General features: G+C 36.2%; 7 protein-coding genes and 1 long non-coding RNA gene across 27 annotated transcripts; 3 read left to right on the top strand and 5 right to left on the bottom strand.

Moving 5' to 3' along the window:
- Positions 1-9,895: 9,895 nt before the first annotated feature.
- LOC129748420 (uncharacterized) lies at positions 9,896-10,870 on the bottom strand. Its single transcript, XM_055743040.1, has 2 exons — positions 10,760-10,870; positions 9,896-10,699 (listed from the first exon to the last, which is right to left on the bottom strand). Exon 2 carries the CDS (start codon positions 10,620-10,622, stop codon positions 10,125-10,127), a length of 498 nt encoding a protein of 165 aa, XP_055599015.1. The 5' UTR covers positions 10,623-10,699; positions 10,760-10,870; the 3' UTR covers positions 9,896-10,124.
- Positions 10,871-50,073: 39,203 nt separating this feature from the next.
- Positions 50,074-50,943, top strand: LOC129749687 (general transcription factor II-I repeat domain-containing protein 2-like). Its single transcript, XM_055744736.1, has one exon. The coding sequence runs from the start codon at positions 50,074-50,076 to the stop codon at positions 50,941-50,943; it is 870 nt and encodes a 289-aa protein (XP_055600711.1).
- A 34,575-nt stretch (positions 50,944-85,518) lies between these two features.
- On the bottom strand, positions 85,519-86,448 carry LOC129746936 (probable RNA methyltransferase CG11342). The gene has a single exon (XM_055740894.1). It carries the CDS (start codon positions 86,404-86,406, stop codon positions 85,639-85,641), a length of 768 nt encoding a protein of 255 aa, XP_055596869.1. The 5' UTR covers positions 86,407-86,448; the 3' UTR covers positions 85,519-85,638.
- Positions 86,449-97,305: 10,857 nt separating this feature from the next.
- On the bottom strand, positions 97,306-240,040 carry LOC129746935 (protein turtle). Of its 13 annotated transcripts, none has more exons than XM_055740886.1 (12): positions 239,900-240,040; positions 231,398-231,811; positions 151,275-152,236; positions 141,808-141,935; positions 122,712-122,994; positions 115,619-115,860; positions 113,279-113,549; positions 106,468-107,322; positions 106,241-106,321; positions 105,215-105,628; positions 104,488-104,560; positions 97,306-104,299 (listed from the first exon to the last, which is right to left on the bottom strand). In XM_055740886.1, the coding sequence occupies exons 3-12, from the start codon at positions 152,062-152,064 to the stop codon at positions 102,685-102,687; spliced, it is 4,752 nt and encodes a 1,583-aa protein (XP_055596861.1). In that variant the 5' UTR covers positions 152,065-152,236; positions 231,398-231,811; positions 239,900-240,040; the 3' UTR covers positions 97,306-102,684. The 13 variants fall into 13 exon arrangements, 11 of the variants coding, with proteins under 11 accessions (XP_055596861.1, XP_055596860.1, XP_055596858.1 ...); XM_055740885.1 differs by lacking the exon at positions 239,900-240,040 and adding an exon at positions 231,866-232,842 and having other exon boundaries at positions 231,398-231,709; XM_055740883.1 differs by lacking the exon at positions 239,900-240,040 and adding an exon at positions 232,424-232,842 and having other exon boundaries at positions 231,398-232,254.
- Positions 240,041-257,581: 17,541 nt separating this feature from the next.
- On the bottom strand, positions 257,582-261,174 carry LOC129747750 (putative lipid scramblase CLPTM1). Its single transcript, XM_055742100.1, has 3 exons — positions 260,829-261,174; positions 259,040-260,663; positions 257,582-258,953 (listed from the first exon to the last, which is right to left on the bottom strand). Exons 1-3 carry the CDS (start codon positions 260,922-260,924, stop codon positions 258,625-258,627), a joined length of 2,049 nt encoding a protein of 682 aa, XP_055598075.1. The 5' UTR covers positions 260,925-261,174; the 3' UTR covers positions 257,582-258,624.
- A 1,690-nt stretch (positions 261,175-262,864) lies between these two features.
- On the top strand, positions 262,865-263,742 carry LOC129743567 (ubiquitin-60S ribosomal protein L40). The gene is made up of 2 exons (XM_055735613.1): positions 262,865-262,972; positions 263,182-263,742. The coding sequence occupies exon 2, from the start codon at positions 263,191-263,193 to the stop codon at positions 263,575-263,577; it is 387 nt and encodes a 128-aa protein (XP_055591588.1). The 5' UTR covers positions 262,865-262,972; positions 263,182-263,190; the 3' UTR covers positions 263,578-263,742.
- Positions 263,743-264,418: 676 nt separating this feature from the next.
- On the bottom strand, positions 264,419-272,371 carry LOC129743566 (ral GTPase-activating protein subunit beta). Of its 7 annotated transcripts, XM_055735605.1 has the most exons (15): positions 271,571-272,366; positions 271,282-271,501; positions 271,031-271,060; positions 270,552-270,950; positions 270,225-270,485; positions 269,601-270,107; positions 269,217-269,321; positions 269,001-269,141; positions 268,397-268,934; positions 268,133-268,341; positions 267,650-267,814; positions 267,005-267,145; positions 266,375-266,932; positions 264,894-266,313; positions 264,419-264,831 (listed from the first exon to the last, which is right to left on the bottom strand). In XM_055735605.1, the coding sequence occupies exons 1-15, from the start codon at positions 271,760-271,762 to the stop codon at positions 264,717-264,719; spliced, it is 5,001 nt and encodes a 1,666-aa protein (XP_055591580.1). In that variant the 5' UTR covers positions 271,763-272,366; the 3' UTR covers positions 264,419-264,716. The 7 variants fall into 7 exon arrangements, with proteins under 7 accessions (XP_055591580.1, XP_055591581.1, XP_055591586.1 ...); XM_055735606.1 differs by lacking the exon at positions 267,650-267,814 and having other exon boundaries at positions 271,571-272,370; XM_055735611.1 differs by lacking the exon at positions 271,031-271,060 and having other exon boundaries at positions 271,571-272,367.
- Positions 271,939-285,401, top strand: LOC129743568 (uncharacterized). Of its 2 annotated transcripts, XR_008736618.1 has the most exons (10): positions 271,940-272,268; positions 279,846-280,985; positions 281,076-281,179; positions 281,279-281,437; positions 281,573-283,041; positions 283,189-283,365; positions 283,427-283,499; positions 283,561-284,101; positions 284,226-284,551; positions 284,620-285,400. It is a non-coding gene; the product is annotated as an uncharacterized LOC129743568 (long non-coding RNA). The 2 variants fall into 2 exon arrangements; XR_008736617.1 differs by having other exon boundaries at positions 271,939-272,268; positions 281,573-283,365; positions 284,620-285,401.
- The last annotated feature ends 2,957 nt before the right edge of the window (positions 285,402-288,358 follow it).

Here is a 288,358-nt window from a genome sequence, read left to right as displayed (position 1 = left end):
AGGTCTCTCATTTTTTTTGCGCCAAACTCCCTACCTGAAGCATGTCTTGTTTCCATCATTTGTTTGCGATTATTTTCCTATTTCTGTGCTTCGGTGGAATGAAACAAAAAAAGATATAATTGCTGCGAACGATTCGCTGGAAACTTCCCCAGAAGCCCTAGGTTCCGATTCCGCGGAGTTCAAACCGTGGACGCCGACAGGTCCCTGGACTGTGTATAGGACAGGCAGGCAGAAATTTAATTAAAATTCCGTTCGTATCATTTCTGTCTGCTCAATGCAAAATGAAATCGAAAATCAGGTATCGCGCTCTATTTGACAAATATGTTCTATTGAGAAACGTGAAAGTTTTCTCATTTTTTGCCCCACAGAACGCAATTCCGGCCAATGGAACATGATTGAAATTTTATTAAACTGATTAAATCGCTATTAATTTGAGAAAGTATTTTGAATAACATAATAATAGAATGCCGCAATTCAATTTCCTCGAGCCTTTTCCATTGGTGTTTGCCCAACTTGTTTAACATCAGCCAGCCGGTCCTTCTATGAATTATAGCTAAATTAGTTCAGCTGAACGATCTACTGGAAAGTGCGGGTGTGAAAATGGGATGGAAAAAATAAACTATAATCCATTTCCATTAAAAATCCTTCTTAAAGCTCCAGCATCCGATGCAATGCAGACGCCATAGAAGGGTGCCAGTAAACCTCTCATTATCCAGTATTTTTCAACACAACCACGGCCAAGTGCCAATGAGATCGTTGAAATGTGTTGGAAGTTTGTATGGATGTGTGCCCGTGTGCAAGCAGGTTTGATTGTTAATGTATGTGGGTGAGTATGTACCTATATGTAAGGATGGCTGAAAGTTGCAAACCATCAGCAACAAAAAAAAGCTGGAAAAGTCACGAAAAAAAAACAAAGATGAGGTAAAATTCAAATATGTAAATAAAAAACAAATTTTACTATTTCTAAAAGTTCTTACCTGAAAACATTTGCCCGAAATGATTTTTCCCCAGAATGACATATACCCGAAATAAAATTCATTCAGCAGTTTACTACCTTTAATCAAAAGGTAAACGGCACAAAACCCAGATTTTTTTTTGTCAAATCTTACTTTTTTATATTACATATAAATTTATATTATTTTTTTGAAAGTTTTCAACAAAAATTATTTAGAGACGGTATTGTATTTCGTTAAACATTTGGGAACTTATGCTATCCAGATTCCAGAGGGCCTTTTAAAACTTGTTTTGGTAGCCGACTACTCACGCTAAGCGTTCGAACTTGAAAGACATATTGTCTTCCATGCTGTCGAGTGGCGGACGAGGCAAAGGGATCATCCCTAGCTTACACACAGACGTATGAAGTCCTGGCAGACTTAGACCACTGCAATGTTTTACACGGAGAAAAAAATATATGTAGTACATCCAACATTAATCTACTTACATTCAATCATATTTCTGATTGACTCTTGACCAACTATAAATATGCAACTTTCAACTATATTTACAATATATTATCTGATTGTTTTTCTGCATCTAACTTAAGCTTGCCAGATTGCCCGGTTTTATCCGGGTTTGCCCGGATATTTGATGCAAAATTTCGAGAAAGTCCGGTCCGGCCCGGTTGCCCGGATATCGTGAAAAAAGTCCGGATATTGCCCGGATTTTTTCACCATTTTTACAAAGAAACCAAAAAAAATCAATGTTTTTGAGTAAGTTTCAGCAAAATCGATAAGCGGTAGGGAAATTTTCAACGGTTGTTTCAAATAATTTCGCTGATTTACTTTTATAAACCTTTAAATATTTAAGTGTTCCAAAAAGTTTTTGGAAGTCTGCAATTACATTAATAAAATATTAATTTCATTTTTTTTGCATTTTTTCTTTGCTTTTATATATAATAACACCTTAATTTTGCCCGGTTTTTGCCCGGTTTTTGGATTTGAAAAATTGAAATCCATGCCCGGATTTTGCCAGGTTTTTTTGAAAAAATGCCCGGAATTGCTAGGCCCGGATGGAAGTGGAAAAAATTCTGGCAACCTTAATCTAACTACATATATAATAGAATCAACTATAATTGTATGATTGATTTTGTGCATCCAACTATAAATATTAAAGATTCAACTACATACGTATTATTGATATTCCTCGTTCAACGATAAATATGATAGATTTAACTATAATCATATGGTTGATTCAACTTTAAATATAGTGATTTCAAATATACGTGAATAGTTTAAAAAAAAAACGATCACACACATATAGGATCTCAATGAAACTTCATGTTTCTTTGAAGAGATCTAAGTTCTATTTAAGACTAAAGCGACATCTTTCAATGGTTCAATGGCTAGCATCGTACTGATGATAACACCACCAGTCCACAGAAAGAGTACTATGTGTGCCGTGACCGAGACTAATCTCATGACCTCTGGCTTAGAAGACTTGAACGCTATCCACTAGGCCATTCATTCATTTTTTATGATAGTGTTAATGGTATATTTTTTTCGATTAAATTCATTTATACAGTTAAAATTTCGAAAGCTGTATAAATTTGTACTATTTCGGATGGTTTACACCCTATAATTAAGGCTCTGAAATGAAGGCTAGCATAAGTGTAAAAAACCTATCAACAATTTGATAGAACTGTAAACATTAAGTACAAATTAATTATTCTTTATTTCAGTTATACGTACTTTGACGATTGTAAACTGTGAACATTCGCAACAATTTTTAAGTCATTTTACAGATTAACCAATAATTCGTCATGGTTTTCATTATTCTTCCTAGCTTTCACAACATATTCATGCATGAAAATATCATTTCGCATAACAACCTGAGGGAACGACTATCATAACGTAACGGGAATGCTATTATGATGATAATGATCACCAGTCGAAAATATTTCTATACTGAGAGGATGATCAATTCAGTAGCATGGCCAAATCAGGCGATCAGTCCCACCCGTATACGGCTCATACGGGATAATTCTGTCCGCCTATTGAAGTTTTAAGTACATCTCTTTATAAATTTTCTACCTCGTTGTCGTTCAACTTTTCTTGATTTTACAAAACCCTGCCGTCTAAAAAAACCATTTTTGGCTTTGATTCGAAATTTAGTTAAAAATAAAACGAATATGCAAATGATATTTTAATATATGGATCTTTATGGATCTTACTGGAAAACTCTGTGGTTTTAACTTAACTGAAGACGGAAAAGACGATAATCAAGCAAGACCCCTGAGCCCTTCGACTCAGTCGCGCTGTTTCCTGCCAGCGACAACAGTCGTCCCGGCCCTGAGTTCGTCTGTGGTGAAGGGGTTCTCCAGCCTGCGCTTTCAGGCAAGTAAGCTGTTATCGACTGTTCTTCTCCGCGTGATGGAATTTGCATTTCTAGGGATCAACGTTCACATCTGAGCCTATCAACGTTTCCTGCTACGAAATCATCGCCTTTACGGAAACATGGCTAAACGACCGTACCTTATCCAGTCAAATTATCGGCCCAGACTATGTAGTATTCCGTTGCGATCGAAGCCCCTTGAACAGCAAAAGATCAACTGGTGGCGGAGTTTTGCTTGCCGTAAAGTCCAGCCTCACGGCTCAGTTGATCGAAGACAGTTCCTGGAACGATTTGGATTTTCTTTGGGCCCGCATTGATCTCGGTGACCGGAAACTGTACTTATGCGTAGTGTACGTACCTCCTGATCGCTCAAGTGATCTGGTTGTAGCTGAGTCTTTCTCGCGCTGCTTCTCCAAAGTGAGCTCAATCTGCTCTCCCGTAGATGATATTCTTGTTATCGGTGATTTCAACATGCCTGGCTTGAAATGGGGCCCATCCCACGGTACCCTTTTGTTCCCAGATCCTATGCGCTCCTATTTCTCGGCTCCTTCCAATATCTTCCTGGACTCTTTGAGCACCGCGACTCTTCGCCAGATCAATAGCTTCGAAAACGAAAACGGCCGTATGCTAGACCTCTGCTTCATAAACGGAGGCTTCAGGAATCCGACAATTGATTTAGCTCCCCCTCCTCTCGTCAAAGTTGTTTCTCATCATCCAGCTTTAGTTGTCTCACTCGATGTCACTAACATTAACGCCTCTTTAGAGGAAACTGCTTCCTTCTACCAGGACTTCAAAAACGCTGATTACGAAGCTATCTCTCGAGTCCTAGGTTCCATCGAATAGGAGAACGAGCTCGATCTCTCTAACCCCAATGCTGCCCTGCGACTTTTTCAAACATACTGAACTACATAATCGATCGTCATGTTCCGAAACGTAGCTTACCTTCCAACCCTCGAGCTCCCTGGGTCACTAACCAGCTGCAACAATTGAAGACGGCTAAAAACCGTGCTCTTCGATAATAAAAAGCAGCCGGCGTTGCTACCAGAACTATCTTCACCGGCTACAACGCAATTTTAAAACCAATCCGAAATCTTTCTGGAAGTACGTCAAAAATCAGCGGAAAGAATCCGGACTTCCGTCTCAAATGTTCTTGAATGGCAACTCAGCAAACACCGATCCTGAAATATGTAATCTTTTTGCTGAGAAGTTTTCAAGCGTTCTCACAACGGGCTCCATTTCCTCAGAGCAACTGGATATGGCTGTAAGAAATATTTCACCTCTAGATTCTTCCTTAAATGGTATCACGTTCGATGACGCAGCCATTTTGAAGGCGACAGCTAAGCTTAAAAATTCATCTTCTACGGGTCCGGACGGGATACCAGCTATCTTCTTAATACGTTTCATGCCACACCTACTGACTCCCATTAGGCATATTTTTCGAGCTTCGCAATCTTTCCCTCGCTTTGGAAAGAAGCTTACATGTTCCCTGTTCAAAAAAAAAAAGATAAGAAATATATAAACAACTACCGCGGAATTTCAGCTCTCTGTTCGATAGCAAAACTGTTTGAATTGGTTTTTCTGGATCCAATTTTTTCGTCCACGAAGCAATACTTTTTCCAACGATCAACACGGATTTTTGTCAAAACGATCCACGACTACAAATTTGCTGACTTTCATATCGTTCGTGCAAGATAGCTTTGCCATGAAGTCTCAAACTGACGCCATCTATACTGATTTGTCTGCTGCTTTCGATAAAGTAAATCACGATATTGCAATCGTTCAACTCGAACGCTTAGGATTCTGTGGATCTTTACTGGACTGGTTTCGAAGCTACTTAACGGGACGAAAATTATCAGTTTAAACAGGAAATTTTTTCTCAAGACAATTCTCCGCTTGTTCAGGCGTGCCTCAGGGAAGCCACTAGGGACTAATAATTTTTGTCATCTATTTTAACGATGTACTCACTGTCCTTGATGGACCTAAACTTGCGTATGCTGATGACCTCAAACTTTTCCACACCATCAACAGCCAAGAGGACATCGATTTCTTGCAAAGGCAGTTCAATACCTTCGCTCACTGGTGTGACACCAACTGCCTGCCTCTGAACCGGAGTAAATGGAAAGCGGAACTCTATACACGCGAAGTACACTCTTGGTAACGAAATCATCGCCCGGGTGAAGCACATCAACGATCTGGGCGTGATCCTGACCATCGGCTGGAGTTTAAGACTCATACGAATTACATCGTTGATTAAGCATCTAGAAGTCTTGGCTTCTTATTTCGCGTAACCAAGGAGTTCAAAAATGTGTACTGCCTAAAAAGCTTGTATTGCAGCATCGTTCGCTCAACTCTAGAATATGCATCAGCAGTTTGGTGTCCATTTTACCAGAATGGAGCCGAACGAAATGAGGCTATCCAGCGGCGCTTCATGCGGTATGCCCTGAGACACTTGAACTGGCTAGATCCGTTTCGTTTACCCAGTTACGAAAGCCGTTGCCGCCTAATTGATTTGGGCACACTTCATGTCCGCCGAAACGCTGCACGTGTTTTAGTCGTAGTGGATCTCCTCGCCTCGAGAATTGACTCTCTCGTGTTGCTGGAAGCTATTCCCCTCAGTGTGCGACCCCGAGGATTAAGGAACCAAAGTCTGCAGCTCTATGTTACAATCCGTCTGAACAACTACGGAGAAAACAGCGCTCTTATAGGAATTTTTAGGACTATTAACCGCTTCGCCGAGTACTTCGATTTCGACGTTTCAAGAGCCACTTTCCGAAGAAAAAATTTAATAGTATTGACTAGACTAGACTAAGGTAGTTTTTAACTTGTTTGTAACTCATTATTTTATTAAGCTATCATTAGGATCAACAGGTTGATGTTTCTACACAAATAAACAAGTAACAGGTGAGCACACAACTTCCAACCAATCTCTCTGATTCAAACTTCCGGAAACATGGTAAAAACGAAAAAAAAAACATCAAACATATGAAAGACCTCTTTTTCTGTCGACTAATAAAAAATTTGAAATCAGGAAAAGATCATCCGTCCTGCAAAACTCCCGTGTATGAATTCTCGCCTCGGTCCGATGCAAAGTAACACAGTTATTGAAGAAACTTTAACTTTTGATCCCATCAATAAAATTTTTCAAAAATTTCAGACATGCTAACTTTATGTTTAAAAAATCACTCTGCAAAATTCCAATAAAAAGGGTAGCGTTGTTTCTGAGATAATTATTACACTTTGATTGGTAATGTCCAAAAAGCGCGATTTTCGTAGAATGTATCTCAGACCAAACCAACTTTAGAAAGCTCAAATTTTATGATAAATTAGTGTTATAGTGGATCTATCTTTCGCAGAAACTTCGATCAAAAAAATATCATCAGAATAAAAAGTTATAGAAATTCAAAGTCGAAGTGACAGTGCGCGTGCTTCCAATTTCTATTCAATTATGAACAGTACTGTATATCAAAATGATAATAAGGCTGTCATATTGATCCGAAGAAAGTTTAATTATAACATCCAAGTTAACATTCTACCGGTGTTCCACGTGAAAAATATATACATTTGTTGAGTTTGCGCTAACACGTTGCGACGTACAAAAGGATGTGCTAGCAGTGTGCTGAAATGAAAAGGCAAGCTAAGGTTTTAGCTGTTCCATGGATTAAAGGTAAACTAACGCAACTAAGCAACCAACATGCCTGATTCTGAAATTTGACGGATCGAATCACCTTCTATTAAGCCTCCTTGCTGACGCCTTCCTCGTCGGGACGACTGGGTTAAAAATATAGATGGGAAATTGGATGCCATGACTTTTATTTGATTAAATTACAGTGGTTTTTCGATTCACGGTAAAGAAAAAATTGGTTAGAATTTGGAGAAAACGCGAATTTAGCGAAATTATAAAAATATTAAATGGCCTCTTAATGATGAGGCATATACATATTTTAAGAATTGACCAAAAACAAAATAATGATTGGAATCCTTGAAAACCATGAGCATTAAGCATTATCTTGCTGTAAGTTGAAATTCAAAATTTTTTTCAAATTTATTTTGCTTCAAATCTCGAGTAAACACAAAAATAATTATAACATTTCCAGGACAAATACTTAAGAGCTTTATTAGGGGTTGACTCACGCAAACGTCAATAATGATGACTTCGTGAGAAAATTGTTTTGACAACTGAGGAAAAACCTTAAAAAAGCAGAATCAGTACCAAATCCAGTTGAAAAAAAACCGCAAAGGTGTACAAATTATTAAGAAAAAAAATCTATATATGGGAACCTAATATGGGAAAACAACAAATTATCAATTATCGTCCATTGCATCACTAAAATAGTTCTCAACTTTTAAGAGGAGAAATCACCGTGAATTTGTTTATTGAAATTAATTTGCGGCTTTATCGGTGAGGATTAAAGAGTTGAAATGAAAGACGGATAGAAGATCAGAAGAAAATTCTAAGGTGGTGAAAAGAGCGAAGAGCATTTGAAATAGAAGCTTGACCACATACTAAATTCTTTGTCCCGCATCAATTAACTGTATTGAAGAAGTAGTACCCAATAGAGGAGGCACTACATTTTTCGATACAGTTAATTATGGATGGTTCGACCGCCATGTGAGGGCACATGTGCCGAACGGACAAAAACAAATTCCCGTTGAAAGTGAAAAATATGAAAATGTTGGTAACAAGCAACGGTACTTTTGTAAAAAATTTCTAAGTATGCACCGTTTTTTTGTAGCCAAAATATGCAAAACAAAAACACACTGTTCATGTCTAGTATGTTTTAGAATTCGTGTGTAATCAAACAGTGCAGTGTTTTTAGTGAAAAATTTGAAAAATTTGGTTTATCTATGATATCAGATTGCTTGTTTGGGCCATAACATTAATTTCTTAAAGAGGAAATATTTTTTTTTTGTAACAGGAAAAATTGAACGTTTGCACTTGTTAATGTGCCCGTGAACGGAGAATGAAAGAGTTGCATAAAATTTTATCCTTCTCATTCCACGCACTCGTGCGTCTTGAACCCTACGCACGATCTTGGAGACTATATATTAGTGCGATAAACGATAAGTCTTCAAACTCTCATTTTAAGTTTTTTTTATTCATTTTTTTCTAAAAATTATTTCAAACAGGTGGAAAGGAAGTCAACTTTTTTCGGACATTATTTGTTGCAAGTTTTTTATTCAGGATAGCACAGATCTTTTTGTAGATATAAGATTTAAAAAAAACCTAGAGAATATAAAAGAAAGTGGATATGATTTAAAAATGCTTGAAATGATTTGTATTACTTAAAAAAACTAAAATTATCGCCCACCTTAATCCCACTCTAGGCTCGAGTTGAATAAAGTGAAATGCACTTTCGAGCATTGTTGTTTCCGGTGGGGTTATTCCACTCTCTTTTGCGCAATTTAAAGCAGGAAAGCCGAATGATGAACATGGGTAATGCGGTAGAAGCAAAACGCGGCGAGAAAAAATAATAAAAATGCGGAACCGAAGAAGGGCTTAGGAGAGGCGCAGAGATGGTGAAGCAGAAAGAATAAAAATTACTCGAATGAACAAGTGCTCTCGACAGCCACTGGAAGCAGAAATGCACACATACTCGCTTACATACTCACATGCACAAACCGACTCACCTACATTGACATTTGCCAGCGAGAATGTTCAGCGAAATGTAGGAGAGCATTTTTTCCCCTATTCGCCAAGCAGCTTTATCCGTTCGCCTCTTTTTCTATAAATTCCGTAGTACGGATTTCCCGGGCCCATGTCATACAAATGCACTTGGGAACAGCGAAACCGGAAGTTCATGGTGCGAGAACTAGGAAATTCAAAATGTAGCAAAGCGTGGTGGTGGGGAAAAAAATCGCTTGGCTTTTGTTAGGAAGATCGCTCCTAACCTAAAAACTAACGAACAATCCCGCCACGCCACGGTTTCTATTGTTACGTTATTGTGAATGGTGCGGCAAAAACAACGCAAAGTGCCAAAAACACACCCAATGCAACGTAGCTGAGGGCCAAGAAAGGGCAAAAAATTCAACTGAACGAAACGCTTGTAATATTTTTCACACTTTACTGCAGCTGCTTGTTCGGGATAATTTGCTGATTTCAATGGGAGCAAATGAGTGACTAACAATAATCGCCGAGCATTGTGAATCCACTACTTTGTGTGGATTAATTTTTAGTAAGTGGCTGTAGCAAATTGTGAGTTTTCAATGTTTAACAGATTGGGTTAGGAAAGAATTTAAAAAAAATTACTCTATCGAGCCACTCAAAAATTTGTGATTTATATTTCAGTGGCTCCAGAGAGTAATTTCTTTCATAGCGTAAATGACTTTGTCAAACAGAATCCTATCCGACAAATATGGTAACCTGGACGTTTAAATATCCTTTGAAGAAGCTCCGGGAAAAATTTAACCATAAACTGTCTGAACACTTTATTGTTTTGAGGTATCATCGTAGCTAATCCTCTTAGGGGCGATGATTTCCCCGGCACATATTCCGGGGTGGTGTCAGAGGAATTTTCTCCCCACGTGACGATGATTGAGTGATGAAGTTTGTAAGAAGAAATGGGCTGCAAGAAGAAGAAGAGAGTTGTTTCTTCCTCTTTGCCAGGCTCCGGCTAGCTCGTTAAATGGAGCCCAAAAGGAAACTCAATAGCTGTTTCCAAAAGATAAAAAAGACGAAACTTTTGTATTCATTTTCTAACTTTGCATCAAACAATTAATTTATTTTTGTTCAGGCGGCCCATTGTCGCGGAATCATTGTGGGTGGATATGAGCAAGGATAATTTAACATTTTTGACTTACATACATTGCTTTTCGTTGTTCGTCATTCCTCTCGATGAATTGCTCACCGCCGCGGAGCCTTCCAGAATTTTGCTGCTTATGATCGTCATCGGCTGACCTGATTTCGCGCTCACCACCAGGCAATGCGCCTCCGGGAACCGGCTAACACACCCCGGTGGCTCGCGGAGCAAACGACCGTCCGTCGCTGTTGCTGCCTTGAGTGTCGAATAGTACCGACACCAGCCACCAGATGTCGTGGCTGACACCATCGATGATCTCCGTGGAACTGTGTGAAATGACCGTGGCTCGGTGGTGGCCACCGACTCTTCGGATGACGGTCCAGTTGTTGCTGATGAGGATTCGATGATCCGGTCGTTCTCGGCGATCCGGATGAAATGATGTGCAGAATTTTTCCGCACGTGGATGAAAATTTCCCGGACAGCACAGCTGCTGTTGGTAGGCCCTGATTTCGATCGTGTTGTCTGCTGCTTCCCGGTGATGTTCGGTCCTTTCATTTGATGCCTTCCCGCACTGTTGTCCGCTCGGAGCTGCTGGGAGAAAAAGGGAAGAAAAGAAGGGGAAAAAGAGAGCCCTACGGCACATTCGACGTCAGCATACAAGCTCAACATATTTTCCTTTTTCTTTTTCTTACCCTTCCGCGAAGGGGCTCTCGGGGACTTTTCCCTTTTGTAAGCCGGTTCCGTGGCCGGGTTTGTTTGGCCCTTTAATTTTTCCTCCTTCCCGTTTGTTGGTTTTCTTTCGGGACTCTATTGCACTTGGGATGGGAAGAGTAAATAAGGAAAATTTTGCTCGAGTGTAATTTTGAGCTTTCCACTCACCTCTGCGGCTTCCAGTGGCCAGATTATCTTAGCCCTTTTTGTCCTCTTCTTCTCCGGGTGCTTTTGTGGCTTTTTTCCGGGACTTCGTCCCCAGCTATCAAATGTGGGAATTTTGATCAGTGGTGAAAATGAAAACACAGATCAGCGCTTTCGACTCACCTCGGCGGATTTCCGAAAACGGTTAGTTCCTTCCTGACCGTTCTTCGAACGGCTTGGGATTTTCTTGCACGACGGTGATGACTCGGAGCACAGCACACAGCAAGCAACTTATACGAGCTTTTTCTTGCTTTCTCAACACGAGGCCAGGCCGTGAAAATTGATTCCAGGTTAAGAACGGCCTAAAATCCGCTTGTAACAGAGACAATTCACTCCACGCACTTGAGATCATCCAATCCCAATAGTTATAACTAGAATAATGCGCGCTTACGCGGAAATCACGTTCTTTTTTCGACGGCGACGACGACGACGGCTTTCGCCACGATTTTTCTTTCTTCTTTCTCGTCGAATGACAGGTCGACGGAAATGCGCGAAGTTGAGTCGGTGTTGGTGTTTTCTTGATGCTTTTTCTTCCTTGCCCAGTTTTCTTGCGGATGACAACAGTGCGGTTTCATTTTTCTTCAGGTCGGTTCACATTTATTGTATACACGGAGCAAAATCCTTCGTAGTTTTTATCATTCGATGAAAATTATTTTGTTTGATGACATGTTATTTATCCGAATTGGTTTATTGAAGACAAAATAAACCAAGTATAATCTTATATGTTACAAGTTAGCAAACCTGGAAATGATTAAATATTCATAATTGTTACCACCAGTCAAGAATAAATTCCGGATACGACGATACCTATCCGACCCACAGAAAGGCGTCGTCGTCTTAAGCTTTTATCAGGAGAAATGTTAAGCACGGTTTAATTAGCGACGCCCGGGACCAACTGATGCCTGCGTACGAAGAAGGCTTTTGAGCAGGTGGAAAAGGTCCGGGTTGGTTTCCCCCCGAGAATCTGTTATCCGAAAAAAATTATGAATTCTTGCCAGCGCCAGTGAATATTTCATCTCCTAGGAAGAAAAGAAACTTCTTAAAAAAATCTTTGCAATGTTTATAACATTAACAAATAAAAATCTTAAATATTTTTTTTGATAAACAATTTAAAACTTTGAACCATTGATTCAATTATTCCTTTAAAATGGAAAACATTTTTGACAAACGACTTGAACATAAGGTTGAATCCATCGTTTTAGTTTTGATACGATAGGACTGTTTCAGTAAGCAAAATGCGGAGTGAAATGTGTTCTAAATTCATCAAGCGGAATCGCACCAAGCTTTGATGATTCATCATCAGCTTTAAACGTAGGACTATAAAAAAATAAAATTTTTCAGAATTTGTGTCATTTTTGTCATTTTTGTCATTTTTCCCATTTTTTGTCATTTTTTCCATTTTGGTCATTTTTGTCATTTTTGTCATTTTTGTCATTTTTGTCATTTTTGTCATTTTTGTCATTTTTGTCATTTTTGTCATTTTTGTCATTTTTGTCATTTTTGTCATTTTTGTCATTTTTGTCATTTTTGTCATTTTTGTCATTTTTGTCATTTTTGTCATTTTTGTCATTTTTGTCATTTTTGTCATTTTTGTCATTTTTGTCATTTTTGTCATTTTTGTCATTTTTGTCATTTTTGTCATTTTTGTCATTTTTGTCATTTTTCCCATTTTTTGTCATTTTTTCCATTTTGGTCATTTTTGTCATTTTTGTCATTTTTGTCATTTTTGTCATTTTTGTCATTTTTGTCATTTTTGTCATTTTTGTCATTTTTGTCATTTTTGTCATTTTTGTCATTTTTGTCATTTTTGTCATTTTTGTCATTTTTGTCATTTTTGTCATTTTTGTCATTTTTGTCATTTTTGTCATTTTTGTCATTTTTGTCATTTTTGTCATTTTTGTCATTTTTGTCATTTTTGTCATTTTTGTCATTTTTGTCATTTTTGTCATTTTTGTCATTTTTGTCATTTTTGTCATTTTTGTCATTTTTGTCATTTTTGTCATTTTTGTCATTTTTGTCATTTTTGTCATTTTTGTCATTTTTGTCATTTTTGTCATTTTTGTCATTTTTGTCATTTTTGTCATTTTTGTCATTTTTGTCATTTTTGTCATTTTTGTCATTTTTGTCATTTTTGTCATTTTTGTCATTTTTGTCATTTTTGTCATTTTTGTCATTTTTGTCATTTTTGTCATTTTTGTCATTTTTGTCATTTTTGTCATTTTTGTCATTTTTGTCATTTTTGCCATTTTTGCCATTTTTGTCATTTTTGTCATTTTTGTCATTTTTGTCATTTTTGTCATTTTTGTCATTTTTGTCATTTTTGTCATTTTTGTCATTTTTGTCATTTTTGTCATTTTTGTCATTTTTGTCATTTTTGTCATTTTTGTCATTTTTGTCATTTTTGTCATTTTTGTCATTTTTGTCATTTTTGTCATTTTTGTCATTTTTGTCATTTTTGTCATTTTTGTCATTTTTGTCATTTTTGTCATTTTTGTCATTTTTGTCATTTTTGTCATTTTTGTCATTTTTGTCATTTTTGTCATTTTTGTCATTTTTGTCATTTTTGTCATTTTTGTCATTTTTGTCATTTTTGTCATTTTTGTCATTTTTGTCATTTTTGTCATTTTTGTCATTTTTGTCATTTTTGTCATTTTTGTCATTTTTGTCATTTTTGTCATTTTTGTCATTTTTGTCATTTTTGTCATTTTTGTCATTTTTGTCATTTTTGTCATTTTTGTCATTTTTGTCATTTTTGTCATTTTTGTCATTTTTGTCATTTTTGTCATTTTTGTCATTTTTGTCATTTTTGTCATTTTTGTCATTTTTGTCATTTTTGTCATTTTTGTCATTTTTGTCATTTTTGTCATTTTTGTCATTTTTGTCATTTTTGTCATTTTTGTGAATGTTTTTCAAAAGTCTTAGATTCATAGAACAATATAGAAACACATTGGAAAAATAAGATTCAAGCTTCAAATATAATTCTTGATGTTCCGTTAAGAATTCCTTCCTATTTTTAAGATAAAGGGTTGAGCCACTCAAAAATATGAAAATTCGCCTTTGATGTAGCATGGAACGCATGTAACTTGCTATTTCGTGTTTGGAATACATGTGAGTATTTAGTCAAAGAAAATTGTTTCCTTAATTCACACAAATTAACTGAAATTCATGTCCAATCAAAGAATATCAAAACTATATTTTATTGAAATGAGGTTGATTTGTGTGCTATGTCTATTGTTGAGTTAAATGAAGCCAAACACTCAGCTCAGAAGCCGAGCTCACATACATAATTTCCAAGAATGACACAAATGAAAAGTAAATATTTGTGCCCGGCTGCCAACATTTTCCAACTCAATCAATAAAACATCCTCATGAACAAACCAGCAAAACAAATCAATTTTTGTGAAATCAATCTCGGGGTTGCAGTAGAAGCTAGGTCTCACAAACATATGAACTGAACATATTTGCCAGAGCACCAATGGCAACGAAGCAGAAAACTAATCAAATGAATCCAGCCGAAGAAAGGAAAACACCCAGAATATGTCGGAGAAACGATTGTACTAACAATTTTCCCAGGCAGGTAGGTACTTTTAACCTTATCCTTCTTCTTATCGAGTTTGAGCAAAGCGACCCAATGTCGACAGAGGGAGTCTGTATATGTAGGGTGAATGGGTGGTTTGTGATCCTTGCCTTGACTTGCCCGGGTCCTTAGAGTGAGTCGATTGGATTTTGAAACTCCCTGGTCGTCCGGTTTATTGCCATTGTGTTGACTTCAAACAAAACAGAGAGAAAACAAACCTAGCACAGAAACCGAACGACCTCTTTTGGATAGCTCCCTTCCTGCTGGAGAGCAATTCTGACAGGGAAGCAAGAGCTCGAAAGTCTCCGAGATAGACACATGAATTTTAATACCTGTCTTTTACAGTTATGTGTATAAAAACTATGTTGACTTTTAGTTAAGTTAAATTTGATTCCAAATTCAAATTAAAAATTCTTTTCTTTTAAGTTTAATTCAATTGAATACACGACACTTAAATATCATCTTTTTAACCTCAAATGTTCAAATTACATTTTGAATTGCAAAAAAATGTTTGGCTAGCACGCTTCTTTTGTTCGGCAGACCAACTCTTGTTAAAAAAAGAGACATCATGCTTGATTTGCTTTTCTTTCGAAAACGCAATAAAAACAGATCCGGGTCCGATGATTGTTGAAGCCAAGCTAACGTTAACATTCGACCAACTAAAATCTGTTAGGAATGTGGTCGGTCGTTTCATGTTTGTTCATACCTACCAATGGAACTTGTTTGGGCTACAAAACTGTTGATAGAAATCCAATTTAGCACTTTTGGACTCAAAATGGCACAGCGTTTTGAACACTTCGTTCACTTTCTCAAATATTCGGGAAGCCGAATTCTTCCCAATTCACTTTTACTATTTAGAATGATTGTTATTTTTGTAGTTTCATTCTCATTTAATTGTTATACTACAGAATTCTAGTTTTGATTGTTATAAGTGACACATACAGTTGTTGGGATCGAATAACAATTGAGGATTCTAAATGTGAGTAGGATAAATTACTTCACAAAATCGTGATAATAAAGTTTATATTGTAGCCTTTAGCTATATCACCACAAATCTGAGTGATTCGCTAGGGAGACCTCCGAAAAATTCCTAACAAACTAAAGGATTTATCAGCGATGTTACAAGAAGGTGGACCCAGTTGCGCGGCGAAATCCAATCTTCCGGACACTAGTCGCATGGTCGCCTGCGATCGATGCGGCCTATGTTGGCACTTCGAGTGCATGAACGTCGGGGACAGCATCAGCGAAAATGATTTCCTGTGTTCCAAATGTAAACCGGAAGCCGGACCTTCACCAGTTCCTCGAAGGATGTGTGCTTCTTAAATTGAAAAAGGTGGAGGAAATGAAGGCACTACAGGGGCGACAACTGGACGTCGAAAGGCGCGAGCAGGAGCAACGATTTAAGATCTTCGCTCCCAGAGACAGCTTCCGCACCAGTGAAGTCTGCAACAGCGAATATCACTGTTGGTCAGGTGCGAATCTCCGATGCTTTGATGCAAATAGCTTCAGGAATAGCTTCAGGATTCTCGAAGCAACATGCAACAACTGCTTTCGTGCCACTATCTGGTACTAACATCAACCATCCAGATACTTTAGATATAAATACCAAAACTATCATACCGATTTTATTCGATTGCCACAAAATGTATATGTTACCGTGACAAACAAATAACGCCTATACAGCCGATTCAAATGTGATGCCAAATTATATGCCGGTAAACACCATATTACGTTAGCTCGTCAATTTCCGAACCGATATAGTCGACGGGTACGATTCCAAAGCATCACACTTTTCCGACGACGTCGAATTTGCCTACGCTGCGGCTACCGTCTGTAGCTCTACCGCAGGTTCAATATTTGCTGAATTACTGTACCTCAAATCCTAGATTTGTGTACCCTAACATTTCACGCTGTGCTCCGAGTGCTGGTACAGAAATTTATCCACCGAAACAGCCAATTTCTACGGTCGCCGATTGCAATTCGACATATATCCCGCAACCTGGAGTTATACCTTACCCTATCCGTGCTAAGAGAGCCGATCGGATGCCGGGTTCTTCTGTTCCGGACCCGTTTTCTGCTGTACCTGTGCTGAACGATTCATCGTATCCAGGGCCGAACGATTATCTGACGTTTTTTTTCCTGCGCATCCAGGGGCGACTATCATTCAAGGGGACGTTCCCGCTGGCGCGGGCTTCGACGCTACAAATGATTTCGGAGGTTTCGAGCAACACATGAACAGTCGGGCATCTCAGCGACCCATCCCTCAACAGTTGGCGGCCCGTCAATTCATGGCACGTGATTTACCGACATTCTCGAGCGATCCAGAGGCTTGGTCCTTATTTTCGACGCGTTTGCAACGTAGTTTACAAAGCCAGGCGTTCGAGGCGTTTCGTAGGTGATGGAAACTTTGAAGGGCCTCTTTGGCAGGCCGGGGATGCTGATAAAAATCTGTTGAAGAAGGTCAAGGGAACGCCTGCCGTAAATCAGACAAGCTCGAATCCCTCATCGCTTTTGGGACAGTGGTACGAAATTTAACGGACCATCTGCTAGCTGATGATCAAGTTGCGCATCTGAAGAATCCTAATCTTCGATTCAACTTGGTCCAAAAATTACCTGCGGTTAGACAAATTCAGTGGATCATGTACAAGGGGCAATTCAGTGATCCGAATCTCCAGACTTTCCTACATTTTTATCTATCCTGGTGAATGCTGCCTCCGAGGGACACCTTTTTTGAATAGTAAATCGGATTCCCGTCAACCTAAATCCGGTGGCTTAGGAACTAGGGGTTTTATCCACACACACATCGTACTAAGGTCGAGGTGCCAAATTCAACGATTGAAAGCTCCGGCAATAAAGAAAAAATGAGCAAAGTCTGTCGTAAGTCCGAGCATTGGGTCAAGGACTATGTCGAGCTCAGGAACAAGGGTATCCAGGTTCGCTGGAATTAAGTTAATCAACTGGTTTTGTGTCGAACTTGCTTATTACAACACGGCCGAAGACGATGTCAACTAAAAAAGGCATGCGGGGAACAAGGTTGCAACTTCAAACACCATCCGTTACTTCACACTTCGAAAGCGAATCCGATTCCAGCGAGTATTAATAGCTATCGTCACGAAAAGGAAGATCCGTTAAGGTTTTTGCTTTCCTAGACAACGGATCATCGATTACTTTCGTGGAGAACAGCGTAGCGGAGGGCTTGAAGGAAAAGGTGCCTAACGTGGACAGCCGACGTAACACGGGATGAACCTAATTCAAAGTGCGTATCGTTTGATAATTCCGGGTAAAATTCCTCTCACCATTTGAACAATATGAGAACGATAGATAATTTGGTTCTTCCGGGACAAACTTTGGAGTACAATCAATTAGTCAAGCAGTACCCACATCTTTCTAGGATCCCTTAGATTAAATACCGAAACGCTGTGCCAAAAATATTCATTGACAATGATAATGCGCAAGTTGGCAGTTGCTCGTCGTCAACGAGAAGGTAGCACGACGCTCCCAAAGCGACTAAGCCTCGTCTTGGACGGACCATTCACGGGCCGATATTCAAACCTACACGCAGTCCGCAGTGCAATTTTCACCTTTGCCAATGTTCCACGAAACTTTAAACGTTGCATGATCTCGTCAAACAATCGTTTACCGTTGAGAACCTGGGAACATACTTGAGACTACAACAAGGCGAGTCGGTCAACGGTTCGAAACCGGTTTATTTTTTAAATATGCTACCTAGAATGCCCCAAAAGTCATCCTTTGGAGCTGAGGCGCATGCAATGTCTTAAACGACGTGTGGCCGCTGATCCTGTACCTACGAAAAGGATATCTGTGAAAAGCGACAGAAATCAAAATAAATGAAACGGATCCTCGCCTTAACCACTTGGGAGCGCCATTAATCCCTTCGAAATCGCCAGACGGAGTGAAGAGAACTTTTTTTTAAAACTAAAACACCGAGATTGTTATTCCATTGTCATTTCATTGTCATTCCACCATCATTCTATTGTCATTCCATCGTAACTCTATTGTCATTTCACTGTTATTCCATTGTCAGTCTGATGATATTCCATTGTCATTCTATTGTAATTCCATTGCCATTCTATCGTCATTCCACTTTCATTAAATTATCATTCCATTGTTCTTCAATTTTCGTTCCATTGTCAATCTATCTTCATCCCATTGTCATTTCATTGACATTCCATAATCATTCTTTTGACATTCAATTGTCATTCGGTTTCCATTCCATTGTTAATCTTTTTGTATTTCATTTTCATTTCATTGTTTTTCCATTGATTTTCTATTGTCATTCAATTTACTTTCTGTTGCCATTCTGTCGTCATTTTATTTCCATTCTATTATCAATCCAATTATATTCCATTGCCATTCCATTGTAAATCTATTGTTTTTTCATTGTTGTTCCATTGTAATTTAATGATATTCCATTATCAATCTATTGACATTCCTTTGTCATTCCATTGTCATTCCATTGTCATTCCATTGTCATTCCATTGTCATTCCATTGTCATTCCATTGTCATTCCATTGTCATTCCATTGTCATTCCATTGTCATTCCATTGTCATTCCATTGTCATATCATTGCCATTCCATGGTCATTCCACTTTCATTACATTATCATTGCATTGTTCTTCCATTGGCGTTTCATAGTCAATCTATCGTCATTCCATTGTCATTTCATTGTCATTCTATAATCTTTATTTTGACATTCATCATTTGACATTTCGACATTCATTCCATTGTCTTTGTATTGTCATTCCATTATCTTTCCATGGCCATTCTATCGTCATTTTATTGCAATTCCATTCTCTTTCAATTTTTAATTCCATTGCCATTCTATTGTAAATCTATTGTCATTTCACTGTTTTTCCATTGTCAATCTGATGATACTCCATTGTCATTCTTTTGTCATTCCATTGTCATTCTATTGTCATTTCATTGTCATTTCATTGTCATTTCATTGTCATTTCATTGTCATTTCATTGTCATTTCATTGCCTTTCCATTCTCATTCCATTTTCTTCCATTGTCGTTCCATTGTCGATCTATCTTCATTCCATTGTCATTTCATTGCCATTCCATCATCATTCTTTTGACAATTTATTGTCAGTCTATTGCCATTCCTTGTAATTCTTTTTGTATTTCATTGTCTTTCCATAGTCTTTCCATTGCGATTCTATCGTCATATTATTTCCATTCCATTATCTTTCCATTTTTATTCCAGTGTCACTCCATTCTAAATCTATTGTCATTTCATTGTCATTCCATTGTAAATGTTATTAAATTCCATAGTCATTCTATTGTTATTCCATTGTCATTTCATTGCTATTCCATGATCATCCATTGTCATTCCACTTTCCTTACATTATCATTCCATTGTTCTTCCATTTTCATTCCATTGTCAATCTATCGTCATTCCATTGTCATTTGATTGTTATTTCATTATCTTTCTTTTGATATTCGATTGTCATTCTATTGTAATTCCATTGTCATTCTATTCTGTTGTTATTTCATTGTAAACCTGATGATATTCCATTGTCATTCTATTGTCTTTCCATGATCGTTACATTGTGATTCTATTGTCATTTTATTGCCATTCCATTTTTTGTTACCATTTTTTTTATTGTCATTCCAATGTAATTCTATTGTCATAGCGTTGTCATTCAATTGTTTATTCATTGTCATTCTATTGTCATACCATTGTCATCTTATTGTTATTCCATTGTAATTTTTTTCAGCACTTTTCCTGGCCGAACAAACCGGGCTATTTTTTTAACCTTGCAAAATTCGAAAATTTCATTTCTTAATTGACGTCCAAAAATCTGGGCAATATTCGGGCTTATTTTGTCAAAATCCAAAAATTACTCAACAAAAATCAAGCTTTAAAAATTTAAAAAAAAATTTTTTTATCATAATTTATAAACAGATTTGAAATCGCATTTTAAGCTTCGAAAAACCTTTCATGACCATTTTTGCAAATCCCTCAAAAAATGTTGGTTTGGTGGCTAAATAAACAATATTTACAACACAATTTATTTTTATTTTGTTTGATTTGCCAAAAAAAGTGAAAAATTCCAGGCAGTTTTCAATGAAATTCGGGCAACCGGGTCAGACCGGACTGTTCCCAAATTTTGTGATATATCCCGGCAAACCCGGATAAAACCCGGCAAACTGGCAACCTTATTCTATAGTCATTATTTTGTTATCCATTGTCCATTGTTTTTCCATAGTTATTCAATTGTTGTTTCTAATCCTGTCATGTCCTGTGACGTCTTTTCATGTGATAAATTTCAACGTTGTTTTTTCAAAATATTTTTTCCTGACAACACTTTATGAAATCCACATTTCTGAGACGATATCCAGCAATGAAACTCGGCAGCAAAATCTATTCGGAATGCGTATCCTCTAATGAGCTTAAAAGCACGAGAATGGCACACTTTGTAATAAGTACTCTCCATTAGCCGAGAACTTTGAATGAAATACTTAAGTTGGTTGAGAGGGGAAGAAGTAGAAAAAAAAATCGTCAAAACATGTGGAAAGTGTCACCCGAGAAAAATGCTGCAATTTTAGCTTGCTAAAAGCTACTCGACGGGGACTTTTGGTGCCCCAAGGGGCTAAGTAAAGAGCAGAGCAGCAACAGCAGAGTAGTTAATTAGATCAAAGTGCTTCTTTAGCCGTGTGGTATTTCAACACGCTCTAGCTCTTGGCAAAGTGTAGATCCGGATAGTTTTTCTCGAGCGCAGGGCAAAACTTTCTTGCAAAGAGCTGTGTTTGAAACATTTTTAGTTGATGCTGTTTTCCGTCTCTGTTGCAATTACATCAAAATGAAAAGAGATACCGCTAACTATTGTGCTGATGTTTTTCTTTTTCTTCCTACAACTGATTCATAAGCTGGGTAAACTATTTTGTATCATCTGCTAAGAAATGTTCGTAATCCTTTAAGTAATATCACCCAGTCATTTTTCACGCTCCATAATTTTTCGAAACTTTGATCATCAGCAAGCATATAACATTATAATTCCACCAAGTGGCTTGAATATTAATGGTGGTTCATCAATATATTTTTCGTCCGATTGATGCTGCATTAAAAGTTTGCCCGTTTTCCAATATTATCTGGCAGTGGGGAAAAAGTTAGCCCGTTATAGAGTGAGATTAATGGCCGTTCACCACTTGATTTAGGGATTTTTGCATCATGCCAAACTTTACACTTATCGTGCATCTTGCCCCCAGTTGAGAGTTACTCGTATTCAAAAATTATTTTCCAGTCAGCTATCCACTTGTTCCAAGCGAAGTATCGAAAAGTGGTGTTTCCACAAAAGTTGCGTGTGTTTATTTGAGGGAGAAAAACCACTCGAAGCCGCTCGGAAAGCTCCTCTTCTTGCTTTAGCCTCCAACGGAAGTTGCACCATTCGTCGTCGTCGTCGACGTAGGTCTTCATCTTGGAAAAGTTTTCCGCTCGACTTGAGCAAAGTCCCAAGAATGGGACGTCATTCCTGGCATTGCTGAACCAGTGTAGTCGGTCCTCCCAGCAGTAGCTGCTGGTATGATGGGGATCGATTCTCTCGACAATTTATTTCTTTACCGTTGGATGGTGTTTTTAAGCAGCTATCCTTAAACTGATTAAAGATGAAAGAAAAGTCAATGAATGGAATAATTATTTTAGATGAAGTCAGAATGACATATTAATTCACATTAATGGAATTTGAGTATGTGATTTCTGATACACGAACAATCATTTCAAATTGACTCTAATTTACGGTAGGTTTAATAGCAAAGAACATTCCCGACTGGCTCATCGAGATGGAAAACACATTAGTTGTGGTATTTACTTTAAGATAATTTATCGCTTAAACTCATCGCTTCGCACAGTGATCGAGAAAAATGAAAAATATCACTGTTCAATAATTGATGGTTTTTTTTATTTTTTTTCAAAAAGAAAATAGCATTTAGTATTCGTGTGGTGACAAAATATAATTATGAATTGAAAAAATCGAATTTTATTGAAAATCACTTAAAAATCGTTTAAAATGTGTCATTTCAAATTCAGTTTATGGAAAAGAAGCACTCATCTCCCCTCTTTTTTAAGTCTTACAGTGTAATAAATAATCTTCAAAAAAGGGAACGAAACTTGTTAGAGTTCAAAATTTGATGAAAAAAGCTTATTAGTTATTCCAGGTATGTTTTTAACTGATTTTGAAAAGAATTTTACTCTTATGAAAAACCTTTCCAGCGATCAGTGTCTTTATAACATTGAGTTTCTTTTCAATCTTTTCGTTTTGAATAAAAAAAAATTTTCATTTCAAAACACTAGTTCGTTATAGTTATTATTTCAGTTTTGTCCTTTTAAGCATATAGATTATGTATACTTCTCAGTCTCTTGGAGTGAAAGTTCGCTTGTGTACTAAATTTGAATTTAAAAAAATGCTAGAAAATTGTTCAATTTGTGTCGTATCTACCCTTAAGTCAACATGTTCGGATTCAAAGTTTGATGGAAATGACTTATAATTGCTTCAGTTGTGTCGCATTTCAAATTCATTGTGTATGAGACTCTCAATATCTCACAAATTTTCAGTAGTAGATAATTTTATGTTTATTTTGTATATCACTTTCTCTCGCACTCCATTTATGAAAAGAAGAGTGGGTTGTTCAGTAATATCCGAGATATTGTAGTGCAAAATCCTGATTGTGTGACAATTTGGGAAAAAACAGTCAAACATTGTTCGAGTTACCTTGTTTTATACGCAGGTTTTGTATTCCACAAGTAGGTAAAACTTAAAATAACTTTACGATCCATCCATAACAACTCAGGTAATTCGAATCATCCCTTTTCAATTGATTTTTTTTAAATTAAAACTTGGTTGTAAATCAATTTTTATGAAAATAACTTTAAAAAGTTCCAATTGCATTGAGTTTTATGTAAATTAAGTGTGGAAGTTTTCCATTTTGAAGGTTGTGAAAATCATTTGTTATTTCAAATCGAATTTCCATGGCAAAACTTGCCTGCATATTATGCATTATTTAATATCATGAAGATTGCTATGTATTTTCTAAATCAATATTGTATAGAATCCCCGTTTTAAAACTGGGAAGAGTCATTCAGTAAAGGAAACCTAGTTTTAATGTAAAAATATGCTGTGACCCTACTTTTAAGAAAATCTTGAAAATTTTCGAAATTGGTCATGTTTTATGTTGATTTTCCCCGAGATGGAAAAGTTTTCAAACTATTACGCAAATCATCTCAGGCCCAGAAAATTCTCGGATAATACATTTCACTGCATTCCAACCACTAAATTTGACGTGATGGTTTCACACTACAATCGCTTTCATTTTCATACATAGGAATTTGTATGCCCACCTTCCTTTACAAAAATGAGAAAAATTGTATAAGCTATGTCGTTTTAATTTTATTTTTATATGGAGGCCCCTAGTTTAAAGAGCGATAGGAGCATTTTGCATAATCAATGAAAACAATTTTTTTTTTTTGACAAATCATGCTCAGATCCCATTTGAATGAACATCTCCTGAACATTGTTCAAATTTTTAAATATTTTTAAAAAAATTTGTATGGGCCTTCCTCTAAGTCGGCAGGTCATTACACTGATATACAATCCAGCCCAAAAACTTTTACTGACCATTCGTTTATTCGTGATAGTAATGTTACAAAGAAAACGCCTTCATTTTTATATCTATTTGAATTTATTTAAATTTTAAGGCAGTAGTTTTGTAAAAAAAATCCACTTTTTCGATGGCTCAAAAAAATAAATTTAAGCAGTAATAAAACTCATGACTCAGAAACAAAGTACTTCAACCGACAAACTTGGCTGATACTTCTTACCAAAATTGTAATTATTGGGAAAGATTTTTCACTATCGATAGAAATTGGTTAGCTAGATTTTAGGTTATTCATCAAACCTCGTAAATTTTCAGATAACTATTCTATTGTTTCAAAATATGTCATTTCTTCGCCAATGATTTTGCTACTTTCAAGAGTTGGCGAAACGGAAATTCTGTAAATGATGAGCGCTGCAAAATAAAACATTCCGATTCATTTCGAAGCGCTTCTTTTTTGGAATTCGTTTGTTTTAAAGATTTGCTGTCGTTTTTCACTTTTAAATCAAGTTGTCGAACGAAAAAAATCTTTTTTTATCAAATTCAATGTACTTGTTAAGAAGAAGAAAAAAATTAAGCCCAAGCTATATATCAAGTTAGAACTATCATTTTCCTTGCTTAATCTCTGTATGTTTCCAATTCAGATCGTGTAAAATTTTAGTTATTCAAAACTTTTTATGGCTTCCGGAATTCCCGGATGTTTTAAACGTTTTCCGAGATTCGGGATTTCCCTTTTATTATTCCCATGAATTCCCGGGTAGGACACTCAATTCTGAAGTCTCTTATTTAACATTGAACACTTTTTTTCAGATATTTATTGAGCTATTAGGAAACATTTACAGAAGACTGGCCCAAATTTGTAGGGGAATTTTACAACTTTTTTTCAACGCGGCACCCCCTAGATTGGTGCATTTAGGTGAAAAAATCCCTTTCTGAAAGTATCAGGTCATTTGGCAGAAGGACAAGAAATTTGTATGGAGATTTTCTAATGTATGAAAAATTGACATACTTTCACTCTTTGTGTTCTAAAATATGTTCTTGAAGGCTCAACATTTCAGGAATTGTAGTTCAAACAATGACAAACAAGTTTGTAGAAGATGATTGTGATGCGATACGAGTTGACTGTGATGAGTTATTTGCAATTGAATGTGTGATTTTTTTCGCATTTCATTGATATATCGTAAACGGTAGCACTCACAATTTGAATACTGTCGTTCCCAATAAGAAAAAGTTTTTTTTTTGTTTCAAATATACATTTTTTGTTTAAGTAACAATCATAACCTTTGAAACTTGATAAAGAACACTGTTTACAAAGGGAGCACGTGTTTTTGTGTTAAGGTCACCTTAACTACAGCGCAACTGACGTGATCAGTGTTGAATTTCATTTATCTAAATTCGGAATTAGCGACAAAAGAAGTTGAATCATCACGTTACCACCATTCAAGAATATTGAATTCAAGAAGGTTTAAATGCCCCACAATAATGTTTGTCAGAGCTTTTTTCGCAACGTTGCCGAGGACACAAACTTTCTATTAGTTATTCTCATTGTGTGACGATGCGATCAAGTTAGTGCGATTATTAGCCGATACACCGTTCACGATGTATCGAAGAAATGCGAAAAAAAATCACACATTCAATTGCGAATAACTCAAACTTGTTTGTCATTGTTTGAACTACAATTCCAGAAATTCTGCTTTCTAGCATACTGGGGACATATTTCAGAACATAAAGAATGAAACTATGTCGGTTTTTCAAACATTTTTCTGAAAATCTCTATACAAATACCAAAGTCGCGAATGCCACAAAGATGGTAAAACGACTATAATCGAACAAAAAATACTCTATATAAATTTTAAATCTTTTGCGTCATTTCGTGCTCTTGCCAAATGACCTGAAACCTTCAGAAAGTCATTTTTCCATCTAAAGGCACCAACCTAGGGGGTGCCACGTGGAATACACTGAAAATCGAAAATACCCAAACTTGAGAACTGCCACCCGCCAAACCTAAGTTCCAGATTGACAACTTATATTTGTGAAAAAATCACAGCTTGCCAATACGCCAAACTTGTCCTTCAAGCGGAGAACTGTTTTTTTGGGGTTTAATTTTGTAAGCGCATCTGATTCTGTTACCTCCATCGTGCCAGATTTAGGTTTGGGGGGTAAGTTCAAAGCGAAGAACTGTTTTTTTTTTGGGGATAACTTTTATTCCCGCTTCATTCGAAGAAAGTCTCGCATATACGATGATGTAGCTGCCTCTCTCAACAACTCTCCGTTGGTCGAGCGGTTAGCATCCTGAGATGGTAATCGTAAAGCCATTGCAGGTATGGGTGTGATTCCCGTACCTCTGCTGTATTTTTTTATTTTGATTTCCATTTTATTGCGATATCAGATTTTGGGGGATGAGTTCTCCTTTAAGAGCTTAACTTTGGGTTATGCCTCCAATAACCAAACCTGTAGGTAGGGAGTTTCAATTGGGTTGGCGGGGAAAGTTCTCAAGTTTGGGTATTTTCGAGGTTCAGCGTATACAGTGTTGGACAATAGAATAGGACCACAACTCAATCCAAAACAGAAAGTGACAAAACTTTGAGAAAAAAAATTCCACTTAAGTGCATCAAACCATTTACAAATTGTAAATTCCATTCTTCGAAGAAATTAATATCATCCGTAGTTAAAACAATTGTCCTTTATTTAAAAATGCGTTTTAAGCATACTTACTGAATAAAATAACGCGACATAAAATAGGACCGCTTTAGAATTCGTGGTAAAAAAAATTAAAACAAAAGGAAATTCATACCGTGATCGATTTGCAGGGATAGTACTTGGTGGTATAACCCTTATTAAGCATCACTTCTCGCACCCGGTTCGGCATCGACTCCACCAGCTTTTGGCACGTTCTCACCGGGATAGCGTATCACACCGCCTGGATTCTCTCCCACAGCTGCTGCTTGTTTTTTGATTTTTCGGTGTACACTAGACTGCCTCAAATTTGTATGGGAAATTTAAAACCTGTGAAATGTCATACGCTGCAGGCTAAAATTGATCCTGGGCCAAGTACAAGATCTCATGCCAAATTTGGGCCAGATCGGACCACGGGAAGGGGTCGCTCAACGAGCCTGAAGTTTGTATGGGATTTTGAGACATTTTGTTCGAGAGGAACATGAAAAACCAGTTTTTCGTCAATATCTTCTGTCTCCTCTGACCGATTTCTTTCAAAAACGGGTTTTCTTAAAGCCTAAACTATGACAAATATTTCATCCGAAGGTTTCATTTCGATTAAAGTTAAGATAAAAATGTTATTAAGCTTCAAAAACTGGCTAACTTTTTTAAGGGTGATATTCATCACTGTTTTAATGAGGCGACTAAATGTCCGACCAGAACACTCAATGTGAAATACATGCCGTTTCGTCAAATAATGACCGATTTTAACCATTGATGTTGCGCTCGATTGCAATTTTTGATGTTTTTCTAATATTTGAGTTTGGATGATATTCACTTGATAGTTCGGAAAGAAGTAAGGGCGGAAAAATGCTTGACAATTTAAAAGAAAAATTGCATAACAACAGGGGCTTAGGCACATGACTGGTATTGACCGCTTCGTATGATACGACCAATGCAATTTAAAATAAACAATGTTGTACTAATCTTAAGCTTGCCGTATTATCTGACCAAAGTAATTCGAACTCGTTGTGATTTTATCTGATCGCAATATTCATGTCAATGGAATACAAGAATACGTTACTTCCAAGTACCTCAAAAATATCCACATAATAGATATGTGAAACGCAAATAATAATTATTTTAGTAAAAGGTTATTGCAAAATTCGCCTAAGATCTTACCTGATCAGCTGATGGCTCAACTTTCTTATTGGAGCTGCCTGGGCGGTAATTGCATGCGGTTTGATTCCTTCTGTGTGTTTCTGTCGGCTATACATGCAGTTGATTCTCATTGGAAAACGGGTGCATCATCGCTTCCAAAACAAATGCCAACTCTCCTCTCTCGCACTAACACTCTCAGTAAGGCCCTGAATCTGCTGTGGCAGACACTCTCAAGCTGTCGGAAGGCTCACACACACTGTCTGATATTGGTGATCTCACTTTCCAATTTCACTAGTGAGAACAATCCCAAGTGCACTGGGATTGAATGATCTCGCCCCGTGGGAAGATTTTCTCTGTGGATCTATTCACACTTCAGCAATTAGGCACCTTGCGAATGCTTACGGATACTTATTTCGCTCGCTTCTTCTTCTTTCCTTTTCGCACTATCAATAATCTTAACGCGACGCACTCAAAGACGAACCGTTTACTGGCCAGCAGCGCGCACCGAGAACACCGAATGGTTTAACTGTGAAGCACGATGTACACTCATCCCGATGAGCCAGCACAGATTCTGGTATGCGTGAGGTTGTTCTCGATGGTTTTTTGGTACCTACACAAAAGCCCTCTGGGAGGGCTTTCAAATTCCAATAAGAATTTTGCGCTACGGCACCGTGGAATGATTTTGTTTAAGGGAGTGGAATGGTTCAATTTTATGATTTATGCTCGAACTATATGCGCAACCTGTTGTATGCGTACTCGGTGAATTTCTCACTGGCTTGCAATTCCGCTAGAAGACTTTTCCACAATTCGTTGTGGGGACTTGCTAATACGCTTTTCGGGCGCGTGACCGTGTTGTCGGTTAGGCACTTCTCGCTTTGGGTTTCAGCCTTATTGAAAGATTTAGCACTATTACTGGCTTATACGATGCCTCACTGTCTGTAGCCCTCTAACTTTTGTCTGATTAAGCGGAAGTTGTTCCTTCTTTGGCCTTGACGTACTGCACTCCCCTCATGTCAGGTTTGTTTTTAGATTTATTTGATAAAGTTGTGCAACAGAAGCTGTTCGATTTTCTCAACCGTTGTAATACCTATTTGAATTGGTCGTTGATCGAGTGATCGATCTGGTCGAATGATCGATTTGTGTTTATATCATTAATGATCTAGTTCTGAATGAAAAGAACGGTAATACTGGACGATTTGTGATGCCAATAAAAAGATTCACCCTCATTCTCTATCAAAAGAAAGCTACAGCTTATATAATAAAAACGCGAGAAAAATTTAAAAGGACCTCTTTTCGAAAAATTATCATTTTATTGGCATCATAAAGCCTTGGTCCATGTGTTTTTCGATATAAAAAAAAATTGTTGGCGGTTGAGTCGCCCAAAGGTGGAAATATGTACAATAGACTGCCCCAAATTTGTATGAGAAATTCAAAACCTGTGAAATGTTATGCGCTGCAGGCTAAAATTGATTCTAGTCCTAGTACAAGATCTCATGCCAAATTTGGGCCAGATCGGATCACGGGAAGGGGTTGCTCAACAAGCTTGAAGTTTGTATGATATTTCGAGACATTTTGCTCGGAAGAAACATGAAAAACCTGTTTTCATCAATAACTTTGGTTCTCGTTGGCCGATATCTTTCAAAAACTGTTTTTCTTAAAGGATGGTTCATCACTGTCAATGAGTCGGGGCGGTCGAACATATTGACGCCTCATAATTTATATGAGTTTATATGAGTCATAAACAGTAATGAATACCACCGTAAAAAAGTTAGCCCTTTTTGAAGCCTAATAACTTTTTTATCTTAACTCTTATCGAAATGCAGTCCTCGGATGAAATATTTATCATAATTTAGGCTTTTAGAAAAATGGTTTTTGAAAGAAATCGACCGACGGAAACCAAAGTTATTGATGATAACTAGTTTTTTTTATTGGCATCACAAATCGTCCAGTCATGTTCTTAAGCCCCTGTGGTTATGCAATTTTTCTTTTAAATTTTCAAGCATTTTTCCGCCCTTACTTCTTTCCGAACTATCAAGTGAATATCATCCAAACTCAAATATTAGAAAAACATAAAAAATTGCAATCGAGCGCAACATCAATGGTTCAAATTCAAACAGTTAGTCGCCTCATTAAAACAGTGATGAATATCACCCTTAAAAAAGTTAGCCAGTTTTTGAAGCTTAATAACATTTTTATCTTAATTTTAATCGAAATATAACCTTCGGGTGAAATATTTGTCATAGTTTAGGCTTTAAGAAAACCCGTTTTTGAAAGAAATCGGTCAGAGGAGACAGAAGTTATTGACGAAAAACTGGTTTTTCATGTTCCTCTCGAACAAAATGTTTCAAAATCCCATACAAACTTCAGGCTCGTTGAGCGACTCCTTCCCGTGAACCGATCTGGCCCAAATTTGGCATGAGATCTTGTACTTGACCCAGGATCAATTTTAGCCTGCAGCGTATAACTTTTTCAAAAGTCGGGTCATTTGGGGCAGTCTAGTGTACACCTTACGTTTAACTATTTCCCATAGGTTCTGTATGGGATTGACATCAGGGGAATGTGCTGGCCACTCCATAACGTCTACCTTATTATCCTGGAACCACTTTTTAACCGTTTTAGCGGTATGTTTGGGGTCGTTGTTCTGCTGGAACTGCCACTTTAGGGGCATCTCCCACTCGGCGTGTGGCAGCATTACTTCCCAAAGTATCTGGGCTTAGAGATGCTGGTCCATAATCCGGTCGATCCAGTACAAAGGACCCGCCCCGTACCGAGAAAAGCACCCCTACCACCATGATGCTACCTCCTCCATGTTTGAATGTTTTATTTGTATACTGGGGCATATACGCACAGCCGAGTGGGCGATGGACCCAACTCTTTCCGTCCGAGCCGATGAGGTTCACTTTGGTCTCATCCGACCACAGCACATTTCTCCATAGTTTCTCCTTTTCCGGATCAATCCAATCGAAGTGGTCCTTCGCACACTTCAGCCGCGCCTGCAAGTGCTTCGGCGTCAGCATCGGCACCTTCCGGGGACTTTTTCCTCCTAGTCCCTTCTCCGCCAACCGTCGCTGAACCGTCCGGGAACTCACAGATAAGTTCAGTTCGTCTCTGATCTGCTTGGACGCTTTGAAAGGGTCCTTTTGCGAGGCCTGCTTGATTGTCGAATCGTCCTTAGGCGTCGTTTTGCGGGGGCGGCCGGTCAGTTCCCGTTTGCCGGTGCTGTGAAGCGCGTTGAAAACGAAAGTTTTCGACTTTCCTAACTAGTCGGCAATCTCGCGTTGGCTTTTGCCAGCCTTGTACAGATTCCGGATGATCGCTCGCTGGACCTCCGTGCAGTGCTGTGCCCAACCCATCGCTTTTTCGCTGAAAACAGAGTAGGAGGAAGGAGATCTTTATGTTTTGTTTGTTTTCATGATTTACATGATTAATTTTATGGAAAATACTTACCAGGACACGAAAATGGACAAACAACACCGAAAACAACACCTTTTCTTCAAATCTAGAGCGCTGAAAATGCCGGAACAGCCGAACCGATGAGCTGGTCTTATTTTATGACGCGACTTTTTCACCCTCTGACAGCTTTCTGGTTGAGTAGAACAAGCGGGTTGCTTTGATTGCAACAAACGTGCAGTATACAAAGTTGGAATTCTACAATTAGTCCTTGCCGCTAGGTGTCGCATATTATTATATTTGAATTGGCAGTTTAAAGGTGATTTGGTCCGACACTATCCTTACAGTTATTTTGTTATGGGCCAGTCTAATGGACAGTAGACTGAGTCGATTTGGGGTCATTTTGGAATTTCTCAAATCTAGGGGTCTAAAAAGCTTTGCTTTGGTTCAAAACTCATCCATGATTTTTGCAGAATTTTTAAGTAACGTTTACATGAGTAAATTTGATTTTTTTGGTTTGTATGGAAATATTAACCGTAACTTCGAATCTTATTTTACAGGAAAGTTATTAGATGTTCCACATTGATAAACAATAAATTCAATTGACACCCCTGCTAGCGATGATTTTTCAATGTTCGCACTGATTTAAAAAAAAATCATCTGAAAATCATTGAATATAATTTTGAACAAAACATTGTTATGAAAAGTCCTTCTTTTATCTAAGTTGAAGTAAGGAATTCAATGTTAAATCTATTCACATTCAGCTATCGTTTCATTCCTCAAGTACGTTTCAATAACAATTCAATTTTTAGTTGATTGAACACATCCTGTAGTAATAAATTTGAAATATGTACAACTTCTTGATTTGAAGTGATTGAACCGGAATACGAAACAGTTTCCGCATCTTCATCACTCCCTACTACCTAAATAGGAACCTAAATTTTAAATGATAACTGGCTTAGAAATTTGACATTTTTTTTTAACCACTGAACTGTCCCTACTCGCATAACAGTCTTATATGAATTTTCGTCATTTTTCATCTAATCTGACAGTTCGTCATTTTGTACATTTTACTTCAATATAAAACAATAAAAAAGAGACTTTGTTCTAGAAATTACGAAAAAAAATATCAACTAGTGACTGTCCCATATGAAATAAACCCGCATAACAGTCCCATATGTGAAATACCACGGATGCAGTTACCTTACTATGTTTATTTCGGTAAAATGATCTTTTATTTAATGCTTTAAATCATTTAAACAAGATGCAACTCACTTGATGTCGAATTTTGCATACTACACAGTAAATTTAACTACAGTTTTTGAAAGGCAGGCTAAGTTAAAGGAAGGATGATCTTCCTGTGAAAAAAAAACTATCAGAAACAACTAAAAACCATGATAAGATTCAACTTACAATGTGGAATTCACGAACTACATTTACAAGTTCAGAAATGATCAAATTTAAGTCTTAGAAGGTAGCTTGGTGAGCAAACCATATTGTATGGGACTGTTATGCGAGTAGATTTGAAAAAGATCTCGAATATGCCCGCATAACAGTCCCATAACAAACAAAAATGGTGCTCCAGACCTTACCAGTTGCCAAATTTCGAAAAAATCAGGTCCTACTATTTATTATGACAACCTTGAACATATTCCATTAAACAATTTTTGTTAATGCTGAAAGCTGTTGTCACAGTTTAAAAATGTATTCCAAAACAGAAAAAGCTGATTTTATCGCTTGCTCGTTTTTGCATATGGGAAAGTAGGGGCAGTGAAAAGGATGATTGCAAACACAAGAGGCGTACGCGAGTGTTTTGAAATTCTGCAAATTTCCAACCAAATGTGTAGTTGAAAATTGATTTTTTTTTTCGAGAAAAAAAACCGATCCAATATTCATTTTTGACTTAATAACTTGGCAACTCTGATGAGGCCAAATCCAAATCCAGTTTTGAGGTTATGTCTGAGGCCAACGAGCCATCCTTACCATCGACCGTATATAACCTTATTATTTTCAGCACATAAAGGGAACCCTCACAAATCCAAGATATTTTACACGAATTCAGCTGGAAAAATCTATTCAAATGTGATTAAAATCCACAAGCAGAAATGTCGGATACACTTATATATGATCTCAGTGTTTGTATCACCACCAGCCCACATAAACATTACTATGTATGCCGTGACCAGAACTCGATCTCATGACCTCTGGTTTAGAATACTTAAACGCTATCCTCTAGGCTACGATCGGCGGCTAAAAATTATATCTGCAATTCGGTTTGTACACTAATTTCGTCGCCCATTGGAACACATCGCAATTGGCATTGCGTCATAATCCGGTTGTAAAGATTGCGATCCATGGAATTGCTTAGATAATATTTGTTGTTTGCTGATTTTCTTCTAGACAGGAAACACTTTTTGCCACCCGGTGATGGATTTGCTGCATAGTTTTGTGGTCTGCATTCAGTTATAGGTATAATAATAGGTATTTAACTACAGATGCGATAAAGAGTTCTACTCCGCTGCCTGGTTTGATCTTTACGAGGATGTTTCTTCTTATGATTTTTATTCACTTGGCCAAAGAAGTTTTAGAAAAAAATAATAAAACTCATAAACAAGTTTTCTAGTCGATAATGATGGATTTTGAGATGATTGTGCAAAATTATTTTTACAATATCCCCGAAATCACGTATTTAAAAATCTGAAAAAATAGGAATGATAGTCCTTTCTATGACCAACACAACGCTGCTAAAATTTTACATATCCAAACGCTAGGAAAGTAGCTATAAACGAAATGAAGTGCCCGGATACTAAATGATCATAGCTTGCAATTTAAATTCTAAAACTATGTGTAAGCTTTAAGTGATCGTCTTGTCCTTATTGCCCTTAAGTCTCAAAGAACGTTTGGTTTTTCATTAAAAATGTGTTGGCCTTTTGTCAGCTCTCACATATACTGAACACACACAACTTTTCATCCTTTTGGTTTATCCTTGACAGAAAAAGTAGCGTATGCTACTAGAAATTAAATACACATATCTATGAACATTTTCTTCATAGAAGAATATTTTTATGTGAATATTATTCTATAGGTGGAAAAAAATAAGATTTTTTGTAAAAAAGATATTAAAAGTTTTCTAAAGCAGTTTAATTTCAACCCATTGTGCCTGCATTCGATTACAGATTCGGAGGAACTTTCACAACCCTGGTTGCTGGTAGTGGTAATGGAAGCTAAAGAACGCCTTGCAGTTCTTGGCTTTTTCCTTTAAAATCAACCCAAATGAAGACCCCCGGGAATACTGTTTCATTATTGCCTGGAATCGAATTAGAAGTAAGATTTTTCAGGGAGCCACTCCAATCGACGAGTGTTGACACTGTAGAAAATTCTATTGCAATCTTCGGAATTGCCACATCGCCAACACCGGGCTTTTCTTTCATACTGTGCTAGATAAACTTTGGGGCGAATTCTTTTCGTCGAACAGCTTTCTTCTCGGAACAATCTCGGCGCACACAGTGCAAATGCTCTCCCGGTAATGGATTTGTGGTGTTTCATTTCACCAAGATTCAAAGGTAATTATCTATGTTTGCTCAATGTTCTGTCAGGAGGAAATGGTATTTGAGCAAGGTTTCCTTTTTCTCCAATCACTTGGGTTGGAGTTTTCAGATTTTTTTTTTCTATTTGCTGGGTGCTGATATTCCGTATAGCATTTGAGTTCGCTTAGTTGATCGGATGTCGTGGAACTTTGGAGCGAAGGAAAACTTATCCACCCACCCACTGGGGATGAAGCCAGTTAGATTTTATTTTTGCGAATAAATATGCTCATACAGAAATCGGCCGGGTTTGAGTCAGGCTTTGGTTCTAATCCAAACCTCAAAAATGTGTTGAATAATTTGGGCACTGCCAGTACAGTTGGAAAGCTGAAAGAGAGAAAGAAAAAAAATATTACGAATAAATGTGCATTTTACAGTTTGCAGTTCGCTTGATTTATGGCCACCCATTTTCCAATGCTTTTCTAGTTGCTTTTCCAGGAACTAAGCCAGCAAAAGGGTAAATTTGGCTTTTTCTAGGAATTATTATGTGTAGTGTGTATGTGTGTGTGGGGGTATGAATGGGCGTTGAAACTAAATCTCTCCCATATACACGCTTTGAATGAAAGCCGGCACCATTCTGAGAAGTATTTGCAATTTAATAGAATGCACTGTGGCTTGGAGCAAAATAAATTGGCTTGGATGTGTGCTTTTGAGTGTGAAAATTTTATGGGTTTTACCATCGTGCAAAATAATTGATCATATTTTTGGAGCAATTCAGTTCATGTTACATGCTATTATTCTTGTTTTAGAAATTCATTTGGTGAATTTATTCGCTAGAGGATTTGTGCGCTGCTTAAATGAGAGGCATAAATGTAGGAAATCCTTACATTCTACGTAATGATGAACGGTTTCTGGGCAGAACTCATTCTTGTACGACTTTGAGATTTGCTAACATTTTTAAGACAAATAATTTATGTTCAAACTCCTCACTTCAAGAAAATATAAATCATGACATAGTCGTAAAAAATCAACATTGTTTGATTGAATAATTTATCAATAATTTTGAAAATTTGAAAAAAAAATCACAAAAACGACAAAAATGACAAAAATGACAAAAATGACAAAAATGACAAAAATGACAAAAATGACAAAAATGACAAAAATGACAAAAATGACAAAAATGACAAAAATGACAAAAATGACAAAAATGACAAAAATGACAAAAATGACAAAAATGACAAAAATGACAAAAATGACAAAAATGACAAAAATGACAAAAATGACAAAAATGACAAAAATGACAAAAATGACAAAAAAGACAAAAATGACAAAAATGACAAAAATGACAAAAATGACAAAAATGACAAAAATGACAAAAATGACAAAAATGACAAAAATGACAAAAATGACAAAAATGACAAAAATGACAAAAATGACAAAAATGACAAAAATGACAAAAATGACAAAAATGACAAAAATGACAAAAATGACAAAAATGACAAAAATGACAAAAATGACAAAAATGACAAAAATGACAAAAATGACAAAAATGACAAAAATGACAAAAATGACAAAAATGACAAAAATGACAAAAATGACAAAAATGACAAAAATGACAAAAATGACAAAAATGACAAAAATGACAAAAATGACAAAAATGACAAAAATGACAAAAATGACAAAAATGACAAAAATGACAAAAATGACAAAAATGACAAAAATGACAAAAATGACAAAAATGACAAAAATGACAAAAATGACAAAAATGACAAAAATGACAAAAATGACAAAAATGACAAAAATGACAAAAATGACAAAAATGACAAAAATGACAAAAATGACAAAAATGACAAAAATGACAAAAATGACAAAAATGACAAAAATGACAAAAATGACAAAAATGACAAAAATGACAAAAATGACAAAAATGACAAAAATGACAAAAATGACAAAAATGACAAAAATGACAAAAATGACAAAAATGACAAAAATGACAAAAATGACAAAAATGACAAAAATGACAAAAATGACAAAAATGACAAAAATGACAAAAATGACAAAAATGACAAAAATGACAAAAAATGACAAAAAATGACAAAAATGACAAAAATAACAAAAATGACAAAAATAACAAAAATGACAAAAATGACAAAAATGACAAAAATGACAAAAATGACAAAAATGACAAAAATGACAAAAATGACAAAAATGACAAAAATGACAAAAATGACAAAAATGACAAAAATGACAAAAATGACAAAAATGACAAAAATGACAAAAATGACAAAAATGACAAAAATGACAAAAATGACAAAAATGACAAAAATGACAAAAATGACAAAAATGACAAAAATGACAAAAATGACAAAAATGACAAAAATGACAAAAATGACAAAAATGACAAAAATGACAAAAATGACAAAAATGACAAAAATGACAAAAATGACAAAAATGACAAAAACGACAAAAACGACAAAAATGACAAAAATGACAGAAATGACAAAAATGACTAAAATGACAAAAATGACAAAAGTGACAAAAATGACAAAAATGACAAAAATGACAAAAATGACAAAAATGACAAAAATGACAAAAGTGACAAAAATGACAAAAATGACAAAAATGACAAAAATGACAAAAATGACAAAAATAACAAAAATGACAAAAATGACAAAAATGACAAAAATGACAAAAAAGACAAAAATGACAAAAATGACAAAAATGACAAAAATGACAAAAATGACAAAAATGACAAAAATGACAAAAATGACAAAAATGACAAAAATGACAAAAATGACAAAAATGACAAAAATGACAAAAATGACAAAAATGACAAAAATGACAAAAATGACAAAAATGACAAAAATGACAAAAATGACAAAAATGACAAAAATGACAAAAATGACAAAAATGACAAAAATGACAAAAATGACAAAAATGACAAAAATGACAAAAATGACAAAAATGACAAAAATGACAAAAATGACAAAAATGACAAAAATGACAAAAATGACAAAAATGACAAAAATGACAAAAATGACAAAAATGACAAAAATGACAAAAATGACAAAAATGACAAAAATGACAAAAATGACAAAAATGACAAAAATGACAAAAATGACAAAAATGACAAAAATGACAAAAATGACAAAAATGACAAAAATGACAAAAATGACAAAAATGACAAAAATGACAAAAATGACAAAAATGACAAAAATGACAAAAATGACAAAAATGACAAAAATGACAAAAATGACAAAAATGACAAAAATGACAAAAATGACAAAAATGACAAAAATGACAAAAATGACAAAAATGACAAAAATGACAAAAATGACAAAAATGACAAAAATGACAAAAAATGACAAAAATGACAAAAATGACAAAAATGACAAAAATGACAAAAATGACAAAAAATGACAAAAATGACAAAAATGACAAAAAATGACAAAAATGACAAAAATGACAAAAATGACAAAAATGACAAAAATGACAAAAATGACAAAAATGACAAAAATGACAAAAATGACAAAAATGACAAAAATGAAAAAAATGAAAAAAATGAAAAAAATGACAAAAATGACAAAAATGACAAAAATGATAAAAATGACAAAAATGACAAAAATGACAAAAATGACAAAAATGACAAAAATGACAAAAATGATAAAAATGACAAAAATGACAAAAATGACAAAAATGACAAAAATGACAAAAATGACAAAAATGACCAAAATGACAAAAATAACAAAAAAATTCAGAAAAAAATTAATGAAAATTATTAAAATAAATGTAAAAATTATTAACTTTCATATTTGATTTTAATAAGACTACGAACAAAATTCAAAACTTGCTTCGCATTTTTGCCACCTGGACCTGTTGTTCAAGAATGAGATTTAGCACAATCAAAATGTCAGTTATTATGGTTAAAGTTATTATTTTTTGAATTATAACACATTCAATCCTAAAATTAATATTCAGCTATAAAAGAATTTATTTTTAAGATGATTGCTGAGGTTTTGAATATTATTAAATTAAATTTTTAAATTTTAATCTTTGTCAAAAGCAATTTTACAAAACCGCTCTCGCTGCTCTGTACCAATGCTTGTTAGATTAACAAAGTCAAACTCATTCGCATAATTGTAGGTTACAACTAATTTCCTCCGAGCGCTTGTTCACATCCTAATATTCCTGTGAATTTTTCCTCCCACACGCAAGACTGCCAATATGGGAAGGGGAAGAGCATCAGCATCACCGGCGATGTTTCATTGTCGTGTAGCCGCCCCAAAGTGTATTAAAATGTGCAGTTCTTCATTTTGGCTAAAACTTAACCCTTATCGCAATGCAGACAGCAGACTAGTTAGAGGGTTTAGCCCCAAAAAGTGGGGTTCTACATCAGAAGTCGCTCTCCAGAACACTCGGAAAGTTCCTCAAGCGGCAATTACGAAATATTACCGAGTTAAATATCTGCAAACCGGAAATGAGGAAGCTTGTTGTTGCTGTACTATGATGTGAGTTTCTGTGTGTGTGTGTGTGTGTGCGTTGGGGTGTCTTGTTTGCGCAGTAAATTATGAATTCACTCAATATTTCAGCTGGAAATTCAGAAACCCAGCTATGAAGATACGAGATGGAGAAATGGTTTCATGTTTTACAACTCTCGTACATGTTTATGGGTTTGGCTCGTATCGGACTGTTTCGCTCTGGTGAAAAACAATTTCTAAAAACTTACACCGGTTTTTCTCCATCGCACGAGTCCTCGATTGGCCTTATTGCCAACTGGAAACTGAACTGGCAAAAGTGGAGAAGAGTAGGTATCGTCATGTTTGTAGGGTAATTACCACACCCTAAAGTGAACATGCTCGCACTCTTGAGTCGTGTTGAGCCGGAGTTCTTGGGTGAAGAGTGTAGGTGTACGAGTGAGTGAAGAGGGCAAGGCAAAAGCTGAGAAGTAGTACCTGGTCTGGTGGTCTATGGGTCTCGGACCTCTTTTAAAGGAAGCCAACCTGGCCAGCTGCTTCTGGTGTTGGCTGGAACGAAAGAACGGCCAGAGTGTCGTTGCCTCGTTTTCCACCGAAGGTACAGATGCCAATGTGCTGGTTCCTAGTCTTCTTGGCATAAAGGCTCTAATTAACATCCTGGGAGTAATTTTCATACTAAGCACCCACCATTGCCGTGTTCGAATGTCGTCGGATGTTGTTCCGGACCAGGGAAACTTCGACTATGTTGCCTTTTTTTGCGCGGCGTGTGCTGGGGAAGTGTAATGGCACATCGGAACAACATTCCGAAGCACACCGGTGCAAAACCAAACGGATGATGTTGACGGAATGGATGTCGTACCGATGCTGAAGAATAAACTAAAACTGACTGCTGCTGGATGAAGCAACTTACAGTTGAAGACGAAGTAAAAAAAGCTCCAACAAGTATGTTGATGCTTACTTCAAAGTCGTGAAAAACGACACAGACAACAATGTTTTCATTGTTGGTGTGCTTTTGATGATGATGATGATGATGACGATGATGATGATAACCTCTAGTATGATGGGAATAGGCTCAGTTGTTTAAATGACTAAAGCTAAAAATTGAAGATTCAGGAAGGATGTTCGATTCCAAAATAATTTTACTAACAATAATTATTGAAAATATCCCGTTATCTGTCGACTATTTTCTCAGCCAAGAGGCATTCGTTCGAGTTGAACAATCGAAAGATCTTGGAGTGATTTTTGACCAACACGGCTGGGTTTCAAGATTCACACCAAACGAATAGTCAATCTTGTTTCCATATTTATCTAATATATAAAGATGAGTTGGACTATATATGTTTGTATGCACCTTATACAAAGCCACACCGCTTAACCGATCAGCCTGAAATTTGGTACAGTTATGTGTTTGGACCATGGGGAGGTTTTAGTGATAGTTTCGAGCCCCTCCCACCTGAGAAAAGAGACCCTCCCATAGAACTTTCGTTTTTTTCCCACAAACCAAAAGTCATGGCACCCATTTTCCAGAACCAATGTTTTCCCTTTGGCGGGGTTGTTTTCACCATCACTATGGGCCGGGCATTAGAAACGACCATCAAGAGTTCACGTGGACTGAAAAGCAAATCAAAGCTTGCTGAGCATCAAAGATTTGAAAGGTAAAATTTTGGCGGGTGTTTTTTTCTTCTACTGTTCAAAACACGTAGTACCGGTACAAGATATTTGGATGCAATAATGAGCCTACATTTTGTATTGAAAAATACAACTATCCTGTAAAGAATATATTGACTTAAATTGTATTGATTTTCAATATGCTGCCTACAGCCCCGCTGGGGGCTTTGAGAGTTTACAAAGACAATACAGTAGACTGAGTCGATTTGGGGTCATTTTGGAATTTCTCAAACCCTGGGGTCGTCTTCGTCTTGGTTCTGACGATTTGGACGACACAGTGAATAATCTCAATAAAACTTTTAAAAGACTTACAAAACTTACGTGGCCAAACATGGGCCCAATTTCTTAAAATGATGAATATAAAGCTTCCAATATTTCGAAAAATCAAACGACTCATTTTGATTATGATTAATATCTTTTGTGAACCCGAGCAAGGCCGGGTAAAATCAGCTAGTAAGGAATATTTTGTAGTATTTTTTACCCCTGAATGTATGCAGAAATTTAAACTTTTTCATAATCACATTTTTGACAGTAAAAATGTAAAATTTAATTCGAGCAAAACCAACAAATATTGCAATTGGGGCTTCATGCGTTATGACATCACAAATGTATCAAACACATTAAATTTTCAAACGAATACATTTGATTTTTCATTAATTATAGAGTTTGTTGCAACTTACCAAGCGCTGATGTGGTCTAGTGGATAGGCTGGCGCGAGTCTGGTAACTCAGATGTACTGGGTTCGATTCCCGGTATCGACAAGAAAAACTTCTGGGTTCGAATCTCATAAGTTGGTGCCTTCTCTCGACCAACCATCGGCCGTGGAAGCCTGAGAAGCAATTCGAAGGCCAAGCCACATAGACATAGGCTTGACCTTGCTACTGATGGGGAACCGATTTTTTTAAATGTAAGTCTTGACTAATTTAGAAAGCAATTTATCTTAACAAAGAATTCACTGGACGAGTTAAACATATTAATAATACTTATCTATGCGCAGCATATCTCCATTAAACATTTGAAATGAAATCTTAGGTGTCGTACTTGTAGATTAAAGAATTCGTAAACAAGTTTCGTCAACAGACTGACGAATCATATGTTATCCTTTTCCATCATTCATGCATGAGCGATACTGTCGCTCTCATTCATTTCAATAAAATCTTTGTCAAGTTCCTACACATTATATTGGGTTAAATGCTATTTTCGTCAAATCAATTCACAGATTTCATACTGATAATATTTTCTGTGTACTCTCAAAATCTTTATTCATTTTTATCTTCAATGATTAATATTTTCTAACCATTCCGTTCTATTCACTACATTAGGATACTTGATCCCTTCGCTATATCTCGAAACAGGAATGTCTTACAAATATCAAATGTTTTAGAAAAATGTGCCAAATAGAACAAAACAATAATGGTTTCATCTCAAAAAAATTAAAAATTTTATTTTTCGAGTTAATGAATATTGTTTGAACAATTTTACAAAATCTGATTTGAAGATCTTTTTTTATCACTTCATAGTATTTTTTACATGAAAAAATTATAATAAAAATATTAATTCTAATATGTCAATCGTAAGAGAATAATATGAAATTCATAATGCCAAAAGGTATGTCCACGGTTACGGCCTTACATACCCTTACACAAAAACTAGAAAAGACTGTAGAGGCAAAAGAAATAGCACTCGCTTCTTTTTTAGACATTGAAGGGGCATTCGACAACGCATCTCACACTTCAATCGAAACAGCTATGAAAAGACGAGGGTGCCACTCGGCAATTGTTAACTGGACTAGTGCGATGCTAATAAACAGAACCATTTATGCAAGCTTGGGAGGACTTACAATCAAAGCCACACCAACGAAGGGATGTCCCCAAGGCGGGGTTCTATCACCGTTGTTGTGGTCCTTGATAGTGGACGACCTCCTAAACAAACTTGTATCCATGGGATTCGAAGTTATTGGCTTTGCAGACGACGTAGTTATTATAGTTCGGGGAAAACATGAGAATGTGCTGTCTAATAGAATGCAAACTGCACTCAACTACGCACTATTTTGGTGCAGGGAAGAGGGACTAAATATAAACCCTTCCAAAACTACTGTGATAGCCTTCACTAGGAGACGAAAAATTACACTAAAACCTCTAACATTAGATGGGGAAGTGTTAAACCTCGAATCACAAGTGAAATATTTAGGCATAGTACTAGACTCAAAGCTATCATGGAACCCACAGATAGAGCATGTAATCGCTAAGGCTACAACAGCTCTATGGGTCTGCCTCAAAGGAGTAGGGAAAAAATGGGGACTACAGCCGAAAATTATCTACTGGATGCAGCTATTATAAGACCCAAAATCTCTTATGCCTCCTTAGTATGGTGGACCAAAACTATGCAAATTACGGCCCAGAAAAAACTAGCGAAGCTCCAAAGACTTGCAACGCTAGCTATAACTGGCGCAAAGCGAAGCACACCGAATGAGGCTCTAAATGCACTACTAAATATTCTGCCTCTACATCAATTCATTGAGTTAGAGGCGGAACGTAGTGCCTTGAGACTCTCCAAATACAAAACTCTCTATGAAGGAGATCTTACAGGACACCTCAAAATCCTAAAGAAATTTAAATTAAACTCACTTATTGTGAAAAATGATGACTGGATGGAGCCCATTTTCAACCTAGACATACCATACAATGTAACTATCAATGATAGGGACGTGTGGGAGTCAGGTGGACCTGCGGTTCCTCCCAGATCGATCCTATTCTTCACTGATGGGTCAAAAATGGATAAAAGAACTGGGGCAGGGGTTTTCGGACCTAGACTCAGGATCTCAATTCCTATGGGAAACTGGCCAACAGTATTCCAAGCTGAAATTCAAGCCATTCTAGAATGCACTTTAGCCTGTTTGAAAAGGGGATACAGGTACACAAGTATCTGCATGTTCTCTGACAGCCAGGCTGCTCTCCGAGCACTAAGTACGTTCACATGTTACTCCAAACTAGTTTGGGAGTGTATAGTTGCACTAAGAAACCTGGCCATAAGGAACAGAGTATCTTTATTCTGGGTACCAGGCCACTGCGGTATCCTAGGGAACGAAGAAGCAGACCAACTAGCTAGGGAAGGATCTCAGGGACTGTTGATTGGACCTGAACCTTTCTGCGGAGTATCGAGAAGTGCCTTGACTATGGAGCTCAAGAACTGGGAAAGCACCACTATTGTTTCCAACTGGAAAACAGCGGAGGGAGCAACCCAGGCAAAAAGATTCATTGAACCAAGCGCACGACTCTCAAAAAACATGTTGAACTTAAGTAAGCACGAATTAAGTACTTACACAGGTCTCTTGACCGGACATTGTCCAACAAAACAGCATCTCAAAAGGATAAACATAATTCTGAACGATGACTGTCGGTTCTGCGGGTTCGAAAAAGAAACTGCAGAGCATCTTCTATGCAACTGCTGCGCCCTCCTAAATAGGAGAGAGCGTGTACTTGGGGCAAAGTTAATTAGCGCACAAGACATATGGTTGCATATCAGCCCTAAGAAGGTTATATCATACATCTTTGATATCATACCCGATTGGGATAAAATGCTTAGTCAGCAATCAACTGTCACTCCAATCAATAGTGCAGGTGAACCTGACAGCATATAGTAACGCGGGGTAAACACCACAATAGATCAACTACTGGTCGCAGTGGGCTCTCCCCTACAGGAAAAAAAAAAAAAAAAATGCCATATTTCCAAAACAATAGTAAACTCTCAATTTTCTTTAAGAAGGAGATTTCCAAAATGTATGAAACGAGTATTGATTGATCCCTAGAGTCCAAAAAGATATAGTTTTCTCCTGAATGAATCGTGATCATTGGTTATCATGAAATTACTAATATCTGTCCAATACCTAATGTTTATCCAGTAATTATCTGTTAAAAATGATTTAAAATACAGTATTTATCTAAAAACTAGAAAATTGCGCCTTAAGGTATGCAATGACTCTAGGGTAGTAGCCATTCTCTTTGTCTGATTCTTATAAACTGTGAACGAACTGTGAACTAACATGGAAAAAAAAGTCAACGGACCTTTTATCTTCCGATTTTACTAGATTTTTGCCTAGGTTCAGGGCCCCCTGATTTAAGGATCAAGATCCTTTAGAAAGGATCAAGTCTCACGAGAATGCTTCTCGTTCATCTGCGAGTTCATGTATCATTGTATAATTTTTGGAACTTGAAACTTGAAATTATACACTTTCAGAAAATGCTAAAGACGGCTTTGGGAAAATTTACCCAAAAGGATATGATGAAAATAAGAAAAGGCGATCGGGTATCCCCATCCTCCCCTAGAGCTTTTCATTCATTTCTCCAGAGAAACTCGCAAGCGTATAAAAAGTTCTGTGAATCTCCATATGCATCTCGCTCAGAGGCAGATAGGATTTGTCATAATAAATTTTGTTTAAGTAATATGAAACAATCTCTCTCAAATCAACTGATCTTTCCTGGCTGCTAAGCGCACTATTTGCGCAATGGTTGTCGCATCAGGTATCTGCAGCCCCATTCCACAGACAACATTATTTTAAAATTAACTTTTCATAAACATCAAAGCTAGCTGTGTAAAAAAGCAACGATATAAAAAATCCAACGAGATCAAAGTTATTTTGTTATTTTCGTAGATATATCATTAGTAGGACAATTCAAACTTAACTGGTCTTCTGGTTCTTCAAATTTAAAACACGTTTTTTGCCAACCATTTGCAAACTTTCTCAAGCAAACAGCGGCAGATCTTGGAAGCTAATCATTAGACATTATTAGTCACTTTCCTCACAAAATCATTCCCGAAACACAACTTTCATTTTACGAAAAAAAATTATAATTTTATATCAACTTTTCTTCTCGGTTTTCCTCGTAATGTCAAACTTACATCCATGGATTTATATGTTCTCAATGATGTATGTCATGACTTACAATCACAAATTTTCTATGCAAAATTCAATGGATTTTTATTCTTTTCCTTTCTGCTCACATGATTACTTTGAGGAAGATTCCTTTTTGTAGGTACATTTTCGATACCTATCACACTTTCACCAAAACTTACAGAAGACACTGGAGCTGTACCGATCTAGCTTCATTTTGATATCACATAATAACACATTTTCTAAAGTTTCGCGAAGAAATCGTTTTTTAAAAATATTGGAGACGAAAAAAAACACGTGCAATTTCATCCATTCGTCGCCTACTTCCATTGTTAGGGACTGCAAAACGTTTTGCCTTAAATTTATCACAGATTCATTTTGGTTCATTTTTTTTTTATTTTGTAAAATTTCCTTATATGAAATATTGGTTTCTTTTTCGCAGAACTCCAAACAACTCGAGAAAGTCATCGAGAAAGATGATAATCGATTCAAAACATTTATTTTTAATATCTTTGTAAAATGTTAAAGTTTTCTTTAAAGTGCACTAATTCATTAAATGTTTTTTGCCTATTTTCAAATGTTAGCCTTGAATTTCATAGTAGCCGATAGCTGATTTAATTTAAAAAATGCATATTTGGAATCTGCACTCTCCAATCAATTAAAATTAACTTTATTTTTTTTACTACTCAGAAAAATGTTAATTTTGTTGTTGGCTTATGCTCTCAAATATTGAACTTTGATTTAAATATTTTTCAATTATTTCTTTAAAATATTTTTAAAAAATTGAGAATAACGTATCCTTTAGAGAAAAAAAATTTCGACTTTATTCATACATTCTTTCTAGAACATTTTTTAACAATTCTATACGAAGAGCAAAAATTTATTTCAATCGTTTTCGATCAACCAAATATTTTTTTTCCGCTAACTTAACATGAGGTTGGAATTGTGATTTAAAAACAACTTATTTCTGCGAAAAACTTCATTTATATATAATGAAAACTTTTGGACCTTTTTTTAAAAAACAATGCATAACAATAGGGTCAAAGAAACTTGACTCTCAGTACTTTTTCGATGGAAAATTTCACACACTTAAAAAAATTCCTAATTTTAAAAAATTTAATACTAACTTAAAGCCATGTTTGTCAAAATTGTTCCACAAATAAAAACAATCAAAAATTGAAACAATCAGAAATTCTCCTTTCGATTTTCCAATTTATTCCTTTGAAATATTTGAATATACTTGAATAAGTGATTTTTTGTATGGTAGTACTCACAGAACTGTAGGGAGAGAGAGAGGGGATACTTGATTCCTCAGCTACATCTTTAAACTGGAATATTTTACTGAGATCAAATGTTTCTATAAAAAAATGCCAATTTTTTTTTCGTTTCGATTATAGTCGTTTTACCATCTTTGTGGCATTCGCGACTTTATCCCAACGCTGCAGTTGGCGGACAGTCATTGAAAAACTTATCCGGTACAACTGTGTTCGATGTTTACTCTTGGGCTCGAACTCGCGGACATCTGACATGCCAACTGAGCTATATCACAAACCCCCCACCCCCCAAATAAAATAAAACATCAAACCTGCTTTCTAAAAAAAAAAATTAAAAAAATTGTTGAGTTATTGCACTATGTTTGAAAAATATAACAAGATGCGACCGTTCAAATGCACTCGATCGGTAGTACGATCCGCAACACATGCCCGAGAGCCAATACAACGGAACGGAAAATAATGCATATTTTTGATGTCATAATCCAATATGCCAACAAGAATTAGTTCCGGTTCAGTTTTTAATTTCGTCCAAGCTGCCATCCAATAATTATATTTCCCCACATGGCTGGGTGGCACAGCAAGCTGCAAAAAGGGCCCAAAAACGTCACGCCCATCATCACATACTATAATACAGCATAGCCCACCAATTGTCGACTGTAAGAACTGACCCAAATCCGACCGAGCCCATACAGAACAGAACAGAACCAAACAGAACCGAACCGAGCTTTATAATATGCCATCATACACTTATTTGTTATGGACCTACACTTCATAGAACATACAGACTCGAATCACATTGTTCTCATTCGGGTGGGAAATATGATTCATGAAAGTTTAATTATAATTCCGATTCTACCCATCCGGAGAAAACTCCCGCGCCCCAAACCCTGTTTTTTCATTTTCTGTTTTTGGAGGAACATGGAACAAGGAACCTGCTGCAGGATCCTGTTCCCTGAGCCAGCCAGAAGAGCGCACAAACACCCAACGAACACGGCACGGTCTATTGTGCAAATGCAAATTTCCACCAAGGGTGCACTTTTTCATCATCCACTAACTTGAACTGAGCGGATTATTACCGGTAACGGAGCAGCATTTCACTCATAATCCTTTCGTCACACATTGGCTCGGGAGGCAGGGATGTATTTGGGGGAAAATTATGTTTATGAGATTTCTTTATAAAAATATCCTAGATAAATTAGTCAGTTTTTTCTTATAAACTTATAATTTTTGATATTTTATTGTTTTAGTAAAGTATTAGTAAATTTTAAATCCAAAAAATCCATTTTAAAAATTGAATCCACATTGTTCACGCCAAAATTCGAGAACCACCATCATTGCACAGCATCGAAATGGCCAATAAAACCTTAAAAGAATATCACGAAACACTCATTGTTGAGCCAACAATTCACAAGTGGTTGCTTTTTTTTGTTTCGATTATAGTCGTTTTATTATACATGCAGAAAAAATCCAAAATATGAGCGCTAATAATCATAGCAGCTTTGCCTACTAACGATACGACGCATACGCGATGTTGAAAATCATAACGACGCATCGCGAGATTCCTGGAAGACTTGAAGCATGCGATTGTTGGCCTAGGGAAAATATATAGTAAATAACGTAAACAATTTTTTTTCCTTGTAGGGGAGAGCCCACCGCGACCAGTAGTTGATCTATTGTGGTAATTACCCCGCATTTATATATGCTATCAGGCTCACCTGCACTATGGCAAAGATACCGTCACTTCAAGATAAAGAAGGCTTAGTATCTTTGCGAATATTAATTCTTCTATACGGACTTTCGATGTTCGCAACGCCATCTTAAGAGTTCCGGCAACAAGATTCATGCATCTAGCCATGGCAACCAATGTGTGTCTTGGAAAAACAAATAAGCTTTAAAAGTATATCTGTTAGAAGTAAGTACTGCAGAGCCATCTACAATGCTTTAAATCAGGCCTCCCTGCATCCGGCCCGCGGTTGCATTATTTGCGGCCCGCGGCACGTCTGTAAATAATGTTTTGATCCGGCTCGCCGGACATCAAAATTTATGGTTGTGCTCTGTTATTGGTTTGAATCTACAAAAAATACATTGATTTTCTTACTGTGTGTACTCAATATTTTCTTCCAACGAAATATATTATCCATACCTGTGTGACGTTATGTAAGCTTATTTTGTCATGCAAAGTTCGACATACCGTAGAGATGAATGTGCAGTAGTATTAGTGAAACTAAAAGGATGCTCCCACGGTTCTTGCCGTTCTTGCACAATGTTTGCTACCGCATACGTAAACACATTCATTCGCACATACACATTATGTTAGCATACGTCAGAAAAGTTTGATACATTCGCTTCATTCGAGAAACGGTGTTGTGTAGTACTGACTGAGTGGTGAAAATATCAGTTTAAATTTTAAAAGTACCTCAAATCCGGAAGCAGCATGGCTAGTGCGTCCAAAAAACGGAAAATTGACGCGGAACACCGTATTTTTAATGACGAATGGCAGGAGAAGTATTTTTTCAAACTTCTTAAAGAAAAGCCGATTTGTTTGATTTGTTCTGAAAGTGTTTCTGTGCTGAAAGAATACAATCCTAAGCGACATTATGAAACGAAGCATTCGGCTAAATATGACGTTTCTACAGGATCAAAGAGAAAGCAGAAGATGGATGAGCTCAAAATGTAATAATATATATTCAATTGATTTTCAACATTGACTAAAATTGTACTTTCTACAGTGGATTGACAAAACAACAAATACTCTTCACCCGAGAAAACACGGAGTCCAAAAACGCAGTGCGTGCCAGTTGTGAGTGAAAAATTGGCCAAGAAAATGAAATCATTCCAAGTGGTGAGCTTATCAAGGAATGCATGTCTGCTGTAGTGAGCATCGTGTGTCCCAAGGAAAAAGCTACCTTCAATAACATAAGTGTGTCCAGGAACACGGTTACTCGGAGAGTAAAAGTTCTTGGGGATGACCTGAAAACCACACTGCGTGAACGGGTTTCCATCTTCAAGTTTTACTCTCTGGCTATGGATGAGAGCACCGATGTTAAAAATTTTTTCATTAGAGGAATCGACTGCAATTTTCAGATCACTGAGGAAATGGCAGCTCTAGTTCCAATGGAAGGCACCACTACCGCAAAAGACTTGATGGAAGCTGTCGTGACCTGCATGAAGGATCTTGGGCTCTCTTCTGCTAATATGAGTGGTACTACATCTGACGGAGCTCCATCGATGGTTGGGAAAAATACTGGAGTTGTAGCACTCCTTCGAAAGGAAAAACAGCTGCATGGATATGGAGATATAATCTCAGCACACTACATTATACACCAAGAGAACCTTTCTGCTAAGACGCTCAGTATTCCAGATGTTATGGCTTTCGTCGTTAAGACAATCAATTTCATCAAGGCTAGAGGTCTCAACCATCGCCAGTTCCAACAGATGTTGACCGAAATGGAAGCTGAATACGGTGATTTGCTGTATTATTGCGAGATTCGTTGGTTGAGTCGTGGGGCTATGCTGGAGCGGTTTTATTCGCTTCGGAAGGAAATTGCCTTGTTCTTGCAGGACAAAGGGAAATCGACTGCTAAAATCTACGATCCTAAGTGGATTTGTGGTTTGGCTTTTTTGGTGGATATTTCCAAACATCTCAACGACTTGAACACTAAACTGCAAGGTAAGGATCAGCACGTGGGAATACTTTTTTCCCACATCAAAGCTTTTGAGACCAAATTGTAGCTCTGGTGTTGCCAAATTATTGCTGGTAATTTGGTGAACTTTCTTTTTCTTGCTGAAAATAACCCGTGTGAAACGAAAAGATATTCTGCAAAAATCGAAGCCCTTCAACAAGAATTTGCAAGGCGCTTCGGTGATTTCCGTGAATACAGTACGGAAATTGCAATTATCTCAACGCCATTCACCATTGATGTGAACAATATTCCCGAAAAACTCCAATTGGAGATAATCGATCTTCAATGTAACGATGAGCTCAAATCGAAGTTTCACGATACTCCTCTCGTCGATTTCTACCGCGACCAAGTGAATGAAGAAAACCATCCTACTCTCCGCCAGCATGTGATGAAGATGCTTTCCCTGTTTGGAAGTACATTTCTTTGTGAGCAGCTCTTTTCAAGGATGAAAGCAGTCAAAAGCAGCTTCCGTTCATCTTTGACAGACGATAACTTGGAATCATGTTTGCGGGCCTCGGTATCAACTTGTGGGATCAATATGCAACGAATGTTGGAGAGCAACCGTCAATTTAAATTTCTCATTAAATTTCAATGTTGTTGACGTTCTGTTTTAAAACTCAAAAATTTTTTAAATAAATAAATTATTTAAAATACATTTCTGAGAGCATTCACAATCTTAATTATTATCCTCAATTTATGTTTCTGATTTCAATATAAACTTTATGAAAGATTTTCTGTTTTTAACAGTATGGCATCCTTGGTCCGCGAGTTGAGATGGATTTCGATATTTGGCCCGTGGTAAAACAAAAAGGTTGGGCAGGCCTGCTTTAAATGGTGAAAATATATTTTGCAGAGCTCGGCACAAAAACGCTAATCCGCTAATCGCTAGTTAGTCCGATAACTTTTTGTTAGCGGTTTAATTTTGCCGCTAAATTTTGATCAAGCTAGCGAATTAAAAAGTTCTGCTATTTTATGGTTCCGCTAAATGAAGACCGCTTACTTCCAGTTACTTGTTTCAATTTCACGAGTTATTACTGATAGAAGTAAACTTTTTGTCATTTGATAAGTTAAGGAGACATTGGGTATAATTCTTACACCAATATGCGCTCCAAGTAAAAATGGTCACATCGCATGGTCCCAGAGCAGGAGTGCCTTATACAGATTCTTTTTCTCTTTTAGTACTTCTTTTCTCAAAATTCTTAGACAAAGAATTAAATAAATATAGTTAAACAGTATTTAACAATTTTAAACATCCTTTATGCAATTCAAAGCTTAAAGGTCAACTTTTTGATACTGTTTTTAGCTTTCAAAAGTACAGTCCACGGCCAACTTGATCAAAATTTTACATGACTTTAGAATGGTCGTTCACATGCGGTGATTTGTTGAAATATGCTATTTAGGTTAATCGATGGATTTTCAAAGGATTTTCAAATTTCCAAGTTTTTTTAGATCTTACATTACAATCCTACTCGGCAAGTCCCGTTAAATGAATTCTGAAAAAAAAAAACACTTTTTAAAACTTGTTTTAAGTGGATGAGATATTCACTTTTCACAATACAGTTTTAACTAGTATTTTCAAATCAGGTAAAATAGAAATAAGATAAAATCACCATAGAATGAATTTGCATTTTTAATTCATTAAGTTTTTATAGATTCACGTTTGGCAATGCTCCTATCATGAGAATTTTGCATTTCTATTTTGAAAGTTTGAAAAAATAGTGAAAACTGATTGAAGATTTTTATCAGACTGGGCATAAAAAACAATCTGCACTATGTTTGTATAGTATTTGAGAAAACGAATTGAGATGCAACCATAATTATGCTGTTGCCATGCTGTTTACGTTATAGTTAGTCAACAGTTATCGGTTAGCGATTAGCGCTTTAAGCTTGAAGCTATAACTTGTTCAGCTCATTTAGCGGTTTTAATTAGCGATCGCTAAATTTGAATGAGTTTGCAATTTAATTAGCGCCGCTAATTTGGCAATTAGCGATGCCGAACACTGATATTTTGGTTGATCTTTGGTTGATCATCCGGAAAACACTTGATATGAATTTGAATTAAACCGATAATCAGCTTTGCTATATTGTACTCTGTTCGAGAAGAAAATCGTCTATTGAATGCTCAATTGGGAATCTTTTCGCTCATAAAAACAAGCATGTTAAAATTGATACCAACAGTGCGTATACGAACAACGGTTGCTTTGATAATTTTGTATGTTATTTGATTTTGACGTTGTTGAATACTCAAACCATTGACCCCCATGGAAGGTGTACAAGCTATTTTATTCGCCTGTTATGATCCCTCTTCTCAGAAGTAAGCAGCACCGAGCGTATAGAAAGAACTATCGATAAGTTACATGGGTGAGACTATGGGTTGAAGTAACAGTTGATTGCTGATTGAACTTCTTGTCCCTATCGGGTATGATATCTGTTTTTTTTTTAATTTTACGAATTAATTCGTGTTTCATGACATTCAGGTGTAGTGATTGATCTACTGTGTTAAGTGTTTCTCGGATAAAATCCGGTTGTCCGGGGATTTTTTGATAAATTTTCCTCATCATCGAAACTTAGGCACAGTTTTCAATTTTCACCTTTTGTTTTTGTTGTTTTTAAATGTCAGCTTGTTCTGTGTTGTGTGTAGGGTGGTGATTTTTTATTTGTGTGTTTTGGATTTTTGTTAATTGATTGTATGGTTTTGAAAATATTGGCAAATGTAGAGTGAATTGTTTGTTGTCAGAGTTTAGCTATCGGGTAGTCTTGTTTTGTGTATCCAAGGTCCCACAGGCGTATGAGTTCATTGGTTTGGCATCGGTGTTGTGACATTCGTTGTTTAAGTTTTACGCTTGTGAGACCAATACTTACTTAATGATCCCGCGCCGATCCTCCAGTGCGTAGGGCTGTGGTAAAAAACCTCCACTGTTGATCCACGCAACACTCTTGGCGGATTTTGAAAATTTCTACGTTTTAGCTTTCTCCGGAACATCAAACTTGAGATTGATAAAGGTTCTGTAAACGGAAGAATTGGGCCACTTAACATTTTGGATCACATCAATGATGAAATTTTATGTTATAGTTCTTAATTCATTTTATACGAGTTGAATTTGGTTGAAGCATACTAATGAAGCTAAATTTTCAGTTATGTAATTGATAAAAATTTAGAAATTCAGTAAGACGAATAAATGTCTTCTATATCAAAATGCCCAACAGACGCTCCCTCAATTTGCTCCTGGATTGATCAAAAACCTTCTTGCTGTGTACATACACATAGACGGAGGACGCCTTTGCTCAGTTCTTTGGCTCTTCCATTTAGCATCTAGCAGCGGGTACACCAATTTCAGCAGGCCACAATCGCGACTCTGCGGCTGTATCCGGCTGTCTCGTTTGTTGGCAAGTTATGATTCTCCCACAAGCCCTCAGACCAACTCCCACTAACACATGACACTCGCTGTGGCACGTCAAGATATGATATTTCACATATTAGCAAATATGTCGGCGGCTATACGTCGGAATACGGGTAGGGAGCATTGGAATGGAAAATTAATTTAGTACACGCTGCCTTCACTCATTATACGGCCTGTCTCGATGTGTTCCGTTTCGTCAAAGTTCCTGAAATATCGAGTGCTTCCTCAGTTCGTTGCCAGGAGCCACGATCCGATCCGGGGAATTCGGGGAGCAAGGGCACAGCAATTCATTTATATTTGCAAAACCGGTGTTTAGCTGATGTGTGCTGATATGCGATATGCTTGACGCTAGCTCGTGATATTATTGCTTAATTTTAATTACTATGCAGATTGGCGACTTTGTGGTTTTTCGAATATAGACAAACACAATGGAAATTGAAATAACGCAACAACTGTATCATTTTTATTGATTACGGGCACTGTATCACCTACTGATTAAAAATTCATCTCGTTGCGTTGAATGTAATTTAGTTTACGACCCCAATCATGGTTTATGGAAGGGAAGTCGTTGAAACTAGCATTAAATTCAGCCGCATCGATGTGGTTTGTTTCAATAATTTCGTCTACAGAGTTAGTGAACCAGAAAGTTTTTGTTTATTTTCGCCTATTCATTTATTTAAAACATGGTATATAATTTAAGATTAAAAATTAAAAAGGTAGTTCGTGAGATAACTGCGAAACTATCTTGAATTTCCACAGGGATGGTACTCTAAGGTGCATTTCGCTTTTCCTTCGAAAACCCGTCTCATAATATTTATCACCAAAAATGACGAAAAAAAATGTGAGCAACGTGACCTCTTTACACGTCTTCGGACAGAGATTTATGGGCTGGCTGCTGGCAAACGCGCCAGGAGAGTCCGGCGTGAAAAAAGCATACCAGAATATCTCAAGATCAAGACATTCCGAGCGAAATGTCGCCCCGGAATTCGATCCGCAAAATTTGACCATCCATCACATCTGTACCGTACTGTACTGTGCTGTACTGTGGGTATCATCGTGGAAAGTTTTTCCCAGAGTGGCCTTTCCCAGAGTGCTCTGAACAAAAATTGGTCCCCTCATAGTTGGTTGGCTAGCTGGCACACATGAAGGACCTTCCCCGGGTCTGGCTTATCACGTATCGCTTCCGGTGTCACCTTTGATAAAAATCTTCTTCGTGAATAAATAAATCCTGTCATCCATCTTCCGGGTGGACCAAGAGTGTGTGTGTCTGCGTGTGTATGTCCATCCCAGATCGTGTGCATGGAAGATGACCAGTGGGTGTGTGTAGTCATTCAGTACCAAGAAAGATATTTCATTATCCTGCCAGCAGTTGATAGTTCTGTAGTGTCTCAGGAGATTTGTGATGCTGAAATTGTGGATCGTGAGCAAATCATTTATTTATTCAGCATTGCAATTCTTGCAATTGGAAACGTATAAGCTAGGGATTTCCTTTCAAGGAAATTTTGTACAATTGGAAAATCATAGTAATTTTGTGGAAGAATGAATCCAATCCTGCTTATTGAAATTTTAGGGAATATATTAGAATAAAATTGATGTAGAAAAACATACAAAAAAATTGCCTTGTCTCCCGGCGAGACTTGAACCCACATCTTGTGTCTCTTCGGGGCCCATAAATTAAAATTCCGGCCTACTACAGACAACCTGGCGTTATACTGGTGGAGTTTTGAAGTCCCTCTGTTGAAAGGAAATTGTCCTGTTTGAATATTATACTTTTAATGAATTGTGTACAACTTGCACACTATATATTTTATACTATCTCATTTTACAGCTTCTTAACAATAAAACAATATATTGTTTTTATACTATTTTCAGATAGCGCTTTATTAACCTTCCAAAGTTTGGGTCAATATGACCCGAAGCGCACATTCAAATCATCATAACTCTTCAAAAAAAAATCGCAAAAATTTGATTTTAAAACCTCCCTGGGGAATCACAAAATACACAATTTGTAGTACCAGCAGGGCCGGATTAAGCCATAGGGGGCCCGGGGCAATTTTTCTCGGGGGGCCCCTATGATTCGATTTTCTTTTTCAAATGCTATCCCAGAAAACACAATACATTTTAAACGTGTAAAAGAACTGGATATGAGCTCAGTCTACTGTCTCCAATAGCCATGTTGTCTGCGTTGAAGATAGTTTCTGGTATTTTCAAATAAAAATTGTTAATTAATCACGTGCAAACATTACGGAAGATTTTAGATTTTTTTTTAAATTGAAGCTCTGATTCGAGCTGCAAAATGCGAAATTTATTTTTAATTTTTTTAAGGGGGGGGGTAGGGTCTAACGGGTATAAAAAAACACCATTTTCACGATTTTTTTTCTAGAACTATCGTTCAAACAAATGTATTCAAATTTTTTGCATTATACAAATCATTGTTAAAAGAACATTTAGTAATTTTTTTGTAGAAAAATATTGAAAAATAAGCCGGTGACGGAGCATTTTCGAGGATGCCTTTTAGAAAACAGGATTTGCGGTGGACACTGTATCTCAGCACAGAATCATCTGAATTCAAAAAATCAGAGCGAAATATTTTTAATAGATGTTTTTCTGGACCCCAACGTTTTTATTTAACTTAAAAATATTTTTATGAAATTTTTGTGGCCGTTTGAAGTAAAAACTACGATTTTTCACTTAAAAATCCGCCATTTTTCACCTCTAAAATCTCCCCAAAGTAAAAAAATCAAAAAAGAAAAACGTTGGGGTCTGGTATTTTATATGTAGAAAATATGTTCCAAATTTGAAAAGAATCGGATAAGTAGTTTTCAAATGACGATGTCCACGGACTTTAAAAATGTGCTTTTGAGAAAAACGCGTTTGAAGTTTCTGCTCTTGCTTTCTTGCAGTATTAGATAGGAGGAGATAAAGGCCTATAACTTCTTCAGTTTTGCTTCAATTGACTTGAAAATTTGACACAACATTCTTGAAATGTTTTACAATAAGAAAATAAAAAAATAAAAAAATCGATTTTTTGAAAGTGTTAGACCCTACACCCCCCCCCCCCCCCCCCCTTAAGTAACCTTATCACCAACTAAAATTTTCTGATTAAGAAAAATGACCGGATAGATAGTTTAAATGATTTTCATTTCATCATTGCTCGTCTGGTTTGTAATTCATTGAGAAATATTTACCAAATGATAATTGGGAAGAATCATGAAACATTGAATACAAAATTCAAAAAAAATAACCAAAATAATTAAATTCAAATTCCATATACATAAGAATTCAAAACTAAATATCAGGTTACATTCAGAACCACAATTCAGTGTCTTAAATCTCAATCATAACTTCAAAACAAGTTTTGAGAAAGAATATATGAATTTAATTTAAAAAAAAAAAGAGATTCAAGCCTTCAATTTCAAGATTACAAATGTGCATTTCAATTTTAAATCTTTGATACACAAAAAAAAAGTTTTCATGAAATATTTATGTATATGATTCTCATCAGATAAAAAAAATTGTTATTCTAAATGTGACAAAAGTTTCATTCGATGCTCTCAAAGCCAAAGGGTTATAAGTGCAAAAATGATCGATTAAAAAAATATTCAGAATAGAGATTAAATGTATAAAACACAGATTCAGTTATCATTGAAAAAAGTCAGATAAGGAATCCAAATGAGGGTAAGGAATCAAAATTCAGAAAAACCATGAAACTGAACTTCATTAACTGAAGAAACAACACAAGATTTGAAAATCTCAATGAAATGAATCTGGAAAAAAATAAAATTAAAAATATAGAAATATTTATGTTAAGAGAATCTCTCAATGATATTTGCAACTTAACTTTGAGATCGTTTTTATGATAATTTGAAAACGATATGCTGACTTCAGGGTATTAACTTCAGTAGATGATAAAATTTCGGTTAAATCCGTTGACAATGTTTCATACGAATTTCAAGTCTAAGACAGAAATTGAGATGGAAATTTAATAAAGAAACTGTGTTCTGTCGTTCGGTCCAATTTAGGCAACTACGGTTTACGGCTTATGTTCTTTCGTTCTTTGATACCTCATGTTTCTCTAATTCTTTCCATCACCTACGAAAAAAAAATAGGCAACTACAGTTTTTCTTTCAAAACTGTATTTAAAAAACAGAAAAAAAAGATTTTATTTTCAAAAATAGGGAAGGAAAAGTGTTTAGAATTTATAAACCAACAAAAACTTCAAAAATATTGATCGAAAAGTGGAAAGTTATAATATATAACGGGTATAACACGGATACTGCCCGGATGAAATTTTGAAATGTCTATCATAAAGAATCTCTTTTCTCTCTTAGCACTGTGAACCAGTTTTGGTAAAATTAGCTGCTATTTTAGGGCAGTAAGCATTATTTAGAAAGTAAACGTGATAATAAAAATTATTATTGTGCAAGACGTTTGTATAAAGTGAAAATGAGGACATGTTTATATTTATTTTTCATGTTCTGTACAGTCAGGATATTCTGATATGTTTCTATAAAAAAGGGTGTTTTGCCTGATATTTTTTTAAATTTTAGTTTCGAATTCGGTGCACATTATTTTTGTCTAGATTTTGGGTTGAAAATTTTGAAATTCAATACCAAGATATTGAGATTCTTAGCCCGCAAAATGCGGGAGAACTTCATCACTGCTTACTCTAGGGGGCCCCCTTAACTTATGCAAGAGAAAAACTATTCTAGATATTATTTCACGGGGGCCCCCTTTAGTTGTTTTATTTCAAGCTTTCATACCGGTTTTTTAGTTTGGATTTCTTTTCATAGATTTGTAGAAATTAGAGTATTATGATTAAGGTAACGTTAAAACTTTTTTTCCCTCGGGGGGCCCCCCTGAGTCGGGGGGCCCGGGGCAATTGCCCCTTTTGCCCCCCCTTAATCCGGCCTTGAGTACCAGGTAACTTCCTTTGACCACCGGAAGTCCTCCCTCAAAAAAATCCGTTATTAGGCTGTTCGGGTCAATATGGCCCGAGAGTTTGCGTATGTTCCCCTGGCCGCAAATATTGACCGATTTCGATGAATTTCAATTCATTCTATAGCTAGCGGGAAGTGTTCCTAAATGCGCTTGTTCGGTAATATGCGCATGGCCGTAGGAACGGGGGGAGGGGGGGGGGTTTGGAGGTTAAACCTTTCCTATGAGGATCCTAAACAGCAAGCGAGGTATTTTACAATACACTAAAAATTTTAAAATCAGAACCAAATTATGAAAAGTTTAACAATCAATACCGAAACCTCATAAATCCAGCCCAAGTCCAAAATTCTGCTACACTTTTTCAAAAATTTCTGACTTGTTCATCGAAATTCAGGTCTGAATGTTAAATTTTGAATTTCATTGAACACATTTCGGAGGTTCTGATCCCATAATTCCCATAACCAAAATTTTATTTTCTATTTTCTATTTTCGTATTTCGGATTCTAAATCCAGCTCAGGATTCTTCATTTTTAGTTCGAATAATCATAAAAAATCAGAAATAATAAGCTGCTTTGAAACCCTGGTTCAAATTTGGTTTTGAATTCCATATCTATTTTAAATCAATCGAGATGAAATATTTTGATAATAGTTTCCCGAATACGAAAAAGAGAAATTTGGTTTTTAATCAAATTCTAAATTCTGAAACATAATTCTTATACAAAATTCAAAAATTTAATGCTTCGAAATGGCAATCAAAGATTGAAAAGTGAGATTCAAATCTTTGTAAATTCATATTTAAATTCTGATTTACAATACAGATTTAAAATTAAAAAAAAAATATAGTGAATTTAGATTGAACCTGAACTACAGAATTCAATTAAAAGATTTATAAATGAGGGCTCTAAAACTTGGCCCATAAATATTTGATCTGGAACAAGATTTTGTACATTTCAGAAAACGTATGAAAATTCGAATACAAATTCGAAGTACAATTTTTGAATTTATGTTCAGAAATCAGATTCAGAAGGCAAATTCAAAATTTCAGAAAGCGATTTAACTTGTAGATATATTTTACAGTCATCACAACTTGTTGCGGAATTGAACTTGACAAATTGCGGACCAAATACCAGGTATCTCGTTTTTTCGCTTGCCAACAGTGTACTAAACTTCGAAGTATAACTCGAATAGAATGAATTTGATTGTAAATTTTTATTCGACAAAATTGAACACAACATTTGCCGTAACTTAAAAATGCTAAATTTGTAAAATTTGGTCGAAGGGTTTCTGAGATATAGAATGCCGAATTTCGGTGTTTCTCGTCATTGATTTCATCGCAGTTCTTAATGTGTTATAATTGCTTGTCAATTCAATTTCTAAATTTCTATTTTTTAAACAAAATTCAATTGAAAATCACAAATAAAAGGTAGAATCAAAGTTTTTTGTTTCATTCGGAAAACCCAAATTAAAAAAAAAAATCCACAGGAATTCCATTATCGAATGGATTCTTCATGAAAAATATTTGCTGTTAAAAAAACATCTCTTCCTGAAAATTCTGCACAAATATCTATATTTTTACAGTGTGTTGTTTAAGATTATTTTATTAAGTACATTAAGTAAATTAAGTACACCAGAGTTCAGCATTTTATGTTTCAGAAATCAGTTATTTCGAAGCTAAATGTCATACTTAAATCAATTATTTGGTTCATGTTTGCATTAAAAAAAACTGATGATTTTTATCTCTTTTTTTTTTATTTGATTTACTTTCATTAAAGGTTAAAATTGTAAAATTTTCAAAATAGTTTGGAAGATTGGGCTATTTTTTAGAAAAGAAAAACTTTTCTGAAAAAAAACTTATATGAGATCGAATCCCGGTCACGGCATACATAGTACACTTTTCGGTGGGTTGGTGGTTTTAGCATTTGTAAGATGCTAGCCATCATATCCTCGAAAGAGGTACGATTAGAGTTAAGAAAAAGGAATCTCTTCGAGGAAACATCATGTTTCATTGAGATCCTGTATGTGTTTGTGTTCGTTAAAAAAATACGAAAACTTTAAATGCCAAAATACTTTAAAATTAATAACATAGTGAAAAACAATCATAGTTAAAAATCAGTCACGAAACCCACCCAAATACGATAAGAACAAAATATTGCTATGAAATATGGCAATTTGGCATGGCTAACTATGTTTCATGCACAAGAACTAGTGATGTCTAAAATTTCGCCAAAATTTCAGTCTTGGCGTATGCTTAACTTCCGTTTTTACCATTTTCAATTGAACAATTTAAAAATATTGCATGTGTAAATGAAATATGGCTTGAACATAAATAGGCGCATTTAGCCCGCAGATTTCGGAAATCGGCTATTTTGATTTCTTTTATTATACAATTATTTTCACAAAAACGGTAAGAGATTTTAACACAAAAATTGCTCTATCGCATATAAGACAAATGTCCTCTCATGTGCATATAGTTTTAAGACTCTCATCTATTGGAATATGGGAGAGAAAGAGTACTTTCCTTAATATGCGCATTTAGCCCGCCACTAATTTATTCTTATTTATTAATATTAAAAAATAGTCTAAATATTTTACTAGTAGCTGATTGAAAGCCGAATGTAAAAAGTCCCGAAAAAGACCTTTTTACTAGAATGAAACTTGTGAAAAGTTCCAACTATTGCGGTGATTTAATAATATTTGAAATTGTAAAGAATAAATCTATCCATGAATATTTTAATTTCTGGGGGTCCAGAGGAAGTTTTGGCTGCTATCCCGGAACTTTCCGGTAGAAACCGGTAGAAAAAAAATCATTCTTTAAAAAAGACACACAATTTGGCTTTGCACAGCTGTATCTCGTTTACCAATGGACCGATTCTTTAAGTTCAAGTTTTTTTTTTCGTTAACTTTATTATTATTTTCATAGAACATACTTGGTTCCTCCAAAATATTAGTTCATTAGTGTATTGTAATGAAACTTATATCTTTTTTGTCATTTTTCTTACTTCCTCTCGTGTTGGTGAGCTTTCAAAATTTTGTTAGCGTGTTTGAAAACACGGACACGAATTGGAACTTGGAACGTTTTAACCCTTGCCCAACAAGGCAAACTGGAACAACTTGCTAGAGAGGCTAGCCGCCTCAAGCTTGAAATTCTGGGACTGAGCGAAGTCCGTTGGCCTAATACTGGAGAACACAAGACACAATCCGGGCAAGTCCTGCTTTACTCTGGCATACGAGGAGAACACGCTACTCGGGAACGAGGAGTTGGTTTCCTGTTAAGCCCGCAGGCCTACGCGGCCCTCATTAGATGGGAACCAATAAACGAAAGAATAATCGTAGCCAGATTCAGAACACGGGTTAGAAACCTTACAATGGTCCAGTGTTATGCGCCAACTGACGTTGCCGACTTGCAGGAGAAAGAGCAGTTTTACAGTCAACTGAACAGCGTGGTAGAGAAAATTCCGAAGGGTGACATTCAAATCCATTTGGGCGACTTCAACGCAAAGATTGGCTCCGACAATCAGGACCTTGAGCGCATCATGGGGCGCCATGGTCTAGGACAGATGAGCGAAAACGGAGAGCTGTTTGTAGAATTTTGTGGCAACAACAACATGGTGATCGGTGGATCGCTCTTCCCCCATCGACCAGCACATAAGGTCACTTGGGTATCCCGAGATGGCCGAACAGAAAATCAAATTGACCACATCTGCATCAGCCGAAAATGGAGAAGGAGCCTTCTTGATGTCCGCAACAAACGAAGCGCAGACATTGCATCTGACCATCACCTCGTCCTTGGCGAAATACGACTGAGAGTTGCGCGTGTCCAACGGCGCGAGGAGAAAGTCGGGTGTCGATACGACGTCCGCCGGTTGGAGAATCCAGAGGTGAAAAGGGCATACGTTGAACAGCTAGAATCCCGAGCCTCGGAATTGCCAACAGACGGAACAGTCGAAGAACAGTGGTGTGGAATCAAGAATGCTTTTATCACGACGAGCCATGGTACTCTTGGTAAAGTGTGTGGAAGAAGAAGTGAATGGATGTCGGATGAAACTTGGAGGATGGTCGATGATCGGAGAAAGGCGAAAGTCGGAATTGAGCAGGCATGTACCGGGTCAGCCAAAGCAGCCGCCCGCTTACGATATGCGGAGCTGGAAAAGGCAGTTAAACGAGCTTGTAGACGAGACAAGAGAGCCTGGACAAACTCCCTAGCCGAAGAGGGAGAAAGAGCCGCCGCCAATGGAGATATCCGATTACTTTATGACATTTCTCGCCGCCTCAGTGGTGCAAGGACAAATGCAAGAATGCCGCTGAAAGACCGAGCAGGTCAGTTATTGACCGATCGAACAGATCAGCTCAAACGATGGACTGAGCACTTCGAACAACTCTTCCGAGTCACGAATAGCGATGGCCAACAGAATCCGCAGCTCGAAGCGCCAACAGTAAGTCGCATAAATGGCGTCAACTCGGAAGCGCCTTCGCTGGCTGAAATAGAAGCGGTAATCAAGAACATGAAATCCAACAAAGCACCTGGGATCGATTGCATCCCTGCTGAAATGCTGAAAGCCGACCCTGCCCTGTCAGCACAAATGTTGCACCGTCTCTTCGCCGACATCTGGGATACTGCAACATTCCCGGCCGACTGGATGCAGGGTATCCTCGTAAAGGTCCCGAAGAAAGGAGACCTGACAGAGTGCGGTAACTGGCGAGGCATAACGTTGATCTGTACAACCCTCAAAGTACTCTGCAAAGTGATCCTGAACAGGATCCAGGAGAAAATTGACGCTACACTCCGACGGCAACAAGCTGGATTCCGATCCGGAAGATCATGTGTGGACCACATCACAACGCTACGAATCATACTGGAACAAATCAACGAATTCCAGGACTCTCTTCTGCTGGTGTTCGTTGATTTCGAAAAAGCATTCGACCGACTTAACCATGAAAACATCTGGGCGGCTCTAAGGCGACGAGGGGTCCCAGAGAAACTAGTCCATCTCATCGAAGCACAATACGAGGCATTTTCATGCAAGGTCTTGCACGATGGTGTCTTGTCCGAACCAATCCCGGTAACTGCTGGAGTGAGACAAGGATGTATTTTATCACCGCTACTTTTTCTCATCGTAATGGATGAGATTCTGACTGGATCGATCGACTGTGCACCGAACCGAGGATTGCCGTGGAATCCTACAACAATGGAGCAAATGAACGACCTTGACCTGGCTGACGATATTGTTTTGCTCGCCCAAACACAACCGGATATGCAGAGCAAACTCGACGACCTCACCGAAAGTTCCAAGGCAGCAGGTCTCAAAGTCAATGTCGGAAAGACCAAGTCTATGGAGATCAACACAGCAAATCCCTCCAGTTTCATGGTAGCTGGGCAACAAGTGGAGAAAGTGGAGTGCTTCCAGTATCTTGGTAGCCAGATAACGCCTGATGGTGGTACCAGGAAAGACATCGAAACCCGGATCAGAAAGGCCCGATTTGCGTTTGCGAGTCTCCGAAACATCTGGCGATCACGCCAGATCTCTCTACGAACAAAAATCCGAATCTTCAACTCAAACGTCAAATCCGTATTGCTGTACGGGTGCGAAACTTGGTGCACATATGCGGTGACGACGCGAAAACTGCAAGTATTTGTAAACCGCTGCCTGCGGAATATCATCCGCGCTTGATGGCCTGGCAACTGGATCTCGAATGAGGAACTACATCGCCGGTGTCATCAAAGGGCGCTAGAAATCGAGATTCGGGAACGTAAGTGGAGATGGATTGGGCACACACTGCGAAAAGATGAAAACGAGATTTGCAGAGAAGCGCTAGATTGGAATCCAGAAGGTCATCGAAGAAGAGGCAGACCCAGAAACTCGTGGCGGCGAAGCCTAGCCGCTGAAATCCGAACTGTCGACGAGAATCTTGACTGGGACCAGGTGAAGACGCTGGCTCCGGATCGTCAACAGTGGAGGTCTTTTACAACGGCCCTATGCACCGGTGGATCGGCGCGGGATCATTAAGTAAGTAAAGTAAGTTTGAAACCTTGCAGTGCTCATACTCTAAGCATTTTTAAAAAAGCCTTTTTTGGGACTTTTTTCATTCGGAATCAGCTAATAGTCAGTCTTAAGCAAGCCTTGCTACAGTTCAGTCGCATTTTACCGTCGCTGCGTGGATTGCTATCGAGTGCTTACGTTACCTAGGATACGACATTGTTATTTTTTTTTCCTTATGGTTTCGATTTGATTGTGAAAGACTTTTTCGGAATTGTAATAATTATTAGTGCTTTATTCTACTTGTGATATAATCACATATTTTATCGGACAAAAAGTGTCAAAAAGCCAATAGTGAATGAGTGAAAGTATCGGTGGCGCCATGAAAGGCGTTTCCGCCGGAAGTGGAGAGGCGTCAGCATTGCCTGAATCTTCTCCTCTACCACCTTATATGCGATCGACGTCTTTTGATGGACAAAAGAGATGGCTCCAGCTAAGACGTCCAGGTGACAATGAAAATCGGGACAAACTACCAACAAATCCTTTTTACGTGGCTAATGAAATTGAACGTCAATTGAAACGTGGATCTCTTCGTAAAAGTGTTACGTTGTCTCTGGAAAATGGTGGGCAAAGTTATGCCATTTCAACTTTCAATTTGGGATTGGTGGAAGATTTGAAGAAAATTACTAGGCTGGATTCCAACACTGCTGTTGAAGTTATTGACCACCCCTCTCTAAGCCGCATTCAGGGAATTGTATTCCAGCAAGATACCATCGACATGACGGAGGTAGAGCTTCTTGCGGAGCTCAAAACACAAGGCGTGATTGCAGTAAAACGCATCACAAAGTTTGTCGATAAAAAGGTAATTAAAACTCCTTTGACGATATTGACTTTTGCAAGCACATGTCTCCCAAAAGCAATTTATTTTGGCTGGACCCGAGTTCCAGTAAGAACCTTCTACGAATCACCCATGATTTGTAAAAATTGTTTACAATATCGTCATACGAAGAAAAGGTGTAAGGAGGAAAGACGCTGCATCCGATGTTCTGGAAGTCATGAATTCAAGGAAGATGAAAGCTGCAAGTTGCCATTCAAATGTCCCCATTGCCCCGAGGGTGAAAATGATCACTCTGCTGTTGGACGAAACTGCCCGAAATATCGTTTGGAAGAAGCCGTCATTCGCGTGAGAACTGATGAAAGTTTGTCTTGGACGGAAGCTAGAAAGAAGATCGAAACACAATTGCATACGTCAAAGAAACCATCCTACGCTACTACTGCATCTCAAGGACCATCCATCGAAATTGCCAAAAAGGATAAGCAGATAGAAGAGCTTACCAAAAAAGTTGAGTTGTTGTTGGAAAATCAGCAGCGAATGGTTCAACTTGAAGCTAACTTCAATAAGCTGAAGCAGATGTATTTGGATAAATGTCGTGAGTATGAAACTATAAGTGATTTGAATGATCTGTCTGATTCTCTAAAAACTACCAAATCTACGAAAATTGTCAACGATTACGAATCAGTAGCTAATGTCAATCCCAGGAACAAACGTGCTAATCATTCACCACCGGCAGTTGAGAAGGATAAGAAGAAAGTAGCTTTAAATTCTTCGAATAATTCTCAATGGAATTCTTCATTTGATTCCGATCATAATGAACCTGGTTTCGATGAACCTTTTCTGAACATGACATTACGTTCCCAAAGATCCCAGTTCTTTCGCGATCAATAATTCACACATCAACTTTAACAACCAAAGATCAACAACTCAACTTAACATTCAAAATATCAACAAAATTCAATCATTATCAACAAAAGAAAATCAACAATCAATGGAAATATCAAGATCTATCAATACTCGAAAATCATCAAACGCCGATTTGAGGTATGGGGTGTGTGAAAGTGTAGTAGCCACCCCATCGTCCAAAGTGTGGGATGATCGGGAAACTATCCGGGCCGCCAGCCTCCAACCCGTCGACAGTCTACCGCATCTCACAGCCCTTTTCGGCGCAACTGTAACCCCCGAGCCTGGCTCCTTGCTGGCACCTACCGCTGACATAGTATCATGGCAGGTTGCTGGCATGGAGCACCTCAACAATGTACAGGTCAGTACCACAATAAATTACAATCAAACTGTGCCAAACGCTGGTCCACCTTTCAGAAATGTCAACCGAGAAAACAACGCCACCCTTATTTCATCTTCGCCGAGTTGGGACCCAGGAGAGGGCCCGAGCACCCGCCAATTCAAGAAATCTACAATATCACCTATCCAAAATTCTTCATCGAGGACATCAATCCACGATAAACGGCATCGGTCACCGGTTTCTAAAGGTCGGATTTTCATTTTACAATGGAATATTCGAGGTTGTTGGACCAACGCAGCTGAGTTTATACAGGAGATACGCAGTGAGTTACCGATTATTCTTTGTTTACAAGAAACATTAACCGAAAAATATGGCCGTTTCCTCGAGGAAAAATATTTTATATATGAGTCAGTGTGTCAGACGTCAAGCAAGAAGGGACCTGCAATTATAGCAGTTCTCAAAGAAGTTCCCCATGATCCTCTCGATATTGCCCCAGAAATTCCAGCTTTTGCGGTGAGAATTCATTCTCCAATAGCAGTAACAGTAGTAAGTGTGTACAATAGCTTAAAAAAACCGGATGATGCTTATCATGCACTCTCAAAAATAAGCGATAACATTCCCATGCCAGTTATTTTTGCTGGTGATTTTAACGGCAGACATTTCACGTGGGATAAAATAAATTCGAATACCATGGGTAACACCATTGCTACCTGGGCTTGTGAAAACCAGCTCATCCCTCTTAACGATGGATCGATCACCCGTTTCGATGCAGCAGGTCGTTCTGATTCTTCCATCGATGTAACCTTCGCATCCACTGATATTGTCAAACATTTCAGTTGGAAAACATCAAATGAGCCTTTCAATAGTGATCATTTCCCAATTTTTATTCGACTTGGTGACAATGGCCCAATTATTCCTCATGTCAAGAAGTGGAGACATAAAATGGCTAACTGGGAGGTTTTTCAAGCGAGAATTCAAGATCAGATAAGAATCAATTCTACTTCTTCTGTTGAAAACTTATCTAAAATAATAATTGGTGCTGCAAATGATGCGATTCCTCAAACAACTGGCAATACTTCGTCAAAGTTTGCATACTGGTGGTCAGACCATATAGGCGATCTAATAAAACAACGGAAAAAGGCACTTAAAAAACTTCGGAAAACTCCACATGGTAGTCCTTCTTGGATATTAGCTAACGATGCATTTCGCAAGGCTCGTTATGAAGCAAAAATAGCTGTTGAAAAAGCGAAAAAGGATTCTTGGGAAGCATTTGCAGCTTCTTTTAGCCCTTCCACATCCATTTCCACTATTTGGGAAAATTTTTAGAAGCTCACTGGTCGTAAATCAATCCGAACTCTCAAAATGAAAATTGATGACGTTTTTGTAGAAGATCCAAGCATAATTGCCGAATCCTTTGCTTCGAAATTTGAACAGAATTTTATATTCACCAATGATTTCCTAGAGACTCACTCTGAAATAGAAGAATTATCTATAACAGATATAGAAGCTAATCCAACTATAGACTGTGATTTTTCAATGGAAGAGTTATTATTTGCCCTAAATTGTGTGAGAGGCAAATCAGTCGGGCCTGATAACATTTCCTATGAAATGCTTCAACATCTTCCTCTTGCCGCAAAATGTCTAGTGCTTGAAATTTTCAATAACCAATGGCAGCTTGGAAATTTTCCTGAATCTTGGCGTGAAAGTATTATAATTCCGATACATAAACCTGGACAACCTTTTGGAACATTAACCAGTTACCGACCGATTTCTCTTACATCTTGCCTCAGTAAGATATATGAAAGGATGATAGACCGTCGAATACGAAATTACATTGAAGAAAACCACTTACTTCATGAAAATCAACACGCTTTTCGTAAAGGATTTGGTACAACAACTTATTTTAGTACTTTGACCGATATAATAGCTGATCACAGGCAAAAAGGATTATGTACTGAGATAGTCCAGCTCGATTTAGAGAAGGCTTATGATCGTACTTGGCATCCAGCAATCATAAATGCCGCCAAACATGCGAAATTGGGACAAAGATCTATTGGAGTTATACTCAACTTTCTAAAAAACAGAACATTTCGTGTCACTGTAGGAGGTTCCTTTTCATCAGTGAAATGTCAAGCAAACGGAGTTCCTCAAGGTTCAGTGCTGTCGGTAACCTTATTTTTGTTGAAAGTAAATCGAATCTTCGAAGTTGTTCCGGATAATGTCACGCTGCTTGTTTATGCAGATGATCTACTATTAATTACTGGACATAAATATACAGCTATAGCCAGACGATATCTACAGAAGGCTGTTGACCAAATAATTATTTGGACTAATACTTTTGGTTATAGTATAAGTGCGCAGAAGAGCAACTTATTACATACCTGCCAAAGAAAGACTCGCCATTGTTTTTCCAAAAAAAAGAACATTAAAATAAAAGAACTACCTATTCCAAAAGTTTCAAGCATTCGAATCTTAGGAATTCATCTAAATCGAAAGGGTAATGCCCTGGCTCATGTTCGAGAAGTGAGAAAAGCATGCAGTTCGAGGATCAACTTTTTGCAGGCAATAAGTAACTTTGGTAACAGACAAACGATTTTACAAATTGGAATGGCAACAATTGTGTCAAAAATGATGCATGGAATTGAGATGTTTAAACCAGAAGAAGTTTCAAGACTACAACCTATCTACAATAGTGTTCTACGAATTTCATCAGGAGCTTTTCGAACTTCACCGATTGACTCTATTGTCACAGAATGTGGTAGATTAGACTTTGAACATTTTCTATGTTCGATCCTGATACGACGTGCATGTAGTGTTATCCAGAAACCAAGCCAAGGGAAAATTTTATTCAAGAGAGCAGACCAATTTTTTAACCAACTGACTAGTGAACGATTGCCAACTATTTGTGAACAGCTTATTGAAGGAGGACGATCCTGGAATGCTCGTATTCCGAAAATTGATTGGTTCATCAAAAAAAGATGCAAAGCAGGGTCGAATAAGGATGCAGCAAGAAGAATTTTCCATGAGCTACACAACAATAAATACAGACAATGTCAACCCTTTTTTACGGATGGTTCTGTAGCAAACGGAAAAGTTGGAATTGGAATTAAAGGGCCAAATTTGGAAATCTCGGAACGCTTGCCAAACACTTGTTCCATTTTTTCTGCAGAAGCTGCTGCTTTAGCCAGTGCTACACACAGATGTACAAACGAGGCTGTATGTTACACAGATTCAGCAAGTGTGTTACAAGCATTAGAAAAAGGATCCCAACATGCGTTTATAAAATTCATTGAACATCTTTCTAATAAGAAAAACATCACATATGTCTGGGTACCTGGTCATAGTTCTATAGCTGGAAATGAAGAAGCAGACAAACTCGCAGAGTTGGGGAGAAGTAGCGACGTACTCTGGGATACTGGAACTCCGGCCAAAGATGCGATTACATGGGCATTATCTCGGTTATTTGTATCCCAACAACTAATTTGGGCAACCAAAACAGAAAACAAACTGAAGAGGATAAAACCACAACTTGAAAAATGGCAAGACCTATCAAGCCGAGATGAGCAACGAGTCATCACCCGGATCCGTATAGGGCACACCCGATTGACTCATGGACACCTGATAGCGAAACATCCTGCACCAGTTTGCACTTCTTGCAATACCTCGTTGTCCATCAAACATATTTTAACGGAATGCAAAACATATGACACTTCAAGAAAACATTCCAAGATTAGTGAAAATCTCAGTGATATAATCAATAATGATATTGAGTGTATGAACAATCTAGTGAAGTTTCTTAAAAAAAATAGCTTATTCGAAAAAATGTAATATAAATTAATATTAGTTACTACGTGAGGGTAAAAGTTCAAGACTAAAAACCCTCATTAAATAAATGTACAACAACAACAACAACATCAGCTAATAGTAATCTGATAAAATATTTCGACTTATTTTTTTTTTCAAAATTGAGTTACTAGAATAAATTATCGATGAATTAAAATTAATCGAAATCGGTCAATACTTGCGGCCTGGAGAAAGCACGTAAACTACAGGTCAAATATATCTGAAATAAATTTTACGGATATTTTGCGATATGACGGATATTTTGGAAGGTTAAATATTGCTATCTTTTAGACAATATTTATCAATTTCGTTCAGTGATTTTGGATTACTAGTCAAATCCCGGGGATCACAAATGAATAGTTTATTCGATAATTTTGGATTATTTTCTGGTTTCAAAGCAAAGATTCTTACTAACTTTGTAAGTTTTTCAGAAGGTGATAAAGTAAGTTTGCGGGAAACTTCGTTTCCAAACTTTTTTCAACGTTTGACCATTGAAATACGCTCATTTATTTCAATATTTCCGTCATTTGCTTCGTAGTGTAAATAGAAATCGATGGCTATGCAAAGACGTTGAATTAAATATGTCCATTTTTAAGGTGAAATTGAAAAAAAAAATCTCACTTAAAAATACAAATTAAGGACGCTTCTAAATTCTAAAACAGTTATTCTAGGACTCAAAAACATTACCCGCGTAAAACTGAACCAACTGCATCGAACGACACAACTCATGAACCCTTATCAGCGTGCAGTGAAAGCATTTAAAAATCCGAGAAAAATTACCACCACGCGGATAAGTTGGATCAGTGGGTGGAAAACTGCAGGTTAACCACGCTTTCTCCCCGATCTGGTTTATTGTTGTTACACTTTTTTTTTCTCCCTTCGCTCGTCTCGAAATGATTCGCGAGTGAAGGAGGAAAAAAATAACACTACACGAATTTTTATAAATGCGCTGGAGTGCACTCATTTTTCAACCCCTGTTTCATGTTCATTTTTCCGCTCTTCTTTTTTATTATTTTTCTTCCATCCGACCATTGAGGCGCTTCCAGTTCACCGAAGATTTTAATAAATTGAAGCCATTTCCGGGGAAGCGTCCCGTGGTTTTTTATTGCATTTCCTGTGACCAACTGAGCGCCGATGCATTCAGGGAGTTGAGGGAACAGCAGCAGAGCGAAAAAAAAATGTGGTGCCACATGAAAACCCTTCACTGCTGCTACTGCTGCAAGTCTCATCAACCTTATCGATCGTGTGGGGAATCCGCAGTGAAAATAATACACTTCGGGCGGATATTTTTGAGTGATTTATTTCGAATGGTGCAGGTTTTTATTACGATTTCTGGCTCGGCGGGGTTTCTCGCCATCGGGCAATTGGAAGCCGACCGCGTGTGGCAAAAGGGCTGTTTTCCGGTTGATTTTATTGCTAGCAGGAGAACGTATCAAATCCTCGACCGGAAGCACTCTTTTCATTTGTATTCATCGAGTGGGCAGTCAACGATAAGTGTAAACCTTATAAAACAGGCTTTTGAACGAAGACTGGGAGCAAGTATGCGCGACTTTTAAAATAGTTTCAAAAGAATCTAGTTCCATGTTTATTGGGTTTCACGTAAGCATGGTTTAAAAACTTAAAAGTTGAGTTTCAAATTGGGAAAAACCGGGTTTGTTTTTAAAAATTTCAAATGTAAGTAAAAATTTAAAAATCTTGAAATACCATTTTTTAAGGCTTGCAAACAAACACTCTTCCTGATAAAATCAAAGCGTTTAGAAGCAAGCAGGTTGATTTATGATAGAGTTCTATTTTTTTTCTCAGTAAATGTATAGATTTGGTGAAGTTTTTGTTGTAGTTTGAGATAGTTTTTGATATTTAAAAAATAGTTACATTTTCCAAGATTAAACCAGTCTAGGACCACAGCCTAGAAATCCTATCAAATAGAAAAGTTTGAAGGGAAAAATAAGAGGTGAATAGTAAGAGGGCATAGGGAACTGACTAAATGCAAAATTTTATTTATTTTTGTGGTTAAAATTTTATTGATAATTTATATTCAAAGAGAAGGTTCGAAGAACCACTTAGCTGAATGAAACTATGATTTCAAAGTAGTCGATGATTCCTTTTGGAACTTTGAAATCACACATATTGATAATGTTACAAAATGGGGATTTTTTTAATTATCTGACGGGTTTGCGCCGGGGGTCTTCAGATTTTCCCCAAAATTGAAAATTTGGTTCATTTTTGTGACCTTAAAACACATGTATTTTTTCAGATTTCCAACATTTTTATTTTTTGAGTTAGCTTCTGTTAGATTTTTTTGCCAATAAAAAATAACCATTTTTCAAAGCTACATAATTCTGTAATTTTTCAACGGAAAAAAATAGCACATCAAAATGCATTGAAATTTTATCAGCTTTCCAAATAAAATAGTTGAAAATTAATAAATAAAGACCTTCAACATGAAAAGTTACAAATAAACTTTAAATGGCGTCTAAAAGTACCGTCTGCACCACCGAATATTTTGCAAAAAATACCATTGAATAGATCAATTTATGGTGCAACTTTCATCTGAAGACACCAAAGTGGGCCATCAACTCTTTGAAGAGTTATGAAAGAAATAATGACAACAAATCTCTTTTTTTGCATCGAAAACAAACAATGGTCGAACAACTGCACTCACATATGGAGGTAGCTCGCACTTCTAACAACATGGAAACAAAAAAACTTATCAAAGCAGGTAAAAAACACTATTTTTGTGCTTTGTAGACTGCCCCTATTCGCATAACAGCCCCATATGTATTTTCGTCATTTTAAGTCAACATAGGGATTCAAAATAAAACACTAAAAAAGAGGTTTTGTTCTACAAATTTCGAAAAAAATATCAATTTGTGGCTGTCCTATATGAAATATACCCGAATAACAGTTCTATATGTGAAATACCACGGATTTGGTTACTTTTCAATGCTTCTTTCGGCGAAATAGTCTTTGGTTTATTGCTTTGAATCATTTAAAGCTTTTTTTAACTCACTTGATGTCGAATGATGCACACTAGTTTTCGAAAGCAAGTCTGACTTTCTTAGGAATGACTCCCTGAGCGAAAAACTATCGGATGCAATAAAAAATCGTAAAAAGATTCAACTTACAATGTGGAATTCACGATATTTTTTCCAAAAGTATGTTTCTTTTTCTGACAATTGCATTTAGAAGTTCAAAAATGATCAAATTTGAGTCTTTGAAAGTAGCTTGGTGAAAAAAATATATTCTGTACGGGACTGTTATGCAAGTAGATTTGAAAAAGGATTCAAATATGGTCGACTAACAGTCCCATAATGAATAAAAATGGTGCTCTCGACCTTACCAATATCCCAATTTCGAAAATTTCAGGTCTAACGATTTATTATGACAACCTAGAAACGATTTTCGTTTATGCTGAAAGCGGTGGTCACAATTTCAAAATATATTCCAAAACAGAAAAATCTGATTTCCTCGCTTGCTTGTTTTTTCATATGGAACTGTTATGAAAGTAGGGGCGATAGATTGTTGCAGCTAAACTGACTTCATGTTATATCCAAAAATCTAATAACGTATTCGTTTATACCCAGTTTTGCGCCAGGTCACAACAAGTTTTGCAAATTTTGATGTAATTTTTTTAAGTTTATGCGCTCAGTTTTGCATCCGTAATTCCCCAGATTTGATTTAACACTGAAGATTCGTTTGTGAGCGATCGAGGTAGCAAAACACTGACGACGAATTATGTTCGTTCTAGTATTGTTAGCCTCAAAACTGGGCGAATGGAGAAAACGAATACGGTAATAGTATCATATTTTCAATGCCATATTAGCTACAATGGGAATGATGCTTTCTACAGCCTGGGCTGGCCACACTGAGCTCTTCGATTATTTCTACATTTGTGCCACACTCTTTGTTTTTGATCAATGGGAAAGGATTTTGGTGTTCAGTGCTTAGCTCCCGATATAGAAACTATGTAAAGCACGTCTATATTTCATTTTTTAATCACATTTTTGTGATCCCAAACACAGGGACTGAACCTTCTACTATTGGCATTGATTATGCTTCACAATGATCTTTGATCGAAAAGTTAATAAGTTATATAGCATATGACCAGGTTGTAAAAGCAACATTCCCATTATTTGTTATATCACATTAAGAATACGATACTAAGAATTTTAGTTAAAATTTAAAGTCAGTTATGCTGCAAACACTCTACAAAGCACGAAAAAGTAGTGTTTTTTACCTGCTTTGGTAACCCAAGTAACCATAAGCACTCAAACATAGCCCTTAAGCAACACTATGTTCCTATATATAACTCTGGATTAATGCTTGTTTTGCACTATATGCGTATATAATACAGATTTAATGCTAAAAAGGTGAAATAGCGGGCTGGATAAATGCTATCACAACATAGCCTTTAAAAAGCATTATAAATGCTGAATTAGAGCTACATCAAAACGTCATTTTTCGCCAGCCGTATAAAAGCATTAACAATGCATACTTAGAACACCTTTTATTGTTTTAATTGATTGATCATGGTTGATGTGAATTGGAAATTCAAAAAATTAAATCATTATCTAAAACATCTATCAACCTGCTGAATGAAGGATTATGCCTGCTTAATGAAGGGTTCTATGAAATGAGAAGTGATTTTAATTGAATTATGAATTACATTTGATGAGTCTCGAACCGAGGATCCTGCAGCAGCCTTTATCTTTCCTTGCGCCTTTACCATTTCGACCACGCTTGATGCTTATAAGGTTGGTGAAAAAACCCGTACTTCAAGTACTGTTCGGGTCACACCACTTTTTTATTGCTCCTATGCATTTATAATGCTGATTTAACACTAAAAATAATTGTGAATGTTGATATAATGCTAACTTGCTTTAGAAATGTTCATTTAATGCTGATTAAGGGTTAAGGCTTAATGTTTATGCTTACTAGAGGGTAGAGCTACAGTATTAATGCTTGTTAACTTTATATAGTAGCTCTATATGTGCATATAGTGCTATCATTAGTGCTAATTTTTCTATTGCTTCTATGCATTAATAATGCTGATTTAAAACTAAAAAGCATTATGAATGTTGATATAATGCTAACTTGCATTAGAAATGTTGATTTAATGCTGATTAAGGGATATGGCTTAATGCTTGTGGTTACATGGGAAATTCTTTTGTTTCCATGTTGTTAGAAGTGCGAGCTACCTCCATATGTGAGTGCAGTTGTTCGACCATTGTTTGTTTTCGATGCAAAAAAAATAGATTTATCGTCATTAATTCTTTCATAACTCTTCAAGGAGTTGATGGCCCACTTTGGTGTCTTCAGATGAAAGTTGCACCATAAATTGGTCTATTCAATGGTATTTTTTGCAAAATATTCGGTGGTGCAGACGGTACTTTTAGACGCCATTTAAAGTTTATTTACAACCTTTCATGTTGAAGGTCTTTATTTATTAATTTTCAACTATTTTATTTGGAAAGCTGATAAAATTTCAATGCATTTTGATGTGCTATTTTATAATTTCCGTTGAAAAATTACAGAGTTATGTAGCTTTGAAAAATGGTTATTTTTTATTGGCAAAAAAAATCTAACAGAAGCTAACTCAAAAAATAAAAATGTTAGAAATCTGAAAAAAATACATGTATTTTTAAGTCGCAAAAATGAACCAAATTTTCAATTTTGGGGAAAATCTGAAGACCCCCGGCGCAAATTGTCAGATAATAAAAAAAAATCCCCAAAACTGAGCTCCTTCATTTATGCAGCATAATTGTCCATCTTTCGATTTTAACTATTGTTCAGCGTTAACACATTAAGGACCGCGATGTTGTTTTTTTATGTTTCACAATTCGCTGGACCAAAAGTTATAAATTTACTATCTTCGAGCCCCCAAAAATGTTGTGTTCACAACCGTGTTTCTTCAGGAAAGGCAGCAGACGTTCATTCAAAAATTCTTTCAAGTAAATTTCTTTGTTGACAACTATGAAAATGCTGCTTTTCAAGCCACAGCTACAGATGGCTTGCAAAACCAGATATTTCTTCGCGAACTTTGACAGTTTCATGTGCTTGAAAATATCTGCTACCTTTCCCCTTCCTTTTGCCATATAAAACTCCTGTCCCGGAAGCTGCTTGTAGTCGGCTTTGACGTAGGTTTCGTCGTCCATTACTACGCAGTCAAACCACAGAGAACAGACGTATAAGCTCGAACGAAAAATCGTCCAAAAAGTGGGCAAAACTTCAAATTCAATCACCAAAAAAATACGTTAGAAATTGACTACAAACAGTGCCATCTATTGCGCCGTTCAAAAGTTACAAATCAACTTTAAAGTGCCCAGTTTTCGAAAAAGGTGTAATCGTTTATGAACTCACAAAAAAAACAAATCTTATGTCTCAGAAAAATGGGCGGTTTTAATTTATTGCAAGAAAAATTAAATCAGAGCTACTTTTGACTGGGCGAAATTTTACTTTCTTTATTTTTGCACTACAACGACAGTTAAAATAACTAAGAGGTTTGGAATAAGTTTTCGCACTTGAACAGTAATTTGAAGGAAAAAGCCAATAACTTTTGAGATATTTTTTATCATGCAACATAATGAACGTATAACGAAACTTCAACAGCGATTTTCTTGAAGCATGCCAATCAATTCATACGACCTATTGGAAACTGACTGAAAATAAGCATCGTCGTGTACAGCCTCCGGGATCGCGCTTTGGCCGTCGTGTTTTGTTTATCATCACGATTTGGAGTCACTACCTTCTTGTAAGTCGATAGTCCGGCTCGTTTTTTGGCTCGATGCACGGTTGTAGACGATACACCCAGCTTATTTGCGGCATCTCAGAGAGAGAGGTTAGGGTTTCGCTTGAAACTACCGGCAACTCTCTTTGTCGTCTCAGCGGCTTCCGGTTTTCGATTTTCTCTCGATCCAAACTTCCTGGCTGTCGACAAACGTTTCCCAAACACTTAATTACATTTGTAACGGTTGATTTGGCAACTTTTAGCGATTTTGCTAGCTTTGCGTGCGAGTTGCTCGGATTTTCGCGATGCACGAGCAACATTTTGATACGCTGCTCTTCTTCCTTGGACGGCATTTTGACAACTGAAGAGTGAATTCCAAAATCAAAATAGGAGCAACATTCTACACACACACCTTCAAAATGAGGGGTGTTTAGGTTTTTTAAATGCAAAATTGAAAGAAATACGTCAAGTTGATATTGACCTTATTTTGACCGTATCAACCTTCAGATACATTGTGATGAAAATTCGGATTCTGTTCAAACTTTTGAAGCCACGTTCAATGCTTTTTACAGAATTTTTACTTTACCGTGTTTCACGCATTGAATACTTTTGTTGAGTAATCACTTAGAATTTTTGGTAGTTATCAAATCAATATAACTTTTTCATTTTATTTCAAATCTAGGTGTAATTTCGGATGAAATGTTTGTCGTAATATAAACTTTAACAAAATTTACATTCAAAACAAATCAACCACTATTGAAATAAGTAATAGGTGAAAACCCAGTGCTTTCTGTTAAGTAATTACGAGATTATTTTTTGCTATGCTTAAATATCGCAAATGTACAACATTATTTTTGCCAGAAAACTTTATGAACGAATCTCTTTCTAATTCTGTTAAATTCCGCATTGTACGATAACTGATATCACATCACCTTACATCACATAATTTGAATTCCAGTAAATAGAAAAGTATGATATCAACCAATTTTGTACACTTTCAGCCGTTTGAGCCAGGCTGCAGTTTACCAGAATCTAAAACATCAAATTATATTAATTGCTCCAGAAGTTCTATTTCAAATTCCATAAATCACAATTTAATGTAACAAAATCGATACTCCTGTTTTAGTATAAGTTTGTTCCGCATATTTTACATTTATGATCAAGGAAATAAAAACTCACAGAGCGCTTTCAGGGCATTACCATCATCTCGAATCAAAGGTGTCTCATAACTTGCTGGCAAAATTTCCGAAATCCGAAATGCAAACGTATGGGGCGCTTCCTTCTGCTCGTATGAAGAAAGAAAGGTGATAGCTATCGGCAGTCGCTCGATTTGCACGTATTTCATAAATTTTGAGCGAGCTGTGAAGTAATGCAAATTGAGGAAAACCGGAAAATTAAGGCCAGCAGGAAAAACATGTGGAATAAAAACGAAGGAAATATTCAAATGTGAGTGTTATTTCGCCTTTTTCTTCTTTATTTATTTTCCCAACAGCGTCCAGCAGACAGGAAGCAGCAAGCATTCATCGGAACAGCTGCGCGCGGCTACCGGAAATTTGAGAATTGAAACGTGACTGAGCAGAAGAAATACAAAAGATTCGACTCGATCGGAGCGGTGGAAATGTGTGAAGTCCTAAGGATATGTGGCAAAAGTTGCCAAGTTTGGAAAGGACTGAAAACTGCTCGTCGCACACGTTTCGGGAATGATTTAGCCGACAGTTACGACGATACTGGCTGATAAGAACCGAACACGACGACGACTCGAGGATGCAGGAAACGAATCGAGAAAATGCTTTTCTTTCGATTTCCCAGGCTCCAAGCCCGAAAACATATGTTGATTTTATGCTTTTGGGATGAATTTGCTTGCCAAATCGTTCTGCTAGTTTTGTGTGGTTTTCTATTTTTACACATGATAATTTTCTCTTTACTTCCCACTTCAGACCCAGAACTTTTGAGACTCGTGTGGGGTAGTTGATCGTTGTTGTTCCCTGCAGTTTTTTGGTTGTTTAAGTTTTGAAATACGCTCTTCGATTTATGATTGAGGAAGATTTCTGAGACGTGACGTGGGTTCGGTAAAATATACTAACTTCGGGCTGTCAAAAAGTTTTTAATCTAACCATTACATTGAAATATTTTGTTCCAGAAATCCCACCGGACGAATTTAGATATTGTTGCTGAATTTAGATATTATAATATGTTGACGATACTATGATTTTTTCTCAGAAGAATATTCAACCGACACGTGTCTTTTCTGCCAACACAAACACTTTAATAAATGCCAGTGTTCCTGAAAATATTCTTCAATTCAATGTGGCTTTTCCAACATGAGCTTTCTGACGATTTGTGTTAATCAAGATGTCGAATGATAACTAATAGACAGCCATTAGTCGACTTATGATAAGTAGATATAATTTAAGTTTATCTTCAGTTAAAGTAAGTTTACTTAAAGAAGAGCTTAAGGAGCATTTGAAAAACGCTCAATATTTCGCGTGAAAATTTGCCAAATAAATAAAACCTGTAAGACTGAAATAACAAAAACATAATTGTTTTGCTTTTCGCATTTTCAAGATAATCCGGGAAACCAGTATCTATTTTTCAAAGACCAATCCCTTGATTGAGTTTCTCAGATTGCACATTTGAAATCCGATTCACTACAAAATTTGGAAAAAAATGAACCAATAGTGCCGCCCAGATTTTGTCAAAAAAGGTCGAGTTTTGCAAAAGTGAAAGATAAACTCAAATTGAGTTATTAGAATTATCTTTTGTGGCTTCAAAAACGAAACATTTTGAGCAAGTATTTTAATTATCAAATTAAACATGCACGAGTTTTGGAAACCTAAAATACGCTAAATAATAAATAATATATTTTTATGTTGTTGTTGATAATCCACCATGGGTGCACGGATTCACCGCAGTTTGACCAAAGTATGGATACACATGTATTATTAAAAAACTCCAAATTCCATACCCGGTACCATGGCTTCGTGTGAACTGTTTTGATGTAAATGTATAACGTGTAAATGTTGGTATGTTTTGGGAAAACAATTCAAACAGGTACACAACCAGTTCAAAATGTATAACATGTTCAATGTTATGCATTTACTACAGGTATTCCGGCATCCGTGTATATACCTGGCCAGTTGGCACCTAATTGAATGTTCCTATTCAAATAATCGTTAAACGAAATAAAATGATACAAAAAGGAACAATCTCACCAAAAAATCAGCATCAATTCCTCGTTTTTTTCCATATCAAGGATGCGCCACCATACCGCAATTGGAATCAGGTCCAAAGGCAGGCAAATCAGTCCGGTCTTCTTCTCCGCTTCTTCTTTTACTTTATCAAACACTTATTTATCCCTAAATTCGGAGCTTGAAACCCTCGATTCGCAGCTTAATTTCCACCTCAAACTAATCCTTCGGACTCAAAATAAAGCTCAGCACTCGTTACTTAGGCCCACATTTCAGATTTGGATTAGATCACATAACAATCTTTTTCAGCCACATATTTTTCACTTAACTTCAACGAACTTTAAGCTCCCAGTTTATTTCAGATTCCACTTATTGCATATTTTTCCCCTACAACCGTCTTTGTCATACCACGTTCAGCCAAAACCGTTGCCATGCCACTAGCTGGTAGATCCGCCAATTCTTTGCTACGCAAGCTGTCTGAATCAGACGCACTAAACCAACACCTGCGCTTTGACATATGCCTTCCACTGACCCCCCCCCAAGCCTCCTGCCTATTGATCAGTTTTCCCGACCATCACTTTACCCACTAGCAAAGCTCTAACTCCTGCATTTTAGTGGCGGGGAAAAACTAGCCCAAACAGCCCTCCCTGCCGGCCGTGCGAGACATTTTTTCTTCTATGATCATTTTTTTAAGATTCACTCCACTCCAGCTTTTTCAATTACCCGTAAATCCACAATTTACTCGACCCAACATCGTCTTAACAACTACGTCCTAAATAATTATGCCATCAAATCACGAGAAAAATTATCTGGGATGAAATTATATTCGGCAAATCAGTCCAGTTTCTTATAAAATTTATTTTAATCCTACGTTTCGGTGTCGTATAACACCTTCATCAGGGATCAAAATGGTCAATCTTATTGTGCTTTAGTAAAAGCGTATTGTCCGGTCTATTTTTTTATTGGATTCCAGTAGTTAAATTTAAAATTTCAAATTTTCTACACACAAAACACTTATCAGTACTTTTAGGCGGTATGATTGCTATTATCTGGGATTTTAATCCAAAACATATAACATGAGCCTCCATTTGAATTTTATTTGTCAAATTACATGAGCGTGTGATGTTCTTCTTATCCCCACTCATGCCCATGACAGGAAAACACTTCACTACGCGTAGACCATACGCACACCAACAGCCCATTCCCGGCCACAATTTCTTCACCGTTTTTCTAGCCTTCGCAAAAATGTCATGCATCGCTTGCTTTGATTCAATGCGCTTTTCTGGGCGTCGCACGAACGACGCTTGGCCCTGATATCTAGACATGTTTGATCATGTCCCGGTTAGAAGAATATGATTCTTTTCGACCCGATTTCTTTGTTCACAATTTTCTTCAGGTCACTCGAATGATGCTATTTACAACACAAATTAACATCTCAAGGCTGTATTTTTATCTAAAAATCACACATCCACTATTCATTTTCGCTCGGAACTCGAAGCGTTTCACATTTAACAGAAAAACACAGATTTGAAGGGTTGATGTTAAATTTGATGCTATTTAAAAAAAAACTTTAAATAATTTAGGTCACAGAGCCTTGAGAAACCTGCCCAAGTAACCATAAGCACTAAAATCTAGCATCAACTCTGCTCTAGCGTCAGCTATAGTGCTTGATTCTGTGCATCATTTTAGCTCTGTGAGCCAGGTTTGGCGAAATTAACTGCTGCATTAGTGCAGAAACTGGTATAACCCTATAAAAGCACTGTTATAGCATTGGTTGATGCTACAGCGTTGGCGGGCAAAATGCTGGGAAAATGCAAATGGCGTTCGAATGAGGTTCGACCATGCGAAAAAAAATTATTTTGGATTTTTGTTCGGTTCATTTTTCGACCATGATACTAAATTTGTAATTATTTTTATATTCGCTTATGCATATTGAGGAGATCTCTCGGATTGAATTTTCTACATGATATTTTTTTATTTTTCAGCTGAAAATGATCTGGAATCGAACTCATGACATATGTGGCTCTGACATTTGACATTGACTCTGCCTGTGAACCTATCAGGTCCGCGTTAAATCTTTGAAAAAAAAAGACTTATTTGAATCAAATTTCTAGCAACCGGTGCCCTTAATTTGCATTGATTCAACATCAATCAATGCTAATGTGCTTTGGCCTAATGCCACTGTAGTGCTTACATAGTGCTTAAAAGCATTAAAGCAAGCTTGTGTGATGCCAATTTAATGCTTAGAAAATATAGCATTTGTTATTCTGATTTAGAGCAATGTTGCATTTCAAAAGCATTGTGCAAAGCTGATAGAATGCAAGTTGCATTTTAAAAGAGTGGTATAATTCTAACATGATGCAGCATAGCACTCGAAAGGCTGTTGTAATGCAAAATTGCACTTGATGTGCTGATATAGTGTAATTTAGCCTTTGAATGCTGGTGTAAAGCTATAAAAATGCAAAGCTTTAGTGCTTATGGTTACTTGGGTGATTTTCCTTATCTTATTTTCTTCCACGATCCTTAGCATCAGCATCCCTTCACTTGCTCCACTTAACATTAAACAAATTCCTTTTTCATTCACCCTTTATGATAGAAACGTTTCTTTCTCTTCCAATTATAGTCAATTTTTGTGATGAAATTTTCCTTCCTTAGATTATAGATTCATATTGACTCCTTCAAATGTTTCAATTCTTTCCAGAAATTTTTAAACATATTTGTAAATACATTTTTCTCTTTGATTTTCATGAACAGCACCACGCGCGTAAGAGAAAACAAACCGAACAGCAGGGCGTCTGGCACGCAACTGAATAATAAATAATATATTTTTATAGGAAAATAATTACAATCTCTTCCATTTTATTGCCCAAACTTCCCCAGATATTTCCCGGATTTAAGCTTTGAAATTTGCTAATCAAATGCGTACATTTTGCCAAGTTTTAGAAAAAATAGCGCGGATTTCCTCAGCCTCTCTCATCCTAGATCCTGTGAAATTATATGATAGTTGTCACTCTGTTGAGAAGACGAGGAAACCTTTTACTCAGCTTAACGTTAGATTTAAGAAAGATTGGCATCAGTTTCATGGAGTTGCATGGTACTTTATACCATTCTAACATATTTAAAGCTTTCGCATGCTTCATCCTAAAAGTCTTCGAAAGCTTTTTTCACTGTCATCCCAAATTTTCGCTGTCATACTACCTAAGCGCCTCTTCAGGAACTGGGAGGAACTATTCGCTTCCATAATCCGAAAGAAGCATATATTTTGCACTTATTTCAAATTGTCCTATAGTTTTTGTATATCTAATTTATATAAACAAATAGTGGAAAAATTATCCAATTATTTAGAAAAAACATTATTTTTAAAGAATGAACTCCATCAGAAAGTGAGTAGGGGAGATGGGGGCATAATGGCCACCTTAAGGAAAACGGTTATTTAACCATAGAAAATAGCTATAATATGGAGGTTACATTATTGTTTCGTGTTCAGACACTTGAAAAGCCTATTCCCTAACGGGCTGAAACGTGAAAAACTACATGAAAACGTTAAAAAATGCATTTTAAAAAATTTTGCCAAAAGCTGAAAACCAGCCCCTGTGGAGGCATAATGAGAACCCCCCCTGAGGCAGTATGAGCACCATTAATCAGAGCAGGATGTGCGTTATTGCCGGGGAATCTAGCAGCGAATTCAATTCGATGAAGTCAGGTGAGTCGTAGATTCATCAAACAAAGCAATAACAAAATAATCTAGGTCTGTTTGTAGAATACAAACAATTCACGCACGCTCATACATTAAGTGCTTTGTTCGGAGGATGATGCTACTAGCCGTATAATGTAACAATAAAAAAATCGATAATGAATTGTGAATGGAAAATCACCTCGAACAGAAATCTAACTCTAGTCTTTTGATTACCTCTCCGACACCTTACCAATAGGCCAAATTGTCGGATGAAAACTAGTCAAGGTGTGGCGCTATAAATCAATTCTAATTCGCTTCTAGATTCTACGGCAGAAAATGCTCATTATGCCTCGATAATATGGTGCTCTATATGCCCCTAGTCAACAAATTTAAGTAAAAACGTGTTTTAAAATTGATAAAAGTGAAAAATCAAAAATTTTATGATGGTAAAAATTGAGAAACAATGTGTACATCATGTTGCAGTGCGTACATTATAGATCAAGGTTATTTTAAGATCATAAGAGCTTATTTCGTGGTGCTCAAAAATTATAATATTTTCGTAACTTGAGAACCAAGCTAGTTTTTTTTAAATATCTCTGTAAAGATGATAAGGAGATTCCTTTTTTTGTGAAAAATTAATACTATAGGAAGTACGAAACAAATCCCCATGAACATTTATTTAAGAAAATACGCACTTTCGTAGAAAAGCGTAGTTCTCATTATGCCTCGGGTGCTCGTTATGCCCTCATCTCCCCTAAACAGAAGGAATAAAATTTCAGAATATTATATTTGTCTTGTTTAAGGATAAATTAAGGTTTGATACAAATCTCAATTAACATTGAAAACTCTCATAAAAGTTTATTATAACATGCGCCAAAACCGTTTTTGAATTCCTATAAATTTAATTACTTAAATATGCTACGAATCATTCCTAGCAAATATAAGAATGTTCCTTCCGAATTCGTTGATCTGTTTATCATCGCTGGCTATCCGGAAACCCTGGCCAACCACAAATTCGCTTATCTTGCTCTCCAGCACCCCAGCGCCTCTCCATTCGAGCTTTTCGAACTGTTCATACTGGCCATCACCTTCCCGCAGCATTCGTCGCTTGTGATCTCGATATTTGTGCCAGCCTTGCAGCTCCAGGACCAATACCTGTGCCCTGTGGCAGAGATATTTGAGCACCTTTCGAAGTCCTTCATCTCCGTGATTCAAATGAACATACATCAGCACAGAGAAGCAAAATATAAAATCGAATCGCTCCACGTGATGCTCCAGCAGGTACGAGTGTAACGGATTGTTTTCCGTCGCTGATTCATTCAGCACTAGGGAACTGATATCAGCCGCAGTGAACGACAATAGGTCGGAGCCGTAATCTTTACTTGCTTTACCAGTGAGTGCTTCATCGATATCAATTCCCAGCATGCATACCTTATTTCGGTCACAGACAACGGATCGAGATTCTATAACTTTAAGCACATCTTTTGTCAGCTTTCCGCAATTGCATCCAACGTCCAGCAGATAAAGGTCGGTTCCGGGCTTCGTCACGCTAGATGGAAGTTGGTCCCAACACCTTTGGAGACACTGGTTAAGGTGCTCTGGCCGGCTATCTTCGGTTCGGAACTCTTCATAATACTTATGGTAGTTTCCGTGTCGAATGTAAGACTTGAAATTGGATTGAGACATTTTTTTAGCTACTGAAGGGGAAGAACGCACAGCCGCACAACTCAGGGCGTACAAAACCAAAACAAAAACACGCTGGTTTCTACACGCTCATCCTTCTCAAGTCATTTTTCATTAAAAATAATGCTTACAGGGTGGTACGGTTTATTGGGTTTATTGGTACTTTTTCACCTATTTTAGGACAATATCAAATTGAACCGAAAAAAAACAAGAATTGCTCAAAATACCTCCGCAGATTTCAATACATTTTTCAGTAAATAAAACATGCCTTCGACGCTACTCGCTACTAAATTCTTCACAGGGTTTTCTTCACCAACTTCCAGTGGTCACAAACCCGGAAGAAAGTATATGTTTTGAACATTTTTGGCTCTGAAACTTACTGAAATTAGTTAATAATCATAATTTCTCTGAAAATAACTTTTTTTTACTCAAACAAAATTATTATTTTAATTTTACTGTAAGAATTTGGAAAATTTTAATTGCTCAAAAATGGTTACCAGTAATAAATTTATCTAACAGCTTGCTGAAAAATGTTTTATGTCCTAGGAAGGTTCATTGAAGCTAAAATCAACTCAAATTTAACACAAATAAAATTGTATCAAATGTCCCAAACAACATTTTAAACACCGCATAGTTTTATAAAAAAAAATATAGTTATTGTAAAAGGGATTTATAAAGTATTATTTGCTTTATAACGTAATTTATTAAGAACTCTATATGAATGCCTTTAAGATAGCTTAATCACGTGATTCACAGGCATTATTCATAACCTGAATTCGATTTAGCTAGTCAATATAAACCTTTTATGTTGGATTATAGTTTTTTAACAATTCCCAAATATTACTTATCAAAATTATGAAATAAAAGTATTCAGGGTTTTTTTTTCTAAAATTATCATTTTTTCATTAAATGGTTGTTTTTATCACCAATTTTAAATGAGAAACAAAACAATAAAGAAAGTTTTAACCTAAAACTTTTAAGAATATTTTACAAATTTTCTGATCATATTTCGTATCCTTACAATATTACTAACAAAATTTCAAAATATTTTTAAAGTTTCCATTGGTTTTCATAAATTTTAACCAGCAGAAAGGGTCTATGATTTGATCAATAATCAGTAGAAAATAAGAGAAACTATGATTTAATCGTGTTTTGGGAGTTATTGCAGATAACTTCTGGGAACTAATAAACATAAATTTATGTTGACATGACTTTAGAAAATTATAGGGATGCTTTTGAATAAATTTCTGAAAAAAATAAATAGTATGATTTAATAAGAAATTGGTCTAGTTTGTGAACCGAAGGATTCTATGCTCAACAGTCTTATTCTAAGAAATTGTTTATAACCGTTGTTCAAAAATGGCAAAAAAGGCAGCTCAACTTGCCATATGATGTAGTTCAGAAATGTGGAGATCAATTCAACATGAAATTAGAGTGCAGTTATGTGAAGTTTATTTTCAATCTCTAGTTGAAGTTTAAATATGGAAAAATTTATCGATTTTTGTGAATAAATTCGGTATTAAAAAATCCCAACTTCATCTAGGAATCTAATTTTGATTAAATTAGGTGTAAAGTATGCTCAAGAAAAATGAGAAAATTTATTGAAAAGCAAAACACATTCGTGATTTTATTATTTGGTCGTCATTTAATGTATGCTATTTTTTCGTAATATATTTAAACACTTTCAAACTTTTCCTAGCATTTCTGTAAGAATTCTTAAACGAGTTACCGTCAACTGGGGCATCATGCAACACTTTTCAACTTAAATAGCTTCTAACAACATAATGGCCACAGATAATCAAACCGCTTGTTATTCAAAAGTTTAAAGGTTTATGGGACATCAAATTGACGTAGTCAAATAAATTATTGGTTTCATCAGTTTTTTTAAATTTACAAAAACATGCGATTTTCACCCTACTAAGATGAAGGGGTAAGTTGCAACAAACTTCATTTTTAATTAAAATCCGAACAAAAACGTTTGGAAATTTGAAGTTTTTGATATATTTTGTGATGTCATACCTCAAAACCGGTTGCAGTAATTTTAGATTTTTTCTGACAAAAATGTTTTTAAAGAAAAATCATAAGGGTGTTGCATACATTCAGGGGTAAAAAAACCACAAAAAAATCTACTGGCTGAAATAATTAAAAAATAATGTTTGGATGGATGAAATTTTTAAAACTAACAATCGAGTGATGCTAAACCAAGCATATGGATGGTGAATCTTTGATTTTCATGTTGATGCATTTTAGCCCAGACTAGTAACTGGATTATAAAAATATCTATTTGAAAAAAAAAATGGTGATTGTCTAAAACATATGTTTACACCAACAGTGTTGGTATAGGATATTGAAAGCAATAAAAAGTTTGTAGGTGACATCATTGCCAATCCGTCATACTGGTAAAGTTTTTTACGGCATCGAGAAATGTGTGTTCGATTTTTAAAATTTTCTATGATAATCAAAAACTACACTGAACCCAAATTCACTCTTAAAATACACATGATATTTCACTTAAAAACAAGGATCCAGTGATTTCCTCCCATTCAAGTGCGACATATACATTTCACTTGGCAGTCACTTAAATTTCAAGTGAATTCATCCACATTCACTTCAGGCGTCACTTGCATTTGAAGTGAGAAAAAATATTCACTTCCCCATCACTTGAATTTCAAGTGAATGTCGGGTTGTAATTGTTTTTATTTTCAGAGTTCAAAATGGCAAATTCTAAATAGCAGCGTTTAAAGCTTATGCTGGATGTGGATTTTTCCCAATTCTTTACTAAGCGATTTTGGCGGTAGTTTGTGTTAAACGTGATGTAAGAAAAAGTTATTTAAAGGTGTTAGCATGTTTCAGTTTGTGGGTTGAACCGGACAGATTTTCTGGTTTGCAGCAGGGAAGATTTAGAAGTCGCACTATCCGCAGTAACCGATCTGCCTTGGGATAACGATGGAATTTTCCAATCAATAAATGTATGGCGAAAGCGTAATGTAAGTATTTGAAATCGAAGTGGTGTTCTATAAATGTTCTTTTATTTAAAAACGCAAGAGATAATCAACTAGAAACCTACTTTGAAATTCAGATAAATTTCACTCGAACGTCATAGTGTAATTCACTTGACCGGTCACTTAAGTGAATTCACTTGACCCATCACTTAAAATTCAAATGAAATTACGTATGGCGAGAATTCACTACAGATGTCACTTATTTTTTAAGTGAAAATTATTTTGGGTGTAGAAAAAACTACCTCACGAGAGAAACTATGTCTTCATCATTTTGTTGTCTTTAAGTTATACCTTTTGCCAGCTTTTCTGGGTTTTGGACCACTGTGTGACGCCAAGATTTTCCAACTTCGCCACTTTACTACCTCCAATTACTGAAGGAGGGTCAGCAGAAACAACAACAAAAATCCTCAAAAATTTTCCGACATCGTCGGAGGCATTCGCAAGTGACTTGAAGATTGGATATTAGGTCGTATAGGACGGAATTTCCAGCCAGTTTAGATTTTTTTTCGTTTGATTTTGTTACCATAGTTCCATGGAATGTTGGTTCGATTATAAAAACTTTTTAGCAGGGTTACGGATAGAATGCATTTTAACTAGCAAGAGTTTCCCGTATGTTTAGATAACGTGCCGCTAATAAGCCTACCCCCATTCTGAAGCTGGATTTCGGCTTAAAAGCATTTTTAAAAAAAATACGGGAACTTTAGTGTCCTCCTGTATGGTAGTTATTTTTATATTCTTCTTACCTGAAGATTTGGGGAAATTTTGATAGTCAATCCAATTAAAATAAATGCTGTAAAAAAAGTTAATCGAAACAGTTTTAAATCGATTCTGGCAACACGCCCGTAAATTTTGTCACTTTTAATTGCCCGTTTTTTGCCACTTTTAATTTTTATACCTATTTATTTGAAATTAATCGAACACAGAAACATAATATGTTGCATAAATTAAGGCGCCTTCAGCACCGTTATTTTGTCATCATTTATGCAATCTTAGAAGAGCTGCATTGAAGTGAATTCCCTTCTCCAGAAAAATCTATTGTGCATTGTGTTGAGGAGAAATCTGAATGCTAACGACACAGTTTTTTTCTTGGTACGTTCACGAGAAAAGACGCTGCTCTCCGAAACAGAGGTGTAATTCTTGATTTTTCAAAAACCCTCGAATTGTTCTGATTTAAAAAAAAAATCGAAATTAGAATTGAATTTGTAGGTAAATTATTAGACATCAAACGAATCTGCAATTAATTTAACCTCTTAAACCGACAATAATCTTCGGTTCAGATGATATTAAACCGTATTTTTTTATATAAACTGCAAGCCAGCTAAAAAGTTGATCTCTTCTGTTGCATAAATTAAGGCGCCTACAGCACCGTTATTTTGTCTTCATTTATGAAATCTCCGAACGCCACCAAATATCCTGAAAACAATCCGAACCAGCAAACAGCAGTGGGCATGGTAGCCACAAGTACAGAATTATCTTAAAAATACTGATTTTTCCATTATTTTTTGGTACAGATTCAGTCCGACAGAATTTCAAAAGACAGATTTAAAACATTTGGTTAAGCCCATATTTTATCATTTAAAATAATAAACCCCAAAAGCTTTTTGAAATAGACAAACGAAACCATATCAATTGAACATTTCATTTAGAAAAAGACAGAATTCAAATTCATGTGAAATCCGCGGCGAACGAATGAACGAGATATCTCGTATTTGCTCCTCAATGTGTTGAGCAGTAAAAAAATGAAAAACTTCCTCCTACTTAAAACTAATATAATTGATCCAATCTGATGTATTGAAAGCAAATATTAGAATTTAGGTGTAATATTTGGCTTTTCTTTAATATAAAATAAAAGATTGGTTTTCACTTCGGAACAAATACACCTTTTCTTAATTCACTGCTCTTACACTCTAAATCTGACAACTCGGATTCTGCTCTAAGATATACCCAGAATAGGATACCACATCCTCCCCTCAAAGATAGATTTGTATTTTCATTAATTTTCATTATACATTTAAATCATTCAATTTATCAAATTGTTCAGATATCGTTCTGGTCGTCGTAACTCCCTTGTAGGTCTTATTTTTGGGGTTTGATCACTCACAGGTCTTCCATCTTCGAGTCGGCGTTTTCTCATCAAAGATACACATGACATGCCTGGATGACTTCGATGAGCCAACGTCAGCGCTCTCTCCCACAATGATGCCGGTAGAACTATCTTCTCCAGTTTCATTAGCAAGCTTCCTTGCATGAAAAGGTCATTTTGGAATGCCTGATATTTTATTACTGAGTCAGGCCATCTTTCACGTTTATTCAGCAAGCCAATAACTAATTGTAGTTCTTCATCTTTCAACAGTTCCTCTTCCACATGTTTATTAGTTATTGCCAGAAGTTGTTCGTTGATGTCCTTTGGATTCGCGACTACCGAACACAGTTCGTGAGGCTCTTTGTAAGCACCAAACTCTGGGTCTTTCTTAGTTCTACAGATCCGAGAGGCTGCATCAGCTATATTTTCTTTGCCCCTTACGTGCTCGAAGGTATAACAAAAATGTTCTGTACGCATCAACCAACCTTCAGCCCTGGACATTATACGCTTACCCACGTCTTTCTTATTTTTAGTCATGAACATTAAAGCTTCATTGTCACAGCGTAGAATGAAATGTTTTCCCAAAAGATAGTAGGTGAAGCGTTCCATAGCCCATACTATGGCCAACGCCTCTCTATGTAACTGTGGATACCGGCCTTCCGCTGCAGTCAAGCTTTTAGACGCGCATGCTACAATCCGATTTTCCCCACGAGAATTTTCCTGAGTCAAAACTGCCCCCAGGCCCCACGGTGAGGCGTCTGTATATAAAATAGATTTGTCATTCACGTCAAAATATCCGCGTTTGATAAGATCGTGTTCCGCGGCGTACTTGAGATCTTCGAATGCTTCTTGATGCCGATTTTCCCATTTATAGGTTTCCCCAACGGTTAACAATTCGCGCAACGGCTTAGTTCTATGCGAAAAATTGTTTATAAAAGGACTTATAAAAGTAAGTAGCCCCAAAAAGCTACGAAGTTCAGTCACGTCCTTGGGCCCATCGTATAGCTTTATATCCGAAATCTTCTTATTTTCCGGAAAAATACCTGTACCGTCGATAACGAATCCAAGAAATTCGATGGAAGTTTTGTCGTACTTGCACTTGTCTTCGTTGATTGTTAGGTTATTAGCAATCAACACTTTTTTAATTTCTTCTACCCTACGTCGCAATTCATCTAAACCACGCCCGTAGACAAGTATGTCGTCCAAATACACAATAAAACTCCGACATCTACTAAGTATCCTTTCCATAAGCCTTTGAAACAGTTCTGGAGCACACGATAGGCCGAACGGAAGTCGTCTAAAACGCATCAGGCCATTTGCCGTCATAAATGTAGTAAGATGTCGCACCTGAAAAAAAAATTATCACATACTTCATTCTTCATACCTCAAACATCATCGGCACCAAATTAAGTTGGCTAAAACAGTAGATACCTGCTCGTGCAACTCGACATGAAAATATGCGTCCTTTAAATCAAGTTTCGAAAAGTACAGTATGCCGTTGCCATTTGGAATATCAGACCAAATTTTCTCCAAGGAAGGCATAGGATATGGCTCCCGAATGATGGATTTATTCACCAATCGGTAGTCAACCACAATCCGAAAATCGTTGCCTCCCTTAGGGACCAAAACCAGTGGCGAAACGAAAGAAATGATATCTCCTTCCTTATCAGCTCGTTCTATTATTCCGCTTCTCTCCATAGCCTTCAACCTGTCGTTTGCTGCTGCCTCAAAAGCTTTCGGTATGTTGTATCGAATTATTTGCCTGGCAGGCTTCGTGGTGTCTATTCTGAACTTTACCCCTTCTATTGGCACCTTCGGAAACTCCAATTGCTGCTCCTTTTTTTCGTGGCGTGAAGAATGTATCTCGGTGACGTTGATATCCATACTAACCCCGATCCGCAACAAATTTAGTTGGACAGCTGTTTCATAACCCAGCAAAAATAACTGAGTACCTCTAACAACAAAGAATTTTGCCAGGTGTTCCGAATGTTGGTAATTTTTAACGCTTATGTAGGCTTTGAAAGTGCATTCAACTTCTAAGGGTGACTGATTGGCATAACTCTTCAGCGTTTCCTCAGGGTGTAATACTAGATCTTGGATAACAGTCCGACAATTTTTCTTTATCATATTCCAACCTTGCGTGGTTATAGTATTAACCGCAGCTCCAGAATCTACCAGAAAATTGATACATTCTGTACCAATCATACATGCAACAAATCTTGGATCTTTCGAAATAGGACAACACGTTTGACCGTTTTTATTAATCAACTGTATTTAGAATTCATTTGACAAAAATAACAAAATAAAAAAAAAGGGAAGGAAAAAAAAAACAAGTTTAGGAGAAAACGAAAAACGAAGAATAGTAACCCTATTCATTCATTTAATGTTTCATTATCTACCTGATTAATTCGGGCTACCTCGTCTAGGTTGTTGATCGGACTGTTCAACAAAGCCCGCCGGCCCGGGCGGGGTACGTTCTGATCATAGGACTGGCACACTCTGGCATAGTGCCCTATCTTCCCACACTGTCGGCAGTTCAGTCGGAATGCCGGGCAACGTCCTTGATCATGCTCACTCCCACAACTAGAACACTTGATGTCTTGATTAACGTCAAGAGACTCTCTGGTTGATGGCGGCTTCAAATTAGAATCGGTATATTTTGGACTCGGGCGGAAATTATTGTATCCACCTTTCCAGCGCGAATCAACGTACCTTGATGATGAACGAAAACCATCGAATCTTTGTCCCTGGCGGGGATTCCCATATCGAGCTGCTGATCTATGTTGATATGGTGCGAATCGGTGATATGGTTGATATGGTGCAAATTTTGGTCCGGATTGGCGAACATTCAAAACATTAATGTTCTCCGCTGAAGTATTTCCAGTATTTTCCGATATCTCATGACGTTCCGTTTGTTTTTCTCTAATATTGTATTCCGCCTCTTCGGTTCGCATGTAGTCAAGATGTCTGCCGTGATTAATAATGCGTTCAAGGTTGTTTCCAAAAATATCGGACATCTCATACAATTTCCTTGCAATTCCCGGAATCGAGCGTCGTAAAAGGGCCTGAATAAATTCTTCCTCCCTTTGTGCCTTGGTAAACTCACAAAAATTTGATTGCGCCTCCAATCGTAATACCCAATCAGCAAATGGTTCGTCTCTACCCATACGTAGTTCCCGAAATTTCATACGCTCTTTGGTTGTGTCACACGACTGGCTAAAATATTTATTCAAAGCCGAAACCGTGGCCTCGTAGATGTCATCTTGTGTATTATCAACCAATTTCTCTTGCATCTCAATGATACTTAGCAGAAATGGACCCGAAAAAATTTTCATGCCGGTCAATTTTGTACCGGGATCGACTTTGGACTTGCACGACACTATCCGCTCAAATTGGTTCCGGTAACGTAGCCACTCTGCCTTTCCCTCATTGGAAGGTAGAGTTCCGTCAAATGCTTTCAATGGCCAAGAACCGGAGAGCCAATCAGATTTTGTTGCATTCACATCATCTCGCTTAGTAGATCGTTCGGATTCCGATTCAAGCAACGTTTCCCTTTTTCGCAAACCAATTGTAGATCGGCTATCCGCATAGTCCGAATCCTCCGCATCGGAAACGTCGGTTACTCGCCATGTACCACTCATTTCCTGCAGGATTATTGAATACATATTTCCATGAGGAAAGAAAAAAACTAATTTACCACTAGCCTTACCGGAATACTTCTAAACTCCTGATGGTCACCAAATATTTCCTCACCAGAACTTTCGGGTATATTTTCCGAGCGCACGTTAGAAAACAATTTCTTCGTTAACAATTTTCGTTTTCAAAAATAATTCGCGCGCTTACTTTGGTTTGTTTTTTTTTTCGCTTACACGCTGAACACAAAAACACCAAAGATCGCAAATTTAACACTGAGAAAAATAGCCTTTACGATTTTGGATGACTAATTGCACATTGCACCGAAAGCTGAATTTCATGAAATATTTCACAGGCACAGTTATATGTGCGAATCATACTCAAAAATGGTAAGCTTGTTTTAAAATTACATACAAATTTATAGCTCTCTTTCTCGTCGCTATGAGCAATTCAAAGTATAATTTAGAATACAGTGCGAATCTTCATTAATTTTTTTTTATACTCAGCAGCACCTTTTGTATAGTTTAATCTACTTTAAATAATCAAAGCTTGAAATTTTTATATAATATCCTTGGCAATGAGTTTTACTCTACTCAAGGTTTTATGTAAAAAAAATCGCTTGGCAATGAGCTAAAACTCTGCTCAAGGTGCTTACTTGTTTTGTATCCTTACTAACTCTTTATTCTTCGTAAACTCACTCGGATCTTTCAATAAAAGCATCTTGGCAAGGAGCTAAACTCTACTCAAGATGTGTAATATTTTTTTTTTTTCAATTACAAACTAATACAACTTCGTTCATAAAACAAACTCGGTAATGAAACAAACTCTACTCAAGATGTTAAACATGTGTCTTGGCAAGGAGCTAAACTCTACTCAAGCTGTTTAACATATTTTCCTTCAGTAAGGAGTAGCATTTATTGAGTACAGAGACTTGGCAATGAGCTAAACTCTACTCAAGTCATTCGATAAAGACATCTTGGCAAGGAGCCTAACTCTACTCAAGATGTTATTTTTTTGTTTTAGTAAACCAATTATACTTCATTCAAAAATAAACTTGGTAATGAGCCGAACTCTACTCAAGTCGTTAAACATGTGCCTTGGTAAGGAGCTTAACTCTACTCAAGCTGTTTAACACATCATGGAGTTTTCAACACAGTCGATCATTTCCTTGGCAAGGAGCTCGAACTCTACTCAAGGATAAATTTTAGCTTAATTTAATTAATTGATCGGATTTCAATTGTGCAGGATATATAAAAATTACTTACAAAAGATATTTCCGTTTCCTAGAAAGTAGCAGAACTCTACTCCAGAAACCATGCGATATGCAGAAACTAACTGACAGGTTGAATACTTTCAAAATATTTATGAACTCATGTTTCACATGTTAGCAGAAAATGTACTTATTCAGCCTCAAACAATGTTTTACAATAATAACTGACATGTCAAATCAAAATAACCTAAAACCATATTGTCTTTGAAAAATTTCATTATATAATATTTGAATTTATTTCACTTTAAGGTTCATCGAGAACTTATATGACAATTCATTTCAGTGTCTTGGCAGTAGTTAAATCATAAATTCATTTGTTTGATCCGAAATATAAAGAAAAAGTTATTGTTTTCGATATACATACCAGTCCTGTATGATTTCATTCTCCTGGCAGGATCGCCAATGTAATATTTGGCTTTTCTTTAATATAAAATAAAAGATTGGTTTTCACTTCGAAACAAATACACCTTTTCTTTATTCACTGCTCTTACACTCTAAATCTGACAACTCGGATTCTGCTCTAAGATATACCCAGAATAGGATACCACATTAGGTACATTAATTTTGATTAATTTTAAACGAAACTGTTTGCAGAAACTTTCGATTGCTTGGGTATGTGATTGATATATTTTAGAACCATGCATTTCATGGATTTAAATTTAACGATCTTTTAATGCTACAAACAAGAAATAAGCTAGCTAACAAAATTTTTGGACTATCGCAAAAAATTACTAGATTTGAATTTTGGTTTGAACTTACAAAATAGAAATTTTTTTCTCAAAAGCGCATTTAGATGTCCGTGTTAGTGATCAAAAGTAAGTGAGCTAACTTGTAAGATAACACCTTGTGAGATGTTAGAGGAAATTGTCTGTTCTTTATATGATTTCGGATACATTGACACAAGTTCACGGGCATTAAATTTTTAATTTTTATTTACTTTTTTAAAAATCATATCCATTTACATCGTAAAACTTAAGCTAAAACGTAAAAAACGACTGAAACATAAATTTCTATGATAAAATATAAAAATATCGTTTTTAATTGCTTCTAAATAAATAAAAGTTCTCATTCTCAATAAATAATCGACGCCACGTCTAATATTCTTTCATCTCGCATATTTATACCTATCTCTCGTTTTGTTATGCATTTTTTTTTTGTAAATTATAAAATCGCTGCAATAATTTAAATGTGTACTGTTTTCATATTTCGGATTCTGCAGGTTCTGTTAATGAGTGTGTGAGTTTGTGTTTCACATGTGCCCAATTTTTGTTATCATTGTTTTTTTTTTCTTGTTCTGTAGTAATTTGCAAAAGTTGCAGTTTTTTGTTTGTTAATATCCTCTATCAGCTCTGTTTGCTACTTTAAACTATCGAGACTCAAAACATAAAAAACAGTCAATCGATACAAAAAAAACAGGTCAACTTTTTCTGGTTTTGTTCAACATTGGAGAGGTGCAAAAGAAAATCTAATTGTTCCTTGTTACTGCTATTCTTTTCGGCTTTTTTGCCTTCTTCTTCTTTCGTGAACTCTCCCGGACATACTTTTCGATCATGTTATACAAGTATTAATCTCTCTGGTTTCATTTGTTAATAATTCCGGCAAGATTTTTGTGTTGGGTTTCAATTTTCAATTGTGTTGTTTTTTTTTTGTTATTTGTTCAATTCTAAGTCTTACTTCGTACAAACTAGAAGCTAATGGAATGTGTGTGTGTGTCTCTTCGATCAGCGCTTTCTTTATTTTTCTCAGTATCGTTTTCATTCTTGCTTTGAGTTTTAGTTGAGAAGTTGTTAATAGGTTTACTTCAAGTTTGACTTTCCTTGCGTTTTACATGTCTCAAGGTGCAGAAACTAGAATTTATTTTTTGCTAGAGAAATCAAAAGACCAAACTTTAATAGGGGACTTGGAGGAAAGAGGGGAACTATTTACAATGTTTCGATTTGCTTATTACGAATTTTGTTTGTTCTGTTTTGATCCTCGACTATTAAATTACAGCTATTTCTTGTTTTATGATTTTGTTTTCAATGGCAACGTTTTAGATAGCTGTTCGATTGCTTAACTTCTTTTTGGTATGGTTTTCGTAGTTTGATTTTTTTTTCATCTCTGCTACGAATGCTTTTTTTGAATTGCTAACACAAACGACGCTAGATTTTTTTGTTTTAATGCATGTTTGGACTCTCCGGTCGCCGTTTTTTCGACTTGAATTTTTTTTCTAGTTTGTTCCGAAAAATTAGTGAATACTTTTCAAAAAAATTACCGTTGCCGTTACGTTGTTTGTATGTGTGCTTTTGTTGAAACCAGTTTGCATCTTTTATTTTACGAAGGACGTGATTTTTTATGTGATCTTGTGAATTCCTAATGCAACAAATCGAAGGACCTAAATGCGGTTAGACACGTTCTAATCGCACCAGTTTGAAAGATTAGGGATTCAAGAACAATGAGTAGGCTTGGGTCAAAATTGTAGAACAAAAAGTTGGAATTGGGGAAAAGGTATCATCGCCTACTTTGATAAGTTAGTCATTTTTCATGGCACCTTTGCAGGAAAGCAAAAACAAAATAAACTCGATTTTCTCACAACGCAGAATACTGATTGATTTCTACTGAACTTTGAAATTTTACACACTTCAGATTTTCGTTTTTTTTTTCTATCGTTTCCTTACAAACGCGTGCCTGTCTCATGAAGATATCTTCAATTGTTTTATTGTGATTTACGAATTATAAGATTAATAAGAACTATCAACAGGATTCATATACTTATCTTACTCGAAATTTGTTCTAGATTATTTTCTGTTTTTTTTCTTGCGTGCATTGAATGAAATTGGCTCCGAAGACTCTTTGTAAACTTCGACAGATGGAAAACATCTGAAATTAGAGCGATTCCGATAACTAAACTAAAAATTAAATCTTTGGATGCGTTTCCGCGGATTCAAATAACTGAGCTTTTCCTTTTTTGAGAAAATAAAAAACCAAAACATCGTTATATTGTCGGCAGAAACTAATCTCAAACTCGATTGATTGGTTCTGTACGATGAGAGATTCGAATTTTTATGAACATTGGAATAAGGAATAAGAATTTGAGAAGATTTCAGAAAGAACGTGTAAAGAAGCGCAATGTTTCTTTGATAGTTTTCTCGTAAGGTCAGCTGAATTAGTGAACCGGAAACTAAAGTAAATCTGAAATTTTCATACGTGCTTCCACACTAGCCATTAAAAATTATGGCAATTCGTACATGAAAATTTTACGGAAAATAATCACTGTCAAATAAAAATCAACAAGAGAAAGCAACATCCCGGGGGGAATGTTTTGACGAATCTAGCAAACGCTGACTTTAATTTAGCGATGCAACGCAAAATGGCCGATTTTATTTTGATTTTTTTTTTGCTATTATTCTTTATGTATTTTACGCCACCGACCGCTCTTTGATCGTATATATTCTCTACTAGAATTAATCTTTTTTTTTTCCTTTTAATTACTTACACACTACTTCGCTTAAAATAAGATCTTATAGTAAGTAAAATAATCATTAAACTATATAAACCTTATGCTGTTCGAACGTTCGACCATTCCAATTTTCCACTGGTTCCATCATCACTGTTTCATGTTCACCTCTCTCTTTCTATTCATTCGCTTAAGTGTGTTTGTGTGTACGTGTTTGACGCTATTACTAATAGTTTTTCATCAATAATTATATCGACTTATTAACTTGCTCTCTCGCGCTGAATTTGTTTCTTGTTTTTTTTTTTTTTAATTCTTTAATTCTTGCCTTTACTAGTTTAGAATGAATGTTTTCGCCGATAGCAGAACCGATTGCAGTTCGGTTCGTAAACACAGTCGTTCGCCAACCGATCAACAATATATTCCGCTTCGTAATTGTTTTTTTTTTCGTTATTTCATAACCTTACTTATTTTCATTACTTCTTATTCTGCTCCCTAGCCTTCCTCCTTCGTCATTGTTGTTGTATATATTAGCGAATATTGTTGGTTTCAAGAACATTAAATATTGATAGTATGCCTACTGTGTTTTTGTTTACCTTCATAACATTTTGTTTGTGTTCATTCTTTATGTTACCATTAGTTTGGTTTTACTCAGTGTGGATTGATTTTTTTTTTATTTTGTGAATGAGTGCGGAAGAATGGACAATCTCCGTCCGACCCCAGAGCAGGGCATGGGCGATGGATGCTTGAGAGTGTCCTGAGTGAGATCTAATGAAAAAGTTGTTTACTTGTTATTTCATTTTGGTTGTTGGTAGAGTTGGTGTGATTTTTTTTAGATGGTGCTGGTATTCTTGTTGTTGTTGTTTTTTTTTGTTTGTAATGGGCATGCAGTGTTCGCTTGTTTAGTTGTGTATGTGAACTGCTTAGTTTTTTTTTTCTTTTAAAATCCTTTACGATGTAAGTTGTGTTGTTTTTCATAGAAAAAGATTTTTTTTTTCGATTAATTAAAAGTAACGGATTGCCTAAACTGGAGAACTTTTTATTAAGACTGTTTTCCGTTACTGCACACTCAGAGATGGCTGGAAGAAAATTTTAATATTTCATGCCTTTGGGAGAAGTGACAATAGTAATGGAAAAATGTTACATTTTCAAAGGTGATGGAAGGTATTGGAGAAACTTGAGATATCAAAGAAAGAAAGGAAGAACGTAAGCCGAAAATATCATAAATTTTTCGAAAAGTTACAACGGCTCACCGACGGGACTTGAACCCGCAATTTCCGCTTCAGTAAAACAGCGCGTTAGCCAATTACACCACGAAACACCCAGAACATTTTTTGCTGAAGCAAGTTCGAAAGATAAAAGAAAACGTGGATTATCGAAAATGGATTTGTTTTTGAACAACGTTTCATCCAAAATACGTCAATGCTACCAGTATTTTCCATAAGTGTTCGAGCCAAACTCGAAGAATTGGCAACGTCACAATTGAGCAACCAACGAAAAGAAGTATCAACGCCTGCTCTTCTGTGTGTTTTTGTCCATTCAAATGCAACAACTCCGTTGTCCACGCGTTTGTACTTGTGAATAAATCGATCATCCAAGCAATCTGCGTGTTAGTCATACCTTTCGGATCCATTCAAGTTTCCGGCCAGTTAAGACGTGGCTCCTGAAGAAGTTAAAAAATCCTCCTCAAGATTCATTCCAACGAGTTGAAGTGAGTTCCTGCGAAGTTAATTTTTTCTTCCTCCATTAATTTCTTCCAAGTTAAGTTTTCTTTCCTACTTTGAGTTATGATTCCTACAAATAAGTTCAAGTGTAAATGGTGTAAATAGAGAACAATTAGTGCCTTTTTATTTGTGAAATTTTATCCAATTAACATCCGGTAAATTGTGTCTTCGGACTTTCAACGGTCCCCTAATTCAATCAAAAATACGGTCCACTGCGCTTTCAATAAGAATGTTTTCAAACCTCCGTGAAGAATTTACTTGTTACATGTCGAAATGAATCAAAAGATGGTTGATGCGAAAAATGAAGTCTGGTAGTCTTAACTCGCTCCAACACGAGGCGAAGATGATTAGTCCCATAAGAAACATAAAGATACAAAAAAAAAACCAAAACAATCTCTGAGTGCGGTTGGTTTTTGGTTTTCAATCGATAAATTAATAGCCTTTGAAATAACAAACGTCCTAGATTAACTAGTTTGTAAATTGGAAGAGTCTACATCGGACATTTTATGTTACTATTTCTTGCTACCTGTTCACAAGAAAAATCAAATATAAAACGCCCAAATGTAGACGCCCTCGTCAATCTGCGGGAGGACTGTAGAGTCTGTATTTCTGTCGAGGCACCCAAATCTTTTTCCTCTGCAACCTTCTCGTGATTTTTTCGAACGAATTACCTGATAAAATTATCGCGCGTTCTTAATTGTTTTGCATATTTTTTTGTTCCTAAATTTGTTCTCCATTGAATGATTTATGTATTCATTTTTGTGTTTCTACGAACTTCGATCTGTCACCATGCACGAATTGGTTTGTTTTTATTATATTCAAATGTCTACTTTAATCACAATCATTTCAATTTTTTACATAACTATTATAAAAGTCTTAACACGTGTGTTTCGTCGTAGCACGATCATTACTCGATTACTTCATCTAGCTTGATTTTTGTTCTGTTTCTTATCGGTTGTGTTTTCTCCTAGTGTTTGTTTATACTTGCTGCAGCCATCTGGAACGGCTGTTCAATTGAAATATTGCTATAATTATTGAATAAGTCGAGTCTTGTTTTTTGAACATGGTTGCGGTATCGCCCTTCAGCAGCATGCCTTCGTTGTTGGTATTGTTGTTACGACCGCAGCGCAGAGATATTAGCAGGAGCTTTCCAATTCGATCATCCGGCTGCTGTCCAGATTGATGGTCTGTTGCTGTTGTTGCCTCTTGCGCCATTCGTTGAACTCCTCCTTCATAGCTTCAACGCGGGCGTCGATGTTGTCATACCTAGATTGACCGCGCTTTCGAACTCCGCTTGGGCCCATTGCCATGGTTACTGTCGAGCTACCGGCTACTCCTCCTGCTCCCAACGACAGGCCTGCTGCGTTCCAGAGGAAATCATTCGAAGTAGACGGCAGCGTCATAAGATGGTGGAAATCATCCCGCATGATACCACCGGTAGGAGTCGATGCTGTCGGAGTAGGCGTCGACGGATCAAATTCGTAGTGACCATCGACGCTGCCTACATCGGCGGCATTGTTGATATTAGCCTTCTCCGAAGCTATGTTCAGTCTTGTGATGAGCTCCAACCAGTGGGACATCGAATACGGTGGATGATCCGAGCGTCCTCCACCAAAGGAAAGTGGAGCAGAGTGGGGGAAGAAACTTGGCGGTGGCGGAGGTGGTCGATACGGCGGTAGATATCGCCACTCACGAAGCAGATTACTGCTTGGAGAATGGTGGAAGCTGGGTAGCGTATTCGAGGTATTTTTGCTACCGAAACCACTGGAACTGGAATAGCTCTGTGGCGAAACTTCCAGCGTTGTACTGAGAGGTGTTGTGCTGAGGTTAAGATTCAGCATCGGAGAACGTAACTCCGGTATCGTTCTCGATAAACTTCGTGGCATCAACCGCGGATGGTACCTCGAAAACTTAGGCCTATTGCTGTACGTATGACTATGGAAGGGCACATTCTGATACAGATTGTGTTGATAGTGCCTGGAATGCGAGGGCACGTGCACTGGGATAAAGCTATTCGACAGATAACGAGAGCTATTCTGCTGTAGACTGTTCAATACCGGCAGTTCATGGTTGTAACCTCCACCCATGTAGTTGTAACGATGAGACGCCGCACTTTGGGGTGTCGGATAAGACCGATCGGCTGAGCTTAGATGATGAACAGAACTGAGATCACTGAAGTAAAGTGGCGACCATGGAGAGTTCACCACCTGTGGACTTGACGTAGCCGGTGAACTGGCCACCACTTTCGAAATCCTTGAAGGCGTCGTGTACAGCGACTGAGTCACCGTAGCCATCGGCACACTGGAACTTATTGTGCTAATATGTAAATTCTCTGGCATCGTATTTGTGTACAGAGATTGAACAGGCTGTTGAGGTTCCGCCACCAAGAATCCATCCTCCGTCCGCAAACTCAACTGACTCGGACAACTAACGAGCGGTCGCCTCCAGGATGCCCTCGTCATCGAAATGCTTTTCGGCAAGAACCCTCCATCGTCACTGCTACTGTAGTACGAAACTATGCTATTCCTTATCGATACTATCCCATCCACGGTGTCCTGAGTCAGTACAAAGCGACCATCCGCCGCCCGATGAATCTGCCCCAGATTCTTCCCCGCTCCATCTCCAGAAATCTTATTCGAGTAAATACTGTCGCAGTTCTGACAACGACCAGGTGGCCAAATCCAGTGCATTATGGCAACCAGAATGTTCAATCCGGGTATTCGACTTGTTTTACTTTTTCCTTGTAAATATCTGTGGAAAATGAATTTGTCATTAGAAAATCTCTCGAGAAAACATAGAAAAAAGTTACTTTTACCTTTAGCTCTAACTTTGTGTAAAATTTATTGGAAGGCATGAATTACAGAAAGTTTTGTACGATTAAATATTCAGTTTGGGTTAGTTTTCTTTTGGAAAAAAGTTCAAACACAGAGATAACTCACCTTCGCAAAGGCACCGGTGGATGCTGGCTTAGGGCGTTGCGGTCCGTGATCCGCGCTGTTACCATGTTGAGTTCTGCAATCGGATAATTTCTTCACGTTAAACGGGCGTTGTAATATCCGAGCCATTCCTGCCCGATTGGCCAGCTGCACACTTAGGGTTGTGAAGCGTAAAGCCAATCGGTGCCGAAAGAATTTGCTCGCTTCAAACATTTTTGGCAGACGAATAATCTGGCACTCATCAAGGCGTATACCCTCCCTGCGCAACTTTAGATTGATTGATTGATCTTTTTGTCTTTGAAAATGATTGAACATTTGCAAATGAAAATGTGTGCACAGGTCGGATGGAGTCTTACTTACCTTTTTTAAGGGTATACGAATGGTAAAATAAATAATGCTTATGGATAAAATGTGCCAACTACTAACTTAAGAAACTAAATGTTAATGATTTAATAAAAAGTATGGATCTGTACAAGAGCTATCAAATCTGGTAACAGTTTTCTTTGTTGCATGATAGTTCATTGAAACAGTATGAATGTTAATGTGGATGTTAAACTAACTAAAGTGCGTGGTAGGTGTTTTGTAAATATATGAAAAAATGGTAGTTATTTAATGTTAATATGCCTCAAATTTGGCGCAAGTCCCAACATCCGGGAAACAGAGGATAGAGCAACAAGTATACACCCTGACTACGGCACACCTGCTAGCAATGGTCAACGGTTGGACGAACCTTTTTCCTGTTTTCTCCGCTTGCGTTTGTTGCAGATCTTGACCGCACAGATCGACAGGATGATGGCCACGATGAAGAACAGAATACCGCCGACGACGCCGGCCGTGATGGCTTTGTGTTTGACACGGGCAGGCACCGGAAACTTGATCTCCTCACTCGTTTCGTAGCTCTTGAGCGAGTTGGCCAACACCCGAAAGTAGTACGTCCGACCGCCGACCAGGTTCTTCACCAGGTAGGATGTTTCCTCCGGTCGAATTTGGCCTCGATTCAGCGTCTTCCACTGGGCATCCGTCCGGTACTTGATCGTGTAGAATTGCACTAGGTGAGGCCGCTCCAGTGGAACCTGCCACGAGATCAGGAACCCATTTGGGATTTCAAGCACGGACACGTTTCGCGGCTGCCCTGGTTTAGGTCCTGTATGGGGAATTCATTCGAGAGATTAGCGATCAGGCGTTGATTGTAAATTAAGTTTAGAAATCCTGCAATGCCATGCAAATAAGCCCAGAGAGGTGGTGAATCGTGTACAGTGAGGGTAATGTGCAAAGATGAAAAAAGTAGGGGGAAAGCGGAGGAGGATACAAAAAGCCACCGGAATGTGAAACCAATATGCGATCGAGCGAATAAATACCTGTGGGTCGGAAAACGGGCGGAAAGAAGGTTGATCCGGTCGAATCGGTCGGAAACAAAATATTGTGATAATTTAGAATGTCTGTAATAACACAAGAGAAAAAATGGAGAACAAGCCAATAGAATGTTGTGTGTTGTGAATGAATCTTGAGGTAGGGGGAAATGGTTTTCAGGTGTGATTTGTCGTGCGATATGATCAAGATGAAGTTGTTTTCCGTACGAGCATGCTCATGTTCGAATGAAGGTTAAATCGTTGTTTCATGTGACGGTTGTGTATTTGATTGAGTGATGTTGAAGCAAAAAGCACCTAGATCGTGATTCAAAAATTTTGAGCAATCCTTAAAGGTGGTGTCTTGGCACCACCTAGAATACTCATGGCTTACGGAATCAACTTCTTACCCAAGTCATCCGGAGCGTGCTTAAACTCTTTTTCGTTAGGAGCAGCTGTCGTTGTTGTTGTTTTCTTTTGACTTTGAACATCTTTGAGCATAGGCATTTTAAGTAAAGGGATTAAACGGTTTTGAATTGTTTGTTTAAATGTATAAACTCTTTCTATTCTGTTACCCCAAAGGAGCTATCAGACAAACGTTGTGTTAAAAGATAGAAAACAGTCTTATGAAACTCACCTAACGTCCGTATAGTGATCACCTTACTCATCATCCCATCGCCGAGGGCATTCTTGCCGATCACCTGGAACTCGTACGTCGTCCCCGGTGAGAGTCGGTTGATGGTGACCTGAGTGCTTCCGGATGGCGTCACCGGAATGGTGGACCAATCCGATACGCCCGCCTCCCGGTACCAGATGGTGTAGTCTTGTTTGTAGTCCGGTCCTCCGCTGTATCCAGGCATCCACGATAGGGTCACGGAAAATTCCGTTGCCGTGCCGCTCAGATTGTACGGCGCATGGGGTTGCGTTCCCTCGATCACCAGCTGAGTGGCCGATACTATGGTGGCCACCTCGTTCGAGGCCACACACTGATAGTAACCGAAGTCCGATCGCCGTAGGTTTTCGATTGTGATGTTACCGTTCATGATACGGACTCGGTTCTTCTGCAACGGTTGGCCGTCTCGCCTTTGCCAAGTGATCGTTGGCTTGGACGTTCCCTCGGCTTCCTGGGCATCGCAGTGCATTTCGACCGCTTCGCCAACCTTCCGCTGATACAGAGGGTCCGGTTCAACGGTGAAGGCCGGAGGTTTCCGCACCAGCACTTCCATGTGGCCGGATGATCCCTGGGTGCCCTGCGCGTTGTACGGCGTGCAGGTGTATCGTCCCTGATGGTTCTGGTTGACCCGAGTGAACAACAACGAACCATTGTTCATTATAACTATGTCTTTTGTTTGATAAGGTTCCAGTAATCTTTTATCTTTGGTCCATGTTACATATTGTAGAGGAGGATTTGCTTTTATATAGCATTGTACAACACCAGCTAAACGAAACGGTAAGTATTGTATTGTTGGGGTGAAGGTCACTTTGGCAGGATCTGCAAGATAAAAAAGGGTAACATCAGTAAATGTTTTGTTTTGAATACTATTCTGCATGTAGGAGGGTGATATTTAAGTCCAAGGCATGCCAGTCTTCTATTTGAGTAAATAAAAACATGACCTAAAACCTGTATTCATTTGTTTTAAATTCAGTGATCGGCTTTAGTGAATGAGTTTTTCCCGGCTTTCAATGATTTTCATAATATGCCATCAAAAATCACAAAAGGTCAATTAAAAAGAAAAAGATTTTACGGCGATAAATGTTTGTTACTTGATTTATCGGCCTTTTCGCTAAACAGTAATAGTGAAGACCTAATTCAGGAATCAAGATTCTCAACATTTATATTTGTTTATTACCTAGTACTTAATCACAATAATTAAAAATTCTGTGAAAACATTTAAAAATTTTCCATAATTTCAAATTTTGATGTAATACATATGTCGGGAAAGTTATCCAGCTTGATAATTACTAGGAAGACAACGGTAAAGGATCTTGGAGTCGAATTGGACAAAGAACTAAATTTCACGAAACATATAGAACAAGTGGTAGCCAAAGCAAACTCTATGTTTGGAATGATCAGCAGAATTTGTCATGAGTTGAATGACCCATATACTATCGTGAAAATCTATGTTGGTTTAGTTCGTACAACAATCGAGTACGCAAGCATTTTTTGGAAACCGTATTTCAACGTCCACATTAAAAGATTAGAAAGAGTCCAAAAGGAATTCCTCAAATATGCACTGAGAAACCTTGGATGGCAAGAGACAATGCCGGATTACCGTGCTTTGTGCATGTTGGTTGGACTAGATTCGCACGAAAATCGTTGAAAATCAATCGATGTATTGTTTCTGAAGGATTTAGCAAGTGGAAGGTATTATTCGCCGTATGCTTTCCCAGATATTGCCCAACGAAGGACGCAGCAGTTTGCGCAGCGTAAGGCCATTTCGACTCTCTGAATGAGTCTTTAGCTGCTGTTGATTGGCCAAGTGTTTTATATGGTTCAATCGATCATGTGGTAGAAGCTTTTTATGGAAAATTGCATGAACTATTCCGAGCTATTGTTCCTGTTAAAAACGGCGTTCACGTATTGGAGTAAGTCAACCTTGGCTAAACCCCGAACTTCGTAACCTTCGCAATCGTTTGAGTAAAGCGAGAAAAAGGTTCCGAAACGGTACCCCATATCTTTTTGTTCATACGTTCGACAAAGAAAGGGTACTCAGAGTATACCTCAAGTGACCACATACGACGATGAAACTGCCGAAACGCCAAATGCTGTTGCAATACAATTCTCGACATTCTTTCAGAGTGTTCTTAGCACTAACACACCACCTTTATGCGAATCATACCTAAGTAGCTTGCCGAATCGTGACTTCAACCTTCCTTTGCTGAATTTCTCCTCAAACGACGTCTTCCGGAAGCTGTCTACGTTAGATGAAACAAAAGGACCTGGATCAGATGGCATTCCTCCAATTCTGGATAAGAAATGCGCCGATCCGTTATCCGTACCAATATCGATCATCTTTAACAAATCGTTAACGGAAGGTACTTTTCCCACCGCATGGAAAATCGCACTCCAATCCTCAAATCCGGCGACGCGCATCGAGTGGAAAACTACCGAGGGATTTCGATTCTAAGCTGTTTGCCTAAGGGATTCGAGAGCCTCGTTTATGGCGTACTTTATCAATCGGTGCACCACTGTATTTCTGAAGATCAACATGGATTCATAAAACGTAGATCTACGACCACCAATCTTATGACGTACGTTTCGAAGTTGGTTACTAGGGTGGATAAACGTCAACAAGTCGATGCAGTTTATGTAGACTTGAGCAAGGCTTTTGATAGAGTACCGCACAAATTTGTCATCGAAAAAATGCGTCGGATAGGACTACCTGATTGGCTTTGCAAATGGATCAACTCTTATCTCGTAGACCGGACAGCTTACGTACGACTAAACAACGTGAACTCGACGCCTTTTCGAATCACTTCTGGAGCTCCACAGGGAAGTCATCTGGGACCTTTGATTTTCGTTCTTTTTACTAACGATCTATGCGCTGTCATTAAATCGGATAAGTTGTTGTACGCCGACGATCTAAAGATTTTTCGTACCATAGCTTCACTAGTTGACTGCTGTGCTCTCCAAAAAGACATCGATTCAATTCTAACGTGGTGTCATCAGAATGGTATGGCTCCTAATATTTCTAAATGTAGTGTCATATCTTTCACTCGTAAACGTCAACCTTTGAACTTCGAGTACAAAATGTCATCGACTACTTTTAGCCGCAATTCCATCGTCAAGGACCTTGGCATAATTTTGGACACCAAGCTCACTTTCTCGCAGCATATCTCGACTACAACAGCTAAGGGCTTTGCGGTTCTTGGCTTCATACGACGAAACACGCAATTCTTCAACGACTACTTCAGCCTAAAAGCACTTTATTGTGCTCTTGTACGCAGCATTGTCGAATACGGAGTACAAATCTGGGCTCCATACCAGGTTGTACAGGCAAACCGGATCGAAAGAGTACAACGATGCTTCCTCAGATACGCTCTGCGCCAGATACCATGGAACGACGCCTTGAACCTCCCGCCTTACGAACAGCGCTGTTTGTTGCTGAGTCTGGCCGACACTGGCATCAAGGCGCATTCTTCTACAACGGCTCTTTGTCTTTGATATTCTACAGAATAATGTGGACTGCCCAGAATTGTTGTCGTTACTTCCGTTTAACGCTCCTGTAAGATCTACTCGGACGCAGGAGTTCCTCAGACTTACTACTAGACGAACCAGATACGGACAAAACAACCCTTTGGATACATGTTGTGCTCGTTTCAATGAAATAGTTAGTAACTTTGATTTTAACATTTCTAAGGCTGTGTTTAAAAGTAGAATAAGATAGTATCTTTTTGTAATGTGTAAACATCTCTAAATGTCTGCAAAGACTAGATAAATTTAAAAAAAAGGCCATTTCAGCTTACAAATAGGATCCAGAATTACGCGCGAAACGAACCTATGTATAGAATGATGGCACTCTACAACGCATATGTCAAAGATATCAACTTGAGCATGTCCAGAGACCAAATTAAAACTAGTGTTAGAAGATGTTTTACAACACATTAAAATAAGAAGTGAGTGTTCATTTAAGTTTTAACTCAGATAAAAGGCTAAAGCCTAGGATCCAAATAAATAAATAAATGAACAAGTTGAAAATGAAAAAAAAACCATTCCCATTGGTCATGACAAAATTTTTAGAACTTTTTTTTTCAAGTAAAGCGTAAATGAAATATGTATCTATGTTATCAAAAGACAAATAGAAAACACTGCAGTATATGTGATGGCAAATTTTACCTTAATTGGGTAAAATTAATTCTGACAATCTTAAAAATCATTATTTTAATTGTTTTATTTTTAAATAACATTATGTGACATTATGGAGATTTCTTATACTTTTTTCGAATTTTGTTGGTGTTTAGGTTTAGATACATTTTTTCCAAATTGTCGAAAAAAATCAGTTCTGAGAATATGGTAATATCTGGTAAAGCTTCGCGGGCCACATGGCGATTGTTTGGCCACCCATATTTTAGACAAATATAGAATTGTATTTCAAAATAATTTCAAGTGAAAAATATAAAAAATCTAAATTAATTTGCCCTCTGTTTTTCCATTTCAGAACTTTACTCGGTTCTTAAATGCTAGCAGTCAGTACAGCAAGAGGAATTGCATCGAGCTATTGCAAAGAACCAGGCCTTTTTATTGTTTTTTGCTGCATCCTAATTAGAGATGTTCCGAATAGTGGTATCCGGCGAACGGCCGAATATTGACCTTTTCAACTATTCGGCCAAATAATCTATTATTAAAAAAAACAAAAGCGATTATTTCAATTTCCTTCCATTTCTTCATATTAATGCCCCTAATGTTTTTGAGTCGATTATTGTTTTCAAGAAGGGGTCGTCTCATTTTTAAAAGGTCACCAATAACTGACAGGAAGGACATCAGATGACTTGAAGCTTCTAAACTGTTTATCACCAAAGAGATTGTGTTGCTGTGAAATCTGGGAAAAACAGGTGCTTAGCAGTTTGAAATTGCTTATTTGATATTGAATAAGATGAAGATCGGATTTGAGCAAGATATTTTCAAAATAGTTGTTAAAAACAAGATGATCTTCAACCTTAAGCATACCATATTTCCAACCACGCGTATCCACACGGTCAGGCATTCAGGACGATTCCGATTTTTTTTTTAATAATGGCAAAATTCATGCTCCTTTTGATTTTTTTTTAAATCGTTATTGAACACAATATCTAAAACTATTTAAAAAGAAATAAGAGTTGTTTTCATTTGATTTAGCAAATAATGTGAATAAACTCGGGAAGTTTAATAATATCTGGACATCCCGGCCAGATTTGACTTATCTCGAATGTCAATTGGATTTATGGTCATGTCTGGATACATGAAGAAAAGCTGGAATAAACGATTATCAAAGTAAAGTGAAGCGATACTCGTCAGCATTCTCCTGTACGATCTACAGTGAAAGATACACGGATACACCTAAGATGTTTTTCTGAAACCATAAATTTTTGATTTTACAACATTAGTTTTGGATATTTTAGAAATTATCCAAAATCATGCTAATGCAACTGCCGCTTCGAAAAGCACCGGAAATGCACTCGCATGTAACATAGTGAAGAACCAAACCAGGAAAACGTCCCGGAAGAGCAAACTGTTTGAAGGCGGCAGCAAGCTATTTATATTTTTTATATGTGGGGAAAGGTTTCGAGGAAGAACGATCCTAATGATATTAGTGAAAATAAAATTAAAAGTACTAAAATTTTATTTTCAAAGCGTTCGTGTTTTTTAATATTTCACATTTTGCTAGCAATTTTCAATAAACAAAAAAAGGGGTTTCACTGTTTCCAAATCTAAATTCAGAATCAAAAACATTTCTGGTGAAACTAACTTTTTTTGTTTCTGGTTTGGTACGCCGTGACACAAATTACATTAATTTTCGGCTCTTATCGAACTTAAATTTTCATTTTTTGTGACCCTAAAGCTGACATTAAAAAAATACAAAGGTGCTGCATACTTTCAGGAGTAAAAACTGCGTCGTGTGAGACTTAAGACAAAAAACAGCTCACCTAGCGGTTGATTTTTAAAGCTAGTAGTTCCACTAAAGATCATATTCTTATTTAAAAAACTACGCTATTTATTGATATTTTGATGGAAAACTCGTTACAAAACCCCGAGTGATGCTTTTTATGAGAAATGCTAGTCAAAAGGAATTAGTTCATAACGGCCAAGGGTTACATAAGTTAACGTTCATAGTCAGCATAGATTGGTGAAAATTGCACAGAAAAGGCGTATGTTTTAAGCTGCTAAAAATATTATTTCATTTCATACATTTAAGCAAAAATGACAAAGCTTGTATGAAAAGATCTTGGAAAAGTGTTTTTTTTTTCAACATTTCGACAAGATTATAAAAAAATATCATTGCCTAGATCTAAGGAAAAATAAATAAATAGGTCCGCTCAAGATCAGATTTCAGCTAGTTCTATTTAAGAACATTTACTTTAGGCCAAGCATGGTTCAAGTTGGAACTTGCAGTGCGAACGAACCAAAAAATGATATGTGATCGCTCAGAGAAGCTTCCTTTAACTAGTTTCTATCGATGTGTAGCCTCCTCAGTTTGTTGAATCGTTACGGTCGAAAGTCTGATAGTGGACTACCACCGACGCCATGAACCAGTGTTTTTGATTTTTTAGTCAATGTTTTAGTTTGTAAAAGTTTTTGCGAAATTAGTTTTTCTTGTTTCAATCAATTCAAAACAAAGCGTTTTGAAGCTTATGATCGAAATCATCGCATACTTCAAGGAATTCCCATCGTAGAAACTGACATTCCTAGACTCAATTAAATTTAGGATTTTAATTTTCGAAATATGCAAAGAGAAAAGCTATATACTTACACTCTATATTTAAAAAAGCCGAAGCACTTTGTGGTTCACCGATGCCGTTCGAAACCTCGCACGTGTACATGCCGGAATCGTCGGCACTGACCGGGTTGATGATGAGCGAGCCGTCCTTCCGGATGGTGACCCGCGTCTCGAGTGCGGCCACTTCCCGTACCGGGGAACCTTCGCGGAACCATCGCACGGTCACGTTCCCGGGCATCGCCTTTGCCTCGCAGGTGAACTGCACCTTCTCTCCCTCCAGTTTCGTTTGATTAGTGGGCGGCACCTTTAGGGTTGGTCGAAAAAAAAATCGGTGTGACGTAAGATTGTTGATTTATTGCACTGTCCAAGATTTTCCAAGGAAACAGGGCATTCAATCGCCCACCGAGGGAAGAAAAGGTCCTACATCCAATTGTTTGATATCGGGACGAGCTTTTATCGCAATTTAATCAAACTATCGAACGAACGACATCTTCCCCCCGAGGGCGCTCTGACACCCGATCCCGGGATTGACACAGTCTTGTGAAGGGGGGGACAGATGTTAACATCTAACGCAAAACTGATAGGGAAAAGAAAATGGAAAACCAACTCAAAAGTAGGTGGAAATGGAACTTGGCCGTTTGGCTTCAAAGCTGGTTCACACAGTCTTAGATGAGGCCAATAGCTTTCCTTTTGTTAGAGAGTTGAGCTGAGATAAATGAAAGGCTATACGAGACATGAAGATGTGAAATGAGATGAAAGACAGGACAAGGAATTATTACGCTACACACTTGTGAACATGTACGGAAAGCTGAGCAACGAACGACGAAAGATGGATTACACAGATCTATAGAGCGTGGCATAGACGACAGATGAAGTATGTTTTAGTTGAAGAAACTATCGAAGAGATGCCAGCAGGGTTACTTTTTTGTTAGTAGATATCTACTACTTTTCAATCATCCCCCCTTTCCTGTGCTGATAAATGTACGTAAGGCTGGTAATGTTAGAAGCTGCCACGTGGAGATTCAATGTGAGTGGGTGTGGGAGGGCAGAGAAAAGGCCAATTTAAAATCAATGCATTTCGATAAGCAATGAATGGCTTCTTCATTTTTTCTTCACTCGTTCGTCTATCACTCAGCTCGACATTCGAGTCCACAGGGAGTGTAGAAAATCATGGAGGAAAATTGGCTTTGTAGATAGCAAAGTACCAGTCTCAGTCAGCACAGGCCAGGGAGGTCTTATCGGTGTTACGGAAGACGTTGCTCGACGACATGATGTGACTAGAATTTACCTACTGGATTTCCGTCCGTTGACAAAGACGGAAATCTATCCACGGAAACGTCGTCATTTGATCAGATTATAAATGTCTAGAAAATAAAAAAAAACTTCCTACATGCGGAAGGCAATGGGATTTTTTTTAAATGATTGCGAAAATTTGATAAGAACTTCAAAGCTCCTGAAAGATGATTGAATTTTTCTTTAAAATATCCGTACATGTTCACATTTGTTCGGAAAACTATGAAAGCACGTAAGGCATTGGGAAAACTAAGAATTTGACGGCAATGAAAAAAACACCAATCGTAAAAGATGAGTTCCTACAATGAAATCGATACTACGTCGGATCTTGATTGACATACCAAATGTTAAAATGAAAACTAAGCAAAACAACTAAGCCGAATAATGATTATTTCACTTCATCACGGCAAGGCTCTAGCGATGGGGCTATGAAAACGAACAAAAAAACTCAACTGGGAAGCATTTCACATCAAAACTAAGTGGCAAAAAGGCTTCAAATGACAAGGTGATTATGCTCATGATGGTTTTTTTTCGTTCTTGAAGTTAATGATTAATTCAATAAATAAACGCCTATCAGCGGGACAGCGCACTCATTTCCTAAGTAAGTAGCATGGCTTTTTTTCCGAGGTTTGTGTTTTGGTAACATTTTTTTCCCTGAAGTCCGTTTGTTGAAAAAACTGAAAATTACCGACGCCAATTTTTTGTTGTCTGTCCAAAGTGTGGACAGCAACCTAACATTCAAAATATGACTAACATCGACAGCTTACAACAGCTTTGGGAACTGGAGCTCTATCAACATCATGATTGGGTATAATCTACTCAAAAAATGAAATCACAACACAACACGAGTTTGTTTGTTACGGGGAATGTAGGTAATTGGAAAAAAATTAACAACAAAAGTTATTTTTTGTTTGAAAGAGAATTTAGAAGAAACAGAAAAAAAGTACTCAAGAAATTTCACACACGTAGAACAGAATTCAAACAGGTCAGAGTTACTGGTTAGTAGATGAGTAGATTTTGATTGTTTTTAGTTTTTTTTTTGGTTTTTGGTTTGTTGTTGTTCTTAGTCAAAATTTTTACCATGATTACAGCGCCGCCCGCTATTATAACACGGGCAGTATGGGAGACTTGTCCCTCACCATTGCGCGCGATACACGTGTAATCGCCGATGTCTTCGTGCCGGATCGTGCTAATCCGTAGCTCGGTACCGTCGTTAAAGATGCCAACAGTAGAAGACGGATCCACGGGGTTGGCATCCTTGTACCAGAGGATTTCCGGCGTGGGGGTGCCATCTGCCTGACAGTTGAGTATGATAGAGTCGCCTTTGGTGGAAAAGAAAGAAAAATGCGAAATGTTATATAAAATGTTAGCTTGCATATTTAAAGTTGAAATTATTCTGGATTGAGCTGTGATTAGTTATTTGTCTAAAAACAATTGATTGGAATATTTTAATATTTGATACTTTTGTACATAGAAGTATTGATTTGAGTACATCAAGAAAACTGCTATGGCAAGTACGCAGTCAATTGGAGGTACAAAAATTTCAAAATTTGTTTAAAGTCGATCTCGTTATAATATGGAAATGATATTCTGAAGAACGAATAGATGCCACTAAAATACCAAAAAATTTAACTCATAATCTTAGAAATTAAATCCTCTCATTCTTTAATTGCACATGCTGAATCTCGTCTATAGATTGCAGCGTATTGAAACTTTTATCACAAAATGGTCATGTCAAATATTAACAATTAAAAAAATTAAAAATTCTGTTGGCCGTTAGTGTCAACTGATGAGCGCTCAAAGCTTCAATTTTTCTACCCTGAAAAAACTTAACTTAGGGCAGTACACTGCAGTGGTCGACAACTTTTTAAGACAGAAGAGCCAAAACTTGCATTCCACCGTGATTCTTTCTCACATTACTTTCCATAGGTTTTGAATGTCTTAAAAAACGGTAGCAAAAGAATATATTTTTAAAATTTAATATAGCTAAGTTACGTCGAGTTTTTTGGAAATGTACTTCTGTGGCATGATAAAACCAAATATTTCGAAACTTGGTGCAATTGTTTACGAAAACCTATTCTCATATATGTATGTATGTATGTATGTACGTTTTTTTAAGTTTTTGTTTGTTTTTTTTTGGCTTTTTTTGGCTTTTTTTTGGTTACCGAAGAAGGAATTTTACGAACTCCACCTGGGGCCTCAGGCAATTTTCCAAACCGGTACCTACTCTAAGGCAATACTTCGGCAAGGGGTGTCTAATTCACGCATATGCGCTACTTATGCAATACTGGCCAAGAAGTTCATATTTAAATTAAATATCATCCTGACCGCCCAAGATCATCTTCACGTTGTGGTCCCATTGGCTACGCTGATTGTTTTGCATAGTTCATTTCATAGCTTCGGACTCTTTAAGCTTAGTAAAGTTAACATACGTTATCCTACGTCAATCGCAATTTGCGCCAGTCTCCAACTCCTTTGGCAAGTGCGCTACTGGCTTGAACCCACAATTCATTTCACATTTCAGTCTTTCGTTCGTTTGACGACCTTTAGTAGAGTAAAGCTATTTTGAAAATTATATCAATAAATAATTATTCATTTATACTCATCATCTAACCTTGGAACTATTCCAACCAAATAGTTTTTTGGAAGGAATAAAAAATGAAATCGAGGCAACCATCGTAATCCATCCTCTTCATTTGCACCATGTGAATAAAAACTTTTTAATTCGGTGCTCCTTTAGTCAACAACTCTGATATTATCTCCCAGTCCCAACTGCATTTTACAGGTTTTGATCAACTAAGCAATCGTAAAATCACAGCAAACAATTAACGGTTTCTCTCACATACATTTCTTCCACAGACCATAATTTCTCAAACTATGCTCTAAGTTCCCTTTGATTTCGAAACTCCCATTCATGATCATATTTTTCAAAACACCAGACAGTTCGATAAAACGGCGTTTTACAGATAAAACTAACTATCACTTCAACACTTTTGGAATTACTGATTAAAAAATCGACATCCGAATTTAAATTTACATTAAATTGTTGAATTTTTGGTAATATAAAATTATCAGCTCCAAAAACACGTCTGTCACATTCAACCAACGCCTACTTCCCCTCTTTACGAAAACCTATTCTCAGTTATATAAAAGACGTTTGAAGGGTTGAAGTATAGAAGATAAACAAATTTGCAATTGTATTTTTGTGCCTTTGTCAGAATAACCATGCATTGTGAGTTTGCTAAATATTGCTCGGAATAATAATAAACCCTATTAGGATATATTGACAGTTCTACACGAACACCACTTTAACAGAAGGCCTCAGCCCTAACCTCAAACCATGGGAGAACAGAATCGATTTTTTAAAAGGGCGCACGATAAAAGCGATTTTCTGGTACTAAAATCGACAAATTCGCCCTGTGGAAAAGTGATACACAGATGTTCGTGTTTTGATTTTTTTGGGTGTTCAGGGCTGCCAAGTGCATTGATATTTGGAAAACGATGATTATGCAATTAAAAGCATTGTTATTGAAAAACCTTTTCATGAGTACTGAGAATTTGCAACTTTCCCGTAAATTTATATTCGAATGTGAAATTAAACGCATCATTTACCTGAACGAAAGAACAACTTACTGTATCGCACACTTAAGCGAGAAGCGAATTATGTGGATTTGTTTAAAATAGTCAGAGCATGCAGGCGATTATTTTCAAATTCAACAAAGACGGGGCTTTCACTCAAGCTTGTTTGTAACAGTGAATGATTTTGCATTCTTTTAGAAGTTAGAAACAACTCTTATTTAATCTACCGAGCAGTACATGAAAATATATTTCAGATGTTTTTCATTCACCTTGAACATTCATTAGCAAAAGATAGCTTATCTTCATCCATTTATGGACGCCCCGTAATGAATTCAAACGTTTAGCTGCAGTTGATAGTTAAAAAATTTAATCAATTCAGAAATATTATAATTAGTTTAAAACAAGCAAATACTGATTTTAGTAACGCACCTAGCATCACTGGTGAGGCCGCCAGCAAATCAAAATTTGAGGTTATGGCTGAGGCCAATTTTTCGTCAATACTATCGTCCGTATATACCCTTATACCAACGGAATCCACAAAGTTTAGGCAAAATGTTTCGAGAATTTATAATGATGAAAATCAAACAACATAAAAGTTATCTAAGAGTAAAGTTCTATGAGCTCGAATATCGCAAAAGCCTCGGACTCGAATGGGAAAAATTAAAATCAATATTATTCAGAAAACGAAATCTTTAAAATGAATCCAAATTTTATTTTGTACCTGGGATTCTTGAATTCGAGCTGAACCTTAATTTGAATTTTTTATTTAATTTCCGGGTCTGAATCCTGTTTTATGACCCTGAGCTCAAAATTTGAATACTGAGTCTGACAACGATCTTTTAATCTAAATTCCAAATAATAATTTCTTTTAATTTTGAACCAACAAGCGAAATTTGTATCAAAACCCTCAATCAGAAATCTTTATAACGATTCAGAATTTTCGGCTTTTAAGTGAATCCTTTCTTCATTTATTTATTTGAAATTCGATTTGAAAATTTAACTAAAAATTGTAAATGATGAAAATGTTATAGATTTTTCACTTCTGGATCACCATTATGAAATCTTAAGATCCAATTTTGTAAAACAATTAAAAATTGAAATGTTATAATAGTTGTTATAATTTTTTTTCACATACCAAAATGATGAGTATCTAATATGAAAAATGCATCTAGTTGGGTTCTAAAATGCAAAACCAAGATTCGAATCAAATTTTATTTCCCAATGATGATTCAACCGGGTTTATATTAACAACAAGAAACAGATTTCGGATTCTTTACGAAATTTGATCACAGAAATCGATTTTTAATGTTCAAGAGCAAATATGAGACCATAAAATGTTTCGAAAAGAGAAACTTATTAAAATTTCAGAATTTCGTTGACCACGCGAAGAATTGCAACATTTTTCGGTGACATATTATTTTTACAGAGTTATAAACAAATCTGATTGATATCGACAAAGAATTGAAAATAAAACAAAAATGACAAAAATGACAAAAATGACAAAAATGACAAAAATGACAAAAATGACAAAAATGACAAAAATGACAAAAATGACAAAAATGACAAAAATGACAAAAATGACAAAAATGACAAAAATGACAAAAATGACAAAAATGACAAAAATGACAAAAATGACAAAAATGACAAAAATGACAAAAATGACAAAAATGACAAAAATTACAAAAATTACAAAAATGACAAAAATGACAAAAATGACAAAAATGACAAAAATGACAAAAATGACAAAAATGACAAAAATGACAAAAATGACAAAAATGACAAAAGTGACAAAAATGACAAAAATGACAAAAATGACAAAAATGACAAAAATAACAAAAATGACAAAAATGACAAAAATGACAAAAATGACAAAAATGACAAAAATGACAAAAATGACAAAAATGACAAAAATGACAAAAATGACAAAAATGACAATAATGACAAAAATGACAAAAATGACAAAAATGACAAAAATGGCAAAATTAACAAAAATGACAAAAATGACAAAAATGACAAAAATGACAAAAATGACAAAAATGACAAAAATGACAAAAATGACAAAAATGACAAAAATGACAAAAATGACAAAAATGACAAAAATGACAAAAATGACAAAAATGACAAAAATGACAAAAATGACAAAAATGACAAAAATGACAAAAATGACAAAAATGACAAAAATGACAAAAATGACAAAAATGACAAAAATGACAAAAATGACAAAAATGACAAAAATGACAAAAATGACAAAAATGACAAAAATGACAAAAATGACAAAAATGACAAAAATGACAAAAATGACAAAAATGACAAAAATGACAAAAATGACAAAAATGACAAAAATGACAAAAATGACAAAAATGACAAAAATGACAAAAATGACAAAAATGACAAAAATGACAATAATGACAAAAATGACAAAAATGACAAAAATGACAAAAATGACAAAAATGACAAAAATGACAAAAATGACAAAAATGACAAAGATGACAAAAATGACAAAAATGACAAAAATGACAAAAATGACAAAAATGACAAAAATGACAAAAATGACAAAAATGACAAAAATGACAAAAATGACAAAAATGACAAAAATGACAAAAATGACAAAAATGACAAAAATGACAAAAATGACAAAAATGAAAAAAATGACAAAAATGAATAAAATTAAAAAAATGACAAAAATGACAAAAATGACAAAAATGACAAAAATGACAAAAATGACAAAAATGACAAAAATGACAAAAATGACAAAAATGACAAAAATGACAAAAATGACAAAAATGACAAAAATGACAAAAATGACAAAAATGACAAAAATGACAAAAATGACAAAAATGACAAAAATGACAAAAATGACAAAAATGACAAAAATTACAAAAATGACAAAAATGACAAAAATGACAAAAATGACAAAAATGACAAAAATGACAAAAATGACAAAAATGACAAAAATGACAAAAATGACAAAAATGACAAAAAATGACAAAAATTACAAAAATTACAAAAATTTCAAAAATTACAAAAATTACACAAATTACAAAAATGACAAAAATCCACTTTGAAATTGTTAAAATACTTTTTAAAGCAAGTTGTGACTTTCGATTTTATAAGCATGTCAATTCTTCAACAAAAACGTTTCGAAATATTGATTGTGGACAAATTTTCGCAGTAATTATCGTTTTTTTTTCTTAATCAATTTTGTTTATTCCGATAATTGAAAATTTATGAAATTTTACTTCCCTTTTTTGAAAATGTCCAAAAATTGACGACGACGGCCTTTCAGACATCGCACAGGTTTACGAACGGAAATACAGCGCCTTTTCAACCCCTAATATCCCCTATATTTTATAAACAATCCAGAAAAATACTAATTTTGAGCCACCACATGTATCGGAAAACGGAGTTTGAGTTATAACTGATTTAACATTCATTCCCCTACATTTTTAAATATTCAATAAAGCAAGTACTGACTTGAAAATTTGGAACCAAATGAGACCTATCTTGTGTGATTTTTATCGAGCAATCGAATAAAGGCTATTTGAGTCACCACCCGCATCGGAAAGTGGAATTATGGCTGTTTTCCCCTCCATTCCATAAATTTTTCACATATTTCCGAAAAAGAATAATAGGAACTGAAATTTTGAACGATATGAGACTAATGCAAAGGGATTTTTTTTAGAAATCGTATGAAGGCTATTTGAGCCACCGCACGTATTGTAAAATGGAGTTATGTTTGTTTTTGTCCTCATAATTTTGAACCAAATTAAACTTTTGTTGTGTAGTTTTTCCCGAGGAATCGAATGAAGGCTATTTGAGCCACTGCACGCATTGGAAAATGGACTTATAGCAGTTTCTACTCTCATTTTTCTTATATTTAAGCCGTAACTCCAGTTTCCATGCGATGACTCAAATAGCCCTAATTCAATTTCTCGAAAAAAAAATCACACATGATGGTTCATTTGTCCCATTTTTTTTCTGTGCGAACAAACTTTTTTTTTAATAAATAGAACAATATTGAGAAAAAGGGGGGGAATAAATTCATTTGACGATGCATGCGGTGGATCAAACAGCCTTCATTCGATTTCTCGGAAAAAAATCACACAAGGTAGGATTCATTTAATTTAAAATTTTCATGTTCGAATCAGTGTTTTTCTGGATTGTTTTAAAAATATTGAGTAATTATAGGTTAAATTCGCACTAAATCTCCGTTCGAGAGCTCGTGCGGCATCTGAAACTATGGCCAATCGATTTTCCGGACATTTTCACTACAGGGAAGTATATTTTCATAGATTTGGTTCATGTTGAAAGGAATATATTGAATTTCTTCGCTGTTTATACTCTTTTTTCCCCATTGTGCGATGGCTACAATTAATCAAGAAAAACATTATTTTCAATAGGTTTCACAACATTTAAGGTTGACTTTTCAGTCTTTAACTCTCCGAGATAAAATGATTTCCAAAAAAGGATATTTGCTTTTTGCGTAGTTTGAAAAAAAAAACCAATCTGATGCTAATCACTTAAAGCAGTCTCGACCAAAAGACTAAATACAAGTAGAAGAAACCGAAAAACAAACGATAGTATCGAAACTCACCTAAATTAACGTAGATGATGTCCTCCGGCGTAACGCTGAAGCGGGGTGGCGCGTGCACGTCCAGATGAAACCAGGTGCCGTTCTTGTGCTGCTTCGGCGGCCGATTCAGGAACACTACCTTGCACTCGTACCAGCCCTGGTCCGTTTCCCGGATGTTGGTCAGATTAAGCGAGGCCGCGCCAAAGCTCGAATCCGGTGATACCCGCGATACCCGGCCCTCGTATCCCTCGCCGCTGTGAGTCGGATAGCTCTCGTACCAGATGTAGATTGGAATCTCTTGGCCCTGTGATGTTGTGTTGGGGTTGGTTTTTCGTTTTGGATTTTTTTTAATTTTTTGGGTGGGAAAAGTTTGGGGAAATGGGGAGAAGAGAAAGAAGTTCATTAGCTGCCGTGCATAATAGAGGATGATTCTATCGCGTTTCAATTTTTTTTCCCTCCGTTAGCAGTGAGGGGAGACAAAGGGCCAGTCTTTTCTAGAGAGTAGATTACTTTCCATATCGTATCAATTTACGTATTGAGAATATCGAGAATAGTGAGCAGAGGTGATAGTGATAGAAAAGATAGCAAAACTGATAAAATGAAGAAGACTAGAGAAGAGCGCATGCTGCAAGATGGTTTTAGAATCACGTTGTGAAAATAATGAGAAAAAAGGAGCAAGAAATGGCTGCAAACAGCTTCAAGATTGAGTATTCGATATGAGAAAAAAAGGTCCATAATAGAGAACACACTTACAACGGAACGTTCGCTAGTAAAATTACTATGGTTTTTGTTGTTGTAAATTTAAGCGCAACAAGAGAAGGAGAAACAGCGTATAATACTCGATGTCATGCTTTTCAAATGATAGTAGAACGATACGACAAGAATTACAAAACGAGCTTCCCGGCAAAAGTTTGCTTATCAGTATCTCCAACAAATCGATTCATTTATTCATAAGTTTTCAAATATAAGTTCTGGATTAGGTAGACCATGAATAAAAAAGCAACACGTTCAGCTAAAAGGATATCGTATTTGAAGGCGGCGTCAATCATTGCCGCAGCTTTCGGTTGAGATTTCCGGTGGAACCCTTCACATATGCTGAGTCTAGTAGCAGTTTCAGGATCGTCTAACACCACAGCCAAAGCACAAAACAACCCTTGACGCTCAGTATTCCCATGTATTTTGGATGGGTTAAACATTTTGGTTTTCCATTTTCCGACAGACATCTATCAACACTAGTAAAGCTTGGCGAGCTTTTTTTCTCCATCCAAAGCGCTTTTATAGACACTTGACAGTTGTTGCCTGGTGCAGTTTCGAGTGTGTAGTAGCAAGCAACCTACTCATAAGTATCTACTGGAAACAAGACTTCTTTGCGCTCTACCGTCAGTCAATTTCATCCGTGGGATATGATTTCAATTTTGAACTTTTCTACTCAAGAATGTTTGCCGTCTCTTTTGAAAAATAGATGAAGCTCTTACCTAAGTCAATAACGAGAGCTCTATTCGACAAAGGACACCTTATTCGGTGATGTTATCGAAAAGTTTTTCAATCATAAAAGACAGATACCATAGAAGTCAGAACAATAAAGTTAACACTCGTATTAATTCCTTATGAAATACTAATTGAAAGCTAAAGCTGTAAACAATTACAATCACGCGAAACACAATTTTTGTTCACTAACGTAAACGCCTGAATTTATACTATCAAAATTTGGTTTACGTTCTTGAAATGATAACATTCGAAATACTGCATCCAACTATCTGAACATCACTCGATCTTCCAAATTGGGTGATAATTTGTGTCTTTCCAAGAGTTCATATTTCGTTCAAGACCGCAGACCACTTCCACACGCTTGGCCATCATCATCATCCCGTCTCGTGTCGTTTGCTTTTGTGTGATTGATACGCCTCAACGATCACATCGAAAGTTGTGAGAGCGAAAAACAAAAACCATTGCAGTTTTTCCATTTTACGAACATTTTGCATGCCAACATATTTTTTCGCAACCTCTGCAAAGGTAAAACCACATCCGTTTTTATGTTTTTTTTTTGCATCTGCCTGATGGCTCCAAGAATGGTCCGGTTGCGAATTAAATTGTGACCTTACTTAGAAGAAAAAGAGAGAGGACTGTGGTAGGGAAGTTCATTTTTATTCCCCATCTCGCGGGCCCTGGGCACCGGAAATCTGAATTCCCCCGAAGATTATATTTTTCTCTTCAACCTGTGTGGTGGACTGGGCACGAATGGTGGTGAAGGTGACGGCGACACCTCATTAAATCTGATGGCTCAAGACCGAACGACGTTCGCTTGCCACATCACATTGGTCTCTTGAGAGAGAGAATAAATTTCACTAACAATCCATTGGAAACGAATCAATCAAATCAATTTCCTGGACTAAAAGAAAGTAGTTGAAACCTTGACGAATTAAAAATAATTATGTACAAACAAATCAATCTTTTAAAATGAACTTGTTCAGAAAACTGTTTCGAGCTTCACGATTCCCACTGTGCGTGGTGGCATCTTGGCAACCGGATGATGGCCAAAGGGCCAGCAACGCTTTCTGAACGGAACAAATCCGTACGCCATCATCTAACTACTCGCTAATGGATCGATATCCGACTGAGGAGAAGGCCCCAAAGGGCACTTTTGTCCACCCGAACCTTTTTCCGATTCCGCGAACCAAGCTTAACTGATGACTGCCCCAAGGCAACCAAGAAGAAGGGCGAGAGGTAAAAGTAGGTACTCGTTATAATTACTTAATTGTGACCTCGGTAATAACTTTGCTTCGCGAAAATGTGGAAAGCTAAATCGGTAAACGCTATGGTTAGAGCTCTGCGTTACTACAAGCGAAGGCTAAGTTAAGAATATCGCTAATATCGAATAACTGAAGGGGGTTTCTCTTATTTGATTGACAAAACAAATAAACGCTTTTGAATTAAATTTATATACTTATTTAAGTGATCTAATATCAGGTAAATCAATTCACCATCAAAAACCCAACTCCGCCTTTAGACGGAGTTCTCGAAAATCAGCATGAAATCAAGCCAAACATCATTTAACTTATTGTTTGTGCAGAATGTTTCAAAATGTATTTATCTAAGGAGTGTATTCGAAAAACATGCAACACTTTGGTTTGTGAAAAACTTTTCAATGTATGGATGGAAATGAATAAAATTCTCAGCAAAGCTACCTGGTAATGTAATGTTTACATGTGCAAATATTTGTGATGTTTTGACAAGTGGTTTCTGATGTAGCGTCCAATGAAGAAGTTTTCCGATTGGTATTTTTGGGCAACACATCCGCCATCTATAATGCATACTACAAACTACCATTTTTTTTTTAAAAAAAAGGCTAATTTTGATTACGTTTTCTGTTTACGGAAGCTTGACTTTCAGAATAGCTCAAAATTTGGGATTGATCGAAGTTATAACAAATTTAGTCGATTGTTCTCCTTCGGCACAAAACATGATATTTTTCCACTTCACCAAACCAGATGCAGTTCAAACAGAGTATAAACTTTAAGGGACCTATTGAAGTGCTTTGCAGGAAAAACGGTCGCATTTGGTGGCAGCTTTTTTGCCACAGCTTTTGTGTCCATCGTTATGAAACACTGAGTGATGTGCAGTTTTCCCAGATAGTTTTTTTTTCTCCTTGTTTATCTCCGGAGGATACAGGCAAAACTAGTCAACGAAAACTTTCCGGCTGGAAACCTGCCAGGTGACCGATAGAGTATTCGTTTTGCCGTTTATTACGAAATTGTTCAAAATATCTCTCCACTAGCAGTCCAAATATTTTGCGCACGATTTGACCACCGTATTTTGTTTATTTTACCGGTGGACGGTTTTTCTACCTTGAAGGAATAATGTCAGTCTTGTTTATTAGTCAGCTAGACAAACTAGTCAGAAGATTTATCTTTTTTCATCACTTCCTTTATTGATATTTTCGAGATGAGCTTAAAAAACCTTTCACATTCCTTATCTTCATGGAATCAATCATCTTCACATTTATCCAACTTTTTGCTCGCTATTGGATAATCTGGACTTCTTCAACGTTTTACCAAGTGAACTTTGGCCGAATAATTGATTTCCAGCTGTTTTTGGGTCCCCCATTCCCATGGATTTTTTTCTTGATCATGCCCAAAAATTTTGTCAATCAACTTCAGTATTGGACTCTAAAAAACCACTTGACAAATTATCACCAAATTTTGTACCTATAAATAACATAATACTAGGTGGCTTCACTGAAAACTTCATCAATTTCCATCCATGAATACAAATGTTATTCACAATACAAAGTGTTGCATTTCATTTTTTGAATACACTCCTTAACATTACATTACTTAATAAAAAAAAATGAAAATAGTCCTGTTTTTCGGAAAATTAACTTCAAAAATCATTTGTTTATGTGTTTTTCTAAATAAATTATTTTTTGACAGTTTGATCTAAGAGTTCCAAAAGCAAGATTCTTAGTGAGGAATAAGAGATGAAAAATAAACCCCGTGGCTAAAGTCGAGAAATAAACTCCATCATATCGAAAAATATGTACAAATAATATTTACTTTTCTATAAGGTTGGAATATCTCACTTATTTGTAGAATAACCTTAACAATAATCTTATCAAAATATAGTCGCGTATAGATTCATAGCAATGAGTCAGTCTTAATATGTTTAAAATTGAGGAAAAAATGGTTGAAATGTGTAAAACCTTAAACCGATAAAATACTCAAACTAGGGTATCCTATTCCCTGCGGTTATGAAATTTTTGAAGAATTTGTCTTAAAAGGTTCCTTAACGATAAAGTTTTTCGTTGAACAAAGTTTTAATGTAATCTATCTTGTAAACTATTTAAGCTGAATTTTTCAGCTGATTAAAAAAAATATTTAAGAGGGTTAAAAAAACTAAGTTTTTTTAAGTTAAGGGTTAAGTAATAAAAAACGCCTAACGTTATGCAAAGTTTAGATAAATGTGCATGTTCCTCAAAATTTATTTGAACAAATTTTAATTGCAGATTTGTTTCCTGATTTATTACAGATTAACATTTGAGATTGTGATATGAGTTTAAACACTAAACAAACCGACTTTTTGTATGTATGTAAAGTTGCGTTCGAAAAAGAATGAAATCGGTGTAGAAGCGAATTCGCTTTGAAATTTGACCAGTGACCATTTCTGTCTGGGTTCATATTTTTTCATGAAATTTTCCCAAAATCTACTTCAATTATCCAACTAACACTCTATAAAATTTGAAGACTGTATTATGACTGGAAAAAAGATACAGCCATTCTCGTGAAAAAGGGAAATTTGAGAATGCTTCACAAAATTGGCTGTATTTTTGACAATTTTCATTGAAAATACTTGAAATATGGCCAAAAGATGTAAAAATGATTGATATACTGCCTGGTAGAGTTTCATGAAAATCGATTGCCTCTGTCTAAAATGGAAACGGTTCAAAATTGAGGTTCATTATCGACTAACCGGCAATTTCAATCTTTTATGAACTGATATTTGTATGAAAACTATCATAATCAATGTTTTTTTTGAGATTTTCTTAACACTAAACCAAAAGTTTACACCACAAAAAATTTTAGTAATTGATAAAAACTTAATTCTTAATTTGTTTCCAAATAGAAAATTTTGAGCTCAAAATACGAAGAACAGAGTTTCAGAAAAGACTTGCAAAAAAATTATATTCGAATTTGATACGTACAAACATGAAAGAGTATTTAATTCGCTCTTTTATTAGAATCTCTTTTTCATTGAATCTTTTCTCGTTCTAATCAAAGCAGGAATGAAGTTTCTATCAATTTACTATATTTCAAGTGGTGAATTTTGAAATTGTGAACGATAAATCTGATGAAAAAATGATTACGATATCTTCCATACAAACACTTATTCCGCTAAAACTGTGTTCTTGTGTCTCTGCCGATTTTTACAAAGTTTAAAGTTTTGGAAAGCTTGGAACGGAATCAATGCCCCCCTTCCCCCTTCCCTCCCCCCACAAGGTTAAAAATGCCAAACGCAATGGTCTTCTCTAAAATCAAACTTCAAATTGATTATCAAATGTTGATGAACGGCCATATTTTTTATTTCCTTACTTGTTGAGATTTAGTCCCGTATAATAAATTTCAATAACATTAGAATTAGCATGTCAGATTGCCCAGATTTTGCCGATTTTTCCACTTTTTGGAAAAATCAAACAAAAATTTGCAATTTTATGTCTAATACTCTCAGATATTTTCTTAAGGATCCCTTAAGGAATGCCAAGACCAACAACCAAAACATCGGGCAAATTGTAAATTTTGTGTTTGGTTTCTTTTGACTGAAATACCGGTAATTGATAAAAAAAAATGAGGTTTAAGAATTATCAATGTATTTTGCGCTCAAATTTGTTGTGAAAATTATTAACAAAATTAAAATGACCATTTTTTTTTTTAAGTTTGAAACATGATTGACTGATGTGTTTTGATAAAAAAAAAATTCGGTTTTTTTTCTGGAAAATCATAATCGAATAATTCTTGCGGGAAAAAAATCTCGATAACGAATTCCTATTGAAAACCAAAAATACAGAATTGAAATAAAAGATTTCTGATTGAGGTTTCTGATACAAATTTCGCAACTGGAAATATATTAAATTCGTTTGTTTTTTTAATTGGTTGATTTGATACAATACTGTTTTTTGAAAATATTCTCTCTAAATATTCACTTTAAGTTGTCAGATCGTTAGTCTTCGGATTTTTTACGATTTTATTATTTCGTTTTAATAAAGATTGCATTTGTTCAAATAAATGATTTCTTTTTTAATTTCTAGATAAAGTTAGTAAAAACACGGGTTTTACCTGTTAGTATGTAACATACAAACATTTGTCTGGAGATTTCTGCATTTTTGGCCTTTTATTTTCTTACTTTTATGAAAACAAAATATAACATCGTGTCATGAACAGAATTTATTGCAGTGGATTAAAATACTTTAACTAATTTTTCTACATTTATTTGGCCAGATTATGCACATATTCGAGATGGCTTTTTATAAGGCCGGGACAAATTTGAAATCCGCCTTTTGTCACTTGGAGTTGAAACATCACGAAGGGGGGTGGGGATAATAAAAATTAATTGAAATTTTCAATATATTGGAAAAAAGATTTACATGAATTTGCATGCAACTAACTTGTACACAATCTACATTGCGAAAAATTGAAAAATCGAAATAATTTAGATCGAAAATTGAAAAACTAATTCGTTAATTACAGTATAATTTCTATCTTCTAAAGTTTGGCTTTTGAACTTAAACCCATTTTCGGGAAAATCGGATCGACAAAAAAGAATAAGATTTTATTCCGGATTATTAAATCCCCATAAATTCTGTGACCAAATTTATGTAAAAGATTGATTATTGGATGTAAATAAACCACCCTGAACATTTAAACACTCAACAATCAAAAGATTAGTTTTTTTAAAGAATACTAATTCTGGTCTTGGTACTATAAGTGATGAGACCTTTTATTAGATTATTCAAATTTTTTCTTGTAACATTACAACTAATTTCTCTCAATTTGTATCACTTTAATACCTTTCACAAAGTTGTAACCAGGAAAATTTTCTAGAAGATTATGTTATTGACAAATAGAATTAGATTAACGCTTAAGATAAGGCAAGAGTTTTCACAGTGATTAGTATGATTTTGTCTTTGGAAAAAAAAGGTTAAAAAGGTTTAAAAATCTTCAAAAAATAAATATAATTTATATCAAAAATTCTTCAAATATAGAGTCTTAAACTAAAGTCTTTAAATTGAATCGAGTTTACTAGAACAGCAAATTAATCTGTTTAGAATCGCTAACTTAATCTTTCACTTATATTTGTAAATATTCGATAAGTTTTTACTATTCCTAAAAATTGTTGAGTAAATTAAAATTTAAGCGTGATTTTGGATATTGAATGTGTCGTGGACTTTTTGCCTTAAAGGACATGCAGACTAATGGTTTCTCGATGTCAGCTGTCGAAAATTGATCATTAAGGGGAGCCAAGTTTAAAAATAATATAAGTACAGTGTTATTAGAAAGATATGAAATAAGGTTTTTTATTGTGAATTGATGGGATTTTGGTTTTCGGTTATTAGTTAGAAGAAGTATATTGTGTTCAAATCTATGAATGAGATAAAGACATTGCCAAACACGAGTTAGGATATTTTTTCTCTTTTAATAGTAATTTAACCGATTACAGTAATTCTTCCTCGAAGCAATAAGTTTGATGATTTTGATACTTGACAAAAAGTTGAACTGAAAAGTGTCTCCTAATCAAATCCTTTCTCCCATTCCTCGAAAAAAATCTTTGCAAGGGTGCAGCGATAATCTCTGTCCTAAAGCGCGGTAATGATCTTTTATTCTTTTTCTACTGTTTCAAACTATTTTTTGACTACTAGGACGTGGCCAGCGCCGTTATTGACAGTTCACAGAGACAATTTTGAACATTGTGAACGTGATGTCAATTCCAGACAACACTCTTGTGAGCTTTGAACAAAACTGATGGCCTTGGTCAATGAACAAAATTAAGCAAGTAGGCTTGTCTAAATATGTATGAATTGTTGTGAAATTTAGCAAAATGTTTAATCAGCTTATATTTACTCTTTTGAATTTTTTCAAAGTAACTAATAAATCAATAACTTAATTACCCAAAAACGAGCTAATGTGGTTGTTTATTCTCCAATCAGTACACTAATTGAGCAATGCTGGACAGGTAATCTTGACGGTCTCTCTTGAAATTATCCACTCAAGCATTGTCAGCTTTCCTTTTCCGAATCATTAACCCCTTTTCCAAAAACCCTTTTTACGTCGATTCAATGTCGACGGTAATTTAAATAAGCGCTCGTGATAATCATACCAGAGCCACTCACACCCTTTAGCTTCACCAGGACGATCACCAGGTTGAAATTAATTTCGCTAGTCTTGCCACCGCGAGACCTCCCCTCACCTTTCACGGTGTCGTACATGCCTCAGCGCCCCTCGGAAAGTGCCTTCCACCGAAGTTTATTAAAAAGAAGAGTGGTGCCAGAGGGATTAGCTACAGCATATTTGAAATTTCTCAGCCACCCACTGGAGCCGACGGACGCGCGAAAACACCGCGACAGCCCCAAATCAACAGTAAAACAAGGTGGGAGGTGGTGCACCTTCTGGAACACAATTTTTCGACAAAATTGTTATTATTTACCTCCCCCCCTTTTTCTCGACAATCCTAACCTAACTCGTGCATTGGATAACCATGTCCAAAAATGCGATGTTTGCCAACCCAACTCGCGGTCGTAATGAAATCGCATAGGTTATTAGCAGAAGCTTGCAAGCAACCTCCCATTCCCTAAATGAATCCTTCGGTGCTGAAGGGCTCCACCCTCCCCTTCAACTGTGGGTTCCTATACTAAAGGTTGACGACAAAACGGGAGGCGACGCGACGGTGTCGTTTCATTCATTCTCCGAGCAGCGATTTCGTGTGAACTACGTAGGTACCTTACTACATTCATCCCCCCATTCTCGCGCCCCTTTTCTGGTCAGGAGGGAATCCTTAACACTCTCGCGGAACGCGAAAAAGGGATGTTTTTGGGGGTGTTTTGTATGTAGATTGTGTTGAAGAGCGAGTGTACCTACACCTACTATACACATCTGCCACTCTTGGTAACTGTGAAAGGTGTAAGGTGAGTTTTGTGGCAGAAGGTGGCGAGGTGCCGCGTCTCGTGTTAATCGGCTAAATTGGGTCGGTGGTTTGGGGTCCGGGTCAAATTGCTTCACCAGAGCGCCACACGTTAACCTCACACTCGCTGACACATGCACACACACATAAACATATACACACCGTGTCCGTGTCAAACAACAAAACCGTGAATGGTGGCGACGCGGGGTGAAGATTGAGAGAAAGAGCAACTCAATGTACCGATACGGAGATGTATCGCAAAACTTTACCATACTGTGAGAAGATGTTTTAACAACTCAAAACTTGTAGGGTTCATCAACATCTCCTCTTGAAGTTTAATATACACACTATACACACAAGTTGAAATAATCATTACCTAGAAAATAAACCTTCAATTTTCTCATCAGTTAATTTCAAATATTGTTTAATGAGCCATTCACTTATAATGTAAGCATATAAAGGGAGAATATGATCCACATTTGCTTGCAATCTCTAATAAGAAGGTTGGGGGAGGTTTTCAAAATTCTCATGTAAGAAATGATAAATTGATGATTAGTTAATCAGACATCAGAATCATGAGAATCATTATTACTCAGCTCTTCTTGTTAACTGTTGATTGCTATTGACGTTAAGTTGACATTTACATATTTGTCAATGTCTTGATCTTATGCAAAAATGCATAAGATAAAATTGCATCAACGGTGATTTCTTTGATTGTTTTGTCGTACTGATAACCAAGGTTGCCGAAATCGCAGAAAAATCCATAGTTTCACAGAATTTTGAGCAAATTTTCATCACAGAATCTGTGTCACAGAACTCAAAATTTAGGAAATATTCACAGATTTCACAAATTTTTTAAAACACTGTACATTTAAAAAAATTTTTTTTTGTCAACATAAACTGTGGATTAGTTCTTTTTCGTCACCCACAAGTTAAAGCATTTCAGGGGTCGCAAGTTGAAATCGGAGCTAAACTAATTTCTTGCTGTACTTGTGCCGTTTATCATCATCAATTTGTTTTAATTTCGCGTTTCATCTCCCCTAAGACACGGCAACTAATACATATACGCGTTTTGGATAGGTATCTGATTTGATGTTATGCTATCAATGGACTTCATAACAGTCAAAAAGAGACATCTGTGGCATTTTTTTCATGACATCCACACCTTCCTAAAACCACGAATTTCATTGCGACATTAGTAGAACTAATCGAACCAATGACATTCGCTAGGCAGAAATGTTTTTGAGGAGAAAAATTCCACTACATTTTGGTTTGCGAATATCATTGCAAAACTCAAAGGCCTTTTTTCATTTGCGTAACATTTTTTTTGAATGACTGTCAATGTCATTGAAGTGTTTGAGAATTTATTTACATAGTATATGTAAATACTATTTACATAGTATATGTAAAGTCTTTGAGAAATGTTATGGGAAATGTCATGCGAATATTACGAGTTTGAACTTCATTTGAATGACATAGTCAAGCCTGTTTGAAAATACTATGCGACATCAATCAATCATATTTTGAAACAACTTCAGCTAATAATAATGTTTTGAAATCAACATTTAGCACTATCAATTCTGAATTTAAAGATACTTGTTTGTTATACACGCAATGAACATGAAATTTATGACACAAAATACCAAGAAAAAAAAATGTTATTCACACCTCGTAACGTTACGCTCTGTCGAATTCATGCTTTGGGTAACAATGTTTTTCACAACTTAGACAATCGCACAACTTTCAGTTTCGTTTGTTGATATTTTCATTGTTTTAAATTTAAAAAAATAAAAAGCTATTTTAAACTATGTTATGCCTGTTCTTGTTACATTTGTTTTTTTAGATACGGTATTGAGCTATTTTTCGCAAACTTTTTTTAAATTTACCCACTTTCCCATTAAATAAAGCGAGCGTGTAAAAAAAAAATCAATAACCCGCTATCAAAAGTTGGTCGAGAAAAAGACCGAGCGAGGGAAAAGAAAAAAAAACGGTTGGCGTCAGGGTTGCCAACATTTTTTTCGAAAATCAGGGAACAGGTGAAATAAAAGTCAGGCAAAATCAGGCAGCGTTAAAGTAACGGACATTTGGCTCAAAGTGATGACCTTTTTTTGGATCATCACTGCAAATTTTCACTCTAATATGTGTTGTGAGCCTACTTGGTTGAATAATTCTACTGCATCGAGCAATCGAAAGATTCCATTTAAATCCTTTTTTAAGCAAGAATTAACGGGAATCTTTCGATTGCTTTGATTAAGCCACATTTTTACTTTTTCACTTCAGCTATGGTACTTACTCAAGTTCCTTACTATCCATTTTTCATGACATTCGCAAAAATCAGGCAAAATCAGGCATATTTTCAAAAATCAGGGAAATTCAATGACTTATCAGGTTATCAGGCAGAGCTTCGAAAAATCAGGCAATGCCTGAAAAATCAGGCACATTGGCATCTCTGGTTGGCGTTCTTTCATTGTTCGGAGGAAGACCATCGAAAGTGGACCAAACAAGAACCTGGCCGGATCAAGGTGGCGAATCCAGGAGAGCCAGTCGATACTCCGTCAACTTCGGCAGGTAACTTCTGCTGGACACGAGACCCGACACTCAAGAGGACGAAAAAAACGATTAAGGTCGCGCTGGAGATGCGGTTGTCCACGATCCACAAATTCATCCAAGAGTGGAGCAAGAGGACTCAGGTGAAGAAAACCAGGAACCGCTACGATCGAAAAAAGCGCGTGGTTTCGATTCAACTGGGCGACCTGGTATTGGAACGCTCTTTGGGTTTGCCGTCGGAGAAGGACGTGGTCGAGATGGATTGCCGGTGCGGCGCGGCAGAGGTCCATCCAAACCGTGTCGCACTAAACCGGGATCGAAGCGACAGTGAGCAAGGGTGGATGGCGAAGCAGAAAGAGCACCGGGAGTCATCAGCAGCAAATTTGCACCGATGGGCCACGACCAAAGGCCTTAGCGCAATTGCCGCGCGGTCGAGCCAGGAGCGTGTTGAGGATGCTGCCAACCCCCATCCGGCCAAGCGAAGGAAGAGATGCCAGGAAATAATAATGTGAGTCGCTTTACCTTCGAATATTTTATGGGAGGGGAAACAATAAAGGGTACAACGTTGCAACCTTTGGTTTGCACAAAAATCACCAGTTTGCATTATTATTTAAGGGCACCGAAAGCCACGTTTTTTTTTCTCATAACATTCTGATTCTCAAATCAGTTTTATATTTTTTTTTTGCAAAAATTTGGCTTGTTCTACCATTGTAAGAATTTTGATATTCCGCATATGTTATGTCGTCAACTAGGTTTCCATTTATTTCTTTATTCATTTTATTAGAAATTTTGATTCACTTTTCCTGGGAGTTCTCGGGATCCCAGCAAAAATTGAAAATGAAAGTTTTAACCATCTGCATTCGAAACTTTATCTATATTTAAATTTTTAGATAATAGTATTGCAAATCATTTTAATCTTTTAGCAATTATAAACCCGAAGACCCAAAATCTAAGTATACTTTAACCGACGAAATTGACTGCTTCTTGCTGCAAATGTTTTATTAATTGAGAATTATTCTTAACTATCAAGAGAAGTCTTTAGCTCTAGCTAGCAACTCGTAAATTTTCGAATGACTATATATCTTTATATTTCAAAATATGTCATTTCGATGAATTTACTACTGTTGAAACGGAAGTTTTAAATGCTAAGCGTTGCAAAATAGGGCTTTTTTTATCTTTCTGTAGCGTTTCTTTATTGGAATTTTTTGGTTTAATAGATTTTTTGTACAAAGTTTTCGACTACTCAAATTTAATTTATTGACCAGTTTTCAGAAAAAAAAAGTCTAAGCCATAAATCAAGGTAGAACTATAATTTTCCTTGGTCAATCTGATCCTTTTTTCCAATTCTGAAATATGCAAAATCGCTCTTACGAAATTAGAAACGACCCCTACGTTTGGATCCAAAAGAGTTTGCTCTCTATTTACACTGGAATATCGTCAAAAGTATTGTTATGTTATCTGATTGTTGTTACCCCTAGATTTATGCACCACCTTAAAGCATGGATGTCAGATATTAGCTAGGCAAGGAATTTTGCACTAAAAATATAGAAAATGATATAAATGTGAAATTTTTTTATATTCATCTTCTTCAGAAATAAAAGAAATTGGATGTTTAAAAATAGATGATAAAAACCCTTTAGTTGTTTTTAAATTAAATGTGTATAAATTAGTATTTAATTTAGTATAGTGTTTTTATGATTATGTATGAAAGAATTGAGAAAGAGCGAATACATCGAAGTTTTTTTTAATTTACAAATGGTTTTATTTATAAAGTTTTTACGTGCCAGGAGTATTTTTCCTAACTTTGGGTTAGTAAGAGTGGGAAGGGGAAATCGAAAGTATGATAATAAATTTCATGCTTGGCACTTCTTCTTGATAAGAATTGATGCGTTTTTTTCCTGACATTTAGTGAATTATGAACATTTTTGAGCACAACAGGCATCGGACTCTTTTCAGAGCTCAACAAGACCGGTGCTAAAGTCTGCTCCTCTCTTTTTAACGTTCTTGTGAGCGGAGTAAGAGTGATCGATTAGATAGAATGAAGACACACATACAGGCATGGTTGCCAAAATATCATTTCAATAATCAGGGACAGGTGAAATCAAAATCAAGATACGCCAAAGTAAGGAAAATTTTGCTCAAAATGATGTCTTTTTTTGATCGTCGATCCACCTTTTCACTTCAGCAATGGTATCTAATGCTGTTCCTTACTACCCATTTTACATCAGGCTCTTTTAAAAAAAATCAGTGAAATCCAATTGTCAGGCTGAGACTCATCATGCAAATCCTGAAAAATCAGGCACATTGGCATCTCTGCACACAGGAAGCTTTTTCATCACTCACACAACACTCAAAAGTGAAATGAGTACTCTATAGGAGCGTCTCCCAAAGTGTAGAGGAGAGTGGTGTATTTTGGGCTACTTTTTTTTTGCTTCATAACTTCTTTATTATAAAAGATAAAAAGAAAAAAATAAATAGAAAGGTTTTCTACATTTTAAAGGTATCATTAGGCGATGTTTTTAATTTTTATTAAATTAATTTCCTGAGTTCTGACTGTTTTTAAAAAAGGTTTTTTTTTTATTTTGAAAAACTGTGGGGAAAATTGGGCCACCTAATCCAAATTAACTAGATAACGTGCAAAGTTTATGAGTCGATCCAAAATTAAGATTTCACAATTCATTTAGTTATTTTAAAGCAATTTTAGATGAGGAAATAAAAAAGAGAGTTGTGTATGATCGAATCGCAAACGTTAAGGGAAAATTCCTTATATAGGATTTATGTTCGTCTCTATCGCATTAGAAAAGATGGAAAAAAATTTGTTGCGTTTGTATGACTTATTGATGTTTCATCAAAAATTCGTTTTCCACGTGAAATAACATGGACAATTTAGACCATAAGCGTATGAGCCTATTTTCGATATGTACTTCAGGCCGCCTACAGATGCAATTTTGCGGGTGCTTGTTTAATTATGTAAGTACATATTTCTAGGCTAGTTAAATATAAGAAGCATATGATACATACATAAGTCAACAACATATAGAAAAACATGCTTACGCAAAGCGACGAAAATGACAGTTGGATTGAGATTTTTATCTCAACACACAGCTGAGATATTAAAAGTGGCCCACGTTACCCCACTCTCCCCTATTCTGAATTAGTGCGTACAAGCAATTATTATGGTGCTGTTAACTTTGGTTCGTTTCCTGCTGATTTTTTTTCGAAGATGTATTAACAAGATAATTACAACAAGTCGAAATTAATGAAAACAATTTAATGTTATACTCTTAAGTTAATCTAAATTATTTCCCTGGAATCCAGATTAATTATTATCAAGTCAAGGGTCAATCTCTCCTCGATAAGGAGACAAGTTTGCAGCTTTCGGAAACGTCAAATTGCGAAATTTTTCGTTGTAAGGTTTTGTTGATTGCGTGATAATCTGCTTTATTTTTATTTGAATAACGCTTGAACCTTGCATAACACTTATTTATGAAATTCATTCAAACAAATCTTAAAGAAAGTCTTCTTCGAAATTATCTATTTTTTTCTTTTGTTTTTACTTTTTGTATTCCATAATTTAAAAACTGTTTTATCACAAAAGATACGCCATTCAACTCCTTTTGTCAAGTTTTTAAGGCATTTGTTAATTGCTCCAAGCTTACCGTTTTCAATTTTTTTCCATATCGAAGCCTTCCACAATTCAAAAAACTTTTATACAAAAAATTATTGTTTCGATGTTGAAGTGGGGTTTTCATTACGAGATCTTTGTTTTGGATTAGGCTTATTTTGAAATCATCATAAAAAAAATCATACCAACGATTTTGAATTCGGCATGATTCTTATGGTACATACATAGTGTGCGAATGTACGTGTACCATAAAATTGAGAGAATAGGTTTAAAAAGTTAAAGAAAAAAATTTAATTCAAAATATTACAAAAAAAAAAATTAAGTTCTTTCTCTTTCAGATAATGACTGTCCGAATATAATTCAGGCATAAGTTTGAGAAAGTTGTTTTTTATTGCAATTTGAGACCAAATTTCATCAACAACACAACACAAGGTTTTTTTTAATTAGTTCCGTATATACTGTAAATATTCACTGTACAGCTGAGTGCTTGAAATTATTTTTTAAACATCAGAATGATATCGTTTTATGTAACTTCATAAAAAAATATAAATTTCAAAACTACAGTAAAAAAATGCAAACCAAAATCATTTCATTTGAATAGTTAGGTTTAAAATTTAAATTTTGGTCATTTTTTATCATTGGTATAATTTTGTCAATTTTACAGTTGTGTTTGAAACTTAAGGTTGTATTTTTTTTTTTTAAATTTAACTTATTAATGACCGAAGCTGCTAACAACTTCCCATAAACTTTACAAGTATGCTTTAATTTGTTCAAAAAAATTTCCGCCAAAAATTTATTTTAACTCGGGTCGACTACGACTCATGGCCAATAGGGGTAAATATCGTGGACTTTTGCCGATAACAGGTTTTGAACCGAATATGGCTGGTGCAAACCGTACACAAGGTTTGAATCACTCTTTTTGTTTAAGAAAGTTACTCCCTGAGTAGATAGAAATGAAAATCACTGATTAAATTTATGTATTTTAAGAAAAAATGTAATCTCAAAACGCCTAAAAGTATACTATTTTTATAGAAAAATCAATGAGTTCTGAAGATCTTATACCTCAGATTTTGAAATTCTTGATTTACCACGTTAGAAGACTTGTTGGTCTTGTTTAATTGCTTCTGCATTGTTTATTCTCAGCTGTTTCGACCAAAATAGCCTTTATAATATACTTTTATTCGCGAAGAAGCGCCACCGCGAACGCCATCCTGACCGTCGTTATGGTCTAGAAGTAGTCCACCTTGTTTTTTTTTTCATACCCCCATGCCTTTGTATACCTTGGATTCAACGAAATATCTAATTCACTTCTTACTGGCTAGGGTCAAAACTACGAACCTATGAAAACAATTCATGGCTACAAAAACAGAAATTAAACGAGAATGTAAATGATTATTTTACATTCCATAAATTTTATAAAAACATCGGAATTTGGACATCTGCACCATGCGCTTAAGTGCTTTGCTTTCAAAGCGTTGCCTAAATAATTCCTTTTACTGAATGTCGTCTCCTAAAACATACAGGAAAGTATCCTAAAACATGCTTCGCTTCACTTTATACTAAGATCACATTCTAAGAGCAGCACTCACGGACACACATTACTCATGTAAGTGAGTGTCGCACATTAATTTTTCGGGAAGCATGAGCAGATTATGTGTAGTTTACCAGCGTGCTTGTGAAGTGAGTTTTCATTTGAATTTTTAAATAAAGGTTTCAATACGATTGCTCAAGATTTCACGACTCTCTGGAGCCACCATTTCTAACTTCTTTTCAGCTCAATAGAAGCTCTTATGTTTGAAATCACATTGCCAACGCTCTGAATGAAAATTAAACAGCTTAATTATTATTAATGGCATTTTGCAATGCGAGGTTGTATCGAATAACCATACAAGGTATAAATAAAACTCAGTCAACCCCCAAAAACCCCACCTAGTTGTCAAATCACTGGGACTGTCGGGCAACCCCGCGGAAACTTTTCTACTACTGTAACGGCAATTTTACTCGCAAACCGACGAGAAAATTATTGCGGCAAAATCGGCCTTCCAGCAACTTTTATTCACGAGGGAAAATTGTTGCGACCCGATATCTCGAGAAGAAAATGAACGAAATAACACCATTACAGCCCCAGCCAGGGAGAAATGGGGACATTATACTTTTTCTTCTAATTTTACCCCCCTTTGCCCGGACCTCGCCTCATTTTGCCTTCGTTTGAGCTGAAAGGGAAAAGGGTAGAAGCCCCATTTATATTGTCTTTGCGTCGTTGTTGGAGATATTGATAAATAACTACAGAAATATTGCGCCAGGGAAGCCATAAAATTAACACACGCATTCGCAGTAATCGATACCGAAAACATAAAAACAGATCAAATCAATGTTGATTTTTATTCGCTAGTGTTGTTTCTGATTTGTTGGAGTATTTATTTGTTGTTTGTTTTTTTTTTTTGCTTCTGGTAAGGCAAACTACGTATACTTAAATTACCGGGGATGCAGAGAAACAGAAAAAAATCAACCAAGGCAAAAGAAAAACGGAAACCAGATAATCGATTTATCATATGAATCGTACGGGCTATCAAATGCGAATTAAACCGAAACCGAACCGAAGACAAAATGTAAAAACCAATGAAGTCTTTTTTGTTTGTTTGCACCGCACAGATTGAGATTCGAACTAAGTAAAACATATTGATGGTACAGTTGTAAAAAAATATAAATCGAACAGCTGTTAACTTGTATAATACTTATGCGGTTTTTCTTTTTTTCTTGGGTAGGGAGCCGAACGAGACAACATGAACAACTTTGAGCGGCCCGCGCTTGTTTTTCGGTTCGTGAATCCCTAAACTTTTCTCTCGGAATTTACGAGTTTTGGCCAAAAGTTTGAGATTCATTCCACGATCGGGCAAGAACGATACAGCGATAATGAAAAAAATACAGTTTCTTGCTGAACTGTGTTTTTCGTTTTGTTTCATGTCATAGACAATATTACACCTACATCGAGTCGCTACATTTTTGTTCAAGCTCAAGGATGTGTCTGTACACGTAGTTTTTTTTTTTTTTGCTTTGGTATGATATTTTTTTTCATTTTGAGACTATGTTTGATCTCGTGGAGCGGTTTGGAGCGAACCCGAAATATGCGCTACCCTACAGATTAACCCGGAGACTCGGAACTCGTGATTCGAATTCGTGGGTGGAGGTACAGAGTGTGTGTATTTTTCCGCGAGAGACGAGTAAAAAAAAAACAAACTGGAAATTGATTAGGAGTAGAGAGTCGAGTTGATAGCGTACCGTTTCGCTCACCTTCTTCTCCCATTGCAAGACATAGGGAACGGGATGATCGCCGGGGAACTCGACGTGACAGTTGAACACGACGCTCTCGCCAAGGATGGCGGTGATGTGGACAGCATCCTGGGGGGCTGGAAAAAAGGCGAGAGAAAGAGATACGATTGAATTACATGTTCGGGTGGTGGAGAAACATGATATGTACATTGGAATATTGGCCCTGCGTTCGAAAAGCTAGTAGGTATAATTTTACGGAAAATTTTACAGACAAAAAGCAGCTGTAGTCAAATGAAAGACAAATTTATAAGGTCTGAAATTGTATCATATTTTTCTAAATCCGTTGTGAAAAACAATGCACAAAGCAAACTTAAGCCAGTGGCAATACCTTTGTTTAAAGTTTTGTAAAACCTCGTATTAAGGTTCGAAACTGTTAAATGTCCTTCCATGAAAATGTGTGGAATTTCATATTTTGGTCATAAAACTGTCACACAATCAGTCGAGAGTTTTTTAAATATACCAGGAAATATTTTTCTGAAATGTCTACCTGTACCACGATTGTTTATAAAATTGAATTGTTTTTATTGTGAATAAACAATCTATTTCCGAGATCTATTCTGTAAATTTTCGCAAAGCTTCTAACACTCAGATTGTTCGGGAACCTTTTATTATCATGATATTTCATAAAATGCATTTTCATCAATTTGAAACTTAATGTTATTTAAACTAATGGTTATTTTTATGATAAATTGTTTTTATTTTAAAGAAAATTGTTGAAGAAACTAAAAAATATGGAGTTCATCAACTGATATCTGAACGTCCAAAGTAGATTAACCTGAATCTTTCCGTTAAGAAAATAGGTGCTTCGATATATTACTGCTTCCATTACGAAAATGGCTTCAAGAAAATCGCTCATGTCATACAGACGTGACTAGGCTAATCTAAAACAGAAATTAAACACTTAAAATGCCTCCCAATCGCAAGATTTCAACTCCATAAAGCTCCTGTATGTTAAAAAGATTTTGAAACATTAATTAAAATCTCTGGACCAAGGAAGCACAAGCAATTTAGAAGACTTGGTGCAAGCAACAAAAAAACAGTATCCAGAAACTTCAAGTGTTCACATAGCGAGCTCAAGTTTGTTTGGAAACTTTACATAATTTGTTCTAAAGCTTAGTTCATTTAGAAATGGGACACTTTTTTTGCTGGTAGCAAATTTCCTAGTTATTGGACATACAAAATTTTGACTGCATTTTGTTGCATGTAAAAGTTACTATTCGACCTATTTTTCAGAAATTCACGCGTTTTGAGATATTTACGTTGCAAGAGAAAAAGATATAAAATATGTTGCACAATTTCCTTCAAAATCCATCATTATCAAATCGATAGCCTGCAAAACCGTCGAACAAACTAACAGTGCAAACTACGGTTACGGGTCATCAGCAAATTTTAATTTTTAATAAGCGAACACTTAAGTGTGGATCCCTGAAATGTCCCTCAATTTTTTCTTCGATAATCTAAATCTGTTGACTAAGTCATTAAAACCTTACCCCAAACAACACATTTTTGGTAGTTTCAGATCTCGTAAGTTGTATAGCCGGTACCGGGGCAATCAGACAGATAATTTCTGATGGACGATAAAATTTGTAAACAACCTCTTTTTCAAAAAAAAAATCCAGAGGTTGAATCCTATACCATGTCTGCTCGTGGCAAGTACCCTTACAGATTAAAGAATTTATTTGCTGGGTGTTTAAAAAAAATAGAATGATTTGCCAAGATTTTGCTATTGCTGCAAAAAACAACAATTTTCAAAACAAACATATTCGCTGTTTTTAAAAGCTTATAAACCTGTAACAATGTTTATTTTGTAATCTACGATTTATTCTAATCAATTATACTTAAAGTTCAAGCGCATGACGGTTTTGCTTCGTTTTTGTCAGATTTTGCCAGCAGACATCCCAGTTTTAAACGTTTTTAGTGGCACGAAAATAATCAAGTTTTGTTAATTTCGAAACAGCTAAATCCACCAAATTGTCTTCAGTTTTTTTTGAAAGAGAAGTATTGAACCAAAAAGAAGCAGAAATTGCAGGAGGATGATGCAGTCACCCAAAATACAGATTTCATAAGTGGGGAAAACTTATCAATATCATGATCGAAAAAGTAAGCGCCGATCGATGGGAGATACTAAGAACATTGTAAAATCATTTTTGGACATGAAACAATAAATATTTTTTTCAAATTTGTTCAGGAATGATCATTTGTTCAGAAATGATCATTAGATTACCTTTATTTCCTTCATGTAAAGTTTTTCCATTAAACGAATGTTTTTTCATATAAACGCATTCGTAACAATCCCATTTCTAAATGATCTAAGCTTTAGTTAAACTGCAAAATCCATTTTTAAGGCTCTTACTTTTAAGCACATGTATCAATTGCTGTACAAATACGGCTTTATGATCAATACGTAATTTTACACATTTCATTACGCCAGGAAGCTACGGTGTCTTTTTTACCCTTTAAAAGAAAAAAATCGATATCTTTGAAAATTTGCAAAATTATAGACAAGACTTTCCCCTATCCAACGAACTATTCAGTAAAAAAATCGATTCATGGCTCTGGAAAAAATAATTTCAAAATTTTTAATCAAAATACACGAGCAAAATTTTAAGTCTCCGCTCATATTTTTTTCCTTAGAGCTCAAATATTAAATTTTTTAGCTTGGATGTGTTTGAATTCCTTTAAAAATAAAAATTACTTCAAAAATTTTGATAAAAATTATTTAAAACGAAAAGTTTGGCAAAAATGATAATTTTTTAAATGAATAAAAAATAAGAATTATCCAGGATTAGCCTTAAAATAAAATGGCACCACTGTAGCCTATAAAGAAGAGCATGGTAGTGAAGGTCTAGGTCAGAAAAATAGAATTTCGCTGTAGAATTTTTGCAATATTTATTAACTTTTCGGCAAAAAACTGAGCACTTTTTGAAAAGAGTTGTAATGGATTAAGATAAAAACTCGTACCGAAACCGAACAAAATCTACAAAACTATTGTTTTATAGATGAGGCTAGCTCAGTTTGGTAAAATTTGTGAACCTGCACATTCTAATGAAACAAAATATGTTACCTGCTTACTGGTCGTTGATTTAATCAGACTAACGTGACGTTAGAGCGGTTTTTTTCTATTTTCCAGCCCTGGATAAAGGTGTAGTCTCTGTGACCATTTCTATCCCAGACAGAATGTAGTTTTGAGTTGAGTGAAGAAAGTTCCAATTAAATCATTCTACATCATATTGTTGACCCCTGAAAAAACCATAAAATTTATTTTCTAGTTCGATTTATATAGGTTCCAGAAATGTGACGAAGAAGAATTTATTCAGAAATTAAGAATGAACTAGAGATGTACCGAATATTCGGTTGGCCGAATATTCGGCGCCTAATACCGCCTAAAAACCGTTAAGCCGAATGTTCGGATCACCGAATAGTTGAGCCAAGTATTCGGCCGAATAGGCCGAATACTTACTTTTCAAATTTAAACTATAACATTATTGTCAAATTTTTTCAAATGAATTTGGATAATTTATAGAACAGCCCAAAATAATGTTGTAAAAGCTACACAATCATCAAAAACTTATGGTTTCACTTAAGCATCTTAGGTGTATCTGTGTATCTTTCACTGAAGATCGTACAGGAGAATGCTCTTGAAATATCCAGGCTTACCCATAAATCCAATAAAGAATTAAAGATAAGCCAAATCTGGCCGGGATGCTCAGATATTGGTCAAAACCTCTTGGATTTTGGCCGGCTTTATTCAAATAATTGACTAAATCAAATTTAAAAAATTGATTTTTTTTAAATTTCAAGATTTTGTGTTCAAGAACGGTTTTTAAATAATTTCAAAATGAACAAAAATGTTTGTTTAATCCTTAGATACGATTTGTATACTGCTCATGCGTTTCAATGAAACATATAATTTCAAGTTATTTTATTTCACTTTCCTATTGTATGCTTTTTCCTTGATTTTGTTCAGATTTGCCCGTTTTTTTCAAATTTTTCCTATAATTGTCCTGATTTTTCCGACCGCGTGGTTGAAAGTATGGCATGCATAAGGTTAACGCACAGACTGATAAAAATCATCGTACTTTTTAACAACTATTTTGAAGAAATCCTGCTCGAATACTTCTCTCATCTAATTAGATATCAAAGTAATTTTAAATTGATTGGCACCAGTTTCGACGTGTTTTTTCCCAGATTTTAGAGGAACCCATCTCTTTGGTGATAAACGCCCTTGAAGTGACAAGTCATCGGATGTCCTTTTCAGTTATTGATGAAATTTTTCAAGTCAGAGATACCCCTACTTGAAAAAGATTTTGTAATACATCATCTGGTTGAAAAAAGTCGACTCAAAAACATGAAGGGCATTAAGATGGAAGAAATATAAGGAAATAGAAATAGAATATTCGACCGAATATTCGGCCGAATCTTCGTTTGGCCGAATAGTTGAAAAGGTCAATATTCGGTATTCGGCCGTTCGCCGAATACCACTATTCGGTACATCTTTAGAATGAACCAATACAGAGTGTTTGATGATTATCAGATTCTCAGTTCCTTCATGGCGGTCTGAAGTGAGTCCTACAAAGTTAATGTGCGTTTTAAATTCAAAAATCATTTTCAAACAAAGATTTAAAGAAACGTTGCAATGCATTTTAAATTTGATCAAACACGTTTTACAAACTGACCATAATTTATATAAGAAAGACCGTCCATGGGGGTTGTGGGGCACAACAAATAAGCAAATTGATTTCTAAACCATTTGTTACTCATGACCATCACACATGCTCTTAAGAATAATAAGGACTGAATTCGAATAAAATGCAGCACTTTCATCTTTGAATAACTTTTGAGCGGATTGATGAAAATGGATGAGTTGAAGTAATCGAATGTTAACCTGAGCAAAATGTTGTGGCAATCTGTTAAGTAGTTTCTGAGATAGCTTCTAATGAACAAATTCATTGACCAAAATTCTTGAGCAGGAACGTGAAAAATCTAAGGAAGTCTCATTGAGAGACCCCAAAACAGCTGGAAATCAACTATTCGACCAAAAATCATATGGTAAATCGTTTTAGAAGTCTCAGAAAGTTTAACAGTGAGACAAAATTTGAAAAAAGTGAGAATGATTAATTCCATGAAGGTATAGGAGGGTTTTACAAATCGCCATTCGAACCTTTGAATTGGAGAAGTGGTGAATTAGGTCAATTTATCAGTCTAATTCACCCAACAAAAAAAAACAGACCAAACATCGCGTGTTTATGATTTAAAAAAACTGTCCACCGATAAAATAAACAAAATACGGTACGTTATACAGGTGAAAATGTGGAAAAAAAACGTTACGTACGGAAATCGATGCGAACTTTCTAGCCGGCACTTGGCGGATCTTTTGTCAGAAATTTTTCATTGAAAAGCCTCGCCTGATTATCCGGAGGAAAACGAGAAGAAAAATTAAAAAAAAAATCTAGTACTAAATTTGGATCGGAAAGCAAAAACTGTGATTGAGTGATAAATAGTTCATAATGTTGATTTTTTTTTCAGAAGGTGGACAATCCGATAAACTTGTCATAGTTTCGATAAAATAGAAAAAAATGAGTTATTCCTAAGGTCAAACTACGGAAAATGAAGGACACACTATGAATTACCATTTTTCTAAACCAAGGCTATTTTTGGTTTAGAAAAATGGTAATTCATAATGTGCAATAAAGATTGCGCATATGTTGCCAAAAATTTTGGTCAAAAAACTAATACATTAGAACTATATCAAAAACTACTTGACAGATCGCTACAAAATTTTGCACATAATGCAATGTAATGTTCCATTACTAAGTAGTATCACTAAAAATTTCATCAATTTTCAACCATTTGCTCAAAAGTTATTCATAAATGAAGGTGTGGCACTTTTTTCGAACACAGCCCTTAAATTTTACACTGATACGATTCAAAATCTATCAAAATTGATGTTTTAAATTAATGCGATTTCCAGTTAATTATTAAAAATTAATCCTAAGATTGAGCTAGAAATTAAACAAAGAACAATTTTAAACAGTCTTATTTACAAATATGATACCAAAATTTCAGAAACACCAGAAAAAGAATGCGAATTGAAATTTCGAATAAAACCAGAATTTAGAGTTTCAGACATAAGAATCAGGGCACAGAAACACCATGTTTAAAAAATCAAAACCTTATAATAAAATAAATTTCGGACAAGGTTAGAAATTTACCATGATTAATAATTGCTCAGCATAATGGTAATAATTATTAATTATCTTAATTTAAATTTATTTTCCTTTTTTGTGGAAGGGTTTACAAGACAACATGTTCAATGTATCATTGAAAGCTCAAACTAACAATGTAGAGGTTGGATAATGAGTGATTTTTTTCAAATTCATTCAAATTTTGCTTTTCATCTGCTATTTAGAGTAGTTTTTCGAACTATTCATTGATGAATTAGGAAAATATTATCCATTCAACAAAGAAAATTAAAAACAATAAAACACAGTGAAACATTTTTGATTTTTGAGCGCGAGTATTGTAGGATAACATTTGAAGCTCTGATTTTTTTTTTATTTTTTTTTCCATGTAACATAAGATCAAAGCTCATTTAAATCGTTACAATTTTGCAATTATTAGAACAGCCGTATTTTGACGCCGTCTTTTGAAATAAAGGTTAAATATTGGTTCCAAGAAAGGACCAAATGTAGAAACTTTGTTTTTCTTATCAAAAATTTAGATTTCTAGGATTCCAAGTAGATAATATTTTCAGAACAAAAAAACTCAGAGTTGAAAAACAAAAACCAACTCTCTAAAAAATTTACAAAAAGTTTAAAAGTTTGACTTAAGAAATTCGGTTTTTTAAAAAACGATTCATTTAAACTCGGTAATAAATTTGAACAAAATATGAAAATGAAATAGATAAGTATTATAACAGTTAAGAACGAAATTTTTCAATAAAAATTTCTTAGCATATTAAAATCTTATTTAAACAATTTAATTGATTACTCAAGGAAACGGCATTTTGGAGTCTAACTATGTTTTCAAAAAAAATGGTAGAATTTAGCGCATTGACTCTAATCTTTTGTCACATTTTGCCTGTCACCTAAAGTTTTAAAATTAAGTTGATTTGGGATTTGAGTGAAATCACACATTGAAAACTCATAAACTATCATATCTTATATATAAAAATGGAGGCGTTTTCTTTGTAATAACATCACGTATGAATGGTCGGTCGGAATGAAGTGAAATTTGGTATCCGAGGGTTTTTTGGGTCAGAGATGGTTTGTATAATACTTTCAAGGATCTCACTTTTGATGATAGGGGGTCCCAATACAAATTAAACTTTATTTGTTGAGATTTCCATAAGAATCTATTGGCGAGCACAATGCAGTTAAGGACGTGTAGATGAAATTAAACATTTATTACGATTTATACTTTAGAAGGTAAAACGAAGTTTACCGGGTCAGCTAGTTTAAATTAAATTTAAAAAAAAACTGATCCTGAATAAAGTTTATCCGATTAGGGACATTTTGATGGAAATAAAAAAAAAATATAAAAAAAAGTAAAATTTTACAGTTTGAAAAATTTGAAAACTATCATCACCAGTTTAATTTATATAACTGAAGAAAATATGAAAAAAAAAGTTTTATTTCATTAACCCAATTTGATAAATCCTGAAAAACGATTTGATTTTTGCTTAAAAGGATATCTAAAATTCAATTTGGTTGTAAACTTTCTGAAAACTCGTTAAAATGTCCGAATTTTTAAAAATGGAGTTAATAAAACAAACAAAAATTCTCACACGTTATTCACAAAAGTAGAAAGTACTTTCGGCTTTGAGGAAACTCGATTATTAATTTAAAACCTTTATTTTAAATTTTTAAGGTTTTAAAAAAAATGAAAAAATGTTTTAAATGATTTCACCCTATTTTCAAAAAGTTTTCAAAAATAAAAGCTGATAAAAAATGCTTATGGAATATTTGAATATAGGGCACCCAAATTAATCATAATAAGTTCTCAAGATCTTTGCACCTTGTAAAAATGAAAATTTTGTGGCCTTGTTAAATTTACCAAAACTCTTTTTAATGTGAAGTTGAACATTGAGAACTGTTCTTTGAGTCTGAAATTGGTTTCTTGAAGAATATTTCATATTTGCATAAAATTTGTAACGACGTAGAGGATTTTTTACATTCAAGAAGATTAGTAATAAAAAAAATGGATACTATGTTTTGGATTTTTTTTTTTGCCAATGCTTTTGACTGTTGTGAGTTTTGAACACCTGTCACATGGCTTATAACTTGTTGATGTGTAAAATTAATATTAAATGCATGAGTTTGGAAGTTAAAATGGTTGGTTTCAAATTCTGAACTTATTTACTTACACTTCCTTATAAAAACCCATTAACAAGGTAGGGTTTTTGTGTGTCAAGATTTGTGTTTCGAGACAAATGGTTCATCGAATTGCAATTCTAAACTTACAATAAAAAAATAAGTTTCAATACGTGAAAGTCATATAGTGTTACTAATTGAAATGTCTTTGGCCTAGAGTGATTCAGAACAAAATTCCGCCGGAGGTGAACCAATTTTCTGACATGTTTATTAACGCTTATTTTTGATCACCTTTTATGATCAAACATTTTCCTTTTACTATAGTAAATTCATTTCTTGAACTGAAAAGTATACATGGAAAAAATCATCACCCCTAAGCCCACCACCCTTGTTATTTAATAATTGAATTGTAACTTTCTTCACTCAACTCAAAAAACTACATTCTATTTTTGATAGCAATGGTAACAGAGATCTTGATTACCGTTCTCTTGTAAATTTGCTACACTGTTACTGCTTAAGGTTGACAAATTGCCCGATTGTATCCGGGTTTGCCTGGATAGTTTAAAATTTGGGAACAGTCCGATCCGGCCCAGTTGCCTGGATTGCATGCAAAAAAACTCGTATTTTTCCCGGATGTATACATTTGCCAAATTATACAAAAAAAGCAAATTGTGTTGTTATTTTTTTTTATGCTTCCAATTTCTTCAGCAAGCTTAAAGAAAAATAATCATAAAAGGCTTTTCGGAAGCCTTAAATATGATTTCAAATCTGCTGATGAGACAATTTTATCAATTTTTTTTCTTAATTTTTGTTGAGTAATTCTTGGGTTCTGACCAATTTTGCCCGGATATTGTCCTGATGTTGGTCGACAATTTCGAAATCAAATGCCCAGACTATGAAAGGTTTTTAGATTAAATCGACCGGATTTTTCAGGCGCAGCAAATAAGTGCTGCAAAAATTCTGGCAACCTGGTAGCTATTTTTAAGGCTGATTCTAGATAATTTTTATTGTTAAAAAGATAGTTTAAAAAAATATCAGCAATTTCAGGATATTCAGTTACTACATTCAGAATTGTTTTAGGGGAGGAAAAGTATGTTGACTTACCAGGTGGAACGATCGAGCTAGTGCATAACGAGACGCACAGCAGTAGGACAAACGATGAAATCAGCCAGTTCAACGCCGCTGCACTGCAGCTATAGTTTTCGCTCAATTTGTTGGTGCTAGTTAGACTAAGATTATTACTCCGCCGCCGCTGAGTAGTTCGACTCGCCACTGCCGCCGCCGCTAGGGCCTTTTCGATACTTAAACTACTGGTGCTATGAAGAAGATTACTACTATTCGAAGTCGCGTCTCTACTGCTACTGCTACTATGTCTTACACTACAACTGCTGCCGGTGTCGCTATAATTATTCGCCCTACTGTACTGGTTGTAGAAGTAGTTCTTGTTGCTGTTGTTACTGTTGCCGCCACATTTGTTGCTGCTGCTGGCTGGTTGTGATTTAGAATCTGTTGCCGCCTGTTTCTTCTTGATGAATATTGTTGCGTTTAGACTTCGGCGTACCTTGGCATTGTGAAAACTGGACAACTGCCGATAGTTGCCGGAGCTGACCTGCTGGCTACTAACAGTTGGAACAATGCCCGGATACTGATGATGGAGGGAATCCTCCCTGGCGCTACTGCACGGACTGTGTGGTCTCCTGTTGATGCTGTTGCTGTTGCTGTTGCTATTGCTGCTACAATTGCCGTGACTCGATACGGCCAACGATGGTGCGGAAGTCGACGAAGCGACCGAAGTTCTCGCAGTTGCTGTGGCTGCTCCTGTTGTGGTTAGCGATTGCGACCGGCTCAATGCCTGACACCACCGGAAGGCCCCAGGGTCCACGCACATGCCCATGCCTCTGATCCCATAGTCACTGGGCGAAAGCCTAACGCATCGTCATCATTGCACTGGGCTTAGGCGATCCGTCGCATCGTGAGTAGTACACTTGGTCGTCGAATGTCACAAACCACCTTCGAATTCTCTTTCGCCCACAAACAGACACTCACTTTGGCGTCCGGAATGTCACCTGGAGGAATAGAGCAGAAACAAAAGGAAAAACCCAATTAACACCGTGTTGGAAAATGATGATGAAAAGCGCATAAAACAACGCTTAATGGTTGTAGTTACTTCGTTTAGTTCTTTTTATGAGTCTTGTCTTAGGATTCCTGTAAAAACACAACCGGTTGATGGGAACGAGTGAACCAAAAGAAGGAAAAAAAAAGTCGGTAGGCCAAAGACTAACTTTTGACTAACGGCCCAGGCAATGATCCGAGAATGGCTGCCCTCTGGCTGCTTTGAGGGCACCGCAGCGCCGCCGTGTGTAACTAGCTTGGTAATGTATAACACAGCCATAACAATCCCCGAGAAAAAAGGCGGACTATTCTTTCTTATTCCCTAACGATCATCATCATCATCATCGCCGTCGTCGTCGTCTTGGCCGTCATCATTCGGAGTCTCGGTAATTGCCCGGTTGTAAAATTGGCAACTTTTCCCCAAAAACATCCCCGGGTGTTACGCGGCTCAGCCGGGGCAACTTTTCACTCCATTGGTAGGGCTACCAGATGAAAGAGAGAGAATTAAGTTCTACCTAAGTTTTCAATTTTGAATTTTTGAAGTTCACAGGCCGTAAGAATTTCTTTATTGGTAGGAAAATTGTCAATATTAACAAAAGATGAAAATGAGGGAGAACAAAACAAGAAAATCAGAAAACTCGATACTTCGAAGAATAACCCAAACATATGAGGCCCTTGGAGTTAAACGGGTATAAATGATATTTGGTCATTTGTAGACTTCAAATCCGAAACCTGTTATTTATGTGTTATCAACCTTTTTTCCTACAACGACGTATAAGTATTATAGCTTAAAGTGGACGGAATTTTGCCTTTTGCGAAATCAGTAATGTAGTAGTACAAAGCCAACAAAGCTGTTGTATCGAGGATATAAAATCCTCTGATCTCGTTTGAAGTTTAAACTACATACCACCAGAAGAATATTCTTGACGATTGTTCTTAGAAAATACAAAAGGTTTTCCTACGTGATCAAATGAAAAAGAGTAGATATAAATGTGCTTAAAAAGGCGTAAGTGTTGGCAAAATTTATCAATAGAAGCGTTTCTAGTTAGATAGTTATCTTTAAAAAAAATACACTTGACCGAATGTCAATCAATTCTGCACATTTAAACAAAATACAGACCCTGTTCGTTCTTGACAACTTTCGGATTTGGCAACTTTTGATTCTGACAATAATAAAGTTTGGCACATGGGCCAAAATCTAGCGGTTTCTAGAAACTACATTACTTGTTGTTCTCGTTATAACTGGAATGGTCTTAAATTGACTATAAATAACGTTAATGATAATAATATTGATTATTTTGTAAAAATACGTAAAAAAAAGTTGAGAAAAAAACCGTTCGATTTTGGCAACTTTCGATTTTGACAACTTTCGATTTTGGCAACGTTCGTTTTTGGCTTCCAAAACACAAAATCTGCGAGCGAGTTGCCTAAATCGTAAGGGGTCTGTATTCATAACCATACTAGATGATCCCATACGAACTCCGTTTCGCTTTCAACTTGAACTTAAACATGAACAGTTTGTATGAAAGTCAATTGCCAAGCATTTTTCAGATGCACTTCCGAATAAATTGTGAATTAATAATTGCAAAAATATTGGACGATCACTTTTTCTGTCGCCAAGAATGTGTCAGGAATCAATTGACCCCTGTGACCTCTTATACAATCTTTGATATCTGAAATTGATTGCCCTTCCCTCAAACCTCCCGTGTGCAATTTTTAAAGGAATCCATTGCATAATAACGTCAATATGGCTAAACAGTGAAAAATTAATTAATATGGACGACCCCTTCCGTTGACCCCTGGCAAAACATCTGTAATCGATTGCCCGTCCCCGAAAACTACCGGGTGCAAATTTTCATTCCAATCCGATATCAAATAACGACGATATTGCGAAAATATTGGAAGGTTGATATGGACGACACGCTTTGCCGGCCCCTTACACTAAATTTAATAACTGAAATCCATTGCTCGTGCCTCAAAACTATTGTGTACCATTTTTCATCTGAATCCGATGTATAATAACGACGATATCGCATTAACAGTGAAAAGTTAATATGGACGACCCTTTTGGCCGACCCCTGTATGTGATTTGGATAAGTGAAATTAATTGTTTGTTCCTAATAACTCATATGTAAAAAAATTCATCCCAATCCGATGTATAAAAACCTCAATATCACTAAAATATTGAAAAGTTGATATGGACGACCCCTTTGGCGGCCCCTTACACTGAATTTGATACCTCAATTCAATTGCACGTCACTCAAAACTATCGTGCACCAATTTTCATCTGAATATGTTTTATAATAACGTCAATATCGCAAAAAAGCGAACAGTGAATATGGACGACCCCTTTGGCTGACCCCTTACACAAAATTTGACTCCTGAAAACAATTGCTCGTCTTTCAAAACATTCATGTGCAAATTTTCAACAGAACCCGACGAAAAGTAACGTCAATATCGCGAAAACAATATTTGTCTAGTATGGACGACTCCCTTTAGAAGGGGTCATCCATGCCAAATTTCAGACCTCTAGCTCTTAAGACGGCTGAGCCTATAGAGGACAAACAAACAAACAAACATACAGAAATTCCTTTTTATATATATAGATTTGTGGATATTTCAACAGTTTCAATCCTTTTCAAGCGTTGACTGAATCTTTGAGTAAATGCTCATAACTGAAAAGTAACAAGAAATAATCAGTAGGCGATGGCTTGTTGGTATCGCACGTGTTTTTTTTTCGCTCCTTCGCTGTACAAATGAAATTTTTAAAGTTTAAGTAGTTTGTCATTGTGAAATTGTGAATTTCCCTTAGGATTAGTTTCTCCGTAGATTTCATCCCCGAAAAAAATGTCTCAAAATCTCATACAAACTTCAGGCTCCGTGAGCGACACCTTCCAGTGATCCGATCTAGCCCAAATTTGGCATGAGATCTAGTACTTGGCCTAGGCTCAATTTGAGCCTTCAGCGCATAACTTTTTCATAATTCAGGTAATTTTGGGCACTTTACGTCTTCTGTTCATGTCCCAGTCAACCGCAAGATTAGAAGAGAATGTTTTGTTGAATTGTGTAATTTTCATGATACTCAATGATACCCTATGAAAAAAAACCGAAAATTTGCCGTTCCGGTCCCCAATCACCTTTTTTTTTGCCCACAGCAATTGTGGCCATGGGAATATAAACAATCTACGGTATAAAGAACCAAAAAAAATTAAACAGAAAATTTTGCGAAAGGCATGGGAAGGTTGAGTACCAAAATGACTAAAAACATTAAAAAATAAAATTCTGATCAATGTCGAAAGCATGCATATACTCAAAATATACCGTTAACTGGGGCATCATGCAAACTTTTCAACTTCAATGCCTTCTAAAAACTTAATGTCCACAGATTATTGCATATGGAAATGAGGTTTTAAAGGTGAATCTTCGATTTGCATTTCATTGCATTTAAGCCCAGACTGGTAAATGAATTATAAAAATATTTATTTGAAAAAATTTGGTGATTGGCCGAAAAATATTTTCACACCAACAGTGTTGGTATAGGATACTAAAAGCAAAATACAGTTTTTAGGGGATATCATTAAGTGATATGTTACCGTTATTAACATTTGTCTTGTAACATGTTAGTTTTTGGATCTTTTTTCAATGTTAATTGATTAATTTAATTATTTATATTGATGGGTTTTTAAGTTAGGCAATTGATTTCAAATTATTCCGAAAAATGGCTAAGTACTAGGGCTAGGTTAAGACGCAATACGTATAACATCACAAACATGAACATCACAAGGTGGCGAATTTCAGTTCAGTGGATTGGAGGAAAATCTCAGGGGGCTGATCAGAAAGAAAAAGCCGAGAGATGATCTCTTTCGGGTGGTAACTTCGCGCTGAACGCCTCGCATGCGCCCGTTGCCAACTTGAAGGCGCTTTGTGACTCGTGAAGTGCCGGTTAAAAGTTTTTGGGCAAGAAAAGTAGCCCGGATCGTAACTTGTGCCGAAAATAAGCACACGGACATCGCAAATTGTGTCCCGAAGCCCATTTACTTGCCCAGGTAACGAGAATGGTCCATTCGAGGTGCCTTCGAGGCACGTCAGCCCCGCGGCCGTTGGTGCCGCACTTGCCCGACTCTGTTGCCAATCTGACCGGGCAAGCCAGAACCATTCCGAGTGTCGATCAGAGATCCCCGAGAAGTCCAATCGTACCAAATCGCCCCGAAAGAACCCAACAAGCCGGCCTAGCTCAACATATGGTAATTAGACTGGCCTACAACGAAAAAAATCATTATATTCCACGCGGCATCCCCTAAACTTGTGCATTTAGGTGAAAAAATGACTTTTTGAAAGTTTCAGGTCATTTGGAAGAAGTACGAGCTGGCGCAAAGGACTTGAAATTTGTATGGAGACTTTCGGCAAAATGTATGAAAAATCGACATACTTTCACTCTTGGTGTTCTAAAATATGTTATCAGTATGCTAGAAAGCTCAGAATTTCTTCCAAATGACCTGAAACTTTCAGAAAGTCATTTTTTCACTTAAAAGCACCAATCTAGGGGGTGCCGCGTTGAATAAAATGTTGTAAAAATCATCCCATACAAATTTGGGCCAGTCTAATGGTAATGTCCCGCCAAGTAACGCCCATTACGTTGGTCAGCAACATTGGTCAGCTTCACTTAAGCCACAACCAGCCCCAAACGACCTCCAGCCATCCACCAAGCAATCTCCGAGAATTCGCCAGTCAATCACCAGCCCCACCGCCCAAGAGAACGTTCCGACGCCACAGGCCTGCACAAAACGGTGAGCGTATCGCCACACACAAAATACACACACATACAGAATTACAACACGAAATAAACCACGCACTTAAATTTATTAAATTGTCCTTTTTTCGAACACAATCACATCCGAGTCTTGGGAGTCCAAAGTAGACACAAAGCCGACCTTGAGGTCCTTCGCGAGATCAAGATCGAGCTAGCCAACAAAAGAAGGTCTTGTGTACCCACCCTCACTGATCCCCAGAGCAACGACCAGGAATCCGAGGGCTTAGACTCCGTCCTCTCTGGACGTGTGGTAACAGACATCATCCATCATACTGGGTAAAGTTTTTTACGGCATCGAAAAATGTTAAAATTTGTACATCTATTGCAACTTAAAAAAAAACTATCTCATGTTATGAGAAACAATGTCATCATAATTTTTTTTATCATTAAATGATTAAATCATTAAACTGTATTTCATTATCTATGTATATATATAAAAAGCAATTTCTGTATGTTTGTTTGTTTGTTTGTTTGTTTGTTTGTTTGTTTGTTTGTCCTCTATAGACTCAGCCGTCTTAAGAGCTAGAGGTCTGAAATTTGGCATGGATGCTCATTAGGACCAGGAATGATGAAAAATGTTTTCATATTTTCGGATGACCCCTTCTGAAGGGGGTCGTCCCTACAAGACAAATATTGTTTTCACGATATTGATGTTACTTTTCGTCGGATTGTGTTGAAAATTTGCACATGAATGTTTTGAAAGACGAGCAACTGATTTCAGGTGTTAAATTTTGTGTAAGGGGTCATCCAGAGGGGTCGTCCCTATTAACTGTTCGCTGTTTTTGCGCTATTGACGTTATTATACATCGTATTCAAATGAAAATTGTTACACGATAGTTTTTAGTGACGTGCAATCGATTTGAGGTATCAAATTCAATGTAGGGGGCCGGCAAAAGGGGTCGTCCATATCAACTTTTCAATATCTCAGTGATATAGACGTTTTTATACATCGAATTAGGATGAAAATTTGCACATAGGAGTTATTAGGGACAAACAATTGATTTCACTTATCCAAATTACAAACAGGGGTCGGCCAAAGGGGTCGTCCATATTAACTATTCACTGTTAATGCGATATCGTCGTTATTATACATCAGATTCAGATGAAAATTGGTACTCGAGAGTTTTAAGGGATGAGCAATGGATTTTAGGTATTGAATTCAGTGTCAGGGGCCGGCAAAGGGGGTCGTCCATATTAACCTTTCAATATTTTTGCAATATCGTCATTATTTGACATCGGATTGGGATGAAAATTTTCATACGATAGTTTTCGGGGACGGGCAACTAATTTCAGATGTCAAATGTTTTGCCAAGGGTCAACAAAAGGGGTCGTCCTTATTAATTCTTTTTCACTGTTTTAGCAACATTGACGTTATTGGTCAATGGATTGCTTTGAAAATTTGCACACGGGAGTTTTGAGGGAAGGGCAATTGATTTCAGATATCAAAGATTGTATAAGAGGCCACCGAAACTAAGTTAAACGGGGTTAAACTATTTGGCAATAACTGCGTTGTTATGTGACGATCGAGTCGAAATTTATACACGGGAGTTTTTTGGCAATTGATTCTGGAATTCAAATTTAGTAGCAGACGACAGAAAAACTAATCGTCCAATATTTTTGCAATTACAACTTAACAATGAATTCGGAAGTGCATCTGGAAAATGCTTGACAATTGACTTTTATTCATACAGTTCATGGTATTTATATTCCAAATTAAAAAGCGAAACGGAGTTCGTATGGGATCAGCTAGTAATAAATAAAAATTGAAGAAGTGTTGTGGTATACAAATGCTGCATCTAACCCTGCTGTTGTATGATGCCCCGTTTGGCGGTAAATATACAAATTTTAGTGAAAGTAGTTTTAAGAATATCAATTTAACGCTTATATATTGAATAGGTACCTGCTTACATACGTCGAATTGTATCTCAATCCAAGAGAAACCTTCATGAATTTCATGCTGTAATGATGCATGATATTTTACCTGAAATTCAATAATTTCTAGTTCAAATTTCTCAATGAAGATTTACAAAAATAAGCATGGTTTTATTCTTTCATATCAATAATCATTATAATCAAAAGCCGATATCAAATAGATTATAGCATTTGAAACTGCTGTGCTACGTTAATTGCCCCGATTCGCAACCCTATGCTGCCCGGTTTTAGAACCGGAATTGCTTTTGTTGTTTTCCTAACCTTCGCGGTTTTTATTACGTCTGCTGTTTTCTAAGTTTTTTCAGTCCATTTCCACACTTTCTATGTAAAACATCAGCATCAACAACAATCCATCAGGTGTGTGAGAGTTATATTTTCGGAAGGATAGGATCAGTTAGCGTTTTTTCTTGTGTTTTTTTTTCATCTTTTGTTTTGATGAATGTTTTATTCCATTCAGGCAGAGAAAATGGTTGAAATTGCGGGTTTTATTGTAAACTGAGAACTTTTGGCTGCTGGTTTTTTGTTGTTTTTTTTTCTTCTTCTTTTGCAGTTTTTATTGCAGTGAGAAGTGAGCGCTTTCAAGTGCTATCAAGTTACTTTCGGCCGTCTTTCGCCGGAAAGATGCAATAATTTTCTTTTGCGTAATATCTCCAGCTTTTTAATGGATCATTATCCAATAAAGCAGAACAGGTGCTGTTAAGTAGGTTTATATGGATTTGAAACATGTTGCAACATAATCAGCTGTTGCAAGCTGAAGGTTCTAATTTGGGGAGGAAGTTCTTTCTTTGGAAGATCTGTATAAGAAATGAATTTGGTTAATACAAATGTTCTCAAACAACTTTAACAGATTCTTTGAAAAAATATAGTTGTTTTGTTTAAAAAATTTCTTCATTTATTATTATTGAATTCTTGGTTAGATTTCAATTGATTGATGAAATAAAAATTACCTCAAATAAGGCAATTGACGCACCTTTAAGGGAAGGTTCTAACCATACTTGATTGCCTGCCTACCTTCAGGATAATGAAATTAGGATTCAATTCATCGAGGAAGTCCATTCACGTCACAAGGAACGATTGACATGCAAGGATCCGGCAGTCATCCTCCGTGTGTCGTGTCTACCTTGCCATTTCTCCAGAACACAATTAGTATTCCTAGGAGGAAGTATGTATGTGACCATAATTAATCACGCCACCCTTACAGATATGCGGTCTCTCGACGACGACGACGTGAGGACGAGAAAAGAATGAAGAAAACGAAAGCTTGCGAGACGTTTGAAAAATAGGCTTCAAGTCGAGGAAAATAACCATACATTCGTAACGTCATATAACACTCACACATATCTTTTCCGGGATTATATAGCACTTCTAGCAAGCCATGGAATAAAGCAAAATTTGACTTTCGTCGCATTCATTTATTTCTTACTCGTTTTCTTGGGTTCGAGATAAATAACAAAACAAAGTTGCCTACGACTTTGGAATGATTTATCAGCCAAAGATTAAGACGATCATGATAGACAAAAACCAGCCTACTAAGCCGGGATTATTGAAAACACCTTTCTGTTGAACTTTGAATGTCTATTTTATTATGATCAACTTTTACGTTTTTTTGGTACTTGCGATTTAGTACTAGAATTTTTATTCCAATTTCATCTATTTACTTGTTATTCACAAGGAAATTTTCAAACATTACAAATCGGAACCGGAGAGCCGGATGACAATTTGTCACCCTGTTCTATCAGTTTTATGGTCAAAACAAGCAAGATGAAACCCTCACTTGAAAGCATTGATCAGCACCAGTCGAATGCCATAATCGACACAGAGGTTGTGTGTAATATCACACCGGAGAATCGAAATCTAACGAGCAAAACTAACCGACTTGAAAATATTTTATGTATGAATTTAACACCACAGCGAAAGGAAAATTTCAAAGAACCAACAGCAGCTCAGTGAGAGGAAGGAGTTGTAAATATTACACCCCGAGAAGAAAAAAAAAGATCGAAAAACACCATCCACCTCCGAAAACGAACATGAATTTATGTAGTTGAAAGAAAAAGAAACCACCAGGACTCGGTCAATGTGAGAAAGGATATTTTTACATGAACATATGCGGTCGTATAGTTTTTATCCTCATATACTTTTCCGCTGCCATCAGTGGCTGTTTCCGTTTTCGTTGTGTATTTGAAAGATCTACTAACCCCCAATCGACAACGGGATCCGGATGACTTTCATCCCCAAAGGGGATAACTTAGAATGAGGTTCGTTCGACAGAAAAAATCGGGGACAAATCGAGGTTGGTTGAGTCACCGAGAAGCAGCAGCAGCAGCAAAAGCCAACGGCACCGGAACATATGTTTCAAATTTTCAAGATGACTCCCGAAAGAACTCGCTTCTCGACACCAGAGACCGGGTTCATATTATACATACAGCCTGGCATACGTACGTACATACATGCAGGCGCACTGCATATGGCTGGTTCTGTGTCATTTCAAGCCAAACCAAGCCAAGCCAGCCAGCCAGCCGAAAGTCCAGCTTAAAGTCCCTGAAGGCGGATAAGAAAGGAGTTGAGGAAAGTGGATGATTTGGCGGGCATTTACATTTTATGGGGCACCATACAGTTTTCCTTTCGGGCTGCCTGCCGGATGGGGATTTTTGAGCGGAAAACCTTAGCTGCAGCCCCCATGTCAGATTCCTTCCTCCTGGGAATATGAAGTAGAAAATAGACTAGGTCAGCGAGCTTCAAAAATCCGGCTTGAATAACATACAAGTGCGGGTAAGTGAATTTTTATGCATAAGCGTATGGCAGCAGAAAGTACACACACTCGGTACGGTTCACTAAATCATGTCTTTTTAATGGTGCCAAGACCTTTGGCCAAGTATGGGGAAACGCATTTCGGGTGACTAAATGGAGGAATATTTAGGAGTGATTTATGAAAGTGCACAAGAGGGAACCGACTGACGCCTGTTGTGAGTGATTATTAAACTATTTTTCACTGGAGCCTGAAGTGATAAAATTTCAAACTTATCATTTTTTATTCTATTTGGGATGATTGCATGATACATACCTACTACACTACAAGCAGAAAAAAAATAAATCGCGAATGAATATACTTTCAAAATACCCCTTTTTCCGCGATCTATAAATCCAAAATTAAAAAAAAAAAAATTAGCTCCAAACGCCTTGACATACTGAAAACAGTTGGAATTCGTCATGGTTTTGGGTACAAGACATGATTTTTTTTTAGTACAACCCGTGTAATGAGAAAAATTGTAAGTATTCATAAAAAGTACAATTTATTGGTTATTTGATTAAAGATGAATCAATTGAATTCTTTGTAATTTAATAGGTCCAATTTGATTTTTTTCACCTTTCAAGTGGTGTAGGTGTATTATTTTTCACAAATATGAAAAACAAAAAATAACTTTGTGATGAACAGGCGCGTGGAATGGGTTTAATGTATGATTGTAGTCATATAAAATCGTGTTCCCCGAACGTAAGGTTCTATAGTTTAAAAAGTTAAAAAAAATGTATTACAAATGAAATCGATGTCACTAGAGACAAATCAGTCTGGATGCTTATAAGAAGTTGATTAAACTATCTTCTTGTTTTCGAGACAATTGATCAAAAAAAGTTAATGTCTAATTGGATGCTGTTTGCTTTGATAATTTAAGGCCAAAAGAGGGTCCGCCGTTTTAAGTGGAGAGGGGACAATGGAGGCAATTGCTACGGGGCCGACCTAGGGGGGCCCCGATTAAAAAAATATACCATTTAACCATACCAAGTACTAGAAATATATGAAAAGAAATAGAAACTAGAAAATCGGAGTCAAAAAGTTTTATATAACAGCTAAGGGGACCTCCTTCAAATAATATCTCGAATAATTTCACTCGAACATAAGCTGACGGAGTCCCCTTGAGTATTTATTGCAGAATTTTTTCCGCATTTATGATGGCTGAGCAAATCAGGACCATTTTTTCCAAAACTTGGTGAAATCGGAGCATACGATATGGAACTTTTCAAAAACAAAATCTGGAAAAGTCAAGGCAGAATTCAGTAACTATTCGAAAAAAAATCAAGAATGAAGTGATGAATAGTAGATACAAATTTCGTTATTGACGATAACGATTAACGTTATTAACGATTTAAAAAACGTTCTTCAAACTTCCAAGTTTAAACAAATTAAGATAAAGCTAGCTCAAAAAATCTAGCCCAACTTGAGTTTTCTGTATTTTTCCAGTGTATAAATCAAGCAAAATATGGACTTGTTTTTACTATATTATTATTATAGCAACCAGACTGTAGTTTGATTTACTTGTTCACTTTACTTAAAAACCCCGTATATGCCCGTGGATAATCTTCTACTCACAAAAACCAATACATCAAAATGAATAAAGAATATATTTTAGGAGTTCCCAGCGAATGAAGTATAATGTTTTGAATATGAAATATTCACTCAATAGTACAAAAAAATGTTAAAGCTTTAACGGCGACTGGAATTCTTTTAATAAGCTTTATCCAGAATTGAACAAATTACAATATCTAATTATCAGTTTTTGACTGAAGACTTGCAGCACAGAATATGTAAAACGACGCAAAACATTTCAAATTTTGATTGAGTTCGAATGTCTTGCTCAATAATTCATGTTTATATGATTTGAAGACTTTACAAAAAAAAATTTCTGACTGTTTTACGGACAATAATTGATGACGGACAATAATTGACGGACCCGGGAATTGATGAAATCATAACAAATATGAAGAACTTAAAGAGAAAAATTGAAAATCAATGGGAATTAAATAAGGAAAACCGAAAAATCTTGAATGCTCACTATATATGCATAAGTATGAACATCTAATCCAAAAAAAATTGTTTGCTTTTCGATCATCTCCAATCCGATCATGGTCCAATCGGCCATACTTAGATTCTTTATTTAATTTTCATTCCAATTTCTATCTAAGGTTAAAAATTTAAATTGAAACTGTTCCACCTGAAGTTTTCTACTATTGAATCTGATGTACTGAAGTAACTACCCTGAATTCAGCATATCATTTTCCAATTGATAATCTCCAATTGATTTCAGTACAAATAGAAATTCATTTTATTGACGGTTTCAACTCTTGTGTTTGTTTAAACGTCGATGAATTAAATCACATTAAAGCGCGGCGATAATCAAAATTCCAATATATTCGAATCTCCATAGAATTTGAAATTCCTTCTATGTTTTTTTTTAAATTTTGGATTTTTAGTCCGAAATCTTCGTGTGTTTCCCAATTATTATGAGGGAAATATTTATCCTGCTTTCACACATACCAAACTATCATCGATGAAATAAAAATATTTTAATATCTAGCTTGGTTTTTTTCTCAACTAAAAAATTATAGTTGCTGACAGAGTTATTCAATAATTTACGAATCGAATTTTGAAAATTAACAGCCCTTATAACTGTTTTCATGTTCGATTAGTTGATATATTAAAAAAAAGAGTCGAAAGACCTCCTAAGAAAAATTTCCCCAGGCTCCGATGGCTTAATTCGGCCCTGGAGGGTCCTCTAAATTCTGTTCGTTATTGTCACTTGTGATCCTTTCAATCAAATTTCATCAACTAACTTTTTTTAAAGTTAGAAAGAGTTTAAAGTTTGAATGTGTTGACCATTTATTTACTTTAAATTTGAAACATTCCTCAGAAATTATCCAAGAAACCACAGTTAAATTTAAAAGAAAAATTATAAATCGAGCTAGAATAAAAAATCAGTAATCCCATTAAAGAAATATTCTAAAAAATTTTCTTTGATTTAAAAGATCACAATGTTCAAACGAGTTCTTTCTATACCAAAAAATTGTGAGAAGAAAATAGTGGCCTATATACGCCTTGAGAAATACGGTACAGAAGCACATACTATGGAAAACTCGAGTAAATTTAGTCGAAAATGACCCTAAACGGGGAAAAAAGATAACTGTTGTATCAATTATTTAAGGTAGTTGTGCCAATCATCAATGTTGATCATGAAGTTGATATTTTCACATCCAACTCTAAATATAATAGATTCAACTTCAAACTGCTGATTTACCTTACACAATCAACAATGAATATGATAGATTCAACTGTAGTGGTATAATTGATTCAACTGTAAATATGACAAATTCATCTAGAATTGTATGATCGAATTAAGCATTCTACTATAAATATAATAGATTCAACTATACATTTCTGATTGATCTCTCTCATTGATCTATAAATATGATAGATTCAACTATAAATTTCTGATTGTTGCAACTAAAAATATGATTCATTCAACTACAATTTTATGATATATTTAAGGCATTTAAGCTATAAATATATTGAACTATATTTTTATGATTGATTGCATGATACTTGATAAAAACATACACTTACAAATACTACAGAAACTTAACTACCGTGATCGTAAATTGTAAGTTATTTCCAATCTACTTTTCCTATGGCAGGTTTCTTTCGACCTACCTAATCCTGTCGCTGAGATCGGTAAACTTTCCGGCTGGGCAGTGATCAGCAGCAGCAGGAGAAGGACCACCACCGATAGCAGTAATGGTTATTTTCTGGCAGAAGCTGATCGATCCAGAAATAAATTTAAAATGTTGTTTATTTTTGTGTTGTGTATAAGAGTGAAAATCAAATCAATAACAAATAAAGACAAAAATGATAATAATTGAAATAACCGCTAAAACCAACTAGAAAGCAATCAACAATAAATATGATGACTTCTAAAATAAATATTTGTTGAATCTAAAATATCTATAGTGGATCTCATAAAATCATTCACTAAGCGCCGATGTGGTCTAGCGGATAGGTTGGCGTGAGTCTGGTTTTGGTATGCCAGGCGTACTGGGTTCGATTCCCGGTATCGGCAAGAAAACTTTTGGGTTCGAATACCATAAGTGGCCGACAGGTAAGATATGTTTCTTCTTATAACTGACTATATAATAAGAATGTTCAATCAGTTGCCAGCTGGCCAGGTATAGATATACACGGATGCCGGAATACATGTAAGTAAACTAGCCCACCTGATTGACTTGTTCTTCCAAAATATACCTACATCAACACAATACATTCACTACATAACAGTTCATACGAAGCGGGTTTGTGATATAGCTCAGTTGGCAAGTCTGTTGTCTCCTGAGCCGATGTCCGCGAGTTCGAGCCCAAGAGTAAACATCGAACACAGTTGTGCCGGATAAGTTTTTCAATAACGATTTGCCAACTGCAATGTTGATAAAGTCGTGAATGCCATAAAGATAGTAAAACGACTTATACAAAGCCATGGGGTCCGGGTATGGTGTACACTAGACTGCCCCAAATTTGTATGGGAAATTCAAAACCTGTGAAATGTTATGCGCTGCAGGCTAAAATTGATCCTAGACCTAGTACAAGATCTCATGCCAAATTTGGGCCAGATCGGAACACGGGAAGGGGTCGCTCAACGAGCCTAAAATTTGTATGGGATTTTGAGACATTTTGTTCGGAAGAAACATGAAAAACCAGTTTATCATCGATAACTTTGGTTCCAGCCGGCCGATTTCTTTTGAAAACGGTTTTTCTTAAAGCCTAAATTATGAAAAATATTTCATCCGAAGACTGCATATCGATGAGTTGAGATAAAAAAGTTATTAGGCTTCAAAAATGGGCTACCTTTTTTAAGGATGGTATTCATCACTGTTAATGAGTCGGGGCGGTCGAACATATTGACGCCTCATTAACAGTGATGAATACCACCGTAAAAAAAAATTAGCCCATTTTTGAAGTCTAATAAATTTTTTATCTTAACTCTCATCGATATGCAGTCTTCGGATGAAATATTTTTCATAATTTAGGTTTCAAGAAAACCCGTTTTTGAAAGAAATCGGTCGACGGGAACCAAAGTTATTGATGAAAAACTGGTTTTTCATGTTTCTTCCGAACAAAATGTCTCAAAATCCCATACAAACTTCAGGCTCGTTGAGCGACCCCTTCCCGTGATCCGATCTGGCCCAAATTTGGCATGGGGTCTTGTAATAGGCCTAGGATCAATTTTAGCCTGCAGCGCATAACATTTCACAGGTTTTAAATTTCCCATACAAATTTGGGGCAGTCTACCCTACACGGAAAAAAAAGATAACTGTTGTAACAATTATTTCAGCTAGTTGTACCAATCATCAAAGTGTAGTTGTTATTTTCACATTCAACAATAAATACAAAAGATTCAACTACAAACTGCTAATTGGCCTTACAGAATTAACTATGAATATGATAGATTCAACTGTAGTAGTATAATTGATTCAACTGTAAATATGACAAATTCAACTAGAATTGTATGATCGAATTTAAGCATTCAACTACAAATATAATGCATTCAACTTTACATTTCTGATCGACTTTTCTCATTGAACTTTAGGGGAGAATGAGGATACTTGATCCCTGGGGATAAATACTTGATTCCTTAGCTATATCTCGAAACTGGAATGTCTTACAAAGATCAAATGTTCTAGAAAAATGTGCGGAAATGAGCAAAATAAAAATGCTTGTAGTTTTAAAATTTTTTAACAAAATAATTGTTTGCGTAATTGAACTTTGTTTGAAAAATTTCACAAAATGTAACTTGAAGTTTTTTTTTTCGTCACTTTAAAATGTTCCTTACATGGGAAAATTATGAAAAAAATATTTGTTCCAATGTATCAATCGTTCGAGCGTAGAATGAACTTCATAATGCCATATTTTCAAAGCAATGGAAAACTCTCAACTTTTTCAGAAAAAGTTTTCTAAAATGTTGATTACGGGTTTAATTAATCCCCTACAGTTGGGTTTAATTGATCCCCCTTCCAAACGACATATTCTTCTTCTGAATTGATCCAAAAATTAATATTTATCAAACAATTGTCTGAAGAAAAGACCAAAAATAATTAATTTTCTCTTAATTATAAGAAATAGCGCCTATAAGTATGCAATGTTATTAGCGTTGAGACACAGTTATAGAATTTTCTTCTTATGTCTGCTATAAATTGTGAAATGAGAACAAACATGACCAAAACAGTAAATTTACATTCTATCTTGGGGTTTTGTTTGATTTTTATACAAGGATTAGGGCTTCTTGAATAAAAGATCAAGTCTCCTTCATTAGGGGATCAAGTCTCCCCTAACTTCAGAAAAATCGTAATTTTTTTACTCCCACGATAATGCTTCTAGTTCATCAACAGGTTTAAGTATCGTTCTAATTTTTGGAGCAGAGAAACTTGAAGTTACAAGCTGTCAGAAAATGACGGCGAGTTGCTAAATTTTTCCAAAAAGATATGGTGAAAATAAGAAAAGGGGATCAAGTATCCCCACTCTCCCCTAAATATGAAAGACTCAACTTGAATTTCTGATTGTTGCAACTAAAATTTTATGATTGATTCTAGGCATTGAACTATAAATATAGTAAATTCAACTATATTTTTACGATTGATTGCGTGATACTTGATAAATACATACAAATACAAATATAACATATTCATAAGTGCAGTTAGTGTGCCCTCAGCAAAAAAAAACTCGACAAATTTCGAAAAAAGAAACTTTACTACCGTGATCGTAAATCGTGATTCCAGCGGTAACAAGTTATCCGAGGCCGTCTCAACTGTGTCCGTTAGGGGGACTGACCAGGTGGACGTTATTCCGGTGTGTGTTCAGCTTTCCGGCTGCCCGCAAAACCGTTTCGGTAAACAAAATCGAGATTTTTTGGGTACCCAAAATCAAAATAAAACCATCCAAGTTTTTTTTATTCTAAGTTATTTCCAATCTACTTTTTATATAGCAGGTTCCTTTCGTTATTTTCTGGCGATGGCTGAACGAGCCAGAAATAAAATTAGAATTTTGTTTATTTTTGTGTTGTGTATAAGTGTAAAAATCAAATCAATAACAAATAAATACGTGTAACATGAAAAATGATAGGAATAATCGCTAAATCAACAATAAATATGATGACTTTGAAATTAAACATTTGTTGAATCTACTATATCTCTAGTTGATTTCTTGAAATCAATCATAGACATAAAATTAAATCTATTATATTAACAATTAAACCAACTATACTAGTATAATTGAATTTACTATACTTATTGTTGAATGCAGAACAAAAATATATATTGTTGATGGCAAAATATCAATCAGATAATCTATTATATAAATAGTTGAATTCTTCAGATTTCTAGTTGGTCGAGAATTAATTATAAATATATGTAGTTGAATAAAGGCGAAACATTGTTGAAACACTATACCCTCTTTTTTCTCCGTGTGAGGTTACAAGGAAAGTTGAGCCAAATTTTTCAAAATCTGTTTTTTTAAATCACGAACGCTCCATAGACAAGACGTAAGGTTCTGAATTCTCATTTATCAGTTGAAGTGTACACTTTTTTTACGATATTTCAAACTAAGTTTTTGATTTATTTCCAAATTATAACTTTTACCATAAAAAGCAGGTGTCCACTTCCATTCGTCAACAGTCCTTATGCTAAAGCTCATCGCAAGCAAATGGGAGTTTTTGTATTATATAGGTTAAGAATAACACAGTTAACATGTAAGTTTAAGAACATGTGTCACACACAATTCCGTCAAACTCGTTAAATAATAATAAATTTAATAAATGCTCATTTATATTTACACTTAATTGGAAGTTCTGTTCGGAAGCGATGTTCTATAAAGGAACCCATTTTTCATGACGCGAAATTTTATTGAGAATTTCTATTTACACCCCTACAGTGATGCCATAAGACTTATTTCTAGGCCAAAACATTATTATTACAAAACATGCCTGTTTTGCTCATCACTTTATAATAGAATTTAAATAGAATTTTATTGCTTATGTTTTCCGCAAAACGTTGGAATAGTGGTAAGATTTATAAGGAAACATCCGTGTACAGATTTGTAATACTGTGACTGTATTATATTTATAGTTGCAAGAACCTCTATTTAACTTTCACCAATAAAAGCATAAATTCACTAAAACGCCAGGACACTTCAACATTTAAGATGTCAAATAACAATAACCGAAAAACCCGAAAAATATGTAAACACCTGACTGAAGATGTAGTAAGTCAACATCAGCAGAAGCAGCAGCAGCCCGCATGAGAAAATATCCCGAGCGGGTGTGGTCTCTCGAATTCGGATTTACTTTTCCACAGTGCCATGGCTCCAAAAACATCCTTCCTCCTTCTTTTTTTATCTGTCTGCCTTTGCCGAAGTTTATCCCCCAAATCTGTAACCAACCACCACTCGAACTGGCTAAACCATCATTGCCGCCATCATCATCACCATTAGCATCAAAATCATCGTCATCTATAGTAGGTAGGACGTCATATAATTCTCACGGTTCCGGGGCTAAACTCGCTAGTTGGTCAGCAGGTTCAATCACATGGTTCTTTGAATTTTTAACGAGTGTCATTTTCTGGGTCCATCGCTAGCAATTGAACGCGGGAGCCGTACTGGCTCATTTTGCCGATCCCAAAGTTCCGAACTTGACCATATTTCAATCGATAAACGTGACATTAAGTTTCGTGTTCCGTGACTTTTCACTGTACCGAAATTACCTTCGAACGACCATGAATAATCCTTAAAGATGTCGTTTCACCACGAAGAAAGGCACGAAACAAGCAGGTAGATTGTACACATTCACTGTAACAATGCCAAATTGAACGCCACTTGATCCCAAACTCATTTGAATAATTTCTACTTGTGAAAATTTCACTCAAACGGGACGATTTTCACTGTAATTCCACCTTGATTTTACATACATAGGATTCGGGCTCCTCTTGCTCACACAGTTGCTGGCACTCGTTTGGCACACACCGAAATTCAGGCAATCATCAGCACAGCACAGAGGCAGAATCTAAAATGCGTCCACCATCTCTTTCCCGCTCACTTCACTCACACGGGCGAGCTCACTCACTGAGAAAATTTTGCCCAGCACCCCGAAACTCACTTCAAAACTGCCTTCCTGCCATACAGAAGGAGCACTAGCAGCGAAAAAGTAGGAAAAAAAAGCTCACGACGACGATCTGCTTTAAATTATTCATACGGAATTATTCCAACAAATTTTAAACCAACTCGGAAAATCAACTTTCCATACCGTTTCGCAGCTGGATCACTAATAGCACTCGAGAAAAACTTTTCTCCAATCATCCCGACCCATAAGTGGAGCCACAAAAAGTCTTTCTCTAGCCAGCTAGCACATGGGAGTCGAATCCTGCTGCACCACCATCAGTATCAGCAAACCTCGTACAAACTAAACCATCAACGTTTGGTGCCAGGGAAAAACTGTGCAACCTCAAAGAACGTCAGAAACGCGAACGATGGAGCACATTGAAGGAAAAAAAAACCTCGTCTGTCCGGGAAAAGTGTCCCTTCAGCCAGCTACTCCAATACACCGACCGAACTCTGCTGGGTGGAGAGCGAAATTTTCCGGGGCGAACTTTGCTCAGCGGGCGAAACCTACCCACAACAAAACACAACACAACAATATTCACAACGGAACTCAAGTATCCCTGTACTGGAAATGGAGAGCATCCTCCTCCTCCTTCTACTCGTCTTCTTCTTCGTCCTACTCGTCAGCATCATCCGCTTCATCTTAGTATGCTGGAATAAGAACGTCCTACTGCTGCACGCGCTTTGCTCTGCTGTGTGTGATGGTCCTTCTGCACGCTACCACATACAACATACTACCACGCGGTGTAGCCTACTTAGTTCAATTGACTTGCTCTCGTAGACTAGCTCCTTCGGAATAACAAGTAAGCAGCAGCATCAGCAGCGTGTAAGACTAAAAGGCGAATCTAAGCTGGCCGCTGCGTTCTATTGTGTGATTAATGTTTTATTCAGTACGTTGTCTCCTCAGTTATTACAATTAGGGTTCCGGTACAGACATCCACAGACAGACACAAACACACGCACACATACGTGCACACATACGCGGAGAGAGTATAGCGAAAGGAGGGAAAAAAATGAACACTCGAGTCGTCTATCATAATTTACATCTTAACTGGAATATGGTGCTGCTATTTTTTTCGTTATCGCCTCGACACAATAGCGAACCCAGTCAGTCGGTGGATGGAGGAGGCGCCTGGTGAATTTGATTTATCTTTTTGATTTATGTTGTTCACATTGGTGTGATTAAATCGTAAAGTGAAAAAAAGGAAATTTGAAATAACGACGACTTATGTACATACAACATGCATACATCCCGTTTACATCATCCTGATTATGTTGAAATGCACACAAAAGTCCCTCATAAAACGCGATTGTGATCTACTAACAAATGTGTGATCTGCGTTCTGTTTGGGGATTCTGCCTATCTGGAATCGTAAAAATGTTTCGAGGAGGAGGTTTAAAGAAATGTAACGTTCCCTTTTGATCAATGTTCAAGCCCTCAGGGTTGCCTCGAATCTTAACCTAGAGCAAAGCATTTTTTAAGGTTTTCATTATTTTCACATATAAACTTCTTACGTTGGAAATGACAGGGATTATCTTTAACTCTTCGTTTCATAAATGTATGTATGTATGTATGCAGTGTTCGGCACAAAAGCGCTAATCCGCTATTCGCTAGTTAGTCCGCTAACTTTTTGTTAGCGGTTTAATTTCGCCGCTAAGTTTGGATTGATTTAGCGAATTGAAAAGTTCCGCTATTTTTTGGTTCCGCTAATTGAAGATCGCTAACTCCCATATATTTGTATCAATCTCTCGAATTCTTAGTGATAGAATAAACTTTTTTTCATTAATCAAGTCAAAGTGACATTGTGCATCATTCTGATTGCTTAATTGGATTCATTGGAGGAATGCGTACTAGAGTTAGAGAAAAGATGTATTTAGTGTCTTTTTTTTCTCTTTAAGCACTTTTTTTTAGCAACTTTTACAGAAGAAGCTAACAATAAAAGGTATTGAACAATATAAAACTATTTTCAACATCTCTTCATCAGCATTTGTTTTCAAGTGGTTAAGCTATTTACTTTTTACTATACAGTTTTTAGAGATTTAACAGATCAGTTCATATAAAAGTAAGATAAAATCACTATTGTAGCCTTCGTTTTAAGTTCAAATAGAAATTGTATAAATGTTCACGTTTGACAACGCTCCTGCAAATGTGAAAAAGGGGAAAATAGGTTAAAGATTTTAAATGAGGATTATGTAAAATAATGCCAAAAGAAAAAAAAATGAATTGCACAAAAGATTATTTGCAACAAAAAAGCACAACACCGAGAAATCTAGTAAATTTTTAACCAAAATTTAAAAAAAAAAAATAGAGAGATATAGCTCCCATTTTCCACATTCTGTTCTTTTGCTCTTTCTTTAATTGTTCGAAAATCGTTTGTTTTCATTTATAGAACACAGGGACTCGTTAAAACTTCTATCTTTGATAGTTTTGGTTTTGCTCATATAATTTTATGAAAATACGATCAAGCCTTAATGTTGGTAAACAGTTAGCGATTAGCGATTAGCGCTTTAAGCTTAAAGCGATAACTTTTTTGGCACATTTAGCGTATTTAATTAGCGATCGCTAACTTTGTATGATTTAGCGATTTAATTAGCGGCGCTAATTTTTCAGTTAGCGTTGCCGAACACTGTATGTACATATGTATGAGAACCCACCAGTGGCTGATAGGTCTTTCGACCCGAGGCGGTACGGGAAGTCTCGATCGCACAATCAAATATTATCCATGCTTAACTCACCAACAATATTTGCAGCGCAACCGAGGGGTCCGTTACCACTGGTTTGGGATAGGTTTGACTCACCAAACTCACTTCCAACTGTTCGCATCAAATCAAGAATTCTGAAAAGGTACAAAAGTATCCTTCTCATGATTCCAAATTTGCCGAGATACTCCGGCTGGCTTGAACCCACAATCCATTGTATATCAGTCTTTCGATCGTTTGATGACCTATCCAACCCCCCCCCCCCCCAAAATCCCCTTAAATAGAGTTAAGCTATTTTATATTTTTTAAATTTCACAATAAAACAAAACAACTATTCATACACGTATTGATGACATCTTACCTTGTTAAATCTTACATTTTGCATTCCAAATATTTCAAATATTCAAAAAGATCTGAATTTCCTTTCTCCTTCGTTCCTTTTGTAATTACAAATTCTTAATATTTTCATTTCAAAAAAAAAATTTAACATTTGAATTTTCAAGTTTTCTTAATTAAATTTTTTAAAGTCTGTAAATTAATTTTTTTCGGGTCTGTAGATAACTATCCCTAATTTTCAAATTTGTATGGTTCAAATTTCACAGATTTCTAATCCCGAAAATTCCAAGATAAAAAATTCATTTTTTTTAAAGTTCCAGACCATCAATTTTTTATGTCTCGTAGTTCTTATGGATGATTTTATCGATTATTTTGGTTAAATATATGTCACCTGAAATAAAAATACGATTACGATACATATAATATAACAACATGCCCAAATTTCCATAAATATAAAATAAATATAATCAATACTTCTTAAAAAGTTAAAAAAAACTGTGCTGTAATTCGCAAATTGAATGTTTAATTGAAATTGAAACAGTGAAAAATGCATGAATGAATTACTTTTTGGTCAGAAAATCGAACCTTTTTTTGTTATAGTAAAAATTTAATTTCAATCTAAGCAATCGCTTTCTCCACTCTTCAAAATGTCAACGTCAACAATATTAAAGTTTTTCTTTGCCAAACAACCAACAACCAAACATTCTTGATTCTTATAAATTGATTTTCTTTAACTCTTCGTTTCATAAATTAACAAATTTGTAACAATTAATTGAAGCTGTTGGAAATTTTGCAGAAAGCTTATTTCAACTTTTTTCTTCATGGCAATAATATTTTTAACATCAAGATAACGTTCAATAAAAAAATGACTTTTTGAGTATATATACACAAATTAGACCAACTTGATTCTGGAAAATACGAAATGTTTGAAAAGGCTTATTTTTCGGAGTTTTGACTTAGTCCAATTCACACCGAGAAAAAAAAATTGGCTGGAAAAAATATTTTCGCATTTTCAGTAATGCAATTAACACAACTGAAAACAATTTGATTTTTTTTTTTATTTTTGTCTGATATAATGGCTTTTTAATAATTGTTGCAAATTTGCATCATCATGCAAGTAGGTATATGGGCTACAAAGTGTTTTTTCGAATGTTTCATCGTTTAAACAATGTATATGTTTCCCAATGAAAGTATTACTATTTTGAATATTATATTATCATGTTATCGAGATATTTTTTAAATAATGCAGATAAATAGGTCTCTAGCCTAACAAAATGGCTGACAACAGTAGAAATATGGGGGAAAACTAAAAACAAATTCTTTTGGCTAGATCATCAACCATTTGTTTCATAAATTAAAAAAATGGTAGCAATTACGAAACTTAGTTAGAAATCCTGCATAAAAATTGAAAAATCATTATTTCTTGATTTTTACGATAAATTTTATTTCCAAAGGGTCACATTTATTAGTAATTTGTGACTTTTGAGTAGTTCAAGTATTTATATTAGCAATTTTAATCTTAATTTTTTCAAATGCAACCACTGATGATTTTAAATATAATGTTATGATCTCCGGAAAAGATTTTATTTTTTCAAAAAACAAAAATATTTTCACATTTCAAGTAAATTAATAATTAACATCTTTTTTCACTTACTCGTACATCGATTTTTTAAATAATGATGCATGTTCTCAACATTATGTTATGTTATACACTAGTTTGAAACATTAGGTCCATAATGTGCTACAATTACTTTTTATCGTTTGTATATTATTCTTGTTAACTGTTTTAATGTTTCCAGAACAAAATTGATATGGAAATCATGGAACGAATATGGCAGTTCGATTCATGCTCTACTTATAATTCTGTTAACTCTTCCAAACGGGTAAAACCATTTTAAATGTATTCTATCCATCATATCATATTCTATCCATCCAAACTATGATTAGTGTAAGATGAATTAAGAGTAAACATTTATTTCTAGCTGTCTTGAGTGAATACTCGAAATATGTGAAAATAATAATTTTTTATTATTTTTTATTAAAGAATAATAAAAATATATTTTTGTTTTTTATTATAGGTGTTTGAATAAACATCGAAAATTTTTTCTTCAACAATTTGTGTTTCCTGATATTCAAGTTACTTGATTCTTTGAAACTAAATATATCATGAACAATAATTGCTTTATTATATAAAAGGTTTTATAATTCAAACATTGTTGTCAGCCCAGAATGAACTTTTTTTTTAGATTGCTGCATATTGCGCTGAAGAGCTATGAGCCCGAAGATTATCCTAAAACTTTCCACAAAAAATGAAGTTACTGCAAAAGAACTGAATACAAGTCTAGAGTTTGAATATTATACCAAGAACAACTTCAAAGCATTGATTTTGACAAGGTTATGTTTCCAAAAAGTTGAATTGGAAAGACGTTCCAGCTTTCCATATAGCACCTTCAAGGGAACGTAAAGAGTAAGTCACTAGCTGGTATATTATCGCATAACTACCCCCAGCTTAATTCTATGCCGAGTTGGTCTAGCTACTAGCGAACACGCTGGCACGAGTGTGGTTTTGGTATGCTTGGCGTACTGGGTTCGATTACCGGTATTGGCAAAAAACTTTTGGGTTCGAATCACATAGATGGCAAAGAAGTAAGATGTGATTCCTTGAAAATCTCATATATGAGAATGTTCAATCAGTTGCTCAGGCCAGGTTAATATACACGGATGCAGAAATTCATATAGTTAACTAGCCCACCTGATTGACTTGTTCTTCCAATATAAACTTACATCAACACACGCAATGCATTCACTTAACATAACTGTTCATACGAAGCCATGGTGTCCGGGAATATTGTAAACTGCGGTGAATCCATGCACCCATGGTGGATGACCAACATGCATAGGTACTACCTCCAGCTAAATTTTCAACACCAGGCATTAGGTTAACGTAGCTCTTGGGCTTAAACTATGATTAGTGTAAGATGAATTAAGAGTAAACATTTATTTCTAGCTGTCTTGAGTGAATACTAGAAATATGTGAAAATAATATTTTTTTTTTCATGTACTCATCATTGCACAATATTGAGAATTTTTTCAAGAAAAAATGAAAAATCATGAAATGAAGTGTTAACAGAAGGAAATCTGCATTCAAGAAGACTTGGAAAACTTCCAAACTGCATATTGTATACTTGGCCTTGTCGAATCTCAAGAACTACCACAAAGATACATTTTGTTGATAGGCCCACAAAAGTGAAAACTTCAATTGAATGTTTCGATTTTTAACCCTTGAGGGGTAAAGAAAATGTATAGGGGAGAAGCGGGCTGTATGCGTATATTAAGCAGAATACTGATTTTATCGAATATTACATCAAATATGAATACAAAAACTATATACAGTCCCCCCACAATCATGGGTCACACACAATCATTAGTCACCGAGGATTTGAACAGCTGATTGCTGCTGAACTGAATGAAATTATTTCATATTATATTTTTTTAATTTATCGATAGTATCATCAAAATGCATTAAAAATATAATGTGTGCGCTTGATAACAGAAAATTGCTGTTTGAATTTGTCCTACGTTAACTATTACCTGTTGAACTATCGCACAAATTTCCAATGTTTCAAGGTTGACATCTTGAACCGTTAAGCCCCTTATGCGGGTATTTCAAAAACTCCAACAAAAAGCACAAAGGACGAGTTAACATTTTACAAATGAAACAGAGCGAATAAAATGTGAAATTTAAATAACCTATATGCAAAATAAAATAGACCCATAATTGTAACAGCATCTACCAAATTTCATACAATCATGGCCATGGGTCACTTTTTTGCTAGCAAAGCAAAACATTTCTTGATTGCTATAGCTCTACACAAATGCCCCTGGAATTTATACTATCAAAGAATGCCCCTGAATGTTTGCCAGAAACATAATGATTTCCATGTTGATTTTTGGGTGTTGCCATGGACTTCTATGTGACTAATAATTGTGAGCAATTTGACAAATAATTGTTACGGTCTTCAATATTGACCCATAATTGTGGTTTTGAAAAACGTTGACTGTTTCGGTAAATTATGTTATTTTTAAACAAGATTTCAGTTTTTTTTAAGTTTTAAGTTTAATTTTTAAAAGTCAAAATATTACATCAAAAAGTATCAAAACCTTGTATGAGTTTATAAATTTGTTTGAGTTGGTTAATCCATAAAATTCTTTCTTGCCTTATGTTCAAAGCGTATCACCCTCAAAATGCATTGATTAGATATGTTGTCTTGTCAGCCATTTCGTCAAACGGTCGTAGGGTCGTCATTTAATCCGATAGGCTCATTTAAGAATACTTTCCCCTATCTTAAAACAACGAAATCTGCTGTTACTTCGAAAAATAACAAGCGGAAATGATACACTTTTTGCAGTCGATAACATGTTAGGGTAAGGTAGCCAGATTTTTTTCAGAACGTATCCGGGCCAGAAAAACTCGGGCAATTTTTAATTAAAACCAGGCAAAACCGGCATTTGATTTCAAAATTGACGACCAAAAATCCGGGCAATATCCGGGCAAATTTTGTAAAATCCCAGAAATAACTCAACAAAAATTGAAAAAAAATTAATTTTTGTTTTCATAAAAATTTATCGACAGATTTAAAATCGTTTTTAAGGCTTCATAAAAACCATTTATGATTATTTTTATAAAACCTGCTCGAAAAATTGGTTTTGGAGGCATAAATTAAAAAAAATTACCACACAAATTTGTTTTTATTATCCGTGTGATTTGTCAAATAAAGTGAATTTCAATTTCAATGAAATCTGGGAAGATTTTATATTAAATATCCTGGCAAACCCGGATATAACCCGGGCAAACTTTCAACCTTATGCTAGGGAAAAGGCATCCACCTCCGTCGTATCCCTTTGATTCGTGTTGATTCATGAATGCATGTTTTAGAGCCCAAAAATCACTGTCCTCTTCAATTGGCTACTTCACACGATAAACTTACGGTAGTGAAAATTGATACAGTCACAAATAACTTACGTTGGAAATTTTTTGCCAAAGTGCTCGAATTCAACACAAAAAACTGAATTACAAAAAAAAAATAATCTTAGCAAGTGAGCTAGGCCGATCCCTTTTTGTAATTCAGTTTTTTGTGTTGAATTCGAGCACTTTGGCAAAATTTTTCGAACGTAAGTTATTTGTGACTGTATCAATTTTAACTACCGTAAGTTTATCGTCACTTGCTAAGAACAACAGACAAATGGCATCCGGCAAAAACGATGTTTGTTTTTATTTTTTGCTGACCTCAAAAAGCAGAATAAATTTATTTCAAGTATGGCGTCCGATCGTTTTTTTTCGCATATTTTCAAAAAGAACCCTGAAAAGCACGTACATTTACTTACACTTACACAACATTACTTTGGAACAAACCTGCAATCAAGAAAAGAAAAAATACGATTAGTATCGTGGGTTCTACAAACAATGAACTCAAATGACAAAAGACAAGAAAACAACACTAAAAGCCGATATGTATAACATCGTTTAGATACCACATGGAGGTTTTGACCACCTGAAACTATTTAGCATAATTTACAGCAGAATAGAAATATTGTTAAGTTGATTTAACGGTGCGGAAAAACAGTTTTACAGAGAATCTCAATGATTATTCAAAACAAAAAATTGACCCAGAAAACACTGAAACAAGTGATTTCTCTATCAAAACAATGTCTCTACCAACTGCCACGGTTACTCAAACTTTATCCCACGCGTTAAAGCTCCCCCGAAAACCTAAGGCGTAAAAAACTCCTCGGAACCAGAATCCAATCCAAACAGTACTACCATGGCCCATATGGTGTTGGTTTCCGAGCCATCAATGAGCTGTACATCTAGGGGGATCCGAGGCTGTCTCGAGAACGCTATTGCTGCTTTTGAAGACGATCGCTGGAATAATGATGCTGTACGCCGTGAGTTTTAAACGATGATTTTTTTTTATCCGAACAATGTTATACGAGGAATCAAATGTGCTGTAGTTTTGATTTTCGCACTTTTTGCATAAAGTAAAATCTTTTGTTGATTGAAACAGATTGAACCTAGCTTTCAGTTTTCTACGTTCTGTTCTACTCATAGTTGAATTAACCTGGAGTATTAATGATAAATATGTAATGAAATTAACAAGTGAAATTGAAATTAGATTTTATAAGTTTTCGCTTTTCGTCGTTCTAAATGTAGGTTCTGCTCGTAGATCTTTCTTGAATTTTGACTTAGTCGTTTTTGTTTTTGCTTATGGATAGCGTTTCCAGTAATGATACCTCCACGAACTTCTCAATTACTCGAGCGGTGATTCAAAGCATTCTTTTGAATGATAATCTCAATATCTGTCACCTCAACGTACAAAGTTTATGCGCCCGTCGTCTTAGCAAGTTCAATGAGCTTAAAAATATTTTTAGCTCAAGTAAAGTCGATATTATTTTCATGACTGAAACATGGTTGAGCGATGTAGTTAATAATCAAGTAGTAGATATTAGTGGTTACAATCTCATTCGTAATGATCGTAACAGGCATGGTGGTGGAATTTGCGTGTACATAAAAAAATCCATTAATTTTGATATAGTTGAAAAATCAAATGACAGCAGGAGCGCTTTGGGTAATCCCACTGAATTCATTTTGATGAAAGTGCATTTGGATTCTGCTAATCTTTTCTTCGGAGTCTATTACAACCCACCAGATGTTGACTGTTCTGAAACCGTACAATACCATGTGCAACAGTTTTCGTTAAATTGCAATAACAGTTTTCTCATAGGAGACTTCAACACGGATTTACTGAAAAACACTCGTAGGATATCTAAATTTAAAGAAACAATCTCGAGCCTCTCACTACGTTGCATAAATTCGGAACCTACTTTTTTCCACAGGCATGGCAACTCTTTACTTGATTTAATTCTTACTGATTCACCTGACGAAGTCAATCGTTTTAGCCAAGTTTCTGCGCCAGGCGTTTCTCATCATGATATGTTAATTGCTTCATTAAATTTCAGAAAAAATCAAGAGCGCAGCGGTTACTGGTATCGTGACTACAAGCATTTCAATATGAATGAACTCCATACAAATCTGAATAATGTATATTGGGATCCTTTTTATAGCATAAATGATCCCGATATGCTTGTCGAGATACTGAATAGATTCTTAACAGAAATACACGATCTTTATTTTCCACTGAAATTTAGAAAATTTAGACAAAATAGCTGGTTTAATAAAGACATTGAAAGGGCAATAATAAATCGAGATATGGCGTATAGAACGTGGAAGCGTTCTCGCTCTGTGAGTGATAGAAACGTTTATAAATTATTAAGAAATAAAGCGACAACTCTGATATCGAAAGCTAAAATTGAACAGGATAAACGTCAAATAAATTTAAGTATTCCTGCGAGAAAGTTTTGGGATAATTTAAAAAAAATTGGTTTGAGCAGTTCCAATACATCTGCTTCAATTTCAAATTCTACTGCATCTGAAATTAATTCCTTTTTCACTTCTAATTTTTCCGCAAATAGCTGTACAGTCCCACAGTTGTCTGAAAATTCTAATGGTTTCCGTTTTAGAACTGTTGAACAGTATGAAATAGTAAATTCTATAGCTAAAATTGATTCAAATGCAGTGGGCATAGATAATATTCCCATTATACTTATCAAGATTGTTCTGCACAATATATTACCTTTAATAACCCATCTTTTCAACACTATAATTCAAACCTCGAAATTTCCTCTCTCATGGAAACAGGTCAAAGTTATTCCTATTCCAAAAAAATCTAACGCTTCTGACATAACTAATTTAAGGCCAATAAGTATTTTGAGTTCGCTATCAAAAGTGTTTGAAAAGCTTATAAAGCAACAAATTTGTGATCATATCAATCATCATAATTTTCTTGACAGGTGCCAATCTGGTTTCAGATCCAACCACAGTACTGAAACAGCTTTGATGAAAGTGCATAATGATCTAGCACTTGCTTTAGATAAGAAAGGAAGTGCACTTCTTCTTCTATTAGATTTTTCAAAAGCTCTCGATCGGGTTGCACATGCTAAGCTTATTCATAAACTTATTATAAAATATAATTTTTCGAAATCTGCCGCTGATATGATTAACTCATACCTCAAGGGTCGTACACAATCCGTTTACTTCAACGGCATTTTTTCTGAATTCTCGGCTATTGATTCAGGTGTTCCCCAAGGCTCAATTCTGGGTCCTATTTTATTTTCTTTGTTCATTAACGACCTATCCTTAGTTTTGAATTTTTGTTTAGTTCATTTATTTGCTGATGATGTACAAATCTACTTGTGCTCTGATGGATCATCTTCTGTACTTGAAATGGCTTCAAAAATAAATCACGATTTAGCAAAAATTCACGATTGGTCAATAACCAACCTGCTTCCAATCAATCCTGAAAAAACTAAAGCTATTTTTATCAACAGATCGAGCATCTCATCTTCTCCTCCCAAACTCTATTTCGATGGAAAAGAAATTTCATTTGTCGACCATGCCGAAAACCTTGGAATAATTTTCGACAAAAATTTCTCTTGGGATCGCCAAATAGCCACCCAATGTGGTAAAATATACGGTTCGCTGAAAAAACTGAACTTGACAACTAAGCGTCTAGACACACAAACGAAACTCCGTCTTTTCAAAACATATATTTATCCTCTATTTATCTACGGTGATTTTGTTTACCATAACGCTTCGGTAAGATCATTAAACAGGCTACGTGTTGCGCTGAACTCGTGTATTCGATATGTCTTTAACATATCAAGATTTTCACACGTCTCACACCTTCAAAAAATATTAATGGGATGTCGCTTCGAGCGTTTTTATGCTTATAGATCAGCTACTGTCATCCATAGGATTCTTACCACAGGAAAACCGGAATATTTAAGAGAATTACTTGTACCACTACAAAGCTCTCGAACTGGATGCCTTGTTATCCCCAGACATTGCTCCTCTTATTACAGTAATTCGTTTTTCGTGAGAGGTATCGTAAATTGGAACGTTATTCCTGTCCATATTAAGTGTATTAGAACAAAGTCAGAATTCAAGAAGGGTCTATTGGCGGAGCTTACAGATTAAGAACGACATTATAATTACAGATTAAGAACGACATTATAATTACGAATAAAGTTAGTGTTTTGGAATCAAAATTAGGTTAGGTACACATTATTATTCAGATTGTAACACAATTATAAGATTGTATCTTACGTTACATGATTAAAGCAATAAATAAATAAATAAAAAAAAAAAAAAAAAACATGTTCGAGATTAATTTTGAGAAAAGTCCAATTATTGCCTAACAATATCAACACCCGTAGCGCTTCTCAGTCGAGTCGTTTTGGCTCACCGCACAAACCGGAAAAGCCGAAACCAGCCCAGAACTCGGCTTAGAACAAACTCCGACACACCGATCTGTGTGACTGGGTTGACATTCCATTAAAAACTATAACATTTCATCCAACTTTATGCGTTGATGTCGTTCCGAGGAAACGACTCTTCCATAACCATAAAGAGATTTCAGACATTTTCCTACAACACACACTGCACACTCTACACTTTGGATCTGCTCTGGCTGCGTGTTGTATAGTAGGATGTATGAAGAGTTCCTTTTCCCAAGTCAGACCAGGAAAACCGCCATCTCGGTTTTAGGAGCACCCCTCTAGCATTCTCACCTCACTTCGACAGTGATCCTCGCCTTGCCTCAGCTCCGCAGCTCAAAAGTTCCAGCAGCGGCAAACACGCCGACCAGGCCGAAGCCGAACTTTACCAGTCATAAATATTTTAAACTCATTCATTAAACACTGTTGGTGGTCTGGAGAGCTACAGAGAGAAGGGCTCGAATAAGGCGACGAGTTTCACCCTCTACTGTCACATACATGCAAGCGGGGCTTCCTAGTCTTCCCATACAATGTGACAACTTCACAGTTCCCAGCGGAGAAAATGATCGGGCACACCGTCTTCATCGTCGTCGTAGGAGAATCAGAAGGCGAAAAAAAAACCAAGACCCCGTGCGAGTTGATGGTGGGACTCTATTCATCCTCTCATCCTCGGGTAACGTATCGAAAGTTAAAGCTGTTTCATCCAGGAGCTAAAATGGCAAGCAAGGATTCGGTAAGGAGGCAGAAAAAAAACACGAATTGGGCGAATTGCTCCCGTCAACAACAAGAGCTCAGCTTTTCCTCCCATGCTGCTGACTGGGGGACATGCGCAGCAGCTTTTCCTAGGAGCTCTTCGCCCGGTTGTCGGTCGAATTTCGCTCACGAATCATATCTAGGTTAACTTTCCAAATGAGCTTATTCGGATTTTTGTTTGTCCGAAATTGACTTAATAAACAAACTAAACACCGCTAATGAAACGCAACAAACAACGACGATGCGAATAAGTGAAAGCTGTCATGGAAGCAAGACGGGTTGAGTGGAAACAAATTAACAGATAAGTCCTTATCAAAACATGCTTTTGAATGCTTTTCTCTAGCGATGATTTGAATAATAACTGAACAAAATTTCAACAGAATTTCAAGAATTCCAAACGTGATTCTTTACTCTAATTTTATATTTTAATGAGTTTTCAAATTATCTTTAAGGAAAAAAACAGATATGAAAAAATTACAAAAATTGAAAAATGACAAAAAAACAAAAAAAAATTATAAAAATGAAAATACAGACAAAAATGACAAAAATGACAAAAATGAAAAAAATGACAAAAATGACAAAAATTACAAAAATTACAAAAATTACAAAAATTACAAAAATTACAAAAATTACAAAAATGACAAAAATGACAAAAATGACAAAAATGACTAAAATGACTAAAATGACAAAAATGACAAAAATGACAAAAATGACAAAAATGACAAAAATGACAAAAATGACAAAAATGACAAAAATGACAAAAATGACAAAAATGACAAAAATGACAAAAATGACAAAAATGACAAAAATGACAAAAATGACAAAAATGACAAAAATGACAAAAATGACAAAAATGACAAAAATGACAAAAATGACAAAAATGACAAAAATGACAAAAATGACAAAAATGACAAAAATGACAAAAATGACAAAAATAACAAAAATAAAAAAAATGACAAAAATGACAAAAATGACAAAAATGACAAAAATGACAAAAACGACAAAAATGACAAAAATAACAAAAATGACCAAAATAAATGAGAAAAATGACAAAAATGACAAAAATGACAAAAATGACAAAAATGACAAAAATGACAAAAATGACAAAAATGACAAAAATGACAAAAATGACAAAAATGACAAAAATGACAAAAATGACAAAAATGACAAAAATGACAAAAATGACAAAAATGACAAAAATGACAAAAATGACAAAAATGACAAAAATGACAAAAATGACAAAAATGACAAAAATGACAAAAATGACAAAAATGACAAAAATGACAAAAATGACAAAAATGACAAAAATGACAAAAATGACAAAAATGACAAAAATGACAAAAATGACAAAAATGACAAAAATGACAAAAATGACAAAAATGACAAAAATGACAAAAATGACAAAAATGACAAAAATGACAAAAATGACAAAAATGACAAAAATGACAAAAATTACAAAAATTACAAAAATGACAAAAATGACAAAAATTACAAAAATGACAAAAATGACAAAAATGACAAAAATGACAAAAATGACAAAAATGACAAAAATGACAAAAATGACAAAAATGACAAAAATGACAAAAATGACAAAAATGACAAAAATGACAAAAATGACAAAAATGACAAAAATGACAAAAATGACAAAAATGACAAAAATGACAAAAATGACAAAAATGACAAAAATGACAAAAATGACAAAAATGACAAAAATGACAAAAATGACAAAAATGACAAAAATGACAAAAATGACAAAAATGACAAAAATGACAAAAATGACAAAAATGACAAAAATGACAAAAATGACAAAAATGACAAAAATGACAAAAATGACAAAAATGACAAAAATGACAAAAATGACAAAAATGACAAAAATGACAAAAATGACAAAAATGACAAAAATGACAAAAATGACAAAAATGACAAAAATGACAAAAATGACAAAAATGACAAAAATGACAAAAATGACAAAAATGACAAAAATGACAAAAATGACAAAAATGACAAAAATGACAAAAATGACAAAAATGACAAAAATGACAAAAATGACAAAAATGACAAAAATGACAAAAATGACAAAAATGACAAAAATGACAAAAATGACAAAAATGACAAAAATGACAAAAATGACAAAAATGACAAAAATGACAAAAATGACAAAAATGACAAAAATGACAAAAATGACAAAAATGACAAAAATGACAAAAATGACAAAAATGACAAAAATGACAAAAATGACAAAAATGACAAAAATGACAAAAATGACAAAAATGACAAAAATGACAAAAATGACAAAAATGACAAAAATGACAAAAATGACAAAAATGACAAAAATGACAAAAATGACAAAAATGACAAAAATGACAAAAATGACAAAAATGACAAAAATGACAAAAATGACAAAAATGACAAAAATGACAAAAATGACAAAAATGACAAAAATGACAATAATAACAAAAATAACAAAAATACCAAAATTGACAAAAATGTCAATGCTGCAATCCTAGATTCAATAAACAATGAAGAAGTTTTATGTAAGAAGCAATAAAGTTTAAAAGGCGCATATGATACATTCAAGTTTCTTCACAAGATGCTTGAAATTCCGTTTTTTAACAATGACCTTTCGATAACAACAAGTTTCATATCGATAACTGCTCAGCAAAGAAAGTGCAAGCAAGAAGTGGATAAAATTGGTTAGAACTTCACTTCAAAGTTCTTTGAACCTTTCGGAATTTCCCAAAGAAAAAAAGTTCATCGAAATGTTCATCTCATTCATGTCGATTTCCGGCCATTATTGAACTCTTTCTTCTACCTTCCGAATCGTTCTTTTAAGCCTATATTTGAAAAACTAACAACACCATTCGAATTGGTTTGCTTTTCTGATTTTGTGTATCGAATTCGATTCGCACCTTTCGCCAATGTTGCAGATAATCCGGAAGATCGGAAACAATTGCAAAACTCATTAGCATTTCGTTCGTTTGGAGCGCAGCCAATACAAAAGTTTTACCCCGTTTGTCATAGTTTGGAATGGGTCGTAAACTTCAATGCTCTAAGCCGATACAAATCTTACGTGACACTAATTTCCGAAACATCGCTTCCCCGATTCCGGTCAAACTTTTATTTCATTTTTTCCTTTGATGCCTAAAGCATAGTAGGCGACAGCAGCCACATGACAACACAAAAAAAACCATCCCTCAAAATCGATTGTCACCTCATGTGTCACAAAGAGATGAGGAAGCAAATCCGAGCAGCCGCGCCGTGCCAAATATGGGAATTTGCGACCTTGTGTGGCCCCACCGATATGGCAAAGGGCTTACATGTCACGTGAATATCATTTGAGAAATCAACTATTCACACACCCACGCTAGGCCTCAAGAAATCGTTTCCTCAACCGGGTGCTTGTTTTGATTTGGATAAGACGACCGAAGCGACGAAAACTGAACCGAGTAGGCCGTGTTGTTCCTCGCTTCTCGGCGCTGAATCTTCTCAGAAAACGGCACAAAACAGCAGGCCAGCGCAAAGCCTATTTGATCCATTTCGGAAGCCTGCCTGCTTAGTGGGATGGCGTATTTTGTCGCTGCGGTATGACGCCACGCTTATCGAAGTGATCCGGAGGAATTTGGTGCTCGAATATATGTGTACGGCAAAGATGGCATCCGCTTGCTTGCTTTGCATATCACATACTTTCGGGGGCGGCAAGCGCCAGTTTGATTGATTCGTTCAAGCGTTGTCGTCGTCGTCGTCGTCTTTGTACTTCAACCAGAGGAGGAAGGTGTTTTCTGGAGTTGGCACCGGTTCATATTCCACTTTCGTCTGGCCCCCTGGGGAAACATCGCAGACATCGTGTGAGCGAATTAATCGCCCGGAGGAGGATAAACACGGCGAAAATACCTTTAAAATATGCGAACGCGCACGACAATCCATGGACACGCGCGATAGGAAAGCGTTTCCTGTCATTGCTGCTGCTAGCATTTCGCAGGAAGTATGTCGGAAAAGTAAAACAAACTCAAGTGTGGCAAATAGTTTCGCTTTTATCGCTGTTAATGGGAAATTAGATCTTCAATCCTGCCGAACCCAACCGAAGCTAAGAGCAGCGACTGGAGGTGAGAACACGAGTTCCGACTGCTGGAAGTGCTGAAATACTTGGAAAATAGTTTAATAACACCAATTAGGTCGGGAAAGCGGATATATGTATGTGATGTTGCCATCCGAGCTAGGGAGTTTTTGCTTCTTCTGTGATTAGTTGTAAGATGATTGTTGGCAGATAAAATTAACTAGATATTGGGTTAGAGTACTTGTTGCTAATTGTTGTAAATCAATTAGAAGGTTTTATGGTAGAGTTTGAACATCGGTTGAATTGCGTCCCAATTTGTCAAAAAATTGTCAAGATGGCAGGAGAAGATAAGCTTCTCTGGAAAATCTCACTGCTTTCCTCGAATGAATCTGAAACAATCCATAAGCACCAAGATTGGCAAAATGTTAAACTCAAAAATGTATTTAAATAATTGAAGAAAACTTTTGGGGCTGATGTACGACTCAATTCGCCTGAAATGGTCATCGATATTCAAAGCATTCCATCAACAAACATCAAACGTTCCAAGCTGCTCTTTCAACTCGTTCTTCTTCATACATTTAAAGCTGTCCTCTCAACTTGCTTGAAATGATAATCGATTTTCAAAGCTTTCCTCTTAACTATTTAGATTGGGTAACTGAGATACTTAATTTTAAATTTGTATTCACTAAGCTAATAGGTTGCTCTTAATGTGTGTGTGCTTATAAATTTAAGTAATTAAACTTAACGAATACCTTTCACGGTTGCCAAATGCGCAATTTATATCCTTATATGCCGCTCGGACAGAAGCAAAAAGCAATAAATAAATTGCCGGATCAGGAGTTTTAAAGTGGAATTTTTATATGCTACCCCAAACTTACACTTCGTACCTTCTTAATTGAGGTTTGAATCAGAATTCTTGATAAGTTTGTTGCGTGGCAACATATGCCCCCAAGCTTATTGACAATAGTTTCAGTAATATAAATGAAACTCTTTGAAATTCAAGAATAACTCAGGTCAATTATAACACTTTTTATATGTGCTTCATCCAACGTTTCGAATTATATTAATTCTTTATCAAGGAACTAAAATTAAATACAGGAACATAAAACATATTTTCTCATAATTAATATTAACATTAATTACTCACTCGGACATTCGTGTTATTGTCCAAAGCAGATGCACTCCTACAGCGTTCATCAATCGTCGGGATTCTGGCTATAAATTTTGAATTTCAAATCTCATTTCATGTCGGAAGTGAGGAGGAAAGCTTGCGTGTGACTTACGTGCCCAATGTTCTGGTATCGGCCAGGGCGTCGGCGCCTACTCCGTCGTTTTGGAACACGTCCGTGGCAAAACTTCTATCACTCGTTCGAAAAGCGAACGAAACCGACACCCCCCAAAACACACAAGATAGACCCACACAACACTACCGATCCATATTACACATCGACGGCATAACTGCAAAAGTAATCCGCGCACTTAAGACGGATTACCCGCATGTACGCATCGGCACCACACAAAAGCACACGATACGCAGCCTACTGCCTGTGGTCAAAGATCCGATATCGCCGATCAATAGCTCCAATGTGGTCTACCATATCCCATGCGCAGGCGCTCCTGAACGAGATGAAGAATGCTCCAAATGCTTTGTTGGGCAGACCAGCTATAAACTACGGACTAGAATGTCGAAACATAGATGTGATGTCACCAAATTGAAACGCATATTAGCAACAGGGGCCACAGCGCCAAACCCCAGCATTAGGGAACTGCGGCAGTCAGCTGTTGTTGAACATTGTTTCGAACAGGAGCACATGTTTGACTTCGATAAAGCCACCGTCCTAAACAGTTCCAACAAACACCGTAGGCACCTAGAGGTACTCGAAATGTGCTACATACAAAGTACCCGCAATAACGTCAACATCCCGAGCGACACAGACGGGAGAGCAATCTCGTACCGCGGAGTGTTTCACTCTCTCGCAAACACTCGCAAGCACTCATGGACGCCGGGTTCTGGCGGTAAAGAAAACGCTACGAAAACTCAACTAATAATAACAAACAGTGAGTCGAATGATAGAAGTTTTGCCATGGACGTGTTCCAAAACGACGGAATAGGCGCCGACGCCCTGGCCGATACCAGAACATTGGGCACGTAAGTCACACGCAAGCTTTCCTCCTCACTTCCGACATGAAATGAGATTTGAAATTCAAAATTTATAGCCAGAATCCCGACGATTGATGAACGCTGTAGGAGTGCATCTGCTTTGGACAATAACACGAATGTCCGAGTGAGTAATTAATGTTAATATTAATTATGAGAAAATATGTTTTATGCTCCTGTATTTAATTTTAGTTCCTTGATAAAGAATTAATATAATTCGAAACGTTGGATGAAGCACATATAAAAAGTGTTATAGTTGACCTGATAAGACCGAAAAGCCAATACATTACATAACCTCAAAATTGTACCCGGTCGAACAACAAAAAGAATAACTCAGGGTAAGCGGCACTTCTTTACCGAAGTTGGAGAGGGCGGCCTTTAAAGTGCACTGGCTAACTAACGTATGGCTCCACTATTCGGTTTTTTGGTTCGATTCGGCTGTTTGCTAGCTCGATACGACTTGATTCCTTCTTCGAGTTGAATATTCCTCACGGTACTATGGGCAGCACCGGATTTTTTGGCCAAATCACGGTCCGACAGATTGGAATTCCTCTTAATCGTCTTCAAAATCTTACCACACAGTTTCCGGTCGACAATTCCACACAGACTATAGGCTTGAGGGTTTCGAATCGTCGTTTATGTTTAATTATACCTTATGCTTTCAATACTTTGCATAGAGCCCAACGTATCACCTATTTGAATAACTTCAAAGAGATATTCATCAGAACCTAAACGTTTTTGGAAGTACGTCAACTCCAAACGTAAGACAAAGTTAGTTCCGAAAAAATATATCTTCTTATAACACCAAAGACGCCAAAACTTTCGATGGGGCTTCGGAATTATTTACCGGATATAACCACCGCATTTACAGCGTAAAACTAGAGCTGAGCTCAGAATATCAATCACGGATGTTCGACAAAACATTTTACTTCTTGATGAATCCAAAGTTAGTGGACCTGGTGGAATTCCAAATTCGTTTCTTAAAAAATGCTTTAATGCCTTGGTGGAGTCGTTATTAGTGCTCTTCTCAACTTCAATTCGTAGAGGTCACTTTTCGAAATTTTGGAGAATCTCTCACATTGTGCCAATTCATAAAAATGGTTCAAAACTGTCTGCTGAAAATTATCGTGAGTTGCAATTCTGTCTGCCATACTCAAACTGTTCGAGAGCATAATTTATGACCAAATGTATCCTTGGTTAGAAGGGAAAATGTCGAACTTTCAGCATAGATTTTTGAAAAAGTGATCAACGGTTACGAATTTGGCAGAATTCGTCGCTCAAATTTATAGGATGATGCAGGGTTTTCAAGTCGATGCTATTTAGGTATATATAGCGACATGTCAAAGACTTTTGACGTGATTAAGATAAATGCTCTCATGTCAGTGCTGTGTAAAAATGGGATCACCGGAATTTGTCTTCAGTGGATTCGTTCGTACCTGAAAGACAGAGTTCAATTTGTGAAGATAGGGAATGCGAGATCCAGGGTATTCTCGGTCAACAGCGGCGTACCACAAGGGAGCCACTTGGGACCCCTTATTTTCGTCACTGTTATGAACGAGTTTCCCGGAGTGCTGCATGAATTGATATATGTATAGGCAGATGATCTAAAACTGTTCCTTCCTGTTCGGCACCCAGAGGATTGTTTAACCCTACAAAATGCGCTATATAGATTTTCAGTGTTGCAGCTGTTTCGGATTGCAAATCAATGCCTCAAAGAGTAATGTGTGTGAAGTGTAATTACCTTTTCTCGGAAAGTGAGTAATATTGTGCACGAATATTGTTCGAGAACAGCTGTACCATAGCTAGAAAATCCTCCGTGAGAGATCTGGGAGACGAGTTAGATGAAGAACTCAGTTTCCCGAAACATGTTGACAAGTCGTAGCCAAAGTGATCTCTATGTACGGAATTGTAAGCAGGATTTGTAATGAGCTAGACAATCCTTACACTATTGTCTCTATTTATGTTGGGCTTATCCAAACCACTACCGTCAAACGGGGCAACATGCAAAAGCAGGGTTAGATGCAACATTTGTATACCACAACACTCATTCAATTTTTATTTCAATATGCTGTAATAAAATTATCACACAAATTGATGATGACATAGTTTTTAACATCGTGAAAGAGTTTTTTAAAGTTTTCGATTCTAATAAAAAATTTAAAAAATCGAGCAATAGATGTACAAATTTTTACATTTTTCGATGCCGTAAAGAACTTTACCTAGTATGACGGATTGACTTAATGATATCACCTACAAACTTTATATTGCTTTCATTATCCTATACCAACACTGTTTGTGTATAAATATTTTTCGGACAATCCCCAATTTTTTTTAAGTAAAAATTTTTATAACTCAGTTAGCTGTCTGGGGCAAAATGCAACAAAATGCAAATCAGAGCTAAATCTCATAAATCGCGTTTCCATATGCTGGGATATGATTGTTTTGCATCATGCGTTTGTTAACATTAAAATTTCGTCCATCCTAAGATTTATTTACATGATTTAAGATAAAATAATATTTTGTAGTATTTTTTACCCCTAAATTTATGCAGCAGATCAACACTTTTTTCTTCAAAATATTTTTGGCAGAAAAAATGTAACATTTAATTCGAACAAAACCAAAAATTACTGCAATTGGTGCTTAATGCGTTATGACATCACAAATGTATCAAAAACTTTAAATTTTCAAACGTTTTCATTTGATTTTTCATTAATTACAGAGTTTGTTGCAACTAACCCCTTTTTCTTAGTAGGGTAAAAATCGCATGTTTTTGTAAATTTAAAATTAACTGGTTAAACCAATAATTTTTCTGACTACGTCATTTTGGTGTCCCATCAACCTTAAAACTTTTGATGTACAAGAGGTATGATAATCTGTAAGCATTAACATTTTAGAAGCCATTGAAGTTGAAAAATGTTGCATGTTGCCCCAGTTGACGGTATTAAATACGCCTGTATAGTGTGGCAGCAGTATTATAACGTTCATAAAAACAGGATTGAAAGGGTTCAAAAAGATTTCTGAGATACGCTTTCAAGGAACCTTGAGTTGCAAGAAGAAATGCCGGAATACCGTTCCTTGTGTCTGTTAGTAGGACCGGAGTCACTCGAAATTCGCAGGAAATCAACAGATGCGCTGTTTTTAAAGGACTTGACCAGTGGAAAGTACTTTTCGCCGAATTAAGTATCACAAATTTCTCCAAATGAAGGACGTAGCAGTTTGCGCAACGTGAGACCGTTTCAGCTTCCAAATCGAATACAGAATTACGCTCGTAATGAACCAATCCACAGAATGATGTCGCTTTACAACGCGCATACTGAATTAACCAAACTGAGTATGTCCAGAGAACTAATAAAAAATGTTCTTTAGATGTTTTTATCATAGATGTGCTGTACTGTAACTAGTAAGGATCAAAGGCTTCTTAGCGTAGAATTTGATAAATTAATAAATAAATAAATAAATATACCATTTGATAACGCGCCATACGCAAGGCTACCGAAAAAAATTCTGTGTTTTTCAGAAAAAAAAATCTAACTTTCTGTGATTTTACCCAAAAATTCTTTGATTGTTTTCTGTGACGCTATTTTCTTTGATTTCATTGAAAAATTCATGATAAGTCAGGTCTTTTTTACAATTAAGTTGGGTAAAATCAATTATAATTACCATTCTTACCATAATTTTATAATTCAAAGTAAAAAATCAAAATTTCGTATTGGCAAAAAAAATATAATTTTTGAAATCCATTCAAAACTCTCAAATCTGTAAGATCTGTGAATTTTTCAAAAATGCTGTGTTCTGTGACACAGATTCTGTGATGAAAATTTGCTCAGAATTTTGTGAAATTAAATTTTTTTTCTGTGATTTCGGCAACCTTGGCCATACAGTATTTCTGGGCAATTGCAGCTGTTTAGCTAGCCTAGATGCAGACTGCAATGGATTTTCCAAATAACTGTGCACAATTTGTTTCCCTTCTTTCGGCTTCCGTGTTGATTGTTTACAAAGTACAGTCGATTTACGGAATATCAAAAAAATATATACGTGAAGCTGTTAAAATCCCCGAAACGTGGGCACCAAGAACTTCCAAATCCGTCTACCAGGAGTGCCACAATATGAGCAAAAGTTTGTTACAATTCTAAATAAAGCAAGCTTAACGCCTTTTTTAATTTTTTTTATTAAAAACTCAATATAACATACAACCGAATATTCGTTTGGCCGAATATTTGAAAAGGCCTTTACTTTAGGTAAAATTCGCGTATTTGAAGTAAAAGAAATCTTTTAGGTAACAAATTTTAAGTTCTGAATCAAATTTCTAAATCGGATCTCTGAGGCTGAATTCTGAATCTAAGTTTCATCTGATTTTACAATATCTTCGAACAAGTTGATTCAAGAGAAACGATGAGAAGCTCAACCCGCTAAAACAGATGCACAATCCGAAAGTGCCTCTGAACCACTTGAGGCTACCGGATTTGGCAGCAGATGGGAACGCTTAGTTTTCTGGTTTTGTTATTCCTGCCTGGGTTCCGTAATTTTCATTCGGAAAGGTGGAGATAGAAAGTTTGAAGCCGGTTAATATGTACATCCGCCGCCCGTATCAAACGGGGAGCTGTGTTTATACTTTCTTTGAAAAAAAGTGTGAGAAACCTAATAGTTCCTAAACGAAGCCGGATACTTAGGGTGGCCATAAAGTCCACTTTATTGTGTTAAATTTTCCTCTCATTCAAATTTTCAATTTTTGTTTTTTAATATACTTTTGAAGTAATTTCCTAAATTTTCTGTAAATTTTTGAACAAATTTTCTCTGGAATTGGAAAAGTAATCAAAAATAAAAGCCCCACCTCATTACGCACTTCCAATCTTGGTTGAGCCATCCCGTTCTAATTTCCAAGATCATAATCGCAGAGATCGAATGAAAAGTGGATCATTTACCCAATACGTAAACGATTCTTGTTATTGTTAGCTGGATTTTTTTTTCTTTTTTCGATTCTGCGTAGCTCATCAGGCCGTTTGTTTAGCAACCGTTTTGGTTTCCTAGTCTGCGTTTTTGATCCCCGCTTCTTGGTGTACGGCGCGTGATTGTTTTCATTGCTGGTAATGATTTTCTATCGCCAAAACAAGATTGTTGCTAGTTCGCTAGACGAGAGGAAAAAAACAGATCTCACTCAGCTGTGAAGTTGGCGCGATTGTCGGCATCCCGTCATTAAGATTGAACAACCTCTTCTGGGCGGATCGTGTGGAGTTAACGAGGCGCGACGTAATTTCTGACACTCTAATGAAAGAGTGTGGAGCGTAAATGGAAGCATTTAGTAGCCAATTTTCAAAGAAAGGTATTAGAAATTGTGAACTGAGGAATTATTACAAATTATAGCAGTCTGAATGTATATCTGTTTGTGAGTAAGACTATAACATTCACAGAAATGATTTTGGCTTTCTTGTGAATCATATGGCGTTCCTACCAACTATAACTTATAAGTCGTATCACATAAATACTAATGTTTGAAGTATCTGCATTACCAGAATGCAAAAAAAACTGAATGAATAACAGCGTCCATAATCATCATTGTCATCAGCATCATTGTCAGCATCAAAATTCATCACCACTCTTAGTCAGACAAAACATATATTCATCACAAACGAAATGATGTGCACCAGCAATGAGAGCAGCACATCACATCGGTGTTGTTGAGGAGATACGACATTTCGTGATGGCGCATTTGCTTATCGAATTTCGTAGCAGGGCCGTTACCGGAAAAGAACTCATTTGAAAAATGAAAATAAACAAGAACTTCTCTAGCGAAATCCTCCTCGACCCAGTTCAGCATTCAATGAGAAAGCCACTAGGTACTGTGGATGGGGCAGAGATAAGAAGAAAAAAACCAGAACAGCAACCCTTGAACGTGATTAGGACAAGATACTTATCAAGGCATACTTTGTTGCGGTGTGCTGGGTAGCTCGTAATGATTTGCAGCCTCGTCACCATGGAAAAGGACCACAGCATAGCAGCGAGACACATACCGAGAGATAGTTAGTCCTACGTAGTAGGCTTCTGCGGCTTTGGGTTCTCGAGACCGATACGCTATGACGGCATCCTCTTCAGGTCCTGTCCGCTCCGTTTGTGCGCTCGAGAGCATCCCGTGGCTGTAAAAGCATTATCTTGTAAACAAAAATCTTGTGTGACCCACCCGTCCATCGTAGTTTATGACACAAGAGTGCCTTCGTTGTTGTCCTCATCCTCGTCGTCGTCGTCGTTTCGTTGATAATGCTTTGGTTAGTTGGATAACGAAAAAAAAATAAATGGAAAGAAGAATGGATGCTTTGTACGCGTCAAAGCAGGCGGTGAGCTTTTTCCGCCACCGCCGCCACCTACTATGATGGAGAAGGACCTACACAGGACTCTGGTTTATCTCCGAGGAAAAATTCTCGATGGCTTTCAGCAGATGGAAGAAGGATGATTTAGAAGGCTCGAAGAGTGGGCCACTTGTTCATATGTGGAAGATGGATATTGTTTTATCTACATACCACCACTTTGGTTTTTTGCCTTTCTTTATTCAGACTCATACTACATAAACCATTGATAATTAGTGGGTAGCCGTTCGTTATAATTACAGTGTTATGGATATACCCAAATTTCCACGAGTTTTTATAATATTTAGAGCTTTTAGGGTAAAAATGTTTAAATTATTTTTACAACTTCGCAAATGACTCCTGATTTCATATAATTATGACATTAAAAGTTAACCAACGGCCAACGAAGCAGGCGTGGGCGAAACAAAAACATGCTGAGTGGGAAAAAGCATTATTTTTATTTCAAGTCATATCCATCTTCTCACGTCATTTTTCGAACCATTCTTTCATACAGTTGTACTTTTTTTTCTCGTTCTTCCTACAACTATAGTTCGGATTGCCAACATCGACCAACCAAACATCCAGTCAACAGCCGGGAAAATGCTGTTTGATGGGCGCTATTGGCAATGTTATTTCCTCTCTGGTTTTCCCTCGCTTCCTCGAGTGCTACCATCATCGAGGCCCGTTTTTTCTCCCACTACCTACTGGCGGCAGTCGCCGGCCTTTTTTCACTTACCAAATTTGTGGTTAATTGAGTGTAAGCTGAAATATGGGGAGCTGTTATATAAATATTATCACTGGGAAAAAAGTATTAGGTTGTTTTTATTTTCGCCGAGATTCTTTTCCCCAGCTTTTCTCGTTTTTCGTCTTCTCATTTCCACTTCTCTTACTCGGAATGTGGTTCTGGAATAGTGTAAACATATTCAACTGTAGATTATTGCAGTTTTTTTGGCGGTGACGATTGGCTTTTTTCCATTTGGAGCGAAAGTTGTTGACTGAATTGTCGCATGTCCAGCAATAATTCAGGCAATGACGACGACGACGACGTCGACGGCAATCAATGGACTGTGACTTGGCTAATGGATGGAACAATAATTTATCGAAAGAGATGTTCACGTTTCGCACCAGCAGCAAAACACGGGGCAATTAAAATCACAAACAAACGATTACTTTAAACATAAACTATTGGTTTACAAATTTTATCGTCTCGGTTCTTGAAGAGTCGGAGAGAATGAGAAAAAAATTTCATCCTATCATTTCAATACGATAACTAAACAATTTCTGCAGTTTTCGAAAGAGCAAAATACTGAGATATGCTTTCTATAATTGAAGCAAAGATAAGCAGTTACATGATCCTTTTGAGGGTTTTAACTACAGGAAATATGTAACAAATCTTGAGCAGACAATTTTGGTAGGAGCGCTTTACTCTGCCGCGTGTCATATAGAGACTGTTGGAAACTGAAATTGCTCATTTTAACAATTTTTTATATTGCTGCTTACGATATATCAAAAAATTGATTTAATATGTTCATTGACACGTGCGGCGAGATGAAATGCTAGGTAGAAGAATTTAGAAAGGAATGAAGAACAGGCGAATAGGCAAGCATCAGATGAGCTTCGTAGGATAAAGTTTTGGATAGGTGTTGAAACTGTAAGTTTAGGGCATTTTTGTATTGGAAAGCATGAAAGTGTGGTGGTACGCCTTTGCCGTACAACAACCAGGCGGCGGCAACGCTATTCAAACCGTATGGAGCACATCTCTCAGATTTCCCCTTTTTTCCCTTCGTTTTGACAGATTTAAGCTTTTTTCCTCAGATTTACGCTTTCGTCTCCTATGCTCTCAAGGCAAAAAAAGCTTAAATCTGAGGAAAAAAAAGCTTAAAAACGAGATTCACGACCACTTATTTAAAAGATGTTGGTTACACGATACATAGACAAATCGTGTAACGTTGCCGCCATTTGACAACAGCCTACTCTACATAGGAAGCGTGATCGACTTTTGATCAACACATTCCTAAACACAGCAGGCCAGTTGGATTGTGTACAGTAACAATACAAAAATGCCCGAGATTTACAGTTTCAACACCTATCCAAAACTTTATCCTACGAAGCTCATCTGATGCTTGCCTATCCGCCTGTTCTTCATTCCTTTCTAAAATCTTCTACCTAGCATTTCATCTCGCCGCACGTGTCAATGAACATATTAAATCAATAAATTTATCGGCGATTAAAACTTATCATCATACCAAAGAAATGTGAAAAATTATCACACATTCAGTTGAGAATTCCTCAACATAGTCAAAAACAATTAATCTGTTATGACTTTATTGAATCAATTATGCTTCAGCATTGTTGATTATTCAAATTGTATTTGGTCATATTCTGACTACTTTCTTTAAGGGGGGGGGTAGGGTCTAACGGGTATAAAAAAACACCATTTTCACGATTTTTTTCTAGAGCTATCGTTCAAACAAATGTATTCAAATTTTTTGCATAATACAAAGCATTGTTAAAAGAACATTTAGTAATTTTTTCGTAGAGAAATATTGAAAAATGAGCCGGTGACGGAGCATTTTCGAGGATCCCTTTTAGAAAACAGGATTTTCGGTGGACACTGTATCTCAGCACAAAATCATCTGAAGTCAAAAAATCAGAGCAAAATATTTTTAATAGATGTTTTTCTGGACCCCAACGTTTTTATTTAACTTAAAAATATAAGCAAAACTTCTACAGTTTTGCTTCAATTGACTTGAAAATTTGACACAACATTCTTGAAATATTTTACAATAAGAAAATAAAAAAATAAAAAAATCGATTTTTTGAAAGTGTTAGACCCTACCCCCCCCCCCCCCCCCCCCCCCCCCCCTTAATCTTAACTTGTGTTTTTCAAGGCAATTTCTAAAATGAATTCGAAGTATATTTCTCAAATTTCATTCTGAACTGAATATAATTTATCTTCGCTTTGGATTTTTTGAACATTTCTACCAAGATTTTTCTCACAATAAGATCCTGAGATAATGATCTGAAGCCTTGAGAATTTTTTTTTAATAAATTCTGATTTTTTCATCCTTGATTTGTAAATTTGACACAATTCCAGTATTGAAATTAGCATTTTCTTTTCTTTCTAAACTTTTATTAATGCAGTTTTAAAGCAATTTCGAAAGGCTGTAGGTTTTGAATTCAAAATTAGCGACAAGAGGAAATTCAATTAGGGATGCAGGATTCTAAATGCGGATATTGAAATTTCAAGCTTATTCATCAAATTATATAAAAAATCAGCCAAAATAAGACGATAAATCCCGTATAGTTTTTATCAGTTTTATAATTTGGTCTTGAATTGTACCCTTCGGAAATTGAAATGATTCTTTCCATAAAAAAGTTGCAATTATTGAAAAAAATAAAAACAGATTTGAATTTAACATTTTAGATCTACAATCAACAATCTTCAATCCACAAATCACTTTCTAGTAGAATCGTGTTCAGAATTTAAATTTTTCGGTTTAGAGTAGTACACCTCTTGTTTTGGTCTTATGGTATTTGGTATTTCCGCCCTCCCCATCCTTACGGCCATTTCTCATGCTTGAAAAATATTTTGATACATTTAAGATCCATTGGATAGATTGGAATCTAGAAGGACAACGAAGAAGAGGCAGACCCAGAAACTCGTGGCGGCGAAGCCTAGCCGCTGAAATCCGAACTGTCGACGAGAATCTTGACTGGGACCAGGTGAAGACGCTGACTCCGGATCGTCAACAGTGGAGGTCTTTTACCACGGCCCTATGCACCGGAGGATCGGCGCGGGATCATTAAGTAAGTAAAGTAAGACCCATTTCTGAGCCGAACGCAAAACATCTTTGTTGACTTCTTTATATGATTTTCACACAAAGTAGAATGTCATGCATACCGTCAACTGGGGCAACATGCAACACTTTTCAAATTCAATGGCTTATAAAATCTTAATGCTTACAGATAATCATACCTCTTGTACATCAAAGGTTTTAAGGTTGATGGGACACCAAATGGACGTAGTCAGAAAAATTATTGGTTTTACCAGTTATTTTTAAATTTACAAAACCTGCGATTTTCACCCTACTAAGAAAAAGGGATAAGTTGCAACAAACTCTATAATTAATGAAAAATCATATGAAAACGTTTGAAAATTAAAAGTTTTTTTATACATTTGTGATGTCATAACGCATAAAGCACCAATTGCAGTAATTTTTGGTTTTGTTCGAATTAAATTTTACATTTTTTCTGTCAAAAATGTTTTTATGAAAAAAGTGTTAATCTACTGCATACATTTAGGGGTAAAAAATACAACAAAATATTCTATTATCTTGAATCATGTAAATAAATCTTAGGATGGATGAAATTTTAATGTTAACAAACTCCAAAAATGACAAAAATGACAAAAATGACAAAAATGACAAAAATGACAAAAATGACAAAAATGACAAAAATGACAAAAATGACAAAAATGACAAAAATGACAAAAATGACAAAAATGACAAAAATGACAAAAATGACAAAAATGACAAAAATGACAAAAATGACAAAAATGACAAAAATGACAAAAATGACAAAAATGACAAAAATGACAAAAATGACAAAAATGACAAAAATGACAAAAATGACAAAAATGACAAAAATGACAAAAATGACAAAAATGACAAAAATGACAAAAATGACAAAAATGACAAAAATGACAAAAATGACAAAAATGACAAAAATGACAAAAATGACAAAAATGACAAAAATGACAAAAATGACAAAAATGACAAAAATGACAAAAATGACAAAAATGACAAAAATGACAAAAATGACAAAAATGACAAAAATGACAAAAATGACAAAAATGACAAAAATGACAAAAATGACAAAAATGACAAAAATGACAAAAATGACAAAAATGACAAAAATGACAAAAATGACAAAAATGACAAAAATGACAAAAATGACAAAAATGACAAAAATGACAAAAATGACAAAAATGACAAAAATGACAAAAATGACAAAAATGACAAAAATGACAAAAATGACAAAAATGATAAAAATGACAAAAATGACAAAAATGACAAAAATGCCAAAAATGACAAAAATGACAAAAATTACAAAAATGACAAAATTACAAAAATGACGAAAATGACAAAAATGACAAAAATGACAAAAATGACAAAAATGACAAAAATGACAAAAATGACAAAAATGACAAAAATGACAAAAATGACAAAAATGACAAAAATGACAAAAATGACAAAAATGACAAAAATGACAAAAATGACAAAAATCACAAAAATGGAAAAAATGACAAAAATGACAAAAATGACAAAAATCACAAAAATGACAATAATGACAAAAATGACAAATATGATAAAAATGACAAAAATTACAAAAATGACAAAAATAACAAACATGACAAAAATGACAAAAATGACAATAATGACACAGAAATGACACAAAAATGACACAAAAATGACACAAAAATGATACAAAAATGATACAAAAATGACACCAAAATGAAACAAAAATGACACAAAAATGACACAAAAATTACACAAAAAAGACATAAAAATTAAAAAAATTAAAAAAATAACAAAGACAACAAAAATTATTAAATTGACAAAAATTATAAAAATGGTAAAAATGCTAAAATATGACACAATGCATTAAAAATGACAAAAAATGACAGGCTCAAATTTTTTCAATTAAGCTGTATATTGATCTCTTGACCAATTCTAGGCTTCGGAAAATTTGTAGTTTTTTTGGTCAATCTGAACAGAAGTGAACAATATATTTAGAACAATATAAAAAGTCAAAGGTTAGTCATCCCTTGAAATGCGAGGTCCAAAGGAAGAATTCAATTCAACTGGGGTTATCCTCGTCATCAAAATTCCTAAAATGACCCATGATTCACCCCTTTCTTCAGTTTCGATGTAACTTTTGGACTTGAAACGATAAAGTGTTTTCTAGGGAATGAATTCGAATCATAAAAATCGAATAATACAATGTGATGGGAAAGCTTCTAATTCGTATGGACTATAAACTCTCTACCTTGCTGAACAACACCTGAATTAAATGGGTAAACGAAATCAATACTGGATCTCCTGTACCTACTTACATACTGTAAAGTTGCCTTGAACACCTAGCAGAAAGCAGAGGTTAAAGTAAAAAAAAAAATAAACGGAAAGCATTTTTCTTAGCCGCACTTGGCCAACCCCCTTGATTTCCTGGACCCGGTTTCAAGGTGGCAGCTCGAGCAGGTATCGTATTTTCGGCGTTGCTGCTGTTATGTTGTTACCTTTTCCCGTTTTTTGGTCTCATCACTTTTCGACTTTACGGCCTTCATTGGTTTCTTTTTTTTTGTTGCCGTTTCCCCTCTCACTCAATAGCCTGAACTTACTCTAGATTTTCGAGGGCTTTATAGTGTATTACCATCTCTACAACACACCTTCTCTATCAAAAAGTTAACTCATCTTTCTCGTGCCGCTCGCTCTTTGGGATGGCGCTGTCTTCAGGCCAAGGTGTAGGTAGGTACCCGAAGAGTGTTCCGATTCTTGATGCCTTTTGGGTGAATGAATTCGACGACGATAGAACGAGGGGTATTATTAAGGTTCAGGCCTGGAGTTTTTGTTGTTTGGTGTCGTCTTTATGATGCTGTATTTTTTTTTCGCTTCCTCCTTTTGCTTTTGGAGACGATTTTTTCCCTTCTATTCCATTTCGGCACATTTCACTTGTCTATGCTTAGCTCCTCCGATGGTAAGGTTTCTCTCGCCTAGATCTTCCGCACCCATGGGAATTTCCTAAACTGTCGATTTCCAGCTTTTCTTTTCCCTTTCCTGCCAATCGGATTGGAACTGTTAGGGTTGACAAACGAATAAGTCTGCTTGTTATATGGGTCATTCGAATAGATTATTTCTTTCAGCTTCAGGACATTTAATCTACCATTTAATTTTCGCTTATCTCACATGCTTTTACTGTACCAAGTATGGTTTTGAGAATCATATTAAAAATATTTAAAAAAAACTGAGTAACTCATTTGGGTTATTCTTTCTCGATGGAAATGGTATTTAACCATTAGGGTCATTCTGGGGGCAAGATTCAACGTGATTTCCATTTACTATAGAAATATTTTGCCTGAAACACATCCAATTTTGAACAAATAGTTTCAATATCATAAATTGTTCTCGGCAATCGAATTCCAGATACCCGGTATCAATTTTTTCCAATTAATCCGTGCCACGATTCGCAATCCTGGATCGACCAATAGAAGACCGAGCGAACGGCCGACCGGAGCCAATATCATAATTCTTCGGTAGCGCGCATCTGTTTTTGCGAGTAGGTACGAATTCGGAATAGATTACTTCCGGCCCGAAAAAAAAATGTGGTAGCCAACAAATTCGATCTGCTCCACGTCGATCCGGCACCAAACAACCACCAAAATCACCATCTGGAGGAGGACTTGCTGGGTGAAACATTGCAAATTATTGGTGAATTATGATGTCTGCCCGATTCGGCAGATGTTCGATGTAGGACCCGGCTTTATAAATAAATATCGGCTGACAAGAGGTCAAGTGCTGATTTTTTGGCCTGTGATATCTGGTATTTTATGGCACCAACCAATTTTTGAAGAAAATACATGAATGGGCGTTTGTAAAACGTTTTTCCTAGAGATTAAAATGCCTTTCATTAGCATGTTGTTCTTAAAGCATTAAGATTCAAGGCGTTTCGAATATCTGTTTTATCAATTTTCCTAAGACGGTTCTTTAATTGCAGACGTATAGCTTCAAGCCTTTTAAGCCCATCCAGAACTGTTTCGAGGCTAGTTCATTATTCTGATTTGAGCTAGAGCTGAGAACTTGTCAGAAAACCAGAAAAAAAGACTCAAAATCAATGTCTATAACCAATCGATTTTCGGCCCTGTTTGAGCTCACTACAGAACTTATCAAAGCAAATCGAGGTGCTCGACCTTGAATGAAAGTACCCTCTCAGAAAACTTCTTCCAACATTCAAACGGACAAACGGATATCTTTCTCACAGTCCCGGGCCTCTGGTTTATGTTTTTTTCTTCTGTTGTTTTGCTCGTTTTCCCACCAAACCGGACAAATGCAGCAGCAACAAAACAGGCAAACGGAATCGACCCTCACCAGAAAGTACCAGCAGAAAAGCAGCAGCAGCAGGAGGGTACATTCGAAGAATTTGGTTCAATGATCTTCTGAAGACTGAGCTGCTTCCTCCTCCTTGTATGGTTGAAGCGAAGAAGTTTTGTTGCCTTTTTTCCATCTTTCTGGAACTATTTATGCATTCAGCGTACTGTAGATACGTATACGCTGGGTGTATCAATTTTCCCAGTTGGAAGATCAATGAATGGGATTGATTCGTTTCGTCCGGGATCGATGTTTGGTGGTGGGCTTCGATTCAGCGATGCCGATTGTGGTGGTGGTAATGAATAAGTCAACGGATTAACTTCGTTTCCGTCTAATTATTATCATTACTTGGACAACCTGCAGTTATCTGAGGGGAAGTTTTTACCCATGAAGAGATAATCATTTTCCTAGCTTCATCTACTGTATCTTGTGGCGTCGGGGTTTTTCGATGCTGGTCCAACTATTTTGTCTGATATAGGAAGCTGAGCTCTAAACAATAATTTAATCAAGACTATTACGAATGAATAGTTGAAATTTAGTTGAAATTTAATTTAAAATTAATTTAAGCTCTTAAATAATACCTCGAATTGAAACAGTAGGAATACGCAGCGTAATTAGAAATTTATTTTATAGGGAGAAAAAAATGAGAAAATCGCTCTATTAAATCAGGAAATTCCAAATAATTTTCAACTTATCTAATGAGAGCTCGTTTTCGTCAAAATTTAACTCGTACCAAGCTAAAAGGTCAAACTAGAACAAGATGGATTTTTTTATTATCAAACCTGCATAAAGTTGAGAGCGATCAAAAAGATTTATGTTATGTATGTATGTATGTATGTATGTATGCATGCATGTTGGTAATCCACCATGGGTGCACGGATTCACCGCAGTTTCTACGGTTCAAGACTGATATTCACCAATGTTAAAGAGGCGTCAAAATGTTCGACCACCCCGACCGGAACACTCGATTTGAAATGCATACCATTTCGCCAAATCATGACCGATTTAGATTGTATTTGTTGCGTTAGATTGTAAAATATCAGATTTTTCAAATATCTGGTGGTTGTGGATAATATTCACGTGATAGCACAGACGAAGTGATAGTTCGGGGAGAAGTCCAGGCGAAACTTTAGGGGAGAATTAAATTACTTGATCCCCATTTCTTGTTTTCATCACATTTTCAAGTGAAAATTACACCCTATTTATTCGCTGAAAAATGTGCATAAGCTAGGTGTGATGATTATAAACAACTTTTGCTAAGCAAAAAACTTCATCGTTGAGGATAAATTTTTGACCGTTTTTTATTAAATTGCATAACCACATGGGCTAAGGAACACGACTTTCAGTACTTTTTGCCACACTTCAACCATTTTTCCCTTAATTTAAAAACATTTTAAACTGACTCAAGGCTACAGTTCTTTATCATTTTTGTTTAAATTGTTTCATAAGCAAGCTCGGTAGCACATCTATCGATTCATTGAAACGTAATAAATTTATCAAATAATTCCAAACATCAACACAATTTAGTCTTACCCGAATAAAACACTTTTTTCAATCAACTATTGGCTGTTTATCAAAACTATTAAACCTTTATTTTTGATTCAAAAAATGTTATCGCTAGGAGAATCTTAGAAACGAAAGAAAACGGTAAATGGAACTATTTTTCGAAAAATTAACATTTTGGCAGCCTTAGAAATCCTCGGTCCATGTGTTTTTCGATTTTGTGTTGATATAATAAAATAAAATCCTATGTTAGGTAGAAGTGATGAAACATAAACCTAAAAATATGTAAAATATTAACTTTTCGTATAAGTTGAGTTATTTCAATTATATGTGAAACAATTTTAAAAAGAATTATAATGAAATGTAGATAGCCTCTTGAGTAAGTTTAAAATGTTTTTAAAATAAGAAAAAACATGTATTCAACCGGAAAAAGTCATATTCCTTAGTCCCTGTGGTTATGCAATTTAAGAAAAAAAAACGGTAAAAATTTACCCTCAACGATGAAGTTTTTCGTTTATCAAAATTGTTTATAATCATCACACTTAGCTTATGAGAATGTGTAGCTGATTTCATTTCTACTAGATAAGAAAGCTGCCCACCGGCAAAATATTGCTGCCACCGTGGCGAGGATAGCCTTCAAGTCTTCTAAGTAACGGTCAAGAGATCCCGGTCACGGCATACATAGTATACTTTCTGTGAGTTGATGGTGATAGCATTTGTAAGATGCTAGCCACCGTTTTCTCGAAAGATGTACGATTTAGTATAAGTTAGAGGATTCTTTAAGAGGAAATATCACGTTGTGTTTATGTTCGTTAAAAAAAAATACGACGTGCGCAAAATATTTGGACTGCTAAGCCAAACATGATGCATTCAATACAAAAATGCATCGCTGATTGAACGTTGTTAACACATCTAAATCGAATGTATTTCAACAGTTTTTGCTTGATTCATTCGGACGAACGATGGATTAAAAATTTATTATGACCTTAGAGTAGGCTTACCAGATACTTTCAGAAAAAAGCGGGACATTTCACGAAAAAAAGCGGGACACAGCCGAAAAAAGGGGGACATTTAGGAAACTCTTAAAAAAGGTTAATTGTATAGACAAACTTATACGTATACCATCTATCAAAGCTAGCTAGAGCTGAGAACTTGTCAGAAAACCAGAAAAAAAGACTCAAAATCAATGTCTATAACCAATCGATTTTCGGCCCTGTTTGAGCTCACTACAGAACTTATCAAAGCAAATCGAGGTGCTCGACCTTGAATGAAAGTACCCTCTCAGAAAACTTCTTCCAACATTCAAACGGACAAACGGATATCTTTCTCACAGTCCCGGGCCTCTGGTTTATGTTTTTTTCTTCTGTTGTTTTGCTCGTTTTCCCACCAAACCGGACAAATGCAGCAGCAACAAAACAGGCAAACGGAATCGACCCTCACCAGAAAGTACCAGCAGAAAAGCAGCAGCAGCAGGAGGGTACATTCGAAGAATTTGGTTCAATGATCTTCTGAAGACTGAGCTGCTTCCTCCTCCTTGTATGGTTGAAGCGAAGAAGTTTTGTTGCCTTTTTTCCATCTTTCTGGAACTATTTATGCATTCAGCGTACTGTAGATACGTATACGCTGGGTGTATCAATTTTCCCAGTTGGAAGATCAATGAATGGGATTGATTCGTTTCGTCCGGGATCGATGTTTGGTGGTGGGCTTCGATTCAGCGATGCCGATTGTGGTGGTGGTAATGAATAAGTCAACGGATTAACTTCGTTTCCGTCTAATTATTATCATTACTTGGACAACCTGCAGTTATCTGAGGGGAAGTTTTTACCCATGAAGAGATAATCATTTTCCTAGCTTCATCTACTGTATCTTGTGGCGTCGGGGTTTTTCGATGCTGGTCCAACTATTTTGTCTGATATAGGAAGCTGAGCTCTAAACAATAATTTAATCAAGACTATTACGAATGAATAGTTGAAATTTAGTTGAAATTTAATTTAAAATTAATTTAAGCTCTTAAATAATACCTCGAATTGAAACAGTAGGAATACGCAGCGTAATTAGAAATTTATTTTATAGGGAGAAAAAAATGAGAAAATCGCTCTATTAAATCAGGAAATTCCAAATAATTTTCAACTTATCTAATGAGAGCTCGTTTTCGTCAAAATTTAACTCGTACCAAGCTAAAAGGTCAAACTAGAACAAGATGGATTTTTTTATTATCAAACCTGCATAAAGTTGAGAGCGATCAAAAAGATTTATGTTATGTATGTATGTATGTATGTATGTATGCATGCATGTTGGTAATCCACCATGGGTGCACGGATTCACCGCAGTTTCTACGGTTCAAGACTGATATTCACCAATGTTAAAGAGGCGTCAAAATGTTCGACCACCCCGACCGGAACACTCGATTTGAAATGCATACCATTTCGCCAAATCATGACCGATTTAGATTGTATTTGTTGCGTTAGATTGTAAAATATCAGATTTTTCAAATATCTGGTGGTTGTGGATAATATTCACGTGATAGCACAGACGAAGTGATAGTTCGGGGAGAAGTCCAGGCGAAACTTTAGGGGAGAATTAAATTACTTGATCCCCATTTCTTGTTTTCATCACATTTTCAAGTGAAAATTACACCCTATTTATTCGCTGAAAAATGTGCATAAGCTAGGTGTGATGATTATAAACAACTTTTGCTAAGCAAAAAACTTCATCGTTGAGGATAAATTTTTGACCGTTTTTTATTAAATTGCATAACCACATGGGCTAAGGAACACGACTTTCAGTACTTTTTGCCACACTTCAACCATTTTTCCCTTAATTTAAAAACATTTTAAACTGACTCAAGGCTACAGTTCTTTATCATTTTTGTTTAAATTGTTTCATAAGCAAGCTCGGTAGCACATCTATCGATTCATTGAAACGTAATAAATTTATCAAATAATTCCAAACATCAACACAATTTAGTCTTACCCGAATAAAACACTTTTTTCAATCAACTATTGGCTGTTTATCAAAACTATTAAACCTTTATTTTTGATTCAAAAAATGTTATCGCTAGGAGAATCTTAGAAACGAAAGAAAACGGTAAATGGAACTATTTTTCGAAAAATTAACATTTTGGCAGCCTTAGAAATCCTCGGTCCATGTGTTTTTCGATTTTGTGTTGATATAATAAAATAAAATCCTATGTTAGGTAGAAGTGATGAAACATAAACCTAAAAATATGTAAAATATTAACTTTTCGTATAAGTTGAGTTATTTCAATTATATGTGAAACAATTTTAAAAAGAATTATAATGAAATGTAGATAGCCTCTTGAGTAAGTTTAAAATGTTTTTAAAATAAGAAAAAACATGTATTCAACCGGAAAAAGTCATATTCCTTAGTCCCTGTGGTTATGCAATTTAAGAAAAAAAAACGGTAAAAATTTACCCTCAACGATGAAGTTTTTCGTTTATCAAAATTGTTTATAATCATCACACTTAGCTTATGAGAATGTGTAGCTGATTTCATTTCTACTAGATAAGAAAGCTGCCCACCGGCAAAATATTGCTGCCACCGTGGCGAGGATAGCCTTCAAGTCTTCTAAGTAACGGTCAAGAGATCCCGGTCACGGCATACATAGTATACTTTCTGTGAGTTGATGGTGATAGCATTTGTAAGATGCTAGCCACCGTTTTCTCGAAAGATGTACGATTTAGTATAAGTTAGAGGATTCTTTAAGAGGAAATATCACGTTGTGTTTATGTTCGTTAAAAAAAAATACGACGTGCGCAAAATATTTGGACTGCTAAGCCAAACATGATGCATTCAATACAAAAATGCATCGCTGATTGAACGTTGTTAACACATCTAAATCGAATGTATTTCAACAGTTTTTGCTTGATTCATTCGGACGAACGATGGATTAAAAATTTATTATGACCTTAGAGTAGGCTTACCAGATACTTTCAGAAAAAAGCGGGACATTTCACGAAAAAAAGCGGGACACAGCCGAAAAAAGGGGGACATTTAGGAAACTCTTAAAAAAGGTTAATTGTATAGACAAACTTATACGTATACCATCTATCAAAGTGATCTATAGGAATATCTATAGAAAGTACACTAAGGTTTTTCTGTACTCGGATTGATTTTGATCAGTTTTTATTACTTGATTTCTATTTACACGGTTTTTTGCAATAATCACGGTTATTTTCCACGATTCTCGCAAATTTATTTTTTTATTTCAAATTTGATTATTTTTTTTTAACTCAAGAAAACATCCATCATTGTATACTTTGGACAATTGAGTCGAAAAAGGTGATCTAGGATTAAAAAGCAATTTAACGTCGAAAATTTTTTTATATCAAAGTTATTTACATTGCATTGGTTTAACGTGCTCCAAGAACACTTAACTGAATCATAATCTTATTGTTACTTTAGAGTTATTCAGAATTGTTTTATATAAACTACGAAAAATGCTGTTTTTTTTTAAGAGAAACGTTTTTGACAGATTTTCTGTGTTGAACCAATGATATAAAATTGAGGCTAAAGTTTGATGCTTTCCAGTGTAATTCAGTTGTTAAAGTTTTTTCTAGAAAAAAGCGGGACATTTTGGGGAAAAAGCGGGACGGCGGGACATTCAACAAAAAAGCGGGACATGTCCCGCTTTTGCGGGACGGATGGCAACCCTACCTTAGAGTAAGGTTGCCAGAACTTTTTCAGCAAGTATCCGGGCAAGACAAATCCGGGAAAATAAATATGAAAATAAGACAAAATCCGGGCATTTGATTCCAAAATTAACGACCAAAAATCCGAGCAATATCCGAGAAAATTTCGTCAATACCCAGAAATTACTCAATAAAAAACAAGAAAAAAAAAATGAAAAAAAATTTGATCGATAAAATTTATTGCCAGATTTGAAATCATATTTAAAGCTTATAAATAACTTTCCAGGATTCGATCGCAGTAGGTCGACTTGTACGGACGCATTTTTTCTCGCTACCGTAGCAAAACTTTGAAGTTAAGTTTGTTTTCAATAAACGCTGCAATTTCCACAAAGTGTGGTTAATTATCTTCTGGTTCGGTCGTCAATTGCCGAACAGCAACGGCACTCGGAGCAGAAATTTATTTGTTGCCATCAACAACTTCTCCAAAGCCATCATCCCCCAAAACGTGCTGGTTGTTCGCCCCACTCGTCCGGGAGTGTAAACCGTCGGGACACCTGAAGGATTCGGAATTGGTTGCCGCAAGCGGGTTGCGAAGACGGAGGACGCCTAGATCCGATTGGAAATCGTGTTTTGCTGATCGGAAGCACTATCGACACTGCCAACGAGCAACGAGGTAGCTGCCATTGCATTGGTTGAAGTCACATCACCAGAGGCATAGCTGGAACCCAAACCACAACAAATTGGTTCAATTCATAATTGTATCTACAGGTATTTCATTTCCCTTTTCCTTTATTACTTTCTTTTATCTTTTATTCGAATTGTGTAGCTTCGTACATTTTTTATTACGGTGGACTTTTTAGTCTTCGTTATAAATTATGACCGAAGGCGGGGGGTCACGCCAGGCAGTTTTGATGGATGTGAATTCTGTCGAAACTGCTCGGAAGTCTTCCCGACTCAGGGTCTACCCAGAGGGCTCGTCTTTTTCTGGTCCATGGGTGGTTTATTTCCGGCCCAAATCGAAACCTTTAAATTTTATTCAGATCACAAAAGATCTGGCAAGGTGGTCCTTCGTAACCGAAGTGTCTCGGATAAGACCAAATAAATTGCGTGTCATTGTGGCTAGCTTAAAGGCCGCAAATGAAATTGTTGCTAGCGACTTTTTCAGGCTAGAGTATCACGTTTTCATCCCGTCTCGAAATGTAGAGATTGAGGGCGTGATCACTGAAATGAGCCTGACGTGTGAATATATTTTGGCTAAAGGGATGGGCAAATTCAAGAGCCTCGATTCGACCTCGGTTAAAATCCTGGACTGCCGTCAACTCTCGATTGCTACCACCGAAAATGGAGTCAAAAAATATTCACCGTCAGCCTCATTTCGTGTAACCTTCGAGGGTACCGCCCTCCCTCACTATGTCTTGATAGACGGGATTTTAAGGCTTCCTGTGCGGCTTTTTGTGCCTCGTCCAATGGAATGCAAAAATTGCATTAAATTGGGGCACACAGCGTCCCATTGCTGTCACAAGACGCGTTGTCCCAAGTGTGGGGAGAGTCATGAAGTTGGAGCTTGCTCAGCAATAGAGCAGAAATGTGTATATTGCGGAGACTCACCTCATGATATCTCCTTGTGCGAGGCATTCAAAAGCCGCTGGGATAAACAGAGGCGTTCTTTAAAAGAACGATCCAATCGTTCTTATGCAGCCATTTTAAAGAACGCCTCTCCTCCGACCCCCACTCAATCTAACAATGTTTTTGCTGCTCTGCCAGTTGATGTAGTGGATTCAGATTCGGCTGATGAAGGGCGCCCATTCGTTCTATCAGGGTACTCCAGGAAGCGTACTAAAGCGTCTTCTGCTAAAATTCCAAGACGAACCCCCGCGGTTTCCCCAGCCTTCAGCTTTGCCAATAAACCAACTGAAAAAAATGAACCAGAAGAAATTCCACCTGGATTCCGTGCGACAATTTCGACACCAAATAACCCAGCTGTCGCCGGAACATCAAAAACTCCAACATCGAACGTGGTTTCGTCGGCAACACCTAATCTATCCGGGATTTTTAAACTATCTGACATTATTAACGGAATATTCTCGTCCTTTAATGTTTCTGATTCCGTTAGATGTATTGTTACTTCAATGCTCCCCATGGTAAAGACTTTTTTTCAGCAATTGATGCAAACTTGGCCCCTTCTTTCAGTGTTTATCTCTCTCGATGACTAATCAAGTCCGAGAGGTCAGAGATATCACTGTTTTACAGTGGAATTGTCGTAGTCTTATTCCAAAAATGGATGCGTTCAACTTTTTGATTCATAGAACTAATTGCGATATTTTTGCTTTGTCCGAAACTTGGCTTTCTTCTCAATCTAACATCTTATTCCACGATTTCAATGTTGTCCGTCTGGATCGTGACGATTCTTATGGAGGGGTGCTTTTGGGGATCAATAAGCGCCACTCCTTTTACAGAATCAACCTTCCTTTATCAGGCGGAATTGAAGCGGTTGCTTGCCATACAACTATAAGAGGTAAGGACTTATGTGTTGTCAGTTTGTACTGGCCGCAGAGAGTTGCAGTGGATCCGAGTCACCTAGAGGACCTATGCTCAGTGCTCCCTGAGCCAAGGTTGATCCTTGGTGATTTCAATTCACATGGAACTGTCTGGGGAGAGCAAGTTGACGATAGTCGTTCCACTCTTATCTATGACATTTGCGACAGATTCAATTTAACTGTATTGAACACGGGTGAAAAAACACGAGTGCCTAAACCTCCTGCAAGACAAAGTGCTATTGACCTCTCACTCTGCTCAAATTCACTATCATTGGATTGCCAGTGGAAGGTGGTCCATGATCCCAATGGTAGTGATCACTTGCCTATCGAAATTACAATCACCAATGGGGTTAACTCTTCAAACACAATAAATATGACATATGACCTTACAAGACACATCGACTGGAAGAAATATGCAGATACGATTACGACAAACCTAGATCGTGTAATTGGCTTACCGCCCATGGAGGAATATAACTTCCTTGCTCGCTTGATTTATGAAAGTGCGGTTCAATCTCAAACGAAACCCATCCTAAACTCATCGATTCGTCGAACACCTCCCAATGCATGGTGGGACAACCAGTGTTCCCAATTGCATGCCGAAAAATCGAATGCATTTAAAGCCTTCCGAAAGCATGGTACACTTGACAACTTCCAACTGTACTCTTCCCTTGAAAATCAATTCAAAAAGTTGATCAAAGGAAAAAAACTGGCGTATTGGCGTAATTTTGTGGGAGGTTTGTCACGAGAAACGTCCTTAAGTACATTGTGGAAAGTGGCACGACGCATGCGTAACCGTACTTCAACTAATGAGAGCGAAGAATATAGCCATAGTTGGATCTTTAACTTTGCACGAAAAATCTGTCCAGATTCCACACCTGTGCAAAAAATAATTCGGAATGTGCCTCCAGGAAGGAGTGAACTGGACTCTCGCTTTTCCATGGTAGAATTCTCACTTGCTCTTCTCTCCTGTAACAATTCGGCTCCGGGAATTGATCAAATTAAGTTTAACTTGTTGAAAAATCTCCCGGACATTGCAAAATTTCGCTTGTTAAATTTATTTAATCAATTTTTGGAACATAACATTGTTCCTGAAGATTGGAGACAAGTGAGAGTTATTGCAATCCAAAAGCCTGGTAAACCTGCGTCCGATTTTAATTCGTATCGCCCAATAGCGATGTTGTCTTGTATACGGAAATTGATGGAGAAAATGATTTTGTTCCGATTGGATAAATGGGTGGAAACAAATGGCCTCCTATCAGATACTCAATTTGGGTTTCGTAGGGGTAAAGGGACAAACGATTGTCTTGCTCTGCTGTCTTCAGAGATACAAATAGCGTATGCAAAACGTGAGCAAATGGCTTCGGTATTCCTAGACATAAAGGGAGCTTTTGATGCAGTCTCAATAGAGGTTTTGTCAGAAAAATTACACTCCCGGGGTCTGCCTCCTCTATTGAACAACATCTTATACAGTTTGCTTTGTGAGAAACACCTTAACTTTGCGCAAGGAGATATTGCAATAAGAAGGACTTCATACATGGGCCTACCTCAAGGTTCATGTTTGAGTCCTCTTTTGTATAACTTTTACGTAAGTGACATCGACAGTTGTATCTCTGAAGGCTGCACACTGAGACAACTTGCAGATGACAGTGTAGTATCTGTAACAGGATCTACAGAGTTTAATCTGCACAGGCCTTTACAAGATACTTTAGACAGATTGTCATCCTGGGCATTGGGGCTTGGGATTGAGTTCTCTCCACAGAAAACGGAGATGGTAGTTTTCACTAAGAAACGTAGACCTGCTCAACCTAAGCTTCAACTCCTAGGCAGAACGATCACTCAATCGAGGTGTTTTAAGTATCTTGGGGTTTGGTTTGATTCCAAGTGCACCTGGTGCACCTGGCGAGCTCATATTGAGTATCTGAAAGGAAAATGTCAGCAAAGAATTAATTTTCTCCGAACAATTACCGGCACCTGGTGGGGAGCCCATCCAGAAGATCTAATAAAACTCTATAGAACAACTATTCTCTCAGTAATGGAGTACGGCAGTTTCTGTTTCCAATCAGCTGCCAAAACACACCTCATTAAACTCGAGCGTATTCAATATCGTTGTTTACGAATAGCCCTGGGTTGTATGCCCTCAACGCACACAATGAGTCTTGAAGTTTTGGCAGGCGTACTCCCACTGAGAGATCGATTTTATTCATTATCTCTCCGGTTCCTCATCAGGTGTGAGATCATGAACCCATTGGTGATTGCAAATTTTGAAAAGCTACTGGAGCACAATCTTCAAACCAGGTATATGACTATATATCATGAATTCATGTCTATGCAGGTTAATCCTTCGTCTTTCTCTCCCGTTCGTGTTTTTCACTCTGACTACGACTCTTCCTCTGTCCAGTTTGATTTGTCCATGCAGCAGGAAATCCGTGGAATACCGGAACAACATCGTTGTCTTATTGTTCCTAGGCTTTTTGATGCCAAGTATGGACACGTCGATGCTGATAAAATGTACTTTACTGATGGATCCCTGATAGACGAATGTACCGGGTTTGGAGTGTTCAACCAAAATTTTAGTGCCTCTTACAGTCTTCAATCTCCATGCTCAGTATACATCGCGGAATTGGCAGCTATTCATTGTGCACTTGATTGTATAGTGACACGTCCCGTTGAACACTACTATATTGTAACGGATAGTCTTAGCTCTATTGAGGCTATTCGTTCAATAAGGCCCGGAAAGAACTCACCGTACTTTCTTGAGAAGATACGGGTAACGTTGAGTGCTTTATCTAGACGCTGTTCTGCAATCACATTTGTTTGGGTCCCCTCACATTGCTCGATACCGGGCAATGAGAGGGCAGACTCTCTTGCAAAGGTGGGTGCGGTTGAAGGCGACACTTATCAGCGTCAAATCGCCTACAACGAATTCTACTTTTTAGTCCGGAGAAACGCTATTGTCAACTGGCAGCGCAAATGGAACGAAGATGAGTTGGGTCGGTGGCTCCACTCGATTATCCCAAAGGTAAGCCTTAAACCCTGGTTCAATAGATTGGACCTGAGTCGGGATTTTATTAAAACATTTTCCCGTCTCATGTCCAATCATTGTTCCTTAGACGCGTTACTCTTTCGTGTAAATCTCGCTAGCAGCAATTTGTGTGGTTGTGGCCAGGGTTACCATGATGTCGAGCATCTTGTTTGGTCTTGTGAGGACCACCTTATCGCCAGAGCGAACTTAATAGACTCCCTTCGGGCCCGAGGGAAACCACCTAATGTTCCAGTGAGGGATGTGTTGGCTGCGGTGGACCTAGATTACATGTTCGAATTATACCTTTTCTTTAAATCTATAGATCTTCGTGTTTAAATTCTTTTTCCCTTTTCTTTATTCTTCTTTCTTCAACTACACAATGTATGAATTGTAAATACAAAAACAAGGGTTTGGCTCTTTAAAACCTTCGGTATGAGCCGTTTCAAATAAACAAAGTTAAAAAAAAAAAAAAAAAAATAACTTTCCATGATTATTTTCATAAAACTTTCTCGAAAAATTTCGTTTCGGAGGCATAACAAAAATTTACAACACAATTTGTTTTTTTTTTTGTTTGATTTGTTAAACAAAGTGAATAAATCCGGGAAAACCCCGGGCAACCGGACCGGGCCAGACTGTTTCCAAATTTTCTATTAAATATCCCGGTAAACCCGGATAAAACCGGGTCATCTGGCAACCTTGCCTTAGAGCCTTATGTTTGATACCTTTTTTCTTTGAAATTTGAGCGAAGCGGCCTTAGCATATTGATCCATCACTTAATATCGTTTATTTTAAAATCGGTTCTAAATGATGTGTTGAGGAAAAGGTGTAGATTCAGGATTTTGTTCTAGGTGGTGAGACTAATTGGCCAGCCAGCAACTCCCGGATTTCTTTAGCTCAGTCGTAGAAGACTCCTTTGACTAGGTCTCAGGGTCGGCCTACGGCTGGGTAGTCGGAGGGGAACGCGGACAAAATTTACAAGACAAACTGTGGGTTTTTCGATACAAACAAAGAACAAAAGCAAATCTAAGTACGGAAAGAATAATTATTTATTGAACGAAGAAAAACTACTTTAAAACTTTTACTTTGGAGTTTTGAATTTTACTTTTTATTCAATCTACAGTGTAGTGTGTGTATAGGGTGTGGGTTGGGCTGTAGTTAGCTGGATGCGGTACGTACCGATGCTGCGATGCTTACTACGGTGGTGAGCGCTCACTGCTGGTCGACTTCCGTTCCAGGGTTGGGTTTTCCGGTAACCAATTTGTTCCCAAAATGGAGGTGGGACTTGGTTGGAGAATCGCGTGGATTCCAGGTGCTGTTTTGGATGGTGCTTGTCTGGCTTTGACAAGCAGGTGAGGGTTTAACGGCGTCTTCCTTCTTTGGCTCGATCAGCGGACCACGGCAAGACCGTATTGGTCGCGCTGAGAAGGGCTCTCCTTTATAATTAGAGACCCGAGAAACTTGTCCCGAGTCCCGAGAGATAGGCCTCCTTAGCGATTATGGTTACCCTTGAACCAGAGGCCGAACGTCCTATTACGGTTAGACGTAACTTACACTAGGCAAGCTAGGCCGAATCGTGCGACGGTGATAAAACGGTGACAGCAAAACACGAGAACTTCACACAACAATTGACGATTGTGGGTTCCAAAAACTCACAACTCCACATACATAGAGTTGGACTAAATCACGTCTGACTCGCACGAACGCCGGAAGAAATAGGAGGCTGAGTCAACGACTCTTCTTCTTGGGTTTCCGCTCCACCTTCTTCTTCCTCATTCCATCTAACTCGTTTGGGCGAGTTCTTGCAGATTGCATGCAACCCACATGCAATGTCGACCTTGAAGACGATGTTGGTTGCAGCCTTGCTGCCGATGAAACCACACGCCCAACTTAAAACTAACAATTATGTTTTTTTGTTAAACCTAACTTCTATATAATTATATTTATCCCTAAACCTAACTAAATTTTAAAAACAAGACGAAAAACAACAGTTTGACAAATTATTAAAAACAAATTAAAAAAAACCATCTGAGGCATTTGTAACGACGGTTACAGTGGTTCAAAGGTGATGAAAGCAGAATATTCAGGGTTTTTATTCATTTCTACAATCATCACTGTTTCTGAATCGAGCAGATTATTCAAGAAAAATCAGATAAAGCTCAATGTCAAAATATTCTTGCACCGGTAAATGTTAGAATAGAAGCAAAATCAACTTCACATGATGGCTGATTCGTCTTAGATGTTGATGCTGACTGAACAGAATGTGAGGTCCAATAAAAAATCACTGACACGAAAGAACCAACTATGAACATTTTTATAACAACTATCAGTTTTTTTTGCTATTCTTGTGGCATTTATAATGTTTAATACCGTCAAACGGGGTATCATGCAAAAGCAGGGTTAGATGCAACATTTGTATACCACAACACTCATTCAATTCTTATTTCAATATACTGTAATAAAGTTATCATTGAATCATAACAAATTGATGATTGTTTTGCATTCATTTTTGTCATTCTTGTCATTTTTGACATTTTTGTCATTTTTGTCATTTTTGTCATTTTTGTCATTTTTGTCATTTTTGTCATTTTTGTCATTTTTGTCATTTTTGTCATTTTTGTCATTTTTGTCATTTTTGTCATTTTTGTAATTTTTGTAATTTTTGTCATTTTTGTAATTTTTGTAATTTTTGTCATTTTTGTCATTTTTGTCATTTTTGTCATTTTTGTCATTTTTGTCATTTTTGTCATTTTTGTCATTTTTGTCATTTTTGTCATTTTTGTCATTTTTGTCATTTTTGTCATTTTTGTCATTTTTGTCATTTTCGTCATTTTTGTCATTTTTGTCATTTTTGTCATTTTTGTCATTTTTGTCATTTTTGTCATTTTTGTCATTTTTGTCATTTTTGTCATTTTTGTCATTTTTGTCATTTTTGTCATTTTTGTCATTTTTGTCATTTTTGTCATTTTTGTCATTTTTGTCATTTTTGTCATTTTTGTCATTTTTGTCATTTTTGTCATTTTTGTCATTTTTGTCATTTTTGTCATTTTTGTCATTTTTGTCATTTTTGTCATTTTTGTCATTTTTGTCATTTTTGTCATTTTTGTCATTTTTGTCATTTTTGTCATTTTTGTCATTTTTGTCATTTTTGTCATTTTTGTCATTTTTGTCATTTTTGTCATTTTTGTCATTTTTGTCATTTTTGTCATTTTTGTCATTTTTGTCATTTTTGTCATTTTTGTCATTTTTGTCATTTTTGTCATTTTTGTCATTTTTGTCATTTTTGTCATTTTTGTCATTTTTGTCATTTTTGTCATTTTTGTCATTTTTGTCATTTTTGTCATTTTTGTCATTTTTGTCATTTTTGTCATTTTTGTCATTTTTGTCATTTTTGTCATTTTTGTCATTTTTGTCATTTTTGTCATTTTTGTCATTTTTGTCATTTTTGTCATTTTTGTCATTTTTGTCATTTTTGTCATTTTTGTCATTTTTGTCATTTTTGTCATTTTTGTCATTTTTGTCATTTTTGTCATTTTTGTCATTTTTGTCATTTTTGTCATTTTTGTCATTTTTGTCATTTTTGTCATTTTTGTCATTTTTGTCATTTTTGTCATTTTTGTCATTTTTGTCATTTTTGTCATTTTTGTCATTTTTGTCATTTTTGTCATTTTTGTCATTTTTGTCATTTTTGTCATTTTTGTCATTTTTGTCATTTTTGTCATTTTTGTCATTTTTGTCATTTTTGTCATTTTTGTCATTTTTGTCATTTTTGTCATTTTTGTCATTTTTGTCATTTTTGTCATTTTTGTCATTTTTGTCATTTTTGTGTCATTTGAGTTGAGTTTTGAGTCTTTTGAGTCTTTTGAGTCTTTTGAGTCTTTTGAGTCTTTTGAGTCTTTTGAGTCTTTTGAGTCTTTTGAGTCTTTTGAGTCTTTTGAGTCTTTTGAGTCTTTTGAGTCTTTTGAGTCTTTTGAGTCTTTTGAGTCTTTTGAGTCTTTTGAGTCTTTTGAGTCTTTTGAGTCTTTTGAGTCTTTTGAGTCTTTTGAGTCTTTTGAGTCTTTTGAGTCTTTTGAGTCTTTTGAGTCTTTTGAATCTTTTGAATCTTTTGAATCTTTTGAGTCTTTTGAGTCTTTTGAGTCTTTTGAGTCTTTTGAGTCTTTTGAGTCTTTTGAGTCTTTTGAGTCTTTTCAGTCTTTCGAGTCTTTTGAGTCTTTTGAGTCTTTTGAGTCTTTTGAGTCTTTTGATTTTTTTGAGTCTTTTGAGTCTTTTGAGTCTTTTGAGCCTTTTGAGTCTTTTGAGTCTTTTGAGTCTTTTGAATCTTTTGAGTCTTTTGAGTCTTTTGATTTTTTTGAGTCTTTTGAGTCTTTTGAGTCTTTTGAGTCTTTTGAGTCTTTTGAGTCTTTTGAGTCTGTTGAGCATTTTGACTCATGTGAATATTCTAAGTTTAAAATAAATTCAAATTTTTAAATCTCAAAAAATTGTATAATTAAACGCTTTCAACATACCCAGGCAAATATCCAAAGCTTCTTCTACCTGCGCCAGCTTCCGCCCAGAATCCCTTTCTAAAATAACCGCACTTTTTTTTTTCAACTTCCTGCACATCCGATCAAAAGACGGTTTTTTTTTCATCCCACAGATCCAAAAGCGATTGGGTTTCACCACCTCAACCTCCTGTTTCAATTAAAAGATGACGACAACTTGAGTCAGAAAGTAGAATAAGCAAAAAGGTAACGAAGAAAAACAACATAACAAAAACCGAAGCAGGAGGAAACCAAAGCCATGCCCGATCCAGCAAACGGTGACGACACAGATAGAGAAAGAGAGTTCATTCGATACATGACAGGGCAGCACAAAAAAGTAGGTGAACCATCTCAGGCATCTTCTCGGGTCGACTCGTCGTCGTCGTTGTGCCACCAGCTGGACTTCCACCCATCGGAATCGCCCCCAGGGTACGGAACTCGGATGGAAAATATGACTAGACTGAGGCCCTAGACGAGTCAAACAGTCAAACACAAAGAACTCTCCCCAGTGGAGTCTTTGGGGGTAAAACGCCCATTCTCGGTATGAGTCAATTTAAGATGTTCATAACAGTATCATACAATGTCTGTGATGAACTTTATTTAACTCATATAAAAAAGAGGCAACTTGTGCCGAAATACCCTGCTTTGCTTCCTTTGTCGGAAGCCAATGGCTGTGATCTGTCATTTCGTCAGAACTCGCGAAAGAATTCTTGTTTATTCAACACCGGCAATAGAGAAACCAATCTTGGTAAAAAAAACGCTATCCTACGTAGCTGCCGGACAATAGCGGATCGTCCGATGGGAACTTGGGAAATGGCGCGTCCGTTAGCAGCTGCGATAATAACGCCTGAAACAGGTTACAGTAACTAGCAGAAGCAGTCGACGGAAACTAAAACACGACTGACTTATGGCCTTCCTTTTGCCTTGTCCTGATAACAGCACTGTAAAAACACCACAGCTCCAATGATCAAAGCAACCTTGTCGAACCTTTCGCTGATTATTTAAACGTCTAGTATTTCAACAAATTTAACGGTTCAACTTCTCTCAAAGCCTCCCTCAATTATTCATAGAATAAAAACAAAAGTTGGACAAAAGCCAACGGCTTTTCCTTCCCATCCGTGAATTCATTTTTCAGGCCTTACTTTAAGAGCCTCCCGTGGGAGCAACTCATGCGTTTAATGTTCCTGGCCGTTGATTTTCTTGCTTGCGCATCGCCGTTGCAACTCTTCAAGTAAGCAACAATAAGAAATTTCGAAGAAACTTGCTGCAGGTTCGAAATAACATGCGAAAACGCGACGCGGTGTTTGCGAAATTTTGCATACTCACCATTATTTGTCGCTGTTCCTGCTTTTATTTTTCCACTTCATATCACATTCTTGCCAGCTACTTCCCAAAGTTTATTCTGTGTATATGTTCCTGTTTTGGGTCGAACTTGGAGGCCGGGATAAAAAAAAGCCTTGCTCCTCACTGTTGCCCTTTTGTTGCTCCTAGGAGGTCAATTATGACGTTGCCATCGTTTTTTTTTTCTCCAAGCTAAACTTTTTTCATTAATTTCACTGCTCTCCCGGTTCGGCCGTTACGTTACCTGCTGGCTGATACCGAAAGCTCTTGCAGTAGGCCGTGCTTGCCGTATGTCCTGAAGTTTGTTGTTTCTTCCTCGTGTTTCACTTGCGCTTTGCTCTCCCAATTTCGGGGATCTCTGTCTGACCGACCGAGGTGTAGCGTATTCATCAACATCATAGTCGGCTTTGGTTTTCATCAGCAGCGGCGCACTGCGACAGATTGTTGACGTCCATAATTAAACGATTTCCGCTGTGGCTTCGAAACAAGTTTATAATTATAGCCGTTCAGCAGCTTTTTCGGTTCAGACCGAAAATCGGATGCAAAATTATGTCCGGAGATGCATCTCTTTGAGGTGAAAGATGCGGTGAATGTTGGTATGAGAAACAACATTAAATGTATGAATATTTTTATCGGATTTTTTTTCTATTGGCGATATACGTATAGTTTAGGCAATGTTCAATTTCAACTTGACATATTTTTTTTGAACATTAAATTTTTGTTAGAGATTCCAGTTACAAAATATAGCAGCTGAAGCATCAAGTATTCTGATTCTGCCCTACCTTTTTCAATTAGATAACCATATTTTACATATTTTTTAATTCTCAAATCAATTGTCTTTCAAAAATTAAGAGCTGTTGAAATTTAGAGCTCTCTAATTTTGTGGCAGTAAATATTTTAGCAAGTTATCATCCTCTATAACACTCATTCACTAGCACTTAACAAAGTCACACAGAGAAAAAAGAAGCCGGCAATAATTTGTTCGTTGAGAGTATTTAAATTTATGATGGTCAGTCAGAAGATTGGTGAAAAAATGGCGCGAGCTAAACAAGCAACAATACGTTACGCGAAAGTTAAGTAATCTCTGTTTCATTCTCACGGATCGTCCAATTGTCCACTTGACTTGACTGGTGCTGCTGCTGCTGATGGTGTAATAAAAGTGGGAAAAAAAGTTCAAACCATTACCGATTTCGTTTTTCTTTTTGCGCTTTTTTTTTGGAGAAAACATAAACTAAGCTAATTGATGCATAAAACAAGATTAGAGAGAAAAAAAAAACAGAAGAAGCACAGCAGTGGGTCAATGTTTACAACTCTCGAAAGCTCGCCAAAAAATCAAACCAAGCAGATAATGTTGTTATAATGTTGCTGCGCGCCTAGATGACAACAGTCGAGGCACACGCTTCAACAGAGCGTAAATTGTCGTCGCTCAAATTCTTCATGGTTCTATTGCGGCCAAACGTGCTTATCGTCAATTATCAGTCACGCATTAGGAAGAATATTCCGAAACGTTGCTATTTTGATTGACTCTTTATGAGGCTTGCCCTTGTTTGTTGTCTGCTTAGGAAAAGGTACGCACAAGTTAACTTTATTGGGAATCAATCGACAAAGAAAATTTGTATTGAAGATCATGGAGATGATGTCAGTTTGAATGGTCTCTGTTGGTAATTTTCAACCGATTTCTTTAAGCTTAATACGTCCTTTGATTTTTTTTATTTTAGAAAATACTCCTAGAATTTTCAACATTAAAAAAAATTAATTCGCTATTTTCATATAATTCATATAATGAAGAAGTGTCGGAATTGATTTATGACTAAAGATCAAAACGTTTTTCCTTTTTTATTCTTACAAAGTACAGTGGCGACGAATGCCTCTTGTGGAATTAAAATCCCTTATAAAAAAACCTACAAAGTACCAATTATTGCTTCAGGAAACACATTTCCAAGAAACGCTCTCTCCTTACTGTTCCTGTTAATTTTAAACAATACTTGCGTTCAACAATTAGCTACGACTGTGCAATGCAAAATATATGTAGGTAGGTATGCAGAAAGTTACTCGAGATTTAAATATATGTATAAGTTGTGTTCAGAAGATGCAATTCCCGAACTGCACTTTTTCTTATTCATCAACTCTCAAGATTAAGAATAAATATATCTCGCATGAGCAGTCATTACGTCGTATGAAACTTCTTGAAAATTCACAGAAAACTGCTGCAAAAGTTATCAAAACAACTTTAAAATTTGTATTTCACATATAGAATATGTTGTCCAGGTTACAAATATTCTAAATGGAAGGAAGTTGCGACTAGTTTATGTCAGTTTTTGATTTTTTTTTTCGTAATAAAACTCTTTGTTTACATTTTGTTTCATACGACGTAACGAAAGCTCATGCGAGATATATTTATTTAAACTCAGTCTGTAACCAGCAAAAGATTTTTTACAAGAAAGTTTTGAGCTTTACCGTATTCATGGTGTCGGAAGTTCCACTTCCAAGCTAGATCGTTCTGATAAACTCTTTTTTCCGCCCTTAGAACAATTTTCAATTTAATTACATGATCAAAACATTTTGAAAATACTGAACTGAACTTCACAATTATAAAACTGAAGAATCTAGATTAGGGTTACCATACGTACTCTTTTAAGAGAACGTGTACTCTTTTTCGATCAAGAAATGGGCGTACTCTTCATTTTGTGAAATTTTAGGATATGTACTCTTTTTTGATGATAGCCATTTAATCAGAAAAATGAACTACAGCATGCGCAATAAGCGCCGTTGATTATGCAATAAATCCCCGAACAGTTATCAAAGAGCACAAAAGTAATATATTCAAATCTTTCGTAGCGCACAAATCCAATGTATATTGTTTGTATTTTCGAATTTGACGGATTGTCAGCATATCATCAAACACTAACTTTCCTTTGAATAATCCAGAAAGGAATATTCAGTCCCTGATTTTTCTCTTTTCATTAGTTGGAAAAAATTATAAAAAAATATAAAATTATCATATTCGTCGTTCAAAAAGATAACTTCTACCTCTTCGAGGTGAAACTCACCTCTTAGCGAGGTAAAGTTTACCTGAATCTAACTGGAAAAAAGCACCTGCAATTCACCGAGAAAAAAGGTGAATCCAAAAAAGGTAAATCTTACCTCGTAGCTAGGTGAAGTTCACTTGAACTGAGCTGAATAAAAAATTATACTTTTTACTCACCTAGAAAAAAGGTAAATCCAAAAAAGGTAAAACTTACCACGTAGCGAGGTGAAGTTCACGAGGATTGAGCTAAACAAAACGGTACAATTCTTTTCGAAAAAAAAGTAACTTTTTGCCGAACCCGTTTATTGACGTTAAGCTGTTTTGTAATTCAGGAACAAGTTTTGCTTTCTGCCTGATTTGTGGAAATTGGAATAGAATGGTAAGTGTTTTCTTAGATATCATTTAGTTATGCTGGTTCTCGTCATAATACTTTGCTTTTGTTTCAGATCGGCCCACAGAACTTTGAGGTGTTTGCCACGTCATCCTGCAGATATCGTTCCGGAAAAGCTGGACCTGCCCGGATTAGTCGAACGGAAGAGGGTATGAATGTACGCAACGCAAGAGGATTCAGCAGCCATGGTGGCTCGGAAGAACGCGAAGCCGAATTACCAGTCCCTATTTATCTTCATATAAATATAAATTTTTGAAAGAATTTTGTTTTTTTTTTATTTTTATTGAAGAAACCAATCAAACCAAATATAGCATTTACCTTTTAAATCAGTGAATGGGAAAACTGAATTATTAACTATTTTGCTAGGTGAATGCGAAAATGGTTAAATTCACCTTTTTGCTAGTTGAATTAAAAAAAGGTAAAATTTACCTTTTTGTAAGGTGAATGAAAAAAAGGTAAAAATCACCTCGCTTCTCGGTAAATTTCACCTTTTTTTTATTTTCCGTGTATATTCTTTCGATCGCTATCACCATGAAAGTAGGCAACATAACCATTAGAAAATTAAGGTATATATTATCGCCATTATCGCGCCAGCACTAAATTTGACTTCAGAAGTCCGAACCTGCGACTTCTGACAAAGGAAAATGAACAGGGTTGCCACTCAAATTCAATTTTTAATCTCCCGCATTTCTCTTGACTTTTTTCCATACTCCCAAATTCCTGACTTACAAAAACAAAAAAAAATCAGTCACAAAAGCAGTATTTAACGGTTTTCTGTCAATAATAAGTGTTTTCATTATAATTTTTTAATTAAACTAAAAATAATAGCATATTTAAGATGATTTCTGCGCATTTTCATATCTCGCTAACAAGGGAACCCATTATAAAATCAATACGAACAATAATTTTTAAAAGCTTACCAAAATGAGACAATGCACAAGGTTCGGAACTTAACAGAAAAGACGTTGATTTGGATGTTTATGTGTTGATATTTAGAATGCATTCAACACAAAGTGGAAAGTTTTTGTTCTATCGAAAATTCTGTACTTAGAGAACTTCGAAAATATTTCCTGAATTTTTATTCTATACCGGAGGACAAACAGTCGGAATTCGACCAGACTAAACGCCATCAGCATTTTCTTATCAAGAAACTTCAGTTGAATATATAAAAATCATTACCACAATGGAATTCTATGGATCAGAATCAATAGTTTTTAATCCAAGGGTACTCATTTCCATCAATCATACACGCTGTTTCACTGTTTCAGTCTTGTAAATGAGATCCAAATTCAGTTGTTTCAAAATTTTCTCATGGCGATGTAGTGAAGTTTCGCCTGGTCAAACCCATCCAAATATTCGTTAAAATGGTCAATAAAGCTAGACGTAACTATGATAGGCATTTATAGAAATTTATTGATTTAAAGTACTTATTTTTTTCTGAACCGTTTCTTTATTTATTCAGCGATTCTAGAATCTCTCTGAAGTAAACGACGAATCTCTGACTTCACTTCATACGCAGATATCGTCCCATAATCGAGTTCTCTGTGGTTCTAATTTCTGATGCTATTTCAATTACACATGGGTAACCTTTTACATTAATTATGAGCAAAATTTAATGATGTTCGGAATATCGGCTAACACATTCTGTTACTTAAACAAAATAGAAGATGCAAGTTAAACGGGAGTTGACACATTAACCCTTTTAAAACCGAACGACGATAAATATATCGTTGTATTTGTGATTGTTATGTGTTATTTTGCTCAGCTCATAAGACTTATATTTTAAAACTTTAAAAAATATATAAATTATTTTTATTAGCCATTCTCTCTACACAACATTGCTTTCTGAATTTTGTAAATATCACATTCGTTTTTTATTAGATTTTTGGTAAACCTATGAAAATGCAGCATTTTGGCTAGGAAGTAAAAAGGTTAAAGAGCACACAGAAATTCAAACGGAAGAATATCTATATATATCGGCTATATTTCGGTAACAACTGGAATTAAGTCTGAAATTTTGTCCTTTTGCTCGAAATTTCGAGTTTAATTCTTCGGGTTGTGTCCCAGACAGCATTAATTTTTTTATTGAGTTTGTCTTCGTACAGACTTTGTTTTAAAACTAAGGAAAACTGCTTAACACTAGTTTAAATCTACGCTTACACATAACAAAGTTAATAAGACTGAGTTAAAAAGTTCACAACATTTATCGATAGGATGGTTTCGACCATCAAAGGAACTGACGTTGTCGAAGTGTCCTCAAGGATTTGTAAATATTGACACGTTCTAGTATGTAAGGGTCGATACGATTTGTTAAGACATCAAAAATGAAAACTTGTAGTTCGGCCCGACGTTTTTCTAGATAGGCCATGTTTATCAGGGCACACCTTTGCTGGGCAGGAGTCGAAGTGGTTCGTTCCAAGGAAGGCGCCGTAGAGCGTACCTTACGAAGCTTCGTGGGACACGTTCAAGGCGGTTAGTAGCAGTTGTGCTCTTAGAGAGGGCCACAACTGGGCGGCGTGTTCCGTAACTGCTTTGAGTGCATAAACTTCGTCGAAGTCGCAATATGCTCATCGAATATTAATCTATTATCGATTTTTACACCAAGGCCGAGGACAGATTTCACATTCTCCAGAGCAGATTCACAGAGTTGATAGTCGAATTTCAAAACATTGTGTGCACGAGTAAAGTTGACTATCTTACACTGTTTAACGTCTGCCGTCACTCCATTTTAGAGGCACCAGTTTTCTAATCGACTCATATCAGTTTGTAGCGTAAAACAGTCAACAGGACTGATAATTTTTCTAAACAGTTTCAGGTCGTCGGCATAGAGCAGTATGTCGGACTAAAGCGTTTGACACAAGTCATTCACGAAAATGACGAACAAAAGAGGTCCAAGGTGACTTCCATGCGGAGCATCAGATGGTGTTGCGAATGTTCTATCGAGCGTGTTGATTTTTTTTTTTGAAAGCATGACAATGAGCTAGTGACCAAGCTGGGAAACCTAGTCGATCCATCTTTGCAATGAGGGTTCTGTACGGGACACGGTCAAAAGCTTTCGCAAAGTCGATATAGATTGAATCCTAGCAACCTTTCTCTAAGCTATTACTAAGAAAACTAACGAAGCGCATCACATTAGTAACAGTCGATCGTTTCTTCACGAATTCATGTTGGGATTCCGAGATTAACGGTTTTACAGTAGCATTCTATCGATCGTGCATCTGGACTTCAAAAATTTTCGAGATTGAGTTTTAAATTGAGATGAGGCAATAATTTTCTACACAGTGAGCATTACCCGATTTATGTACAGGAGTAATATCAGTCATTTTCCAAGCACTAGGAAAAGTTCATTCGGCTAGAGAACGGTTTAGGGCAGCTAAAAAAAGATTTTCCGATGGATTTTAAATCCAGACTTTTACCACATTTCCCGACTTTCCCGAATGAGTGGCCACCCTGAAATGAAGTACCAGTTCGTCGGAAATCTGTGGAAATCAATGCACAATATTTTAATGTTTTCTAAAGTTATACCAGAAAAATCAGTACTAGTTTTACAATAGATTATGAGCATCAAATTTGAAAAAGTCTGTATTGATACCGATTCAAATTGATTAACAGAAACAATCTTGAAATAAAAAAACGAAATATAATTGTTAGAATCGGATATGCTCAAATTTTCTAAAAAGATTTATAGTACCGTAAATTGAGGGAACATTGACCACTTTTTTAATTCATTTTCGAATATTTTGGAAGGGGTTGCTTTTTTGTAACACTAAAAAATTTTAAAATACTTACTGAGGTAAGGACTATAAAGCATGATCATTGATAGCAGAATATTCAAACGACATAAGTGCCTATAATTAAATAATTGTTACAAAACCAGGGGCGGGATTATGTAACTCGAAACAAACGAATTTCGTTCGATTCTACCGACTTAGGCATTATCGATCTTGAACGAGCTCGATTCGAATGGAACGTTTCGAGATGATCTATTACCCGGTTTACTCGAACTCTATTACGTTAAAATTTAGAACTCGAACCGTTACGTAATACCGATTCTAATCGATTCGAGTTAAAACTCGAAACGAGTATCTCGAATCGCATAGGATTCATAATTTCACCCCAGATTTGATGATTCGGGGTAACTTTGATCACAATGGTTTTAACGTATCTCAGCATCTTCAAAATTATTGTTTTGATGCAAATTAGCAAAGAAAGCCTTAAACACTTTACGGTACCTACTTGTTAAAAGGACCAATCCTTCTGAGCTATTCAATTCATCTTACTTAAATGATTCGATTTGTAGAAAATTTTGAATTTCCATTTCATTTTGGGGTTATGTTGGCTTCCGATCTTTTAAAATCACTTTATGTGTTCTGCATCCAACGTTTCGAGTTACATTGATTCTTCTTCTAGGATCTATAATAAAAATAGCATAGTAGCATGAACATATTTTATGAATTCATCGTTTTAAAAGACGTTGATTTACTCGGACATACGTGATATCGTCCGAAGTAGTTACGCCCCTAAAGCGTTCATCAATCGTCAGTTTTATGGCTATAATTTGAATTCAAAATTTTATATCGGTTCACTTTGGTGGAATTCAAAAGGAGCGTACATTACATTGTTGACCTGAAATAAACTTCATTAGAGGTTTACATAAAACAACTTTTTCTAGTTAACAAAATTTTGAATAGTTGCATCGAAAATCATGAATAATGGCTAAAATATTTTTTTGGTTCTTGAGAACTGAATTCATTATGAAAGCACAAATTAATTTTCATTTCTAAAAACGTCTGTACCCCTTGTCCCTGCCTAATGGAGCAAAAACATTCCACTAAACAGGCCCATTGAAATGGAGCGGGAGACACAGCGAAACAGAACGCTTTCAAGTAGCAAATATAATTCTTCGATACTGAACTGGTGAATCGAAACCCCCATTAGCATCCATTTTCTCGGAACTAAATCATAACACTAGCTAGCATGCAAAATTGGCATCCCGCATCGGTATCGAACACAGCTCAATCAATTTTCCATGAGTTCCGAGAAAATTCCCTCGCCAATATGCCCTTTCTCTGGGCGTGCCACATTATCCACGGTTTGCGGTGGACGAGTTAGAAAAGCTGATTACATTTTTACGTAACAATCGATGGGAGCCTAGAACCACCACTCTAGTTATTTTGTGCCACTCTGCTACATTACCAGGCGGCGCGGTTCTGCTACTTACTATACATCCCCGAAAACACGAGGAAAATAAATTTTCTAGTAAAAAACCGCTCCCATTCACCTGCAATGCTGTTGGGTCCTGTTTTATTTTTCTTGCTTTTTTTTGGTGTGGTGGTTCACGCGGACCCCGAAAGCCATCTCACACATCCTGCAGACTCCCAAGCACGGAATGAAAAGTCGTCACTTCCCCCTTAGCCTGATTTTTTTCCCACGAAAACCCCCACTTCAGGATATACCCCTCGCAAAGTCCCCAGCAGCAAATGGCTTGTTCTAGCTGGTTAGGATTGGTGGTTTATAAGCATGTGTATACATTCTACTCACCTTTTGCAGTAACACCCGATTCTGAGGGTCTCTGGAGCTATTTTTCCACTTCTTATACCACGAATGGATGTTGAATTTTAAATCCTTTTTTCTCTTCTTTTGGGGCAAAATTGAGCAAAGGTCGAACCCGAGAGAAACTCAGCAAGAGAACACAATTGAGTGAGCAACAATCCACTGCTGGTCGACTAACTCGGTGTACTAAACTATTACTCTAGATAGGTAATAGGTAATCGTTGCCTTTTGCTGGAAACTCAGCAACCACGCGACACTTGAACACTTTTCACGAACACGGATCCTTGTTTGCTGCGCCTACTATAAGGCGATCACATTACAGGGCTGCTTTTGAAACACTCGCACTAGTGTATATAGTATAGGCTAGTTGGACACTCTCACGTTGCTACTCAGATGAGGCTACTGCGATTTTCACGAGAGAGAGCAGGAAAAACGGGAAAACTGGTGAGCAAATACCACCGAACAACGTGATGAACGGAGCAGCAATCAGTGAGAAAATTTCACGACACTAGGTGAGAGACGGCAAACATGAACAAATTCCGTGCACACGGTGTAATCCTTTTTCGCACACCACTTCTTGGATATTGCGTCTTGTTCGTGTTGGGCTCTAGGGCTGAATTTTCGCCTGCTGGGATTCGATTGACGCTGTGCTAGTGTGCGTGTATGAGGATTTTCACAGACCTTACTGCTAAGTTCCTTTTTCTTCGTACACTTGATTTTCGATTTTCCACGTTTAACTATTTATTCCAATTATTTCGTCTGATTAGCGTATCATCGATCTTCAATAAACCAGAACACTTATATCACTCAAATAAACCACTGGAAATGTAGCTTTAACCAGCAATCTGGAAACGGGGAAAAATTACTCTTCACAAGAATTTTCTTTTTCGCACTCTATGACTGGGTGGACGTGAAAATCCGACACCCAATTATTCATAAGATTCTTGCACATGCACCTTCAATAGAAAAAAATCATCCAAATTTATTTCACTTATTCTGTACCAGTTTCCTAACAATATTTCACACCATTCAACTATCTGAATAGTCCCAGAAACACCAAAATCGTTCTGCGATCCGAAAAAGTTAATCTGCTGAAACACACCCGATTTTTCCACTTTTCTTCACACAGCAGAGAGCACGGCACATCAGCTCTTCATACACACTCCGGGACTAGTGAGTGGGGTGACCAGAAGCTGACGAAGAATCAACCCTCTGCACGCCAGAAGGAGGAGCAGAACGTGAAAAATGAATAACCCGCCGCTAGCAACACATCATCAGCCGAGCAGGGTTGCTGTGTGTTGTAATGTAAGTGGTGTAGGAACCTACAACAACAATTCCACCAAAACACAGCACAGGCCAGGTCGGTCAGTCTGTTAGTCAGTCAGGAGCAGAACCGAAAATCCGAGAATCCAGTGGAAAAGTAGGCGAACGACTGTTGCGAGAGCGAATGCTCAACGTCCTACCAACCCCGAAAACGCAAAGCAACCAAACCAACATGCCATGATGATGAGATGAGGTGCCTACTTGTGATAGTGTTAGGATGCGCTCAACTCTCCCCGTCGTTCGTTGCTTGTGCGTGCTCAGTGAAAATTCATGTTGCTCGTCGTAGCTCCCAATATGACAGGACGATACATTTGCCCGTTCGTTTATGTTATTTGGAAGAGAATTCCCTTTTGATGTATTGGAAAAGTTTGAGATATGCTGGTGGGTGGTTTTCCTGACCTGCTGCTTCTGTGCCCTGCATATGAACGAACAGCCCGCAGCTCTGTCGTCATTCTAATACGCGAGAATCCGCCAGTTCGACCAGTGGTTGAAACAGGTGCAAAATTACGTGTGCTATTACCGATTATAGCTAATTGATGATTTCATCCGTCAGCAGCGCGAATGGAAATACCTAATCAAATTCACCTATTTATCCTTTTGAAAATTTGAAGTCAATTGAAATGAACTTGTGGATTTTAAATTTGTGCAAACAAACTGAAGCAATTTTTGCTCAAACAATGTTTGATTGACGAACTGAAGAATATTTTTTCTTAACATTTATGGCTTTTATTGATTGGTCTTCGTCTGGGCCTGAACTTGGACCTGGAAATTGTGTATCTATAAGTTTTGTTATATAATTGGTGGTATGAATACAAAATAACGGCAATTGTTTCAGTAGTAATTGTTTAGTCGGAATTCAAAAATGCAAAATTCGAAAGCATTTGCTCAACTAGGTAAGAATAAGCATTAATATTCTTTTATCAACTTATCAACACTTCGTAATTTGTCTATTTCAGAGAAGCTAATATTTGGAACATTTGTTCTAAAAGGTTAGATTATTGTCAGAAATTCCAGTTACGGGATATGACTGAGGAATAAAGACTGTCCAGGGATGAAGTCTCCTTACTCTCCTACTTTTCATTTTTCGAATGGCATAATGGGAGATTCCTGAAAGATCTCATAGGTTGATTATTTTAAAAAACCCAGAGATATTAAAAACTTAAAAAAAATCCATTACAACAACATTTTCTCAAATGAGGTTTCATGAATTTGTAGTGTGTTCAAAGTATATCGAAATATTATCTATTGGGAAAATAGGTTTAAAATTTTCTTTTCTTTTGAATTTATTGATATTCCAAAAAAATCTAATTTGGTTCTGTGTGATAAAAAAAGAGAGGAAGATGTGCTTAATGTTCGGAAAATCGCTCAAGAAAAGCAATCAAGATTCATTTCAAGCTGGAAAACGTCCTACCTCCGAGTGCTGTGATAGGTGATGGTGATGGTATCCGTTGAATATTTGTCGAACATCATCACTAACTAGATACAAGAAAATATACCATGCCCCATTGGGGGCTGCCGTTGCTATTCGTCACGTGGCTTTTCAAAGGTGATCGACATACTTGATGATACATTTTGAACGTCGCTCCCACAATCATTCACAAACGTCTATCCACGCATCATTGTGTATAATGTTCGTTATTGATAGACGATCATGAATGTATCAGAAGGAAAAATTGAAGAAATACCTGGACCAAATGTATAAAAAAAAAGTCGTAGCTCATGCTGAACAGTTCATTGCGGTTACCTAGTAGTGATTTGTCCTTCTATGCAAAGTGAAAATTAAAAAAATCAACTGATAGCATCCACAGATCGCTCAAAAAAGTCGTAGCACATGCTGAACAGTTCATTGCGGTTACCTAGTAGTGATTTGTCCTTCTATGCAAAGTGAAAATTAAAAAATCAACTGATAGCATCCACAGATCGCTCAAAACTGATACATATCAGTTGTGATCCTTGAAGGTAGAAAATTATCAAGGAAGGCTATCATCATCGAGACGTTCATAGCTGATAGTCTGCGTCCTTCTCTACCGCATCATGTTTTGCAAGAGTGTTTCAAATACAGGAGCGTCGTTGTCATGCATGATTGTTTTTATGGTTTGAATGGAGAAGAAAAAAATGACTGCTTCGATTTTTTAGCTCAGAATGCAGTAAAGCATGACTCAGTGAAAATGATTGATTTTCGGAACAGTGCTCCAAATTTTCGACCAGTGTTCCGAAAATCACTCATTTTTTATGAATATTTGTGATTGGAATTCGCAACTGAAGGTACAGCGATTGTGTTATGTAGTTGATTGCTACTGGACATATCCGATCATCGATCGTTCTATTGGAATCTCACCAATGAGCGATGCATACGGCGAATTATGTTGGTCTAGAATCTGAAGTGATTGGTTCAGGAAGTGATTGAGTTCTGTTTTTTGTTTTTTACAGCGTTTTTACATCTGTGTTTTCGGTTCATAATAAAAATTTTCAAAGTATCTCTTCACAAGTGATTCAAATATTTTGTTTCGCTATTTGACCACCGTATTATATATTTTAGACTAGTTTACTTTCCGGCTTTTTTCGCTGATCACTGAAGTACTCTGAACTCATTTGAGTAATTTTCTATTAGTGCTAGGCGTTTTAGTGGTAAGAAAAACCATTTTTCTTGAAAATATTTGTAGCTGTGTTCTAGCAAGCTATTGTTGATATAAAGTGATGATTTTGCTCGATATCTTTGCTCGTACTGTTGCGATAATTAAATGTTACACATCAAATTAAAGGTTATAAAAAAGGCTATCTTTTTAAGAAAAGATTGAATCGAAAATATTTTTTTCTATTTACTGCTGAATTTTACCTCTCAACTTGCAAGTAAATTTTCGAAATTCCTATTCAGCTTGAAATAATAACAATATAAAAAATCCACAAAAATATGAAAATTGATATCCAAAACAATTTTCCTGCTTACCATCATCACACAAACTCGAAAAAATGTACTTTTTTTAATCAAAATTAATCAGAATCAAAATTTCAAATCAATGGTTTTCCGCTAAGTCATTCAAAATGTTTTTTTAAAGATTTTCCATTGTCTGAATAAGAAATTTGCTTTCACATTAATTTTTAAAACAATATTTACGAAACACCAGAAACTATAGAACTTAAAAGAATCCATTCAAAACACATATGATGTTGCTGATTTAATTTAATTTGATAAAAAGAAGAACATATTTAATTTTGTTTGGAGAGTGCCAGTGATCAAAGTTAAAGGGAAAATCTGATTCAAATTCTTCCAGTTATCAAAATAAACGGCCGAAAAAAGTCATTTTTGAAGTTCACAACAATAACTTTATATATTTATAATACAACATGTTCAATTCATCAATGAAAGCTTATTCTGACAAAAACGGTTGGGAAATTAAGTCTATGGATTAATCAATAAGAAACTAATAAAAATAAAAATATTAAATACCAAGCGCAGGTTTCAATGTTTTAAAGCTCTGAGTATTTTGTCGACGTTAGTTTAAATATTGGATCCTGTAAAGTAAGCATTCCATATTGCCGGGTTTAAACCGGGCTTGGTCGGATTTTCAAAGAAAAAAATGGGGTCTGGCCCGGTTGCCTAGATATCGAGGAAAAAACTAGGATTTTGCCCGGATTATTTCCCAAATTTAGCTAAATCCATACCTAAAACTCGAATTTAGTTAACGAAATTTAGGATTTTCGCATCAACTATTTCTTTTAACTTGTTTTAACGAAATAAATTGAATACATTCTTTGGAATTGTAGGTTAAGATTATAACGCTGCTGATGTATCTTAGTAAAAAATCATTTTTCGATTGTTTAATTTTCCTCTTATCTTTCACCATTAACTGAAAATACCAGGATTTTGGCCGGATTTGCGCGGATATTGCCTGATTATCAATTTAAAATAATACAAAATGTAAAGATGAATTTTAATATCTTATTAGTAAAATATAAAAGATAACTCAAGAGAACATTAATGCCTTTGATTTATAATTGAATTGGAAATTTTAGCATCCTGAACTAGCTAATTCTATTGTGGGTAGTAAACATCTGTCACATGGCTACCAGCTTGTTGATGTGTTGGATTAGTATTTCATGAATGAATTTAGAAATTTAAATGATTGATTTCAAATTCTGAACAGGATTAGCTAAACTTCTGAAAAAAAAACATTCTGAAAACGAGCATGTAAAGATTTTTTCGCGTAAAGATTTGAAATACAATACGGATTCAATGTGGAAATGCAATTTGAAATTCACAATTAAAAATTAGGCCTAGAGTGGTATGAAGCATTCCAGGTTTTTTTTGCACGTATCCGAGCCAGACTTTAGGTACCGGGCGAATTGTTTGGAAAACCTTACAATCATTTTTAATAACCGTATCTGATTTTAACTTTCCAATCAAAAAAACTAAGCAATATCCGAGCAAAGCTGAGCATTTAAAAAAAAAAAATGTAAAGAGAAACATTTAAGAATCATTTCAAGTTTCATATTTTGTCAAAAAACATCAGTTTGATTTTCATTTTATTTCACATCATTCTGGTTTTTTATAATTATTTTGATTTTTATATTTTGCGGACCAAATACGAGAAGTCTCTTTTTTTTTTGCTTTCCGTGAAGGTGCTTCTCTTAACATAACCCAAACGTTATAAATTTTATGATAAAGCTCTGGATAAAATATGCCAAATTTCTCTGTTTTTTTTGGATTAGATTTCTTGGCGGTCCGTGATGTGTTAATAACTTATAAAATTTCGTTATTGAAACCAAAAATCACATCTCTTAATTTGAGTTTTTTGCTTAGTTTTGCTTAGTTGACAAAATTTGATATTGAACTAGTGATCAATAGCTCAAATAATCAACTGGAATCCATCTTAGGATCGAGCAAAGATCCAATAGATCTCTTTCATGAATCTGATGCGTTCAAAATCAGTCGTTTCGACTGTGAAAAGGTGTACATTGGTTAAACCAAAAGGAAACTGATTGATAGATTCGAAGAACACATGGCTATAGCTAGATCTGACTCAAAAAAGAAAATCCTTCCACAGAATCCTAGATCTGCAGTAGTATTACACATGTGTGAATCTCATCACTGTATTGATTGAAAAACATTTTCGCTGATTCGGTCTATGAATAGCAATTCTCATGAATTGAATGTTGCTAAAAGCAATGAAATTTTCAATCCAAAATCAGTAAATCTCTTAAACGGAGGAACCGAATCAGGTCACACTTGGTTGTTCAATTTTTAGGTAAAAAGAACCACAATAGTTAACCTGACTGGGTATTGTCAACAGGTAGAAAATAAAGAACTACCAGAAAACACCAAAATTAGGGTAGGTAGACCCAAAAAACAGACAACTTTATAAATTTGCCAATAGATTAATTTTTGCAAGTTAAATTAGAGCAACCTAAAACAGCGTACACATTTATTTATACTTAAGATCAGCGACGACGATGTCAGTTGGATAGAGATTTTTATCTGAATTCACTTCGAGATATGTATCAAAGTGACCCACGTTAAACCATGGCCCACGATCCTCCATTCTCCCCTATCTATTAGCTGTAGATACGTATAATATTCAAATGTATATGCAGAAATATCAGTTATCGCAACTGTTAATTTCAAATGCATATTTATTTATATTTCCAAAGTCGCAAATCCCATAAAAATGATCATAGAAATAAGAAAAGATTTAAAATTAATTGGAACTCTAAAATAGATCGAGATGTAATTTAATGATACAAACTCTTTAAAATTGTAAGCAGACACCTAACCTATTCATTAAATTCATAATCCAATATTCCAAATAAATATTCTATTTAACGGTTATATATTACAACCAAGTTTCTTATTATCGATCCATGAGAATCCAGGAGGCTCTTTAATTCATAATTCAGTGATGTCAGAAAAAGTCAACAGAATTTGCATTATTCCTATCATTATTTGCACCACCATATTGGAGGTTATGGAAGAAGTTCTACAAAAATTTCCCCTCTAGGAAAATTATGTCAAATGGAGTAAATGAATGGAAAAATCAAAACTGGCTAAACATGGGAAAACTGTTATCTTCTTAACTTAAATTTATTATGAGGTTGAATAATTCAATTTTAATGAAAACATCAAGCAACATAAGATCATTGGGTTTGGGAATCATTTTTGTGTTGCTCCCTAAAATAACAGCTTACTTTACTACGAAACCCATTCTTTTCCTCAGTTCAATTTTGAACTCAGCCCTGTAACAGGTTTTTGGCAAACGGTTTGGCTCCCAATATTCAAATTGGAAGTTCAGCCGTGTAACAATTTAATTAATATTTATTACTCTATACCTGCGCAACTAATTAAAAATCGGTAGCGAAAATACGCTCTATTTCCCGAGGCTCATTAAGAATTCATATTACTGTTTATCACACACCAGCACAAGTCTTATCATAGATAGCAATATGAAACGTGCCTCCTCACTCGCGAAATCCTGATTCTCACCTGGTGCCTGGTGCCACAAAATGACGCCCGAAAGCACCTGACGATGGCAGCACTGCCAGGTGGTTGTTGTTTATTGATGGTTCTGCTATGTTGCGTATCGATTTTATTCTCGACCCAGAGAGTAACTTTCGTAGATATTTGGTTCCGTACCTACCACCACATCATTGGAGACGAGCCTCGCAAAAAAAAACAGAACCGGGCTCTCTTATTTCTACCATCGACTTACGAGGGGAGAATGATAAAAAAAAACCTGTGTATAAGTTACATGCTTATCGATGGTTCCCACAAGCATAACACAACACAACATAAGCTCAGCGATCCAGCCAGGGGGAGTTAAACTCACTCACAACTCACTACGCCTCAACACACAGGAGAAGCAAAAAAATATCTCCTACGCCACACAGCACAGCAAATAGCAATGAATCCACCAACACCAGTGTGCGAAAAATAAAACACCTCGCTGCCCAACAACCGATCCCGCAGCCATCTCGCAACACCCAAACTTCGACGACCACACTACACTGTCTTCTGTGTTGTTCTGTGTGCAAAGATTTTTCTCACCGATGAATGCTCCCGCAGCAAAAATTCAAACTACAAGCGAAAAAAAATCGCTGAAATTTGATTCCCAATTTTGCTCCGATTCTGAACACTAATCGAGCAAACTTCAGTACACTTCCGCTAAATCGCACCTTAGAAACACTTTGCGCGCACTTTTGAGCCGAATTTCATTCAGAAAACCACTCAAAATGGGTCACTTTGACGGAGCCACAAAGCACACACAGTAGGCCAGCAGGCTTCTCGAAGGGTTTGGATGAACGGGCAACAACAATTTTTGGGCTAATGGTCGGGATCTCGGTGTGAAACACGCAACGAGACAACATACCCCATAATGCGATGTTGCTCCAGCGTAGTGAAGTTGTGCCTCCATGACAGAGTTATGCTGCGCACCTTAGATCGAATTAGGTATTCTACCTGGTGCTACAACGGAGCGCTACAAAACACTGACCTGCTACCGTAGTTGTCCCGGAAACCTAGTCTGCTGGTACAGTTTTACAACTTTAATTCAAATAACTGCTTAGGTTACAAGATCAATTTAAAATACGGATTAAAAAAAAATACTACACTGGAAGAGGAACATTTTCAAATACAGTGCATATTTGTCTTCATTCTGCTCATTCTTGAACTTCAGTGGAAAAAAAATTAAATAACAGTAGAACGATTGCCTGGGATAAGCGGGTTCCATGTATTATAGACTTTCCGATAATTATATAGTGTTAAATAACCTTTATTTCGAAAATCGTGTAATGTTCAACCAAATTTTGGCTGCGTACTGTTGTTTACATCCAAGTGAAGTAAGCGTTGTCATTTTTTGTCGTTTTCATGAGGCAATTATTCATCTTAATTTAATGAATAGGGGACATAATGGCATAATGGCCACCTTAAGAAGGACGCTAATTTAACCATACAAAACAGCTATAATATGAGAGTTACTTCATTGTGTCGTGTTCAGGCACTAAAATAGCCTATTTAAAAAAATATATAAAAAATAAAAACGTTTAAAAATGCATTTCAATTTTTCAAGCACCATTTATCGGGGCACGATGAGCATTTTCTATCGTAGAATCTAGCAGCGAATTCATTCTGATGATGTCAACTGAATTATAAAGCTACAGCTTGACTGTTTTCATCTGAACCCTGAAACCTGTAATTGATTGCTCGTCCCTGAAAACACTCATGTATTAATTTGCATCACAATCCGATGTATAACAACACCAATATTGTAAAAACAGTAAAAAGTTCATATGGACTACTCCTTTAGCAAACCTCTGACCAAAAATCTAATATCTGAAATCAATTGCCCATCTCTTAAAACCCCACAGGTGCAAACTTTTATAACAATCCGACGAAAAACAACGTCAATATTCCAAAAACAATATTTGTCTTGTTTGGACGACCCCCTCCATCCGAAAATCTGAAAACATTTTTCACCATTCCTAGTCCTAATGAACATTTATGCCAAATTTCAGCTCTCTAGCTTTCAAGACGGCTATAAATTAACTTAACATGCAAATGTATACATTTTCACAAAATTTGTAAATTGTTTGGATTAAGACGTATTTCAAAGTATTTTCTGATTATTTTGTATGGGAGCCCTCTCTCCATTGAATGGAAAGGCTCAAAACCAGAGCTGGGGAAAATTGACAGAGTTAAAGATGGCTACTGTTTTTTTACAATCATCATCACTTTCCAAAACTCCAACTATGCACCGAGCCACAGTCAGCGATCATCAGTAGGCTGATAATCGGTCTTTGTTTGATTCTCAATGAAAGCTAGCATAGTAAATATTCAATATCATTGGTTTCCATTGAGATGATAGCCTGCTAAAATTGCGCTCCCAGGTTGATATTTCTCATCGAACCTGGCAACAGCAAAAGTTCCATTTTGCTGTTATATAGTCGAGCTGCTACCTAGATAGCCCATAAAACGAACTGCAACGTGTTTCAGAAAGCAAGGATTTTCCCGCCTTTTTGTTACCCATCCAATTTCAACGCACAGTCACGTGTGCATGGATATAAACCCGAATTTTGCTAAATATCATAGTACCCATTTTCTGCGATAGTCGAAGACCGTTAAAAGTCGATCTCAAGCTCAGTAGCACGTTGACGAACAAACGTACGCTAAATCTCAGCAACTAGCTCTGTCACTACAGTTAAGAAAGTGATTGGGTATGGGTTGAAGCTATCAACGGAAACGCTCTAGACTGATAAACCACATGTTATGATGGCATGCTTTGGGTTCGAGAAATGATGATGATTTTGATCTAGCTGGCATTTTCGTTAAATGTCAGTCGTTAACGATCACCATTCCCAGCTCTGCTCAAAACTTCACAAGAACAATTGTTTCCTCGAAAAACTACTTCGTTCCACATTTCACATCCATCGGTTCAGTAGTTTCTGAGTTCTAAAAGTTATATGATTTTACACACACGCTCTCAAACCATTGGGCTCGCTATACATGGGAATTCTCTTTCTGGGTTTCTCATGTATAGTTAGCTAATGCAGAGCAAAGGCGGGAGCAATTCATGGGTGCTTTTCATCAACATGCCCTCTAGCCTAAAATTTCAACACCTATCAAGCTTTCTCCTATTGGCGCACTAATGCCTGTCTATCCACCTTTCTTTCAAATTCTATAAAAAAAAATAAATTCTCTCTAGTTTTCATTCCGCCGCACATGCCATTAAAATTATAATCAGTTCTAAAAGTACACAGATACAAATGATCTCTATTTTCCTAGAGATTTAGAAGATTTTAACTAAACTTCCAACAACGATTAAAAGCATTAAACAAAAAAACATACCTCCAATGTGTTGATATTGTAAAAACTGTAATATGTATAAACTTTCAAATGCAATCAACGATAAAATTTTCGACTAGCTTCATTTGGAGTTATCCTAGTTCCAAAAGAGTCATTTTTCAACACAACTTGCCTTATAACATCAAAACCAAAACAAATATTGGTAGATAATCCATTTTCCACAAAAGATGCATATTGTAGTTATTTAAAATCTGGGCGAACACATATTTTTGATAAAATAACACCCTGAAAAGATATAATGAAAAACTGTTTTTTGTAGGACCACCCTAACTGCATGAAAATAAGTTGCCATAAAACTTTTAGTTCAAGACATTGATGTTTGATGTCTTCGACAAAGTTTCATGAATTATTATGTCCTACAATATTGTAGAACAATGTAGACCTTTATCTTATAACAGTTAGGATATAATTTTCATATCTCTGAAACTTTATGAACCCCCTACAATTGTTTCATTCAAAATGCCCACCTTTAGTTGTTATAAAAGTTTGTCTAAGGCATCAAATGCATCAGGCGTTAATAATTTGTTCCCATCAAATTGCATTTCTGCAAAACTGCCCTGCAAAACAGGTGTTCGCTACGAATCCGGTAGGAACAAGACGAACGGGGGCGCAACGAGCGAGGTGGTTAGACCATGTGGAGCGTGATCTGGCGAACGTGGGGTGCCCGAGAAATTGGAGAACGGTTTCCATGGACCGAATGAATTTTAGGAATTATGTTCGTCAAGTTATGTCGTGAGACGGAATACTATGTAAATAAATAATAAAAAAAAATAAATTTCATTTCTGGAACACTGTGCATTGGTGATTGTGAGATAAAGGATACTTTTAACAAGATTTCTGTATAAAAATACTTTTATTAAAACTGTTACGAATGGTGACACATTTTAACAAAATATTCTCTGGCACACTAATCGGAGATTAATCGGAACATGTACCGTAAAATGGGGTTAACCGGGACACAAATGGGGGAAATTTTTGTGACCCAAATACCAAGCAATCTACACATTATTTTTTCTCATTTCAGAACAAAAACGTTCCTTGATTTATTGCGTAAAAGCAAATATATACTTAACTAGCTGATCCCGTACGAACTTCGTTTCGCTTCAAATCATTGGTACGTCAAAATGAGTTTAGAAAATAAATTCGAAACATTCTTTCGAAAATTTTGGGGAAAAAATTCAACAGTGTTTAAAGTCGCTACTATTACTATTACTTGAAATTCAAATTAAACGGTTGATTGGCTTTTTATTAAAATTTATGTCAGAGTGTTTTCTTCTCGATCGGTTGCAAAATCTAGACATTATGGCAGAAACATGTACTATTTGTTTGTGTGCACGACTCTTTTGCTTGACCTTCACACTTAAATTGGTATCAATTAACTGCCTCCGACAAAATTATTGCACAAAACACTGAACTTTCAATGAAACCCTCTTTCGCCACTTTCGCCGACCCTTGACACGGAACATGCTACCTGGAGTCAATTGCTCATAGTTTATAACCCTCATCTGAACATTTTCATCTCAATCCGATGCATGATCACAACAATATCGCGAAAACAGTGAGCAACTAACATGGACGGCCTTTTTTTACCACGATTCAAAACTTGACACCTGAAATCAATTATCAAAACACTCATGTGCAAATTTTCATCACAATCCGATGTATAATAACGCCAATATCGCAAAAACATAAATCAGTGGATATGGACGACCCCTTTGGCCGACCCCTATCCCTAAATTTGTTAACTGTAATCGATTGCTCGTCTCTCAAAACACTCATGTGCAAATTTTCATCACAATCCGATGTATAATAACGCCAATATCGCAGAAACATTAATCAGTGAATATGGACGACCCCTTTGGCCGACCCCTGACCCTAAATTTGATAACTGTGATCGATTGTTCGTCTCTCAAAACACTCATGTGCAAATTTTCAGCACAATCCGACGGAAAATAACGTCAATAACGTGAAAACAATATTTGTCTTGTATGGACGACCCCCTTCAGAAGGGGTCGTCCAAAAATCTAAAAACATTTTTCATCATTCCTAGTCCTAATGAGCATCCATGCCAAGTTTCAGATCTCTAGCTCTTAAGACGGCTGAGTCTATAGAGGACAAACAAACAAACAAACAAACAAACAAACATACAGATAATTGCTTTTTATATATATAGATTAACTTTATATTGCTTGAATGAATTTAAAAAATAGATATTTGAAGCATAAAAAAATCACCTCATTTCGAACCAAATTTTACCAAGCTGTGAAAATAATTAGAACTGATGAAAATTTACTTTTAAGATGACATAAGAAGAATAGTGCTTTTAACAGGAAAACCATGGCTAGTGAACGGTAGACAATGTGCAACTCGAGACCCCATACACCCAACCTTCGGGTAGTGGTCATATCACCTCTTGTCTGCAACTCCGATTCTCTACCTCCCCGTGGTGAATACCATCAAGACAGCCAGGGTTGGTCGGCTCTTCTCAAACAACAAAGAGCCGGGAGAAACCAACTCTGTTTTCAGTTCGGCTTCCGAGTGTAATCCTCTTTCGCTGATCGTGCTCCACTCGTTACCCGAGTTTACACGAGCTGTAAGTGACTCGGACGGCAAGTGTGAGAGCATTTGCATCCGAGTGGGAGAAAGAGAATTCTAAACAAAGAGCGCCCTGTGTTTCAGTTATACACCTCAGAGTAAAGAAGGAAAAAATTATTTAGACTCCCACCACACAACGTAGAAAAAATATAAACAATTTCTACTCCGCTACTATGCTCACTGCTGTTAGCTGTTTTGAATTCTTTTTTCTACAAAAGGTAGCGTTCGAAGAAGAGATGGTTTCATCAAAAAATCAGGACACCGCGAAGAACAAAAAACCAGGATTTTTCAGGACCCCAGTAGATTGGTGGAAATGAAATGCAGCTCTTCTTAGATTGCATAAATTAAGGCGAAATAGCGGTGCAGTATACGCCTTAATTTATGCAGCAGAAGAGATATGAAGTTAGGTGGCTTTTAGTTTATACCAAAAAACACCGTTCAAATATCATCTGAACCGAAGATTACCATTGGTTTAAGAGGTTAAACTGTTTTTATTGCAAAATCAATTGCAATTAAGATTAGGACAGCTTCTAGAAAATCAAGACACCGCTGGGAGCTTTGATTCGGAAAGTAGCATCATTGTTCGTGAACGTACCAAGAATAAACTGAGTTAGCTCTCGAATTCTCCTCAGCACATTGCGCAACAGATTTTCCGGAGAAGGGAATTCTCTTCATCAGCGGATATGAATGCTCTCGCTCACTCTTATGTGTTGACAATCTCACTCTTCATTGCAGTGCGATTCATCTCTCCCCGCACCGATTGGGGGAGCAGAAGAAAAAAAACTGCACTCTCTTTCACTGGACAAGCCGATCTGAGGAGTTTTGCCACCCATGAAGACAGCCATCAACAGTGCTGCGGAGAACGTCATCGGTTATGTGGAGCGAACTCGACGGAACGACTGGTTCGTCGAGGAGTGTAGAGGGTGATGGACGAAGAGAATGCCGCGCGGGCGGCAGTAGTGCAAAGAGGCAGCCGTCGAAATATGGAAAATCACCGACAGCGGAAGAATCAGCGAGTCCGAATTTTACAGGAGAAAAAGTGCCGCCTGGAGGAGGAGGAGCTCGAGGAGCTGGAGCAGCTGCATCGTTCCCAAGAAACACGAAAGTTTTATCAGAAACTCAACGCATCCCGCAAAGGCTTCGTGGCGCAAGCCGAAATGTGCCGGGATAAGGACGGGGGCATCCTGATGGACAATCGTCAGGTGATCACAAGGTGGAAGCAGCACTTCGATGAACACCTGAACGGCGCACATGCAGGAGATCAAGACGGTGGGTCAAGGTACATCGCCGGCGTAGCCAACGACGTAGAGGAGCAACTCCCAACGGTGAGTGAAGTTAAGGAAGCCATTCGCCAGCTGAATAGAAACAAGTCGGCTGGGAAGGATGGTATCGCAGCTGAACTCATCAAAATGGGCCCGAACAAGTTGGCCGATTGCCTACACCGGTTGATAGTCCGGATCTGGGATATAGAACAGAGGAGTGGAAGGAGGGGGTAATATGCCTCATCTACAAGAAGGGCGACAAATTGGACTGTGAGAACTACCGAGCGATCACTGTCCTCAATGCCGCCTACAAAGTGTTGTCCCGAATCCTACTCCGCCGCCCAACGCCACAAGCAAACAGATTCGTGGGAAGTCATCAGGCCGGCTTCATGGAGGGACGGTCTACGACGGACCAGATATTCACATTACGGCAAATCCACCAAAAATACCGGGAACACCAAGTCTCTACGCATCATCTATTCATCGACTTCAAAGCCGCATACGACACGATCGACCGTTACGAGCTATGGAAATCATGGACGAGAACGGCTTTTCTGGGAAGCTGATCAGACTGATCAAGGCGACGATGGATGGAACGCAGTGCTGTTTGCGGATTTCGGGTGAATGGGCGATGGAAGCGAAAAGTTATTCTTTCTCTCCTTAAGAAAAACCCCTTTAGAACTGTCAAAAGTTGGGTGAAATTATAGCTGCATCCCACTTGCACTAATGCAAAACCATCACCCAAATTCGTCAGCACTTCCATCGTCTATTGTCGAGTTCATTCGAATCGCGCAGGGGGCTTCGACAAGGTGATGGTCTATCCTGCATGATGTTCAACGTGGCGCTAGAAGGTGTTATTCGACGAGCGGTGGACGAAATGCGGGGCACGATTTTCAACAGATCCAGTCAACTTGTCTGCTTTGCCGATGACATTGATATAGTCGGCAGATCATCTGCGGCGGTAGAAGACATCTACCGCAAACTGAAACGCGAAGCAGCAAGGATTGGGTTGATGATTAATATGTCCAAGACTAAGTACATGCTGGCCTGCGGATCCGAGACCGACCGAACCCGCGTGTCCAGTAGTAACAAGGTCACGATCGACGGCGACGAACTGGAGATAGTCGAAGACTTTGTCTATCTCGACTCACTGGTCACCGCAGACAATGACACCAGCCGTGAGATCCGGTGGCGAATTATCAGCGGAAGTCGTGCCTACTATGGACTCCACAAGCAACTGCGGTCGAGAAGACTTAGCTCTCGCACGAAGTGTAACCTGTATATGACGCTCATTAGACCGGTTGTTCTCTACGGGCACGAGACATGGATATTGCTCGAAGAGGGCCTGCGTACACTCGGAGTATTCGAGCAACGAGTGTTAAGAACCATCTTTGGCGGCGTACAGGAGAACGGAGTGTGGAGGCGAAGGATGAACCACGAGCTCGCGCGGCTCTACGGCGAACCCAGTATCCAGAAGGTGGTGAAAGCTGGCCGGATACGCTGGGCTGGACATGTTGCGAGAATGCCGGACGACTGTCCTGCAAAACAGGTGTTCGCTACGAATCCGGTAGGAACAAGACGAGCGGGGGCGCAACGAGCGAGGTGGTTAGACCAAGTGGAGCGTGATCTGGCGAACGTGGGGTGCAGAGAAATTGGAGAACGGTTTCCATGGACCGAGTGAATTAGAGGAATTATGTTCGTCAAGTTATGTCGTGAGACGGTATACTATGTAAATAAAAAAAAATAAATACAGGAAAACCACCTAACGTTCCATTGAGAGATGTGCTAGTTGTACTAGATTTGAAATACATGTTCAAAATCTACCTTTATATAAAATATACTGATCTTCGTCTATAATTCTCTTTATTTTCATATTTCCCTTTCTATCTTCTATTTCTTTAAACTAAAAGTGTGTAAGGATGGTCCGACCAGGATCAAAGCAGAGAAGACTCCCTGAATCAAACCTCAGGGTCGGCTTCAATCTATCGCGTCAGTAGCCAAGAAAATATTTATCTTTCCCAAATAAACATCCCACTTAAACCCCGAACTATGAGCTGATATGGTTCCTGCCCAGCATTACCCAACCAACATAAGAATACGGTAACTGTCCTACCTTTTGACGGGCTCACACCGCTCACGGCCGTCATAGGCGTGTACACAGGTTGTGGTGATGGTTGCGTTCACAGCAGGAAGGCCTTCTTACTAAATAACGTAGAACAGGGTGTTGCAGAACTCTTAATCCGGGTGAAGGTCGTAGTTTGAACTCAAACCAAAACTTAAGGGGTTCTGGTCACGATGGGGAACATCGAAAGGTGGTATTAAATTAGGGAATATAGGGTATATTTCCAGTAATGGGTTAATTTTTGCTGGTCATGTTCATGACATTTGTTTTACCTGGGTGATCTGATATTACGCTTATTCTGGAAGAATCACCACATCAAGCAACGGAAGCACTTCACTCTCACTCTGGTATATTTCGCGCAATGGCGTCTTTTCCATGCTCATGTGCCCCTTATTCCGGACCCTTACTTTCCTCATCCTTAGCCCCCCCATCGTGACCTGTCATCGCCGCCATCATCGCGGCTCAATCTCAGTTATTCGCCATCTAGTTATGGAGTTGTAGTTTTGATGTTATCCGATAGTAGGCGGGCAAGCGATGGTTTTTATGGGGTTGTATGCTGTCGTCTGTTTGTTGGTTGATTGTGAGAACTTCACTGAGAAGTCTTTTTTGGTAGGGTTAAACACCCTCTTGGTCACCTTTGAAAATTCGGACAAAGGCCTCCCACAATCTTAAACCCCAGTCGAACTTACTCGTTATAAGTGTTAAACTAAACCAACACTTGTAAAAACAAAAAAAAAGTTTGGCTCCCTCAAAACTGAAGGTGTGAGCCATTTCAAATAAAGAACTACAAAAAAAAATAAAAAAAAAAGGATTGCAACATCAACAAAGAAATAAATAAATAGCAGCAATGCGAAAAGCTATGCACTGACTTGCGTTCTAAATAATGGAAGCTAAAATGGACGCATTTTAATTGGTGAACAGTTTAACAGTACAAGAGTTTCTCAATCAATAAGCAACTGTACCTGTTCACCCCAAAAATGTATAATTAAAAAAAATCCTTTCAACTTCATTATTTCCTTTGATTAAGTTTAGTTCAGGTCAACAAAATACACAATCTAAAACAAATGGGGTGCTACTAGAGGCGGGTTTGACAGAAACATTACGGAAATAGACCAAAAATTGTCCCTTATCACCCCATTACTTAACAGTTTCTAGAAAAAACCACTTGCGATCGTAAAAAAACTGTTTAAAACGGAAGTAAATGTACTTTCAAGTTGATCCCAAACGAATTTTACTGCCAGCTTTCGCTGTAAATAAAACTGAAAAAAAAAATTCCTTTTACTTTGTTTGCCCCTGGAGTTAAACAGAACCGTTTTACTTTATATCTCATTTTTCTTCGAAAGGATGCCTTATCGGGATTGTGAATGGCACCCTTTCCAATAAACGCATCATTTTTCTTTGAATGTCATTTTCATCATTTTTGTCACTTTCAGAATTTTTGTCAAAACAATTTGTACGTTAGTATAAAAAAATAGTTTCTTATTCCATGATAAGAATACAGGGGCATTATGCTATTAATTTTCACAGAGCTGCTTAGCAACGCAACACCATTCCAGTTTACTGCAACATCGTTTAGTTGCGTAGCATTCCCGGAACGCGGAATTTCGAACGCAACGCAACACAGCAATTTGGTTGTTGCGCGACCTCTTCGGAAAAGTTCCGCTCTACACGAAAGAATGTTTGAGGAATCGTCGGAATCGTGCACCAAAACTGGTTTCGGCAGCTGGATGGACTCAAACAAACCTTAGCTGAAGTTTGGTTGCGGGTTCAAGTTCTTGTTTTTTTCGCTTCCCATCGCTCCAACTTCTCCGTTCGTTCGTTTGGGCCAAAAAAGGGCCACCACAATCTGCTAGTTGCTGAAGGAACTGCGGACATCGAATGGAGTCGGTCTCTGACTCTGATGGTATGGCTGGACGAGTGAACTCTCTTTATACCATTATTGGAACCTGCGCTGGTGGCAAATCCAACGTTGGAAGTTCTACTTAGCCGAACTGAAATTTCAAAGACACTCTCCTCCTGTCCCATTATGTCCATGCAGTTGGGGTCACATACGAGATGGGGCCGATTTTTTCAGAGAAAGAGAACGAGTTTTTAAGCTTTATGCTCCCAAATGTAGGGAAAAAACAATATCTTGAACCAGTGCTTTGGAAGATGCTCCCCATTTTATGTCTGTGGACTGTTGGACTTTAAATCTTTGGGTCCAGCAGCATGTGGCGAGTCCAAATGTTCGGAATTTTCGCTCCCTATCTTTTGGTTTTATTCGAATAGTGGAGGTCGATTTGACCGCGTTTACCTTTAAACCGACGACGACGTTTCATTGACCGAATCATATTCATTTGGGATGCTGTGAGCTGTGTGGTCGGTCGGTCGGGTCCAATCTCCTCATCATTGTCGTCAAATTCGGGGAGAAAAACTCTCGCTGGTCGTTACTTTTATCTGGCTGAGGGGTCTTCTCGCAGTTTGGGCGCGAGCAGAAGAACCGTTATTGCGTTGCGCTTCGGGCGACAAAAAAACAGGCGTTTTATGCTGCCTTGGAGATGAGATGGAGATCTATGCAATGTTTTATTTGATTTTGATGGAGAGATAATTTTCGGTGAATTATTGTTGCGTTATCCCTCGGCCTAATAGCTGCTATGAGTTGACTATCAAATTAGCTCTGCGTTAATGACTTTTTTATGCATTGATTCGGGAATATTATTATATTCATTTATTTATTTTTGACAGCTTACCCGAAGAATGCAAGATTGTACTTTGAATTTAAGATCATAAACCAATTGCGCGGGATATAAACAAATTGAATTGAAATCTAAAAGATAAAAATGAAATATTTTAGAAACCATCCAGGATCTGCAAAAGCGTCATCATATTTAGTCTGAATTCTGAATCTCAATTACAAATTCTAAAATCTGAAACTTGATTTCAGAATTCAAAATTCTGAAATCTGAATTCTGGAATCTGAATTCTGGAATCTAAATTCTGAAATCTGAAATCTGAATTCAGAAATCTGAATTCTAAAATCTGAAATCTGAATTCAGAAATCTGAATTCTGAAATCTGAATTTTGAAATTTGAACTCTGATTTCTGAAATCTGAATTCTGATTATCGAAATTTGAAATCTGAAATCTTTATTTAGAATTCTGAAATCGGAACTCTGAATTCTGAAAACTTAAATCTGAATTTTTTAGTTAATTTTTAATTTTTAAATAAAAATATGGAATCAGAGTTCTGAAATCTAAATTTTGAAATCAGAATTCTGAATCTTGAAAACTGAATTCTGAAATCTATGATCAAAATTCTGAAATTTGAATTTCGAAATCTAAACTACGAAAAATGAATAACAAAAAAACTCTGAATTCTGACATCTAAATAAAAAATATAAATCCTGAAATTCGAATTCTGAGATTTGAAATCTGAATTCTGGTATCTGAATACTTAAATCTGAACTCTGAATTCTGGAAAATCTGAATTCCGAAATCAGAATTCTAAAATCTAAAATCGGAATGCTCAAATTTGAATTTCAAAATCTGCATTCTGATATCTGAATTCTCAAATCTTAATAATGAAATCTGAATTCTGAATTCAGAATTCTAAATTCTGAATTCTGAAAGCTGAATTCTGAAATCTGTATTCTGGAATCTGAATATTGAAATTTGGAACTCTAAAATTTGAATTCCGAAATCTGATTCCGATATCTGGTTTCTTAAATCTGAACTACGAAATGTGGAATCCTAATTCTAAAATCTTAAAAATCTTAATTCCGAAATCTAAAAACATAAGCCGATCAATCCGATAAAATTCAATAACAAACATAACTAAAGGTGATTAACTGTCATAAAATCCAAATCTGAATTATGAATTTTGAATTATGCAATCGAAAATCTTTCCTAATTCTGAAATCTGAATTCTGAAATATGAATGCTGAATTCTGAAAAATGAGTTCTAATATCTGAATTCTGAAATCTGAATTCTGAAATCTGAATTCTGAAATCTGAATTCTGAAATCTGAAATTTGAATTCTACAATCTGAATCCAGAAATTTAAATTCTGAATTCTGAAATCAGGATTCTGCAATCGAAAATGTGAATTCTGAAATCTGAATTTTGAAATCTGAATTCAGAAATTTGCATTATGAAATCTGAATTCTGAAATTTGAGTTCTGAAATCTTAATTCTACAATCTGAATCCAGAAATCTGAATTCTGAATTCTGAAATCTGAATTCTGCAACCGAAAATCTGAATTTTGAATTCTGAAATCTGAAATTTGAATTCTTAAATCTAAATTCTGGAATCTGAATTCTGAAATCTGAATTCTGAAATCTGAATTCTGAAATCTGAATTCTGAAATCTGAATTCTAAAATCTGAATTCTGAAATCTGAATTCTCAAATTTGAATTCTGAAATCTATATTCTGAAATCTGAATTCTGAAATCTGAATTCGGAAATCTGAAATCTGAAATCTGAATTCTGAAATCTGAATGCTGGAATCTGAAATCTGAAATCTGAATTGTGAAATCTGAATTCTGAAATCAGAATTCTGGAATCTGAACTCGGAAATCTGAATTCTGAAATTTGAATTCTGAGATCTGAATTCTGAAATCCGATATCTGAAATCTGAATTCTAAAATCTGAATTCTGAAATCTGAATTCTGAAATCTGAATTTTTAAATCTGAATTCTGATATCTGAAATCTGAATTCTTAAATCTGAATTTTGAAATCTGAGTTCTAAAATTTAAATTCTGAAATCTGAATTCTGGAATTTGAATTCTTTAATCTCAGATCTGAATTCTGAAATCTGAAATCTGAATTCTGAATTCTGAAGTCTGAATTTTGAAATCTGATTTCTGAAATCTGAATTTCGAAATCTGAATTTTGAAATCTGAATTCTGATATCTGAAATCAAATTATTCAATTCAAATTAAAATTACCCTCCCGCTCATTTTCAACATCTTTCACCTTATTCTAATCTTCTATCCGTCTATATTCTTTCAATTCTTAAATATTCTTTCTCAAAGAATATACAATTTCACCGATATAGCCGATAAAATAATTTCATTAAAACAAATTTACGGTGATTAACTCTTCATTTCGGAAATCTGAAATCTGAATTTTGAAATCTGAATTCTGATATCTGAAATCTGAATTCTTAAACCTGAATTTTGAAATCTGAGTTCTAAAATCTCAATTCTGAAATCTGAATTCTGGAATTTGAATTCTGTAATCTCAGATCTGAATTCTGAAATCTGATATCAGAATTCTGAAGTCTGAATTCTGAAATCTGAATTCTGAAATCTGAAATCTGAATTCGGAATTCTGAAATCTAAATAAATCACTTTCAACACCGCAACAACAACTTGTAAAATTTAAAAAAAATAAAATAAATTAAAAAAAAATCCGAAATCTGAAGTCTGAAATCTGAAATCTGAATTCTGAATCTGAATTCTGAATCTGAACTCTGAATCTGGAATCGGAATCTAAAACAAATTTAAAACAAGAAATAAAAAAAATTATAAAAAATTAAAAATAAAAAAAAATAAAAATTAAAAAATAAAAAAAAAATTAAAAGTACAGTATTGTTCCGATTTTGTCAGCTCCCGATTTTGTCTACCCCCGATTTTGTCTATCCCCGATTTTGTCAGCATTTTATCCCGATTTTGTCAGCCTTTAAATTTAGTTGAAATTTTCTGCTTTTGAACTAAAATTCCCAGTCATTTAACACTGTATGTTTTTTGGGGTTGTCCTGACCCACGTAGAGGACCATCCATTAACTCCTCGGTATTTTAGGGACCGTTCAAATATTACGTAACGCTTTCAGGGGGGGGGGGGGGGGCAGTTTGTTACGCTTTGTGGATTTTGCTTAGAAATTTTGAGACGATTGTGTTACGTAGGGGGGAAGGGGGGTTGAAAATGCTCGAAAATTGCGTTACGTAATATTTGAACGTCCCCTTAAGGGTTGGTATTTTAAGGGTTGGGGTGATTGAAGGTTCATAAGAGTTTTCATTGATGACGAATGGAAGGAGGTTGAAACTTGACCACATTTTGATCATATGGTTTATGGATAGCCCTAAGGGATCATCCATAAACCACGTAGACTTCAGGGGGAAGGGGGGGGGGTTTGCCAAAGTCTATGCTGCATACAAATTTTCGAAATTTTATATGGACAAAAGTATACGAGGGGGGAAGGGGGGGGGGGGGGTCTGAAATGACCAAAAATGAGTCTACGTGGTTTATGGATAGTCCCTTAGGGAACTTTTTAACGAATAGTCACCGTTGATTGTTATTATATGATAGTTTATTGGCATTGCGGTGAACTTTTTACTACGAAAATTCTTTTATAGAAGAATTACAGACTGAAAATTAAATGACGGATAGATAAAGCAGATGCTTAGTAGGAGAAAATTTACAGATGTTGAAAATGAGCCAAGAGCATATTTTATGGAAAGCTTCAAAGGTGCGTTCTAGACCCTTTGTCCCACATCAGTTGAATGGCTGAGAGAAGTAATAGCCCTTAGGGAACTATCCACAAACCACGTGGATTTGTTGTTTTTCATGAAACTTTTTTTTTCTTCTTTAATTCAGAAAAATAAAGGACAAATAAAACATTTATTTTTGTAAATCCATAAAAAAGTACCATTACATACTTCAAATTAAAACGTGATCAACAAATTCAGCTGTTTTGCAATTGCATATCAATCCTGCAGCTACGCACCAACGGTTTTTCAAATGGCATGTACACAATCCATTGTATGAAAGGTGTTTGTAAACAATCACTTAGAGTTGAGTTCTTGATCAGGTCCTCCATTTTGCTATTTGCAAGACCTTTCATTTGACGCCTCAAGAACTCAAATCGGTCATGCGGTCATCGAGAAACGTGTGTGACATTATTTTGTAACATACACACACATACGCACATACATAAGCACACATACACATATACATACACACATACAGACATGTTCCGATCTCGACGAACTGAGTCGAATGGTATATGACACTTGGCCCTCCGGGTCTCGGATCGAAAGTTGGTTTTTCAAAAGACTTGTATTCCCTTCTTTGTAAGAAGGGTAAAAAATAAAGAAAAGGGGTCAATGTCACCCCTTATCATGGTATTGACATAAAATATCAAAATAACAAGTAAACGGACAGTTATCAAATCAAAATTGAAATTATTTTCAAGAAAAAAAATTTTCCCGGTTTTGTCAGGTACCCTGTTTTGTCAGCCCTAAATTCAAGATGCAGGGTTGCTAGCGATTTTTCGTTTTGAAATTCCAAAGTTTTTCCCGGGTTTTCCCCGGTTTTTTCACGGTTAAAAATGATGATTTTCTCGGTATTTATTATACTCGTTTTTGAATATAAAATAAAGGCGAATAAAAAAAATTCAATATAAAGGCCGAAAATGTATAACAATTTTTTTTAAACTGGTTAACCGGTATGAAGTCATGAGAAATACTTCAACGTCTTTCAACACGTTGTCTTTTCGCATCAAGTTGACAGGTTTTCATAAATTTTTAGACAAATCCAACGAAATAGGAACATTTATTGTTCTGTTGTACAATTTGTCTAGAAAGGGTTCAACTAACTCGATCTTCAAATTTTCACTGTTTTGAGGTTCTTTTGAGCCACTATGAATATTCCAGTTTATCTAAAATTTGTACAGAGTTGTAGAAAATAATTGTACAGTTTATATAGAAATATGTAGAAAATACATCGAATTATAATATTAAATCATCTTGTCAACTTGAATAGGAATTGGTCTTACAAAACTTAAAAACATCAGATTGCAGGGAAATGTTTAGTTATTTTCTTACTGCAGTTATTTTTTTTATAGAAATCCAAAGACAGGTTTTAGACAAAAATACTTTTCTTCATACAAAACAATAAATAAATTCAGTAGTGCATGCTGTAGTCAGTTGAACTTTAGATTGAAGAAAATATTGAAAATTGTGAATAAGACAGGGCTCGGATTTCAACAGGATTTTTATAATAAAACATATATTCCAGCTCAGGAAACTTTAAGCAAAAATTTAACGTTGGAAAAGTAAAAAAAATCAAAACATTTGCCATATAGGCTTCGCTCCTCAGGCCAATTAAACGAAAAACAGAACAGATATTGTTTTCGTTAGAAAAATGTAACTCTGCTTAAAAAAATCTAACGCTACTAACATATTTGATTTCTGCATGAAATAATTTAATGAAACGTGTTTATCGATTACTGAACCTTTTGACGCCGAAAACTAAAACTGGTAGTCGTAAATTAAAGAACATTGAAAGTTTTAGGTAACATAAGGACCGCGAAAAAAATCTACGTCAAGAAACACCGATTGTCGACACTCTATATATCTATCAGAAACCACTGGACCAATTTATACAAACATTTTATCATTAAGTTACAAACGTTTTGTGTTTAGTATTGTCGATTATAGATTAATTATTAAATTTAGAACATTTGTTGTTAGTGGAGCAAACTTGCTGAGATAAAAAAAATATCTCGTATTTGGTCCGAAATGCGTTAGGAAAACTATTTAAACTTTGTTTGTTACAAATGAACGAAAATAAGTGTTACCTCATGTAAATGTATATCGGGATTGTCGAAAACTCTCTTAAATTCAGAAATCAATTTAAAAATAATTTTGAAACACCGTGAAAAACTTCCTTTCATGACAATTTTCCCGGTGATGTGCCGAAATTCCCGGTTTTTTCCCGGTTTCCCGGTGATTAGATGAAATTCCAAAGTTTTTCCCGGTATTCCCGGTTTTCCCGGTTCGCTAGCAACCCTGAAGATGGGGCTGACAAAATCGGAACAATACTGTATATAAATAAAATAAAATAAAAAAATTTAAAAAAAATCTGAGTTCTGAATCTGAATTCTGAATTCTGATCTCAATTCAAAATCTTAATTCTGAATATGAATGCTGAATCTGTATTCTGAATCTGAATTCTGAATCTGAAACCTAAATCTGAATAAGGGTTCGAGGATTCAGTTCACGTTGTAATTGAATGTCATCAAAAATTTCAACCATTTTTTTCCAATATCGAATATTTATTGTTTTATTTCCATTAGGTTTGGTTTTACAACACTACACGTTCTTTTGACGCTACACGTAAGATATTATTTTATTATCATCAATATATTTATTATCATTATTCGCTAGACAGTGGATTAATTATTTCCCGGTATAGCAACCTTTGTTCGTCGTAGTCTTCCAGCAGCAAAACTTTGGTTCTTCTTTAAGTTAGCTTGGGTTTCGCCAATTTGTTTCCCTAAACAAAATTTATGTACCTAAATGAATGAGCAATCTTAAATGCGACACAGGCTGATGTTTCGTGATTATGATATTTATTTGGACATGAGAATGATCAATCAATTTCTTCTACTGTCTAGTTTCCCAAGTGGTAAGATTATACAACAATGTATACAATAGGCCACTGTTTGCTTTCCTATACTTTCGTCTTCTACGAATACAAACCGTTTAATACCTTCTCTTCAGATAGTTGCACGATGTCTGTTTATTACTCCTGATATTAACGCTTCACAGTATTCTTTTTGTTCTTTAACTTGACCATCATCAATGAGCAACACTCAAAAAGCAAAAGGAATAAAATTATCAGACAGATTGTTGAGTGAAAGAGATTAAGGGCAGTTAAATCATGAAGCAGACAAAACGGTTGATCTGAAACAATCAAGAGTTTCAGTATTTCTGCAAAAATACCGTTCAAATTCGTTATGAAAAAAAAAATCAAAAATTTCAAGTTGGTAGAGTGAAAACAAGAAATAAGTTACAGAAGCTAAAGGAAACTTTCAACAAAAAATGTCAACGCCTCAAAGCAATTCTATAAGGATTTACCAAAATTAACAATAAAGTTAATAACATAAAAGTCAGATGTTTAGGCTTCATCATTCAACGCCCTATGATTCTCTTATGAAAAATGCTACGCAACTTATTGCCTACATGGGAAGCGGGACACATTGAGCTGCTCTAGGGAAATTTAGCGCAATTTCAATAATTTAAAAAGCAGTAATAAAGTACGAAAACAAAACAGCGAGCACATTTGCTATGATATTTAGTTGTCTTTTTTGTTCTCGCCGCCGGAAGTTGCCGCAGCGTTCGGCGATGATTTGTTGCGGTTCTTTCTCTTCTTGGCCTTTCCGCCACCAGCATTCGGGGAGGATGGCTGGCTTCGGGAAGCTTCGTCTGAAGAAGTTCCACTGGCACTGGAAGCCTGTTTCTGTTTTTCTTTCTCGGCTGATCCGGAATCGGCGATCGCGTTGCTTTGCTTCGATTTGGCTGCGTGTTCCTCGAGCATTTCGGCCGAATAACCAAACTCGTTGATGCGTTTGGAGTCGACCTTGTAGATCCAGCGCTGGTACAGGAAGATGAAGAATACAATATCTGCGAAAAGGGAGATATTTCATGAATAAGTTTAATTTTTTTTGAATAAGTCGTTATATTGTTTTTTTTCCAAGAAAGCTACTCACCATCTCGGAAGCACCCTAGCCGGTACATAGTTGGCATCTTGATCACGAAAGCAAAAATGTCATCAATGAAAGTGTTCAGGAACTTGTAGGACATCATTCGCCAGGGCAGATGAGCCACCGATTTAAGCTTGTAGTTGATGAACAGCTGTGGGGTCATCATGATAAATCCGAACGTGAGCAGATAGCCGTACAACATGTTGAGAACGAAGCTGTACCAGCCCTTGTGTTCCTGATAGATGACCGAGTAGATGCCGTAAGCAACCAGCAGGGGGAAGCACAGCCAGCTCAGGTACTTGAATGCCAAGTTGTCGTACTGTTTGGTGCTGGAATCCACGTACGAGCCCTTGTCCGAGAAGGAGATTCGAGGAAGGAAACCTCCGATCAGTTGCTCCCGATTGATGTTGATGTTGACAACCTTTTGAATTTTCCATACTTCGATACCGAGACCGATGAAGCAACTGATTTTAATCATGAAGTTGGTTTCGTTGTCAAGCACATACAAGAGTACGATCAGAGACTGGAATACGTTGAAAAAGACGGATCGCACGGAGAGACCCTCAAGAGACTTACGGTTGTTCCAAAATTGGATGTCATTTTTAAAGGCAAGTAATTCAAAAATACTGTGTAAAATGGACACAGCAACAGTCATACCAAGCAGATAAGGATTAGTTTCCAATAGGGTTTCCTTGAGAGAATCTTGATCTTCATCCGATTCTGCACCACCACTGAGGGCTTCCGTGAACACGTTGCTTGTCCATTTATTGCGCATTTGTTGGGCAGCGTAGAGTTGCCATTTGAAGAGAGACAACGGTTGATAAACGAGATTCAGTTCCAAGGTAGGTGTTGTTTCATTAATTGGTTGATAGTCCCGCATCATATTCCAATAGTCATTGTAGAATACGATGGGAAGGTAAGTTTGTCCGCTGGGAAGGAATTTGACATACTCATCCAATGGGGGAGGAACAGAACCTCTTACCCAGTTGGTATGATCCGTTACCAGATTGATGGTAAGATTAGGATGCCAATGGGACCAGATCCGATCCTGTATCAAAGCGCTGTCCAACTCTTTTTCGAACTTTTCTTTCTCTCCAGCCAACAGATTGTGCGTTTTTACTTTTTTGATTCTTTTGTACTTGCTTAGCATGGCACTGGCATATCCCATTTGTTTCCCGGCGTAATCTTCTCCTGCTGCCGGATTAGGACTTTTGCCAGCTTTGGTCACATAAGTGTGCAGGAATATCGATCCATTGTTCATCAGTCGCTCAGAGGCTTTGAGCTGAGTATTCACGGAAAACATTCCGTCCCCGTCTCGTCCACCGTACCAATCTCCATACATTAAATCCTCCTGAAGCCACACAAGCGAGCTGGGATCATTAAAATCTACCATCTGTGGGTCATCCGAAATGTAAACGTACAAATCGAACATGGTTCCATTTTCAAACAAATTCCAAGCCGGAATTCGACTTTTCTCCGCGACCCCTCCCGTTTGATTACTGGCTGCATCCGGAGCTGGCCTTCGGAAGAACGACGAAATAAAGTAGATTACAAGGGCCCGCAGAATCAGCGATTTTGTGATGGCAAAAAACGATTCCAATTTAGTTGGCTGCTGGGCTTGGCCTTGTTGCTGTCCGAACCAAAAAATCGTTCGAGAAACAAACGAGAGGCAATAATTATTAGTATCTCTTCAATCATGCGTTTCGAAATCGTCACCGACTATTTATTTTTAGATTAGCGCCTATCTGTCTTCGAATTCTAATCATCATAACTAAAAAAAAATCAAGATACTTACGGCCACAGGTTGCTGCTGTCCATTCGGGGCCACCAGGGGGGCACCTTCAGCTCCCGGATCGGCCGCTCCGCCACCACCATCCTGCTGTTCCGGCATAATCGAACGCACTCGCACCGGAGCAGGTAGAATTTGAATAGAATTTGTGCTTCAACCTTGGCTCCAAATTGTTTAACACACGCAGCCGGCCTTGGCCAGATCAACAATTCCCGCACACCCACCAATCGATCACCGCGAACAATAGCTAGTTAACTGCTTCTGGAGTTCGATTTCACACAAATTTTCCTCTATAACTTAACGTGAGATCTCATTGAAATCCCATTTGAAAATGATTGACGGTCAGCTGCGGGCTGAAGATCGACGAAATCAAAGACCTGCAGGAAAGAAATTGTTCAATAATATCGAAAATTTTAATTTGAATGCGTTTCCATGAACTTAACAATTAGAAATATGGATATCTATTATTGTTGGAAAAAATTGTTGAAAAAACTGGAGTTTTCTTGACCAAAAGTGAGAAAATCAAATTTCCCATAAGTTGATCATCGTCTTAACACTCTACCATCTTTGGCGATGATGTTGACGTTTATGACAAGATGACTTTTCCGTTGACGTTTTTCAGCGAACGTGTTCCTATTTTCAGTAACGGGTTTTTTTTAGATGGGTTGCCAGATTTAGCCGATTCGGATCGAAAATATTACAATATTTCTGATATTATTAATTATTTATTGTTATTGCAGAAATTTTAGGCAGAAACCAATTGTAATGATTTTATAAAATGCCGTTGAATCAACCTTATGAACTGATAATATATTTAAAACCAAATAACAAATTTTTCGACGGAGGAACAAATCGACCATTATTCGATAAAACTTCATATTTCTGTTTTGTTTTTATTTTGTTTTAATTTAGTATATATTCATACGCCAGGTTGGTCTCCTGTAGTAGAATGCTAATACATGGGCCCCAGAGAGGCGCAAGATGTGAGTTCAAGTCCTACCGGGAGACAAGGCGAATTTTTTTCGCATGTTTTTCAATATCGATTTTCTCTTATCTAGTCCCTGAAATTTCATCTAACACAGTTGGATTCATTTCTCTACAAAAAAAAATTTCGCTGACTGAATGTTTGAGTCAAGACCCATCTCTGGGTCGCAGTTTAAAAATAGAAATAAGGCGGTGCCAAACACCGAAATTGGCAGGGTAACCAAATACGGCAAACGCATCTTTCTCATCATAACTGACAACCCGTGCAGGAAACGAGAAGGCAATGCAAATCTTGCCGTGCTTAAAAATGTTCAAACTTGATTCCAACTACCGTAAGATGAAATGATGGGAATAGAAATAGACCAAGAAAAATGATTAAGATCACATGGGAGAACTATTCCCTTCATTCCGATAGACATCGACACTCAACCAGTATAATATTCATACGCCAGGTTGGTCTCCTGTAGTAGAATGTTAATACATGGGCCCCGGAGAGGCGCAAGATGTGGGTTCAAGTCCTACCGGGAGACAAGGCGAATTTTTTTCGCATGTTTTTCAATATCGATTTTCTCTTATCTATATAGTCCCTGAAATTTCATCTAACACAGTTGGATTCATTTCTCTACATCAGGCATGTCAAACTCGTTTAGGTGTGCGGGCCGCATTAAAAATTTTCTATGACGTAGAGGGCCGCTGTCAAAATCAATTAAATCGGTACATTCAGCTTTAGTTTTTTTGCAGTAATATTTTACATAAAAATCAGTGGTGTTTTTTTGTGACAATTTAAGACAGGGCTACGCGGGCCGCATTGACCTAGGCAGCGGGCCGCATGCGGCCCGCGAACCTCCAGTTTGACATGCCTGCTCTACATTAAAAATAACAATAATAATAATTCGTCCAGAGAACAAAGTTGTATGTATTTTACGTTAACAAAACCGATCACTTCGAATTTACGAAAGCCCCTAATATTTCGTTAAAAATTGTATTTTAAGTTTTAAAATGCACAGAAATTGTAATTCGATTCCACTCAGTGTGCAATGCGTTTTCAAGACCGGGTACCGTACGTTGAACTGAAATCGAATTTACGATGACAGCTCGATTCCTCAACTCGACCGCAAAGCTCTTTTTCACCAAAACTCATCTCGGTTGAGACACGTTGGGGAAGAGTAAGTCGATTTTTTCGTTAATTTCGTAGGTTTTCGGTTGATGTTCACTTTTAATTTACCTTAATTTTGTTGCGTTTTAGTAGAAAAACGATATAAAGTTTAAATTCTTGATGAAATTCCCCGATTTCTGCTTATTTCTTGAATTTTACTTCCTACCGATTCTAACCTCACTTGCTCAATGTTTACAACGATTCTGTTTCCCTTTTCAGACACGCAAGATGCAGATTTTCGTCAAGACCCTTACGGGCAAGACCATCACCCTTGAGGTCGAGCCGTCAGATACTATCGAAAATGTAAAGGCTAAGATCCAGGACAAGGAGGGAATTCCCCCAGATCAGCAGCGTTTGATCTTCGCCGGCAAGCAGCTGGAAGATGGCCGTACCCTGTCGGACTACAACATCCAAAAGGAATCGACGCTGCATTTGGTGCTCCGTCTGCGTGGTGGTATCATCGAGCCATCTCTGCGTATCCTGGCCCAGAAGTACAACTGCGACAAGATGATCTGCCGCAAGTGCTACGCCCGTCTGCATCCGAGGGCCACCAACTGCCGAAAGAAGAAGTGCGGCCACACCAACAACCTGCGCCCCAAGAAGAAGCTGAAGTAAACGGTACGACGGCCAGGGGTATTATTTTTTATTGTTTTTCTTTCGTTCCGTGGGAGGGAATTTTCCACTTCAATTTCCTTCACCTAGTGGAGTAATTCATCCGGTTTATGAATAATTGATTGAAGAAAACTGTGGAATTACACAATATAAAAATGGTGAAAAATCGGTCGTGTTTTCGAATGTTTTTGGAAGAAATTTCCTTGTTACTCAGCATGAACGCCAAATGGTTTGTTAAAATGTTGCAGCACAATCAACAAACGGTTGTTTGTGAGATTCCACAGCTGATTTGCCTTGCTCTGGTATGGGATTTTAAAGCAAGATTTTGGGAAAAGACTTCTATTTTTACGAATTTCCATCTTTCAGTTGTAGCTCTTGTACATGGGATGAAAAATTATCAAACCCACAAACAGTCGTCTAGCCAAATAAAAATGACAAGCAAGAATAATTGGACACCGTACCAATGCAAAGAAATGTGCTGATAATTTTATTCTTTTAAAAAGGTCGTTGAGATAGTCGGATCAACAAGTCATATAAGCTCACATTTAGTTGAATTGAATTGTAATTGTCCTTTATTAATTTAACGTCAGCCCATCGATATAAAATCATATGAAACACAATTTGATAGTAACAAGTGAATTAATTCTAATTTCTGACGCACTAAGAAATTATTCTTAAGAGAAAGCTGACCAGATTTTCAAAACGAATACTCATTTGCCCCTTTATCATTAACGAGTTTAAATATGCTTTCTTCTTCACGTCTGAAGATCGCTCTGGGTGAGTTGTTCGGATCAGTAACATAATATTGTTCAAGTTAGCGATAGATGCATGTATTCGTCAAATAATTCAGAATTCAAGCTTCATCTTGATATAAATTAATACTTGGTTATAAACTTTTATATATTTTTATAATTTAAACAATTAAAATTTTGTTAACGTAAATTGGAGCTCTGCACTAATAAGTTTACTCCACAAAAATAAGTAGATATTAACTGAAAATAGGTTTTGTTGTTGAAGAAAACGTTAACACATTTTGATGCAACTTACAGTTAAATAAAGGCTATAGACGCAAACAAAAACGCGAATGTAATACTTTTAGCAAAGTGCAATAATCGTTCTCTGCTGTGGAAGCCGAAACCCCCTTAGACGGGGGCTTTAAAGAGGTCAGCCAACATCTCCGGTTCAGTCATATCTTTTTTATACTTTTGCATGATTTCCTGAACTTTGATGCGCCGTCGAACATGCGGTGGTTGGTATCTGAAAAGAGATGCCATAATAAAAAACTGGGATTCTAGATTTGAAAAGATTTGAATGCTCACGAGTCATTGTCCAATCGCCTTCGTTTGGCCATATTGTAGGCGGTCTGTCGGATAAGGGATCCAATGACCCTACGACTGACAACCATACCATCGATCAGCGGAATTGCAAAGTTCATTCGTCCCGTGGGTCCATGCAGTTTGACCCGGAGCAAACCGGAATTCAGCGCATGCAAGAAAATTACATGACACTCGCTAGAATTGAGGGGTGTTATTGGGCCATGCGACGTAGAATATCCCGCCCGGGTGTAATGCAGAAGATCATCGATAGGGAATGTGAGATGATCCTCGTAGCTTTCCAACCAAACGAGCAAAATTTTGGCAGTTGGTGCCGTGTAGAGAGTAGTTGGCTTGGAGGCCCCGGTACGTCTACGTACGGGTGGAATCGGATCAGCTGATTTACTGCTCATGGAACCCAGCCGGCTGGGCTCATTTTCTAATGAAAATTGACGGGATTTACTGGAGGCAGCCTTCGAGGCTTGGATTTCACTCACGCTACGTTCATACGTTGTCGTTGTAAGATTCCCGTCAACGTTGTCCTCCAAGCTTATTTCGCTTTTGTTAATGCGATTGGGGACAACGATAGCTATCTCCGAGGAGACATCAGCCCAGTAGAGTGTCTTTTTATCACCATTCAGTTGAAGGTCTCCAACATTGGAGGTATTGAACGAGTGTTGTTTCTGGTTGGTTTTGTTATCTTTAGGAATCTTCCAGCTGCTGTTGATAAAACCAGTCCAGCCAGCATGCTCCTCAACATTGACTGGCCATCCCAAAGTGTACAGGACGTTCCAAAAATGAACATCAATCGAAGACAGATTTTCCTGATCCATATTCCCGATAATGTCGGCATCCGTGGTTTGACCTGCTTTAACGTAAAACACGTGGATAGTGTCACATGTGCGAGGACTCATTTTGTCAAGCATACGCAAATCCTGACAGAACTCATTTTTCGATGTGTCTAAAGAAGTAAGCAGCTTTGAGCCGTTATTATTCTGTCCAATGGAAAGGAATCCAAAATGTGCCAGGAATAATCGGGCCGCTTGAAATTCGTGACACACATTAGGTGCAGTAGCTTCCTGGGCATGGCCTAAGCCATCAACGGAACACTCAGTCTGTGCCCAGGATAACTTCTCGTACACCAGCTGATCCTCCAGCAGCCTCGTCAAATGCTTGGTCGATTGATTACCAATTTTCTGCTCGATAGTGTCCAACGTTGGAATGGAATAATCTACCACACAGGGTGGAATTCTCTCAACCGAATCAGGGAAGAATTTATACTCGATCTCCTGACGAATCATGATGTCGTTCATGGGAACCGGTCTGCCGGGGTTGGGCGCATGATATTTGGTTCCCGATTTGCTGCGCGGCAGATGACGCAGCTGCATGGTCCATGCATGCCTTCCGAACGGACCCCGAATGAGAACTGAAATTGAGAGAAATTCGCTCAAATTATTTGACTCATATCAAGAAAAACTTTAACTTACTTGTAACAGTAGGTTGAGGATCTTGATCGTTCCCGAGCGGCTCCTCAAATAATGCCAAAATGGTTGAATTTTCCGTTACAAAATATTTAAACTTGCGAATGGCCTGATCCTGGCTGATGTCTTGAGTGTCCTCCCCAGTCGTGTTGGAATGCTTCACCAGCACAACTTCATCGAGAAGCGAAGACAGTGACTGTTTTCCGCATTCATTCGGGAAATAGTCGATCTGTTCCAGGATCAGCGTAAGAAGATTCTCCGCAGCATCGCGCACCCTCATCGATGCAGGTTTCAGTTCCTTCTCGTCCTTATGCTTAACAGGTTCGCCCGGTTTTCCGACGCTTTTGGAACCGGAGATACCAAGTTCTACCACTTCCAAAACAGTTGTCAGACATTCCTTGTCCTGCAGCAGATAGGGATGGTTCATCAGCCAGGAAGCGGTACACTGGAATGCTGCTACGATCGTACTGTGCAGATCTTTACTGTGGGCCGGTGGAGGTCGTGAGCATTGGTAGCAAATGTAATCGCAGATCCACTTAACAGCACGTTTGCATTCAAGAGCATCTAAAAATAGATAAAAGTTTTAAAATAAAAACGATACGAAACTTTTAAAATCTTTAATAAGGTTCATCCTACCAGAATCCTTGATATGCATGGCAGCCAAGCCGGACAGAAGTTCCAGGGCAGCGAGCGACACATTGAGATCCGTTTTCCACGAGGAAATCAAACGATGACAAACCAGGTAGGTAGCCCGCACGAATAACGCATGACCACTGTCTGTTTTTGGTTTTTGGCGTTGATTTGGTTAAAAATCAAAATCATTATCAGATAGTACTGTTCTGAATTAGAATTATATCATTGCATTTTTGGTGACAGATGTTTGTACAAAATAATTTCTAACTTCATTTTCGTAACAATTTTGGAAATGGTCAATTTTGAAAACAAATCTGTCACCTGTTTTTTTTAAACTAATTAACAAAACACATACGTTGCCCATACAAGTGCAAATCTAAAGTACAAACTTAACTAATAAACTATTATCCATAAACGAATTTGCACTCCTAAACCAAGCAACGTGATCTTTAGCCTTAAACACCTTCCTTCTACGCACAACATATTCAATGTCTTTTTTGGGGTTGAACTTATTCAACCATGTGAACGTTGTTATGCATAAAGTAAGACGTAGGCTTTAACGATTGAGGAACCATTTAAAAAAAAAACTACAAACACACCATTTACACCCACTACTTAACAATACACAAAACTGGAACGAAATTTTACCATAAACTGCAGACGAACTCAACTCTAAATCATGAATAATGTCAGATGAGAAATCATCGAAAGCCGGCAAACTAGAGGGTTCATTGCTAAGCGTAGCGGTGCTACTGTTGCCCCCGATGCTGGAATTGGCGCTATTCATCGAGTAGGTACTCTTCTCCGAGCAGGCTACGCACACACGATTACACACAACGAGAGCGTGTGGTAGGTGTTTGGGGGAAGGAACAATAGTAGCAATGTTTGGCGCGGTGGCAGCATCAGCGGATGGTTGTTCGATGATTTGATGGGAAATGGCCCCGAAAGAGAAAAATCGGAAATCGATAAATAAAACCGAGAAAGAAAACATACAAAAAAAAAACGGAAAATGAAGGAAATTCTGTGTAGAAAGCGTGATTTTTGTAGGTAGCAATAATCAAAAGTAGAAAATTGTTGAGCAAAAGTCAAGCGGTTTCTTTTGGGCAAATACTTGGGATCGAAGTGTCAAACCTGAGCTGAGTAGATTGGCGTCGTGTGTTTGCTGCGACGCGTGAAGAACATCCGAGTTGAGTTCCATTTCCTCAAAAGTGCCAGAATCTTGGACGCACAGATGTAAACCTCCAAGTAGCATGTGCGTATTTTGAGCATCGCTCTCGACTTGCAGCGCATTCATCAAGATGTTGATAAGCCGCGGCTTCAGTTGAGCAAACGTTATCATCCTGAAGGAGATATTAGTGTTAAAATTTGTTTAAGCAAAAATTTTAATTGTCCTACTTATCAGCAGGTCCTCCAGTGATGTCCCTGATGGGAAGTGTTTGGAAATGCAAAGGTAGAGCCAATATAGAGAGCAGAATGTTTATAGCGGCGCGTCTCAACTCCGTTTTGTTCACAATCACGTTCTGTGACTTCATGCGTAGTTCTTTCTCCGGTAGAATTAGCTCCAAAGCACCGATGAACGAGGGCAGCAGCACCTGAATGCCTTCCAAATCGATACGGAACAGATCGGATGAGTTGTACAGAATGCTGGCCAGCGTTTCTTCACATTCTTTAGATTCTCCTAGCTTGAGACCTTGATGGAGGGCCATATAGAACCGGGCCAGGTAGACCGGCAGGATTTCTTCGCCAGTTTTCTTGGCGCAGAATATGCGACACAACGCTCCGATGGCTTCAGCTTTGCCAGATTCATATTTGTCGATAGTAAGACCTGGGGGCACGTCGCTTATCTCGGACAATGATGGGGGTTGCGAAAGGCTGCCCTTGCGGTTATCCATGATCATCGAAGAGGGTCGACGCTTTGCATCCGCAGCTCGTTCTGAAATTAAATATTAGGACATGAAATCGTATTTCGAATTTTGAACTGAGGAATTAAAGGACTTACTTTTAGCGTTATGAATCCAGGTTTCTCCACCAATGTGGGCTGCGTCAAACAACCACTCTCCGAAAAGATGCAAAATACTGTTGCACCGAGGACGATTCGCCGCCAATGGGTATCGGTTTTCTTGACATAGCGAAAGCATGGCTAAAAGTACAATTTATAAAATATTTCAAAAAAAGAAAAAGAAAATTGCAGAAATGAAAATGGAAAAAGTCTCACATGAAAAACCAGACGATGGGAGGGATGACGTTTGTGGCAAAACGCTCGGTTGATTGGTGGAGTTCCTGCTGCTGGTCAGGCCACTGAATGAGCTTTTGGTGAGACCTTAAAGATATGACGCAACGTTAGTATATTTAACCAAACCTCGGAATATATTCAGATGCAATTAATACAAATTTAAAGTGCATATTTTCAATCATACTGAAAATGTTTAAAAAAATCAGAAAATGTGTGTTAATCAAAGTACTAAATCTGTACAAAGTTCCAAAGCACTACAAAAAATAACAAACAAAAAAAGGAAACGAGGACAAATTTCGTCATTCTCAGACACACCGATCAAGCGAAACACAGACTGATTGTTAATTGAAATAAAGCAATGCGCACCCTTAGCCTGGGCCATCGAAATCACGGCATGGGCCGAGATCGACGGGGCTACGCTGAAGCTTTTGGCCAATCGTCTCTGAAGCGGTGGTGTTGGCGAATTGGGCGCTCCTTCGCCTCCAAACTGTCCATCGTGGGAAATACTACTCATGAAACTAACGATCCCATGACCCGTCGAATTACTCGTTCCTTCAACTTGAACATTATTGCCGGAACTAACTCTTCCACCACTTCCAATCCCACTACTTCCTACCACCACCATATTTTGTCCCAAGCCAGTGCCACTGGTGGAGCTTCCAACGACGCCCAGAGCAGCGCCCAAACCAAGTCCACCCAAGCCTCCACTGGCACGAACCGAGGGACTTTGTTTGATTTCCCCACCGGAATGTCTAAAATTAATGTGCTGTGATGCTGCGGTCACCCCATCAGCACCATTGCTGCCATTGGAAAAATGAAGATGATTCATACTGTCCATGATGTTGTGATGTTGCTGACGGAACTGAGCTATTCCTGATGTTAAAATTTTACACACGAATCGTATGACCAGCAGCATTGAAAATGTTGTAAAATGGCATTGAATGATGGAAATTTAAGCAAATTTTGTCACAACCAAAACACTACACTTACCCAGAAATGCGTCAACCAATCCAGCAATTCCTTTCATCGTTTTCAGAAAGATTTGCGGTAACTGTAGCAAACAGGGATGGTAGTGCGGTTCGATGCCATCAGCGTTCAGTAGGATAGCTTGGATGAATTGTGGCGTTCGACTGATGACTTGTGGGCAGCACAGATCAGTAGGTGGACCGAGAATCTTTAGGAATCTTATCCATGATTGCGCAATGCTGTCGTTGGTCATGCCAGCCGGAATCAGGTGACTATCTTCCTCGACTTGAAATGGTAAAAGAACAATCGTTAATAATCGCTTGAAAATGCTACCAACAAAGTTGCACTTACTTATTTTCATTTCAGGGAAAGCTGGTCCATAAGTAAACTCCAGCAGCTTAGCCGTCAGTACTAAGTTTACACGATTCCATTGCTCAACCAAAGCTATCCGATGACGCCAGGCAGCACAAGACTCTTGGAACGATTTCCATAACGACGGTGACGGGAAACAGCGACTACAGGCCAGTAGCCAAATTTCGAAAAGCACACTCAGTACCCGTTCACACAGCTGATCCCCTACGTCATCTTTAACAATTGGTGGAGCAAGTAGGATTTCGTTTATCGCCAACAAGAAAAGCAGCAAAGCTTCCCAAGTTTCCACGGTTAGGACTTGCGAATTGAGAGCCGTATCCTGAAGCGTTCGAAGGACTCGATGACAAAAGACGGCCTGTCGATTAATAGTGTCTGTACCTGGTAAAACAACGTTATTTTTTCAAAATTATGCTTCATATAAACATTAACTACTAATCCAGAAAAAAAACAATCATCACCTAAATCCTCTTGATATATAAAAGGCCAGTCTTGTTGAGCGTGAGAGAAAAGAAAAGATCAGTATCACAACACCAAATTACAAAAACATACTGGAAACTATTAGTAAGTTAACTAGAGATTGTAGAAATGTGCCAAGGGTAGGGAATATTCAATAAAAAAGGGGTCGTGCATATGGTTAGGAAGGCATTCCCAAAAAGCGCCGATCAATTCGGTCCCATCATAGTTGTCACCCTCAACACTTGTCGGATACCTTCTCCCGGACGGGGGACAAACAGATTGTAGAGATGTTTGATAATTTTCCGCACGTAGGTGTTTGGATCATCACAAATCGGTCGGGGCACGCTTATTTTGGTCTGCGGCAGCAATGCCGTGACCCATTCACAGTAGATGTTCACGCAGTCCTTGATAATGTCATGCTCTGCCAGTGGAAGTGAAAGTCCATAACAAATCACATCCATGCACCATTGGACCTAAAACGTTAAAATAGTTGGGAATTTCAATCCTATTATCAAAAGCTATAGATCCGGAGCTCAACATACCTCCTGATCGCTGGTTAGGCTGCTCGGTTCGGCAACATTCGTGATTCCGAGATTGGAAGCCAGCTGCTTGACTACTACTGCTGCCACATCACGCCCACCAGCTATTCCGAACTTGCCCAGGACCGATTGGGACTGAGCATTGGAGATATTTTCCGTTATGGTCGGAACCAGTGAGACCCACTCTGAGTACATTGCGTTCCGGATGCACTTTTACACCATTCCTTATCGAGAAATAAGTAAAAACTTTTTTTTTTTTTTCTTTGCTGTTTGTTGGCTGGGGCCAGTGAGCCCATCTCGCCACTGTGGTTCTGTTATTTGTGTTGACATGCAACTGTCAACTTCAGTTATGTTGTTGTCTGGCTCTTCGTATTCTCCAAATCAAACTTGCGTTTTGGTTTCTTTTAAAAATTGGACTATTTGTAGTAGGCTATCTTCGTGAAGTTCTTTTAAAATTTCCGGTAGAGGTTTCATGTGTTCTATTATTAGATAGTTGCTTCTAGTGGTGTTGTATTTATGGCAATTGTACAATACGTGATTTAGATCTTCTGTCTCTCCGCAGGTTTCACATTCGTCGTTGCTTTCTAGGCCCCACTTGGCTCTTCTTTCTTTGGTGAGAGCATGCCCACTTCGGATACGATTAAGAATTTTGATTTGATTGGGTTTTAGGACTAGATCTTTAAACCATGCTGCCCTTCCAGGTATGTTCATTAAGGTAAAGTGCCATCTGCCTTTTGTTTCTGACAGTTGCTTGTATTCCTCTGTCCAGTTATTCCAGCAGCCTTCTTTGCTTATAACCATCGCATCTCCGAGGGTTATTCCCATAGGGAGGCTTATTTCTTCTCGAGTTTTATCAACCGCGGCTTTGTCAGCGATCTCGTTACCCTGAATCCCCATGTGGCTGCACTGAACCAAATCGGGCTATAAAATGTATAGACTCATTTTAATAATTATTATGATTTCATTGTCTGATAGATACTAATGTTAAATTCATTAAAAAATATTAAAAAATCCAATACTTTTTACAAGTTTGTCGATATCCTACAGTATCCAGTAAAAAATACTAGAAAATCCAATGAATCTTATATACTTGAAGCGCTTTTTGAAATTTATAGGAAAATCCAGTAGCTTCGTTTGTTTAGTTTCCGTTGGAGGAAGTAAGTCTAGCTGCCGGTAAAAATAAAAAGCAGCAAAATAGAACGGCTGATGTGTTGTAGAGCTCATTAGTTTGTACATCAGGTTGGTGCGGAATCAAAAAAATCCTTAAGCAGCGAAGAATCGAACAAGTGATAAAAAATTTAACTCCACAATTTTTTGAGTATGTAAGTAAACATATTTTCTAAAAATATCGTTTTTATTAAATTTATTTTTTTCCAGCTTTCTACTAATTTACGGAAACATCGTATAATTAAAATTTGACATCTGGTCAGAGTAACAACTTGTGGGCGCAAGATTTCGATCAGGCGAATGCTCAAACTTCACGGCAAGGCAATCCAAAATTGTTCAAACTGTTCCGAAGTGATAGCGCTTCCGGCTACTCAGTACCCAGTGTCAGCGTCGGAAATGTGGCCCAACTGGCGGTGGATTTTCATCATCGAAAGGCTCAAACTTTCATAAGTGCATGGTCTACTATAATCTGTGGCATCCAGCTTTAATTCCGGTAGCCGGTCCACCCGCATACGCTCACGATTCGGATAAAATGACCACCACTGCCGAACTGTTTGCATCCGATGAGCATAAGTTGTTGGTTCTTGAATTGCGAGCCCCTTTCGTCGGCTCCTTGCAGGCGGAATTTCTTATCAGTTTATCGGACTTTGTGGAGAGTCAAAACTCGGAAATGTTTTCATACTATCCAGTAGCTTCGCCCACGAAAACCAGCAAATCGGTTCCCGGATTAAGTACGTGACCACGGAAGCATTCCTTTCTAAGCGACATAAGGCTCTAACTCAATTGAAGTGGCCACAGTTGGAAGGGAGCGTTATTCACGGGGGAGGATTTACTATGAAGTTGCAAAAAATGTTGGTAGCACGTAATCAATTCGGATTTGTGCTGTTTAGTAATGCTTTCGAAAGGAACAGCACTACAGATGCTGTTAATTTGGTATTGTTGATGGATCAGATTAGAGAACCGGTGCTGCTACCGAGAAGAACAGAAGATTAGGATTGCCGTTCCCAGCCCTTGGAAGCACCTGTTTGGAAACTCAGCTCCTGTGACGTTTATTGAGGGAAAATAAATTGTTAAACTTCAAAAAATAGTTCAATACCGGAAGCAACAGCATTCAACTCCCGGCGAGATTTGATTCTCTGAAGATATCCTTTCTGACACTGGAGTAAACCGGCCAAGAAGAACATTGCGATTACGAAAAGTTTTTTAATCGGTAAGTTTTGAAAATTAACATATATGTACATACATCTTCAACGAGTAGTGATATTGTAATTAATGTTTCAGATGATGACGTATAAAACGGATTACGAGTTGGCGAGGGGAATCTTTACACTTCAACAACAGCCGATACCAAGAACCGAATCCGCAAAATGATCCAATTGATTGAAACGGAAAATTTTTGACATACAGAGGCCAGAGATGAATGTATTTTTAGACGGGATTAATCCACTAACAATAAAATATTTATAGTGAATCTCAATGATGTATTTTATTTACGCTGCAGTGAAAAAAAAAACTTTAATTTAAGAATAAATTGAATAAGGTACGACATATTTTATTGAATCTATGAACTATTCATTTCACTTCTTTTAATAGTAAATTATATCATCTTGGCGCACTTTAAAATTCATTGAAATTTCCTATAAAATTAATCACCCCTATTTCGACCGTATATTCGTAAAAAGTATTGGATTTTCCTTTAGTGCAAAAACACTAAAATTCCTAATAAACCTTATAGCCCGATTTCGTTTAGTGTGGGTATCCACTGTATTTTGATGTCGCTGCTTGACGATTTAATTTCTTTGAGTATTTCCCATACAAGAAAATTTTGCTGGAGAATTTCTATATTCTTTAAGCTTTCGCAAGCGCTTTTCGAATCGGTCAATATAACCATTTTGTTGTATTCTTTTAATTTACCATGTTCTATGGCCAGCAGAATTGCCAGCAATTCAGCATTTGTGATGGAGTAATTTTCGGTGATACTTTCGGCACGTACTTCTCCGGAATCTGCATTGTAGTAGGCCACCGATGTGCCCCTGTTAGATTTCGATGCATCCGTAAAGATCTTCTTAAAAGTGTTGTATTGTTGTTGCATTACTTCTTTGTAAACCCCTCTCCAAACAGCCGGGTTTTGATTTTCTTTTTTAGCTTTTTCTTTTCCCAAATGCGATTTTACAATCAGTTCCATCCTTATGTACCGCTCAGTATAAAAGGGGCAGATTTGGTTGGTCAACTGTCTGTCCTTCGGATGAATTTGAAATAAAAGATCTTCGTTTTTAAGTGCCAAAAATGTCAAAAAGGATCCATTCGAAATTTTTTTAGCTAGGGTGTTTGTTAGGAACTCGTGTAGAGGTGTTTTGTAATACATTATCCTGATCAGTTCCTTTTTAGTTAGCATTTCTGTTCTTACGTGAATTGGTACTTGCCCTGACTCTGCCAGGACAACTTGAATCGGGGTACTTTTCAGATAACCAAAGGAACTCCTTATGTAGTTGTTTTGGACCACTTGTAACTTTTTCAGATTCGTGCTAGCCGCATTTCCGTATATTAGATTTCCGTATTCAAGCCTGCTCCTGACGAGTGCATTTCCTATCTTCAGGACCGTCAGTGGATGTGCTAGGCTTTGCTTGCGTGCCAATAGTTTTATCAATCCGATCTTTTTGCTTGCTTTTTCCTTTATGTCCTCTATGTGTTTCCTATGTCTTAATGTGCGGTCGAGCGTATATCCTAAGTAACGGTGAGTATTGGCAATATTTATGCGTTGCCCATTCAAAAGAATGTTTATGTTCGCGGCGTTTTTTTTGGAGAACCATATTGCTGCTGATTTTTGAGGATTCGGGTTTAGATTAAGTTCTATGAGTCTTTGCGATAAACTGGTAAGAAATCTGTTTAAGGTTGCCGCAGTTTCTGCTGGATTGTTATCTTTGGCCAGTACTGCGAAATCATCCGCGAATTGGACTAATATGCAATCTTCTTTTGAGAGCTCGTGTAGACTTGCAGTATACAAGTTGAACAAGATCGGTGAGAGTGGGCAGCCTTGTGGGAGTCCATCACTGATCGCTTTCTCGATCATGTTTTCGGTAGTTTGTAGGCAAACCTTTCGATCTTTGAGATAGTTGTACAGCCAAGATACTATTTTTTGTGGAACCTTCATTTCGCTCACGGTGTTAATAAGCTTTTGTGAGAGAACCGAATCGTATGCCTTGCTTATATCCAAGAATGCAACCATGCATTCCTTTTTTTCGTCCCACGCGTCGTGTATGTAATTTACGACGTAGTTTACACACGAAATTGCTGAGACGTGTTTTCTGAAACCGAAGGACCTGTGTGGAATTAGCTGCCGTATCTCTGCAATGTCCGTTAATCTATTTTTGAGAACCGCGTTTATTAATTTGAGTTCCACACTCATCAATGCTATGGGCCTTCTTGCGATCGGAGCACCGGAGCTTTCGTTATTTTTTGGAATTGGCTTTATCAAGATATCCTGCCATTTTTCTGGGATTTTTCCACTTTGGAAGACGATGCTTAGCATTTCGAATATTTTCATCTGCATTTCGGGGTTTAATCTACGCAGCATGTAGTATGATATTTTACTTTTTCCTGGAGTTGAATAGTCCTTTTTCTTCCTTAGTGCAAAATAAAATTCTTCAACTGTTAGTGGTTTCTCGAAACCAATCAACTCATCTTCAGTAGGGCATTTTGGTTCGATAATAGGATTCAGTTTTCCACCGAAAAAGTGTTCCATGAAAACTGTTCCTTCCTCCGTGTTAAGTTCTGTTGAACCACGAGTCTTCCCTGTCAATGCTGTATCTATACCTTTGACAATATTCCAAATTTGGCGACTCGGTGTTGATTCGTCTATCATACTTGATATCTCCTCCACATGTCGCCTCTTTGTCGATCTGATCTGCCTTTTAAAGATTGCTCTCGCCCTTTGTAGCTTGATGTAATTGGTCATGGATTTCTCTCGATTATACTTCCTTAGCGCACTTCTTTTTTCATCGTACAGCTCTCCCAATTCATCTGTCCACCACGTCTTCAAGAAATTAGCTTTTTTATTCCGTACAGTAAAGGATGCGTTATCTGTAACCTCTTCAAAGATCTCAATCATCTCCGCGGGGTTGTAGAGAAATTGTGGCCGTATATTGTTCAGTTGCATAATCACTTTATCTTTATTTACCCTTCTGGTCGTTTGATTGTATATGGGGATGTTGCTATCAATCTCTACCAATATTGTTCTGTGATCGCTCCCTAAGGCTTCGTCCTGGGGCGTCCATTTACATTTCGCTGCTACTCCTGGGGTAGTTAAAGTTAAATCTATAGCTGATTCTCTGTTTTCTGGTAACGCAATCATTGTTGGAGAGCCATCGTTGAGGATCACAAAATTCGAGCTTTCAGCAAGCCCATTTAAAATTCTACCTCGACTGCATGATTCGAACTCTGGGCTCCAGTTTTGGTGATGGGCATTCCAATCTGCCCCTATGATGGTTTCTCCATCTAAGGTGTTCACGAAGTCAAAGAATTTCTCAATCTTGTCCTTCGTTTCTGTCATGTTGCAACCTCCAGGGGGGAAGTATAACGATATCAGATTTAGAGGATCGAACCCTGATGTAATTCTGATTCCTATAATTTCAATTGGCAATATGTTGGGCACCTTTAAGTTTTGGTAATTATATCCGTTTTTGATTATGATAGCCACTCCTCCATGGCCTTCCGGTCTGCGCCAGGAGACGTGTCGAAAGTTTTTAATATTGAAATGCTCCCCCTCTTTTAGCCTTATTTCCTGTAATAGTGCGATGTCAATATTGTTTTTCATCAATGTAACAAATAATTCTTCTCGTTTTTCAGTTGGTCTTAATGTTTGAATGTTATGTTGTAATATTTTTAGCGTTTTATTGGCCATTGTGTTGAATTTCGATTCTGGGGGAATTCTCTTGTTCGTTCGAGAATCTCTCTAAAATGTTTGATAGTTCCGTTGTTACATTGATGATCAACTGGTCGTACTGTAATTCGTCATTAGCCGTCTGAATTTGCTCGTTTATTCGGTCACGTAGCTTCCTAATCGCTTCAACCCACAGCTTTGAGCGTAACTCTTTTAAAATGTCCTGTCTCAGCTGTGCCATAAATTGTTCGAACACTGTCGCTTTAAAGTCCCCTGCTGATGGCACAGGGTGTTCGTCGATTCTCGTGAGGTTCGTCTTTGGGAGTCTGGTGTGAGATTTTCTCTTGTGCCAGGGATTCGTTCTCGTCTGAACTGACCTCAAACTTGCTGTACTTTCTAATTCGGGGAAGTCTTCGTCCTGGTCCAGAATACTGAATGGATTTTCCTGAGTAAAGATTCCTCTTTCTGCCTCGTTGTACGAGACGTTTTTCCGCGCCATCTCTCGCAAAACCGCCTGTCGTTTGCGTCTCTCAGGGCAGTCTTTATGTCCTGCGTCGTGGTCTCCTTGACAGTTGGCACACCTTGCATTGTCTGGACATTCTGTACCATTGTGTTTTTTACTGCAATTTTTGCATCTTGCAGTACCCTTGCAGAACTTTTGGAGATGCCCGAAGCGCCAGCATTTCTTGCATTGCTTCACTGGGAAAACATAAAGCTCAGCTTTGAAGCTGCAGCCGTATATTTTGATTGAGGGCGGCTTCTCCGTTCCCTCGATCGTTATTTTCAAGTTCTTCGTGATTTGCAAATTTCCGTCTTCGTCTCTCCTTTGTATCCTCTCAACTTTTTTAACGGCCCCAGAGCCGGTGCAAATTTGTGCTGTCTCCTTGACGTCGAAGTCCAGTGGGACGTTTCGAACAAAAAGCGTCGTTTGGTTTCTCATTATTGGTTCATAAAGCTTTAAATTCACGCTACTCAGATCTAAGCGTTTCAGGTTTTGATAACACTCGACGGTTTTTAGATCAAGCTTGAACCTGAACTTGCCTATTTTGCATATTTCCTTAGCCTCGAATCCTTTCCCTGCTAACCATTTTCCTAGGTCCAGTGCATGTTTTGGTGTCACCGGTTTGTCGTAGTCGAGTGGCTCTAGGTAAGCCGTTTCGGCGCTATATGAAGCTGTTCCACTTCCTTCTGCTTTGGAATGGTTATTGGATGTCACGGTTTTCTTAGGAGGATTTTTTGGTTTGCTCGTCGTGGCCTGTGAAAATGAGGCTTTGCTTCCTTGCGAGCGCGTAATTCTATTTGCGCTCATCTTTGGTTCGAAAGTATTATTTAGCACTAAAATAATAAAAGGTTTTTTAGTATTTTTCTCTATAACTTATTACTATAAAATTTGTATTTCTCTCTTCTTATTTTAATTCTTAACACTATTCTTTCTTCTTGGCTTCTTTTTCTTAACACTAATTTTCTCTTGGCTTTTTGTTTAAATCTGATTTTTCTTGTTTTCTTTTTCTCCTGGTTCCTTCTTTGTTGGATTTAAGGTCTTAATTTCTCCACTTTTAATGATTTTCACTGCATGAAATGTTTTTCTCGTATCTTCGAATTCAAGTCCTTTGTGTTGATATTAAACTTAGCTAGTTAAATCCGCTTTTAAACTCGTAAAATAATATTTTTTTCCGGAGAATTAAAACCGCGTGGTTCTTCCTAAGAAGTGTTGCCAGTTCTCAAGTAAAAACTTAAAATTTACAATTCCAGCACACAAAACTGCTGCGAAAATTTTCATTCGCAGTTTCACTTGTCAAAACACAAACGGGACTTTCATTTTTGTGATAGTGTGGGTGAAATGGATCAACTTTTGAAATCACCAAAAGTCAAAAAAAAAACAACACTTTAGGTGTGTTCAGTGCATTTAAGGTGTAAGCACGTATAAGCTTTGGATGAAAATAATTTAAAATTATTCAAATTTTGATTGATTCAAATTTTGAATTATGTAGGTATAGGGAAATTTTAGACCAAGTTGATAGAAAAATTAGCAATTTGGCGTTAGCTCTGTTGAACTGTGTCCATGACGTGGAATCATTATCAGAGGAATAATAATTGAAGTTTCACGCTGTCAGAAAATGCAAAAGACGGCGAGTTGCTAAATTTTCCCAAAAAGATAGTATGAAAATATGAAAAGGGGATCAAGTATACCCATCCTCCCCTAACTTATACCGTATTTTCTCCCCTCGTCAGGATGCCAGGTGGTTTCGTCAAAAATCAGGACGACGCGAAGTACAAAATCAGGTTTTTTCAAGACACTTCTTGATTCATGAAAACAATAAGGATTTCTGCCTAGATTGCATAAATAAAGGCGTAATACAGGTGCTGAAAACGCCTTGATTTATGCAACAACAGTACACAACTTGTTGGCTGGCCGGTAGTTCATATCGAAAACCACAATTCAAGTATCATCTGAACCGAAGGTTACCATCTGTTAAATGGGTTTAACTATTTTATAACCTATTTATTCGGTTTCCTCATAAATTAAACAAGGTGGGTTCCAGCTACAGGTAAGCTGAGAGTGTCTAGAGGTAAGACAGGTAAAAAGGTAAGATTATTTTACCATACAAATATTACATTGATTGAGTATATTAAGAACGTACAAAAAGTTGCCAGCTGGGCAGGTATCTACACGGATGCGGAATACCTGTCGTAGATTCTTAACTCTAAATATGTTATGAATTTTATACGGCTGCGAAACAGTTTGCTCGTTCTACAAGTAAGACATACACCTACACGAAACATTTTCATTTCATGTCAGTTCACACGAAGCCATGGTGTCGGGTATGTGATGATTTGCATTGAAGATTGGCCGAACTAAAAATCTAAAGGATGCAAATTAACGCATACGTTGGCGAAACTGCGGTGAATCCGTGCACCCATGGTGGATTATCTACATACATACATACACGGAAAAAAATTGCATGGGCTTTTAAAATACAGAGTCATGATAATTTTACTATATCCATCATTTAGTATTTTCAACCATGATTTAGTATTTTTTACCGAAAATCTGGGCGATAATACTACGAAATAGTATTTTTACTATGCGAACTTTGACAGCTCATAGTAATTTTCTCGTGTCTTAATTACCATGCGCATGATATTTTGATGTTACTCAATTCGTGTTCTTGAAATTACTATGCCCATGGTAATGTTGAAACACCGTCATTTGTGTTGTCAAAAATACTATGCGCATTATAATTCATAGTAATTTTACTATGTGCTTCGTTCGAGTGTTTGTTTTTTACGGGTCAGCCGTTCGCGATTTCGGAACGCGAACAAAAATTATCGGATTGTCGGTTTGTCGGATCGGGAAATGTATTCCCTCAGGTGAGTAAATTGTGTTTTTTTTTTGTTACTTCTAATTAACTGCTTATGAAATATGCTAACAGAACAATTTTCCTATATTGTTGACAAAAGATTTCCCAGATTGTGTCGTCGACCAGCTGGAAAGGTTCTCAACGAGCTCTGAACCAACGCACCCGGAGCGGGACAGCAGATTAGTCTGGTCGGAAATTTTTCAGGTTAGTGAGATTTCGTTCTATTTCATTCTCCAGCGGATAGGCGAATTTGCCATTTTTTTCAATTCCATGTGTGATACTGTTTTTTCTTAATTTATTTAGTGTCGGTGAATGCGCTCGAGTTCCTCAACCTCCCTCGATTTCGGAAATTGGACAACGTCGGAGGACATTGTGACGAAAGCTGCTAACCGGTGAGATGGCCCACTGTTTGCGGAACGCAATTTCAGTACATCTGCCGGGCCGTTAAATGCAGGCTTTCGGGTGAGTTAAAGTTTTTTTTTTATTTTCTAATTTTTTTACTGCTTGTTGAACAAGCAAACTGAACAGTTTTTGTACGTTTTCGTATTTCCTATAATTAATTGTTTCCCGTTTTTTTTTTTTTCATTTTCATTTCAGACGCTAAGTGTGATGCAACCCCTGTGTCCCATTCGTGGGTGGTGCAGGTGCTACCACCATGAATTGAACTATAATGAAAAATAATTTAATTAAATAAAAATTTTAATTTGGAACAAATGAATTTTATTTCGAGGTCTTTATACAATGCCGCATGGTAATTTTGTGATGTCTGTACCAACACGTGAAAAGGATCTATCTCCAAAAGTAAACAAAATCCATTTTCAGTACCTCTTGATAGGCCAACATTTGCACTACTTAACGGTAAAACCCTTTTCAGAAAATATTATTCCGTTACATTAAAAACTCAATTTGAGTAAAGGATCTATAAACATTCTGAAGCCAGAACAGCCGTGACATTGATATACACCCTTTACTCCGGAACATTTTTTCGTTACTACTTCGCACACAAACTCAAAATAATCAATTTGACTCTTTATTCAACATTAAAACATAGTTGCAAATGTATGCGAGCTTATAACTAAAGCTAAAAATAAGAAAATAGCAAAGGGTGTATAAACAGGTTAGACAAAACATGACGTGAGCAAGGTTCTATCTACGATAGCGCGTTGGTTTTCCATGAAAATTGATATTCCTCTATTCTAACATATAGAGAATGCTTCTTAAAATGGTTTGTCTTGCATAAAAAGCAAAAATTTCAAGTGATTTTCAATAAGGGATTTAAAATAGGTTGTATTTTTATCAAACGCGCTTTTCTCGATCCCCATATATGGAGATCGATCCTTTTTATGTGTTGGTAAAGATTTAACACTTTATTCAACATATAAACATAGTTGCAAATGAACGCGAGCTTAAAACTAAAGCTAGAAATGAAAAAATAGCAAAGGGTGTATAAACAAGGGAAACAAAATATTAAGTAAGCTAGGTTCTATCTACGATAGCGCATTGGTTTTTCCTGAAAATTGATATTCCTCTATTCTCACATGTAGGGGATGCTTCTAAAAATCGTTTGTCTTTCATAAAAAGTAAAAATTTCAAGTGATTTTTAATTAGCGATTTAAAATAGGTAGTATTTTTTTCAAACGCGTTTTTCTCGATTCGCCATATATGGAGATACATCCTTTTCACGTGTTGGTACAGATGTATATCATGATAGGTGTGGCATTCTAAGCTATAGGCTATAATAACCATCCAATAGACCGATCTAAGATAAGCGTGCAGCGAGCGGATAAACTCGATGAACAAGCTCAACGAGTCAGTTATCGAAGGACCTTCACACGAGCCAGGCAAGATTGCACATTGGCGATTCAAGCCAGGATTGAATTGTTCTTGGTGTACGGAGGCAGTGGGGCCGGCCGATTCAAATCTGTCTGTCGACTCTTTTGGGATGAAAATTTTGTTCAAGGTGCCTGTGTTATTTTTAAGTTTGTCAAAAAGAAATAGAACGAGAAATGTGTTTTCGTCAGAATCTTTTGTGTAGTTTTGTTCCCTACTGGAGTGTATTAAAACAGGTGAGAAAATCCCGCATAATCAAGTATCATACACTAAATCGTTAATATTATTCTGTTCTGATTACATGAATAGTTATTATTCGAGTAATCGTTCTTAAATCTTCTAATCTTAAGCTAATTTTTCTGCTTTTCATGCGTCTTTGCTAGATATGATAAAAAAATATATTTGAAAGATACAGGTAATAATCCTGAAATCCAAACTCGTGATACAACTGAGTGTGTCATGTGTCTTCACTCAACAAAACAAAACAAAAATGGCGCGTGTGGTTGAAGTGAGCAGAAGCTTGCAGATCAAAATCGCAGATCTTTTTCGCCGAAAGCTGGGTAAGGATGATTCTGGTCCGGTTATTTTCTTATTAAAACGACGACCTTTTTGATTTTCCAGGAAATACGTTTTCCGGTGGAGAACCGTAGCGGCGAAATCGTCGAAGAGGAAGTCGACAAAACGTCCGGCCTAGGTAAGAAAAAAACTTTTAGTTTGGCGAAAATTTTCATTTTTTTATCCTCTGTTTCTTAAAGTTTCTCAGCCACGATTGCGACCACGAAACAGCTGCTTCCGCTGGAAGAGCAGAAGCTACCATTCGAATTCATTCCCATCATCACCACACAGTAGGAAGTTTATTTTTCTTCTCCCACGGCACAAGAGCACCCGACAGCCGACGTGGCACAGCGGTCACAATTGGTCAGGGAAGATATGCTGATGGCTCGAATGTTCGCCGAAACAAATCATAACCAAACAGAATGCGTACTTTCTTGCTGTGATTTCGTGTCCCAAACCAAACGGAACCAGTTTTTTCTATTATAAAATATGCTCCGGTAAAAAAGTGCCAGAGTCAACATGGATACGTGGATACTAACACTTCCGGCATTCTGTCGAATCCGGGCCAGTGGAAACGACGAGAAATTCTGCGGTTGAAATCGCTCAAAAACAGAAAGCTCTGCAGGCACGTCTTCAGCTGCCATCGTTGTCATCGGACTCCCGGACAAGTGGTTGGGGGTCGTGCGAGCCCTGTCAGGATATGCTTGCAGGAATTCAGGAACGGAAGAATCTATTTTCCAGGTGAGTACAATTATAGTCAAGTTTTGCTTTCAAAACCTTAATTTGAACAATCTAGGTGAAGATTCGTTTTCATAATATTTTCATTTGTGTATATAAATTAAAATTTCGATCTAATATTTTGCAGAGTAAACCTGGACTGGTGATTCGAATGGTAATGGCGGTTCCAAATGAAAGCATTCTTGACTTGGATCGGAACTATAATCGTTGATGGAACGCATTCAGAGTGGAATGCCCAAAGGAAGAACAGTCAGCTGAAGGCGGAACATGCAACTATTGCCAAACAGCAATATTCAAGCTTCCCAGCATCAATCGATTCATAATGTCACCAGGTGTACCACTATCACCATCAACAGCAGCAACAGTAGGCATAACTCTGGCGGAAGGAGAATATTCATCGTTCTGGGTCATCTGGTAAAATCGATCACGACGAAACAGCTACCTTCAGTTATGGTGAGAATATTGTTTTTTTTTGTGTTTGCTAAAAAAGTTCTTTATTAATAGATTTATTTAAATTTTAGATTGATTTAAAATTCTGGAATAAAATCCGATGAACGAAATGAAACCAGCAGCAGTGTTCAATGGTCATCAAACGCAGCAAGAAATCCACTTCCAACTGAATAGATAAGTTCGCCAATCGACAACAGGAGCCGAAAACCATTCCATCGGTACAGCGGGAACCTACCTTGGCATTGTTTACTGGAACTGTTTCTGTAGGATCCGAAACTGTATTGTATTTTCAAAAATTTAGTGGTTTTCCCTGCTCGAATGCTGCCTTGACTATTTTGAGAAGTCCAGGTGAGAAAAGTACTCCGATGAGTCTCAGAAGAGAAGCTTATCAATTTGAAACAAGCTGCTGGAAGATTAGTTATTCACTAAGGGTCTGAATGAATGACGATAATTTTTTTCAATTGATTTTTTTTTATTTTAAAATATGTAAATTATTGTATGAATTTTCTGTGAACAAATTAAAAATAAAACAATAGTTCAATAATCAATTTTATCACAAAATGAATGCTCTGCCTTTTTATTTTTGATGGAAAAAGATATTTTAAAGATAACCTGTAGCGTGAGCAATGCTTGACAAAAAATTATAAGATAACGATTACATCTATCTTTCTGGTGCTTTCAGAACATTTTGCATCTAGAAAAAAGCAAAAAAATGAATCGTTTATTTACTTAACAACCCATTCCCTGTATCGTTATTCGTGTCTAAACGATTCCATTTGATGAAAAAACGATTAGTCTAATCGTTTATTTATAATCCAAAAACTATAAAGGTAATCTTTTGGGTGTCTTGGGAAGAAGATAATGGGGATCGTTATTGTATGATACTGCTCCATGCGGGATGGAATACAAATCATGGCCGTCAATTTCTAAATCAACGACGGTCAATCATTGATTGACAGTCTGGGCATCAATTTTTGAAACAAGATACACGATACGACAATGAAACACAAAACTTGTTTTATCTCTATATATGCATTGTTCAATATAACATTTATATGAGTTATACATTACGCTTATTAACATATATTTCAAATGAGTAACCTACCAATAATATGAACAACTTTGTTTTCAACTTCTAAGCCTTTCTTAATCATTTTTCACAAAACAAACTGGAAAGAATTCAATTTCCAACACAGAAGTAAATCTAAAAAATATTGAAAACTTAATTAAATAAAAATAAAAATTAAATTTAAATTAAATTCAAACTAAATTAAAATAAAATTAAAATTAAATTAAAATTAAATTAAAATTCAATTAAAATTCAATTAAAATTAAATTAAAATTAAATTAAAATTAAATTAAAATTAAATTAAAATTAAATTAAAATTAAATTAAAATTAAATTAAAATTAAATTAAAATTAAATTAAAATTAAATTAAAATTAAATTAAAATTAAATTAAAATTAAATTAAAATTAAATTAAAATTAAATTAAAATTAAATTAAAATTAAATTAAAATTAAATTAAAATTAAATTAAAATTAAATTAAAATTAAATTAAAATTAAATTAAAATTAAATTAAAATTAAATTAAAATTAAATTAAAATTAAATTAAAATTAAATTAAAATTAAATTAAAATTAAATTAAAATTAAATTAAAATTAAATTAAAATTAAATTAAAATTAAATTAAAATTAAATTAAAATTAAATTAAAATTAAATTAAAATTAAATTAAAATTAAATTAAAATTAAATTAAAATTAAATTAAAATTAAATTAAAATTAAATTAAAATTAAATTAAAATTAAATTAAAATTAAATTAAAATTAAATTAAAATTAAATTAAAATTAAATTAAAATTAAATTAAAATTAAATTAAAATTAAATTAAAATTAAATTAAAATTAAATTAAAATTAAATTAAAATTAAATTAAAATTAAATTAAAATTAAATTAAAATTAAATTAAAATTAAATTAAAATTAAATTAAAATTAAATTAAAATTAAATTAAAATTAAATTAAAATTAAATTAAAATTAAATTAAAATTAAATTAAAATTAAATTAAAATTAAATTAAAATTAAATTAAAATTAAATTAAAATTAAATTAAAATTAAATTAAAATTAAATTAAAATTAAATTAAAATTAAATTAAAATTAAATTAAAATTAAATTAAAATTAAATTAAAATTAAATTAAAATTAAATTAAAATTAAATTAAAATTAAATTAAAATTAAATTAAAATTAAATTAAAATTAAATTAAAATTAAATTAAAATTAAATTAAAATTAAATTAAAATTAAATTAAAATTAAATTAAAATTAAATTAAAATTAAATTAAAATTAAATTAAAATTAAATTAAAATTAAATTAAAATTAAATTAAAATTAAATTAAAATTAAATTAAAATTAAATTAAAATTAAATTAAATTAAAATTAAATTAAAATTAAATTAAAATTAAATTAAAATTAAATTAAAATTAAATTAAAATTAAATTAAAATTAAATTAAAATTAAATTAAAATTAAATTAAAATTAAATTAAAATTAAATTAAAATTAAATTAAAATTAAATTAAAATTAAATTAAAATTAAATTAAAATTAAATTAAAATTAAATTAAAATTAAATTAAAATTAAATTAAAATTAAATTAAAATTAAATTAAAATTAAATTAAAATTAAATTAAAATTAAATTAAAATTAAATTAAAATTAAATTAAAATTAAATTAAAATTAAATTAAAATTAAATTAAAATTAAATTAAAATTAAATTAAAATTAAATTAAAATTAAATTAAAATTAAATTAAAATTAAATTAAAATTAAATTAAAATTAAATTAAAATTAAATTAAAATTAAATTAAAATTAAATTAAAATTAAATTAAAATTAAATTAAAATTAAATTAAAATTAAATTAAAATTAAATTAAAATTAAATTAAAATTAAATTAAAATTAAATTAAAATTAAATTAAAATTAAATTAAAATTAAATTAAAATTAAATTAAAATTAAATTAAAATTAAATTAAAATTAAATTAAAATTAAATTAAAATTAAATTAAAATTAAATTAAAATTAAATTAAAATTAAATTAAAATTAAATTAAAATTAAATTAAAATTAAATTAAAATTAAATTAAAATTAAATTAAAATTAAATTAAATTAAAATTAAATTAAAATTAAATTAAAATTAAATTAAAATTAAATTAAAATTAAATTAAAATTAAATTAAAATTAAATTAAAATTAAATTAAAATTAAATTAAAATTAAATTAAAATTAAATTAAAATTAAATTAAAATTAAATTAAAATTAAATTAAAATTAAATTAAAATTAAATTAAAATTAAATTAAAATTAAATTAAAATTAAATTAAAATTAAATTAAAATTAAATTAAAATTAAATTAAAATTAAATTAAAATTAAATTAAAATTAAATTAAAATTAAATTAAAATTAAATTAAAATTAAATTAAAATTAAATTAAAATTAAATTAAAATTAAATTAAAATTAAATTAAAATTAAATTAAAATTAAATTAAAATTAAATTAAAATTAAATTAAAATTAAATTAAAATTAAATTAAAATTAAATTAAAATTAAATTAAAATTAAATTAAAATTAAATTAAAATTAAATTAAAATTAAATTAAAATTAAATTAAAATTAAATTAAAATTAAATTAAAATTAAATTAAAATTAAATTAAAATTAAATTAAAATTAAATTAAAATTAAATTAAAATTAAATTAAAATTAAATTAAAATTAAATTAAAATTAAATTAAAATTAAATTAAAATTAAATTAAAATTAAA

This window comes from Uranotaenia lowii, chromosome 2 (assembly GCF_029784155.1).
Source record: "Uranotaenia lowii strain MFRU-FL chromosome 2, ASM2978415v1, whole genome shotgun sequence".
Lineage (NCBI taxonomy): Eukaryota > Metazoa > Arthropoda > Insecta > Diptera > Culicidae > Uranotaenia > Uranotaenia lowii.
The sequence above is the reverse complement of the archived record's forward strand: the minus strand, read 5'-3'. Positions and strand labels throughout refer to the sequence as shown.

Coding starts and splice junctions, on each gene's coding strand:
- LOC129748420 (XM_055743040.1), bottom strand. CDS start 10,622: ATGAAAGGACCGAACATCACCGGGAAGCAGCAGACAACACGATCGAAA.
- LOC129749687 (XM_055744736.1), top strand. CDS start 50,074: ATGTCTGCTGTAGTGAGCATCGTGTGTCCCAAGGAAAAAGCTACCTTC.
- LOC129746936 (XM_055740894.1), bottom strand. CDS start 86,406: ATGTCTCAATCCAATTTCAAGTCTTACATTCGACACGGAAACTACCAT.
- LOC129746935 (XM_055740886.1), bottom strand. CDS start 152,064: ATGGGCATGTGCGTGGACCCTGGGGCCTTCCGGTGGTGTCAGGCATTG. Junction 122,995..141,807: donor AGAAGAAGGTGAGCGAAACG/GTACGCTATCAA, acceptor ACAACATCACAG/GGCCAAGAGATTCCAATCTA. Junction 113,550..115,618: donor CGGGCGGCGCTGTAATCATG/GTAAAAATTTTG, acceptor CCAACCCTAAAG/GTGCCGCCCACTAATCAAAC.
- LOC129747750 (XM_055742100.1), bottom strand. CDS start 260,924: ATGCCGGAACAGCAGGATGGTGGTGGCGGAGCGGCCGATCCGGGAGCT. Junction 260,664..260,828: donor GACAGCAGCAACCTGTGGCC/GTAAGTATCTTG, acceptor TGGTTCGGACAG/CAACAAGGCCAAGCCCAGCA. Junction 258,954..259,039: donor GCTAGGGTGCTTCCGAGATG/GTGAGTAGCTTT, acceptor CCCTTTTCGCAG/ATATTGTATTCTTCATCTTC.
- LOC129743567 (XM_055735613.1), top strand. CDS start 263,191: ATGCAGATTTTCGTCAAGACCCTTACGGGCAAGACCATCACCCTTGAG.
- LOC129743566 (XM_055735605.1), bottom strand. CDS start 271,762: ATGTACTCAGAGTGGGTCTCACTGGTTCCGACCATAACGGAAAATATC. Junction 270,108..270,224: donor ATTGGTTGACGCATTTCTGG/GTAAGTGTAGTG, acceptor TTTTAACATCAG/GAATAGCTCAGTTCCGTCAG. Junction 267,815..268,132: donor CGCCAATCTACTCAGCTCAG/GTTTGACACTTC, acceptor GTGTGTGCGTAG/CCTGCTCGGAGAAGAGTACC.